Source organism: Coregonus clupeaformis, chromosome 7, assembly GCF_020615455.1.
Source record: "Coregonus clupeaformis isolate EN_2021a chromosome 7, ASM2061545v1, whole genome shotgun sequence".
Taxonomy (NCBI): Eukaryota; Metazoa; Chordata; class Actinopteri; order Salmoniformes; family Salmonidae; genus Coregonus; species Coregonus clupeaformis.
In genome coordinates this window covers 18,144,819-18,430,194 of record NC_059198.1, presented here as the reverse complement: position 1 = coordinate 18,430,194, position 285,376 = coordinate 18,144,819, and the positions used below count along the sequence as shown (strand labels likewise).

The following is a 285,376-nucleotide window of genomic DNA, read 5'->3' as shown; positions in this document are numbered from 1 at the left end:
CATTTAAGTTACTGGCCCAACACTCTAAACCACTGGCCCAACCTGCCACCCTAGTCTAGAGAGTACACTTTACATTGTGGGGTCCAGATAAGGACATTTACCACAAACCAATTATAATTCAAAGGGCTTTGTAGCACAACACAGGAGAGAGATTAACTCTGCATGGAAATATGAACTACATGCAAGAGGACCATTAGTTCTGCCCGACAGGGCCACTCGTACTTACAAATGTATGTTCAAACATAATTTCATTTCACTTGAATCAATAAGTAAAGAATATCATTCAGACGTACGTGCGGCAGACCGCTACAAGGGGCCAGGAGCCCAAATGAAATTAACCCTGGGACAAGAAGGACGATCAACAGCTCGCTGGAACTAAGAATGGCACCCTATTCCCATATTTAGTGCACTACTTTTGACTAGAGCTCTGGCCAAAAGTAGTGCACTGTATAGGGCACAGGTGTCAAACTCGTTCCATGTAGCTGAGTTGGTAGACCATGGCGCTTGTAATGCCAGGACACTGGGTTTGATTCCCGGGACCACCCATTTGTAAAAATGTATGCACACATGACTAAGTTGCTTTGGATAAAAACATTGTTAAATGGCATATATTATTATTATACAGTGAGGGAAAAAAGTATTTGATCCCCTGCTGATTTTGTACGTTTGCTCACTGACAAAGAAATGATCAGTCTATAATTTTAATGGTAGGTTTATTTGAACAGTGAGAGACAGAATAACAACAACAAAATCCAGAAAAACGCGTGTCAAAAATGTTATAAATTGATTTGCATTTTAATGAGGGAAATAAGTATTTGACCCCCTCTCAATCAGAAAGATTTCTGGCTCCCAGATGTCTTTTATACAGGTAACGAGCTGAGATTAGGAGCACACTCTTAAAGGGAGTGCTCCTAATCTCAGCTTGTTACCTGTATAAAAGACACCTGTCCACAGAAGCAATCAATCAATCAGATTCCAAACTCTCCACCATGGCCAAGACCAAAGAGCTCTCCAAGGATGTCAGGGACAAGATTGTAGACCTACACAAGGCTGGAATGGGCTACAAGACCATCGCCAAGCAGCTTGGTGAGAAGGTGACAACAGTTGGTGCGATTATTCACAAATGAAAGAAACACAAAATAACTGTCAATCTCCCTCGGCCTGGGGCTCCATGCAAGATCTCACCTCGTGGAGTTGCAATGATCATGAGAACGGTGAGGAATCAGCCCAGAACTACACGGGATGATCTTGTCAATGATCTCAAGGCAGCTGGGACCATAGTCACCAAGAAAACAATTGGTATCACACTACGCCGTGAAGGACTGAAATCCTGCAGCGCCCGCAAGGTCCCCCTGCTCAGGAAAGCACATATACAGGCCTGTCTGAAGTTTGCCAATGAACATCTGAATAATTCAGAGGAGAACTGGGTGAAAGTGTTGTGGTCAGATGAGACCAAAATGGAGCTCTTTGGCATCAACTCAACTCGCCGTGTTTGGAGGAGGAGGAATGCTGCCTATGACCCCAAGAACCCCATCCTCACCGTCAAACATGGAGGTGGAAACATTATGCTTTGGGGGTGTTTTTCTGCTAACGGGACAGGACAACTTCACCGCATCAAAGGGACGATGGACGGGGCCATGTACTGTCAAATCTTGGGTGAGAACCTCCTTCCCTCAGCCAGGGCATTGAAAATGGGTCGTGGATGGGTATTCCAGCATGACAATGACCCCAATCACACGGCCAAGGCAACAAAGGAGTGGCTCAAGAAGAAGCACATTATGGTCCTGGAGTGGCCTATCCAGTCTCCAGACCTTAATCCCATAGAAAATCTGTGGAGGGAGCTGAAGGTTCGAGTTGCCAAACGTCAGCCTCTAAACCTTAATGACTTGGAGAAGATCTGCAAAGAGGAGTGGGACAAAATCCCTCCTGAGATGTGTGCAAAGCTGGTGGCCAACTACAAGAAACGTCTGACCTCTGTGATTGCCAACAAAGGTTTTGCCACCAAGTACTAAGTCATGTTTTGCAGAGGGGTCAAATACTTATTTCCCTCATTAAAATGCAATCAATTTATAACATTTTTTACATGCGCTTTTCTGGATTTTTTTGTTGTTATTTTGTCTCTCACTGTTCAAATAAACCTACCATTAAAATTATAGACTGATCATGTCTTTGTCAGTGGACAAACGTACAAAATCAGCAGGGGATCAAATACTTTTTTCCCTCACTGTATATATTACAAAGGGAGCAATAGACCCTGGCCAGTTTAACTGTGACACTCTGGCTCCAGGGACTCTGATTTATGGAGCCAGGGTTGTTCATTTTCATTTGGGTGTATTTCTATGTTGGGATTTCTAGTTGTGCATTTCTATGTTGTGGTGGTTCTTGATTATTCATGTGACTCCCAATCGGAGGTAACGAGTGACAGCTGTCGGCTCGTTATCTCTGATTGGGAGCCATATTTAAACTGTTGTGGTTTCACTGTGTGTTTGTGGGTTTTTGTTCCGTGTTCAGTCGTGTACTGTTGGACTTCACGTTTCGTCAGTGTTTATTGTTTTGGTTAGTGTACTTTATCTTAATAAAGTCATGTTCACTCAACGCGCTGCGCTTTGGTCTACTCATTCGTCAGACGACCGTGACAGAAAAACCCACCATAAAAGGGACCAAGCAGCGTGTCCAGGAGCAAAGAGACTGGACATGGGAGGAGGCGCCTGGTAAGGAGATCGAGAGGCTGGCGATGGCCCAGGTGGGCAAATCGTGGTCCTGGGAGGACATGCTCGGGGGCAAGGGACCTTGGGGGAAGATCAAGGCCCTGGCGAGAGAGGAGCAACGGCGTCAGCAGGGTCATCGTTGGAAGGACGAGAGGCAACCCCAAAAAGTTTTTTGGGGGGCACATGGCTTGGGGCGGCTGGGCAGCAGGAGGCTGCCACAGGGAGACGTGGAGAGAAGGCTATCGGATTACGGGAGCCATTGGCGAGTAGAGGAAGGGAAGTTGTTGCGGCACGGCGTGAGAGACTGATGTGTGTTACCAGTCCGGTCCGGCCCGTTCCTGATCCCCAGTTAAAGCCAGTGGTGTGTGTTCCCAGTACGGACCGGCCTGTTCCTACTCCACGCATCAAGTCCACGGTGTGCGTCGCCAGTCCAGCCCGGCCTGTTCCTGCTCCACGCACAGAACCTACGGTGTGCGTCGCCAGCCCAGCCCGGCCTGTTCCTGCTCCACGCACAGAACCTACGGTGTGCGTCGCCAGCCCAGCCCGGCCTGTTCCTGCTCCACGCACAGAACCTAAGGTGTGCGTCGCCAGCCCAGCCCGGCCTGTTCCTGCTCCACGCACAGAACCTACGGTGTGCGTCGCCAGCCCAGCCCGGCCTGTTCCTGCTCCACGCACAGAACCTACGGTGTGCGTCGCCAGCCCAGCCCGGCCGGTTCCTGCTCCACGCACCAGGGATATGGTGCGCTCGTCAGCCCGGCCCGGCCTGTTCCGGCCACTCGCACCAGGGATACGGTGCGCGTCGCCAGCCCAGCCCGGCCTGTTCCTGCTCCACGCACCAGGGATATGGTGCGCTCGCCAGCCCGGCCCGGCCTGTTCCGGCCACTCGCACCAGGGATACGGTGCGCGTCGCCAGCCCAGCCCGGCCTGTTCCTGCTCCACGCACCAGGGATACGGTGCGCTTCGCCAGCCCGGCCCGGCCTGTTCCGGCCACTCGCACCAGGGATACGGTGCGCGTCGCCAGCCCAGCCCGGCCTGTTCCTGCTCCACGCACCATAAAAAGCCCTGAGATGCGTGTCCTCAGCCCGGTACCTCCAGTTCCGGCACCACGCACCAGGCCTACGGTGCGCCTCAGACGGCCAGAATCTGCCGTCTGCCCAACGGCGCCTGAACGGCCCGTCTGCCCAACGGCGCCTGAACGGCCCGTCTGCCCAACGGTGCCTGAACTGCCCGTCTGCCCAACGGCGCTTGAACTACCCGTCTGCCCTACGGCGCTAAAGCCGCCCGTCTGTACTGAGCCTGCAAAGCCGCCCGTCTGCCATGAGCCTTCAGAGCCGTCCGCCAGATCGGAGCCGCTAGAGCCTTCCGCCAGACAGGAGCCGCTAGAGCCTTCCGCCAGACAGGATCAGCCAGAGCCGTCTGCCAGACAGGATCAGCCAGAGCCTTCCGCCAGACAGGATCAGCCAGAGCCTTCCGCCAGACAGGATCAGCCAGAGCCTTCCGCCAGCTATGAGCAGCCAGATCCGTCAGCCAGCCATGAGCAGCCAGAGCCTTCCGCCAGCCATGAGCAGCCAGATCCGTCAGCCAGCCATGAGCAGCCAGATCCGTCAGCCGGCCATGAGCCGTCCAGCCAGGATCCGCCAGAGCTGTCCAGCCAGGATCCGCCAGAGCCGTCCAGCCAGGATCCGCCAGAGCCGTCCAGCCAGGATCCGCCAGAGCCGTCCAGCCAGGATCCGCCAGAGCCGTCCAGCCAGGATCCGCCAGCCAGCCAGGATCTGCCAGAGCCAGCCAGCCAGGATCCGCCATTTAGTCCGGTACTGCCCCTTAGCCCTGTGCTGTCCCTTATCCTGGTGCTGCCCCTTATCCTGGTGCTGCCCCTTATCCTGGTGCTGCCCCTTATCCTGGTGCTGCCCCTTCTCCTGGTGCTGTCCCTTAGTCCGGTGTTGCCCCTTAGTCCGGTGCTGCCTCTTAGTCCGGTGCTGCCCCTTAATCCAGTGGGGTTATATTGGAGGGTGGTCATTTGGAGGAGGCTACGTAAGCGGGTAGTGACTATGGTGGGGTGGGGACCACGACCAGTGCCAGAGCCGCCACCATGGACAGACGCCCACCCAGACCCTCCCCTAGACTGTATGCTGGTGCGCCCGGAGTTCGCACCTTTAGGGGGGTACAGTGACACTCTGGCTCCAGGGACTCTGATTTATGGAGCCAGGGTTGTTCATTTTCATTTGGGTGTATTTCTATGTTGGGATTTCTAGTTGTGCATTTCTATGTTGTGGTGGTTCTTGATTATTCATGTGACTCCCAATCGGAGGTAACGAGTGACAGCTGTCGGCTCGTTATCTCTGATTGGGAGCCATATTTAAACTGTTGTGGTTTCACTGTGTGTTTTTGTTCCGTGTTCAGTCGTGTACTGTTGGACTTCACGTTTCGTCAGTGTTTATTGTTTTGGTTAGTGTACTTTATCTTAATAAAGTCATGTTCACTCAACGCGCTGCGCTTTGGTCTACTCATTCGTCAGACGACCGTGACATTAACAATAAAACTTTAATGTTCTTTCATTATCTCGTAATGTCTGGTCGTAATCGCTCTCACCCCCCATGGTATTACAGATCCTTAACTAGCCTATACCCACTCAGACATGATTAAGCCTAATGGTCAGCCAATAAAAGGGTCAATCTGGGATTGGTCCTCTGTAGCTCAGCTGGTAGAGCATGGCGCTTGTAACGCCAGGGTAGTGGGTTTGATCCCCGGGACCACCCATACGTAAAAATTTATGCACACATGACTGTAAGTCGCTTTGGATAAAAGCGTCTGATAAATGGCATTTTTTTATTTATTTCACTTATGTGGCAGGGTGGCGGCCTTGTTGTTGTTTGAATCCCAGATTCCCCCTTTAAAGAGGTAGATTGTAGGCTGGGGTAGCCACTTGTGATATTCTGGACTGGATCAGTGATAGACTATAACTTGGACAATGACCTTTGAATGTCAGGACTTCAGTATATTCTTGGACATGCAACATACATCTAAAAAACTGTATGAGAACTAATGGAATTGGGGCATGAAGTCAACTTTTGTAAATCTCCTGAGAATACCAATGACAGCAAAACAGCTTGATATCATAATTATTTGCCTCTTTTCCAGAAAGAAACTCAGAATGGTAATACAGTGTCGCGGAGGTGTCTCATCTAAGCATAATTAATTGATATCATCAGCAGAAGTCAATTACTGCCCCAACGAGCCAAAGAGCTCATTTACAGTAAGTGAAGTTGGACTTCATCAATGGATACATTTCCGTACAAACATTCAGTGTTCATATTCGCGGAAACTATGTAATGTATCCTCTATGCAAAACATCAATTGGCTGTTAACTTTCATGCATTATATCCAGAGGGGTTGGCATAGACTGGGGGTTGGTTACCTTCATTCCCCTCCAATGCATCTTCACCACACAGATTGATGCACTGATGACGGGCTTAAAATAATGTGCTTTCAAGTGTATTCTTCTGTAGAAAATGAGAAACTTTGAGGTGAAGCAATTGATGAAATCAACAAAGGTTGATTAAACCACAACACAGGTTTCCTCCACATTCTCTCGTTAGGCCAGCCTCTGGAATTTGAGTCCAGGCATATTTCCCCTCCCTCCATCCCTCTCTCTTCCTCCCTCTCTTTTCCAGTTTATGAAGTTGTAACTCCTGGGAATCAATTCACCTTCACATGCAAGAGAGAGAGGTCAACTTGCTGCACCAGGGTAAGTGACTTAAATAAAAAAGACATCTAATTTAGGTCCATAGGGCTGGGTGAACCGCTGCAACCATTTGTCAAAGTATTGCACCAATCTCCTTTGCCCAGTGTCTGGTACATATTAAAACAAAGGTATGATTAAATTCTCATTTGCAACTAGTCTGGTAAGGATGTTAGGACACCCACCTTTGACCTCTGTTCCTGTCATCGGTTGTGTCCCAAATGGCACCCTATCCCTATATGAAGAGTTTATTTCCAAAATGCTATACACCAATTTTTCACTTGTGTTTTTTCTCCCGAAATGATTGCTTATGGGTACCATGTGTGTGTAAAATATGACTGTTCTCAGATTTAATTCATAGATTTTAGGTGTGTATTAAATCTTTTTTTGCAAAACGCTATATGTCCATTGTTTAGATGGAATGGAATGTTCGTATAATGTATGTTTTACTATGATATGTGGTTGTCTCACCTAGCTATTTTAAGATTAATGCACTAACTGTAAGTCACACTGGATAAAAGCCTCTGCTAACTGACTAAAATGTACAGTACATGTTTTACATACAGATCTCATATTACACATACATACATACATACATACACACACACTATTGGTAGTATGTGGACACCCCTTCAAATTAGTGGATTCTGCTCTTTCAGCCACACTTGTTGCTGACCGGTGTATAAAATTGAGCAAACAGCCATGCAATTTCCATAGACAAACATTGGCAGTAGAATGGCACATACTGAAGAGCTCAGTGATTTTCAACGTGGCACCATCATAGGATGCCACCTTTCCAACAAGTGAGTTCGTCAAATTTATGCCATGCTAGAGCTGCCCCGGTCAACTGTAAGTGCTGTTATTGTGAAGTGGAAACGTCTAGGAGCAACAACGGCTCAGCTGCGAAGTGGTAGGCCACACAAGCTCACAGAATGGGACCGCCGAGTGCTGAAGCGCGGAGCGCATACAAATCGTCTGTCCTCGGTTGCAACACTCCAAACTGCCTCTGGAAGCAACGTCAGCACAATAACTGTTTGTCTGGAGCTTCATGAAATGGGTTTCCATGGCCGAGCAGCCGCACACTAGCCTAAGATTACCATGCGCAATGCCAAGCATTGTTTGGAGAGGTGTAAAGCTCACCACCATTGGACTCTGGAGCAGTGGAAATGCGTTCTCTGGAGTGATGAATCATGCTTCACCATCTGGCAGTCCGACGTGACGAATCTGGGTTTGGCGGATGCCAGGAGAACGCTAACCGCTCTAATGCATAGTGCCAACTCTAAAGTTTGGGGGAGGAGGAATAATGGTCTGGGGCTGTTTTTCATGGTTCGGGCTATGCCCCTTAGTTCCAGTTAAGGGAAACCTTAATGCTACAGCATACAATAACATTCTAGACGATTCTGTGCTTCCAACTTTGTGGCAACAGTTTGGGGAAGGCCCTTTCCTGTTTCAGCATGACAATGCCCCCGTGCACAAAGTGAGGTCCATACAGAAATTGTTTGTCGAGATCGGTGTGGAAGAACTTGACTGGCCTGCACAGAGCCCTGACCTCAACCCCATCGAATACCTTTGGGATTAATTGGAAAACAGACTGCGACCCAGGCCTAATCGCCCAACATCAGTGCCCGACCTCACTAATGTTTGTGGCTGAATGGAAGCAAGTACCCGCAGGAATATTGCAACATCTAGTGGAAAGCCTTCCCAGAAGAGTGGAGGATAGCAGCAAAGGGGGACCAACTCCATATTAATGCCTATGATTTTGTAATGACATGTTCAACGAGCAGGTGTCCACATACCATGGCCATGTATTGTATATTGATGCCACAAATGTATCGTTTGTACAGTTCTTTATTACAAATGTAGTTATTTGTTACATTTGACTGTGTACTTATAATTATTTCTCTGAGTGTGAGTCGGATATATAGCATTTAGCAAACTAACATGATTGTCTCTGAAAATAAACCATCAAGTGATAGATTTCAAAGAAATACGTCTGTCATTGAACAACCCCATGCCATGATTAGGATAGTGAAAAACACACTAATCTCTTTCATAAGTTCTTTAAACAAGAAAAGCTAATTTACCAACATTTCCGAATATGGATAGATACCGTTTTGGAAACAAACTTCATAAAGTGCACTACTTTTTGTATGGAATAGGATGCACCCATCCTCTGTAATGGGATGCCAGTTACATAGTGGTGAGTCCATAGACAGAAATCACATGAATACGGGTGCACAATAGCGTATGAGTGACGGATAAGGTAGGCCTGGCTACAACATACACACATCGATATATGCAACTTAAAAATCATACCTACAAGAGATAACTCACAATACGGAAATAGTGGCAAAATAATACCGATACATAGACAAAGACATGGGTGAATACACACCAGAGCCTTTAAAAACACTGGCCTTGCAAAAGGCTCTAAAAAATTCCTCAGTCGTTCTCCCGAACCACTGGAGCAATATTTCCATTCAGCAGATGCAGGGAAACTGATTACTGTGTCTGGTGAGCCGACTACACAACAGTTCACAGAGAAATGCATATTTATGTGCAACAAAGGAGAAGGGGAAAACAAACCAAAGCTAAGTCCTGTTGACTCTTCATTCGTCTTCATAATAGCTTTTTCCATCCTGCTGCCTTTAGACAGCTTGTTAATTGGAATGTATTAAAAAGGGAAGAGTGTTCGCATTTCGTTTCCACTACGTTTGTTTTGGAGATGGTATTCACTGCTTTGATGTCACTGCTTCTTTTACCCCAACTAACTCCTGGTATGAGTCCCAAATGGCACCCTATTCCCTATATAGTGCACTACTTTTGACCAGAGACCTATGGGCCCAGGTCAAAAGTAGGGCACTATAAAGTGAACAGGGTGCCATTTAAGATGCAATCCAGTTATTCATGGCAGGCTGAAGTGAACTCATCATGTGAGAGGGTTGTTTCATCTTCACACCTGCAGACGACAGCTATAGAAGCGGCCCTCCATTCTCCTCTGGCACTTTTACTCTCTGATCAAGGGAAAGGTGTCTAGAATGCTGCTCAATTTATTGTATACTTCCATGCACAGCAGCAATCATGCCCCCATTTTTATACTGTAAATAAAAATAATAATAACTGGAGAGATGTGAAAAGTGCAAAAGAGCACCAACTCTGCAGGTAGAATCTGCTGGGAGGTGAAAACCTTGGCTACACAGTGGACCAACTGAGCCTTATATGTTCCATCTGTCTGCCAGTGGTCCATATTATATTCTCACAACTGTCACGCTCCATAGGGCTCTGTTCAAAAGTATTGTAACTAAAGGGAATAGGGTGCCATTTAGGACACAACAATAGTGTATGAGGGGTTTCAGGAGGTGTATGCTATGAATAAAAACTGTGTAATCAGCCAAGCTATTCAGCTTCCTTCGTCTTCATAATTATTAATCTTCCTCTCCCATGCATGACATCCCTTGGTTTATGATTCAGGGAAATGTAAAAATATGAATAATCCTGCTCTAATTCCACTAATTAGCAATTCATAAGTTAGCAACACACACCCATAAAATGTTGTTTTTGGCCATATAACAAAGCTCGCCACATTTCTTAATGTGCCTAAAGTGGTACCTGCTCATAATTTGTGAGAAGCAGCTGATTGGACCAATATGGTCTGGCTCCAGCAGATACCCTCTCATGCCACAGACTCTGTGAGACATACGAGAAGAGACAGGATGTTGAATGGTGTCAGATAAGATGGTGCGTTACCGCCACCAACAGTATGGGTGGTTAAATTACATTTAGAATTAGAAGCTAGGTACTTGCTAGTGTGTACTAGCTAGAGTGTGAGACACACACACGGCTTTGAGGTTCGCAGACCACACCGTATCAGCACGCATAATCTGCAGCTGGATGCTTCTCGATTGGACAGACACCGGAGTTGCGACCCCTCTACGTATTAAACTCGGCTCCACCATGACACAGCTTCGTCAGTCACCAGGCTACCAAGGGAGAAGAAAATACGTTCTATGGAAAAAGGGAACGAAGTGTTGTGCATGTGCGCCCTCAGTAGGAATCTGAGAATACGTCATCCTAGTGCTATTAACCCTTTGCAGAAATTATGTGGGTTACATTACATCCTCCCCCTCTAAATCTGCATGCATCCCTGCATATACTACTCCTACATCACTTGTGGAATAAAGAGAGGAAGCAAGCCTTTCATTGGCTGTTTCAAAGTGAATTAACTGAGGAATTCTGGAAGCTAATTGATCAGTAGCGAGAATATTTTTTGATTAAACAGACACTAACCTACATGCTCTAGGAGTTTACATTACTATGTTATTATCCACAGTAAATGAAAACCCACCCCTCAATGACATCCACTCTTCTATGATACTGTCAATTAAAAACCAAAACTAAAAATGTATAAGTGAGAAGAAAAATAAAAGGAAATTCAAAGGAGCACCACAATGCGTACTTCACCCTCTACCAACGTTTTCCAGCACACAGTTTTGACCTAGTACAGCAGCTATGTTGGTTTATTGTACTTCCAACAAGGTTTCTTAGGATTCAAACTTCTCAAACATATTAATTTATACTCTTAGAGGAGGTGCTCCCACAATGATGTGATTTGTAGCGCATACAAGGTAATGTATTGCATTCCTCCCACCCCATACTAAGACATTACCCCATTCCACTATCTTTTCAAGCTTGATTGAGTGAGCTGTTTTGTCTTGTAGCAATGTGGTGCCTGCCTGTATTTCCTTAAACCTGTATTTCATGACCTTTACATGTCATTGAAAAATAAATCTATTTAATAACATATTTTATGGTCAGTAGGTAACCAACAGAACAACAGGAGGTAGTGTGTAGAGGTCTATCGAGCATGTCGGAATTCCTGATTTCTGTAACCATTACCTTACCTGTGTAATATTGACATAAGCTCAGAACCACTTGTTATTCCAAACATGGTACTGTTTTATCAACTGCTGTGCTGAACAATGGACAGTTCATTACCTCTGTTAAATGATTATGTAGCTTAAAGTTGTGTGTATTTGTATTTATTTTTGCAACAAAAAAATATATATAGATACAGTGGGGGAAAAAAGTATTTAGTCAGCCACCAATTGTGCAAGTTCTCCCACTTAAAAAGATGAGAGAGGCCTGTAATTTTCATCATAGGTACACGTCAACTATGACAGACAAAATGAGGAAAAAAATCCAGAAAATTACATTGTAGGAATTTTTTATGAATTTATTTGCAAATTATGGTGGAAAATAAGTATTTGGTCAATAACAAAAGTTTCTCAATACTTTGTTATATACCCTTTGTTGGCAATGACACAGGTCAAACGTTTTCTGTAAGTCTTCACAAGGTTTTCACACACTGTTGCTGGTATTTTGGCCCATTCCTCCATGCAGATCTCCTCTAGAGCAGTGATGTTTTGGGGCTGTCGCTGGACAACACGGACTTTCAACTCCCTCCAAATATTTTCTATGGGGTTGAGATCTGGAGACTGGCTAGGCCACTCCAGGACCTTGAAATGCTTCTTACGAAGCCACTCCTTCGTTGCCGGGCGGTGTGTTTGGGATCATTGTCATGCTGAAAGACCCAGCCACGTTTCATCTTCAATGCCTTTGCTGATGGAAGGAGGTTTTCACTCAAAATCTCACGATACATGGCCCCATTCATTCTTTCCTTTACACGGATCAGTCGTCCTGGTCCCTTTGCAGAAAAACAGCCCCAAAGCATGATGTTTCCACCCCCATGCTTCACAGTAGGTATGGTGTTCTTTGGATGCAACTCAGCATCCTTTGTCCTCCAAACACGACGAGTTGAGTTTTTACCAAAAAGTTCTATTTTGGTTTCATCTGACCATATGACATTCTCCCAATCCTCTTCTGCATCATCCAAATGCACTCTAGCAAACTTCAGACGGGCCTGGACATGTTCTGGCTTAAGCAGGGGGACACGTCTGGCACTGCAGGATTTGAGTCCCTGGCGGCATGGTGTGTTACTGATGGTAGGCTTTGTTACTTTGGTCCCAGCTCTCTGCAGGTCATTCACTAGGTCCCGCCGTGTGGTTCTGGGATTTTTGCTCACCGTTCTTGTGATCATTTTGACCCCACGGGTGAGATCTTGCGTGGAGCTCCAGATCGAGGGAGATTATCAGTGGTCTTGTATGTCTTCCATTTCCTAATAATTGCTCCCACAGTTGATTTCTTCAAACCAAGCTGCTTACCTATTGCAGATTCAGTCTTCCCAGCCTGGTGCAGGTCTACAATTTTGTTTCTGGTGTCCTTTGACAGCTCTTTGGTCTTGGCCATTGTGGAGTTTGGAGTGTGACTGTTTGAGGTTGTGGACAGGTGTCTTTTATACTGATAACAAGTTCAAACAGGTGCCATTAATACAGGTAATGAGTGGAGGACAGAGGAGCCTCTTAAAGAAGAAGTTACAGGTCTGTGAGAGCCAGAAATCTTGCTTGTTTGTAGGTGACCAAATACTTATTTTCCACCATAATTTGCAAATAAATTCATAAAAAATCCTACAATGTGATTTTCTGGATTTTTTTTTCTCAATTTGTCTGTCATAGTTGACGTGTACCTATTATGAAAATTACAGGCCTCTCTCATCTTTTTAAGTGGGAGAACTTGCACAATTGGTGGCTGACTAAATACTTTTTTTCCCCACTGTATATACACACACACTGAACAAAAATATAAAAGGCAACATGCAACAATTTCAACGATTTTACAGTTCATATAAGGAAATCAGTAAATTAAAATAAATTCATTAGGCCCTAATCTATGGATTTCACATGAATGGGAATACAGATATGAATCTGCTAGTCACAGATACCTTTAAAAAGAAAGTAGGGGCGTGGATCAGGAAACCAGTCAGTATCTGGTGTGACCAGCATTTGCATCATGCAGCGCAACACATCTCATTCGCATAGAGTTGATCAGGCTGTTGATTGTGGCCTATGGAATGTTGTCCCACTCCTCTTCAATGGCAGTACAACGTTCCTGGATATTGGCAGGAACTGGAACATGCGGTCGTACACGTCGATCCAGAGCATCTGAAACATGCTCAATGCGTGACATGTCTGGTGAGTATGCATGCCATGGAAGAACTGGGACATTTTCAGTTACCAGGAATTGTGTACAGATCGTTGCGACATGGGGCCATGCATCATCATGCTGAAACATGAGGTGATGGCGGCGGATGAATGGTGCAACAATGGGCCTTAGGATCTTGTCACGGTATCTCTGTGCATTGAAATTGCCATCAATAAATTGCAATTGTGTTCGCTGTCTGTAGTTTATGCCTGCCCATACCTTAACCCCACTGCCACGATGGGGCACTCTGTTCACAACGTTGACATCAGGTCTGTGGTTGTGAGGCCAGTTGGACGTACTGCCAAATTCCCTAAAACGTCATTGGAGGCGGCTGCTTATGGTAGAGAAATTAAAATTAAATTATCTGGCAACAGCTCTGGTGGACATTCCTGCAGTCAGCATGCCAATTGCACGCTACCTCAAAACTTAAGACATCTGTGGCTTTGTGTTGTGACAAAACGGCACATTTTAGTGGCCTTTTATTGTCCCCAGCACAAGGTGCACTTGTGTAATGATCATGCTTTTTAATCAGCTTCTTGATATGTCACACCTGTCAGGTGGATGGATTATCTTGGCAAAGGAGAAATGCTCATGAACATGGATGTAAACAAATTTGTGCACAAAATCTGACAGATATACGCTTTTTGTGCATATGGGACATTTCTGGGATCATTTATTTCAGCTCATGAAACATGGGACCAACACTTTACATGTTGCGTTTATATTTTTGTTCAGTGTACATCCAAGAAAACCTAAAATGTCCAACTCAGGTAGAGCACATCTGTGACAAGGCACACTTCCACATCCCTAAGGAGGGCCTGTAATGGTATTCACCACCTACATCCGACCAGCAGTGGAATATACTGCCCCAGTGTGGCATGCGGGGCTAACCAAGAGACAGTCTGACACCATTGAGATGGTCCAGAAAAGAGCAGTACGCATCATCATGTGCACAGACTACACCTCCTACTCAGATGCATGCACCAATCTGGACCTACCATCACTCCACACACACAGGGAGTCTCTCAAGATCTTTCGCAAGATCTCTTCTAAAATCCGATCCCTTCCGCCATAGGCTCCCATCTCAACGGTCGTCTGTGAGCCTACACCAGACCCACTGCTGTCACGCCCTGACCTTTAAATGCCTGTTGTTTCTCGTTGGTTTGGTCAGGGTGTGAATTTCTATGTGTTTATCTATGGTGTGTATTTCTATGTGGACATTCTATGTTTGTAGATCTATGTTGGCCGGGTGTGGTTCCCAATCAGAGGCAGCTGTCGTTCGTTGTCTCTGATTGGGGATCATACTTAGGTAGCCATTTTGCCTACCTATGTTGTGGGATCTTGACTCTTGTTTATGTGTAGCCATTGTGAGCGTCACGTCACGTCACGTCACGTTATGTTATGTTATGTTGCGTTTGTTGTTTTGTCGTGTGTGAACTTAGTGAATAAACATGTATGCATTCCACGCTGCACCTTGGTCCAATCCTGTACTCAACGAACGTGACAACTGCTCAACTAAACTGATCCACTAAAGGACTGAGGGTTTCCGTTGCAGGGCCTTCCCAGCCATGGTTTGCCTGCTTAACAATTTATCATTTTGGTATTTTTCATTTCCTACATCTGTTGTTTATTATGTTTTATTTAAATATTGCCAATGTTAATAACCAAATAAGTTTTACTCAAAATTCAGCATGTTGCTGTCATTTGTACAATGTTCTGTTGAAAAACTGTAAAAAATCATTCTCTCTCTCTCTCGCTCTCACATGGTTCATTCAGAATAGCACCATAGGAGACAAAATGTCTAAGAAGAACACTCAAATCCATGGCCAAAACTCTGCTGGTTCTGAGTCAAGCATGCTGTCCACTGAGTCTCACTAGAATGAAAACCCTTGCTCTCAACACACTTACCAAGGCTAGGATCGTTACAATATCTTTACAAAGCGTGTTCTCAATTTGTGAAGCATCAATGGCTTATTAAAACCTATGTGAAGTGCAGGGAAATTGTCTAAAGAACATCTACAACATGTCTTGTAGCCATCTCTGAATTAGCATTAGGAGAAGCATATGGCTGGTGTAGTTTCATTTCATTCTCACGTTACAGCAATAACAGAATGGAGAGAAATGAAGGTGAAGAAAGGCGGAATAATTGACGTGATTAAATTGTGTTCCACATGGCTGAGCGCTAATGGAGTGCCATTCATTTACCGATGCCTCAGTTCCAATTGGACATTAAACTTCTCCTGTTACTGCCATCAAATGAGAAGAGAAGATACAATAGACTTCTGGATTGACATTTCCATAACCCCAAACACATGTAGGCCTACATGTGTAGCCTATGTGAGATGTTTTTACTAAATGTGTCTGTTTCCTCAAACCTCTATTGGCATGGGGTCCTCTGAAGGAAATTCACAGAGCTGCTTTTAACCTGTCAAAACACATTTATCAGTTTTTACCTTGGCAAAACCCCAAGGGAAAAATCCCCTTTCAATGTGTTGTCGATCAGCACCTCTGAACTTGGCCTCAGATACAGTCTGTAGTTAGGTTTCCATCCGTTGAGTGGCAAATGAGGTGAGCCCATCCCTCCCTATAAGGTGCCACTCGCCCCCGCCCAATGGTCATTCTTAAGCATGTCTCTCTTCCTTGAGCTCTGCGAGGAGGGAAAACCGGTGATACATCTCACTCATATTATCAGAGAATCAGGGTTACGAAAGTAACCTTGAGTTCCCTTTCAAATACTTGTTTCGATGTATCACATATTGGATATGGCCAACTCCCGTATCGCAGACATTCTCTCCGAAGCCAGGGTAGTCTTCCAACAGTACCATCCCTCAGAGGCTCCGACACTGAGGACAGCAGACCTGGGCAGAAAATGTCAAATACTTGAGGCAGTCAAGAGTTTCAACTAAAAGGCAATCATTTTTTGGGATATTCAAATACAGGTCTCAGAAAACCAAATAATATTTGAAAGTATTTTGAACACCGCTCAGAAAAACGAATAATATTTGAAGGCATTTGAATATATGCACGTTTTTTGAAAGCAAAACAAATATATATTTGATGGCTGCCAAATATTGATGAAGAACCAAAAACTACAACAGTTAGTTGAATTAGTCTAAATATATGATCATTAGCACATGGTTTGGAGGGCTCTCAGATATTCATCTTAATATAGCCTTTAGCCTAGAATTAAATACATGAGGGACATGGAATCAACTCAACATTAGAATAGACCACTTTTGTAGCTTCAAAATGACTAACAAATATATGGTGGTATGATCGTCCGTGCCAGGCACGTCGGATCCAGTATCTCAGAAACGGCTGCCCTCCTGGGCTTTTCACGCACAACAGGGTCTAGGGCAGGGTTCTTCAATTCCGGTCCTGGAGGGCCAAAACACCTCTGTTTTTCATCCTCTCCTTCTAATCAGGGGCTAATTCAGACCTGGGACACCAGGTGAGTGCAATTAACTACCAGGTAGAAATAAAAAACAGAAGTGTTTCGGCCCTCGAGGACCGGAATTGAAGAACCCTGGTCTAGGGTTTACCGAGAAAGGTGCGACAAACAAACATCCAGTCAGCGGCAGTCCTGTGGGCGGAAACTGCTCATTGAGGAGAGAGGTCGAAGGAGAATGGCAAGAATCATGCAAGCCAACAGGCAGTACACAAACAGACGAATAACGGCGCAGTAAAAATGTGGTGTGCAAAACGGCATCTCGGAACGCACAACTCGTCAATCCTTGTCACGGATGAGCTATTGCAGCAGATGACCACGCCAGGTTCCACTCCTATCAGCTAAAAACAAGAAGAAGCGGCTCCAGTGGGCACGCGATCACCAACAGTGGACAATTGAGGAGTGGAAAAACATCGCCTGGAACATGACAGTGAGTTCAGTTTACTTGAGTGGCCTGCGCAGTCCCCAGACCTCAACCCAATAGAGTATCTTTCGGATGAGATGGAACAGGCTGTTCGCAGCATGAATGTACCGCCGTCCAATCTGCAGTAACTGTACTAGATGGGTGTACCTAATAAACTGTCCTGTGAGTGTATAATGCACAATGTCTCAGGAAAGACTGTTTGGGTAGGCAATACTCAAAACAGTTGAGCCCGCAACCTGGACCTACAGACCGGGGTGAAAACATTTGCACACAGAAATGCAAGGCGACGCAGTCACATACTGTAGCTACTATAGAGAAACAGGCACAGCCAGAGAGACTCTTTTCTAAGAGAAAAAAAGAGCGAGAGACACAGATAGAGACAGAGAGAGAAGCAGCAGGAGACCAGGAGACTTCAGGAGACCAGGGGAGTCTTTCAAGTTGGATTGAATTTAATTTGATTTCAATTACCTTGAATATTGCAGCCCATTATCTATTCTCCTGAATTGACTCTCTTCCCCCATACTTTGCTGATAGCTATTGTATTGAGGAAAAATGTACTTACTATGACTGTGATATGCGGTTGTCCCACCTAGCTATCTTTAGATGAATGCACTAACTATAAGTGGCAACGGCTTGTCCCAGTTGCGTTTGGCTTCCTCCACACAAGCAGGGACCGCTGGCAGGAGCTGCTTCCCCGAGATGTGTGATGGGGGAGTATCCTCCCGTCGAACTAGTCCCTCTCAGAGTTGCCACCTCCTACGGGTGTGGGCCAGTTGATACCGAGCCTGACCACTCCTCTTATGCAGACATCGATGAGCCTGTACTTGTCATTGGGCGACGATGCTCTGCTGAGTGTGGACGAGGGCCTCGAGCGGTGGGCTTGGGCGTCCTCCTCGTCTAGCTGGAAAATATCCATGCTATCATCGACTCCTTCGCCGATAACGAGGCCCCCATCCCCGCCGCTAAATCCTGAAACAGATGGAAGTCTGTGGGGTACCCATCCAAAACCTCTGCCCATATGGGTTGGCTTTGTTATGTTTGCGGGGTAGCCTCCTCACCCAAAAGCTGTGAGGAAGACGAGCCTTGCGTAGGGGCTGCTCTGCGCATTTGCCGTTTGAGGGAGTTTGCAGACAAAGCCCTACTATGCACGCAGGACTTGGGGTCAGCGAGTGATGCCTTAGCATACTCAAACCCCAAGCAGGCGATATACGAGGAGTGTGTCCTTGCCTGCTATTGTAGCCCTGCATGGACACATGTGTGCCAGTGCTGGGGCAGAAGACCTGCTTGGTTCTTCCTGTGTAGGGGTAGCAGGCGCCATGTCTTCTGAGATATAGTAGTTCTCGGGCAAAGGGTAAGCTAGCTAGCGTTCACCTCATGGGCTAATAGTCTAGCTAGTTATTAGCCGGAGAAAACATGTGCTTCCTTTGTCTCTCGACGAACAACCCATTTTTCTCGTGCATCGAGCTGTGAAGCTTAGGACGGTCAGACTAGTCAACACGACACAGGGGACGTAGGTCAAACTAATCGAGAGGAGAGCTAGCCAGGTAGAAAAGCTAGTTGTATAGCAAGCCTTGCAGAAAGCTAGTGGGTAGCCAAGCCTTCCGGCAAGAGATAGCTAAGTCTCAGTAGCTAGCTGTGTGATGATAGCTACCACAGAAGACGTAGCAAGTAGAAAAAGCAAAAGAGCTAATTCTACATTAAGCAAAAAAACGTCCCTTTCGGTCAGTTGTTCAACAAAAAATGACGAGAGCTGAAGTCCTATGTTCAGCAGAGTTAACCTCACGGTTTGCTTGAGGACAGTTAAACAGGAAGACAGGTATCTGGTCGTGCTGAGGAGCGCTTCAGGAACGTAGTGAGCATAGTGAATGAGTTTCCAGTGGGCGGGCAAGAATGACCAGTGGGCGGGCAAGTGGCCCCTTATAGGGAGGGAGGGGCTCACCTCCTTCGCCACCCGACCAGTGTCTCAGACGCTGTGTGATTGGTTACTTCCTGTAGTGAAATGCGGTAAGGCGATTTCCAATATGTAATACACCGAAACGAGTATTTGAAAGAGAACCATATGCACATTTTCCCACCATCAATCAATCAAATGTATTTATAAAGCCCTTTTTACATCACAAAGTGCTATACAGAAACCCAGCCTAAAACCCCAAACAGCAAGCAATGCAGATGTAGAAGCACGGCGGATAGGAAAAACTCCCTAGAAAGGCGGGAACCTAGGAAGAAACCTAGAGATGAACCAGGCTCTGAGGGGTGGCTAGTCCTCTTCTGGCTGTGCCGAGTGGAGATTATAAGAGTTTTAGAACACCTACTCATTCAATAGTTTTTCTTTATTTGTACTATTTTCTACATTGTAGAATAATAGTGAAGACATCAAAACTATGAAATGACACATATGGAATCATGTAGTAACCAAAAAAGTGTTAAACAAATCAAAATATATTTTATATTAGAGATTCTTCAAATAGCCACCCTTTCACTTGATGACAGCTTTGCACACTCTTGGCATTCTCTCAACCAGCTTCATGAGGTAGTCACCTGGAATGCATTTCAATTAAAAGGTGTGCCTTTTTAAAAGTTAATTAGTGGAATTAACTTCCTTCTTAATGCATTTGAGCCAATCATTTGTGTTGTGACAAGGTAGGGGGGTATACAGAAGATAACCCTATTTGGTAAAATACCAAGTCCATATTAATGCAAGAACAGCTCAAATAAGCAAAGAGAAACGACGGTCCATCATTATTTTAAGACATGAAGGTCAGTCAATACGGAACGTTTCAGGAAATGTGAAAGTTTCTTCAAGTGCAGTCGCAAAAACCATCAAACGCTATGATGAAACTGGCTCTCATGGGGACCACCACAGGAATGAAAGACCCAGAGTTACCTCTGCTGCAGAGGATAAGTTAGAGTTACCAGCCTCAGAAATTGCAGCCCAAATAAATGCTTCACAGAGTTCAAGTAACAGACACATCTCAACATCAACTGTTCAGAGGAGACTGCGTGAATAAGGCCTTCATGTTCGAATTGCTGCAAAGAAACCACTACTAAAGGACACCAATAATAAGAAGAGACTTGCTTGGGCCAAGAAACACGAGCAATGGACATTAGACCGGTGGAAATGTGTCCTTTGGTCTGGAGTCCAAATTTGAGATTTTTGGTTCCAACCGCCGTGTCTTTGTGAGACGCGGTGTGGGTGAACGGATGATCTCCGCAGGTGTATTTCCCACCGTAAAGCATGGAGGAGGAGATGTGATGGTGTGGGGGTCCTTTGCTGGTGACACTGTCTGTGATTTATTTAAAATTCAAGCCACACTTAACCAGCATGGCTACCACAGCATTCTGCAGCGATATGCCATCCCATCTGGTTTGGGCTTAGTGGTACTATCATTTGTTTTTCAACAGGACAATGACCCAACACACCTCCAGGCTGTGTAAGGGCTATTTTACCAAGAAGGAGAGTGATGGAGTGCTGCATCAGATGACCTGGCCCCCACAATCCCCTGACCTCAACCAAAATGAGATGGTTTGGGATGAATTGGACCGCAGAGTGAAGGAAAAGCAGCCAACAAGTGCTCAGCATATGTGGGAACTCCTTCAAGACTGTTGGAAAAGCATTCCAGGTGAAGCTGGTTGAGAGAATGCCAAGAGTGTGCAAAGCTGTCATCAAGGCAAAGGGTGGCTATTTGAAGAATCTCAAATATAAAATACCCCCACACCATCACATCTCCTCCTCCATGCTTTACGGTGGGAAATACACTTGCGGAGATCATCCGTTCACCCACATCGCGTCTCACAAAGACACGGCGGTTGGAACCAAAAATCTCAAATATGGACTCCAGACCAAAGGACACATTTCCACCGGTCTAATGTCCATTGCTCGTGTTTCTTGGCCCAAGCAAGTCTCTTCTTATTATTGGTGTCCTTTAGTAGTGGTTTCTTTGCAGAAATCTGACCATGAAGGCCTGATTCACAAAGTCTCCTCTGAACAGTTGATGTTGAGATGTGTCTGTTACTTGAACTCTGTGAAGCATTTATTTGGGCTGCAATTTCTGAGGCTGGTAACTCTAACTTATCCTCTGCAACAGAGGTAACTCTGGGTCTTTCATTCGTGTGGTGGTCCCCATGAGAGCCAGTTTCATCATAGCGTTTGATGGTTTTTGCGACTGCACTTGAAGAAACTTTCACATTTCCTGAAATGTTCCGTATTGACTGACCTTCATGTCTTAAAATAATGATGGACCGTCGTTTCTCTTTGCTTATTTGAGCGGTTCTTGCATTAATATGGACTTGGTATTTTACCAAATAGGGTTATCTTCTGTATACCCCCCTACCTTGTCACAACACAAATGATTGGCTCAAATGCATTAAGAAGGAAGTTAATTCCACTAATTAACTTTTAAAAAGGCACACCTTTTAATTGAAATGCATTCCAGGTGACTACCTCATGAAGCTGGTTGAGAGAATGCCAAGAGTGTGCAAAGCTGTCATCAAGTGAAAGGGTGGCTATTTGAAGAATCTCTAATATAAAATATATTTTGATTTGTTTAACACTTTTTTGGTTACTACATGATTCCATGTGTCATTTCATAGTTTTGATGTCTTCACTATTATTCTACAATGTAGAAAATAGTACAAATAAAGAAAAACCCTTGAATGAGTAGATGTTCTAAAACTTTTGACTGGTAGCGTACATTGTCATATAAGGCCAGATTGTTCTTCAAGATGTTCAAACGTTCATAGATGACCAGCAGGGTCAAATAATAATCAGTGGTTGTAGAGGGTACAACAGGTCAGTACCTCAGGGGTAAATGTCAGTTGGCTTTTCATAGCCGAGCATTCAGAGGTTGAGACAGCAGGTGCGGTATAGAGAGAGTTGAATACAGCAGGTCCGGGACAAGGTAGCACGTCCGGTGAACAGGTCAGGGTTCCCTAGCCGCAGGCAGAACAGTTGAAACTGGAGCAGCAGCACGACCAGGTGGACTGGGGACAGCCAGGAGTCATCAGGCCAGGTAGTCCTGAGGCATGATCCTAGGGCTCAGGTCCTCTGGGAGGGAGAGAGGGAGAGAGAGAGAGAATTAGAGGGAGCATACTTAAATTCACACAGGACACCAGATAAGACAGGAGAATTACACCAGATATAACAGACTGACCCTAGCCCCCCGGCACATAGACTATTGCAGCATAGATACTGGAGACTGAGACAGGGGTGGGTCGGGGGACACTGTGGCCCCGTCCGACGATACCCCCGGACAGGGCCTACCAGGCAGGATATAACCCCACCCACTTTGCCAAAGCACAGCCCCCACACCACTAGAGGGATTTCAACAGACCACCTACTTACTACCCTGAGACAAGGCTGAGTATAGCCCACGAAGATCTCCTCCACCACACGAGCCCGAAGGTGGGGCAAAACCGGACAGGAAGACCACGTCTGTGACTCAACCCACTCAAGTGACGCACCCCTCCTAGGGACGGCATGGAAGAGCACTAGTAAGCCAGCGACTCAGCCCCCGTAATAGGGTCAGAGGCAGAGAATCCCAGTGGAGAGAGGGGAGCCGGCCAGGCAGAGACAGCAAGGGCGGTTCGTCGCTCTAGTGCCTTGCCGTTCACCTTCGTACCTCTGGGCCAGACTACACTCAATCATAGGACCTACTGAAGAGATGAGTCTTCAGTAATTACTTAAAGGTCGAGACCGAGTCTGCGTTTCTCACATGGATAGACAGACCATTCCATAAAAATTGAGCTCTATAGGAGAAAGCCCTGCCTCCAGCTGTTTGCTTAGAAATTCTAGATACAATAAGGAGGCCTGTGTCTTGTGACCATAGAGTACGTGTAGGTATGTACGGTAGGACCAAATCGGAGAGATGGGTAGGAGCAAGCCCATGTAATGCTTTGTAGGTTAGCAGTAAAATCAGCCCTAGCCTTAACAGGAAGCCAATGTAGAGAGGCTAGCACTGGAGTAATATGATCAGCATCAATCAGCATCCAAGCATCGATCCTCATGTCACCAGAATAAGACCCTTGATATTTATTTGAAAGGAGCATCAAGCTCATCACCGTCCATTTTCACCCTAAACTGCATGCTTTCCCGAGTCGTACTGGGAGGACCACACAACATATCATCGCATGACTCCACGTTTACTTTGACATGATGGTGATTATATCCACCGCCATTTCTCGCATAATTAATTTTACGGACACAAAAAGATCCCAACATGTCGAAAAAACTAACAAATTGTCGCTGGAAATGTATGACATTTTACCGACATTTCCGGTTTCCATCAGCCCGGTCGTGACTTTTGTTCATGTGTTAGGTAATTCATCCCCAAGAAATGGTTGGATGGAAACCTGGTTTATGACTACTGTGAACAAAATAAATAAAATAATTATATATATATATATATATATATATATATATACACACAGTGAGGAAAAAAAGTATTTGATCCCCTGCTGATTCTGTACGTTTGCCCACTGACAAAGACATGATCAGTCTAGAATTTTAATGGTAGGTTTATTTGAACAGTGAGAGACAGAATAACAACAAACAAATCCAGAAAAACGCATGTCAAAAATGTTATACATTTATTTGCATTTTAATGTCCTGTCCCCTTAGCAGAAAAACACCCCCAAACATAATGTTTCCACCTCCATGTTTGACATTTACATTACATTTACGTCATTTAGCAAACGCTCTTATCCAGAGCGACTTACAAATTGGTGCATTCACCTTATAGCCAGTGGGATAACCACTTTACAATATGTTTTTTTTTTTTTTTTTTTTGGGGGGGGGGGGTAAGAAGGATTACTTTATCCTATCCCAGGTATTCCTTAAAGAGGTGGGGTTTCAAGTGTCTCCGGAAGGTGGTGAGTGACTCCGCTGTCCTGGCGTCGTGAGGGAGCTTGTTCCACCATTGGGGTGCCAGAGCAGCGAACAGTTTTGACTGGGCTGAGCGGGAACTGTGCTTCCGCAGAGGTAGGGGGGCCAGAGGTGGATGAACGCAATGCCCTCGTTTGGGTGTAGGGACTGATCAGAGCCTGAAGGTACGGAGGTGCCGTTCCCCTCACAGCTCCGTAGACAAGCACCATGGTCTTTTAGCAGATGCGAGCTTCAACTGGAAGCCAGTGGAGTGTGCGGAGGAGCGGGGTGACGTGAGAGAACTTGGGAAGGTTGAACACCAGACGGGCTGCGGCATTCTGGATGAGTTGTAGGGGTTTAATGGCACAGGCAGGGAGCCCAGCCAACAGCGAGTTGCAGTAATCCAGACGGGAGATGACAAGTGCCTGGATTAGGACCTGTGCCGCTTCCTGTGTAAGGCAGGGTCGTACTCTCCGAATGTTGTAGAGCATGAACCTACAGGATCGGGTCACTGCCTTGATGTTAGCGGAGAACGACAGGGTGTGGTCCAGGGTCACGCCAAGGCTCTTCGCACTCTGGGAGGAGGACACAATGGAGTTGTCAACCGTGATGGCGAGATCATGGAACGGGCAGTCCTTCCCCGGGAGGAAGAGCAGCTCCGTCTTGCCAAGGTTCAGCTTGAGGTGGTGATCCGTCATCCACACTGATATGTCTGCCAGACATGCAGAGATGTGATTCGCCACCTGGTTATCAGAAGGGGGAAAGGAGAAGATTAGTTGTGTGTCGTCTGCGTAGCAATGATAGGAGAGGCCATGAGAGGATATGACAGAGCAAAGTGACTTGGTGTATAGCGAGAATAGGAGAAGGCCTACATTTACATTTACATTTTAGTCATTTAGCAGACGCTCTTATCCAGAGCGACTTACAGTTAGTGAGTGCATACATTTTCATACTGGTCCCCCTGGGGGACACCAGTGGTGAGAGCACGTGGTGCGGAGACAGATTCTCGCCACGCCACTTGGTAGGAGCGACCGGTCAGGTAGGACGCAATCCAAGAGTGAGCCGCGCCGGAGATGCCCAGCTCAGAGAGGGTGGAGAGGAGGATCTGATGGTTCACAGTATCAAAGGCAGCAGACAGGTCTAGAAGGACAAGAGCAGAGGAGAGATAGTTAGCTTTAGCAGTGCGGAGAGCCTCCGTGACACAGAGAAGAGCAGTCTCAGTTGAATGACCAGTCTTGAAACCTGACTGGTTTGGATCAAGAAGGTCATTCTGAGAGAGATAGCAAGAGAGTTGGCTAAAGACGGCACGCTCAAGAGTTTTGGAGAGAAAAGAAAGAAGGGTTACTGGTCTGTAGTTGTTGACATCAGAGGGATAGAGTGTTGGTTTTTTGAGAAGGGGTGCAACTCTCGCTCTCTTGAAGACGGAAGGGACATAGCCAGCGGTCAAGGATGAGTTGATGAGCGAGGTGAGGTAAGGGAGAAGGTCACCGGAGATTGTCTGGAGAAGAGAGGAGGGGATAGGGTCAAGCGGGCAGGTTGTTGGGCGGCCGGCTGTCACAAGTCGCAAGATTTTATCTGGAGAGAGAGGGGAGAAAGAAGTCAAAGCATAGGGTAGGGCAGTGTGAGCAGGACCAGCAGTGTCATTTGACTTAACAAACGAGGATCGGATGTCGTCAACCTTCTTTTCAAAATGGTTGATGAAGTCATCCACAGAGAGGGAGGAGGATTCAGCAGGGAGGAGAAGGTGGCAAAGAGCTTCCTAGGGTTAGAGGCAGATGCTTGGAATTTAGAGTGGTAGAAAGTGGCTTTAGCAGCAGAAACAGATGAAGAAAATGTAGAGAGGAGGGAGTGAAAAGATGCCAGGTCTGCAGGGAGTCTAGTTTTCCTCCATTTCCGCTCGGCTGCCCGGAGCCCTGTTCTGTGAGCTCGCAATGAGTCATCAAGCCACGGAGCAGGAGGGAAGGACCGAGCCGGCCGGGAGGATAGGGGACATAGAGAGTCAAAGGATGCAGAAAGGGAGGATAGGAGGGTTGAGGAGGCAGAATCAGGAGATTGGAGGGAGAAGGATTGAGCAGAGGGAAGAGATGATAGGATGGAAGAGGAGAGAGTAGCGGGAGAGAGAGAGCGAAGGTTGCGACGGCGCATTACCATCTGAGTAGGGGCAGAGTGAGTAGTGTTGGAGGAGATTGAGAGAGAAAAGGATACAAAGTAGTGGTCGGAGACTTGGAGGGGAGTTGCAGTGATATTAGTAGAAGAACAGCATCTAGTAAAGATGAGGTCAAGCGTATTGCCTGCCTTGTGAGTAGGGGGGGGACGGTGAGAGGGTGAGGTCAAAAGAGGAAAGGAGTGGAAAGAAGGAGGCAGAGAGAAATGAATCAAAGGTAGACGTAGGGAGGTTGAAGTCACCCAGAACTGTGAGGAGTGAGCCATCCTCAGGAAAGGAATTTATCAAGTCGTCAAGCTCATTGATGAACTCTCCAAGGGAACCTGGAGGGCGATAAATGACAAAGATGTTCATCTTGAATGGGCTAGTGACTGTGACAGCATGGAATTCAAATGAGGAGATAGACAAATGGGTCAGGGGAAAAATAGAGAATGTCCACTTGGGAGAGATGAGGATTCTTGTGCCACCACCCCACTGACCAGATGCTCTCGGGGTATGCAAGAACACATGGTCAGACGAGGAGAGAGCAGTAGGAGTAGCAGTGTTTTCAGTGGTAATCCATGTTTCCGTCAGCGCCAAGAAGTCGAAAGGGACTGGAGGGTAGCATAGGCTGAGATGAACTCTGCCTTGTTGGCAGCAGAACGGCAGTTCCAGAGGCTGCCTGAGACCTGGAACTCCACGTGGGTGGTGCGTGCAGGGACCACCAGGTTAGAGAGGTGCCACGCAGTGTGAGGCGGTTGTATAGCCTGTGCGGAGAGGAGAGAACAGGGATAGACAGAGGCATAGTTGACAGGCTACAGAAAATGGCTACAATAATGCAAAGGAGATCGGAATGAAATGAACTAAACATCTGGGAAAGGAGAGAGTGGGGCCTCCCTCACTTACGTTTCACTGAAACACCCAATATAACTCTCCCAACTTCCACCTCAGAAACTATAATTGTTGTAAACTACAGCGGTTCAATGTTTTCTAGGAATAGACTAATTTAGTTTATTATTTGACGGTGGGGAGGGTGTTCTTGGGGTCATAGACAGCACTCTTTCTCCAAACACCGCGAGTTGAGTTGATGCCAAAGAGCTCCATTTTGGTCTCATCTGACCACAACACTTTCACCCAGTTCTCCTCTGAATCATTCAGATGTTCATTGGCAAACTTCAGACGGCCCTGTATATGTGCTTTCTTGAGCAGGGGGACCTTGCGGGCGCTGCAGCATTTCAGTCCTTCACGGCGTAGTGTGTTACTAATTGTTTTCTTGGTGACTATGGTCCTAGCTGCCTTGAGATCATTGACAAGATCCTCCCATGTAGTTCTGGGCTGATTCCTCACCGTTCTCATGATCATTGCAACTCCATGAGGTGAGATCTTGCATCGAGCCCCAGGCCGAGAGAGATTGACAGTTATTTTGTGTTTCTTCCATTTGCAAATAATCGCACCAACTGTTGTCACCTTCTCACCAAGCTGCTTGGCGATGGTCTTGTAGCACATTCCAGCCTTGTGTAGGTCTACAATCTTGTCCCTGACATCCTTGGAGAGCTCTTTGGTCTTGGCCATGGTGGAGAGTTTGGAATCTGATTGATTGATTGCTTCTGTGGACATGTGTCTTTTATACAGGTAACAAACTGAGATTAGGAGCACTCCTTTTAAGAGTGTGCTCCTAATCTCAGCTTGTTACCTGTATAAAAGACACCTGGGAGCCAGAAATCTTTCTGATTGAGAGGGGGTCAAATACTTATTTCCCTCATTAAAATGCAAATCAATTTATAACATTTTTGGCATGAGTTTTTCAGGATTTTGTTGTTGTTATGCTGTCTCTCACTGTTCAAATAAACCTACCATTAAAATTATAGACTGATAATTTCTTTGTCAGTGGGCAAACGTACAAAATCAGCAGGGGATCAAATACTTTTTTCCCTCACTGTATGTATATATTCTTCTCTTTTTTTTGTACTTTTACCCCTTTTTAATGATGTCCAATTGGTATTTACAGCCTTGTCCCATCGCTGCAACTCCCGTATGGACTCGGGAGAGGCGAAGTTTGAGAGCCATTCATCCTCTGAAACACGACCCTGCCAAGCTGCACTGCTTCTTGACACTCGGAAGCCAGCTGCACCAATGTGTCGGAGGAAACACTGTACAACTGGCGACCGTAGTCAGCTTGCAGACACCCGGCCTGCCACAAGGAGTCGCTAGAGCGCGATGGAACAAGGACATCCTGGCCGGCCAAACCCTCCCCTAACCCGGACGACGCTGGGCCAATTGTGCGCCGCCTCATGGGTCTCCCGGTCACAGCTGGCTGTGACACAGCCTGGGATCGAATCCGGGTCTGTACTGACGCCTCAAGCACTGTGATACAGTGCCTTAGACCGCTACGCCACTCACGAGGCCCAGAATAACACTTTTTTATATAGAATTAGGATATCATTTATTTGCTCCACAGATAACTTGCCCAAGTCATAGGCTGGCCGCCAGACAACAAAACCTTTCTCAGAAACAAAGCAGACTTCTGAGTGAGGGCAATCTCAATTTGTGTTTGCTCTATGAACTCTGCATATTCTCTCAGCTGGAAAGGCCAGGAATCTGTGATAAACCTGATGGACAAGGATACAACAAAGGTACAGTGAGCTTGCTCTTATCTGGAGGCAGGGAGCAGGGTCAGAGTAGATAACGCCAGCACAAGCAGCATAGCTATTCTCTTTAGCCCAGCCCAGTCTGATAAAAATATCCTTTCTTTCTCCCCCTTATTCAAAGTTTGAGACAACACAGAGGAATTCACCCAGGACAGGTCTGGGTTATGGAGTAGTCTCATCAAAGATTTCAACCACGTTTGTTGCAGGCTGCCCAGGTGCCCCCTGCCCCAGCCCACATGGCCATGTCAAGCTGTATTAGCCATACCTCCTCTTCTCTGTCCAATATCTGACTCCTGCCAGACCAGACTCAGCCAATGCCCTCTGACTCCAGCTATCTCCTCCAATCACCAGCATCGCCTGGTGTCTGCTACAGACGGCCACTTCAAAGCCACTGCTGTTGGCGAGGGAACTGAAGGAGGAGAAATTCTCAAGAACGACGGTTATACTGAAGAAAAGCTATTTTCATGACTCTGTCTACTATCCCCTCTGACTGAATTGCAGTTTGCACTTTTCTTCAGTCTTTGTTGGTATATCAGGTTCTGTTTGAGATTCATAGAGATGAAATATGATGTGAGCATTTAATCTGTTTGCACAAAGGATCCATTGTGTTAAATCCCAGGCCTCTATTGTTCAGTATGCTCACCTGCTTGAGTTACAGTTTAGGATACGGCAGGGGCAGAATTGGAGCTTCACAGTCTCTTGTGTACATTTTCACAAAGATTTTTGAAATTCAAAGGATCTGGAAAAATTATTCTAAGTCAACATCAAGAGGACTTGACACCAGAGCAGTATATACAAACAAAATGACAGAAACTGCAGGGGGAGAAAGCCTTTTCTAAAGATATTTTATCCAGAGAGTTTAATTTCCATGAGGAAAGATCATATACAGTAGAGTTATGCACGGGTCCGTTTTTTGGAGCCACACTTGCCCTGCACTGGCCACATCAATTTCGAGCCCCACCCGAATTCCGACATCAGGACAGACTTTTCTACGCAACCCGACCCACACGCATAGAATTGTTCCAACACCCGATCCGTGACCCGCCAAATAACATCAATTTATTGAATTGCTTCTATGACTTCAGAGTACTAAGCTATTAGGCTATTTCCCCTTCCTGAATTAATTTAGCCTCATGTCTATTCAAAATGTGGATAAAAGTATCTATGCCATGAATTGCAAATGATAGGCCTATCTTCTCATTTTCACAATGTGATGCGGCACATTGACAACTCAAATCGCTTTGAAAAATAGCCTTCTAATTACCCTCCTAATGAAAGCCTATAGCCGACATTACAAAACAATAACTTTACATTCAATGTTGTTTAGATAATAAAATAGTTTAATTGAACCTTAAATAAACAATTCCCAAATCAAATAGGCTTTAGGCTGCAAAAATAGCCTGCACTCATTTGGTAGGGTTTTGGCTACTCAAATTTTACCATCCGCATGGGTACAAACTTTATATGGCCTGCGTATGGTCTAAATGAACAAAAGCCTGACAATGTAATAATTAACTGACTTATCATTTAAAAATACCTGCTTGCACTTTCGCAGGTTGTATTCATCTACCGGGTTGTTGTCCTTGTCCACAATGACTCCAAAATTCCAAACCAGGAATTTCACTCGTGCAGCACCTGTTTCCACGATGGTGTATTCCACCATCACGTTAACCATTTCCCCGTGACCTTGGAGCAGTGGTGGAAAAAGTACCCAATTGTCATACTTGAGTAAAAGTAAAGATACCTTAATAGAAAATGACTTAAGTGAAAGTCACCCAATAAAATACTACTTGAGTAAAAGTCTAACAGTACTTGGTTTTCAAATATACTTAAGTATCAAAAGTACATTTAATTGCTCAAATATACTTAAGTATCAAAAGTAAAAGCATAAATAATTTCAAATTCCTTATATTAAACAAATCAGGGCTCGGATAGCTAGGGGCACACTCCAACACTCAGACATAATTTACAAACGAACCATCTGTTTAGTGAGTCCGCCAGATCAGAGGCAGTAGGGATTACCAGGGATGTTCTCTTGAGAAGTGTGTGAATTGGACCATTTTCCCATCCTGCTAAGCATTCAGAATGTAACGAATACTTTTGAGTGTCAGAGAAAATGTAGTGAAGTAAAAGTTTAAAAAATATATAAATAGTAAAGTACAGATACCCCAAAAAACAACTTAAGTAGTACTTTAAAGTATTTTTACCTAAGTACTTTACACCACTGGAGTCAGGGAAAATAAACTTGGCAACGTATTGTCACGTCGCGTCAGGGAACATAAGCTCTGCACATGGACAAATTAGGAATGTCTCAGCACCACATAAATAATGGACAGTTCCCTGCTCCATTCTCTTGCTGCTTGGATGGTAGCTTAGGCCAGGTCTGCCCTGAAGGACCGAAACACTTCTGGTTTTCATCCACTCCTTCTAATTCAGACCTGGGACACCAGGTGCTTGCAATGAACCATTGTAAATCATTTGTTTGTAGGCCTAAAGTATATGATGTAGCCTAATTGATACCATGTCATTAATGTATTTCATTAGGAAATCTACCCTTCCCCTTTCGAGATGTGCAACTCGGCCGGACCCACTAACTCTGCTGGACCTTATGCTGCTGGACCTTGAGTAAGTATTGGTGTATTTCATTTAATGCACATACATATTGCTTGCCATCCATTAGAACATGTCAAATGAATAGTAGTCCTCAAAGGTGATAAGTAAAGGTAATAGTTGGATGAGGAATAACCTGCTGGACTCTGATCAGAGAGTAGCCTCAGAGATGGAACGCAATTTTGTTATAATTAGCAACACCAATGAGTACATGCTGAACGTTCATGCTCTAGTCTACCGAAAATGTTCTGCACTCTGCAGGGAAAAGGAACGACAGGATCTGGCCCCTTGTCAAGCTCGTTGATAGACGGATCAGACCAAGGTGCAGCGTGATATGCTTACATATTCCTTTATTAACTGAATACCGATCAAAACAACAAAATACAAACGAACGTGAAGTTCAACAGGCTACACAAACACAAGCCAACACAGAAACAAGATCCCACAACTAAGTTAGGCAAAAATGGCTGCCTAAGTATGATCCCCAATCAGAGACAACGATCTACAGCTGCCTCTGATTGGGAACCACACCCGGCCAACATAGAAATAGAAAATCTAGAATTCACACCCTGACCAAACCAACTAGAAAAAACAGGGCTCTCAAGGTCAGGGCGTGACACCCCTTTTAGATTACACCATGAATACCAACTCATCATTTGCCATTTTGCTATTTTCCAGGTTGATATGAGAGGTAAGAGAAATATATATTTTAATAGAAAGTTAGCAAAAATAGATAAGCTCTTGCTACCATGGAAAGAGGCAATCCTGTAGCTCAGTTGGTAGAGCATGGCGCTTACAACGCCAGGGTTGTGGGTTCGTTTCCCACGGGGGGCCAGTACGAAAATGTATACACTCACTAACTGTAAATCGCTCTGGATAAGAGCGTCTGCTAAATGACTAAAATGTAAATGTAAATACCTGTCTATTTGTGGAAAATTCACCCTGATTAACTCTTTAGTATTATCCCAGTTTACCTATTTGCTTATGGTCTTGCCTACGCCTAGCAAAACGGCAAGCCAGACAAAATGAAACTGGCCTATTTATATAATTAATATGAATTCGGAGGACAGAAATTATTAAATATTAAAGCATTAGACCTATCACTAAAAGCTTCAGTCATACAAAAGTTATACTTAAATCCGAACTGGTTCTCTAGCAAATTAGTAAGATTGTCTCACCCAATGTTCAAGAATGGCCTTTTTCCCTTTATTCAGATTACAACCTCTCACTTTCAATTATTTGAAAAGGAAATCATCTCCCAAATATCACTATTTATAAAACAAGCCATAGAAAGTTGGTTGCAATTTCAATTTAATCCTCCAGAAACTACAGATCAAATAATGCAACAAATATTATGGTTAAACTCAAAATGATTTAAAAAAAAACATTATGTTTTGAATAAAAAAAAAAAAAAGGTATAATCTTCGTAAATTATATCATAGGTAGGACTGGTGGAGTTAACAAAAACATATGGAAATGTCTGCTCTACCCAAAATTACAACCAAATAACTGCAGCATTACTGCAAAAATGGAAGAGGAAAGTGGAAGGGGGAAAAGTAAGGAACTTGTCTGTCGGCCCTGTGTTAAAGACCATAATTGGTTAAAGAAAATTGTGATAAATAAGAAAGTATACCAGTTTGATTTAAGGACCAAAGGATTGACAGCCGTACCATATAGATTGTATTTGGTAGCATTGCCTTTAAATTGTTTAACTTGGGTCAAACGTTTCGGGTAGCCTTCCACAAGATTCCCACAATAGGTTGGGTGAATTTTGGCCCATTCCTCCTGACAGAGCTGGTGTAACTGAGTCAGGTTTGTAGGCCTCCTTAATTGCACACGCTTTTTCAGTTCTGCCCACAAATTTTCTATAGAATTGAGGTCAGGGCTTTGTGATGGCCACTCCAATACCTTGACTTTGTTGTCCTTAAGCCATTTTGCCACAACTTTGGAAGTATGCTTGTGGTCATTGTCCATTTGTAAGACCCATTTGCGGCCAAGCTTTAACTTCCTGACTGATGTCTTGAGATGTTGCTTCAATATATCCACATCATTTTCCTTCCTCATGATGCCATTTATTTTGTGAAGTGCACCAGTCCCTCCTGCAGCAAAGCACCCCCACAGCATGATGCTGCCACCCCCGCGCTTCACGGTTGGGATGGTGTTCTTCGGCTTGCAAGCTACCCCCTTTTTCCTCCAAACATAACGATGGTCATTATGGCCAAACGGTTCTATTTTTGTTTCATCAGACCAGAGGACATTTCTCCAAATAGTACGATCTTGTGCAAACCATAGTCTGGCTTTTTTATGGCGGTTTTGGAGCAGTGGCTTCTTCCTTGCTGAGTGGCCTTTCAGGTTATGTCGATATAGGACTCGTTTTACTGTGGCTATAGATACTTTTGTACCTGTTTCCTCCAGCATCTTCACAAGGTCCTTTGCTGTTGTTCTGGGATTGATTTGCACTTTTCGCACCAAAGTACGTTCATCTCTAGGAGACAGAACGTGTCTCCTTCCTAGGCGGTATGATGGCTGCGTGGTCCCATGGTGTTTATACTTGCGTACCATTGTTTGTACAGATGAACACGGTACCTTCAGGCGTTTGGAAATTGCTCCCAAGGATGAACCATACTTGTAGATGTCTACAATTGTTTTTCTGAGGTCTTGGCTGATTTATTTTCATTTTTCCATGATGTCAAGAAAAGAGACACTGGGTTTGAAGGCAGGCCTTAAAATACATCGACAGGTACACCTCCAATTGACTCAAATTATGTCAATTAGCCTATCAGAAGCTTCTAAAGCCATGACATCATTTTATGGAATTTTCCAAGCTGTTTAAAGGCACAGTCAACTTAGTGTATGTAAACTTCTGACCCACTGGAATTGTGATACAGTGAATTATAAGTGAAATAATCTGTCTTTAAACAATTGTTGGAAAAATTACTTGTCTCATGCACAAAGTAGATGTCCTAACAATTTTTTTTTATTGTCTTAATTTTGTATTATTTAGTATATATTTTTTATTTGTATTATTTTATTTGTATTTTATTTTTTTAGCAGAAGCTCTTATCCAGAGCGACTTACAGTTAGTGAGTGTATACATTATTATTATTATTATAATTTTTTTTCATACTGGCCCCCCGTGGGAACTGACTTGCCAAAACTATAGTTTGTTAACAAGAAATTTGTGGAATGGTTGAAAAACGAGTTTTAATGACTCCAACCTAAGTGTATGTAAACTTCCGACTTCAACTGTATGTATATATTTGTGTATGTATGTATGTATGAGTCGGACGGCAGAGTGAAGGAAAAACAGCGTATGTGCTCATCATATGTGGGAACTCCTTCAATACTGTTTACAGTTTTATCATTTAGCAGACACTCTTATCCAGAGCGACTTCCAATTAGTGAGTGCATACATTTTTCTTACTGGCCCCTGTTGGAAAAGCATTCCAGGTGAAGCTGGTTGAGAGAATGCCAAGAGTGCGCAAAGCTGTCGTCAAGGCAAAGGGTGGCTATTTGAAGAATCTCAAATATAATATCTATTTTGATTTGTTTAACACTTTTTTGGTTACTACATTATTCCATATGTGTTATTTTATAGTTTTAATGTCTTCACTATTATTTTACAATGTAGAAAATAGTAAAAATAAAGAAAAACCCTTGAATGAGTAGGTGTGTCCAAACTTGACTGGTACTGTATATATATATATATCAAATTGTATTGGTCACATGCGCCGAATACAACAGGTGCAGACATTACAGTGAAATGCTTACTTACAGCCCTTAACCAACAGTGCATTTATTTTTAACAAAACATAAACATTTTAGTCATTTAGCAGACGCTCTTATCCAGAGCGACTTACAGTTAGTGAATACATATTTTTTTATACGGGCCCCCCGTGGGAATCAAACCCACAACCCTGGCGTTGCAAACGCCATGCTCTATCAACTGAGCTACATCCCTGCCGACCATTCCCTCCCCTACCCTGGACAACGCTGGGCCAATTGTGCGCCGCCCATGAGTCTCCCGGTCGCGGCCGGCTGCGACAGAGCCTGGATTCGAACCAGGATCTCTAGTGGCACAGTTAGCACTGCATCGCAGTGCCTTAGACCACTGCGCCACTCAGGAGAATATATACCCTTTGTTGGCAATGACACAGGTCAAACGTTTTCTGTAAGTCTTCACAAGGTTTTCACACACTGTTGCTGATATTTTGGCCCATTCCTCCATACAGATCTCCTCTAGAGCAGAGCATGTTTTGGGGCTGTCGCTGGGCAACACAGACTTTCAACTCCCTCTAAATATTTTCTATGGGGTTGAGATCTGGAGACTGGCTAGGCCACTCCAGGACCTTGAAATGCTTCTTACGAAGCCACTCCTTCGTTGCCCGGGCGGTGTGTTTGGGATCATTGTCATGCTGAAAGACCCAGCCACGTTTCATCTTCAATGCCCTTGCTGATGGAAGGAGGTTTTCACTCAAAATCTCACGATACATGGCCCCATTCATTTTTTCCTTTACACGGATCAGTCGTCCTGGTCCCTTTGCAGAAAAACAGCCCCAAAGCATGATGTTTCCACCCCCATGCTTCACTGTAGGTATGGTGTTCTTTGGATGCAACTCAGCATTCTTTGTCCTCCAAACACGACGAGTTGAGTTTTTACCAAAAAGTTATATTTTGGTTTCATCTGACCATATGACATTCTCCCAATCCTCTTCTGGATCATCCAAATGCACTCTAGCAAACTTCAGACGGGCCTGGACATGTACTGGCTTAAGCAGGGGGACACGTCTGGCACTGCAGGATTTGAGTCCCTGGCGGCGTAGTGTGTTACTGATGGTAGGCTTTGTTACTTTGGTCCCAGCTCTCTGCAGGTCATTCACTAGGTCAGTTGATTTCTTCAAACCAAGCTGCTTACCTATTGCAGATTCAGTCTTCGCAGCCTGGTGCAGGTCTACAATTTTGTTTCTGGTGTCCTTTGACAGCTCTTTGGTCTTGGCCATAGTGGAGTTTGGAGTGTGACTGTTTGAGGTTGTGGACAGGTGTCTTTTATACTGATAACAAGTTCAAACAGGTGCCATTAATACAGGTAACGAGTGGAGGACAGAGGAGCCTCTTAAAGAAGAAGTTACAGGTCTGTGAGAGCCAGAAATATTGCTTGTTTGTAGGTGACCAAATACTTATTTTCCACCATAATTTGCAAATAAATGCATTAAAAATCCTACAATGTGATTTTCTGGATTTTTTTTCTCAATTTGTCTGTAATAGTTGACATGTACCTATGATGAAAATTACAGGCCTCTCTCATCTTTTTAAGTGGGAGAACTTGCACAATTGGTGGCTGACTAAATACTTTTTTCCCCACTGTACACTGTATTATATTGTTGAAGAGCAATGAGCCTGACCATCTGGACTATGTTCCCTCCCTTCTCCCTCATCGAAAGTGTCCCACCTCTGTTGCAACAAAAATACAATGAATAGCTAACAAAAGAAAACGCGAACACCCTCCTGAAAGCACGCCAACTGGAGATGGGCGAGAGAGGAGTCCCCGGAGAAGCAGAGGGGGAGAAAGGAGTCCCCACGAAAGCCGGTTCGCCAACTCGAAGAAGTTCCCCAACTCGAAGAGGTTCCATTGACTACAGCTGAATGTGCAAAACTAGAAGAGGAAATCCTTACCTTGAGGGAAGAGAGGGATGCGGCCAGAAGAGAGTGGTGATGTGATGAGATTTACAGCGAGCAGTGTCAAAAACAAGGACAATCATTGTAAACTAATGACCGGTCTTAATTGGTCAGTGTGTCGCTTTGCATGTTTTTCTTGTTCAGTTTGTAAAGTCCACTGGTCGCTTCACCTGCAAATTATCAACAGAAGACCAGCTGTTTGTCACCATACTCAATTTGAGGCAAAACCCCCTCCACAGCCCTATTAAGTCAAGTATTACATTTGAGTAAGCCCAATATACACAATTGTATCTCCCAATGGATCGATCTGATGTATGTCAAAATTACTTTTATAATTCACTGGCCAGACCGGGAGTGCATCAGATCCTTGCCAACAGAAGCTGACTGACATGTATAATTGACTGCTCCGACATCAGGTTTGAGCATCCAAAAAGACTGATATAAGTGATCCAAAAAATTGATCTAATTGAACTGCATTGAAATGAGTTCAAATACACTATAATGTTCATTCGTTTTCAATAAGTGAAGTGTGTTTAGATTACCTTTCAATTGTCATTAAGCACTGTTGCAACAGCAGTACAATACAAATGCTGACGGTGACACCTAGTGGTGATATGTTAACTACATATCATAACACACAGGTGGTTTAACAAGGCAATGCAGTTTATAAAACACAACATATGCATATAAATACACATTGATATTCCCCTACCCCCATATTTATAGTAGCTAGTTGTGCTGTGATTTTTTAACAGTGCCACATCATACTTAAATTATAAGAAGTGGACCACAGTGAAGTATTTAATCGCCTGCCACCCATCTGGCAGCATCAGCTACCTGTCAAAAGGTTGGGGAGAAAGAGCATCAGATGTCCACATTGCAAGGCAGTCAGGCTTTACATCCATTTACGTTTACATTTACGTCATTTAGCAGACACTCTTATCCAGAGCGACTTACAAATAGGTGCATTCACCTTATAGCCAGTGGGATAACTACTTTACACTATTTTGTATTTTTTTTTGTAATTTATCTTTTCTTTATTTATTAATATTTTATATATATATAAATATATTTTTTTTTTAATTTGGGGGGGGGGTAGAAGGATTACTTTATCCTATCCCAGGTATTCCTTAAAGAGGTGGGGTTTCAAATGTCTCCGGAAGGTGGTGAGTGACTCCGCTGTCCTGGCGTCGTGAGGGAGCTTGTTCCACCATTGGGGTGCCAGAGCAGCGAACAGTTTTGACTGGGCTGAGCGGGAACTATGCTTCCGCAGAGGAAGGGGAGCCAGCAGGCCAGAGGTTGATGAACGCAATGCCCTCGTTTGGGTGTAGGGACTGATCAGAGCCTGAAGGTACGGAGGTGCCGTTCCCCTCACAGCTCCATAGGCAAGCACCATGGTCTTGTAACAGATGCGAGCTTCAACTGGAAGCCAGTGGAGTGTGCGGAGGAGCGGGGGTGACGTGAGAGAACTTGGGAAGGTTGAACACCAGACGGGCTGCGGCATTCTGGATGAGTTGTAGGGGTTTAATGGCACAGGCAGGGAGCCCAGCCAACAGCGAGTTGCAGTAATCCAGACGGGAGATGACAAGTGCCTGGATTAGGACCTGTGCCGCTTCCTGTGTAAGGCAGGGTCGTACTCTCCGAATGTTGTAGAGCATGAACCTACATGATCGGGTCACCGCCTTGATGTTAGCGGAGAACGACAGGGGTGTGGTCCAGGGGTCACGCCAAGGCTCTTCGCACTCTGGGAGGAGGACACAACGGAGTTGTCAACCGTGATGGCGAGATCATGGAACAGGCAGTCCTTCCCCGGGAGGAAGAGCAGCTCCGTCTTGCCAAGGTTTAGCTTGAGGTGGTGATCCGTCATCCATACTGATATGTCTGCCAGACATGCAGAGATGCGATTCGCCACCTGGTTATCAGAAGGGGGAAAGGAGAAGATTAGTTGTGTATCGTCAGCATAGCAATGATAGGATAGGCCATGTGAGGATATGACAGAGCCAAGTGACTTGGTGTATAGTGAGAATAGGAGAGGGCCTAGAACTGAGCCCTGGGGGACACCAGTGGTGAGAGCATGTGGTGCGGAGACAGCTTCTCGCCACGCCACTTGGTAGGAGCGACCGGTCAGGTAGGACGCAATCCAAGAGTGAGCCGCGCCGGAGATGCCCAGCTCGGAGAGGGTGGAGAGGAGGATCTGATGGTTCACAGTATCAAAGGCAGCAGACAGGTCTAGAAGGACAAGAGCAGAGGAGAGAGAGTTAGCTTCAGCAGTGCGGAGAGCCTCCGTGACACAGAGAAGAGCAGTCTCAGTTGAATGACCAGTCTTGAAACATGACTGGTTTGGATCAAGAAGGTCATTCTGAGAGAGATAGCAGGAGAGTTGGCTAAAGACAGCACGCTCAATAGTTTTGGAGAGAAAAGAAAGAAGGGATACTGGTCTGTAGTTGTTGACATCAGAGGGATCGAGTGTTGGTTTTTTGAAAAGGGGTGCAACTCTCGCTCTCTTGAAGACGGAAGGGACATAGCCAGCGGTCAAGGATGAGTTGATCAGCGAGGTGAGGTAGGGGAGAAGGTCACCGGAGATGGTCTGGAGAAGAGAGGAGGGGATAGGGTCAAGCGGGCAGGTTGTTGGGCAGCTTGCAGTCACAAGTCGCAAGATTTTATCTGGAGAGAGAGGGGAGAAAGAAGTCAAAGCATAGGGTAGGGCAGTGTGAGCAGGACCAGCAGTGTCATTTGACTTAACAAACGAGGATCGGATGTCATCAACCTTCTTTTCAAAGTGGTTGACGAAGTCATCCACAGGGAGGGAGGAGGGGGTGGGGGGTGGGGGGGGATTCAGCAGGGAGGAGAATGTGGCAAAGAGCTTCCTAGGGTTAGAGGCAGATGCTTGGAATTTAGAGTGGTAGAAAGTGGCCTTAGCAGCAGAAACAGATGAAGAAAATGTAGAGAGGAGGGAGTGAAAAGATGCCAGGTCCGCAGGGAGTCTAGTTTTCTTCCATTTCCGCTCAGCTGCCCGGAGCTCTGTTCTGTGAGCTCGCAATGAGTCATCAAGCCACGGAGCTGGAGAGGAGGACCGAGCCGGCCGGGAGGATAGGGGACATAGAGAGTCAAAGGATGCAGAAAGGGAGGAGAGGAGGGTTGAGGAGGCAGAATCAGGAGATTGGAGGGAGAAGGATTGAGCAGAGGGAAGAGATTATAGGATGGAAGAGGAGAGAGTAGCGGGAGAGAGAAAGCGAAGGTTGCGACGGTGCATTACCATCTGTGTAGGGGCAGAGTGAGTAGTGTTGGAGGAGAGCGAGAGAGAAAAGGATACAAAGTAGTGGTCGGAGACATGGAGGGGAGTTGCAGTGAGATTAGTAGAAGAACAGCATCTAGTAAAGATGAGGTCAAGCGTATTGCCTGCCTTGTGAGTAGGGGGGACGGTGAGAGGGTGAGGTCAAAGAGGAGAGGAGTGGAAAGAAGGAGGCAGAGAGAAATTAGTCAAATGTAGACATAGGGAGGTTGAAATCCCCCAGAACTGTGAGGGGTGAGCCATCCTCAGGAAAGGAACTTATCAAGGCGTCAAGCTCATTGATGAACTCTCCAAGGGAACCTGGAGGGCGATAGATGACAAGGATATTAAGCTTAAATGGGCTAGTGACTGTGACAGCATGGAATTCAAATGAGGAGATAGACAGATGGGTCAGGGGAAAAATTGAGAATGTCCACTTGGGAGACATGAGGATTCCTGTGCCACCACCCCGCTGACCAGATGCTCTCGGGGTATGCGAGAACACATGGTCAGACGAGGAGAGAGCAGTAGGAGTAGCAGTGTTTTCAGTGGTAATCCATGTTTCCGTCAGCGCCAAGAAGTCGAGGGACTGGAGGGTAGCATAGGCTGGGATGAACTCTGCCTTGTTGGCAGCAGAACGGCAGTTCCAGAGGCTGCCTGAGACCTGGAACTCCAGGTGGGTGGTGCGTGCAGGGACCACCAGGTTAGAGAGGCAGCAGCCACGCGGTGTGAGGCGTTTGTGTAGCCTGTGCGGAGAGGAGAGAACAGGGATAGGCAGAGGCATAGTTGACAGGCTGCAGTAAATGGCTACAATAATGCAGAGGAGATCGGAATGAAATGAACTAAACATCTGGGAAAGGAGAGAGCGGGGCCTCCCTCAGCACAACTCCCAAATATAACTCTCCCAACTTCCACCTCAGAAACTATAATTGTTGTAAACTACAGCGGTTCAATGTTTCTAGGAATAGACTAACTCAGTTTATTCAGCTAGCTAACTAGGTGCAGTATTATTCCGTGAAAATCGTCCGGGCATCAAGTCATACGACGCCACAGCCAGCTAGCATGCCGGACTCCAGCAACACGGTTTAGCGCCAATACTCGGCCACAACAAACCACCAGTGTATCAACACGCAAGCAGATCGTTCGTGTCCGTGTCTAACGTTGTGGGTTAGTCCCGACAGCTTGAGCGAGTCCGTCGTCAACTTATTCAGCCAGTTAGTTAGCTAGAATAGTTAGCAAACTAGCTAGCCATTGCTTTCAGACAAAGAAGAACCCCTCCTTTCACGGCACGAACACACAGAGAGAGCCAAACTAACGTTAACTAGTCACCCATGTCCCAAATTCCTTGAACGACTCGGGCTATCAATATGTAAAAAACAAAACACAAATGTAGGTTATGACTTACCCCTAGCAGCTACTGTTAGCTAGCCAAGTGCAAAGCTAGCCACTGAATTGACTCAGCCAGTTCGCGTCTGTTTGCTCGGTCGTTCCAGCTATTGTTTACTAGTAGCTATCCAGGTAGCAACAAGCTAGCTAATATTTCAAGCACAGTAGCCACTTGCTACCTAACGTTAACGGTTCAGACAATGAGGTTAGAAAACAGCTGAATGGTAGGCAATTATTGTATGTAATTATTGTATGTAGCCAGCTGGCGTAATTATAGGCACTCTCAGGCGTGAAATAACTATATCGTTGCTAATAGCTACTCGCCAGCTAGTCCAGGTGGTGGGTTAGCTAGCTAGCTTCGTGCTACGCTGGGCACAGCCGAATACAATACTAACCTACAATAATTACATACAACAACCCACAATAACTACCTACAATACCTAACTACAATCTAAATACATAGTTTAAGCCTTACTCGACAAAGCCCAAGCTATGTATAAAGCCAAGCTTACCCGACGACATCATGTGTGTATATGTTTCCCAGTTCGTTGTGCATGTAACCATACCACCACCCTGGAGATCAGGCATGTAGTAGTTTCTTAATATTTCTAGTTGCTCTAGTGCACAAAGGCCATCTATGACCTGAGATGGTTATCATAGACAATAAAATGTATTGTATAAATGGTTGAAAGAATGTAACCTACAGTGCATACTCATTGGTCTGTGCTGTGTTCTTGTGTCCTTCATTTCAGATTTTGGCAGACAGGGGCTTCACATTTAAGGATGATTTTTCCCTTATTGGAGCACACCTCATAACCCCTGCCTTCACCCGGGGTCCGAAGCAGTTTGTCGGGGAAGAAGTAGAGCAGTCAAGTGTGAAGTCAAATGTGAGGATTCACATAGACGAGAATTAATTTATGTTGAGAGCCTAAATGATGCCTCAGAACTGTACATTTGTGCATAGTATTGAACTACAATAAATAACATTTAATCTTCTTCTACTACTATTCAACAAGAAAAACAAAACAGTAGACTAGTAAGTAAGACCACTGAGTGTGTTGCTCCTGTGTTTTGCAATAGAGAGAGTGATAAGCGTGCTGAAGACCTGGTTCCACATCCTGGATGGGCCACTTAACCTGCGCCTGGTTAAGAAACTGAAGGATGAGAGCGAAGACAAAGAAGTGGCAACAATCGACAGAATTGTCCATGTCTGTGCTGCTCTGGTCAACATGTCTGGCAGTGTGGTTGATAATAACAACAAGAACAATAGGGATTGTCACGGTCATATTTTATCATCTTACTGGTGCACACAGATAAGAGTGTTTTGTTTTAGAGCAGGGGTGTCAAACGTCCGGCCCACGGGCCGGATCAGGCCCGCAAACGGATTTAATCCAGCCCGCGAGATGATTTTGTAAAGTATAAAAATTAGCTGCAATTTTTCAATAAAAGAAACTGCTGTTCCAATTGTGTCCACTGGATGGCGGAATAGCAATTGTGTTAAGCAAGCAAACTGTTTATACCGGGGCAGAGCAAATAGGTCAAGCAAGTGCAGCCAGTCCGGATGAGCTACTTTGTTTTGCCCGCGATATTTATTACGGCTTCTACTTTTAACATTATGTGCTTTGGCACCCTCATTGCCCCAATATGTCTCTGTCAAAAAAGAGAAAAGTGGACGCAGAGTGCAGAGTGTTCCAAGAAAAATTGTCATCCTTCTATTTATTCACGGAATTGAATGGGAAAGCTGTATGTTTGGTGTGTTCACAGCATGTTGCAGTGCTGAAAGAATATAACCTTCGTCGCCACTATGTGAGTCTTCATGCCGACAAATATGACAACTTTCAAGGACAGCGGAGAAGAGAGAAGGTGAATGAACTGTTGGTGGGTCTGAAGAAACAGCAGTCTGTGTTTACTCACAGCCGAGACATCAGTGACGCTGCAGTGAAAGCTAGCTACCTCATTGCTAATGAAATCGCAGTGGCTTCAAAACCATTTAGTGAGGGTGAATTTGTAAAAACATGCATGATGAAGGCAGCAGAGATTGTGTGCCCTGAAAAGCACCAGGCTTTTGCAAATATCAGCCTGACAAGAAACACAGTTGCAGACAGGATTTCCGATCTTTCAGTGGATTTGGACAGCCAGTTGAAGCAAAAAGTAAAGTCATTTATTGCGTTTTCGGTTGCAATTGATGAAAGCACGGACATTACAGATGTTGCACAACTGGCCATTTTCATCCGCGGAGTTGATGACACATTAACCGTCACCGAGGAGTTCGTGGAGTTGGTGCCGATGACAGATACAACGACAGCAGCTGATATTTTCATGATATACCATGATTTTACCGGTCCGGCCCACTTGGGAATAGATTTTCCTCCATGTGGCCCCTGAGCGAAAATGAGTTTGACACCCCTGTTTTAGAGGTTTAATTGCACTTCAGTGCACTACCCCTACTGCTGTTGCTGCCGCACTGCTGCCTGCATTGCCATCACCACTGGGGTTGTGATCAACCTCCTAATAAAATAAGTTATGAACACAGACGTGCAGACATTTGTTTTTTTCTAATGATTTGTTTATTCTCTACACCATCTGCATATTTGATGTACATAAAATTTCATTATGTTTTTGCACGTTCTTTTCCAAGTTATGACATTGGTTAGTATTATTCAAATGAAATATACTGAAGAAAATGAAATATACTGAAGAAAAATATAAACGCAATTTGCAACAATTTCATAGATTTTTACTGAGTTACAGTTCATATGAGGAAATGAGTCAAATGAAATAAATTCATTAGGCCCTAATCTATGGATTTCACATGACTGGGAATACAGATATGCATCTGTTGGTCACATATACCTTTACAAAAATGGGCCTCACAATGGGCCTCAGGATCTCATCGCAGTATTTCTGTGTATTCAAATTGCCATCGATAAAATGCAATTGTGTTCGGTGCCCTTAGCTTACAGTGGCTTGCGAAAGTATTCAACCCCTTGGCATTTTTCCTATTTTGTTGCCTTACAACCTGGAATTAAAATAGATTTTTGGGGGGTTTGTATCATTTGATTTAAAGAACATGCCTACCACTTTGAAGATGCAAAATATGTTTTCTTGTGAAACAAACAAGAAATAAGACAAAAAAATAGAAAACTTGAGCTTGCATAACTATTCACCCCCCCAAAGTCAATACTTTGTAGAGCCACCTTTTGCAGCAATTACAGCTGCAAGTCTCTTGGGGTATGTCTCTATAAGCTTGGCACATCTAGCCCCTGGGATTTTTGCCCATTCTTCAAGGAAAAACTGCTCCAGCTCCTTCAAGTTGGATGGGTTCCGCTGGTGTCCAGCAATATTTAAGTCATACCACATATTCTCAATTGGATTGAGGTCTGGGCTTTGACTAGGCCATTCCAAGACATTTAAATGTTTCTCCTTAAACCACTCAAGTGTTGCTTTAGCAGTATGCTTAGGGTCATTGTCCTGCTGGAAGGTGAACCTCTGTCCCAGTCTCAAGTCTCTGGAAGACTGAAACAGGTTTCCCCTCAAGAATTTCCCTGTATTTAGCGCCATCCATCATTCCTTCAATTCTGACCAGTTTCCCAGTCCCTGCCGATGAAAAACACCCCCACAGCATGATGCTGCCACCACCATGCTTCACTGTGGGGATGGTGTTCTCGGGGTGATGAGAGGTGTTGGGTTTGCGCCAGACATAGCGTTTTCCTTGATGGCCAAAAAGCTCAATTTTAGTCTCATCTGACCAGAGTACCTTCTTCCATATGTTTGGGGAGTCTCCCACATGCCTTTTGGCGAACACCAAACGTGTTTGCTTATTTTGTTCTTTAAGCGATGGCTTTTTTTCTGGCCAGTCTTCCGTAAAGCCCAGCTCTATGGAGTGTACGGCTTAAAGTGGTCCAATGGACAGATACTCCAATCTCCGCTGTGGAGCTTTGCAGCTCCTTCAGGGTTATCTTTGGTCTCTTTGTTGCCTCTCTGATTAATGCCCTCCTTGCCTGGTCCGTGAGTTTTGGTGGGCGGCCCTCTCTTGGCAGGTTTTCCCCAGCACAAGGAGCACCTGTTTAATGATCATGCTGTTTAATCAGTTTCTTGATTGTCAGGTGGATGGATTATCTTGGCAAAGGTGAAATGCTCACTAACAGGGATGTAAACAAATTTGTGCAAAACATTTGAGAGAAATAAGCTTTTCGTAATGTCCGTATGGAACATTTCTGTGATCTTTTATTTCAGCTCATGAAACATGGGACCAAGACTTTACATGTTGCGTTTACATTTTTGTTCAGTGTAATTCTATACAGTAATGTTTGTATGTCGTAAAAGTATACCTGTGTAGCACCTACCTGTACATCCTGGTGTGTCAGTGTCAGTCTGGGGAATATGTGCCTCGCCCAGATGTCACCGATGACGTTGATGGAACATTGGATGAAATCTTTATCTCTGGCGACACGGAAGATCGGGCAGTCTTGTGGAGTCCATGTGATAAAATCACAGTAAGATGCCTGGGTCACGAACATCTCCATCTGCACCTGTAGTAAAATGTTAATCAGTACTTCATATTTGTGGTTCCCAAACTGGTCCGCAGTATCCTCCAGCCACCCCACATATTTATTATTCTAGTTGTCAGTTCTATATAAATAAAGTGAAAGTACCTTATCTGTGTCTAGAATGAATGGCTTTTCTTGAGAGAAGTGCCACTTCCCAGATGCCCTGTGCTGTCCTGCAGCCACTAATCAACTGTGCTCTCTGTCTTGTCCCCAGTTGTAGGGACACTTGGCTTCCAGAACTCAGTCCACAACAATCACAGGACACACATCCATTAGGAGACGCTCCCACAAATGGCATATCTTTGCAGATCCTGAATCCAGCTCTTTTGGTTCTCATTTTGACATGAAATTTGCAATTTTTATCAATGTAGATGTACTTGGACATTTTAGCTTTTGCATTGCCAACCCCTTCAGCAAAACGGTAGGTGTCAACCGCATCCTGCTCGTGATGCTTGCCCCAGTGTCCATGGCTTCTTCACCTCCTTGTTCCGCTGATGGCAGATTCTGAAGGGATTGGGAGGGATTATCAGGGGAGGTGTTGTATTATATGGTGGGCAACAGAGCCTGTGATGCGCCCGACTCTGTGCCAAGCTACACAAGCAGCCTGGTTCAGAGTACCCCTCTCGATTTGCTCCACCTCGTTGTCATTTACAGACTGGAGGTGTAAGTACCACGATTTCCTGGTCTTGGCAAATTACTTGAATGTTGTCAGAGCTACTGGGTTGGTTCCTGTGTCAGAAAGCATCTGGAGAAACTGGTCTTGCTGGGCAGGCGTCGATGTTGGCATAGGAGCCTTACGTTTTCCGGATACATTTTTTTTGCCTCTTCGTTGTAGAACAAAGTGTGAGCAATCAGTGTAGGCTCCACCTTTTTCACCCACACTTTGTTCCACTCACAGGCCAGACTTGTGTACACCACCATGTTAAGGCCAAGACGCACAGATGTCTCCAGCTTGAACAGCACCCACATGGGAAGAGGTCTCTCATAGTATATTTGAGTACATTTACTACAGTGCTTAACGACAGTAATCATGGTAATCATGTAATGTAATCATGGTAATCATGTAAACAAACCTACTTGATGGAAGCACTGTCACACCCTGATCTGTTTCACCTGTCTTGTGCTTGTGTCCACCCCCCACCAGGTGTCTCCCATTTTTCCCATTATCCCTTGTATATTTATACCTGCGTTTTCTGTTTGTCTGTTGCCAGTTTGTCTTGTCAAGTCTTACCAGCAAGTCAAGTTTTTTTTAGGGTCTTGTCGAGTCTTACCAGCATGTTTTTCCAGTTTTCCAGCATCTCTAGTTTCTGTTTTCTAGTCCTCCTGGTTCTGACCATTCTGCCTGCCCCCGACCCTGAGCCTGTCTGCCGTTCTGTCTCTGATTAACGCTGCTTTGGATTACTGACCATTCTGCCTGCCCTGACCCTGAGCCTGCCTGCCGTTCTGTCCCTGATTAACGCTGCCTTGGATTACTGACCATTCTGCCTGCCCTGACCCTGAGCCTGTCTGCCGTTCTGTCCCTGATTGACGCTGCCTTGGATTACTGACCTCTGCCTGCCCTTGACCTGCCGTTTGCCTGCCCCGTTTTGTAATAAATTTCTGAGATTCAAACTGTCTGCCTCCGGTGTCTGCATCTGGGTCTTATCCTGAGTTGTGTTAGTACGAACTGGCCATGACTGACCCAGCAGACTCGGCCCAGCTCCGCAACGCCATCTCCTCCCAAGGAGCCACCATTGGAAGACACAAGGAGTTACTTCAAACTCTTATGGAAGGATTCCAGACCTTGGCAGAACGCCATGACCGCACTTTCAATAAATTGCTGGAGCAATTTCGCAGATTGTCTAATAGGCAGCCAGCCACTACAGTAACCTCCCAGCCTCTCAGTAACCCCGCTGTGAGCAGCGCAGCTTCCTGAGAACTCTGTTTACCTCCTCTTGAACGCTACGCTGAAGATTCAGGAATCTGTCGGGCATTTCTCTCCCAGTGCTCCCTCATCTTCGAGCTGCAGCCCTCTTCTTTTCCCTCGGACCACTCAAGGATAGCGTACCTTATAACGCTGATGTCCGGGAGGGCTCTCGCCTGGGCTACAGCGGTGTGGGAGCAACAATCCACCGTGTGCTTCAGTCTGGAGGAGTTCATGGCGGAGGTGAAAAAGGTGTTTGATTCTCCATTGTCCGGGAGAGAGGCTGCTCGGAAGCTACTCCTACTACGTCAAGACTCCCGTAGTGTGGCAGACTATACGGTCGATCTCTGCACGTTGGCCTCCAAGAGTGCCTGGAACCCGGAATCCCTGTTCGACACGTTCCTTCACGGAATATCGGAGGAGGTTAAAGACGAGCTCGCAGCCCAGGAGCTGCCCATGGATCTCGACTCTCTCATCGCCTTGACCATACGGATCGATGGGCGGCTATGGGAACGTAGGAGGGAGAGGTCTGTTCCCAGTCACACTCACTCGTCCAAGGATCCCACCTCGCAACCGAGGAATCCCGGAAGTCCCCGGCGTCTACATTACTGAGAGAATCCGAGGGTACCCGAGTTCCCCCGGGAATCACAGAGGTCTGCCGACTTCTCCGGAGCCTATGCAACATGGCAGAGCTAGATTGTGTCCTGCCGAACGTTTATGCAGACTGAACCCCAAGAGCTGTCTGTATTGTGGGACTACAGGTCATTACATTTCTACCTGTCCATTAAATGACCAGGCCCATCAGTAGTTACGAGTATGCTAGTGGGCCATACGGAGAACTTCCAATCTCCCATTTCTTGTACACCTCTCCATGTCATCCTGCTGTGGGGTGACCGGTCTAAATCTCTCCGGGTACTCATTGACTCTGGGGCCGATGAGGGCTGTATGGACACTACACTGGTGTCAGAGCTGTGAATCCCCACTCAACCCCTCTCCATTCCCATGGACATCAGAGCACTAGAAGGGTGCTTTATTGGCAGAGTCACCCACAATATGGTTCCTATCAACCAGTGTCTGGTAGCCACAGTGAGTCTTTGCAGTTTCTGCTCACCGAATCTCCTCAGGTACCCGTGGTGTTGGGGTTTTCATGGCTATAGAGGCACAATCCCCTTATCGACTGGACTGTTGGTTCTATCAAGGGTTGGAGACTGTTCTGCCATGCTCATTGCCTGAAGTCGGTGCAGCCTGCCCCGGTACGTCTTCCTGCGGGCTTGGAAAAAGCATCGGACCCCCTTCGCCGTTTCAGGAGTACCAGAACCTCCGGGAGGTTTTCAACAAGGCCCGTGCCACATCGCTTCCTCCGCATCGGCCCTACGACTGCGTTATCGACCTTCTCACGGGCACTACACCACCTCGGGGGCGGCTTTATTCCCTGTCAGGTCCGGAGACCAAGGCGGTGGAAAGGTACATTGAGGACTCCCTGGCTGCAGGGTGTATCCATCCTTCTGCCTCCCCCGCCGGCGCAAGGTTCTTCTTTGTGGAGAAGGACAAAACCCTGCACCCATGTATTGACTACCGGGGCCTTAATGACATCACGGTTAAAAAACGTTACCCGCTACCACTCATAGCCTTGGCTTTCGAGCCTCTCCAGGGGGCTATGATCTTCTCGAAGTTGGACCTTCGGAACGCCTACCATCTGGTGCGGATACGGGAAGGAGACGAGTGGAAGACATTTGACATTTTTGACATTTTAGTCATTTAGCAGATGCTCTTATCCAGAGCGACTTACAGTTAGTGAGTGCATAAATAATTTTTCATACTGGCCCCCCGTGGGAATTGAACCCACAACCCTGGCGTTGCAAATGCCATGCTCTACCAACTGAGCTACATCCCTGCCGGCCATTCCCTCCCCTACCCTGGACGACAATGGGCCAATTTTGCGCCGCCCCATGGGTCTCCCGGTCGCGGCCGGCTACGACAGAGCCTGGATTCGAACCAGGACCTCTAGTGGCACAGCTAGCACTGCGATGCAGTGCCTTAGACCACTGTGCCACTCGGGAAGACAGCCTTTAATACGGCTAGCGGGCACTACGAATATGTGGTGATGCCATTTGGACTGACCAACACTCCTGCAGTGTTCCAGGCCCTGGTTAATGATGTTCTCCGTGACATGTTGAACCGGTTCGTGTTCGTCTACCTCGATGACATTCTTTTCCCGCTCAGCTCAAGAACATGTCCTCAACGTCCGACAAGTCCCCCAGCGTCTCCTGGAGAACCAGCTTTTTGTTAAAGCTGAGAAATGTGAATTCCATCGCTCCACTATCTCCTTCCTAGGATACATAATTGCTGCAAGTAATATGCAGATGGACCCTGGCAAGGTGAGAGCAGTGGTGGATTGGCCTCAACCCATATCCAGAGTGCAGCTGCAACGCTTCCTGGGGTTTGCTAATTTCTACTGCCGTTTCATATGGGGTTACAGCACACTAGCTTCCTCCTTTTCAGCACTCACCTCTCCCAAGGTCCCGTTCACGTGGCCTCCAGCTGCTGACCGGGCGTTCTCTGACCTCAAGCATCATTTCACTACAGCTCCCATTATAATCCATCCAGATCCGTCCCGTCAGTTCTTGGTGGAGGTCGACGCCTCGGACGTCGGAGTGGGGTCTGTCCTGTCCCAGCGTCCTGCCCAGGACCAAAAGCTGCATCCCTGCGCTTTCTTTTCCCATCGTCTTAACACCACTGAGAGGAATTATGACGTGGGAAATCGAAAACTACTCGCGGTGAAGATGGAATTGGAGGAGTGGAGACACTGGTTAGAGGGGGCAGAACATCCAATCGTAGTGTGGACTGATCACAAGAACCTGGAATATCTCCGCACCGCCAAGCTTCTCAACTCTAGGCAAGCTTGATGGGCCCTGCTATTCACTCGGTTCAACTTTACCATCTCCTAACGCCCGGGGTCGCCTCTATAGCCCTGCTGCTACTCCGTCGGACCCTGAGACCATCCTCCCTACCTCTTGTCTAGGCTGCACTCATCTGGGGTATAGAGAACCAGGTCTGTGAGGCGCAGTGTTCCCAGCCGGATGTTTGTCCCGGACTCTGCCCGTTCCCCTGTCCTCCAGACTTGCCTGCCATCCTGGCTCCCGTCGAACCCTGGCCTTCGTACAACAACGTTTTTCTGGCTCACCATGGCTCCTGACGTCTCCGTGTTCATCGCCGCCTGCACTGTGTGTGCTCAGAATATGACTCCGCGGCAAGCTCCGGCTGGCCTCCTTCAACCACTCCCTGTTCCTAACCGCCCCTGGTCCCATATGTCCCTGGACTTCATCACCGGTCTTGCTCCATCAGATGGCAACACCACTATCCTTACGGTGGTGGATAGGTTTTCCAAAGCTGCCCATTTCATTCCCCTTCCCAAGTTACCCTCAGCCAAGGAGACGGCCCAGCTCATGGTTCAGCACGTCTTCCGGATCCATGGACTTCCGGTGGACATGGTCTCCGATCACGGTTCTCAGTTCTCCTCCCGGTTCTGGAAGGCGTTCTGCTCGGCCACTGGTCTCTCGCCTTTTGAGTTTTCCTTGGGATATCAGCCCCCACTCTTCCCTGAGCAAGAGGAAGAGGTCAGCACACCCTCAGCCCAGATGTTCGTCCGCCGCTGTCGCCGTACCTGGAAGAGAGCCCGGTCCACTCTTCTCAAGACCACCTCCAGGTATCGGCGACAGGAGGACCGTCACCGGACCCCTGCTCCCTGCTATCGTCTCGGGCAGAGGGTATGGCTGTCCACTCAACCCTTTGTCACCTGTTTGATGCTGCCTTGGATTACTGACCTCTGCCTGCCCTTGATCTGCCGTTTGCCTGCCCCCTGTTTTGTAATAAACATCTGAGATTTGAACTGTCTGCCTTCGGTGTCTGCATCTGGGTCTTATCCTGAGTCGTGTTAAGCAAGAGGAAGAGGTATTGTGAACTTGGATAGCACGAGCAAGCTGTTCAAAAATGACATCGTTTTCTTAATAAAACCTTATGAACATTACAAGTAGTTGTCAGTGGTGTAAAGTACTTAAGTAAAAATAATTTTAAGTACTACTTAAGTAGTTTTTTTGGGTATCTGTACTTTACTTTACTATTAATATTTTTGACAACTTTTACTTTTACTCCACTACATTCCTAAAGAAAATAATGTACTTTTTACTCCATACATTTTCCCTGACACCTAAAAGTACTCGTTACATTTAGAATGCTCAAGCAGGACAGAATTATGGCACCTATCAATATAACGCTTTGTCATCCCTACTGCCTCTGATCTGGCGGACTCACGAAACACAAATACTGTGTTCGTAAATTATGTCTGAGTGTTGGAGTGTGCCCCTGTCTGTCCGTAATTAAAAATAATACGAAAATCGTGCCATCTGGTTTGCTTAATATAAGGAATTTGATGTGTAGCATTTACTTTTACTTTGTACTTTTACTTGAGTATGACAACTTAGTACTTTTTCTACCAATGTACTTAAGTCATTTAAAACCAGATACTTTTAAACTTTTACTCAAGTAGTATTTTACTGGGTAACTTTCACTTTTACTTGAGTCATTTTCTGTTAAGGTATCTTTACTTTTACTCAAGTATGACAATTGAGTACTTTTCCCACCACTGGTAGTTGTAACAGTATACAGTGAGGGAAATAAGTATTTGACCCCCTCTCAATCAGAAAGATTTCTGGCTCCCAGGTGTCTTTTATACAGGTAACGAGCTGAGATTAGGAGCACACTCTTAAAGGGAGTGCTCCTAATCTCAGTTTGTTACCTGTATAAAAGACACCTCTCCACAGAAGCAATCAATCAGATTCCAAACTCTCCACCATGGCCAAGACCAAAGAGCTCTCCAAGGATGTCAGGGACAAGATTGTAGACCTACACAAGGCTGGAATGGGCTACAAGACCATCGCCAAGCAGCTTGGTGAGAAGGTGACAACAGTTGGTGTGATTATTCGCAAATGGAAGAAACACAAAATAACTGTCAATCTCCCTCGGCCTGGGGCTCCATGCAAAATCTCACCTCGTGGAGTTGCAATGATCATGAGAACGGTGAGGAATCAGCCCAGAACTACACGGGAGGATCTTGTCAATGATCTCAAGGCAGCTGGGACCATAGTCACCAAGAAAACAATTGGTAACACACTACGCCGTGAAGGACTGAAATCCTGCAGCGCCCGCAAGGTCCCCCTGCTCAAGAAAGCACATATACAGGCCTGTCTGAAGTTTGCCAATGAACATCTGAATGAGTCAGAGGAGAACTGGGTGAAGGTGTTGTGGTCAGATGAGACCAAAATGGAGCTCTTTGGCATCAACTCAACTCGCTGTGTTTGGAGGAGGAGGAATGCTGCCTATGACCCCAAGAACACCATCCCCACCGTCAAACATGGAGGTGGAAACATTATGCTTTGGGGGTGTTTTTCTGCTAAGGGGACAGGACAACTTCACCGCATCAAAGGGACGATAGACAGCGCCATGTACCGTCAAATCTTGGGTGAGAACCTCCTTCCCTCAGCCAGGGCATTGAAAATGGGTCGTGGATGGGTATTCCAGCATGACAATGACCCAAAACACACGGCCAAGGCAACAAAGGAGTGGCTCAAGAAGAAGCACATTAAGGTCCTGGAGTGGCCTAGCCAGTCTCCAGACCTTAATCCCATAGAAAATCTGTGGAGGGAGCTGAAGGTTCGAGTTGCCAAACTTAATGACTTGGAGAAGATCTGCAAAGAGGAGTGGGACAAAATCCCTCCTGAGATGTGTGCAAACCTGGTGGCCAACTACAGGAAACGTCTGACCTCTGTGATTGCCAACAAGGGTTTTGCCACCAAGTACTAAGTCATGTTTTGCAGAGGGGTCAAATACTTATTTCCCTCATTAAAATGCAAATCAATTTATAACATTTTCGACATGCGTTTTTCTGGATATTTTTGATGTTATTCTGTCTCTCACTGTTCAAATAAACCTACCATTAAAATTATAGACTGATCATGTCTTTGTCATTGGGCAAACATACAAAATGAGCAGGGGATCAAATACTTTTTTTCCCTCACTGTATGACTACTTACACTGAAGCTTAATTATTGATGCTGCTATCATAATGCAATACTTACCCTGCCATGCAGGTGCAATGAGCTGCAGCAATTGCCCCATCCCCCCTGACTGCAATCAATGTGGTGTGTCTGTTACCCTCCGAGACGGCTTCACTCTGGCTCTAAACACTTTGTTGTTGTCAGAACCTGCAGCCGTGTGATGGGGCGCCACTTTGGTTTTAGAAGTGGGGGGCACATAACCTGGCGGGGGTCTGGGTGTCCTCCCCCAGAATCTTTTGGGGCATCTAAAGCTAATTTCCTGCATTGTTACACAATCCAATATGCCGTCTCTATTTAGAGCAAAAAGTAAGCTAGGTAAGAGATAATTATTAAATAAGTTTAAGTGATTAATAAGACTGAACTAGATCAAAGGCAATTCAATAATAAATATTGTGTTGCACCTTTAACCAATAGCCTAACAAATGAAAAACTCTTGAAAAAATACAAAGACTTTTGATTGTCTTTATTAAGACGTCCTCTATATCAAAATTCAACCAGACCGACCAGCCAGACAGAACGCCTGCACGCCGGATCCCCACCAGTCTAGTCAATAACTCAACTCTCTCCCAACACAATTTCCTTCCCAGTTCCCACCTTTAATTTTTTTAATTCCAGAGGGAAAGGTTTGGGAACTAAAAATATACATTAACACACAAACAGCAAATTCTCTATATAATTAATCTCATAGGCCTAATAGTACTGTAGAGCTCTTTTTACTTGCACACAATATAGCTGGGTCACCCTGTCCTGCCCCTAAGGGTCCACCACCCTGCAGCGCCCCAACCCAACACACCCCACTCAGCTTTAGGATCTTAGTGAAACATTCATTATTGGTTCAGGTGTGTTAGGCCAAGGCCAGAGTGACAACCCACAGGATGGCAGAGTCTCCAGTGTCAACATTTCCAAGCAAACAAAAACAGGGAGAATCTGTAGACCTGCTGAGATAAAAGTACATACTCAATGCCAGAATTCAGCCAGCCTTCACAAGATCAGAACATATGCAGATATGTCCCCTTTTGTGTTTTACACCTCTAGCAAAGGAATGACATTTCTGAGTGCATGTAATTCAGTTTCACCGGCATATAGTACGCTCTATGGATGGTCTTAAACTGCAGTAATTTATGTCTGAGATGATATGAACATGACTGGGCATTCTAACATATCTGTATTCACTCATCATCATCAATAGCCTACCAGATCTTCCTCACATTTTTGTTTGACATGTTTTGTGTCATCGGGAAAAGCCTCTATCAACCCTTGATACAGTTTGAAAATCAACTTTGGAGGTTTGTCAGACTGCCTTAAAATAGCATCTGGCTTGTCCAGTGTTTCCTGGACAGAGAGAATAAAGTGTTCAATGGTTCAATAATTGAAATGACCATTATTCCCAGATCCCAGACAGTAGCTTTACCCATCAATTCAAAATGGAACTTTGTATCATTCACTGATATTGTTAATATACTGCAAAATTCACCTGAGCTCTTGTAGACTGGTCTTCCCTGGCTGTCTGACCTTGATGGGACCCCTGTCACCATCTGATCCTGCTAAGACATGATGAGCATAGTGTTGTGTACTGACTGTGCACTAGAGGGCTGCATTCCCGCGGGATGCCTGCAGGACTGTATAATGTGATCATAAGACTTCAACTTTTTCAAATGATAATAGGCGTGCATTAACGCTAGTTAATAAGTGACAAGGAGTTGGCATGATAGCACTAACAGACTGGCACTCAGGCTATGCTACATGGGCATGGAAGAAGGCCAGAATAATTGCGGCAGATTCATAATAAATAATTGAGGTTAATATTTAATAAGGACTGTTTCTGGTATTTTATCCCCCACAAAACAAGTGCAAACCCTAACTACTAGCTTTACAGAGTTTAGTCCAAAACTATGAGGCTGAGCGATCAATCTCTGCTTTGACACATTTCATTAAATTCATCAATGGAAGCAATGACTGACAAGTCTGTAATAGCCCATAATATATCATAAGTCTCTGTGGTACCGGTGTTTGAATTTATATCTTGAGGTTATAGACCTTTTTCATCTACAGACTTGCAAACTATATTTCACTTCTTTCAAAACATTTTTGGACACCCCTGCAGAAAGCAGGCAAAGGCACAGACACATGATTAATGGCATCTAATGAACCAAAGAAAGCCATTTCTGCCTGCGGTAGAAAAGCAGTGTGCTTGAAAAAAGCTGAATCATCTGAATGGAATCAAACTCTTCCTCCCTCTGATGTTCAAAGGGGACGCAGCAATGAACATTGAACAGGTTGCTGCTGATTATTTCCCAAACAGATTGGAAAACTATTAAAACTGTGTGGTCTGTGTCAACGTGTAAGTCATTGGAAAGCCTGCAGTTAGTTGAACACAGTAACACAATAAGTGACAGTGAACTGACAACTATATCAGATTATCAGCTGTCTGAAGGAATCACAACCACTGGGTAATGCATAGATACTGCATGGAGAGACACTTTACTCCTGTCTCACAGAATAGCACTGCATGTACTTACAGTGGGGGAAAAAAGTATTTAGTCAGCCACCAATTGTGCAAGTTCTCCCACTTAAAAAGATGAGAGGTCTGTAATTTTCATCATAGGTACACGTCAACTATGACAGACAAATTGAGAAACTAAAATCCAGAAAATCACATTGTAGGATTTTTAATGAATTTATTTGCAAATTATGGTGGAAAATAAGTATTTGGTCACCTAAAAACAAGCAAGATTTCTGGCTCTCACAGACCTGTAACTTCTTCTTTAAGAGGCTCCTCTGTCCTCCACTCGTTACCTGTATTAATGGCACCTGTTTGAACTTGTTATCAGTATAAAAGACACCTGTCCACAACCTCAAACAGTCACACTCCAAACTCCACTATGGCCAAGACCAAAGAGCTGTCAAAGGACACCAGAAACAAAATTGTCTGACCTGCAGAGAGCTGCAGAGAGCTGGGACCAAAGTAACAAAGCCTACCATCATTAACACACTACGCCACCAGGGACTCAAATCCTGCAGTGCCAGACGTGTCCCCCTGCTTAAGCCAGTACATGTCCAGGCCCGTCTGAAGTTTGCTAGAGTGCATTTGGATGATCCAGAAGAGGATTGGGAGAATGTCATATGATCAGATGAATCAAAATAGAACTTTTTGGTAAAAACTCAACTCGTCGTGTTTGGAGGACAAAGAATGCTGAGTTGCATCCAAAGAACACCATACCTACTGTGAAGCATGGGGGTGGAAACATCATGCTTTGGGGCTGTTTTTCTGCAAAGGGACCAGGACGACTGATTCGTGTAAAGGAAAGAATGAATGGGGCCATGTATCGTGAGATTTTGAGTGAAAACCTCCTTCCATCAGCAAGGGCATTGAAGATGAAACGTGGCTGGGTCTTTCAGCATGACAATGATCCCAAACACACCGCCCGGGCAACGAAGGAGTGGCTTCGTAAGAAGCATTTCAAGGTCCTGGAGTGGCCTAGCCAGTCTCCAGATCTCAACCCCATATAAAATCTTTGGAGGGAGTTGAAAGTCTGTTTTGCCCAGCGACAGCCCCAAAACATCACTGCTCTAGAGGAGATCTGCATGGAGGAATGGGCCAAAATACCAGCAACAGTGTGTGAAAACCTTGTGAAGACTTAGAGAAAACGTTTGACCTGTGTCATTGCCAACAAAGGGTATATAACAAAGTATTGAGAAACTTTTGTTATTGACCAAATACTTATTTTCCACCATAATTTGCAAATAAATTCATAAAAAATCCTACAATGTGATTTCCTGTAAAAAAAAATCTCATTTTGTCTGTCATAGTTGACGTGCACCTATGATGAAAATTACAGGCCTCTCTCATCTTTTTAAGTGGGAGAACTTGCACAATTGGTGGCTGACTAAATACTTTTCCCCCCCACTGTATCTCTATTATGCATGGGAATACTTTGGAACAGATTTACTTTGCTGATTGGTTGAAGAGTTGGAAGCTTGGTCTGTCATCCATTTTGTACCCACATGATGATGAGGAGGAGATTCAGGATGAGGAGCAGGACAAGGAATAAAAACATCCAACCCATGGCCCATAGACTAACTGATGGTACAATGTTGCTACCTGGTGGACAATATATAGTTTCAAAGGCTATAGCACAAAATCTAAATGCGCCAACTGGCAACTTATCAGACACATGATCAAGACTCTATGGCAGTTTTTAGACAGCAGCCCAATTCTGATATTATTTCCGCTAATTGGTCTTTTGACCAATCACATCAGATCTTTTCACATCAACTCACGCTTGAGCCTTTTACTTACGGTTTTGGTCCACCAGCTTCAAACAACTGTAAAAACGATATTGTTTTGTATTGAAAATATATTTCACAGCAATTTAGATGGTACAGTGAGGGAAAAAAGTATTTGATCCCCTGCTGATTTTGTACGTTTGCCCACTGACAAAGACATGATCAGTCTATAATTTTAATGGTAGGTTTATTTGAACAGTGAGAGACAGAATAACAACAACAAAATCCAGAAAAATGCATGTTAAAAATGTTATAAATTGATTTGCATTTTAATGAGGGAAATAAGTATTTGACCCCTCTGCAAAACATGACTTAGTACTTGGTGGCAAAACCCTTGTTGGCATTCACAGAGGTCAGACGTTTCTTGTAGTTGGCACACATCTCAGGAGGGATTTTGTCCCACTCCTCTTTGCAGATCTTCTCCAAGTCATGAAGGTTTCGAGGCTGACGTTTGGCAACTCGAACCTTCAGCTCCCTCCACAGATTTTCTATGGGATTAAGGTCTGGAGACTGGCTAGGCCACTCCAGGACATTAATGTGCTTCTTCTTGAGCCACTCCTTTGTTGCCTTGGCCGTGTGTTTTGGGTCATTGTCATGCTGGAATACCCATCCACGACCCATTTTCAATGCCCTGGCTGAGGGAAGGAGGTTCTCACCCAAGATTTGACGGTACATGGCCCCGTCCATTGTCCCTTTGATGCGGTGAAGTTGTCCTGTCCCCTTAGCAGAAAAACACCCCCAAAGCATAATGTTTCCACCTCCATGTTTGACGGTGGGGATGGTGTTCTTGGGGTCATAGGCAGCATTCCTCCTCCTTCAAACACGGCGAGTTGAGTTGATGGCAAAGAGCTCAATTTTGGTCTCATCTGACCACAACACTTTCACCCAGTTCTCCTCTGAATCATTCAGATGTTCATTGGCAAACTTCAGACAGGCCTGTATATGTGCTTTCTTGAGCAGGGGGACCTTGCGGGCGCTGCAGGATTTCAGTCCTTCACGGCGTAGTGTGTTACCAATTGTTTTCTTGGTGACTATGGTCCCAGCTGCCTTGAGATCATTGACAAGATCCTCCCGTGTAGTTCTGGGCTGATTCCTCACCGTTCTCATGATCATTGCAACTCCACGAGGTGAGATGTTGCATGGAGCCCCAGGCCGAGGGAGATAGAAAATAACTGTCAGTTTCTTCCATTTGCGAATAATCGCACCAACTGTTGTCACCTTCTCACCAAGCTGCTTGGCGATGGTCTTGTAGCCCATTCCAGCCTTGTGTAGGTCTACAATCTTGTCCCTGCCATCCTTGGAGAGCTCTTTGGTCTTGGCCATGGTGGAGAGTTTGGAATCTGATTGATTGATTGCTTCTGTGGACAGGTGCCTTTTATACAGGCAACAAGCTGAGATTAGGAGCACTCCCTTTAAGGGTGTGCTCCTAATCTCAGCTCGTTACCTGTATAAAAGACACCTGGGAGCCAGAAATCTTTCTGATTGAGAGGGGGTAAATACTTATTTCCCTCATTAAAATGCAAATCAATTTATAACATTTTTGACATGTGTTTTTCTGGATTTTTGTTGTTGTTATTCTGTCTCTCACTGTTCAAATAAACCTACCATTAAAATTATAGACTGATCATGTTTTGTCAGTGGGCAAACGTACAAAATCAGCAGGGGATCAAATACTTTTTTCCCCTCACTGTACAGTGACTCCCTACACTATTCAGTGCTTGTTTTCTCACATAAATTGAAATTGAGCAAACAGTGTAGAATTTTAACAACCAGGAAATGACAGAGTGATTTCCACTAGATAATATTACTGCAGATATATTATAGACATTTTCTGAAATTACAAAGCAAAAATTCAAAAAAGTCCTATGTGTAGCACCTTTAAGAAGGACATCGACACTTTTGCAGCCTGAATGGAGAATGTTTTATGTATGAACCGGTCCACAGGGGATACAAGTGTATAGCCAGCTGCATACATTCCCTTAGGACTGTAAGATGAAACGACTCAATACCCCCATCTGCCGGCCTTTGGGCTATGTTTACACAGACCAATTCTGATATTTTAACCAATTATTGGCAAAAGATCTGATTGCTTAAAATAACAATTATTGGCAAAATATCAGAATTGGGCTGCCTGTGTAAACATACTACAGACAGGTAGACTACTTGGAATTCTAATGGCCCTTGTAGAAATACCATCAGATGCAGAGAGGTGGTCACATAGGAAATGGAAGAGAAGATCCATTCATCTCTGGGAAATGGAAGAGAAGATCCATTCATTTCTAACCAGAGTCTTATGTCACCCGAGACGTGGCGATACGTGTATAGTCTAGGCCACAGAGGAAACATGAGCTGCATCCCAAATTGCACCCTATTCCCTATATAGTGCACTACTTTTGTTTTGACCAGAGCCCTATGGAAAAGTAGTGCTCTAAATAGGGAATAGGGTGCCATTTGGGACACAGACATGGTTACACAACCTAACCCAATGAACCTCATTAATATGCTGATATGAGCCTGGAGTACAGTCTTTTTTCTATTAGTACGATGCAAATACTGGGCAGCATATGAACTGACATCTGAGCCCCTCTAGCAACAGAAATCCAAGGATATCCATTGGAAAAGGATGTGTGAATAATAGCAGGTCAAGGCATTTATTTAGTTAGCCTGGTTACAGAGAAGGAAAAAAGGGCTCATATTTTGGACGCCATATCAAATAGCTGTTTTGAGCAGATTACATAGAACAAGTGTTTTCTTCATGTGTGAAATGAAATAGCTTAAGGCTCTAGCAGTGCGTGAGTCAAAGGTCTCTCTAGTGTCACTCATCTACTCCATGGGTTCGTCCCAAATCGCCCCCTATTCCCTATATAGTGCACTACCTTGGACCCTATGGGCCCTGGTCAAAAGTAGTGCACTAAATAGGGCCATTTGAGACGCAAACCATCCTCGTAAATCATCAGGCAGTGGTGATGGACGCTCTCTATGGTTAACACGGCAAAGCTATTCTCTCATTTACAAAGCCGAGTCTCAGTCCCATTTATGGTGGAGGTGGGACTGGTCTGTCAGGTAGGTGGATTCTCTCGTGTGTTTCACCTCTCATCCATACCATTAAAACCACCAGACTCTCAGGGTCAATTACAACGAACAGGCAGAACTTAACGCTTCATGCAGATTACCGCTGGATTTCGTAAAACACTACTAACAGGTCAGTTGATCTCTCGATGTAACTGAGTCAAGCGATTATGATACAAGACAGTTGGCTCTACATTCTCTACTCCAATGAAATATCGACCTATCAGGAGTATCAGAAACCATAAGGCTGATTAATTAAAAAATACTAATTAAAGTATAAGAATATACTGTAATTACTAGTAGGCCTATTTTTCATTAAACCATTTCACCTTAAATGGCAAAATAATATGGATGCGTTTACACAGGCAGCCCAATTCTGATATTTTTTCCACTAATTGTTTTGACCAATCACATCAGATCTTTTTCAGAGATGATCTGATTGGTCAAAAGATCAAATTAGTGAATTAGTGAAAAAATAGATCAGAATTGGGCTGCCTGTGTAAAAGCAGCCTATGTGTGCTATTTGAAATAACTTTATTAGACATTTTAATTTGATAAAAATATAGATTATATAGGCCTAACTCATCACGATTGACTTGATTTAATAGCCTACACATTTCAAATATGGACAGTCCGGGGATATTTCCCCCCGATCTTGATAAGAAATCACCATACTTTTTAAGCAGGTTGACGTTTATTGTCATGAGTCTTGCCCTGGAGGCAGAACTGATCGGGTTCCACAAGATGGGCCAGCTACAAAGTAAGATAATTCATGAAAACAAACATTTGCTTATTAAGGTTAGGTTTAAAATCAGATTTTATAAGAAATCCGAAAGATGCAGATCATGTTTCCTCTGTGGCCTAGGCTATCCACGTATAGCCACATCTCTGTGCCAGCTAGTGACCACTTTGTGGCGCTGAGGGATATCCGACGAAGCAAGCTAGATCTACTCACGGTTTTCTAAAGCTAACCGGCTTCTGTTAGCTTCACGTTGCAGTTCAGGCTTCATCTGTACTACGATGGTGGATATTGCTTGTCCGCCTGCCGCTAACTCTAGCAGTCTTGTAACTGCGCGTGCATGTCGCACATGACTAGTCGAACGCAAACTCTTCATTGAGCCAATGCTGAAAGATCAGTAAATGGGCGAGTCAATGCCACATTTTCATTTGTGCCTAAATCAAAATGAAAGAAAAGTTATCTTGCAAATTCAGCAGGCTATGGTGTGAAATAGTTGTATTTTATTTTTTAGAAGTACCATCTTTATTTGATTTCTTATCGTTAATGGTTACTTTTTGGTGTGATTATCAATGCACAACCACAAGCATTTTTTCCCACTCCTATCAATAAAGTAATAGTATTAAGTCATACAAGTGTGGGGACCTATTTTCTTATAACTAGATGTGATGCCTAGCTTAGAAATAATACATTAATGATTAAAACATAATAGGTTTGTACTGTACTGATATAGATTACTTAATATAACAAGCTGTGATTAATGTGGGGAACTGTTAGGGGGTAGGATGAGATAAGACTTGTGTCTCACATACACACACACTGCCTCTTTGTTAAACCGCTCAAGGACATGTGTTCTGCTACAAAGATGTCTGAGGTTGCTGACTCGAGACAAGTTGTGGAGATAACAACTAATGCCTGGCAACAGTGAAGCGCCAAGGGACTGGGACTGGCAATGTATGTAGAGGGTCCCTGGTTCGAACCCAGGTAGGGACAGTGGGTAGAGCTTTCGCATTGGTGCTATAGACCTAGATTACTACGTGGATTGAGAAATGTGAAAGGTTGAATTAGATAGCTTGAGTAGAAGTATTCTAGAAAGGTCTATGAAAATATGTTACAAGGTCCCCGCGCCTCCCCCGTTGTGTAGGAAGGAGCAAGGGGAGGGGTGAGAGATAGTTCAAATTATAGGAATATCATTAAATGTATGCTTATCAACGATAGCAAGTATTTGTTTTATTAATTAGGGCCTAATCAGAGAGAACAGTTAAAGAAATTGAATAGCAAATTGAAATGTCGATAGAGCTGTGAAAATTAAGTTGAGGACAAAGGAGAATAATTTATGGCTCTGGTTAGCAAAAAACATAAAAAAATAGAGACAGTCCAGCGAGTTAGATTGAGCTGTAAGATTTCAAGTAGAGGTCTAAATACTTGACTGAAAGGCAGTGCTTTGATAAATTCTAATTGTTATTACTTTATTCGATAGGTTGCTTAACACCAGTGGTGTATGCAAATAGTTGGTGAATTCTAGAACAATAATTTATTTTCGTTACGGGGACCAGGGGATGCAAGTAGCTTTAGCTATTATGCTGAGGGAATAGCACCAACCTATAGTGGGTTCTAGATTTGTTAAATAAACAAACTTATATTTTAAACTAAAGTAATGCAATAGGCTACAATTATAACATTATCAGAAAAAGGCACAATATAATGTGAAATAGTTATTACAATTATTATTAATAGTTAAATACAGTTATTATCATTGATCCAGTAATGATAGGATAGTAGAGGAAAGGCAAGGGATTAAATCTCATTTAGGGAAAGAAGAAGAGTATGAAGATATATTAGGGAGAAAATACCATTAACTGAGGGATATAAAACGTTTAGCTGAAAAAGACAAAAGGAATAATTTACCTTACACCCTAATATAGACATTAGACCACACCAGAAATAGAGATGGCAGGATCACCAGTAGCAATCATGAAGAGAAGGTTCCCAGAAAATAGTGAAGATATTGGTAATATCTCTAACAAATTAGAAAAAGGACCAGAAAGATAGTAACTAAATGGCCAAAGGAGGGAACATTTGATGTAACCGTGATTGTATTGTCTAAAAAATGAAATATGACATTTACAGGGGGGAGAGGAACAATAGAAGGGGAGAAATATTTTCCTAGGGGGTTGATCAAATAATTGATAATGGATCATTTGAGATGAGATCACATGTAGCAGATTTAGGGTAATCAATTAAATAATCATTGTATACTCGAGGAATTTTGAGTGGTTTTATGGATTAGTTATGAGGAATTAGATTGATACAAACAATTATTGATGGGTTAGGACTGGGGATATCTGTATCATGTTTTGTGTGTATACCTGGTAATTGGAGGTTAACAAAATGTATAACCAGGAGAAAGAGATTAGCTTATCTCATTGGAATGTTGCCCAGGGCTAGGGGGAGCAGTAGTGAAGTTAGGCAGTATTTAAAAATAAGGGATGGCAATTGGATGACAAATTACCAATATTACCTAAGTGATTGTTTAGGTAGGTGGTAATATTGACACATGGGCAAATCATGTGTCAAAAGGGGGATGGTAGGATTAAATAATAAATATATACGAAGGAGAGGACAAAATACTTTAAAACATTTTTTTTAGATACAGTCTAGAAAGAGAATGCAGTCAGAAATAGAAATTGAGAGCTGAACATGTGTGAAGATAGTTTATTAACCACACCCGTATGTCATAGGTTTTGTGCCCCACAGGTGAACTAAAGGAGAAGGTGACCCACTATTTAACCAGGTGACTGGTGAGCATCCAGTCCCTAAAGAAGAAGAACTGGAAGCAGGCCTGTTGGGAAGGGCCCTATCAGGTTATATTGGTCACTGCCTTTGCCATTAGAATAGCAGAAAGAGCAACCTGGGTCCACGTTACCCACTGCAAAAAGGTAAGAACACATGCAAGCACCACTGAACACATGCAGAGTTAGAGAGAAGAACTGGACCAATAGGGTCTGGGGATCACCTCTGTTAACGAAGATCTCCTACCCCGACCTATCATCACTGTAGTGTGTTCTCAGGGTGTGAGTATGGGGTAGTACCAAGCAGAAAGACTGAGGACAGGAGAGGGTTGGCGGTTTTTGGGAATATGGATAACTTGAGTTGCATCATAGTCTCGGTAATGGTCTTGATATGTCAAGATCCACCACCAATTGTGCTATGCCCTTACCATTGTTAAGAAGTAAAAGAGAAGAGAAGCGACCCGACATACTGACCGTCAAGGACGAGTGGCCTACAAAATGGGAGTCAGAGAAGGGCAGACTGTCAGATTCAAAATAAGGGTTAGGGACGTAGCCAATGGGTGGGGTACATGTCAATAAGCAGCTTGGGATTATAAAATCCCATTATATTTGTGTTCGGCCCCCACGGCGGATTGTTCCTAGACTCAAGTGTTTAAACACACTTGGGGATGGGGATATGAGACCAAGGGGGACTGAACATCCAGATGGGGGGTAAAGAGAAACAAAGACATCACCAATTATCAATTGGAGATAGTAGTAATGTGACGGACTTAAGTTCGGAAGCACAGGAGAGAATGTTGAACCTTACAGCCCCTGTAACCGATGTGTGGTGGGCGTGTGCCAGTAAAGGCAGTATAAGGCAGAGAATTCCAAAAGGGTGGCTAGATACATGCGCCCTGGTTCTACTGGTTCAGCTAGTTAGAATTAGTCACAGGAACCAAGGATTAAACAGATGTAGGAGGAGTTTTAACAAGAAGGAGAATAGCCCTATTTAGATGGATGCGATTGGGATACCAAGGGGGGTATCGGAAGGATACCGAGCTATGAAACAATTAGGGGAAGGGTTTACTACCACGTTCTTTTGATGGGTGACAATAAACAAAATTGTGAATTGGATTAATTATATCTATTACGACCAACAACGATTTATTGGCTGGACTAGGGATGCAACAGAAGGGATCTTTTGAACTTTTGAACTCTTATGACTTAGTAAAAAGAGGTTGGCTCAGGATCAGGCAGAAAGGGGTGGTGTCTATAGAATGGTAAGCCATTGTTGTATGTTTATACCTAACAATACCAGTCCTGACGGGAGTATCTCTAAAGCCCTAGTTGGTATAGATAAACTATCAGCTGAAATTAAGAGCATGGCTGGAATGGAGGGAAACGGACTGTTCTCCTGGTTGGGGGAGTGGTTTGGTAAGTACTCTGTTAAGGTGGTTACTGGATTTCTGACCCTTGTAGTTGTGTTTCTAATATTAATGTGCTGTGCTGCCTGTGTAATTCCTTGTTTGAGAAAGTCTGTTACAGATGTCGTGCATACGGCTGGTATGATGCCCCTCCTAGGGGCTCAAGAAGGAGATGCAGACACTGAGATGAAGCTGACTGAGGATGACCCTTGGTTTGCTATTGGTGAGGTGGTGGAGTGACACTAGTGGGTGTCTAAAGGGGGAATCAAAATTCCCTGTTTGTGTTATGTTTTATAAATCCATTTTAACTATTGTGAATGTTTGTCTTTCCTTATGTGAAGGTTTGAAGTTCCTGGGTGGCTGGTAGCCAACCTAGTACAAGTTAGGTGTAGATGGAAGGACTGAAGGCCTTTTTACTATCATAATAGCCTATTAATAAAAGTGTGATTATTTTTGTTTGTATTGTATTTTAATGAGTGACACCCCAGTGGGTGTCAAAAGGGGGGAATCCAAAATTTCCCTGAAAGTTCTTATTTTGGGTTCACACCCAGCGGGTGTGAAAAGGGGGATTGTGGGGTTCTATTTTCTTATAACTAGATGTGATGCCTAGCTTAGAAAGAATACATTAATGATTAAACATAATAGGTTTGTACTGTACTGATATAGATTGCTTAATATAACAAGCTGTGATTAATGTGGGGAACTGTTAGGGGGTAGGATGAGATAAAACTTGTGTCTCACATACACACACACTGCCTCTTTGTTAAACCGCTCAAGGACATGTGTTCTGCTACAAAGATGTCTGAGGTTGCTGACTCGAGACAAGTTGTGGAGATAACAACCAATGCCTGGCAACAGTGAAGCGCCAAGGGGCTGGGACCAGCCTGTGCGCCAACGATAGGCTGAGTAAGTCTAAACCACGCTCAGTCTCTACTCTGATAGGCCAGCAGGGAGCGGGAACTATCTCTGTCAGAGTATTTAAAGAAGAACTTATAACAATGGCTCAGTTCTCTGACTGCCCTGCGTGTTTTTTCAGTGGGCCCGTATATACGAACATCATATTTACCATTCAAGTGTTTGCATTAATTAAAATACTAGTCTATTTTAGAAGATGTGTATTGATCTCTTTTTGTTCCTATACCAGATTTGAATTGACGCAACTTAACACAAGTGTTACTGTGCGTGAAGTTTAAAATGCATTCTGTCATTCCTAAATGTGTAATGTGACATATTTTAACATGTACTATTTTTTAACACAAAAATAACATTTGATCAAATAAAAAACAATCAGTAGTCTTCCTCAAATGAAGGGGATGATGCCGCATGGCTCAGTCATTTCATTCAGGGTAAGTGGAATTAGCCGTGAGTTAGCCTGCTCTGCCCCAGAGCAGGTTAGTTCTGAAGAAGGTTAGGTTTAAAATAAAAATGTTAAGAATATTTTTTGGGGAAATGGGAGGACTTTACATTTTAGTCATTTAGCAGACGCTCTTATCCAGAGCGACTTACTCACGTGAGTGCATACACATTTTAATTTTTTTGTCAATTTAGCCATAATTATGACTTTGTGGCTGTGTACATGAGTACATGAGTCATCTGACAACTTGCACTTTTTAAAGACAACTTTCCTTTTAAAGACAAGTTGTAATTAATGGACTACATAAATTGGAAACAAGCAAAAAAGATCAGAATTGGGCTGCCTGTGTAAACACAGCCTTGTTTGTTCATGACAGCTGCTAGGTTCTCTGTTCTAAGATAAGGGTCTCTGCAGATGTTGTCCACATACGTTCATGTGGTCTTCACCCATGAGAGGGTACACACAGAATGAGACAGCTGGCGGCCAGCTGGGGATACCTGAAAAAGCGAAAAGCAAATCTCAGCCTCCTAGACCTAGTCAGTGAACAAACCAGATTCACGTTTCAAAATATATTTTATTAAAAAATAAATCTGAAATGTGCGACCCAGATCATACATGCCGTTATCATCCTGATTTAAAAGTGTCTGACCATTCCAACGTCTGACAGAGTATAAAAAGTACTCGATACCAATGGAATGCCACTATGATTCTGAAGAGACTGGGTATGTGTCCCAATTCCAAATGGCACTCTACTGGTAGTAGTACACTATATAGGGAATATGGAGCCATTTGGGACGCTTCCTGGGTCCACCTGTTTCACATAATGCTAACTGGGTGTCAATTAAAACCAGTGGACTCAGACACTCTCCCGGATCAGGGTGGACACCACTGCTCTTTGTAACTCGTTGCGCGATGTACCAGGGCCTGTTTTCCCGATACAATTTAGGCTTATGAGTGTTTTAACGATCTTTCCTACAAACGGTCGAAGATATAACATGCGTTTCACAAAACACCACGCAGAGTACGTTCGATTCGTGCGTTGTTGAGGCCTGTGTCGATACTGATAGGATTGAAAGGAAGGCAGCACTGCTCTCGGATCAGCGTTCTCCCTTTCCAATCTTAACATTAGAATACTGACGACGGATCAGCTCCTAAAGAGATATGATTTATTATCTATGGCTACAAATACTTTAGTAACAACGGTTTTGGGAAACAGCTCGGAGATTTAACGATGCTCCTACAAAAGTTCTAACGATGAACGTAGCCTTAAGATACTTTTGGGAAACCGGGCCTGAGCTACTCTGAATCTAGTCCCAATGAAAAGACTGAAGATGTTTCCTTGACTTCACCACACACACTCATGCACCTGCTTCTTTTCACCATGATTTTGGCCATTATGGAACTGCATAGATCTGTTAGCAAGTTAAAGGAACTCTTCCATCAGGCCAATGTAGTAACAAATCCTGGTGGTCGGGGGCCATATGTATCAAGCTTCTCAGAGTAGGAGTGCCGATTTAGGATCAATTTAGTGTTTCAATCCACAATGAGTAAGATTATGTGGGGGGTGGGGCTGATCCTAGACTCTGAGAAGCTTGATACAAAGGGAATAAGGGATACAAATAAATACTGTCAGGGCAAGCAGACAGACAGATCTTCAGACACACAGGCATTTCAGACAGAAAGAGAGCATCAACATCCGATTCATTCGCACTCCAGTCTGTCTGACATGTTGTGGCACATATGACACGGGAGAAGCCCTGGACCTGACTCCTTTTGAGACCTGTATGCTTCAGCCAACTTCTCTAACTAAAGGATCTGGGATCAGGCTAGCAGTTTTGAGGGTACGCAACATAAGTTGATGAGGGGGCTGGATGGTGTGTTCACCGGCACACCGCAGTCAAAAATGCACAAAGAGCACCATATATCTAACTCTTGCTTGGTCCCAGATCTGTTTGTGCTTTTGCAAACTCCCTTGTTGTCCTTGTCAAGGCAAACAGGAGGTGGCATGATCGCACAAACAGACTGACACTCAGGCTACTTTAACTCTAAGGAGTCATTTCTGTCAGAACAAGGTGATACACTAATAAATGTAGCTGCAATTACTGACCTGCTCATCATCTCATCATATACTTGATTACATTTACATGTATATACATGTACACAAAATGCTAAATAACAAATCTAATCAAAATGCTGCATTGACATGTGTAGCGTGTACAATACTGTTATGAAACTGTTGAGCTTTAAACACTGATATTACCACGGTAGTGGTTGGTTGGCACTACTGCTGAGCGATTAGTGCATTTGAGGTCAGTACAGTTTCGGTTTGATGATTTAAAAAAATAATCACTTTTGATTGATAAAATGTAAACATTAAATGCACTATGCATTATGTGGGTTGAATGCTGTAACACATAAAACAATTATTAAAAGTCCCATTATGGTAGTGACTGCCTATTACTGCTTATCACTTAACCATTTATTCACATTACTTTAATAAAATATTTCAGTTGTGTATATTACATTTGTTTTATTTGATGACTTTATTTCATTCCAAGTCATCTCGGTAGAGCTGCTGCCTATGCTGTCTGACAATCACTATTTTAGTTCTTCAACGTAAATAAGGCATACTATGACTGCTGAATACCAACTATCATTCACTTAGATAATGTATTTTCAGGTAGAGATACCTCACGAAGCAACTGCTCTCTATCCCTCTCAATCGCGCATTTCTCTGTCTCCTCTTAGTGTCTGCCCCACACTAACCTAACATAGCAGGAGTAAAAGAAACACAGACCGGACAAGTAGGCACGCAATGGATTATGGTCATTGTAATTAATTACTGAGTTTTCTGCGCTGTGTCAAATATTGGCCTGTTGGAAACTACAACTCCCTACTACATCGCACAGTTCGGGCTTGATCTGATTAATCTGTAGAGAAACTGTGCAATGTGTGCATTGAGCTCACAGAAAAACCCAGAATGAAATGGAATTCAAATAATTGAACCTACGTCGGTCAATGAGTTATTTAAAAACCTAAAAATAACCGACATTTTGGTTGATCGCTCAGCACTAGTTAGCACTCAGTTTGTTTCCGGTGTGAATGAGTGCTTAGGAAAACAGATCCAGGGACATTTGCTTGAGAAGTCAAATTCAATATGACTATTCATGTCCATGGGTCTTTTTCTTGAACCCATCCCAATAATACAGTGGCTCCCACAGTCACAAAGGAACAAGCATCACGAGGCTTGTACCCAGGGTGCATCCCAAATGGCACCCTATTCTCTATATAGTGCACTACTTTTGACCAGAACCCTCTGGGCCCTGGTTAAAAGTAGTGCACTATAGGGAATAGGGTGCCATTTGGGACACATCCCCAGACTCACTTCTCCAACCACGGTTACAGTACCAACTAGTCCTGTTGTGAGTTCAGAACAACCACCACCTTTACATCTTATGAAAGACAGAGACCATGTGTAGTAAGCCCTGATGACTACTCACCATGAAATTAAAAAAAAATCATAAAAAAGTAGCGAAAACATCTTGAATATGCCATCCTGCACACATAGGCCTAAACCAAAATACATGTATTGTAACAGACTTCCAATACTATAACCAACATAGAATACCATTGTGTTACTGATCCTACCCTGTGCCTATTCACCATGATAAACCCATTCCTTTCCACCAACCTAAATAAGTTAACCTGAATAAACAGGCTAACCTGACTAACATAAGAAAGCAAGTAGGTAGACACTGTTTGGTGTAGGCCTCCGTATAGTAGGCATCAAAATAGACAGACAAATGAATACATGATTGATGCAACACTGCCCCACACAACATTCAAGAGACCCAAATGTCAATCCAGGTCCTAATATGGCATTATGATATATGATCATGATATGTAGTGGTGATGGTGTGTCCATCACTTCCAGTGGACACTGTTAGTATTCCAGTCTTAGAGGAGAAGTGTTCTCCTTCTGGCTGTGGTTCTACTGCGGTTTACCATCAGCTTGACCACATCCAGGTAGCAAAGAGTCCATGTGGTTTAGTAAGACGGTCTAGTTAACAAGGGTAGCTCCCTTATATTAGTGTGGTATTCATTACAGCACACCGTAGCAAAACATTTTGCAATGGACAATGGAAAAGAGCGTTTCTAATTGGACAAGTTCAGGTAGTCCCTTCCTCTTTCGGTTTGTTTTCTTCCGTTTGGTGCCGAATGAACATGACCCAGGTAAGGTCAAGTTGATGTAGTGGGGAGAGAAGCAACACTTGCTTCCCGTGCAGCCTTGAGGTTAAAGGTATGTTTTTTTTGTGTTTTTTTTAAAGCAGCTAATAGGGAGAGGCTGGAATGCGAAAAGATAGTCAGTCAAACGTCCAATGAGGGGAAGGGGCTATCTTAGTCCCGCCCTCGAGGTCATCCACTCCAGGCCCTGGCACAAGCTGAAAAGAAAAAAGCAAACTGTCTAAGTTGCAGAACAATTTTATTTTCACCAACAAAAAAAAATGCTTTGGATGTTTCATAGATGAGTGAGAAGTCAACCGGCCTCCCTTTTGAAGTTTCAGAAGAAGTCATGTTAAAAGAGGCTTATCACATAGGCTATAGAAAGAAAATGGGACAGTGTTAAGGTCATTGTTGTGTCTCAGGCCTCTGTTGAAAGAGACCCCCCCCTTGATTAAGTATATTGATATTAATTAGATACATGGAATTTTACATACTGGAATCATTAATTTAATTGTGTGTAGATTGTTTTGTGCAGAAAGATAGCCTCCTAGGTCCAATAATTAGGTAACCCAGAAGTTGGTTGAAGTTGTGAATCTTGAATGAGAAATGTCTTCGCAAAGATTCCAATTTCGCGCTTAGACCACTGTCATCGAGAGAAAAGACTGTTGTCACCATGAGCAAACGAAAGGTGAAAGAAACACACATGACAGTCGGCGAATGTATTTCTCAGGTTCAGGTGATATTGAGGGAGAGATTCTGTCATCAGAGACTTCCTGAAAAGCCAGTGGGAATGGAATCACAACACAAACACCTGCTGGAGCTGCTGAGGAGGACAGCTGTCCACAGAGAGAGTAACTCCGTACTCATCGTTGGACCCCGGGGATCTGGGAAAACAATACTCCTGAACTGTGTCTTGAGAGAGTTGCTGGAGGTGAAGGATGTGTTACTGGTCCACCTGAATGGTATTTTACAGACTGATGATAGAATAGCGCTCAAAGAAATCACACGGCAGCTCAATCTGGAAAATGTTGTTGGAGACAAAGTGTTTGGTAGTTTTGCAGAAAACCTGGCCTTCCTTCTTGAGGCGTTGAAGAAAGGTGATCGTAGCAGCAGTCGGCCTGTCCTCTTCATTCTGGATGAGTTTGACCTGTTTGCCCACCATAAGACCCAGACTCTGCTCTACAACCTCCTGGACGTCTCCCAGTCTGCCCAGGCTCCCGTCGCTGTGATCGGCCTCACCTGCAGACTGGATGTCCTGGAGCTGCTAGAGAAGAGGGCTGTGTTCCCTGAGCTTCAGACAGTACCTGGACAACGTCCGCTCACAGCTCAGCCTGCCACAAGACTTCCCCGACACCAAGTTCTGTGAGGAGTGGAACGACGGCATCAAGACGCTATGTGAAGACCAACCAGTGGTGGATGTCTTACAAAGACATTATAACTCCAGCAAAGACTTCCGCTCCTTGCACTTGTTGCTGGCTCTGAGCTGTGTGAGCGCATCTAAACCTGCCATGAAGCCCACTGATCTCTTGGGAGGCCAGCAGAGTCTGTATGGTGGACTCTAAAGCAAACATACTTCATGGTCTGTCCATTCTTGAACTGTGCCTGATAATTGCCATGAAACACTTGAATGGCATCTATGACGGAGAGCCGTTTAACTTCCAGATGGTTCACAATGAGTTCAAGAAATTCGTCCAGAGGAAATCCCATTCTATCCATAACTTTGACAAGCCAGTCATCATAAAGGCGTTTGAGCACCTGCAGCAGTTGGAGCTGATTAAGTCTATGGACGGCTCCACAGCTAAGATCCAGGAGTACCAGCTGATGAAACTCATGTTTTTTTATTTCACCTTTATTTAACCAGGTAAACCAGTTGAGAACAGGTTCTCATTTACAACTGCGACCTGGACCACAGCCAGATCATGGAGGCCCTGCAGAAATACCCACAATGCCCCACAGATGTCAAACAGTGGGCCTTGTCTGCCTTTGGTTAAAGGTACATATTATTCTATATTGGGTCCAGAGGGGCAGTTTTGGATAACCAATGAAAGATATGGGACCGTGGCCTGGACCCTGTCCTCATGGACAGACACTGAATTACCTGACCAAAATGTCTCTGCCATGTGTACATTCCTTGTGTGTAAATATAAATATTTGGCTGTACTTATTGAATAAAGTCATGCAAAAACAAAATCATTAGTATATATTAAAAAAACAATTTAAAAAAAACAATTATGCACTCACTAACTTTAAGTCGCTCTGGATAAGAGCGTCTGCTAAATGACTAAAATGTAAAATGTGTGTGTGTCCGCATGACGCCCGTCTCTCACCCTTCTCCTGTGAGCGCGCAGCACGACTGAATGTGCCAGGGGTGGTCTTTGATGGAGCTGAGGGTGAGATATTTGGAGATCTCCGCCGCCGACATGCAGTCCTTCATATCCTGCTTGTTGGCAAATATCAACAGAGCTGCCTTTCTCAGGTCCTGGGAAGAAAAAAGGGGCAGAGAACAATGTAACCTCCACTACAACACATGCGTCCCAAATGGCACTCTATTCCCTTTATAATGCATTCATTTTGACTAGAGCCCTAAGGCACTATATAGGGAAAAGGTCACCATTTGAGATGCATCCAAGCACAACGGAAACTTCCACTGAACAATGTGACAGGGAGGGAACTAGGAATCATTCATGTGGACTTGTGAGACAGCTCCTTGTTTTTTTAAGGCAAGCAAAAAAATCAATTACGGAGATAAGACTAGTTCTGTGTGGTTTCCCCCAGTTTTCTGTGCCAGCATGCATGTGAATGAAGGCCAGAGTACTGGGGGGTTAATATACAAACCTCGTGAGCCAACATCCTGTAGAGCTCCTCTTTAGAGATCACCAGCCTCTCTCTGTCTGTGCTGTCCACCACCAAGATGATAAACTGGGAATTACAGGAGACAGAAAACGACACAACTGAATTCACTCTATTAATCCTGCAAGGGGAAATTGTCCATTTCCGAATACCCATACTTGCGTTCTGAATAGTAGGCTTTTGGGGTATACGAAAATAGATAGTATGTGACATTTCGGGGGAAAAATGTATGCTTTAAATGCCAGGATGTCATACTCATTTCAGCATTTCATCTAGTAGAATTCGCTGCACACTTGAGGAAGAGAATAGTCTTCACACCCACCTGTGTTTGACAACAGCTGATAATCAGAATAGGGGACTCTAAAAATGAACAAATGGCGGGGAACAAGCGCGATTGCGCATTAGAAGATGCCTTCTCAGTATGGATGAGTAGTTATGTTGATATTTGTTGCTTACGGCATACCTTTTTACTAAACAGTAAGTTCTAAATATTTACATAATACATACTATACTAAATAGTATTTACACTGAACAAAAATATAAAAGGCAACATGTAAAGTGTTGGTCCCATGTTTCATGAGCTGAAATAAAACATCCCAGAAATTGTCCATACGCACAAAAAAACGTATCTTAAATGATGAGCACAAATTTGTTTACATCCCTGTTAGTGAGCGTTTCTCCTTTGCCAAGATAATGCATCCACCTGACAGGTGTAGCATATCAAGAAGCTGATTAAACAGCATGATCATTACACATGTGCACGTTGTGCTGGGGACAATAAAAGGCCTCAAATGTGCAGATACAATTGGAATGCAGACTGCAGTAATGTCCACCAGAGCTGTTGCCAGAGAATTGAATGTTCATTTCTCTACCATACGCCGCCTCCAAAGTCGTTTTAGAAAATTTGGCAGTACATCCAACCGGCCTCACAACTGCAGACCACGTGTGTGGTGTCGTGTGGGCGAGCGGTTTGCTGATGTCAACGTTGTGAACAGAACCTTTTTTTTAAGGTATCGGTGACCAACAGATGCATATCTGTATTCCCATTCATGTGAAAACCATAGATTAGGGCCTAATGAATTTATTTTGACTTACTGATTTTCTTAGATGAACTAACTCAGTAAAATCTTTGAAATTGTTGCATGTTGCATTTATATTTTTGTTCACTACAGTAACATTATTACAAAGTATGCAGTTTAAATAAGTACTAGGCAAGCCATATTTCGGACACGGCCATTGGGTTTGTCACCAGCAAGATACTAGGCTCGGACTCGTTGAGTTAACGAGACGGGATTTGGAAAGATTGGCCACTTGAGACTGGGAAGACAAGTACAGCAACAGCAGACATGAGTCACATCAGAGACACAGACAGAGCACGGATGGCTGGTGAAACGAACAACTCATGACTTCCATAGAAGCTAGTAGATTCAATAGAATAGACACTTCATCTTTTCTGATGCCATTTAGAACAGGTACAGTGAAACACGGTGGGTGGGTATTTCCTAGTGGAGCCCCTCACAATTGGGCTTGCTCCGGGGCTGGTGGCTGGCATGCTAATGACCCATTGTGTATCGTTCAGAGAGCATCAACACAATATAATAAGAAGGTAGGGTGGATGTGGATGCAGTGTTTGTGCTGAAGTGAGCATGTGGACAGTGCATAGCAGATGTCAGGTTATATAATTGTCAAGAGTGTGTGATACGGTTTGGAGTGTCCTACTGAGGTTTTTAAAACAGAGCTCCAATGAAGATCCACCTTCCTCATTTCACTATTATCATAAACTGCGGAGGCCAACCCTGCCTTTCAGACGGGCCTCTGTCAGCGTGACCTTTGAACCCGGGCGGCCCCTTTGGTCCGTCTGTGCTCTGAACAAACACGGCAGCTTCTGGGGGGGCTAGGCTAGGCAAAACTTTTGTTCCCATCTCTGACAGCATCTAGTAGTGTTTAGGAGCCCCACTATTTACAACACACACCACTGGACCTTATGCACCATCTGTCTGCTACCACTAAAGCGTACAGCACTGGCCTCTGGGTGAGTAGAGTATGTTGTGGTGTGTGTAACTTACCTCTGTGTTGGAGTAATAGGTGTTCCAGGAGGACCGGAGAGACTCCTGTCCCCCGATGTCCCACATGAGGAAGTGGGTGTTCTTCACCACTATCTCCTCCACATTACTCCCTATGGTGGGCGATGTGTGGACCACCTCATTCATCAGACTGAGGAGGAAGTTACAAAACGTTTCAATCATCTACCTCAGAGAGCAAGTCATTAGTATGGCCAGGAGTTTTCCTTAAACATAGAAAAACTCTTGAGTTCTAGTTAAAGCTACATGGAGACAGCAGACAAGGAAATAAAACTGTAGTACTCACAATTGGTACAGTATGGTGGTCTTTCCAGCGTTGTCCAAACCGACAATAATCACCTTGTGTTCTGAAACAAAGAGAACACTGGTTACAGTTTCCCTTCCCAATATACAGTACCTTCTTGCCATTCATAAGGCACTGAACTTCCTTCCGCACTTTCAAAGAGTAGGGTGAAGTTGTCCCTAGACGCTGATCTTGGGTCAGTTTCGCATTTTCCCCACTAATGGTTAAGATTAGGGGAGGGGAAGCGGATCCTAGATCTGTACCTAGGGGAAACTTCACCCCGGAGCCACTTTCAAAGCTAATTAGCCTACCTCTTCAAGCAAATGAGCTCTTAGCTTTAGCTGGCCTAACACAAGCACAAGTAGCCCACCCCTGAAATCACCATACAGTGTCTTTAGCTTCTGTGTTACTTTAGGGCCTTTAACGCTCCACTATCATACAGAGGCAGCTGGCACACCAAAGCCTGAATCAAAGTATGCACGCCGACGGGCGACGAGGAAGAAGGTAGTATTGTCAGAAGGCCGATGATTTTGACAGGCTTTGGCGCACAACAGAGGATGTCGTCAGATGTTCCACGGCTATTAGTTCCTGAGAGGATAGTTACCCTGTGGTGGATGTGGGTCGGTCCGGCCAACAAAGCCCACAGAGGAGTGAGTTGAGACGTTACATGCAAAGAACACTACCCGACATTTCCATATCCACGAACACATTCATTGGACTTATCCAACTCTATATTTTCTATTCAAACAAAATGTTTTCAATATGACAAACACCATGATGGAAGTGGTCCAGAATGCACATTCCACAAACATCTAGCCTAGTAGTAATCTCAGTACCATTAACTCATCTGTTGGAGTGAGTGAAACTGGACATGGTAGAGGTCTAAGATAAAGGTCTTCACGGGTCCAACAGAGCCGAAATTCCGAGATCTGACCCAGGACATGAGCGGGTCAGGGTCCTAAATTCTGACTTGTCTCTCGGATCTGATATAATTGCCACAGGTCTGTGCAATTAAAATTGATTTGTCATCTGGACCAGTCCTCTTAATTTAATGTGTGGGAGATGAGAACTGCGCGAGCTTTATCTGTGTCAGCCAACAGCAACTCAAAAATGTATAGCTTTTGTCCTGCTGAAAGTGGTTCCGGCTGCTCACCTCACGTGCGCCTGCTGCTGAGAGAGAACGAAAGAATAAGGCGCATTGGCCTAGGCTCAAGTTGATTGTGAAGATGGAGGCCTATTTCATTCAAATAAAACAAAAGTTAGAGGGGGGAAAAAAAACAATGAAAAAGAAGCCGACAAGGGGAAAGTTTTAATATTCTAGTGGACAAAGATGAGAAGAACGTTGGCACGGCCAAATGGTCTGTGTGCAACTCGCTATTCAGGTTTTATTTATTATCATTTGTTTTATCATTATTTTTTGTATATTATTATTATTAGCCTATTTAAAATAAACCAGTTCTTTAAATATGCAAACATGTTGTTTCATTTTGTTGAGACATTTGTTGCCTAAATTAAGTTCTGTCTTTTGAAGAATTTTGTGCTCCATATTTAGGTTAAAAAAAGGCCTGTTGTAAAATAAATAGCATTAGCCTATTGCTGTCATTTGTTGGGTAGGCCTACAGTAGGCACTCACCTTTGTTGGTAATTACTGCAATATAGGCCTGTTCAAGGTTTAAACCAGTTCTTTAAATATGCAACACGTGTTTTGTTTCATTCTGTTAAGTCATTTTCTTTGGCCAAATTAAGTGTAATGTTGCGTTTGCTGCAATATAATAGAATTATCGGTAGGCCTTGGGCTACTCCACTCAAACCATGAAAAGGAAAAGAAAACTAAGAGGGCAAGATGCAAAACTTAATTTAATGCTGCAATATAATAACCTGTTCATATTTTCCCTATAAACAATGACTTGACTTACTTTTGATATTACCCTAATAAAGTTAACTAATCTGAGGTATTACTTGAGGCTGGGATTAGCAATCCACTGGTTCTCTTGTCTCACTGAGAGATTAGGCCAATGGGATCCACAATTCCGCAGGATTTCCTCATGGCCCAACATCGCAGGACAGAAGTATGAGAGAGTTGCTCTACTATAGATGACCTCCATTGTAATACTTCTAACAGATTTGGTACCAGGCTAGCATGAGTGCCGGTCTGTTTGTGCTATCATCATGCCAACTCCTTGTCATGTTTGATTTGACAATGAGCAATGGAGTTGGAAAGAGCACAAACAGATATGGGACTGGGTTAAAAGGCTCTGCCCAATTCCATTATACTGAACTCTCTGTGACATAATTGACATGTTCTTTACAATGAGGGGGGTCTCTTTCTCTGGATTGAAAAGACAGGAAAGGGCCATTACCCACGCGGGGCCAGTATGAGAAAGAAGAAAAAAAAAGTATGCACTCACTAACTGTAAATTGCTCTGGATAAGATGACTAAAATGTAAAAATGTAATTACAACACTCCTTTGTTTTCCATTTAGCCCTATGAACACCACACCGACTGCCACATCCTTCCAAAGTTGTCCCTTGTGTCCATTCCTCAGTCAACAGAAACAGTTGCCTAAATAGCAAGTCCGAAATTGGACCACAGAGTGCATACTATTCCTCTCCAACATGCGGCTATTTGAGTGTTAACGTTACATCTAACAGTATCCTTACCTGGCATGCTGTAAACCTTAATCATGTCAGTACACATTGCGTAACATTACATTATGTTGCCCACCACGGTAACTCCCTAACATTGAGTTACTATAAATAAATAAATAAATATAGTTAACTAACTAGACCACTACTATTTGTTGTTTTGCATGCAGCCACCGTCAAGGAATAACGTTAGCTACACATCGGGTCGAAGAACAGCTGGCAGCCAAAAACGTTACTTGGCTAGCTAGCTAACCGTACTGATAAAGGCCCCATATTATTTTGCGTGTACTAGCTAACGTACTAGTTAGCTACTAGCAAGCTAAAAGGTTAGCTGGTAGCTAAGTACTCACCTTGATTGCAAAAGAAACTCCACAGTTTGGCAAATATAAGACCCATGTCGTCAGTTGTTTGAACTGCAAAGGGTGGACAATCGACGTATCCAGGGCTAACTAACGTTAGCTGGCACAACAAGCCCCGTTAGTATTTTTGAAATTATTAACTAGCTCCACAACAAGCCACGTAAACTAGCTCCACAACAAAACTCTAGTTGAGAAATTATTAGCTAACTAGCTACCTTTCTTTACTATCCGAGGTACCCAGTATGTCAGACTCAGTTATTTTGTATATGGGCTAACGTTAACTAGCATCCAGCATCAACAGAGTCCACTACTAACCGTTCTGGTAAAATACGTTGACACTCAACATTCCTGATGATGGTGCCTTTGGAATTCTGTTTACGAGAGCTAGCGGCCCAGAGCTAACGTTAGTTAGCTAAGGATTTAACATTAACCGCTTCGAGTTGACTTGTTTCCAGCTGCTAGCTAAGGCTACTTGTGAGAACTTTATATACACGAAGTTTTCCTTAAACAGAGATTTATGCCTGTGAGTTTTGTATCCTCCTCAAACTGACTGTTCGTGTAAACCCCGATGCGGTGTTTTTCAAACGCCATCCCCAGCCTAAGTGTCAAGTTACAATTGATGACGTTGACGCCAGTAGCTCAATAATTGGTTGAAAAATGACAGGATTATTTTTCATCAATGAACCTGAATAAAGTTCAAGAAGACATTAGAATAATTTTGTACTGTGTTTATTTATACTTTTCAGGAGTAATTTTTTACAACAAGCGTGGGTGTTACTGTCGCCGGGGCTGGCCCCAGTGTTGTTAAGCGTGAGCTATTGTGATGTCAACTGTGTGACAAAGTTGTGCCAAATGACATCATCACGGCTGACATATAGACATTTTGATGGACAAATCAATCAAACTAGGCCAGGACCTCAACGGAACCACTTCCTGTATTCACACTCCTGGTAGGTTGTACATTTGATTGACTTCAAAGATAATCCAACCAGACCTGGGTTGAAACATTTACATTTACATTTACGTCATTTAGCAGACGCTCTTATCCAGAGCAACTTACACATTTGTGCATTCACCTTATAGCCAGTGGGATAACCATTTTACAAGACGTTTTTTTTTTTTTTTTTTTTTTTTTGGGGGTGTGGGGTAAGGGGGGGTAGAAGGATTACTTTATCCTATCCCAGGTATTCCTTAAAGAGGTGGGGTTTCAAGTGTCTCCGGAAGGTGGTGAGTGACTCCGCTGTCCTGGCGTCGTGAGGGAGCTTGTTCCACCATTGGGGTGCCAGAGCAGCGAACAGTTTTGACTGGGCTGAGCGGGAACTGTGCTTCCGCAGAGGTAGGGGGGCCAGCAGGCCAGAGGTGGATGAACGCAATGCCCTCATTTGGGTGTAGGGACTGATCAGAGCCTGAAGGGACGGAGGTGCCGTTCCCCTCACAGCTCCGTAGGCAAGCACCATGGTCTTGTAGCAGATGCGAGCTTCAACTGGAAGCCAGTGGAGTGTGTGGAGGAGCGGGGTGACGTGAGAGAACTTGGGAAGGTTGAACACCAGACGGGCTGCAGCATTCTGGATGAGTTGTAGGGGTTTAATGGCTCAGGCAGGGAGCCCAGCCAACAGCGAGTTGCAGTAATCCAGACGGGAGATGACAAGTGCCTGGATTAGGACCTGTGCCGCTTCCTGTGTAAGGCAGGGTCATACTCTCCGAATGTTGTATAGCATGAACCTACAGGATCGGGTCACCGCCTTGATGTTAGCGGTGAGGCTCTTCGCACTCTGGGAGGAGGACACAACGGAGTTGTCAACCGTGATGGCGAGATCATGGAACGGGCAGTCCTTCCCCGGGAGGAAGAGCAGCTCCGTCTTGCCGAGGTTCAGCTTGAGGTGGTGATCCGTCATCCACACTGATATGTCTGCCAGACATGCAGAGATGCGATTCGCCACATGGTTATCAAAAGGGGGAAAGGAGAAGATTAGTTGTGTGTCGTCTGCGTAGCAATGATAGGAGAGGCCATGTGAGGATATGACAGAGCCAAGTGACTTGGTGTATAGCGAGAATAGGAGAGGGCCTAGAACTGAGCCCTGGGGGACACCAGTGGTGAGAGCACGTGGAGCGGAGACAGATTCTCGCCACGCCACTTGGTAGGAGCGACCGGTCAGGTAGGACGCAATCCAAGAGTGAGCCGCGCCGGAGATGCCCAACTTGGAGAGGGTGGAGAGGAGGATCTGATGGTTCACAGTATAAACAGTTTGAAACCGTTTGAAATCAGGCCAATGGAACAGTCCCAAAACGGCAAACCCCGCCCATTTGGCACTCCAGGCAGGCTAAAGCATATGGCTCAGAGAGTGGTGTAAGTGTTACTTTGCAAAGTATTTTAAAGATTTCAAATAGTATTTGAACCCAGGACTGAATTCAACAGAATAGTTTATGGTGTGAACAATGTGTGTAAATGGTGTCTTAGATTATGACTAAAATGTTCTCAGCATATCCCAAAACTACTGCAAAATGTGCAAAATAGTATCAAACTCATACTTGAACTTTCTTTCAATTGATTTGTTTTACCCTTGCCCTACAATAGGCTAGATATTATTGTTTTCACCATATTGCTTAGGCAATCAAATCATTTCAGACCTACACAATTTCATTGGGGGCTAGGGGCTCTGGGTTTGTTTCTGTACTGGACAGGGCTTAAATATATCTATTACAATGGCAAGGTGGCTAATTGGTGCACTTACAAATCACACTATTTCCTCATAAGGTTATCACAAACATCCCAAAATAAAATGTTAGGACCATCTGACTGTTTCAGAACAAGGGGCTGAGAATGAAGAGGAAGTGCAGGTTCGATGTGGACGGGGGCGAACGCCCATCCAAAAAACGGTCCAGCCAGCAGGCCATATCCAAAAGGGTTTCCTTGGTGCTCCCTAGTCCTCAATTGACACAGAGCACTCTCCAGAAACTGCAGATTGAGAGTGAGGCGGCTGACCCAGACTGGCCCACTCCTATGGAGACCAGGGCAATTTCAAAGATGCCAAGGAGAAGGGGCCTGCCAACCCCCAAGATGGAGGACAAGGGAACCCAATGCGACATGGGATCAAATAGGAAAAGGATGACTAGTTTCCTAGATTTAGATTCAGACGACCTTAGGACTGCAAAGAAGATCAAGGTCACCGTGGCATCCGGGTCATACAGCTCCTTTGGCTCCTCCACATCAACAGACACATCCACCAGCAGCGAGAGGACCAACTCCAAATGTTCAGAAGTCTGCGATAAATGCAAGGCCAAAGTCCGGCGCAACCCACCACGCAGAGGTCAGACACATTGGTCATAACCTGCCTTAGGTTTGAGTGACCAGACACCACAGAGTGTTTCAATGAGATAATTACAAACAGTGGCCAATTGTTGTAAAATGCAAATACCTACATCTGACTTAAGTCAAATGTACTATAAAGCCCCCTGTCTGATCAGTTTTATTGATAATGGCTCTGTTTGTACTCTTCTAGATCTGGTTCTTGTGCTCAATGAAGTCTCTTAGACATTGAATAGCCTGATAAACAGTGTGTGGTTAGGGGAGGGACTGGGCCATGTCCTTAACTGTGACATTTGTGTTGAAGCCAGTTTCACCTCGCTCTACAACGTGGGCAAGTTGCTGGGACAAGGAGGCTGTGGGTCCGTCTATGAGGGAACACGAAAGGAAGATGGGAGAGAAGTAATCATCATCCCTCCATCTCTTTCCTCACTCTTTCCTCCCTCTTTAGATCTGTCCATCCACAGCATAAGACATTACCACAATTATGTTGATTATTCACAATGTGCTTCTCTCTTCTCCGTCACTCAGGTAGCCATTAAGTACATCCCCAAGGGTGTATCGGAGTACTACCTCACAATCGTAAGTACAGTCCGATAAATGTGAATCAGTGTACTAGCCTACCTAACAATCGTAAAAACAGTCAGATGGATATACATCGGAGTGCTAGCCTATCTAATAATTGTATGTACAGTCAGACCAATATAACAGCCCACTGTGAGCTGCCAATGCATGAAACTTACTGTGTTGTTAATCAACCTTCCCCCTTTAGCCTGGAACAACGTACAGGCTGCCCCTGGAGGTAGCCCTGATGCAGATCGTGTCGCGGCCCCCTGTCTGTGAGCACGTGCTGGAGCTGGTGGATTGGTTCGAGCAGCCCAAGAAGTTCATCCTGGTCCTGGAGCGTCCCACCTCCTGCATGGACCTGTACGACTACTGTGAGACGATGGGCGGGAAGCTCAACGAGGCCATGGCGAGGGTCATCATGCTCCAGGTGGTTCTGGCGGTACGGCACTGCCGTGACCGCGGCGTCATCCACCGCGACATCAAAGTGGAGAACCTGCTGGTGCAGACGGACACTCTTAATGTCAAGCTCATCGACTTCGGCTGCGGGGATCTGCTGAGGGAGAAACTCTTCAGGGACTTTGCTGGTGAGAAGAGACGAAGACTGAATAGCATTGGTGTGGTGAGCTACGGGCAAAGGAACGTAACTGACTATGTTCAACACATCCCCCCTCCCCCGTCTCTCCCCTTCTCTCTCAGGCACTACAGAGTTCTCTCCCCCTGAGTGGGTTCTGGATGGGAAGTACCAGGGATGCAAAGCCACCATCTGGTCCCTGGGTGTGCTTCTGTTTGGCCTGGTCAACGGTGACCTGCCCTTCAGGAAGGAGGCCGAAATCATCCGAGGACACCTGCGCTTCAAGAGAGGGATCTCCAAAGGTATGTAGTTGCAGCTGGGAGGAGATAGGCGTATATAGGGAGTAGGGTGCCATTTGGTACGGGTCCAATTACCAGTGCTTTATCTACACACTATCCAAAGCGATGGTGACACAGTAGCAACACAGAATTGAGCTATTTTGCATTTAAAAATGGTTTATGGTAGGATACTTGATTAATAGAGTTTAAAAAGACGTTTTCAACAAGTGTGTGTTCTCTCTGTATACTTTTTTTTACTGTAACAAAGATACCATTTGTGACTCTGTCTAATCCTATTGTTCCATAGAATGCAGAGACCTGGTCCGCTGGTGCCTCAAGCAAAACCCTCTAAAGAGGCCCGTCCTGGAGCAGATCCTCCTGCACGACTGGCTGTCGGACCAGGCTTGCCCCTAAGTCAGTGTCCATTGCAAATGCCATAAGAAATACTGATATGAAATACATTAATTAATGTGTCATCAAGCAATGTCATATCACATACTTTATGTCATACCTATCAGATCTTTTACAAACTGTTGTTTGTTATTTTTATTTTTTTGCAGGTTCTTTACCAATGTAAGCAAATTGAGGAGGGTAGGGGTGGGAACTTAATTGGAGTGGGGAGAGATTTAGGTAATTTGGAATTAGTAGCTGTTAGTACCAGAACAACATCCTCTTTTATGGTCCTGAACTGGACAATTGGGTCTTAAAATTATTTAGTGTTCAAAACCAAACCCTCCTCCAATTGCATTAGTCAAGGATAGCATCGAAAAACAAGAAACAAAGGAGAAGGAAGAGGAGGACACCAAAAATCACCGGATATCACATTTGATCTGCGCAACCAACTGGGAATGAGGACTGAAACTCAAAGCTGCTCTCCAGCGAACAATTTTGCGGAACATGAAGGGACACTCAAATGCTAGATAGGAAGACACCTTCAAAACACTGCGGACTTCTGACTCTCCGGGATAATACTTGGAGATGTTGCTAATCTGATGAGAGAAAATATGGTTTTTATTCAACCCCTGGACAACATCTTACCTTCGCCTTTGAGCTGGCGTCGACAAAGGGAGGATACAGAAACTCTCCATAAAATAACAACTTTATGTTCCCCTAGACTGCACTGAGCCAACAACCACTGTTCTAGTACTGGGCTTGAAAAGAACAACATCAGAACTGGAAGGAAACTCCAACAGGAAGATACCTTCAGAAAGACACCACTGAGACCAGTTCTGACCTTCTCTGCTGCAAGGGCTTGAAGAGAGATTGTACTCGGGGAGTGAATTCCAATCTACCCCTTTACAGCATATTACTTTCGCCTTTCAGCTGACGCAGGAATGCCAATTACAGTTTTGAGCAGAAACAACAGTTTTGCCCCCCCTTCAAATGTAATATGATTGAAAACACACTTCACATCAGTGTCCTGGATGTAGTTAGGATTGTAATCTTAGTCTTAGTTTTAGTGAAGTAAATTAGAGCTGAAAAATTGTGTCCTCAAGAAAAATAAAAAAAATAATGAAGCATCCCCAATCTGTTGTCTGGTGTAGAAGTTTTAGATTTGACATTTTATAGATACAGATTATTATTACTCACACACAAATAGTAAGTGACTATCACATGTGAGTTGATTAATGTTTGATTAATGTACATAAAAATCAAAACATAAAAAAAATCTCTGAATTATCATTGAACTGAAATGTGTGTGTCAATAGCAACATGCATATAGACCTACATGCAGTACAGTATCTAAAGAATGAGAAAACGACTCCAGAAAACGACTCCACTCTCCCGAGTGGCGCAGTGGTCATGCATGCCACTAGAGATCCTGGTTCGAATCCAGGCTCTGTCGTACGGGAGACCCATAGGGCTGCGCATAATTGGCCCTGCGTCGTCCAGGATAGGGGAGGGAATGGCCGGCAGGGATGTAGCTCAGTTGGTAGAGCATGGCGTTTGCAACGCCAGGGTTGTGGGTTCAATTCCCACGGGGGGCCAGTATGAACAAAACAAATAAAAAATAATGTATGCACTCACTAACTGTAAGTCGCTCTGGATAAGAGCGTCTGCTAAATGACTAAAATATAAAATGCAATTAGATTGCCCCAAAAGAACTACAACTCCCAACATTACGATAAAAACACATGTTAATGACGTATGAGGAAATGCCCTACGAAGAGCCTTCACCCCAAAGTGTAACGTGAGTAGCATGGAAACTGATTCGTAAAACGCTTTTCACCTTTACATTATGCACACAAACGTACTTTTAATCAATACTTCATGCAAGCAACATGCAAGTAATGGCGTCGCAAAGAAGCTTATGCGTTTGATGTCTTCATATCACCGACAATACTACTAGCCTCTTCACTCCCAAGTCTCCCGTCATCAAGAATGATGGTCAGGTATTGACAATTTCAGGGGAATGTATGCAGTAATTAACAATAACTTTAATTTCTCTATGTTACATCTCAGGTCGAAATAGGTGTATTTTTCCACCTTCAAATTGCCATAACCAATACCAGAAGAAATGTCAATTTTCCCAATAATTGCTTTGAAGCCAGAAGTTCATGATTACTTGAGGAATGTCTTCATAAACAAGGAGGTGGGGTTCCCTTACCTGCTACACACACACACACACACAGGGGCATTTAACAACGCGGATGTATTTACACACACTAGCGTTGCTTTCAATTGTATTGGGTTGCACAAAAGCCTGAAGTGAAATACAATTCCATTTAAACTTACTGTGCCGGTGGGCAGGACGGTTGGTTATTATGAGGGGGGAAATTTGAAACAAAATATCTAAAGGATTGTATTATTAAAGAGTTTCCAAGCCAGATCTGTTGTAGATCCACTTCCACTCTGCTTACCTCATGTCAAAATAAAAGTCCCACACGTGCGCCATATGTGGAGAAAAAATGAATAACTTGTGGGGGACGTTTATTTTGATATGAGCTAAGCAGAGATTAAGTGGGTTCTATAACATACCCACGTTTGGAAAGTCTGTTTAATAATACGATCCTTTAGATATTTTCTCTCAATCCCCCCCAAACCCAATACAATGTATGTAAATACACCCTCGTTCCAAAATGCACCTAGCACACACACTAATTAATCTGTTTGTGTTCATTGTTTTGACAGTGACTACATTAATGTTCTTGTTCTTGTTTGAACATTGAGGACGTTGGTTGACTTCTACTAGATGCAAGTTTATTGTTATTTCTAAATGACACCTAAGCTTTTACTTGCACTTTATCAGATCTCATCTAGTTATGTACAGATATATGGACCTGTATTTATCCTGCTTCTCAGAGTAGCATTGCTGATCAAGGATCACTTTGGCCTTTTAGATAATAATGAATCCAAATGTTATGGAAAGGGAGGCCCTGATCCTAGATCTACTCTGAGATACTTTATGAATATGGGCCCTGAAGTTCAAGTGTCACCCAAAAAGGATCTGTTGAAAGAGAGAAGTAATGTTCAGCTGCTCGAACCTGACATCCCCTGTCCTATGTTTGGGTGCAGGTGTTGGCTGCAGTGAGTCAGGGAGAGGCGGAGCAGAGGTTCCAGAGGCTACTCTCCTGCCTGTCCCACCCGCCTGCCTTGACCTGTGTGCGGGCCAGCACTCACCTGGCTCCCCTGGAGGAGATCCAACAGAGGCTTGGGGAGGAACTCAAACAGGTGGGGGGCAGTCTGCATTCTGTGTTGGTGACTTGTGACAGTGGGATTTATTAATTGGAATACATTAACTGAAATGTGCTTAAGTTCAATGCTCCTTCTAGGCTATAGTGTGAGAGACAGATGGACTGAGTTTATTCCCTTCTACCGAAGTGTGTTTGCACAGTTTCTCACTCTCCGTCATCAATCAATCAATACATTAAATGTATTTATAAAGCCCTTTTTACATCAGCAGTCATGGATTTAACAATGGTGGAAACTCCCTCCAGCCAATGCTTACACCAATCCAATGCTTTTAAATACATGACAGGGTGCAAATGCACACTTTCGGAAAAGGGTGGAGAATCAGGCCACAGCCATGGTGGACATGTGTCTATGGAGCAGTGTTGCCTGAACTTAACTTAGATTGTGTTTTTTATTGCTAAAGGTTTTCTTTGTCCTGGTGGGTATGCTATGTGAGAGCATTCATGTCTGACTGTGTGTCTATACATTTATGATAGTCAACACTGTTTTCTGTGTGTTGACACCTCAGTGTGAGCTCTTCTAACCCTGCTGTCTCTGTTCTTGCAGCAGCAGAGGTGTGACTCTCAGTCTGAAGACATTTCCATTACCATTCTCCCCCACCCACACATTCCAGATGTGCTGCTTCTTCCTGTCATCGGCCCAAGGTATGTCAGGAATGCTTGCAAAATGTCAGCCAAATAAACTATATATACAGTGGGGAGAACAAGTATTTGATACACTGCCGATTTTGCAGGTTTTCTTACTTACAAAGCATGTAGAGGTCTGTAAATTTTATCATAGGTACACTTCAACTGTGAGAGACGGAATCTAAAACAAAAATCCAGAAAATCACATTGTATGATTTTTAAGTAATTAAATTGCATTTTATTGCATATTTGATCACCTACCAACCAGTAAGAATTCCCGCTCTCACAGCCCTGTTAGTTTTTCTTTAAGAAGCCCTTCTGCTCTCCACTCACTACCTGTATTAACTGCACGTTTGAACTCGTTACCTGTATAAAAGACACCTGTCCACACACTCAATCAAACAGACTCCAACCTCTCCACAATGGCCAAGACCAGAGAGCTGTGTAAGGACATCAGGGATACAATTGTAGACCTGCACAATGCTGGGATGGGCTACAGGACAATAGGCAAGCAGCTTGGTGAGAAGGCAACAACTGTTGGCGCAATTATTAGAAAATGGAAGAAGTTCAAGATGACGGTCAATCACCCTCAGTCTGGGGCTCCATGCAAGATCTCACCTCGTGGGGCATCAATGATCATGAGGAAGGTGAGGGATCAGCCCAGAACTACACGGCAGGACCTGGTCAATGACCTGAAGAGAGCTGGGACCACAGTCTCAAAGAAAACCATTAGTAACACACTACGCCGTCATGGATTAAAATCCTGCAGCGCACGCAAGGTCCCCCTGCTCAAGCCAGCGCATGTCCAGGCCCGTCTGAAGTTTGCCAATGACCATCTGGATGATCCAGAGGAGGAATGGGAGAAGGTCATGTGGTCTGATGAGACAAAAATATAGCTTTTAGGTCTAAACTCCACTCGCCATGTTTGGAGGAAGAAGAAGGATGAGTACAACCCCAAGAACACCATCCCAACCGTGAAGCATGGAGGTGGAAACATCATTCTTTGGGGATGCTTTTCTGCAAAGGGGACAGGACGACTGCACCGTATTGAGGGGAGGATGGATGGGGCCATGTATCGCGAGATCTTGGACAACAACCTCATCCCTCAGTAAGAGCATTGAAGATGGGTCGTGGCTGGGTCTTCCAGCATGACAATGACCAGAAACACACAGCCAGGGCAACTAAAGAGTGGCTCCGTAAGAAGCATCTCAAGGTCCTGGAGTGGCCTAGCCAGTCTCCAGACCTGAACCCAATAGAAAATCTTTGGAGGGAGCTGAAAGTCCGTATTGCCCAGCGACAGCCCCGAAACCTGAAGGATCTGGAGAAGGTCTGTATGGAGGAGTGGGCCAAAATCCCTGCTGCAGTGTGTGCAAACCTGGTCAAGACCTACAGGAAACGTATGATCTCTGTAATTGCAAACAAAGGTTTCTGTACCAAATATTAAGTTCTGCTTTTCTGATGTATCAAATACTTATGTCATGCAATAAAATGCAAATTAATTACTTAAAAATCATACAATGTGATTTTCTGGATTTTTGTTTTAGATTCCGTCTCTCACAGTTGAAGTGTACCTATGATCAAAATTACAGACCTCTACATGCTTTGTAAGTAGGAAAACCTGCAAAATCGGCAGTGTATCAAATACTTGTTCTCCCCACTGTATATATATATATATATATACACACTGCTCAAAGAAATAAAGGGAACACTTAAACAACACAATGTAACTCCAAGTCAATCACACTTCTGTGAAATCAAACTGTCCACTTAGGAAGCAACACTGATTGACAATACATTTCACATGCTGTTGTGCAAATGGAATAGACAACAGGTGGAAATTATAGGCAATTAGCAAGACACCCCCAATAAAGGACTGGTTCTGCAGGTGGTGACCACAGACCACTTCTCAGTTCCTATGCTTCCTGGCTGATGTTTTGGTCACTTTTGAATGCTGGCAGTGCTTTCACTCTAGTGGTAGCATGAAACTGAGTCTACAACCCACACAAGTGGCTCAGATAGTGCAGCTCATCCAGGATGGCACATCAATGCGAGCTGTGGCAAGAAGGTTTGCTGTGTCTGTCAGCGTAGTGTCCAGAGCATGGAGGCGCTACCAGGAGACAGGCCAGTACATCAGGAGACGTGGAGGAGGCCGTAGAAGGGCAACAACCCAGCAGCAGGACCGCTACCTCCGCCTTTGTGCAAGGAGGAGCACTGCCAGAGCCCTGCAAAATGACCTCCAGCAGGCCACAAATGTGCATGTCTGCTCAAACGGTCAGAAACAGACTCCATGAGGGTGGTATGAGGGCCCGACGTCCACAGGTGGGGGTTGTGCTTACAGCCCAACACCGTGCAGGACGTTTGGCATTTGCCAGAGAACACCAAGATTGACAAATTTGCCACTGGCGCCCTGTGCTCTTCACAGATGAAAGCAGGTTCACACTGAGCACGTGACAGACGTGACAGAGTCTGGAGACGCCGTGGAGAACGTTCTGCTGCCTGCAACATCCTGCAGCATGACCGGTTTGGCGGTGGGTCAGTCATGGTGTGGGGTGGCATTTCTTTGGGGGGCCGCACAGCCCTCCATGTGCTCGCCAGAGGTAGCCTGACTGCCATTAGGTACCGAGATGAGATCCTCAGACCCCTTGTGAGACCATATGCTGGTGCGGTTGGCCCTGGGTTCCTCCTAATGCAAGACAATGCTAGACCTCATGTGGCTGGAGTGTGTCAGCAGTTCCTGCAAGAGGAAGGCATTGATGCTATGGACTGGCCTGCCTGTTCCCCAGACCTGAATCCAATTGAGCACATCTGGGACATCATGTCTCGCTCCATCCACCAACGCCACGTTGCACCACAGACTGTCCAGGAGTTGGCGGATGCTTTAGTCCAGGTCTGGGAGGAGATCCCTCAGGAGACCATCCGCCACCTCATCAGGAGCATGCCCAGGCATTGTAGGGAGGTCATACAGGCACGTGGAGGCCACACACACTACTGAGCCTCATTTTGACTTGTTTTAAAGACATTACATCAAAGTTGGATCAGCCTGTAGTGTGGTTTTCCACTTTAATTTTGAGTGTGACTCCAAATCCAGACCTCCATGGGTTGATAAATTTGATTTCTATTGATAATTTTTGTGTGATTGTGTTGTCAGCACATTCAACTATGTAAATAAAAAAGTATTTAATAAGATTATTAAATTCATTCAGATCTAGGATGTGTTCCCTTTATTTTTTTGAGCTGTGTGTGTGTGTATGTATGTATATGTGTGTGTGTGTGTGTGTGTGTGTATGTATGTATGTATGTATGTATATATATATATACACACACACACAGTACCAGTCAAAAGTTTGGACACACCTACTCATTCCAGGGTTTTTCTTTTTTTAAATTATTTTCTACATTGTAGAATAATAGTGAAGACATCAAAACTATGAAATAACACATGGAATCATGTATTAACCAAAAAAGTGTTAAACAAATCAAAATATATTTGAGATTATTCAAAGTAGCCACCCTTTGCCTTGATGACAGCTTTGCACACTCTCAACCAGCTTCATGAGGTAGTCACCTGGAATGCATTTCAATTAACAGGTGTGCCTTGTTAAAAGTTAATTTGTGGAATTTCTTTCCTTCTTCATGCGTTTGAGCCAATCAGTTGTGTTGTGACAAGGTAGGTGTGGTAAACAGAAGATAGCCCTATTTGGTAAAAGACCAAGTCCATATTATGGCAAGAACAGCTCAAATAAGCAAAGAGAAATGACAGTCCATCATTACTTTAAGACATGAAGGTCAGTCAATCTGGAAAATTTAAAGAACTTTGAAAGTTTCTTCAAGTGCAATCGCAAAAACCATCAAGTCTATGATGAAACTGGCTTTTATGAGGACCGCCACAGGAAAGGAAGACCCAGAGTTACCTCTGCTGCAGAGTATAAGTTCATTAGAGTTACCAGCCTCAAATCGGCAATTAACTGCACCTCAGATTGCAGCCCAAATAAATGCTTCACAGAGTTCAAGTAACAGACACATCTCAACATCAACTGTTCAGAGGAGACTGCTTGAATCAGGCCTTCATGGTCGAATTGCTGCAAAGAAACCACTACTAAAGGACACCAATAATAAGAAGTGACTTGCTTGGGCCAAGAAACACAAGCAATGGACATTAGACCGGTGGAAATCTGTCCTTCGGTCCAAATGTGAGATTTTTGGTTCCAATCGCCATGTCTTTGTGAGACGCAGAGTAGGTTAACGGATGATCTCCGCATGTGTGGTTTCCACAGTGAAGCATGGAGGAGGTGGGATGGTGTGGGGGCGCTTTGCTGATGACACTGTCTGTGATTTATTTAGAATTCAAGGCACACTTAACCAGCATGGCTACCACAGCATTCTGCAGCGATACACCTTCCCATCTGGTTTGGGCTTAGTGGGACTATCATTTGTTTTTCAACAGGACAATGACCCAAAAATATATTTTGATTTGTTTAACACTTTTTTTGGTTACTACATGATTCCATATGAGTTATTTCATAGTTTTGATTTCTTCACTATTTTTCTACAATGTAGAAAATAGTAAAAATAAAGAAAAACCCTTGAATGAGTAGGTGTGTCCAAACTTTTGACTGGTACTGTATATACAGTGGGGAAAAAAAGTATTTAGTCAGCCACCAATTGTGCAAGTTCTCCCACTTAAAAAGATGAGAGAGGCCTGTAATTTTCATCATAGGTACACGTCAACTATGACAGACAAAATGAAAAAAAAAAAAATCCAGTAAATCATATTGTAGGATTTTAAATAAATTTATTTGCAAATTATGGTGGAAAATAAGTATTTGGTCAATAACAAAAGTTTCTCAATACTTTGTTATATATCCTTTGTTGGCAATGACACAGGTCAAACGTTTTCTGTAAGTCTTCACAAGGTTTTCACACACTGTTGCTGGTATTTTGGCCCATTCCTCCATGAAGATCTCCTCTAGAGCAGTGATGTTTTGGGGCTGTCGCTGGGCAACACAGACTTTCAACTCCCTCCAAAGATTTTCTATGGGGTTGAGATCTGGAGACTGGCTAGGCCACTCCAGGACCTTGAAATGCTTCTTACGAAGCCACTCCTTCGTTGCCCGGGTGGTGTGTTTGGGATCATTGTCATGCTGAAAGACCCAGCCACGTTTCATCTTCAATGCCCTTGCTGATGGAAGGAGGTTTTCACTCAAAATCTCACGATACATGGCCCCATTCATTCTTTCCTTTACACGGATCAGTCGTCCTGGTCCCTTTGCAGAAAAACAGCCCCAAAGCATGATGTTTCCACCCCCATGCTTCACAGTAGGTATGGTGTTCTTTGGATGCAACTCAGCATTCTTTGTCCTCCAAACACGACGAGTTGAGTTTTTACCAAAAAGTTATATTTTGGTTTCATCTGACCATATGACATTCTCCCAATCCTCTTCTGGATCATCCAAATGCACTCTAGCAAACTTCAGACGGGCCTGGACATGTACTGGCTTAAGCAGGGGGACACGTCTGGCACTGCAGGATTTGAGTCCCTGGTGGCGTAGTGTGTTACTGATGGTAGGCTTTGTTACTTTGGTCCCAGCTCTCTGCAGGTCATTCACTAGGTCCCCCTGTGTGATTCTGGGATTTTTGCTCACCGTTCTTGTGATCATTTTGACCCCACGGGGTGAGATCTTGCGTGGAGCCCCAGATCGAGGGAGATTATCAGTGGTCTTGTATGTCTTCCATTTCCTAATAATTGCTCCCACAGTTGATTTCTTCAAACCAAGCTGCTTACCTATTGCAGATTCAGTCTTCCCAGCCTGGTGCAGGTCTACAATTTTGTTTCTGGTGTCCTTTGACAGCTCTTTGGTCTTGGCCATAGTGGAGTTTGGAGTGTGACTGTTTGAGGTTGTGGACAGGTGTCTTTTTTATACTGATAACAAGTTCAAACAGGTGCCATTAATACAGGTAACGAGTGGAGGACAGAGGGTTCTCTTGAAGTTACAGGTCTGTGAGAGCCAGAAATCTTGCTTGTTTGTAGGTGACCAAATACTTATTTTCCACCATAATTTGCAAATAAATTCATTAAAAATCCTACAATGTGATTTTCTGGATTTTAGTTTCTCAATTTGTCTGTCATAGTTGACGTGTACCTATGATGAAAATTACAGGCCTCTCATCTTTTTAAGTGGGAGAACTTGCACAATTGGTGGCTGACTAAATACTTTTTTCCCCACTGTATATGTGGACACCCCTTCAAATGATTGGATTAGGCTATTTCAGCCACACCCGTTGCTGACCGGTGTATAAAATCGAGCACACAGACATGCAATCTCCATAGACAAACATTGGCAGTAGAATGGCCTTACTGAAGAGCTCAGTGACTTTCAACGTGGCACCGTCATAGGATGCCATCTTTCCAACAATTCAGTTTGTCAAATTTCTGCCATGCTAGAGCTGCCCCGGTCAACTGTAAGTGCTGTTATGGTGAAGTGGAAATGTCTAGGAGCAACAACAGCTCAGCCGCAAAGTGGTAGGCCACACAAGCTCACAAAATGGGAGAATGCTACAGCATACATTTACATTTAAGTCATTTAGCAGACGCTCTTATCCAGAGCGACTTACAGTTAGTGAGTGCATACATTTATTTATTTATTTTTCATACCCCCGTGGGAATCGAACCCACAACCCTGGCGTTGCAAACACCATGCTCTACCAACTGAGCTACATCCCTGACATTGACAATGACATTCTAGACGATTCTGTGCTTCCATCTTTGTGGTAGTTTGGGGAAGGCCCTTTCCTGTTTCATCATGACAATGCCCCGTGCACAAAACATGAAATGGTTTGTCGAGATTGATGTGGAAGAACTTGACTGGCCTGCACAGAGCCCTGATCTCAACCCCATCGAACACCTTTGGGATGAATTGGAACGCTAAATGCGAGCCAGGCCTAATCGCCCTAAGTGCCCAACCTCACTAATGCTCTTGTGGCTGATAGGAAGCAAGTCCCCACAGCAATGTTCCAACATCTAGTGGAAAGCCTTCCCAGAAGAGTGGAGGATGTTATAGCAGCAAAGGGGGGACCAACTCCATAATAATGCCCATGATTTTGGAATGAGATTTTCGACGTGCAGGTGTCCACATACTTTTGGTCATGTAGTGTATGAGGCCACTCCACAGAGGGAAAAACAGTCTTTACAGGTGGAAAAATTGTAACTCTGGTCCAGGGCTTTGCACGCAGCTTTCTGACGCTGAGCCTTCAGGGTCAGCAAGCCGCGTGTAACTCCCTGGACCAGAGCTTAGAAAAATCCCAAACCCTCTCCAAAATCACTCCCACCATGGCCACAACTACACATTATTTTATAGAACTACAGCAGAAATAACAGGTTTCTTAGCTTAACTCGCTATGCAAAAACACTATGCACATTGGGTTTGACATTATACTATGTAACCAAATCAACAACAGAACAAAAAGACACAAAGAAAGCCCTCATAAACCAACAATTGCTAACAATGCCATGATAAGGTTCTCTTCTGCTCTTAATCTTTCCAATAATTATTACTTTGCTGCTGTTGGTATGTATGTGTGATGATAGCATATAAGTGGTACCTCTGATCTTTAGCGCTGTTCATCACCCTTGTGTGTGAAAGAGAGAGATATTCTGCATCCCAAATGGCACCCTATTCCCTAGGGACTGGTAAAAAAAATTGTGCAGTAGATAGGGAATAGGGTGGCATTTGGGATGTAACCATAGCATATAAGCGGTATGTGAATGTGTTTTACCACCCCTTGACTTTGCGCTCTGACCTCAGGCCTGTGGTCCAGCTCAGCTCTGAGGTCATAGTAGGAGCTCAGTGTGGCAGTGCTGTTCTGAGGGGCGCGCACGTCTTCGCCCCAGGGATCCTCGCCACACCCAAGTGTAAGATAACTTCATGCACTTCAACTACAAACCAAGGACAGCACACTTTTTCTTCAGACTTCCTTAGTTGCCATTGGAGCCTTTGACCGGAGCGATTTGGTAGACCTTGAGTTCTTCTTCAATTATTTGAATGGAAAGTACGTCAATGTTGTGATACTAGTTGCGTTCACAACAGATGAACTGTTATCAGCAGTCTAGTAAAACAATAGTTTTGTGAATAAACATTATAGCCTGGACTAGAGGTATAATAATAGTGGTGTGTTTGGTCTCAGTCATGAAGACAGGGGATGTGGTGTACATATCAATGTTGTGATACTAAAATTGTGTTAGAACTGTTATCATCAGTCTAGTAAAAGAGTATTAACTCATAAACCTGTTGCCTGATCATTCTCTGACTGTCTCAGTCATGAAGACAGGCGATGCGGTGTCTGTGTTCTCGGACCTGGAGGGGAAGTGCACACGGGGGAACAAGGACTTTAAGGGAAAGAGAGTGTTTGTGGGAAATGGAGTCGCTGAAATGGACCGCTCCAACATCTTCTGCTCAGATGAACCAGTCAAGTAGGTAGAGACGCTTAAGTCTCGAATCTCTATACAAAATTCTCTCAGAGCAGTGTTACACTAGTCTGTTATAGGGCTGATATTTGGGTAGCACTTTACAGCACATCAGAAAGTGGTAATAACATGGTAATAGTATGGCTGCTATTTGAATAAAGAATTAATACAGATCAAGCCTCATTGAATGAAGCATGTGCAGATACTCAATATCAATGATACTCAATATCAGCGTTCAGAATTATTTAGTCCTAGTAAAAAGCATGCCCTAAACTGTAAGACATGCTCAGGTTTTATTATATTTTGCAGTAATGTCACTGTTCTCTTCCCATCTAGGGGTGTTGGCATTCGGATGGTAGAGCCCCTGTACCAGAGCCCCTCCTTCGACGGGGTACTGCCCAGCCTGGCGTTCCTACAGGTACCTCTTGAACAGCAGTTTTTTGAGACTGCAGTAGATTCTCTGAATGAGTCAGAATCAGGGGCATCTCATGTATCAAGAATCTCAGAGTAGAAGTACTGATTTAGAATCCATTTTGATCACAACAAATAAGACATTGGGGACCTGGGCCTGTATCCACAAAGCATTTCAGTCTAGAGTGCTAGGTCCTCACCTGTCCATAGAATCTTATTCATTATGATCTGAGCAGCAAAACTTATCCTAGATTAGCACTCCTACTCTGAGCTCTGTTTTCCCCTGTCTCTTTCTATGACTCTAGAACCTCCCATCAGTGGTGGTCGGTCACGTGCTGGGGCCCCGTCCTGGAGAGCGCATCCTTGATATGTGTGCTGCCCCCGGGGGGAAGACCTGCCATATAGCTGCCCTGATGGGGGGACAGGTGAGAGACTGTAGGGGGTGGGGGGGTTTCAGGGGGCTCTGCTGGGCTTTGAAGACCTTGAATTTAAAGGTACAATATGCAGAAATTGCTTCGCCATTTCCTGGTTGCTAAAATTGTAATAGTTTGCCTAATTTCAGATTGTGTGACAAGTCAAGCAAGGATAGTCTAGAGAATCATTGTACCATCTAAACCGCTTTGAAATATATTTTGAAGCTGGTGTACAAAACCGAAAGTAAAAGACAAAAACAAAACTTCAGAACGGGAAGCATAGAAATAGGTCACATAGAACGGATCTACCACTTCTTAGACTTGCTTTCAATGGGAATGACAGAGCTATAACTCACATTTCTATGTGATTTTGGTTGGGTCGCCCAAAAAGTTACACATTGCAGCATTAAAGGGATATTACACTTTCAGGTCAAAGTTTGTGAGATGTTTTCCGACCTCTAAAGTAGTCTGTCAAAATGAAGAAGATTAGTAAATGTCCCTTTAAGTTTCTATTTGCACATTACATCTACTTCTCCACAAGGTGGCGCTGTTGTGCAATGTTGGGCTCTTTTCCCCACTGCTGCCTGGTATGTTGTTTTGAACTTTGCTGCTCACTTGGTTTGTCCCTTGCAGGGAGAGGTAGTGGCCCTGGATAAGATCATAGGCAAGGTAGAGCGCATCCGTCAGAACGCCAAGGCGCTGCATCTGGACTGCATCAAAGCCCACTGCTTCAACAGCATCAAGGCTGTGTGCACTGACCAGGCCCAGGACACTGAGGGTACAGAATGTGACTGATGGGATGCATCCCAAATGGCACCTTAATTCCCTATATAGTGCACTATACAGTAGGTAATAGGGTGCCATTTAGAATGCAGACATGGACACCACTTTGGCGCTCAATGTTATTCTCACCTCTGTACTTGGCTAGCATGATTACTAATTCAGAGACCTGCATACTTTCATTTCATCCTGTTTTCAGGTCCACCCTTCCCTCCACAGAGTTTTGACCGGGTGCTGCTGGATGCTCCCTGTAGCGGTCTAGGCCAGAGACCCAGCATGGCCTGTACCTGGAACCTGAAGGAGATCTGCTCCTACCAGCCTCTACAGCGCAAGCTCTTCCACACGGTGCGTCACACACATGGTCAGATGCATGCATGTACGCTCGCACACACGCTTACCTCGCATAACATTGGCCGTGACCAGTAGAGGACGGTGTGGCCAAGCTTGATTGTTCCAGAGCGCTTGGCTCCGCTATACTCTGAAGGAAAGCTTAAGTATAGCCGGCAGATGGATTACTGTGGGGAGATTAGGGTCCAATAGTGAGCACATCACTTATCCCAGAGGCACAAAGCGCTCCATCAGTGTCCACTGGAGTTTTCTTAAGGCCATTTAATATCTAGGCTCTGGAGAGACCGCAGTAAGGTAAATGTGTGTGTATGCACCGGCGTTCCGACAATGCGATGTCTATCTATTGAGAGATGAGGGCCTGTTAAAGAGTGCTTACTGTGAGTGTGACATTGATGTGTGTGTCTTGTGTATAATTGGCAGGCGGTACAGCTCCTGAAGAAAGGTGGGATCCTGGTGTACAGCACCTGCACGGTGACTCTGGCAGAGAACGAGGGGCAGGTGGTCTGGGCCCTTAACACCTTCCCCTGCCTCACACTACAGCCTCAGGTAGCACATGCATGCAAATACACACACACACACACACACAGCCTCAGGTAACAAATGAACACACACACACACACACACACACACAAAAAAAAAAACTAATGTGTCTGTCTCTCTCAGGAGCCCCACATCGGAGCAGAGGGCATGCTGGGAGCTGGCCTGTCACCTGAGCAGCTGCGTCTTCTCCAGAGGTTCAGTCCTGAGTTGGGCTGGAGCGCGGCCGAGGCCAGGGGAGAGGATGACAGCCCCACAGAACAGCCAGAGTCCCCAATCCCCCTCGCACACCGAGCCAACAAGGACACTATCGGCTTCTTCATCGCCAAGTTCCTGAAGAGCTGACATGACTAGACTAGCGGTACTCTCCCCTACCTGGTTAGAACAGAGCTGTTCTCCTTGCCTTAACACATAGCCTGCAAAGAGGAATAATGGTGTTTACACCTCTCACTGTACTCGGGCAAGAGAGCATTTAGAACACACAGGCTCCCTGTGCGGTTTACAATATCCACCTCTGTGCCTGTCTGGCTGCATACTAAAACACTGGGCCATATAGGGATGAGTTGTATAAACAGAGAGGGGAGGAGAGGAGGGAGGGATTGAGCAAGAGAAAAACATTTAAGGGCGAGTAAGGGAGAAAATGCAGAGAGTGGGTTAGTATCGGCGAATGCAGTTCTGCTGCCATTTGCCCCATCGCCATGACAACAGTGACGACACAGCTGACAGCGGATTTGCTGGCTCTGGGAGCGTAGATCAGGAAGTAGCGTGCTGAAAGGGGTCACGAGATATTAACAATTTACTGCCTTTTTAGTTAGTGTTTCAAAAACAAGGAACCGGTATGGTTATTTTTACAGGAACAAGATGGTAGGTATCACACAGCTATCCCTCAGTTTATGGTCTCTACATTCAAACAGATGTTTTTGTTACTTTACTTATCCCCTTTTCTCTCAAATAAATGGAAAATAAACTAAATATATATATATATTTGCATATTTCTTCTTTACAAATATCTCATTAAATATTTTTGTGTATATACATCCCCATATTGCTTGCCATATCAAAACGTGAATCAAAGATAAGAACAGTCACATTTATTTATAAAGTCAATTTTATCAAATGGATGAAGGTCAATGCGGGTGAAGGTCAACGTCATAAATCTACGAGTGTACATCCTACATGGGCTTCAATTTACAGGCCACACTCCCTCTCCCATCTCCCATACTAGTATCTTCCCATGCTGGAGTCAGAACTCAGACCTTCACAATGACCTCAGCTCACCTCTCTTTTCCTGGCTTCCTGGGAGGAGGAATAGCATCAGTCCATCAACCCGATTATCCAGGACAGAACGGTGGGAGAAAATTACATGGCATGCTGCATCTCCAAGCACCCCCCCCATCCATCAGAATCAGTCAGCAGCCACATCAGCTGTGTTTTAGATGGCCCTAGAAAAGTGATTAAAATGGCTCCTCCACTGACAGGCCACTAAGGGCCCACTATCTGTGGTTTAAATCTGACCCAGGGACAGCATAAGTGATTGGGTTTTTTGTTGAATAGGTACTCTGCAGTGTAACAACATAAAGAGACTGTCGATTCACTAAAACTGAGAAGCAGCTTTAAGAGTGACTCAGGTTGACTGACTGGGAGCAGTAATCGGCCTAGGCATTTCTAACACACGGGCTATGTTTTTTCCTTGAGGACCCCATTATTAGCAAAATAATGATAATTCTGTGCAAAACCCCCAATTTAGACCGGCCCACTGGGCTAAATATGGACCAGTCCATCTGGCATTCGCCCTAACTGCCCTATGGCCAGTCCATTTCTGGAGAGACAGTGGGAAGTAAAACCCTGCCTTATTTCAAACTGTCCACTCTCTCGCTCTCAGTCTCTTCTCTCTCTCTCTCTCTCTCTCCTCTCTCTCTCTGCTGTTGACGTTCATGGCGTCATGACGACTCTGAGGCAGCTGGTTCCACCTGGGAGTTTCAGGGTGGTTTCAGAGGACTCTATTCTTAGATCAGACCATCTTCTTCACTTCTGTCTCTTCTCATCTCTCCCATGTCCTGGCGGGCTATTCCTGGTCAGAGTACTAACGTATGCTATGAATGTCATTCTCAGAGGAAGCAATTCCTTTTAGACACAGACAGGCACGCACACATGCACGTACACGCACAGTGCCGACACACAAAGTACAGACAGACACCACAGGTATGTAAGTAACAGCATTTCATGAAACGTATTACAAATAAATCTAAGACCAGTTGATTTTCTTGTCCTCTACATAAATCCTTTGTTGCCAAGTTTATATTTTGTATTTATACATATGTACATACAAATGTACACTCTTAAAAATGTGTAGTGTTACTACAGTAGCATATAAATGGATTGTACCTTATCATAATATTTTAGGCTAAAATAAAAAACGGAGAATTGTTCTAGGGGACTGGTTGGTTGGTGGTAATGTACTGGTTGGTTGGTGGCAATGTAAACAGAGGGACAGAATACCCTAGGGTGCATCCCAAATGGCACGTTATTTCCTACATAGTGCACCCTGGTCAAAAGTAGTGCACCATATAGGGAATAGGGTGCCATTTGGGGCACATTCCCCTAAACTCCCTTACCTTACAGAGGGCAGCCTGAACTAAGTTAGGAGTTGGCCCTAACCTCAACTGTGCTAGGTTATAACCATATATTTAAAAATATATATTTTAGAGAGAAAACATTTCAAAATATATGGCTCCGGTTATAACTTGGGGCGTACAACTTTTCTTGAGCACCGTAGCTGAGCAGAAAGGCTTACCTTTATCATCCAGTTGATTTCATTCAGTGGTTGTGATTGATTTTCAATTAGACATAAAAATAAAAAGTGGACAATTGGCACATTTCTCACAATATTCAAGGGGAAAAAAATGTCGGTACCTCATGCACATTCATAGCTAATTGGACTGTACTAAGTGCATGAAACTGTCCTTAGAAAAGGGTCCAACTTAAAAAGACATACCATCATAGATAAAAGTCCCCTAGTGTGTGAGTGGATTGGTTTGACCCGATAACTGTACCCTAAAATATCAAATCGTTGTACACCTGACACCAACAATATGAATCAGTCTACAGTATGTTCTACTAAAAGTGCTGAACAGAGTGTGTATCAATGTTATAAAATGTTTCTGAACCCTTTATAAATAGAACAACAGTACTGTAATGTAAGACAGTAAGTCGTGTCACTATTCTTTTGTCTTGTAAGGCAAGACTAAGGTGTGCCCCAATGGAAAGGCAGCATCAACACCAGAGGAACCAACGTCAGAGGACCAAACACTGAACATTAACAATGAAAAAAAAAAAAAGCAACGAAGAAAACAGCAACATTTTAATTAAAATAAAATAAAACAATTGCACATATTTAGTATTTAACCTTACCTGGTTTCCCACTTCTCAGTCAGTCACCGCTAACAGTAGTCTGAATGAACAAATTATTGTTCAAGTGGCAGTAAGAAAAAAATATATATATATAGAAATACAATTTAAAAACTCTAGTCACAGAAAGCACAGTACAGAAGAGAATTCTGCTGTTGTGTCATGCTTTATCAAACACAGGTTTAAAATATGCATATTTGAGAAGATCCATGCATATCCACACATAAACGACAATGTCTATGTATTGATACACATATTTATATATTTATATACCTATATCTATATATAATAAAAATACTGCCGTTGCTAAGGATGCAACAGGCTTTACAAAGGAAGCGTACATAAACGGAGGATGCAGGGGCTTAAGGGTGTAGCAGCAAGATGGGACAACAGAATGGTTTGGGAAAGAGGGGGGTGAGTCCTACAGTACCACTGTCTCAGTGTGTGAGGGGGTTTGTGGTCTAGGGTCTGGGCTGTCACTGGTGAATATAGGGGTCTCTGGCCCAGTCCCCTGTGTCGCCCCTCTTTTTGGGGGCCACCTCCCCCTCCCTGTCCCGGTCCCTGTCTCTGTCATAGTACTGGTGGTGGTGGTGGTCGCGGGCCGGTCGTTGGTGGTGCTGGTGACCGCGCGGCTTGTTGCGCTCGTTGTGGTCCTGCTCGTTGCGCTCCTTGGAGCGGTGGTGTCCTGTTGTACCATGGTCCGCCTCCTCGCCAGTGCCACCGCGGTGATGGTGGTGGTGGTGATGGTGGTTGTGGTCCCTTGGGTGAGGCTGAGCCTCGTAGCGCCCCTGCTGAGGGTGCCCCCCATCTCCCAGCCCCTCCTCCTCATACTCCTCCTCTCCAAACTCTTCTTCCTCTTCCTCGTCCTCCTGGTGCAGGAGGTGAGTGCGAGGCTCTATGTAGGCTGAGTCTCTGCTTTCTCTGCTCTCCCGACTCTCGGGGGTCTCTGAGTCCTGTGTCTCCCCCCGAGAGAGGCCCTTGCCCCGGCCACCACCGGCACCAGTATGATGATGATGATGGTGGTTGTTGTGGTGCTGCTCAGTCCGCTGAGAGGAGGAGCGGTGGTGGATGTGCTGGGGTCTCCTGGAAGACTCTGTCCTCAGGGGCCTCTCCTCCTCCTCCCCCTCCTCCTCCTCCCCCTCATCCAGCTCCCCGTCTGGCTGCTCCTGACTCTGATGCTGGCTGTGGTGGTGGTGATGGTGATGGTCCTCTCTGGAGCCCTTCCTCTCCACACCTTGTCCTGCCTTGTCCCCTTCTTTCTGCTCTGTCCCGCTGCCCTGGGGTTAGCAACACAACACACAACATGGCCGTTAGTACAGTTAGATACACCAACACACCTATGCAGAGTAAAACACTTTTTTGTGTTATCCTCTATGATTTTGAATGCATTGTATCCATATACAAATCAAATCAAAGACAAACACACGCCCTCAAACAAATGCAAATCAAACACACACTCCAACCACCTCCATACAGTATGTCAAATCCACACACATGCAAACCCACATGCATGAAATTCGAACTCACACTTCAAATACACACGTGCACTGCACTGCACACTCAAAGGTTGAAATGAAGTTATCAACCATTGAAGGTTGACTGTGGTCCTGGAGAATACTAAAAGTATCCCAAAAAGTAATCATATTAGTTTGAACTTGATTGATTTACACTGGTTAATTTTAAATGTGCATCTCAAATGGCACCCTATTCCCTACATGGTGCACTACTTTTAACCAGAGCCCTATGGACCCTGGTCAAAAGTATGCACTATATAGGGAATAGGGTGCCATGTGGGATGCATCCCATGTCTCCAGGACCAAGGCTGAATCCCCATGGAAAACTAACACTTGAAGTCCACACAGCTCTTTTGACTGAGTCCCTCCCACTCACCACAATCTCAGACATGTTAACCTCACTCATCAGATGCATTTTCATCAGCATTTTCAGGAGTTTTAAAAAGGACTTTCATTGTTAGGAGTTTCAGTCTTACATTGGCCAATGTGGAGCAATGCATGGGGATGGAGAAAATACGTGGACATTTTAAATACACATGAAACTGATCTGAATCAATCAAATGACCCAAACTAATTGTTCGCTGCCGTTAAATACAGACACTTCAAATAGATAATTATTCTCAAACTGACAAAATTCCTTTGCCTGTAAGTATTCATTATTTCAAAGGATAGCAACCAGCTGTGTTAAACCAATTCAAAACAAGCTCCAGATTTGTCGGTGTACTTTCAAGGCTTAATGATCTTGTTTAGTCATGGTTAGCAGGCCCACCATCAGTCATGCCACCCCTTGTCTCTCTATGCCTCTTCCTATTACTTTCTCTCTATCTCATTGCATCCTCACTCCCTCCCTTCTCCCTCTCTCTTTCCTTTTCCTTCTCACTGTATCTCTCGGTCCTGCATCTCTCTCTCTCTCTGTCCTGCATCTCTCTCTCTCTCTCTGTCCTGCATCTCTCTCTCTGTCCTGCATCTCTCTCTCTCTGTCCTGCATCTCTCTCTCTCTCTGTCCTGCATCTCTCTCTCTCTGTCCTGCATCTCTCTCTCTGTCCTGCATCTCTCTCTCTCTCTGTCGTGGTCAGTGTGCCATTGCGCTGACTCTGTGGCGATACAGACTGCTCATGGCCAGTGAGCTACTTGTCTCCCTGCCCTCCCTGTCCTCCTGACTGTCTGGGCTCAGGAGCAGGCCGCCCACATTGGCCCGGAGCCTGGTTAGCACCTGTACCTGCATGCTGGAGACAGGAGCGGGGCTGGAGGGCAGGGCGGCCATAGCCACCTTGGCCAGCAGCGGGTTGGGGGGGTTGCAGCTGGCGGGGTGGGTGCTCTTCCAGTAGGCCTCCAGGTAATCAGCCATGTGCTCACACGCATCCTCCAGTTGGTTTTCATCCAGGATGATGTCAAACATCTCCTGAGAGAGGGAGATGGAGAGAGATATAAACAGAGGGAGAGAGGAGGGGAAAATAGTATTGTTAGTGTTTTTATGGGCCCAAAACAGTACGGGTATGAGCTTAGTATGGGCCAATGATACTAGGATAGATAACAACTTTATAAGAGTGGATCTACTTTTTCTTAGATACTTTATTTTCTAGATTCCAAATGACTTATGCAGATACTTTTTTACAAGAAACTGACATGCTTCTCGGATTAAGAAAGTGTCAGACTAAAACTGTGTCAGAGACATAATAACCAATTTAATAGCATTAAATATTAATTCGGTAAGAATATTCAGATCAGAGAGACTCTTAAAAGCTAAATACCACCAGGGATGCGATGCTATTGGATTTAAATTAGGGCAGATTTTTCTTCATCCTGCAATGTTTGGGCTCATATTCTAAAAGAAAATCAGAGAAGATCACAGAAGGACTGAAATAGAATTGGCAGGAGATATGAGTCTTTCTGAAGCATTCCACAACAGTAGTATTAATATAACAGCAGAATCCTGATGGGTGATATACGCACACAACTCAAAACCATGCAAATCTCCTATCAACATCAATGCATGATTTACATAAGACTTCAGAGTGAGTTTATCAAGTTAGGATTCAGCCCTTGATAGTCTCCTTTACGGTATCAATAGAGCCTTGATGCACAGAGACCCAAATCTTCAATCTGCATACAGAAACAGTATCATGAAATGTCCCGATTGTAATAGCTGTGGCATGTGGTGGGTGTGATCCAGGTAGCAGAGACCTCTGGCCAGTGGTGTGGCTATACTCACGGGAGGGCACTGGGCCAGTTTGTCTGCAGCAACCATCTGGACGTTGAGGTGCTTGGCCTGGGACTTCCCTCTGGACTTGATGAGCCTCTGCAGAACCTTTGGGAAATATGAGAGAGAGGCATGAGAGTCATGACACCATCAGCACCATAACAAAGTCAACTCCATCATATGAAAGCATATAAACACCGTAACGAAGTCAACTCCATCACATGAAAGCATCGTCAATACCGTAACAAAGTCAACTCCATCACATGCAAGCATCGCCAACACCCTAACAAAGTCAACTCCATCACATCACAGCATCGTCAGCACTGTAACGAAGTCAACTCCAATGTAGCAGCAACGTGGAAACTTCAATCTAACATCAGTACCACAGTAGAACTGTGATCCTACTGATTCGCAGCAGTAGTTGATGAAAAGAGGAGACGAGAGGTGTCAGATAGGCTTGGTTTATCTCATCGAGATGGGATTTAGAATGACAACACTTTGATTTAGCGGCCGTATTTCACAGATCTTCAGCTATGCCTTCTTTCCCTTTTTATGTTACTCAAATGGCAGCGTTTGTATTGATCTTTGAATCATGAGTGTTATTTACAGACAACTGAAGGTCATCGTGATGAATCAGTCTCCTCACACACCTGACTCTCTCCCATTTAGACGAGCTGAGTAGTCGGAGCTTTAAAAAAGGCCATATTTAAAAACCAGAGCAGGACGCCATTCAGTTAGAAAAAGGCGATATGAGCAGTGACAAGACACATCCATTGGCTCCCCAATGCACCAGGGACATCCATAGACATCTATAAACCAGTAGGAGACTACTTCACTACTTCTCACAGAGTCTCAGGACGAGACTTTCACTTCAGCTCTGTTTACTTCATCAATCTGACACTCACTTCTTTCATACTGTCTGGAGGGGACCAGTCTCTACTGGCCTGCATCTACCTTTACACACTTACACATATTATATAAATCACTTAGACTTGGAATGATCTTGTTTGAACAACTTAGTAAATAATAATAATAATAATAAACTTCTGTACATTATTACTGTGTGTGAGATGGAAGGTTGGTTGAATACATGACTAGAAAATAAAGGTTAGCATTGGAATAATAACCATGTAATACAAACTGCCCTAGTACCCTGTCATGTAAACTACCACATGTATTCGTAGAATGGAAATTGTGGATTGTGAATGAACATAATGTTATGACTATAACTACTGTTCCCTGAAGGAGGGAAACGAGGTACAACATACTATGTATGGGGAGTAGCACTCTCGCAACTTCGGATGAAGTCACGCCTGACAAGGCCAATGAAATCCACGCCTCACTGGAAGCCCCACCTTCCACAGGTGATAAGCGTGAGGGTTGAATTCATTCCTTCAATTTAATACTGCTCTTCACTGAGCCCAGGAGCGGGCGATGCGGAGCCAAACAGGTGTTGTACCTAATTTCCCTCCTTCAAGGAACAGTAGTTGTAATCGTAGCGTTACGTTCCCTTTCAGTCAGTCATCTTTGGTACAACATACTATTGGGAAATATAATCACGCCCCAACGGATACTAAATGAAACAGCCCATGGAAGACCACCCCAACCTAACCCCGCCAGATGTGGCAGTCTGGGCATTGCGAACACGGCGCGCTGTCTAGTGACTTTCCCCTGTCCCAAGCGTAAGCACGCTGTGTGCTATACTGGGAGCAGTGACATCCAAGCTATAAAACCTCACAAAAGTGTGTTGTGATGCCCAACTCGCCGCAGCACAAATATTTCCTATAGTCAACCCTTTAAACAACGCCCAAGATGCTGCCAGCTGGATTAGCAAAACAGACAAAAGGTTGGTCACATAACCGGATATCCCGGGTCCGTTTAATGTACGTGCGTAAAGCTCGCACCGGACATAGGACATGTAACCTCTGTTGCTCTTCAGAAGCAAAAGGGGGAGGTGAAAAGGCCAATAGCGCAAAAGCTAAGGACCTGTAGGACATAGCCATGACTTTTGGGGCGAAGGCCGCATTTGGACGCCCGGGGCCAACTGAGTACAGGAAGGTTGTAGGGATAATGCGTGGAGGTCCCCAACACTTTTAGCCTAGGCCAAAGCCACGAGCAGGGAGGATTTGTAGGAGAGGATCTTCAGATCCACCGACTCCAGAGGGGGCTGCACACAGTGCCTCTAAAGCCAGCGCCAAGTCCCATGTGGGTGGAATAGGTTCTGAGACAAATTACACCTTTCAGGAACCACCAGGGGCCTCGCTTGCCAAACCTGCCTGTGCACCTGGGACAACAGGTCCATGCCTAACGGGAGTTTCCACGGGTCTCCGCCTAAAAGGTGAATGATCTCCGCGAACGAAGGCTGCCTGGGGAGCCACAAGAATCAATGGTAAGCCGTCCCGGCACACCCACTCCACCGTGGGCTGAATAAGAGCCTCTGGCGGAAATGCGTAAAGGAGGGTCCAAGGCCACTGGTGCGTCTGTTCCCAACGGGGCACTTGGGTCCCTCATTGAGAAAAATAGATGACACTGCGTAAAGATCTACGTCGTAAAGATATATGCGTAAAGACCTACGTGCGTAAATGCGTAAAGATCTACGTCGGCCCTGCCAAAAATGTCCCATACCTGGGAGAGCATCTACTCCTGAGAGAGAGGGTCCCACCTGGATAAAAGATCTGCACCCGAGTTGAGTTGAGGCAACCGGGGACATGCGTCGCCTAAAGCGAAAGCATGTGCACACTGCTCCCCAGCAATAGGGATCGAGCGAAGGTTAGGAGGGAGAGAGACGGTCTCTCCCAATCTGTTGATGCATGCCACCACTGACATATTGTCGGTTCTGACCAGCACAAGCCAGCCTGACAAGAACAGGGGAAAGCGCCTGAGCGCCAGATACTCCAGGTAATCGACATGCAGTGCGCTCTGCACCAGTATCCATAACCCCCAAATCGAGTTGCCTTCGTACAGCGCACCCCACCCTCGGGGGATGCGTTTGTCATGATCCCTTGCGGGATACAACTCAGCCCTTGGGTGCCCCCTGACAATAGCAGAGGGTCCCACCACTGGGCCATGGCCCGTAGGCTTGACAGGGATACCCGAAGCGACCGGCTTAGGCTGAGAAATGCGTCCAGGTGAGTAGCTAGCACTCAGCGCTGAAAGGTCCGTATTAACAATAACCCCACGGGAACGACTTCCATCACAGAAGCCATCATCCCCAGTAAGCATAAGGACTGGTGAAAACGCACTGTGTGACCCAGACGAAACTTGGCTAAGCAGAGCCGGAACCCGGACACCCTCCGTGTTAATAGAAAAGTGTGATACGCGAGTGAGTAGCTTGAGACCTAGAAACGGAATGCGCTGGATGTGTGTAACACTGCTTGCCCCCTTGACTCCGCCGCCACCAGCCAGAGTATGTGAGCGACGCTGGAGTGGCGCATGCTCAATTTGACTGGAGCGTGAAGCAAGTTTCCCAAAGGCTGGAGCGTCACCCTTCTCACCCCCTCCAATTTCACTCCAGTACCGCTCACTTCACGAGCTCAGGGCATGCCCGGCCCAGCATGCATTTGTAGGCTATTTGTGTGCTTCTATATCCCCTTGCTTTAGCTACTGTCATGGAGTTCGCTAAATGTTTTCATAAAGAAAATGATAAAACACGCTCAAAATCAAGGTGTCTTACAAAGATGAGGAGGACCAAGAGCAAGAGAGGGAGTGTGGTGATGTTATATTATCTATACAATAGGCTATAATTTATTTTGGCCCAATAGGCCTGACATATTACCTCTTTCAAGGAGCTTTACGTTTTGATAGGGTTATTTTGCCTAAAAACCTTTAGGCCTACCTATAAACATTTTTAAAAACAACTCTGCATCCCTGCCCAGCCTGGCAAGAGTGGCCTGAAAGGTGTTTAGCATTCCCAGTGGCTCTGCAAGCGCGGAGAGGGTATTCTCTGCTGCTGGCCTGCTCTCCAGGCACCCTCGCATGAGCCTGATGCCAGATTCTGGCCAAACTCGTGTTTGTAAAAATGAATTCAAAGGCACCGTAGACTGAGCCTAATAAGGTATTTTTGTTTCATTTGTATTTAAGTCACAGCCTATATGCGCAATTTATTGACTATAATGATTTAATGCAACAAAATGTTGTTTAAATGATGAGCGCTTAATGTCCCTGCCAACCTAGTGTGTTGCACTCGCAAATGCTTCACAATGTATTTCTTTGTAGGCTATAACCTTGAAATAATTGAAATAATAGGCTTATAATATAGCCTAAATAATACATTTTAGTTTCTTCTTAGGCTACCTATCTGGCTCCTGACCAATTTAGAGTGTTTATATGCCTTTCAATGTAATGTAATTTAATGTAGCCTATTTCAAATGATGAGTGCTTCTTACAGTCACCTTTTCATGTTTTTATGAAAATACTTTTCATTCAAATCATATTTCAATACATCAAAACCAAATGGTAGGTCCAGGTGGTCACAAAAATAGATGGGTGTTGGTTAAATGGTGATTTTAATGAATGGAGCGAATTTGGAGCGGCAGTTGTTTTCCCTGCGAGGAGCAGTTATTAGCGGAGCGGTTGGAAAAGACGTGGAGCGCCTGAGTGGTGCGCAAGCGGGATTTCCGACCACTCAACTCCGCTCACATACTCTGCCACCAGCCAATCGATGTAATAGCCATCGGCTCGTGAGCATTCTTAGTTTGTAGACTCTGAGGTGCTTGCTGAGGGCACGTAGTTCTAGAATAGGATGCAAAGTCCCGTCCGTTTTCGTAACCAGGAATACCAGCTATACTAGCAGTCCCGGATCTTCGACATAGGAACCACTCAGATTGCCTGCTTCTGGAGACGGGAGGATATTTTCTCCCTCGAAAAGGGCACTGAGGCCTTTGGAACAGTCGATGTGATGATGCTGCAGAAGCGTGGGGAATGCACAACAAATTGTAGCCTGTATCTTAAAGTCACTGTTAGCATGATCCAGGGTGACACTGCACATGCGCACCATTGGTCGGAGCAGACAACGAGACTCCCGTGAAGTGCCATCTGAAGGGGCGGGACACCACCTTGTGGACTGTGAGAGATTGGTTCTTCTTCTATTTCCACCACTCCTGACAACCGTGTGTCTGAACATGGAGAAGGAACACTTTTCATTGAACTCACATTCGGGAGGCAACACTTTTAACACCAGTCCAAACTGTGGAACTTGGCTGTGTGTTTATGTGGCAAGGTTTTCCTAAAGGTTATGTCATGCAATAAAATGCTAATTAATTACTTAAAAATCATACAATGTGATTTTCTGGATTTTTGTTTTAGATTCCGTCTCTCACAGTTGAAGTGTACCTATGATACAAATTACAGACCTCTACATGCTTTGTAAGTAGGAAAACCTGCAAAATCGGCAGTGTATCAAATACTTGTTCTCCCCACTGTATACTAAACAAGAGAGCTACCCCAGCAACACCACAGTAGGGAGTCAGTAATAGCTATTATAGCTGGCTCGCCTCGGCAAGTTAGCCAACCTGCTTAGCATGCTATGCAACGCTCATTTAGCTAGCCCGGTCTTGAAAGTCCACGTAGAACTGGATCACTGAGGTGGGACCGGACCCTTCATTAAGAAGTCTGGGAAGAGAGGAAGCCAGTGCTTGACCGAGGCAGACACAGGCGGCGGGGGATACCACTGAACCTGGCTGCCCTCTCTCTTCGAGTAGCCTCCCGTGTACCGAAGTTGACTGACTGAAAGAGAACCAGACTAGATATAAGTTACCACTTGTTTGCCTTGCTTGGTCTCACCTTAGGAGAGGAGATCTTGACGTAGACGATGATAGGGGCCAGGGAGGTCTTTCCCAGTTGGGCCGGGTGGTTGATGGTGTCTGCGTCCAGAACCACCAGCTGCAAGGTCCGGGCCAGCTCAAAGATACGCTCTATCTCACTTTGCACTTCAGCTACTAATAGAGAACGAGAGGGAGAGCAGTAGGGTTGGAGAGACAGAGACAGAGAGAGAGTGAGGGAGCGAGAACGAGAGTCAAACCATAAATCCGCTTTCATTCTGCCCTTCAGTTAAGCAGCTGCGAGAGAAGGAGAGATTATCAAAACTTAATGGCTATACTATAGGATAATGTGGAAATACGGAAGTAACCCATTTAACATGAGAGAACACGTATTAGCTAACGCACTTTTCCCCAGATAGACACAGTTATGTCATAAACATAAACCACAAACAGTCTAGGAAATCTCCCTCAAGCAACACTTCACTTCATTACATTTCATTAGAAGCTCAAACAAACTTGTTTGAACATCCACTGCTGCCCATGACTAAGACACACCCAGATACAGTACACCCACCGCTTGCCCTATTCAGTTGTTGCCGGAAATTGAGCTGAGAGTCCAGATGTGTCTGGTGATTATAATACATTATGGATGCATCCCAAATCGCTCTCTATTCCCTATATAGTACACTACTTTTGACCAGAGTTCTATGGGTCATGGTCAAAAGTAGTGCACTATAAAGAGAATAATAGGGTGCCATTGGGGACACATTTTATGATGATGTTTTTGATATCAGACGCTTCCTATTGAAAACACTGAGTTTTGATGATATCGAGGCTGAAATCAAACAGGAACTAACAGCTGTGACTGGAATGCAACATAGGCTGTATAATATTAATTTTTACACACAAACTCAATTACATAAATACTTAACTCAAGTAATGGGTCTGCTTGTAAGAGATTCCTGAAATAACTTCAACAACATTGGGATAAATTGCAGTTTTCAGAAAATATGGCAAGTCTTCATATCTATTGCATCAAGACAGAGTTAGGGTTCAGAACACTGTCAACACTTGTGTCCCTGAAGTGATTCAATAATTATACAGTTGCATTGGCTTCCAGTTAAAGAGCTTCTCATCAAAAGTGGAGCACAGAGATTGTACAGAGTTGTGCAGTGCTTTAAGTGTGACCCAATCTTAAAGTATCTTTAAAAATTAGTGGGGAAGTGGTGGTAGGCGGAGGGAGGTGCTACTGGCTTCCTTCCACGCTCCGTCTGAGGCTCCACAGAAAGGGGTTTATCCCGGGACATCGTTACCAGAGCAACCGGCACGTCAGAAAAGTAGTGCACTAAATAGGAAATAGGATTCCATTTGGGACACATCCCAGGAGTAACGTTACAGAGCACCGTTGCTCATGTCGGTGATCCCATATAAAAGATTAGTACTGTGGCTTCCATAGTTCCGTTGGCTCTACGGCCACCCCCGTGAGGTCATAGCTGAGGAATCTGTTTCATTCTAATCGCATCTTGTTAATCAAGCCTGGTAAAATCTGCTGGGTTCTTGACTGTGTTATCTGGCAGCAGGCTTCTGGTTTCTCCTCTCTTTCCCTATATTTTGTTCCAAACCCAAACCTTTTTAATCAATCGTCCCCTTCGAACATCTGTAGGTCTGCATTATAACCAACTGCAAGGCTTCTTTCCAAATGGCATCCTATTCCCTACAGTGCCTTGCAAAAGTATTCATCCCCCTTGGCGTTTTTCCTATTTTGTTGCATTACAACCTGTAATTTAAACAGATTTTTATTTGGATTTCAAGTAATGGACATACACAAAATAGTCCAAATTGGTGAAGTGAAATGAAACAAATTACTTGTTTCAAAAAATTCTAAAAAATAAATAACGGAAAAGTGGTGTGTGCATATGTATTCACCCCCATTGCTATGAAGCCCCTAAATAATATCTGGTGCAACCAATTACCTTCAGAAGTCACATAATTAGTTAAATAAAGTCCACCTGTGTGCAATCTAAGTGTCACATGATCTGTCACATGATCTCAGTATCTATACAATTGTTCTGAAAGGCCCCGGAGTCTGCAACACCACTAAGCAAGGGGCACCACCAAGCAAGCGGCACCATGAAGAACAAGGAGCTCTCCAAGCAGGTCAGGGACAAAGTTGTGGAGAAGTACAGATCAGGGTTGGGTTATAAAAAAATATCAGAAACTTTGAACAACCCACGGAGCACCATTAAATCCTTTATAAAAAATGGAAAGAATATGGCACCACAAACAAACCTGCCAAGAAAGTGCCGCCCACCAAAACTCACGGACCAGGCAAGGAGGGCATTAATCAGAGAGGCAACAAAGAGATCAAAGATAACCCTGAAGGAGCTGCAAAGCTCCACAACGGAGATTGGAGTATCTGTCCATAGGACCACTTCATGCCGTACACTCCACAGAGCTGGGCTTTACGGAAGAGTGGCCAGAAAAAAGCCATTGCTTAAAGAAAGAAATAAGCAAACACGTTTGGTGTTCGCCAAAAGCCATGTGGGAGACTACCCAAACATATGGAAGAGGGTACTCTGGTCAGATGAGACTAAAATTGAGCTTTTTTTCCATCAAGGAAAATGCTATGTCTGGCGCAAACTCAACAACTCTCATCACTCCGAGAACACCATCCCCACAGTGAAGCATGGTGGTGGCAGCATCATGCTGTGGGGATGTTTTTCATCGGCAGGGACTGGGAAACTGGTCAGAATTGAAGGAATGATGGATGGCGCTAAATACAGGGAAATTCTTGAGGGAAACCTGTTTCAGTCTTCCAGAGATTTGAGACTGGGACGGAGGTTCACCTTCCAGCAGGACAATGACCCTAAACATACTGCTAAAGCAACACTCGAGTGGTTTATGGGGAAACATTTAAATGTCTTGGAATGGCCTAGTCAAAGCCCAGACTTCAATCCAATTGAGAATCTGTGGTATGACTTGAAGATTGCTGTACACCAGCGGAACCCACCCAACTTGAATGAGCTGGAGCAGTTTTACCTTGAAGAATGGACAAATATCCCAGTGGCTAGAAGTGCCAAGCTTGTAGAGACATACCCCAAGAGACTTGCAGCTGTAATTGCTGCAAAAGGTGGCTCTACAAAGTATTGGGGGGGAATAGTTATGCGTGCTCAAGTTTTCTGTTTTTATGTCTTATTTCTTGTTTGTTTCACGATAAAAAATATTTTGCATCTTCAAAGTGGTAGGCATGTTGTGTAAATCAAATGATACAAACCCCCCAAAAATCTATTTGAATTCAAGGTTGTAAGGCAACAAAATAGGAAAAAATGCCAAGGGGGGTGAATACTTTCGCAAGCCCAGAGTCCTATGGGTCATGGTCAAAAGTAGTTCACTATAAAGGGAATAATAGGTTTCCATTGGGGACGCATTTTATGATGATGTTTTTCATATCAGATGCTTCCTATTGAAAACACTGAGTTTTGATGATATCGAGGCTGAAATCAAACAGGAACTAACAGCTGTGACTGGAATGCAACATAGGCTGTATAATATTTCTTTTTACACACAAACTCAATTACATAAATACTTAACTCAAGTAATGGGTCTGCTTGTAAGAGATTCCTGAAATAACTTCAGCAACATTGGGATAAATTGTCATTTTCAGAAAATATAGCAAGTCTTCATATCTATTGCCATCAAGACAGAGTTAGGGTTCAATGCACTGTCAACACTTGTGTCCCTGAAGTGATTCAATAATTATACAGTTGCATTGGCTTCCAGTTAAAGAGCTTCTCGTCAAAAGTGGAGCACAGAGATTGTACAGAGTTGTGCAGTGCTTGAAGTGTGACCCAGTCTTAAAGTATCTTTAAAGATGAGTGGGGAAGTGGTGGTAGGCGGAAGGAGGTGCTACTGGCTTCCCTCCACGCTCCGTCTGAGGCTCCACAGAAAGGGGTTTATCCCGGGACATCGCTACCAGAGCAACCGGCACATCAGAAAAGTAGTGCACTAAATAGGGAATAGGATTCCATTTGGGACACATCCCAGGAGTAACGTTACAGAGCACCGTTGCTCATGTCGGTGATCCCATACAAAGATTAGTACTGTGGCTTCCATAGTTCCGTTGGCTCCCCGGCCACCCCCGTGAGGTCATAGCTGAGGAATCTGTTTAATTCTAATCTCAGCTTGTTAATCAAGCCTGGTAAAATCTGCTGGGTTCTTGACTGTGTTATCTGGCAGCAGGCTTCTGGTTTCTCCTCTCTTTCCCTATCTTTCGTTCCAAACACAAACCTTTTTAATCACATCCCCAGAGAGGTCAATCGTCCCCTTCCAACATCTGTAGGTCTGCATTTTAACCAAATTCAAGGCTTTGTTCCAAATGGCATCCTATTCCCTATATAGTGCACTACTTTTGACTAGAGAAATATGTCCCCTGGTCAAAAGTAATGCACTACACTTAGTAAAAAGGGTTCCAAAGGGTTCTTCGGCTGTCCCCATAGGAGAACCCTTTTTGGTTCCAGGTAAAACCCTTTTTGGTTCCAGGTAGAACAATTTTAGGTTCCATGTAGAACCTTCAGTGGAAAAGGGTTCTACATGGACCCCAAAACAGTTCTACTTGGAATCAAAAGGGTTCTCCTATGGGGACGACGAACAACCCTTTTAGGTTCTAGAAAGCACCTTTTATTCTAAGAGTGTATACTGTATAGGGAATAGGGTGCCATTTGGGACACATGAGAAGACTGTTTAATCTTTCACTCCTTCCCTTTTCTCTATGCAATTAGTCTCTAAATACAAAGGGCACTAGAGGAACACAGAGGTCTCATACTTCCAGAACTTACCAAGGTTGGAGCGTGTGTTGGAGCGCTCGATGATGGCGTGTTTACTAGGGTTGTTGAGGACGGAGCGTTTGGCAAGAGAGATGTCTGCCGTGACACGAGTGATTGATATTCTGATAGGAAGGCAGAGAGAAAATAACTGGTCACAGAGAGAATAGAGCGTGCTCTGATTTCTGAATGAAATAGCCTTGATTCATGATCACTATCAATAAAAAATTTAACACTTGGAAAATGCACTGTATTCAAAAGAAAAAGGGGATAGCAACAAAATCACCATATGAAGAGGGGAGAGTTGTGATTTCTAAGGAATATTTAGTAGAAGAGGACAGAGATGGTGTGAGTATGCTTATACTCGAATACCATACAGTGAGGGCAAAAGGTATTTGATCCCCTGCTGATTTTGTACGTTTGCCCACTGACAAAGAAATGATCAGTCTATAATTTTTATGGTAGGTTTATTTGAACAGTGAGAGACAGAATAACAACAAAAAAATCCAGAAAAACGCATGTCAAAAATGTTATAAATTGATTTGCATTTTAATGAGGGAAATAAGTATTTGACCCCTCTGCAAAACATGACTTAGTACTTTGTGGCAAAAACCTTGTTGGCAATCACAGAATCACAGAGGTCAGACATTTCTTGTAGTTGGCCACCAGGTTTGCACACATCTCAGGAGGGATTTTGTCCCACACCTCTTTGCAGATCTTCTCCAAGTCATTAAGGTTTTGAGCCTGACATTTGGCAACTCGAACCTTCAGCTCCCTCCACAGATTTTCTATGGGATTAAGGTCTGGAGACTGGCTAGGCCACTCCAGGACCTTAATGTGCTTCTTCTTGAGCCACTCCTATGTTGCCTTGGCCGTGTGTTTTGTGTCATTGTCATGCTGGAATACCCATCCACGACCCATTTTCAATGCCCTGGCTGAGGGAAGGAGGTTCTCACCCAAGATTTGACGGTAGGGGCCCCGTCCATCGTCCCTTTGATGCGGTGAAGTTGTCCTGTCCCCTTAGCAGAAAAACACCCCCAAAGCATAATGTTTCCACCTCCATGTTTGACGGTGGGGAGGTGTTCTTGGGGTCATAGGCAGCATTCCTCCTCCTCCAAACACGGCGAGTTGAGTTGATGCCAAAGAGCTCGATTTTGGTCTCATCTGACCACAACACGTTCACCCAGTTCTCCTCTGAATCATTCAGATGTTCATTGGCAAACTTCAGACGGGCATGTATATATGTGCTTTCTTGAGCAGGGGGACCTTGCGGGCGCTGCAGGATTTCAGTCCTTCACGGCGTAGTGTGTTACCAATTGTTTTCTTGGTGACTATGGTCCCAGCTGCCTTGAGATCATTGACAAGATCCTCCCGTGTAGTTCTGGGCTGATTCCTCACCGTTCTCATGATCATTGCAACTCCACGAGGTGAGATCTTGCATGGAGCCCCAGGCCGAGGGAGATTGACAGGTCTTTTGTGTTTCTTCCATTTGCGAATAATCACACCAACTGTTGTCACCTTCTCACCAAGCTGCTTGGCGATGGTCTTGTAGCCCATTCCAGCCTTGTGTAGGTCTACAATCTTGTCCCTGACATCCTTGGAGAGCTCTTTGGTCTTGGCCATGGTGGAAAATTTGGAATCTGATTGATTGATTGCTTCTGTGGACAGCTGTCTTTTATATAGGTAACAAACGGAGATTAGGAGCACTCCCTTTAAGAGTGTGCTCCTAATCTCAGCTCGTTACCCGTATAAAAGACACCTGGGAGCCAGAAATCATTCTGATTGAGAGGGGGTCAAATACTTATTTCCCTCATTAAAATGCAAATCAATTTATAACATTTTTGACATGCGTTTTTCTGGATTTTTTTGTTGTAATTCTGTCTCTCACTGTTCAAATAAACCTACCATTAAAATTATAGACTGATCATTTCTTTGTCAGTGGGCAAACGTACAAAATCAGCAGGGGATCAAATACTTTTTTCCCTCACTGTATGTAAAACATCTTGTTAATGATCAAAAGGTTTGCACTTTGAGAATAATATAAAACGGTTTACAGTATGAGTACAGTATGAGTTTTGTAACATAATTGCTTTACTGTGGATGGGAGACTGGCCAGGCAGCCCAGGCAGGGACTGGTGCATGGAGAGGAGAGGAGCTGAGGAGAACCCTGCGCTGCACTAGGGCCCACTATGGCCTATTAAGGACATGGAGAGGGCCTATTTAAAGCAACAGCTAGCACACATCTCCAGGCCAAACAAACTTGTTATACACTCCCTCGGCAAAACCTCCCGGGATGACTAAATACCAGCCTATAGGACTCAGGCAGAGCAGACTGAACAGGGATACAGAGAGAGAGAAAGAGAGAGGGAAGGAAGGAAGAAAAGCACGTACCTCCCTTCAAATCGGTGTTTCAAAAAGTCAAACAGTGCTTTTTGCATCATATCTGTCACCTGCAAGCAAATGGGGTAATAAAAACATAGTGAACATTTAAGGAACTACCATCATTTTGAAAACAGGCTCTCTGTGTGTGTGTGTGTGTGTGTGTGTGTGTGTGTGTTTGCATGGGTGGGTGGGTGGGTGGGTGTATTGAAGCAAGCTCTCTGTTGGTGAGAGAGGGATCCCCACAGCTCAGACTGTTGTTTCAGAATTGACTGATAGCACTTCATCCTTTCTCTTGTAAACAACTGTGATCCTCCTCAGCTTAGTGTGTCCTGTTCTCACCAGGTTCCAGAGGACCCTCCCCTTTCTGCCTCCCATTAACCACAGAGACAAAGCTCAGCTCTGTCGGTGTATCCATGTGTCCACAATGAGAACAAGTAGTAGAATTAGTGTAAACAGAACGTATCAGTGAGTGTAGTAGTGGTGCTAGTACCAGTAGTAGGTTTGCAAAATTCTGGTAATTTTCCCCAAATGTCCAGGTTTTCCAGAAATCCCATTTGGAAGATTCCCTGAATCAGGAGAGAATAAGCAGGAAATCCAGAATCCTCCAACCAGGATTTCTGGGAAACCTGGGAATTTGGGGAAAGTAACCGGATTTGGCAACCTTAACAAGTAGTGATCTAAATATAATATACTAATAGTGAGTGTAGTAGTGGTTGTGTCAGTTATAACCCCTTACAACAACTTTATAACAACTTATAACAATCCCTTAAAATAAAAATGCTGTTACCTCATAGCCCTTCAGTGACGGTCCAACCAGGACCACAGGTCGCATGGAAGGCACAACGTCGTATGGAGGAATGTGTTCCGTCTGCCCAACGAGAGAAAACCACCCATCAGCTTCACATCCAGGGAGATTATTATACACAGGTTACATCCCAAATGGCACCCTATCCCCTACATAGTGCACTACTTTTGACCAGGGCCCACACACTCAACATTACACACTACATCCAAGGGGGAAAAGCAAAACACACTAGACCATTTAATAGAACTGAAAGGAACTTGGAAAACTATGAAATGAGTTATTCTAACTGTGAGCCCCAGTTTGCACTCAACACACATGAAGGATGCCAGTTAAAGGGGCAATCTGGGATTGGTACATCCCTTTATCCATCATGGTTTTCTGATCCATAGAAATAGGAGTGTTTTGTTTTCATTTTGAGTAAATATAAAACAGTAAGACATTATACTGAATTATACTCTAGACAGAGCAAATACTAAGATAATCTCTGAACTGAATTCACTGACCTCGTAATGAATGACAAGCAGCTTAACATAAGAACAACAATCCAAATCTGTGTGGAGGTCAAGGTATACTGAGCAGAATCTCTCATTTCATAATTGTTATCTACTCAAAAGGGAATGTCAGTAGAGGAACTGGTTAGTCAGAACAGGGATGGTAAGAACTCAAACGGTAGAACTGAAACAAACAAGCAGAGTAACAGAGAAACCCAGTCACACAGCGACAGAGTGGGAGCTCAGTGTATCTCAGTGACAGCTTCAGAGGGATGTGTCTGTGTGTGTGACAGTGAGGCAGTAGACCTCTAATGCCACATCTGTGTGTGCTGTCACAGTTCCAGCGGTGTGACAGCGCAGTACGTCTGAGGAACGCACCGGCAGACAGACAGACTGACACGCCATCGCTTCGCAGGGAAATGAAAGCGCTTTCTCCTCCACAGGAGCGACAGCGTGTGATCTAAGCACTACTGGAGACAGCTATGACAAATGGATGAAGAGAGAGAGAGCGCGAGAGAGAAGGTGATAGCACTGAGTCTGTCATACTTCTACTACCGTCTTTCACAACTCAATATTACTGCTAACTACAGTATCTCTCTCTTGCTGGTTTTCTTTGATCCATCTCACCCTGTTTTTGTATCTTAGCCTCTCTTTGCAATGTCTTCCTGTCTTTTCCTTTCTCTCTCTCTCTCTCTCTCTCTCTCTCTCTCTCTCTCTCTCTCTCCCGCTCTCTCTCTCTCTCTCTCTCTCTCTCTCTCTCTCTCTCTCTCTCTCTCTCTCTCTCTCTCTCTCTCTGTCTCTCTGTCTCTCTCTCTCCCTCCATCTCTCACTCTCTCTTTCTATGTATTCATCTCTTTTTCCCTTTCTCTTACTTTCTGTCTCGTTCTCTTTCTCTCTATCTCTCTCCTTTCCTGTATCTGTCTCTCTCTGTCCGTCTCCCTCTCTTTAATTTGTCTTCAACTGCTAACATCTGCTGCCGTCACTGGCTGTCCCTGGGGAACTCTTGTTACATCAGAGAGGGGTAAATGCTGCTAGATGCACGCCAGAGCATCCAAGTCTGGAGCACTACCGGTTAGGTCACTGTGACTGCTGAAATATTTTAGGCCATATTTTCCTGGCCTAGGCTACAGGGTTATTGTTACTAAAATATGCATGCTGCTGGACGATGGAAAATGGTGGCTATTGTTTCCATCGTTGTTGTAGTTGTATGGTCTTAGAAAGGAGATGAGACTGTACCTCTTTATCTGATTATTGTAAAAAGAAAACAAAAAACTAAATAAATATAATGTTGAAAAAAAGACAGGACATACAGAATGTGAATGGAGAGGAGTTGCATTTGCTAAGCTTTGCATCAAGTCAAGACATGGCATGCACACAATGACTGATAACTATTGTTGTGTGTGCAATATGTGTGTGTGTGGGTCATGTGTATGAGGTTGGCCTACATACACACATACACACACACACACACACACACACATCCCATCGTGTGCCAAGAAAGCCCTTATGGGATTTCCATAACTCCTCTGAAATTGTGTATTAATATGGCAGTGCTTGACAAAATAATGGATTTACGTAAGTTGTTTCATAATAAAACTAACATGAGAATAGTTGTTGTATTTGTTCTAATGGAGGTCACACTTGATTCATGTTGCATGTGATAAAGAAACACAACCAAACCAACAAGGATGCTAATAGCTGTTACTGTAGATTAGGGCTGTGGCGGGCATGAAATTTTGTCAGCCGGTTATTGTCATGCAAAAGACTGCGGTCTCAGGTTAATTGACCATTAATTAACACGTTTAGCATCTCCAGGCCTCCACTCAAACAAGCCGCTGATGTGTGCCTTTGGAACATATACATTTAAAAAATATAATAAATCAATTTAATATACACCATCACAATATATCCATTATTTATTTTAGTCAGGTCTAAAGAAACATTATGATATGAAGAAAATGTATTTCAGAAGAACAGAATATGAGTTGGCCTACTGTAGGCCTATGTTATCTAGCTATGCTCCATGTCATAGGCTGTAGGGTTGTTCATTTAGCTGACAAGATATGCTTATAAATCCTGTGCCATTATTTTATTTTATATGATTTTATATTAAGAATAATATAATTGAATATAGCTGAATGAAATAGAAAGGATATTTTTCCCATTACGGAGCGACTGCGCATATGAAGTGGCTATGTTGAGCGCAAAAGTGATCATTTGAAACATGTCCTATATGCTAGATTTAGAGTTATTTGGAAACTTTAGTTGTGAATGATACAAACCTTAGAATGTCTTAGAAATCAAAACATATATGGGCGGCATGGTGCGACTATAGGCTATTGATGATTTGAGAAAGTCGCAAAAAAAGCCTGCGCTATGTTCCTTGCCTCAGGCTGCACAGCTCTCTCATCAAGTGATCATATTTTCACCCATCAGACTATTCTCAATTTAATCTCATCTTTACTAATAGGTCAAATTAGTTTAGATTTAGAATGGCCCATTATCAAATGGGCAGGAACAAGACATGCCATCTGTATGCACTCGAATAGCGAATGGAGGCCACGCACTTTCCCACTGGTCCATTTTGTAGGCTACTTCGGTTTTTATAGCGGAGCATGTGCTTAATATGAGCAGCTGAGAAAAAAATTGTAGAACACTTATTTCACTCCACGCATCAACCACTGTTTGAGGAGCATGCTCTCGCTGCCCCAACAGGTGCACAATCAAAGAACCAACAGCATCATCAAGGGCTATATGTTCTCCCCCAGACTCATGGATATACACTACCGTTCAAAAGTTTGGGGTCACTTAGAAATGTCCTTGTTTTCGAAAGAAAAGCAATTTTTTTGTCCATTCAAATAACATCAAATTGATCAGAAATACAGTGTAGACATTGTTAATGTTGTAAATGGCTATTGTAGCTGGAAATGGCTGATTTTTAATGGAATATCTCCGCAAAACACCAGTCTCAACGTCAACAGTGAAGAGGCGACTCCGGGATGCTGACCTTCTAGGCAGAGTTACAAAGAAAAAGCCATATCTCAGACTGGCCAATAAAAAGAAAAGATTAAGATGGGCAGTCTGAGATATGGCTTTTTCTTTGCAACTCTGCCTAGAAGGTCAGCATCCCGGAGTCGCCTCTTCACTGTTGACGTTGAGACTGGTGTTTTGCGGGTACTATTTAATGAAGCAGCCAGTTGAGGACCTGTGAGGCGTCTGTTTCTCAAACTAGACACTCTAATGTATTTGTCCTCTTGCTCAGTTGTGCACCGGGGCCTCCCACTCCTCTTTCTATTCTGGTTAGAGCCAATTTGCGCTGTTCTGTGAAGGGAGTAGTACACAGCGTTGTACGAGATCTTCCGTTTCTTGGCAATTTCTCGCATGGAATAGCCTTCATTTCTCAGAACAAGAACAGACTGATGAGTTTCAGAAGAAAGTTCTTTGTTTCTGTAATCGAACCCACAATTGCTGTTTTCGCTCCACGCATTAACCATTTTGAACCTGTAATCGAACCCACAATTGCTGATGCTCCAGATCCTCAACTAGTCTCAAGAAGGCCAGTTTTATTGCTTCTTTAATCAGCACAACAGTTTTCAGCTGTGCTAACATAATTGCAAAAGGGTTTTCTAATGATCAATTAGCCTTTTAAAATGATAAACTTGGATTAGCAAACACAACGTGCCATTGGAACACAGGACTGATGGTTGCTGATAATGGGCCTCTGTACGCCTATGTAGATATTCCATTAAAAATCAGCCGTTTCCAGCTACAATAGCCATTTACAACATTAACAATGTCTACACTGTATTTCTGATCAATTTGATGTTATTTGAATGGACAAAAAAATTGCTTTTCTTTCGAAAACAAGGACATTTCTAAGTGACCCCACACTTTTGAACGGTAGTGTACATTTTGGAGCGTAGCATAAGGTAACCAGTCCATCCAGTATGCATAATAATACAGTCCACACTCAAAGGAGATTACTCGAATTTGTTTAATTTTGGAGTATAGGCTAGACCAATTATGTACCAAAGCCATCTTAAATGAGTTTAGTTTGATGTTTTTCTGCCATACGTATAATACGGCAGGCTATGTATTCTATAACGGCACAATCATAATTCAGTTTTTTTTCCCGGCCTCATAAGCCTATGCATAAGCTCTAATATGTGTATGGATGTTTTGAATTTATCATCACCTTAGAAAGCGCTTCCATTTCATTGTTAGGCTTTGAAACAACATCCACAACAACCATGTTTTACACTGTTTCAACCTGCTGTTGAACTTCAAATTGATCATCACAGTGAGGTGAGTTTTAAAAGTACTATAGGCCTACTGTTTTGATGATAAGTGTTTGATGTGATTTTAGATTGCATTTGCATTGATGTCAAAGTGGTTAGAGGGACAATATACAGTGGGGGAAAAAGTATTTAGTCAGCCACCAATTGTGCAAGTTCTCCCACTTAAAAAGATGAGAGAGGCCTGTAATTTTCATCATAGGTACACATCAACTATGACAGACAAAATGAGAAAAAATATTCCAAAAAATCACATTGTAGGATTTTTAATGAATTTATTTGCAAATTATGGTGGAAAATAAGTATTTGGTCAATAACAAAAGTTTCTCAATACTTTGTTATATACCCTTTGTTGGCAATGACACAGGTCAAACGTTTTCTGTAAGTCTTCACAAGGTTTTCACACACTGTTGCTGGTATTTTGGCCCATTCCTCCATGCAGATCTCCTCTAGAGCAGTGATGTTTTGGGGCTGTCGCTGGGCAACACGGACTTTCAACTCCCTCCAAAGATTTTCTATGGGGTTGAGATCTGGAGACTGGCTAGGCCACTCCAGGACCTTGAAATGCATCTTACGAAGCCACTCCTTCGTTGCCCGGGCGGTGTGTTTGGGATCATTGTCATGCTGAAAGACCCAGCCACATTTCATCTTCAATGCCCTTGCTGATGGAAGGAGGTTTTCACTCAAAATCTCACGATACATGGCCCCATTCATTCTTTCCTTTACACAGATCAGTCGTCCTGGTCCCTTTGGAGAAAAACTTGTATGTCTTCCATTTCCTAATAATTATTCCCACAGTTGATTTCTTCAAACCAAGCTGCTTACCTATTGCAGATTCAGTCTTCCCAGCCTGGTGCAGGTCTACAATTTGTTTCTGGTGTCCTTTGACAGCTCTTTGGTCTTGGCCATAGTGGAGTTTGGAGTGTGACTGTTTGAGGTTGTGGGCAGGTGTCTTTTATACTGATAACAAGTTCAAACAGGTGCCATTAATACAGGTAACGAGTGGAGGACAGAGGAGCCTCTTAAAGAAGAAGTTACAGGTCTGTGAGAGCCAGAAATCTTGCTTGTTTGTAGGTGACCAAATACTTATTTTCCACCATAATTTGCAAATAAATTCATAAAAAATCCTTCAATGTGATTTTCTGGATTTTTTTTCTCAATTTGTCTGTCATAGTTGACGTGTACCTATGATGAAAATTACAGGCCTCTCTCATATTTTTAAGTGGGAGAACTTGCACAATTGGTGGCTGACTAAATACTTTTTTCCCCCACTGTAGCCCTGAGTAACAGGCCATTAGGACCTGATGATCTAGCAAGTTGGGTACTACCAAAGCATGTCCAGAGTGCATAAAAGGATATTACCGTGACATGTGGAATTTTACTGTGGTCATGGCACATGACTGCCAGTGTGGCGGTAATACGGTCACCACAACAGCACTACTGTAGATACACTCTTCTGGTTTAATATCTGAATACAATGCGTTCCCACTAAATCTGCATCAAACATGCACGCACACACAAACACACACACAGAGAGACCACAGCGATGACAGTGAGTTAGATGGGAGTGTCAGGAACGACCACAACCACTGCAGAGAAATCACTGATGCACATCCCCCAGACCCGCAAGGCTCCCTCCAAGGCCCTGCTAGGGGTTGGTGCGTGCTGCACGGCAATATAACTTACCGACTTCTGCTTCTGCTTAGCTACGGCCCAGATGGAAGAGGAGAGAGAGAGAGAGAGAGAGGGTTAAGAAACAGGCAACATGCATGCTAATGGCTCGAACGCCCAGCGGAGGGAGGGAAGAGACACGGACTGTGGTAGGACATGGAGGACAAACAGAACGGGCGAGCGGACAGACGGTGGACAGGGTGATGCTGAGCAGCCACAGTCAGGCAGTTGTCGTGGGTAGCTGTGTGGACAGACGGACTGACAGAGAGAGGAGATAGAGAGAAAATACCGGCGTAGATGCCACATTTACCTTCTTAAAGAAGGGCATTCGTTTCTCTTTGGCTAGGGTGGGTGACATGACAGTGTTTGGCTGACTGGCTTTAGGGGAGCGGAGGTGGACTGGAAGCTCATTTTCCTCGGGGTCTAAGCCTGTGGCATCTATGTCAACGGCTATGCACACAGACATACAAGGCCACCATCACACAGAGGCAAACACAGGAGGCTACAAGGGTAACATTGAACACCTAACACTGGACAGATACACAGGTTATTCCACCACATATACAAACTATACAAACCATATACAAGCTATAGTCAACTATAGTCAAACTATGGTGAGCAATGACAGTAAACAATAACAAACATTTAAGGCCACAGTAGCTAAGACATAAATACCATTCTAACACTTTCACTAAAGGGCTACATCCTGTAGATTTAGCAACCGATTGTACAATACGCCTGAAGTGTACAAAAGATAGGCCAGCAGTAAGGTCAAAATAATGACCTTACTAATAAAACGTACCATCGTCTCCTATTTTTATGACACTTCATTTTCAAGCCCTCTTAGAGGTTGATGGAAGTTTGATAATACTCAAGTATTAGAGTGAAGAGTTTGTGTTAGTGAAAAACATGGCAACCTTTCTCAAAACGCCTTCTGCAAGGCCCTCCTTTACTCACCAGAGGAAGGGGGGGTGGATTTCCGCGAGTTAGGAACCACTTCACCTAAACTGGTAGAGGAGTTTGCTCCTGATTTACTGCAAAGATAAATAATTCATATCAGCTTTATCATTCATATCAGTATATCTGAGGTGTTGCTGGATGAAAGTGTCGAATATCTCAAGTGTCGGCTCAATGCCAGAATAATGATTGGGTGAGGTGCATGTTAGTTTCCATGGTGATTGCAGTGAGGTGGTGGCGGGGAATGGTACGTACCTGGAATGGAACTTGCCCTGTTTGGCTCTCTGCTCGTGTTGTATCCGAGTGTTCTCAATCTTCACAGGACTGGGGATGAAACCGATTTCACAGCCTTCCTTCACCAGGCGCCCTATCCACCAGTCATTACTAAATTTCTACAGGGGGACGGACATAAAAGGGTTAATAAATCTGTGTTCTCCTTCTGCTCATCATCATTGTCATCAACATCATCTTCCTTATCATCATCATCATCATCATTCTTCCCATTCTCCTCCACTTCATCATCATCATCATCCTCATCACCATTTGATAGTACTGTGACCCCTGACCTCTTTGACATGGAGGAAGTCTTTCGCCTCAAAGGAGATGGCCATGCCCGGCACAGGGACGTCATCATCGTTGGTGGCGCAGTAGTTGACATTTGTGCGGACAGCAAACGCAACTGGTTTAGTCTGCCAAAGAAAGAAAACTAAGAGATGTAAAGTTTTGGTTACACAAGAAAATATATGATATAATGTCAAGTTTCTCTGTAGTCTGAAACATTTGTCTGGGGTAGTAAAAGCTGAGCATGAAGAAAAGAAGGGTGATATGCACATCCTGAACTTGAGAATACCAGTGCTAAATAAAACATTATACTGAGATAGGAAATGAGAGGCCCACACATAGAATAGGCTGCTCCCAAGCGCATTATTCCTACACCCAAATACACGTTTTGACTTCACAGAAGTCTTCGTCAGGAGACAAAGCTGAGCTCCATGGATTTGGGAGACAGCAGCATTCGTTCCCTGAATTTAATTCTGCATGATGTTTTTATTAGCATCTCCAGCTGAGAAGAGAGTAGCGCTATTTGCGGGGCTTTTTTCTCCCCCATTGTGTGAGGTGTAAAAATAACTGCAGGCAAAAATAACTGCACCATCATCTGGCAGCACCTGGCATCACCATCATCTGGCATCACCATTATCAACATAATCTAACTCAGTTTAGGAGCCTGAGATCGCTGATATACTGAGGGAGTCCTGCTCTAGGCTCTGACAATGTCGTCCTGTCCTTTGTTTTGTGTTGAGTAACCTAAGTACGCCTAGAAGACTAGGTCTACTGAGTAGCCTAGGACTACTATGTTTATGTTTGTACATTTTGAACCATTTAATTAAGAGGACCACAATGGAAATAAACTCAGCAAAAAAAGAAACGTCCCTTTTTCAGGACCCTGTCTTTCAAAGATCTTTCGTAAAAATCCAAATAACTTCACAGATCTTCACTGTAAACGGTTTAAACACTGTTTCCCATGCTTGTTCAATGAACCATAAACAATTAATGAACATGCACCTGTGGAACGGTCGTTAAGACACTAACAGCTTACAGACGGTAGGCAATTAAGGTCACAGTTATGAAAACTTAGGACACTAAATAGGCCTTTCTACTGACTCTGAAAAACACCAAAAGAAAGATGCCCAGTGGCAGACCACGTGTAACCTGCACAGGATCTGTACATCCGAACATCACATCTGGATGGCAACAACAACTGAGAGAGGCTGGACTGAGGGCTTGTAGGCCTGTTGTAAGGCAGGTCCTCACCAGACATCACCGGCAACAACGTCGCCTATGGGCATAAACCCACCATCGCTGGACCAGACAGGACTGGCAAAAAGTGCTCTTCACTGACGAGTCGCCGTTTTGTCTCACCAGGGGTGATGGTTGGATTCACGTTTATCATCGAAGGAATGAGCGTTACACCGAGGCCTGTACTCTGGAGCGGGATCGATTTGAAGGTGGAGGGTCCGTTATGGTCTGGGGCGGTGTGTCACAGCATCATCGGACTGAACTTGTTGTCATTGCAGGCAATCTCAACGCTGTGCGTTACAGGGAAGACATCCTCCTCCCTCATTTGGTACCCTTCCTGTAGGCTCATCCTGACATGACCCTCCAGCATGACAATGCCACCAGCCATACTGCTCGTTCTGTGGGTGATTTCCTGCAAGAAAGGAATGTCAGTGTTCTGCCATGGCCAGCGAAGAGCCCGGATCTCAATCCCATTGAGCACGTCTGGGACCTGTTGGATCGGAGGGTGAGGGCTAGGGCCATTCCCCCCAGAAATGTCCGGGAACTTGCAGGTGCCTTGGTGGAAGAGTGGGGTAACATCTCACAGCAAGCAAATCTGGTGCAGTCCATGAGGAGGAGATGCACTGCAGTACTTAATACAGCTGGTGGCCACACCAGATACTGACTGTTACTTTTGATTTTGACCCCCCCTTTGTTCAGGGACACATTATTCAATTTATGTTAGTCACATGTCTGTGGAATTTGTTCAGTTTATGTCTCAGTTGTTGAATCTTGTTATGTTCACACAAATATTTACACATGTTAAGTTTGCTGAAAATAAACGCAGTTGACAGTGAGAGGACATTTCTTTTTTTGCTGAGTTTACGTTTTAAAACTTTTTTGTGTCATCCTTGATGATTTTAAATGCATTATCCACGTGTGGTTGTATTGTGATTGTAATTGTCAAAGAAATATATCTATCTATCTATCTATCTATCTATCTATCTATCTATCTATCTATCTATCTATCTATCTATCTATCTATCTATCTATCTATCTATCTATCTATCTATCTATCTATCTATCTATCTATCTATATAAAAATAATAATAACTACGATTAGTCTTGTAATGATTTGACAGTTTCATAACTAAACTTTGTTTTTGTCTTGTGTTTCCTTCTGACTAACAATGAGCAAACTGCACTTGTGCAAATGGTTGGTAAATATAATCTGTACGATGGCTGGATCACTGTGTCCCACTATAAAATCATGTATGACCTTTTTCCTCTGGAACAGCTATCCACCCAGGCTGTGTCCCAAATGGCACCCTATTCCCTATTTAGTGCACTTCTTTTGATCAGGGCCCATAGGGTCAAAAGTCAAAAGTGGTGCACTACAATATTGGGAATAGGGTGTGGTTTGGGACGCAGCCCCAGTCCATCTGAATAAAACAAACGTGATATAACCGCTTTATGACACAGACAGATGGATTCAATTCAAGAGAATGCAAATTCCACAATCTTTTTTTGACGAGACAGGAGGGAGCAACATGTCGTACAAATCATCCCCCACCCCTACCCCCCACCGTAGTAAGGCATTACATTTTCTGCGAAAAGGGATTTAAACAATAAATACTTAAGAAATAGGTCACTGGCTAGAGAAAAGAGACGGGAGAAAAAACATACACAGACTCCAAATCGTAACCTGATTGTGGCCTTAAGAATATCCTTTTTTAAGACAGAATCGTTTAGAAGGGAATTACATATAATGTTATTGGACATGATAGTAATCTGAGCTGAGTCTGTCTGTGGCAGCGGTAGCAGCAGTTGGTGACATGGACATGGCCTTATACGGATTACATTTCCTCTGCCTGTGAGAGCGTGACAAGCTCCTCAGTCGCTGGTGGCCGATGGAGAACCAAGCCAAACGCACAGTGATACAACCCACAGTAATTTCCCCTGGCCCTTTGCTAAATGTTTACCTGTAGATGAGAGAGAAAGGGAAGGGGAGCTGGAATGGGACATGGCTGGCTTAGTTTACCACTAGCAAAAAATTTATCAAAGATCCATACAGCATAAACCCAATGAAAACCCTTTTTGCACAGATGTTGTTTGCAGCTTTTTGCTGTTAAATGTTGTTTGACTATAAGGGGAAAAGGGAAGTTACAGCTGGGCTGTTATTCTGTCTGTTTGGGGAGAGAGAATAGAAAATCTTCCTTCCACGGTGAGAAGGGATTTTTGAATGGTTGTGCGCATGCGTTTAATTTTGCGATACTACCCTACAGAAAGGGGGAGTTTATGACACGAGATTAGGACACGTGTTGATTTTACGGGGCTAAAAACTACGAAATGAGGTTGGGCTAAGCCTACAAAACAAAATGGTGGCTTAAGGTCATAGGTCCCATTTGGCGTTACCCTGCAAGGGAAAATAGACAGAGGAGAAATTTTAGCACGATGATTCTAGTTTAAACTGCGATTGGTTAAAGATGAAACTTGTTTTGTAACCTATTGAATTTATAAATTAAATATATGTTGGCGAAGTATAATGAATTAAATTAAAGACGGATTAAAATAAAAATGTTTTTTGAGCGATCTATTTAATTCTGAGTTTAGTCTTAGAGTGAATAATGTAGAACGAACGAATATTGAATGGTTGGAAATACTCAGTGATTGCAGTAACTGTTGAAATCTGGTCTGTTTCTATGTTTTTTGAAATATGAGAGGAACATGGAACGAGAGGAGAGAGAGAGAGAAGGGGCTGACGTGTGCGTCACGTGACAAGGTGTGACGAGGCAGACGAGAGGATCAGATCAGGCTAGTACACAAAATCATCCTAACAAGATATGTGATGTTATGACGATTTTACATAGGCTTGGCAAATACTATTTCATTAAAAATGGCATTTTGGGAGCTCTGTGTATCACTGGGGTTTGATTACAGATGTGTTGGGAATCGAAGACTGACATTCTTCTGTAAATTTAAGATAATTAGAGCTGATAGAGCAAGGGGTTACAGGCTTTGTTTATGGGTATTTTAGTCTGAAGATGACTAACTTGCATTTACTTGCAGTTGATGGGTTGTGGTTAGATAGCCAACACTAATTGATAAATTGGTGATATAGGAATAAAAAATTGGTTTTAAATTATTCATAATTTTTAATTGAGTTTTTAATTGGTTTTTATTTTTAATTAAAGGGTTTTTGAATAAGGCATTTAATTGAATTTTTTAATATTCATATTTGATTTTATTTGATTTTTTGGGGAGGAAAAAAAAAATTCAATTTTTTTTTTTTTTTTTTGGGGGTTGTTAGGGTTATATTAATAATTTAAGGGGGGAAGCCTTAGGCTATACAGTCTAAAATAAGATAGTTCACAATAAAGGAATATGAAAGGGTTGATGTGTTAGGAGAAACTAATGGCAGAAGTTAGTACACCTTTCTCACATACGGATTCAGCAAAAAGACACCCACCTTATGAGAAGGAAGCTTTCAGTGATCATCTAGGAGGGTGATTATGGCATCAGAGATGAAGACGAATACAAGCAGAAACGACGATAAAGATGAATCCAAAACTCCAGAAGGAAGGAAAACCGAGATGTCTGGGAACTTAAAGAAGATGAGGATGATGAAGATGAGTGATGATGAAGAGGTTATGCATGGGTGGATATGACTCTGTGATCAGAAGGAAGTTGGCAAGAGAGAAACGAAGGAGACAAGAGATTCGAGTTCTGAGGAAGAAAGCGATGAAGATTTGGAGATTTAAGGGTGCTTTATGTTCAAGAGGATTTTATCCTACAATGACTGGCAAAGAAGAAATAGGAGATATAGACCGAGGCGTGTCAGGCCTGGAGGAAGAGACGACTTTGGGAGAGGTAAGGGAGCTAGAGGAACAGCTCGAGACGCTGAAGATACAGAAGAGACAAGGAGAAAACCTGCAGAGAACATTTTTAATCCCAAGAATTGGAGGAGAAGAAGAATACATTGAGGCAAAGATGCTGAAGAAAAGTAAGAAGATGATGGAAGACGATATTTGGAGGACAGAACTTAAAATATAAGCTTTTGAAGAATCCTGATATGTCAACAACAAAGAACAGGACGAAGAAACTCTGAGAAGTCAATCATACAACTGGTGGAGAAGAGAAGCTTGTGTGATGAAGAATCAGGGTGAACCAAATCAACAATCACTGTTACAGCTTCAACTGAACAATATCAAAGGCAATTATACCAGCCAAGGGGGGACCAGATGCTCCATATCGACCGCCAGTTTCTGGACAGACACAGAATTGGAGAGGGAGAAGAACAAAGAAGAAGGAGGAATATTTCAGCTACACTTTCAGCAACTTTCAGAAGATTGGTATAATTATGGACAGATTGGGTACTTTACCTGTTAATGCAACAAGTCAGGAGGAAGAACAGAGAACATTTTTAAGGAAGATACAGGGGCAATTCAAGATCACCTGTTAGTGCCTAGAAGAGACGAAGGGGGGTGTCCGCTGAGAGCATCGATTAGAGAAGAAGAGAAAATAGCTAACAGTTGAAACAACCGGCCATTAGAAGTGATAGTGAATAGGGGAAAAACTTATTTGGGTTCAGCCTAAAGAGGTTAAACATCTCACTAATTGATAACGAATTAGGATAGGGATTTGAGGTAGTAAAACAGTTACTTACTCTTAAAATACTAATATTAGAAGATACTGTTATGGCAGTGTTGGGAAGAGATGTATTGTTTAAATTGAAGTTTACAATAAGATGTACACTAGACGACTGGGTTTTTGGGAATCATTTGTTTAAAAAAAAAAAGATAATATCATAGGAAGGATGATAATCTATTGTTCTGTCTATTAGACACTGTCTGGGAAAATAAAGTTAAAAGGGGTGACTGTTTATTCTGGGTGACATTCTTACACTAAGAGATTTCAGGCTAGGCTAAAAGGTGTTTAGTCGTTTTGCCAAGTCTGTGTGTAATGAGTCAGAAGCAGGTGGGGAACTTTCCCAATCACATATTCTACAAATTTGGTGGTAAGGGATTTTGTGAAAATCAGGGGAAAAGGTTTTAAATGTTATGAGAGAAAAGATTAGATTAAAATAAGTTAGGAGTAGATTAGGGTTGAAAGAACTCTGAGACAGTAAGCTAAGTTTCAAAGTTAGTAGTAAGACAGAGAGAGAACAGTGAGGAAGGACATTTTAAAGTTTAGTGGGAAGATAGGGTAGGAGTTTAGATCGGTTAGGAGCAGATGCATTGAGAAAGTATGTGTTGCTGAATGATAAGAGAAGATTGAGGGTGATTGAGTATCTATATTTACAGTTCCCAGCAGGGAGATCAAGGTAATTATGGGTGTATTTTGTGTAATCAAAAGTTTGAAAGTCAGGGATTTAGAGAAAGGACTGAGATTTGGGGAAAAAGTGACACTAGTGGTGATAGATGGAAGGACAAGCAAAGACAACTTTTATATTGGGGGAAAAACTAGGAGTAACTAAGGACATTCACACTTCAGTCTATTATAACAACAGTGAGAAGCAAGTTAACTCTTTCAACATTGATAGGTATTAAAGTCATAAATATATCGCATTTGATTATAAGGGAACCAATACAGCACCAATTTTAGGGGGAAAAATACTTATTAGGGTTTAGGATGGGGACGTTTCTCCCATATGGAGAGATAATTATGGAGAATAAGTATTGTTATCAGGACCAGGAGTAAAAGGAGGTATAGTTTAGAAGAGGGTTAGGAGTGACTGTTCACTTATGTTGCGTAATGTTACAGAGAAAGGTCAGGGAGAATATGTGTACTTATCTAGTGCAAGCATTAGAATTTGTTCCGGTTAAGAATTATTGGTTAAAGGGCTATGTAATTCATAAAGTAACGCTTATAATGGAAGAGTTAAGGTTTGTAGCCTCCACAGTCACCAAAGGAGGTCAGGAAGAGTAGATTACAGTCACTCCAACAGTAGATAATCCACAGAGGATAATGGGAACTTTTGCATTAGAAGTAATTAGGGTTGATACAGCAACTAAATCAACTACTTTAATGGTAACTTTGGAAGGGATTAATGATACGATGTAGGGAGTATGGCATCGACAACAACTGTTCTGAAATTAAAGGGGGTTAGCAAGAAGGACTCAGGGGGTTTAGGTTACGGATGGAGAGTGCTGTCAATGATAGTACGAATAGGGTTAAAATAGGAGAACAGAGAGTAGTAGAGAGAATATAGATTCATCATGAAAGGACAGGATGAGATCTTTGATTTTGATGACAGACAGGGAGAGGTATCTGATCAGTACCGCTCGTTCTTCTGTTGTGGAAATTAGAGATAGATTAACTCATTCTGTAAGATCAGTGAGGAATCTTGAAGGTCCATGTCTGTTGAGGATTCCAGCACCAGACATGTTAGACGGTCGCGCGGCCTCTATCAGGTGTGGTTCAGTCTTATGATTTGTCATGACTGTGGTATCAGCAACAGTCATTGACAGATAGAATAATGTCGTTGTCAGAACAGTGGTTTAAGCCTAGGGTTAGGTGGAATTGGGTTAAGTGAATTAATATGGGAATTGTTAAATGGGAAAGGAAAAGCAGGTAACAACAGAATCCTGAAGTATTCAGGTGAAACATTGAGGGCTAAAAGTTGTTTTTGTTCTAATAAAACATATGAGGTAAGGGGTGTGTTCCTGGGAAGATCAGATTGGGATGTTATATGATAACTTTGGATAAGCATGACCTTAAGGGTAGTAATGAGAAATATGTTACTTTTTAGGTAGCAGGTAGTAAGAAGAGCAGGACGTTGATGGTTAAAAGATTAGCTTGTGCCTGACAATTTGACTATGGGGAATTTTAGAGATATTTAGAGGGATTGGGATGATAAAAGCATATATATTCTTACATTATGGATGGAAAGGATTTTGTTACATGTTAACGTTGAAGCTTCCATATGAGGTTTTACCATTATAAGAGGGATAGCATTGGACACAGCTAAATCTAGGGTTAAAAGGGTGACATGGCGACATGTCATAGTCTTCAAGCTTATCATTGAAGGATAAGGTCAGGGAGAAGGGGGGACTTTATTCATGGTATGGTGTAACATTTGGGAAGATCATATTGATAAATATTAGTTATACTTTGAGTCCAGATAGTTCAGATAAGATCACTGGGGTTATAGATGCATTATAAGGGATGTGTTTGGGAGATCTGAGAAGATTTGGTTGCAAGATCAATTAGGCCAGTAGGGGCAGTGATGGGTCAGATTTTAGTTTCAGCTTTGATAACACTGTGTGATGTTTGTAATTTGTTACTGACCTTTGAGAAAGCTTTGATATTGAGATAGGTTGGAGAGTGATTCCTGGAGACAACACTCAGATGCCGGTGTTGACTGTTCCTGATCTGGAGGAAGATGGATGGACTACTGATGGATAAATATCATTTTGATGATTAAAAAAAATAAAAATAAAAAATATTTTTTTTTCTCAATATTGGGGTGATGTTGGTATGATTTATGAATCAAAGGGGGGAATAGGTTTATGTGATTCATGCATCATTTATATATCATTTTTTAAATTCTTAGGTGAAATTGAGGTTTAATTTGAAAGTGGGTGTTTTGCAAAAGATACTGTTTGGTCGTTTCTTTTCTTTTCATTCCAGAGGCATTTGGGGGAACATGTGGAGATTGAAATACTCAAACAAAGACAATATGAAGGGACAATATGACTGGAGGAGATGAAACAAGGAGGGTGTGGCTGATTCCATCATCAACAAGTCCATTGGAAGAGGGGACTACGGGGAGATGAAGTGTAGTGGACTACATTCCAGTGTCTGCAATGAAATATAGACATGTGTAATACATAATTGTGTCATAGCCTTAGGGATTAATTTTTGTAGAATGATGTTTGATGTTATTGAATACATGGGAGGATCCTAGATGTTTTTGTTTATTTCGTGAATGTTTAGGGACAGAGAGGCTAGGAAGGGAGAGTTTCATTGTAACGGTCCTATGGGTTGACCAGCCGTACAATGGATGTTATTGGATAGGATTTTGTTTGCAGGGGGCTTACATGTGTATTTAGTTGCATCATACTTTCAAATGCATTTACATGAGTTATGAGGTTATCTGGAGTACCGACGGTGGTTGCCTGGGGCAGAGGGACCGTGAGAGAATTTTACTGTCTTGATTGGATGGATATCTGAAAAGATGGCTGCCGGACAGTTTTTCGCTCTTACACTCCATAGAGATTTCTTCATATGTCATAGTAATGTATTCACACTTCATAAACAGTTATGTCATAGTAATGTATTCACACTTCATAAACAGGTATTTCATAGAAAGGTATTTACACTCTAGAGGAGAATGTTTTTGGTTTAATGTTAAAGATACTCAATACTAGTCATAATCCTATTCTGTTTGGTTTCGAGACGTTTATTTCGTCTCGAAGGGGGGAATATCGTATCTGAAGATTATGCCTTTGTTAAATGTTTTGGAGGAACAAAGAATGTTGTTTTATGATCTTAGTTCAAATGTAGCGTTTGGAGGGTGATGCCCCAGGGGAGACTGGTGATTGGCCAGAAGAGGGAGTCACCCCTCTTTTTGCATTGTTTATAAATAGGGGTTAAACGATGAGACGTCAGAACGGCCATAGCAATCGGGGAGCCGTTCTCCGGACACCGCGGGTCTGTACATATGCTGAAGCTTGTGGTCTGAATAAACCCTATGATCAATGTTCAGTATGAGCAGACTCCTTTTGTTGACAGCAATAATGACCACCATTCATCATATACGACAGTAGTCCTCCCTATGATCGTCATCACTGCATACCTCTGCTGTGCCGTCTTGCTTTCGTGCTTCTCCATCCTCAACCTCTGGACACTGGCTGGCATTCGATTATTAATGAGCTACATTCATTGTTTTGTCTTAAAACAAAACGTTTTGTATGGGCAAAATGAATTTTTCAAAATAAATATTTACATAATGTACTGAAGCTATCTGCCTATGGGATCTCACAGTGCCATGGTAACCGTGGAACCGAAAATGGGTGGGGTGAGGGATAGAGAGCGAAGGGAGGGGAAGAGAGAGAGAATTGAGAGAGAGTGAGGGGAGAAGGTGAGAATGAGAGAGGGGGATAGAGAGAGAAGAGAGGGATAGAATAGGATAGAGGGAGGAAAAGCCGGTAAGAGAGTGAGGGGTTGGAGAAGAGAGAGTGGGAGAGAGAGAATATAGAAAGGACCAACAGAAGAGAAAGAGAGAGTGAGGGGTGAGCTAGAGAAAGAAATGTGGTTGATTGCCAAATAACACCACAGAGTCCTCTCCCCCCCTCTCTATCTCTCTCTTTTTCTCTCTCTCTCTCTCTTAATATCACTCCATTTTATACATATTTCAATAACTAATATCCGGAAGCCTTCTCTATACCGGTACTGACAGCATTATTAGATGCCTGCCCTGCGTGTTGCTCTGCCTGCCTTGTAACTTGTAATCTGGCATCATCCTTGCATTAGCAGGCCACAGTGGATCTAGCACCATAAATCAAGATTCTCGTATCATCTCACCTTGAGCATGTTTCAGATTGTTCTGAATTCGATTGTAAAGCCTTATTGCGTGCAGAGCGGGTATAGTGTGCTAGCTCTGAAGTGCGAGCCCATAAAATGTGGTTTTATGCGCCGTGGTAAGGTCCCCTTAACCTTCATCAATCCAGCGCAGGGATTTTTTGTTCTATAAATGAGAAGAGCCATATGGCCATTTCAGCACTGCCCATGCATAATGAAATAGATAATGAGGACAGTTCTCTAAAGTCCAGACATTTGAATATTTTACATTCATATCGAACATAATTGGGTGACAGTGATTGATTGTTGGGGCTATTTTTACAGAGGAAACGAGAGGTCTGTCTTGGTTTGAATCTGGGGTTGTGTCTGAAATGGAATCCTATTCCACTACTTTTAACCAGAGCCCTCTCTTCCTCTCTCCCTCTCTCCCTATATATACTGTATATCTCTCTCCCCCTCTGTCACTCTATCTCTCTGTGTTTTTCTCTGTTTTGCTAACTCCAGTGTATCTCTGACTCCTTGGTATTGCTCTGAGGTGATAGAGGAAAGGAGGGCAGACAGTGCTAGTTTGTTGTCAGATGTGAGTGTGATTTGGGCTAGGAGACACTGCCATAGGAGGAGAAGCCTGTAGAGTTGATTAAAGCTGTGCGGTCAGACAGAGGGGCTCAAGGGCCCGTGAGGGGCTACTGATGTGAGAGACCAGTGGCCTCAGGGGGACACATCTCCATTTAACTCTGGCAAGCACACACCAGGGTTTCCGTTAGCTGGTAATTGCCGGCTTTTGGCCCCCTACATTTTTTAAAAGCCGATAAATAAAATTGGCAACGGCCAATTGTCCAGGAGAATAAAATAATTCCATTGCAAAATAATGTTTTTTTTTGCCTATTCATTGATGTAAATACCATTTGATGTAAATACATTTGACCGGTCATGTTTAGCGGTCTATAGGTATATTTGCATAATTTAGTGGAATTCAATTGGCCCGTGTGTATTTTCGTTAGTCGTTATGATTCTTATTTATCACAAGTGCACAGCATACAGATATTGAGCCTATTTTGAGCAGAAAATCTGTCAGACAGTGCGAGAGCTGCTGCTACAGCTCCTGTTGCTGCTGGAGTGAAACGTGCTATTATAAGCCCAATCATTGTGCAACAATTCTAAATGCAGTCACGTGTTAAAAACAGTTTTGATAGCCACGATTAAAAAGAGCTACTATTTTTATTTCTCAACAAGTAATTGAAGTGCGCTTCCCATTCGCCATTTAAGTGCTTAGGCAACGGTAGGCAGGCTTCAGCACATCACACCACTTTTAAATGTGAGCTGGAAGCAGTATGCATTTTTTAAACATTTACTTAATTGTGTGAAACATTAACGTTTTACTTCATATTATGAGGCATGTCTTACCTAGCTTCAAAGTAGCCGAGCCAAAATTTGTTTCAATAAACGTGGAGGTAATTATTTTATAAAGACTTTATATAGCCAATTTCTCTCATGTTCTATTGGTTTTCAAATCAACTTTATTTTATTGTCCAATAGCCAAAGGCACAATCCTAGTCATATGCGCAACCCATGCTAGTTGTTGCATCTTTAGATCTCCCATCTTTCTATATTTCTAACGTAAATTTGATCTCTGTCACATGAAACCGCTCGCATGTGCAGTGCTTTTGACAACTGTGTTTTCCGCTAATTACATTATGGAACGAACATTCGCGCGTAGCCTACTACGGGGCAAAACAGACGGAGTTGGCTTAGATGTTGACAAACTATATTTCATCTCCAAATGTTTATTGAAAACATACACTACCAGTCAAAGGTTTGGACACACATACTCATTCAAGGGTTTTTCTTTATTTGTACTTTTTTTTTTCATTGTAGAATAATAGTGAAGACATCAAAATTATAAAATTGGCCTATGCCCACCCATGGCTGCGCTCCTGCCCAGTCATGTGAAGTCCATAGATTAGAGCCTAATGAATTTATTTCAGTGGACTGATTTCCTTATATGAACTGTAATTCAGTAAAATCTTTGAAATTGTTGCATGTTGCGTTTACATTTTTGTTCAGTATAAATACATTTGCACAATGAGCACTTGTTGTCTCTCAAATACATCGTTGCAGTTGTTGGTTAGCTAGCTAGCGAATTTTAGCCATATTAGCATTGACATGAAATCAACAAGACATGGTATCATCAACAAGGTAAAACTTTATGAAACGAGCCACCTACGATTCCCCACATGGCAGCTTCTTGTCAATGTTGCTAGCTATCTGAACATTCAGAATCATAACAATGCACAGCTTCCAGCCCAATCGATGCGCGCCCATCATTTTCGTGACGTTGTCAGCCAACCCGTCTGTGTAGTGCACTACTTTTGACCAGGGCCCATAGGGTACCCCTACACTCTTAGAAAAAAAGTGCTATCTAGAATCTAAAAGGGTTTTTCGGCTGTCCCCTTAAGAAAACCCTTTGAAGAACCCTTTTGGTTCCAGGTAGAACAATTTCCACAGAGGGTTCGACATGGAACCCAAAAGGGTTCTACCTGGAACCAAAAAGGGTTCTCCTATGGGGACAGCCGAAGGACCCTTTTTTCTAAGAGTGTAGGGCTCTGGTCAAAAAGACGTATACTATATAGGGAATAGGGTGCCATTTGTGACGTAGCCCTGGTCGGTCTGCCTGTAAAGAGGCAATCAGGCCAGCATATAGCCGGATGTTTCACAGAGAGAGCCCCTTCTTGCTCACTAATTAAAAAGATAAGTCGCTAGCAGATAACCTGGCATGGATTACCCCAGCCACTTTACATGATAGACGAGCTGTAAAAATAGATGCTCAGTGATCTGGCCTCACGCCAAAGAGAGAGAAAGAGTAGAGAGAAAGAGAGGAGAGAGAGAGAGAGGGCTCGGGTCAGGGGAAGTGCAATCTCAGTGACTGTAATGGTTTATAAGGCGGTCATTCACAAGCACCTGCCTAGTGCACCGTTAATGTGTTATATACAGTAAACACTTACTGTACAGAGGAAATAGAGCCTATGTGCCCTATTGGGGTCTGGTCAAGTGCACTTAAGGGAATAGGTTGCCATTTGGAATCGCAGGCAAGCCATAATAAAATAAAATAATATAGCCATAAGACTGCTAAATAGTTAATTAAATGGTTACCCGGACTGTCTGCATGACCCCATCTTGCACTGACTCTATGCACACTCACAAGACTATATATAGACTGTATACACACTCACTCACACACACGACACTGACACTCTCACACAAATCCCACACACATTCACATACACTACATACAGTGCCTTCAGAAAGTATTCACACAGTATTTTCCACAAATTGGTTGTGTTACAACCTGAATTTAAAACGGATTAATTTGGGATTTTTTTGTCCCTGACCTACACACAATACCCCATAATGTCAAATTGGATATGTTTTTCCTGAAATGTTGATACATTTATTATAAATGAAAAGCTGAAATGTCTTGAGTCAATAAGTATTCAACAACTTTGTTATGGCAAGCCTAAATACGTTCAGGTGCAAAAATGTGCTTAACAAGTCACATAATAACTTGCTTGGACTCACTCTGTGTGCAATAATAGTGTTTAACATGATTTTTGAATAACTACCTTATCTCTGTACCCCACCCATACAATTATCTGTAAGGTCCCTCAGTCCAGCAGTGAATTTCAAACACAGATTCAACCACAAAGACCAGGGAGATTTTCTGATGCCTCGCAAAGAATGGCACCTATTGGTAGATGGCAAAAAAACAAAAGACATTCAATGAGCATGGTGTAGTTATTAATTACACTTTGGATGGTGTATCAATACACCCAGTCACTACAAAGATACAGGCATCCTTCCTAACTCAATTTCCAGAGAGGAAGGAAACCACCAATGGTAACTTTAAAACAGTTACAGAGATTAAAACCAATAAGGGTCTAAGCCCTGTCTAAACCGGGGATCATATTGCTATTTGATTTTGAATTGTACGTTTTTGGGCCTTACTGCTATTAGCCCATACAAACACATTGAATAACAGATTCACTACATAGAACAACAGATAGTCCCTCAAAAAATCAAAAGGAAGTTTGTTCTGAAGTGTCTGTCCTATATCTGAGAGATATAAGCAAGATCAGGAGAAAAAAATTGTTTTCTCCATATATACAGTACTTCCATAAATGTTTTCAACTAGTACAATACAACACATTACTGAGTACCACTCTCCATATTTTCAAGCATAGTGCATCATGTTATGGATGTGCCTGTAATCGTCAAGGACTGGGGAGTTTTTCAGGATAAAAAAGAAAGGAATGGAGCTAACCACAGGCAAAATCCTAGAGGTAAACCAGGTTCAGTCTGCTTTCCACCAGACACCGGGAGATTCATTCACTTTTCAGCAGGACAATAACCAAAAACACAAGGCCAAATCTACACTGGAGTTGCTTACCAAGAAGACAGTGAATGTTCCTGAGTGGCTGAGATACAGTCTTGATTTAAATCTACTTGAAAATCTTGCTCAACTAAGGTAGTTAACCAACAACATATCACAATCATAGCAAGTAAAATGTTTTTGTAACCATTACTGAGAATGTTGTTGCTGTTTGGGCCGGCTACTTGCAAATGTATTTTTGTATTTTAAAATACATGGATTTTAATTAAATATAGTTTATTTTGATACATTCATCTTTATGGTATTTTGTATCTGTTTTTTCTAATTGTATTTAGTAATTTTTGCCCATCCCTGTTCAGAGTGGATGTCACTGTTTCTCATATAATTTTTCACACAGGGCGCCTTTTGGGAAATTTTGGGCAAAATGTAAGTATACCCACTTCTCCAGGCACCACTACACCACTGTGTACATATCTACCTCAAATATTGTACCTCGTACTCCTGCAAATTGACCTGGTACTGGTACTCCCTGTATATAGCTTCATTCTTGTGTATTTAATTCCTCTTGTGTTACAATTTTTTTCACTCTGCATCGTTGGGAAGGCTCGTCAGCAAGCATTTCATGGTAAAGTCTAGACCTGTTTGGATCAAAGTACTGTATTTCTGTGTCTCTAACACAACGGTCAACCACCATGTTGCTTCTACCTGGGAATTTTGGAAAAGTTAGTGTAGTTTTATAACCCTATGCTGTACTGTATGTACCGTAGAATGGACTGATTGTTCCCTATGCTTCTCACAGACAGAGCTGTTGCGCTTAGACAGCATGTTGTGGAACACACAGTCTGGCCTCTCTAAGTCACCCATATCTGTCAGACATGCACTATTACAAATGTTTTTGCTATCTAGAACCAAAAAGGGTTCTTCGGCTATCCCCATAGGAGAAACCTTTTTGGTTCCAGGTAGAACACTTTTTGGTTCCAGGTAGAACCATTTTTGGTTCCAGGTAGAACCCTCTGTGGAAAGGGTTTTACATGGAACCAAAAGGGTTCTACCTTGAACCAAAAATTGTTCTTCAAAGGGTTCTCCTATGGGGACAGTTGAAGAACTCTTTTAGGTTATAGACAGCACCTTTTGTTCTAAGAGTGTAGGGAATAGGGTACCATTTGGGATGTAGCACAATGGTAATACTAGAGCCAGAGGTCCCTCTCCCCTAGCCTGAGAGTCAGACTACCCAAACCGGATAGGGCACTGATGTGACACCCTAACATCCCTCAAACAAGGTTGGGTTATCAATGGTGGACCTAGGGCCCTGAGTTTCCCTGACCATGTGACCTGGCCAGTAAATTCTCCAATGGAACCAGGAGAGTGATGTGAGACTAACTCAGAAAGCTCATTAAGCATAAAAAGGCCTTTTTCATCTGCAGAATGTCACCACATTCATAGTTATGATCCACTTTAAAGATCCAGAGAGAGAGAGAACGAGAGAGAGAGAGAAAGAGATGGCATGGATAAAGAAAGGGAGATCCACAGCAGACTGCTGGACAGAGTGGTCAGTATAAGGGTCAGTACAGTACCTTGGCCTTCTCCAGCTGTGCCTGAGCCTGCCGCTCTGCCTCTCGTCGCACGGCCTCCTTGTCCTCCTCCAGGGACACATCGGAGTCTGATGGACGGCTGGTGTAGGAGTCCGCCGAACCCTGCAAAGTAGAGGGAAACACTTTCAATTATAGATTACATAGCAGATTAACTCTTGAGACCTCAACAGCACACAACAGACTAACTCTTCAGACTCACACTCATCAAACACACCAACACACAGTATATAAACACACCATGCTGCCTTGTTCAGCAGTGAGACATGCCAAGTCTAACTGAAATTCAAGCAGAAGTCCTATTTTTGGAGATGGTTTGTGAAGACAGTTCTGTCAAATACAAACAACTAGAAAAAAGATACAAATATAGTCATGACCAAACTCAACCCCAGAGGTACAAAGAATCATCAGAGAGCATCAGAGCCTAGTTAGTGAACTTAGTGAACAGGCACACACATCTAACTCACACAATATTCAAACCCAGGGGAATGAGAGGCAGAAAGAAATCACAAAAGCTAATTGGATGTGTTTCAAATGGACACTCCCCTGCTTCTCAGAAAGCAGCTGTCACGCCCTGACTCAGGGGACGCTTAAATGTTGAGTCAGGGTGTGTATATTCTTTGTTGTGTGTTTTCTATGTTTCGATCTATTATGTGTAGATCTATGTTGGCCGGTGTGGTTCCCAATCAGAGGCAGCTGTAGCTCCTTGTCTCTGATTGGGGACCATACTTAGGCAGCCTATTGGCACTAGTGGGTTGTGGGATCTTGTTCCGTGTAAGGTATGTTGTGTGTGCTACCTTGGACTTCACGTTTCGTTTCGTTTGTTGTTTTGTCGTTGTGTTTATTTGGTTGAATAAACATGTACGTATATCACGCTACGCCTTGGTCTGTCCCGTCATTCAACGAACGTGACAGAAGATCCCACCAAATGAGGACCAAGCAGCGTGCCCAGGCGGAGCAGATGGCCATGTCACAGGTGGCCAATTTGTGGTCATGGGAGGAGATATTTGCGGGGAAAGGACCATGGGCTAAGTTAGATGCCCAGGCAGGAGAGGAACAACGGCAACACAGAGGAGGCCGGTCGAGGAGGAAGCCCGAGAAGCAGCCCCAATAAAAAAAATTGGGGGGGGCACACGGGGTGGTTGGCGGAGCCTAGGGTTAGAGCAGAGCCAACTCCCTGTACTCACGCGAAGAGGCGTATGACTGGGCAAGCTCCGTGTTATGCGGAGCTACGTACTGTGTCGCCAGTGCGCCGGCACAGTCCTGTACGTCCTGTGCTTGCACCACGCACGTGCCGTGCGAAGATGGGCATCCAGCCAGGACGGGGTGTGCCGGCTCAACGCTCCTGGTCTCCAGTACGCCTCCTTGGTCCCGCATAACCTGCGCCAGTTCTACGAACTGTATCGCCAGTGTGCGTGCACAGCCCAGTGCATCCTGTGCCAGCACCCCGCACGTGTAGTGCGAAAGTGGGCAGCCAGCCAGGACGGGTTGTGCCAGCTCTCCGCTCTAGACCTCCAGTCCGCCTCCACAGTCCGGCCCGGCCTGTTCCTGCTCCTCGCACCAAGCCAGTGGTGCGCGTCGCCAGCCCGGCCCGGCCTGTTCCTGCTCCTCGCACCAAGCCAGTGGTGCGCGTCGCCAGCCCGGTCCGGCCTGTTCCTGCTCCTCGCACCAAGCCAGTGGTGCGCGTCGCCGGCCCGGCCTGTTCCTGCTCCTCGCACCAAGCCAGTGGTGCGCGTCACCGGCCCAGCCCGGCCCGTTCCTGCTCCTCGCACCAAGCCAGTGGTGCGCGTCGCCAGCCCGGCTCGGCCTGTTCCTGCTCCTCGCACCAAGCCAGTGGTGCGCGTCGCCAGTCCGGCCCGGCCTGTTCCTGCTCCTCGCACCAAGCCAGTGGTGCGCGTCGCCAGTCCGGCCCGACCCGTTCCTGCCCCTCGCACCAAGCCAGTGGTGCGTGTTCCTAGTCCGGTCCGGCCCGTTCCACCGGTGCCTGATCCGGCACCGGTCAGCTGCTCCACACCGGAGCCAGAGCAGTCCGCTCCACCGGTGCCTGACCCAGTGCCGGTAAGCTGTTCCACTCCGGAGCCAGAGCAGCCCGCTCCACCGGTGCCTGATCCAGCTCCGGTTAGCTGCTCCACTCCGGAGCCAGAGCAGTCCGCTCCACCGGTGCCTGATCCAGCTCCGGTCAGCTGCGCCACTCCGGAGCCAGAGCAGTCCGCTCCACCGGGGTCCAGTCCAGCTCCGGTCAGCGGCTCCAATCCGGAGCCAGAGCCATCCGCTCCACCGGTGCCTGATCCAGCTTCGGTCAGCGGCTCCACTCCAGAGCCAGAGTAGTCCGCTCCACCGGTGCCAAGTCCAGCTCCGGTCAGCGGCTCCTGTCCAGACCATGACGTCAGCCCCTCTCCAGGTTCGGGGTCTCCCACACCAGGGTCCAGACAGGGCCTGGCGTATCGTGGAAGGAAGGAGAGGGGAAGCAGCACGCCGAGGTCCAGACCAGACCAGGGGCGCAACAGGGAGGCGGAGAGTGAGAGGTCGTCACGCCCCGAGCCGGAGAGAGAGAGAACGAGAGAGAGAGAGAAAGAGATGGCATGGATAAAGAAAGGGAGATCCACAGCAGACTGCTGGACAGAGTGCCCACCCGGCCCCTACCCTATTATGTTTATGTTGTGCGGTCGGAGTCCGCACCTTTGGGGGGGGGGGGTACTGTCACGCCCTGACTCAGGGGACGCTTAAATGTTGAGTCAGGGTGTGTATATTCTTTGTTGTGTGTTTTCTATGTTTCGATATATTATGTGTAGATCTATGTTGGCCGGTGTGGTTCCCAATCAGAGGCAGCTGTAGCTCGTTGTCTCTGATTGGGGACCATACTTAGGCAGCCTATTGGCACTAGTGGGGTGTGGGATCTTGTTCCTTGTAAGGTATGTTGTGTGTGCTACCTTGGACTTCACGTTTCGTTTCGTTTGTTGTTTTGTCGTTGTGTTTATTTGGTTTAATAAACATGTACGTATATCACGCTACGCCTTGGTCTGTCCCGTCATTCAACGAACGTGACAGCAGCAGGACACATACTGTCATGACTTCTGCCGATGCTGCCCCCCCTCCTGGTTCGGGCAGGCTTCGGTGTTCGTCGTCACCGGAGTACTAGCTACTGCCGATCCCATTCTCATCACTCCACTTGTCATGTCTTGTCAATCACACACACCTGGTGCTCATTCCCCTAATTAGTATGTGTATAAGTGTTCCCTCTGTTCCCCTTGTCTTTGTGAGTGATTGCTTTGTTGTGAGAGCGTGTAGCACGGTTGAGCTACATTTCACTGTGTTATTTGCCAAGGTGGATGTTTTCCCTTGTACAGTTTTGTTTGACGCTTGGGGCGTTTGATTTATGCAAACAGATTAAACTCTGGACTTCGGTATTTTACCTCCTGCGCCTGACTCCTTCTTTCACACCTCGCCACACCCACTATCTCACATTTCCCAGGCTACATCAGTAACTACAAAAGTAGTGCACTATAAAGGGAATAGGGTACCATTTGGGACGCATCCTCAGTCTGTCCTTTCATTCACTACCACTTCAGTCTGAGAAAAAAAGAGACTAAAGAGTAACGCTAAAGGATACCAGGACTAAGTATTTGTTTAATTTACTGTAGCTGTAGGTTTGTCTCCCATGCTCTATAAGAGAGACATAGGGACCTCTGTCTCTCTCTCTCTCTCTCTCTCTCTCTCTCTCTCTCTATCTATCTCTCACTCTTCTCTCCATCTCTGGTAACTGTGGGCCCCAGCATGTATGTGTGGTAAAGGCTGCAGCTTCAGCCATATAAACAATCAGGCTCACACACATTAAGCACCTGACCACCGGACACACATTCTATATCTCCTGGATGCACACAAACTTACAGTGCCTTCGGAAAGTATTCAGACCCCATGACTTTTCCACATTCTGTTACGTTACAGCCTTATTCTAAAATTGACTAAATCGTTTTTTCCCCCACATCAATCTACACACAATACCCCATAATGACAAAGAAAAAACAGTTTTCTATTTTATTTTTACCTTTTTGCTAATAAAATAATAAATACAACTGAAATATAACATTTACATAAGTATTCAGACCCTTTACTTAGTACATTGTTGAAGCACCTTTGGCAGCGATTACAGCCTCGAGTCTTCTTGGGTATGACGCTACAAGCTTGGCACACCTGTATTTGCCGAGTTTCTCCCATTCTTCTATGCAGATTCTCTCAAGCTCTGTCAGGTTGGATGGGGAGCGTTGCTGCACAGCCATTTTCAGGTCTCTCCAGAGATGTTCGATCGTGTTCAAGTCCGGGCTCTGGCTGGGCCACACAAGGACATTCAGTGACCTGTCCCGAAGCCACTCCTGCATTGTCTTGGCTGTGTGCTTAGGGTCGTTGTCCTGTTGGAAGGTGAACCTTCACCCCAATCTGAGGTCCTGAGCGCTCTGGAGCAGGTTTTCATTAAGAATCTCTCTGTACTTAAAGGCCTGATTGGTGGAGTGCTGCAGAGATGGTTGTCCTTCTGGTTGGTTCTCCCATCTCCACAGAGGAACTCTAGAGCTCTGTCAGAGTGACCATTAGGTTCTTGGTCACCTCCCTGACCAAGGCCCTTCTCCCCCGATTGCTCAGTTTGGCCGGGCGGCCAGCACTAGGAAGAGTCTTGGTGGTTCCAAACTTATTCCATTTAAGAATGATGGAGGCTGTGTTCTTGGGGACCTTCAATGCTGCATAAATGTTTTGGTACCCTTCCCCAGATCTGTGCCTCGACACAATCCTGTCTCGGCCCTTTACGGACAATTCCTTCGACCTCATGTCTTGGTTTTTGCTCTGACATGCACTGTCAACTGTGGGACCTTACATAGACTGGTGTGTGCCTTTCTAAATCATGTCCAATCAATTGAATTTACCACGGGTGGACTCCAATCAAGTTGTAGAAACATCTCAAGGATGATCAATTGAAACAGGATGCATCTTAGCTCAATTTTGAGTCTCATAGCAAAGGGGCTGAATACTTATGTAAATAAGGTATTTATGTTTTATATTTATAAAAAACTGTTTTCACATTATGGGGTATTGTGTGTAGATTGCTGAGGATTAAAAAAAAATCAATTTTAGAATAAGCCTGTAACGTAACAAAATGTGGAAAAAGTCAAGGGGTCTGAATACTTTCCGAAGGCACTGTATATATAACACAAACAGATGTATGGGCATACACAGGTACACATGATCAGGACCAAGACCTTTCTCTGTTTCTCTCTTTCCTCACACACATATACACACAGGCACAGACACGCTGGCACGAACGCACACATGCACGCAGGCAACCCAGTATGTTTACAGCCCTGTTATGTTATTGTCAGACTCAGAGGGACTTTTTGAATAATAATAATAATTAACCTCACACTCTACCAGGCTGATTAAAACTACCCAACCATCCCATTACAAAGAGGATCATACTTTACTATCCCTTAATAATATACATCACACTTGAAACATTCATCCTAAACACTTTGTATTCATCTCCTGCATCATAGATGAGGCACTGCTCATTAACTATCCACGTCTCTTCTCCTACCTTGTACATGAGACACCTTCTATAAATAACACTGCTTATGCTTTATGCATTATCCTTAATGCTTCCGATATCCGTCTTTTACCTCATACGTTAAACCCTACCTGAAAATACTCTGAATACTGTATACAGTATACTGCATCTCATCACCATCACATTGTCTATAGATTAGGACTGTATCATAAATGGCACCCTATTCAGTATATAGTGCGCTAACTTTGAACAGGGCCCATTTGCCATTTGTGACACATCCTAGCTATAGCCTATAACCACACCAACCTAGCTCATGTATCCATGTATCCTTTACATGTGACTGACATTGTTCAATCCATCATTCCATCATGTCTAGACTAATGCAGGGGTCTGACTCTGAGAGTTACAGCACAGTGGGTCAGAGAACGGGTGCATAACGAGGACTCTGACAGTGATGACAGACAACCCACTGACCCTCATCATCACCATCGCAGCATGACAACACTATCACCATGACAATACCACCCCCTGACCCCTATACAGGTAGGCACAGGTAAATACGATGATGTACACAATTCAATTCAATTCAATTCAATTTTATTTTATATAGCCCTTCGTACATCAGCTAATATCTCGAAGTGCTGTACAGAAACCCAGCCTAAAACCCCAAACAGCTAGTAATGCAGGTGTAGAAGCACGGTGGCTAGGAAAAACTCCCTAGAAAGGCCAAAACCTAGGAAGAAACCTAGAGAGGAACCAGGCTATGAGGGGTGGCCAGTCCTCTTCTGGCTGTGCCGGGTACGTAGATGGAAAAAAGCTGTCCTTGAAACAGTCTTGATATGTTCGTCAAAAGAGAGATCAGGGTCAAGAGTAACGCCGAGGTCCTTCACAGTTTTATTTGAGACGACTTTACAACCATCAAGATGAATTGTCAGATTTAACAGAAGATCTCTTTGTTTCTTGGGACCTAGAACAAGCATCTCTGTTTTGTCCGAGTTTAAAAGTAGAAAGTTTTCAGCCATCCACTTCCTTATGTCTGAAACACAGGCTTCTAGCGAGGGCAATTTTGGGGCTTCACCATGTTTCATTGAAATGTACAGCTGTGTGTCATCCGCATAGCAGTGAAAGTTAACATTATGTTTTCGAATAACATCCCCAAGAGGTAAAATATATAGTGAAAACAATAGTGGTCCTAAAACGGAACCTTGAGGAACACCCGAAATGTACAGTTGATTTGTCGGAGGACAGACCATTCACAGAGACAAACTGATATCTTTCCGACAGGTAAGATCTAAACCAGGCCAGAACTTGTCCGTGTAGACCAATTTGGGTTTCCAGTCTCTCCAAAAGAATGTGGTGATCGATGGTGTCAAAGGCAGCACTAAGGTCTAGTAGCACGAGGACAGATGCAGAGCCTCGGTCTGACGCCATTAAAAGGTCATTTACCACCTTCACAAGTGCAGTCTCAGTGCTATGATGGGGTCTAAAACCAGACTGAAGCATTTCGTATACATTGTTTGTCTTCAGAAAGGCAGTGAGTTGCTGCGCAACAGCTTTTTCTAAAATTTTTGAGAGGAATGGAAGATTCGATATAGGCCGATAGTTTTTTATATTTTCCGGGTCAAGGTTTGGCTTTTTCAAGAGAGGCTTTATCACTGCCACTTTTAGTGAGTTTGGTACACATCCGGTGGATAGAGAGCTGTTTATTATGTTCAACATAGGAGGGCCAAGCACAGGAAGCAGCTCCTTCAGCAGTTTAGTAGGAATAGGATCCAGTATGCAGCTTGAAGGTTTAGAGGCCATGATTATTTTCATCATTGTGTCAAGAGATATAGTACTAAAACACTTAAGTGTCTCTCCCGATCCCAGGCCCTCGCAGAGTCTGTGCAGATCCAGGACAGCTAAGCCCTGGAGGAATACGCAGATTCAAAGAGGAGTCCGTAATTTGCTTTCTAATGGTCATGATCTTTTCCTCAAAGAAGTTCATGAATTTATTACTGCTGAAGTGAAAGCCATCCTCTCTTGGGGAATGCTGCTTTTTAGTTAGCTTTGCAACAGTATCAAAAAGAAATTTTGGATTGTTCTTATTTTCCTCGATTAAGTTGGAAAAGTAGGATGATCGAGCAGCAGTGAGGGCTCTTCGGTACTGCACGGTACTGTCTTTCCAAGCTAGTCGGAAGACTTCCAGTTTGGTGTGGCGCCATTTCCGTTCCAATTTCCTGGAAGCTTGCTTCAAAGCTCGGGTATTTTCTGTATACCAGGGAGCTAGTTTCTTATGACAAATGTTTTTCGTTTTTAGGGGTGCAACTGCATCTAGGGTATTGCGCAAGGCACACACATTTACATACGCATACATGCATTCACGCACAAAACGCACACACGCGCACAATCACATACACACACACACACGCATGTATGAATAATGAGCTTACACAGTCATCGGAGCTCTTGTTGCGACCTCCCTTGGCTCTTTTCAGCAGCCTAATCCAGGTGGCCTTCATCAGCCACACCGGTCATTCAGTGTCCTAAGCCACTGTTACGTATCCCTACTATGACTACAGATACCTGGACTGCTACCCCTACAAAGACCTCTACAGCTATGGCTACCTTTGCTGTTAATAAAGCTACCTATGTTAGGGATACCTTAGGTGTGACTGTCAATACCTTTGTTTGTAAGGCTATCCCTAACGCTGCAGCAACAGCTAGTTCTACCTTTGCTGCTGCTGTTGCTACAGTTAGGTAAAAAAGCTTCTGCTACATGTAATGCTCCAGCTACTGTTGCTGCTGCTAAGCTGTCCACATGAGCTCTGGAACCGGTGCATAATCTCAGTAGCTGCCGGTCTCCCTCCAGTCTCCTCTAGCTGCTCAGGCTGCCGGCGCTGAGGCTGCCTGCCCAGTGTGAGCTGGTTGGCCGGATGCTGCTCCTCTTCCCCTGCTTCTCATGCCTCACTCCCCCAGCCCCAGCTCCGGCAGCTCCAGCCCCAGCCCTGTCGTCTGTCCTACACAGGCTGGGCTGCCATGCTCCTTCCTCGAGGACAGATAAGAGAACGCCTGCCTGGATGATCAGTGTGAGAATGCTAATGTTGCTGCTGCTGCTACTCAGGTGGTGCCTGCTGCATGCAATCTCAACTCTCCTCAGCCTGTCAATGTATATATCCCGCGCCTTTTCTCGCTCTCTCACCGGATTTCTTGAGCACTGTTTCTGTGGTTCTGTCCCCCCCCTCTGCCTCCCTTCCGTATCACTCCCCCACCCCTTCTCCTCTTTTCTTGTTCTTTCGTTTTCTCCTGTTCCTCCTCACAGTCGCTCCATCTGTTCTGCTGTCTCCACTGTGATTAATGCTGCCCAGTACAGATGGCTTGTTTGTGTGTGTGTGCCATGTTTGTAAACTATGCATTGATCTATGCATTGATCATGTAAACATTTAATGTTGCACATATATTAGTACACACACACACAAACCTGCACGCACGCACGCACGCACCACACACACTCTGGTCCTGTGATGATCGTCAGTCCAAAGTTCAGTGCCGTGCCTCTCCCCCTCCAGGGAGGTGATGAGGTGCCCAGTGCATCCCTACTCTACGCACTCACTTGCATCGCAAAGCACATACATACGCACACACTTCCATGTCTAGAGCCTCTCCTGTGCCACCAGGGGAAAGGAGTGGAAACAGACAGCGAGAGAGAAAAATCTAAAATAGATGTTCCAAGCTGCACAGTACAACACTCTGATCTTAGTGATAGTGTTTCTTAGGTTTCAGAGGTACTATAGCTAAAGCCAAGTGCAGAGGATCCCTGGTGATTCACTAAATATGAATACCCCCCCACCACAACTGGTTGAGGCAGGGATTGGGGCAGTGAAAGCTGATCCAGGACTAACAGGTCTGCTTCTCCATTTCAGAGCTGGTTTACCCTGTGTGACCTTTGGTGAGGCCGGCACAGGTCAGGAGCCAGAAGAGGTCAGTGGTCCCCACAACTCAGGTCAGCACTGGGAGGCAGGTAGCCTACCGGTTAAGAGCGTTGGGCCAGTAACCAAAAGGTTGCTGGTTTGAATCCCGAGCCGACTAGGTGAAAAATCTGTCAATGTGCCCTTCAGCAAGGTATTTAACCCTAATTGCTTCTGTAAGTTGCTCTGGATAAGAGCGTCTGCTAAAATGTAGATGGTTTAGCGGTTTGGCTAATGGCTAGCAGTCATTCCCCTAGGGGACGCTAACTGTACATCAAAGGATATGACACGCTAATCAGTCCTGCATTTCATAACCAATCAATCCCATAGTTCTACCCGCACAGAGGTCGTCTCAAATAGCACCCTGTTGAGTGCACTTTCAACCGGGGCCCATAGTGCTCTGGTCAAAAGTAGTGCACTGAATAGGGTGCCATTGGCAATGAAGCCGTGTTGAAGATGACACGTGATTTAGCTGCTTCCTACATGAAAATAAAGGCTGGGGGAGAATAAAATAATTTTAGCTCATTAAGACCAATTAGCCTAACATGGGAGGCAATTGCCACAGTCAGATTCCGATTTGGACAGAGACGGATTGGAATGACTATGCAAGTATTATGGACTATGACAACGTCCATTACAAATAGGCCCACTGTATGGAGTACCTTCAAATGTAGCCTGAGTGCCAGTCTGTTTGTACCAACATGCCAACTCCTTGTCAGTCATTGTCATGCCAATGTCTGGCTTGACAATGAGCATTGACGATGGCAAGAGCACAAACAGATCTGGGATCAGGCTGCTTCAGATGGCCCTATTATTACTAGTAAAAACAGTGGAGAAAATATATCAAAAATGTGGTATCCAGTTACCTAACTATACTGCACCTCAAGTGAGATACTGTAGGTCCCATGAAAATATGAGCAGGCAGTAGTGTTGTGAAAGCCTCTACCGATGGTATAGCTGGTGCCTATTGGGTGAAGGGACCTTAAAACCATGGTATTGTGTGTCACACAGTCACACATGGCTTGAACATTGTCTGATGGGGGTGAGCTAGTGTGATGGGAGTTGTCGCTACCTTCCAGAGCGTGGCACAGATGTTTTCCATGTGGAGCTGGGTGCCCACAGCCCACAGCCCAGAGCAAGAAGCCCTCAGAGCAGGCTTATGTATGTCTGTGAACACTGGGCACAGTGGGCAGTAAGAGAGGTTGACATGGACTCAGTCTGACAGAGAGAGCCTCTTGCTGCATGACACGGCTGACCCAAGGTCCCACTCCCACACTGAGATGAACCGAAAATATAGAGAACAAAGAAAAGAGGCAGACAGGGATGAGCTCACTATGGTCACCCTTTGGAGAGGGAGAGAGGGATGGGAGAGAGTATGTTTGTTTTTGTTAGCACACATGCATGAATCTTGTGTATGTGTGTGTGTATGTGTGTGGTGTGTGTGTGGGTGGTGTGTGTGGGACGGCAGTGCTCCTGTGGTCTGCTGTAATGGACTTATTGATCCCTCTGGGCTGCCTGAGAAACCACAAACGGTCGCTACATGCTACATGCCACATGCCACAGTCGCATAGGCGGTCAACGCATTAGAACGCCACAAATCACTAAGGCTAATTACAACCATCGAACGGCAGGGTGGCTATACAGGGCTGTCACAGGGCAATGTCCCAGGTCAATGTCAGCATTCCCTTCAGTAGAGGGCATACACACATCACTGGGGAATCTCCTATTGTTTTTGTAATATGTTATAAGCATTGGTAGCCATTACCTGGCAAATAGGGGTTATTCTAAAAGGTGTATATGCAGTGTAAAAATAGTCGAGATGGAAGGTTGTGGTCATGCAGATGTATGATGTATGATGAATTAATTAATGATGACATAACAAGCTGAAATGCTCTCTAGTCTACCGGAGACTCAGTACAGTGCATCACTCCTTGTTCACCCCTCCCCACACCAGCCACTCTCTTCTGCTTCCCCCCCCCCCTCCCCTTCCCCTGACCCTCTGCTAACTTTCTCTCTCTCTCATCCTTGTCTTCCATTCCCCATCACATCCCCATCCCACTGCCTCTCTCCTTCCCTTGTCTCCCCTCCCCTTTTTCCCATTATATTCCCCCTACTCTCCCTCTCTCTCCCACGTTCCCTCTCTCTCTCTCTACACATTATATCACCCTCCCATCACAGCCCTGCCCTCCCCCTCTCCTCTTCTCTCTAGTGGGACAGTCAGTGACTATCTAGCCTTCCCAGTATTCCTCAGAAAGAGAAGAGCAGAAGGGACTTTTTCTGCTCATTAATATGTTATGAATAATGTCACTGTGGGAATCTTTATTGGAGCAATTTTGTAACCTTCTTGGCAATAACAACGTTTGCAAAGGTTGAATTGGATCCAATCAATATAAATATAATTCTAACTATGGTTACAGTAAATCCTATTCTTAGAACCAGTACATTGAAGATGGAAATGACTTTCTCATAACTTTTTCTGGTCGATATTATCAGATGGTGTCTATTTCTTAGATTGTGGTTTTCTAATCTCCAGCGACAGATGAAATTAGTGCCTTTTGCGTCCCTTTGATATTTTAAGTAGAAATTGTGCACCAATATCAATTTTAAAAGCCTGTTAAAATAAACAAAGTGCCCTTTAATATAGACCACATTGAGAATTCAATCAATCTGATTTTCATTATGAATAAAGACTTGCTAAAGTCGAGAGCCATGCGTCCTCCGAAACACGACCCTGCCAAGCCACACTGCTCACTTAACCCAGAAGCCAGCCGCACCAATGTGTCGGAGGAAACACCGTACAACTGGCGACCAAAGTCAGCGTGCAGGCGCCTGGCGCACCACAAGGAGTCGCTAGAGCACGATGGGACAAGGCCTCATGGGTCTCCCGGTCACAGCCGGCTGTGACACAGCCTGGGATCTAACCCGGGTCTGTAGTGACGCCTCAAATACTGCGATGCAGTGCCTTAGACCGCTGTGCTAAAGTCAACCCTGTTACGTGAACTGAATTCTCATTTTAATATGGTGAAACTATTCTTTTTTTTTTTTTTTTTTCAAAAGAAACATTGAACATCTAATAGTCAAACTGTGTTGAAGCAGGTGAGCTGGTTCTACTATTTTTGGCAATTTTCTGGTGTTTCGTGATGTAAAACTGAAATGTTTCAACAATGTCCTTTTTTGTTGTTGTTGCTTGCATTCAATTGCCCGTTCTGTTGCACACAACAAGCTTCCATTCCCCCTATCACAAGGGGATTTATGGCTGATTTAAGATGAAGTCATCAACCCTGTTACTTTATTTGGCACTTTATAGTATTTTTGTTATTATTTGTTGTTGCACTATGCAGAAAACGCTCCACCATTTCCTGGTTGCTAACACTCTAATAGTTAGCCTAATTGCAGTTTATGTGACAAAATATGATAGTATAGTGTAGAGAAACATTGTACCATCTAAACCGCTGTGAAATATATTTTACATAACCCAAAATATTGTATTTTCAGCTGTTTGAAGCTGGTGTACAAAACCGAAAGTAAAAGACGCAAAAACAAAACTTAAGAATGGGAAGCATAGAAATAGCGCACATAGAACAGATCTACTGCTTCTTAGACTTGCTTTCAAGTAGAATGATAGATCTATAACTCACATTTCGATGTGAATTTGGTTGGTCACCCAAAAAGTTACATATTGCCACTTTCATCTCTTGAGATGGGAAAACTTGTTTTTTGTGAAGTTGTACATGTGCTCTTTATGACAGAATGTTAAAATGAGGTGAAATCAAATGTTTTTTTGACCATGTTACAATTCTCAAAAGGCAACAAATTGGTGGAACCACCCATGTGTGGACATTCAGGAACACAAAAAAAAGTAGTGCACTATACAGGGAATAGGATGCCATTTGAGACGCACCCACAGTGAGCCAGTGGTTGGTTTGTGACTCATACAGTTGCTGTGTTCATTCTAAGCTGGAACAAAAGGCTGCTGCTTTATAGCCATCTGCCTGTCAATGTCAAATCACTCACAGCAACAGAAAGTCTATTAAATCATCATCCCATAGATTACACTATGACTACTGTCTCCTTCCACTGCATAAATACAATAGCACACAAAGTGAGACATGACAAAAGATGTACAGTTAGAACGTATTCGACTTCTGTCACTGCTTCCCACTCTAACTGATGAATGAAGAATGGAAGCAGAGAGAAAGTGTGTGTGTGTGAGAGAGAGAGAGAGAGAGAGAGAGAGAGAGAGAGAGAGAGAGAGAGCGAGAGAGAGAGAGAGAGAGAGAGAGAGAGAGAGGGAGAGAGAGAGAGGGGGAGAGAGAGAGAGAGAGAGAGAGGGAGAGAGAGAGGGAGAGAGAGACAGAGAGAGAGAGAGAGAGAGAGAGAGAGAGAGAGAGAGAGAGAGAGAGAGAGGGAGGGAGAGAGAGAGAGAGAGAGAGAGAGAGAGAGAGAGAGGGAGAGAGAGAGAGGGAGAGAGAGATGGAGAGAGAGAGAGGGAGAGAGAGATAGAGAGAGGAAGAGAAAATGAGAGATAAAGGGGAGAGAAAAAATAAAAGGGGAGTGTGTAAGATAGAGATTGCTAGAAAAAATGAATGAGTGTGCGTGAGTGCGTTCCTACATGCGCACGTGTTTCCATATCTGTGTCCAAGTGTGAGTGCGCAGGTCGGGTACTGAAGTAATGGCTTCTCTGGCGTGGGGAGCGGAGCGGGGAGCAGAATTGGCTGCGTGGATGTCAAGGTGACACTCGGGGAACAGGGAGGAACAAGGGAAAGTGTTTACCCAGCATTCCACATGCCAAGTGTTTTTCCTCCGTGCGTTAGATAAGTGCATCATCCATCGAGGTGATGGACTCTCCGGCTGTCAATCAAACCACACTGTCCTAGGGAGCAGGACTATGTCTCAAATGGCACCCTATTCCCTATGTAGTGCATAGGACTCTGGTCAAAAGCAGTGCACTACATAGGGACTAGGGTGCCATCCCCTGGTCAAAAGTGTTGGTTAAAGGGATGGTTAAAAGCCAGGGAGAGGGGGGCTTAGGAGCACACTACTTTGAAAGGAGAGAGAAGGGGACCATGCAGTAACACAGCACAAGAGGCAACATTGAGAGAATAATCAACCCACCTTAATAGGCAGGGAGCCGATGAAGGAAGGTGGTTTGATGAATGGAATATGGTTAGGAAGAGGGCAATGCTGCACTCATTCATTGTGATTGCATCATTAATATTGTGTCAGGAGCTGGGTGTAGGAGGCAGGTGGTGTTTGTGGATGACTGATGAGCACTGGGCTGGTTATGAGAGGACTGTCTGATGAGACTTTTAGCTCCATCGTCAGAAACGAATTGGCCATAGGGTAGTTCGGGCAAATGCCAGATGGCTGGTCCATATTTAGCCCAGTGGGCCGGTCTACATTTGGGGTTTTGTGCAGAATGATCATTATTTGGATATTAATTTGGGCGTCGAGAGAAAAAATATGAGCTGTTTTCTGGTCCCAGTCCATCCCTGTCCATCTTAACTGCAGCAACAGACAATAACAGAACACCAGACCCATTAAAACGACTGCCAGTACCGTGAGTGTCTGTCCTAGCAGTCTGAATTACACTCTGTACCGCTGTCTGGGGTCATTATGCTCCCCCGCAGCCAGTTGTGTTGTGTGTACTGTGTAGTAACAACCCTGTAATGTAATACGTGTCCATTTCAGAACTACTATAGTCTGCTCTCTGTCACCTAAGGCGTGAGGAAATAGGAACCAGTCACTTCACATTTCGTTTACACAGAGATGTGTCCTCAACCGGCTGAGTCAGACATATTACTCACACACACATACACACTCACACACACACACACAAGGATGGACGTGCGCACACACACCGACTGACGCACACACGGACGTACACACGCACAGAGACACACGCACACACCACCCCAGTGTGTAATAGTGGTTGGAGTTTCCGACTGGCTCTGTGGCTGTCTCTCATTGTTGTAACTCAGATCAATATGTTGATACAGAACTCTTGAGCACATCCATCTCCTGTACAGTAAGAACTACAATGACCTGTCAATGATAAAATCATACAGACACTTCAAATCCAGCTTTCTAAACAGAGTATTGATGTGCTGGGGGCTGGTCTAGAGGTAGTGCTAGCATCCCCAGACCTCATATTACCCATGGACGCAACGGTTTGATCCCCTGTACTGCCACTCACTTTCTATTCTAGTCACCTTATTTAAGAACCCGGAAACAAAACAATGTCCGAACGTTCTGTTTTGTGGAGGACTTCCATTGTGGCGTTCTTGCCGTTTTCCGAATGTTAGCTAGCTAGCTCAAAATGTCGTGGGATCATACCAAGAAAAACCTTTCAAAGTCGAATGACAAGTCTGTGCCACATCCGCAGATTATTCAAGAGTGGGAGGACAATATGAAAAAATGGCCAGATATCACCTACGAAGACATCTTCAATTATTTAGTATCTCGGTGTGGATGGGTCAGAGATGAGGAGCTACAAAAGCACAGAGGCATATCAATACCTCCACAGCGGGAAAGTTGGGCGGGTGCTTATTCACTGTCTTGAGGATGACAACCTGGTGATCCTCCAAGCAGATGTCCAGCCCAGTCAGAGCAAAACACACCATCATTCTGCCTGGATTCTTGTATCATCTGTCGGCACGGTGGAGACTGCAGGGTGTTCTTGTGTTGCAGGGCAGGGGAAGTATTGCTATGGAAGGTAGCTAGCTCGCTGGCATTTTGTTTATCATAACCCTTTCTATGACTGATACGTTTGACATTAGCTAGTTACTTAGCTAGCTAGCTAATTGTGATGATACCATATCACTGACCAGAACTGATAATGTTAACTATTACAACATGCACACACGGTTTTGGTTTCAATGGCTCATTGTGTAAGTATATCAGTCTAATCTCGAATGGCAATGAGGTAGGTACAGAATCAAGGTGAGTTTTCCTTTTACAAAGGAAATTACCAACATAATCTAAACCTACTAGTTTAAAGGAAACTGTGTAAACTAGTCAGCTGTGTACACCATGTAAATGAGTGTTCTGTACTGTAATTGACCATTCTAACAGTAGTGTTTTGTTGAAAGTACAGAATGCTGTGTATGGCGGATTGACAGGGGTGTCCTGTACAGATGAGCAATGCCAGTGGAACTTGGAGACGCAGCGGAATTTATCTCCAAAAAGGTTGAGCGAGATCTGTTTCAAACGTCAGCAACCAAGTGACGAGTTCTCTGACAGCACCCCAGCCGCAACTCCATCTCTACCTCCAACTCCTGCGTACCACTCCCACAATGCACTTAAGAAGAGTTTGGAAGGGGCCAATGTTCCAGTGGGGAGCCTTCTGCACAAGTGCATCAAAGCTAAACCAAACAGTTATCAGGTTCCAGCAGCAGCCACACAGCTACAGCAGCCTCGTGGTGAACACGGTATCAACATGCAGTGTCAGAAATGCTTGTCATTTTATGACATTTATGTTAAGCTGGAGGAGTGTAAATGTGCCAGCTTGGAGGAGGTCACTAAAGCACAGAGTGCCTCGCATGCGTGGTATGATGCGCGTAAACTTCGGATCACTGCTGCGCACCTCAACAAATCCCGACAACTTTGTGCGGGAGCATCTCTTCCACAGGTTCCATGGGAACTCCGCAACCACATATGGCAAGGAGAACGAGCAGGTGGCCTACACATGGATGAAGAGCTGCGGGTTTAGTCTGGAGAGTAGAGGCACAGTAGTGAGTGTCAAGGAGCCATGGCTTTCTTCAAGCCCAGATGGAATGTTAAACTCTCAAGAACTTCTAGAAATCAAATGTCCTATTCTGAGTAAGAAGTGTGAGTCTCTGACTGAACTGTTCTCTGGCAAACAGACTAACTCTGTGCTCCAAATATGTTAATCTATGTGGTATCTAGGGGCCTAACACTTCTGTGTTTTTAAATAGTTCCTATATTTTGTGCCTTGTAAAGCTCTCTGTCAGCTCTACCTTATTTTCTCAGCATAACTCTTTATTGGTGTTTTTTTTGCCTTGCACAGTTCTCTTCATATGCACATTTACCTGATTATATTTGCCAAATTGTACAGCTCTCTTCATACATGTTTATCTAATGCCTACGGATAACACCTTATGATTTACAAATATTTTTAATTGTACCTTGAATAGCGCTTTCTTTTCATATGGCACTTCATTAACTTATCTAAGCATACCGTAATTCATCTTGCACTTGGCAAATGATGATGTTAATAAAAACACCATGAAATTCAACTTTGTTGACATTTTCTTTCATACTTAACATTTTGAAATGAAGGACGAGGAGGCATGTCTAAGGGTTTCAAATGTGTTTTCAGTTTGATTCTGGGTTTGGTTTTCAATGGCACAAATTAAGAAAACAGTGTGGCACTTCATAAACAGTTGTCTTCCCTCTTGGTCTGTTAGAGACATTTTGGTGTTGAAGAAAATGTATTTTACATAGATTGAAGAAGGGATGATAACAGCACCTACTTGATGTCTGTAATTATCAGGAACAGGCAAAGTACAGTACATTTCTAATGTAGGAACATTAAAATGATTCTGATTAAACAGGAAACTATACAGTTGAAGTCGGAAGTTTACATACACCTTAGCCAAATACATTTAAACTCAAGTTTTTCACAATTCCTGACATTTAATCCCACAAAATTTATATAGGATTGAGGTCTTAGGCTTTGTGATGGCCACTCCAATACCTTGACTTTGTTGTCCTTAAGCCATTTTGCCACAACTTTGGAAGTATGCTTGGGGTCATTGAACATTTGGAAGACCCATTTGCGACCAAGCTTTAACTTCCTGATCACCGACAACGATGAGACAGCCTATAGGGAGGAGGTCAGAGACCTGGCCGTGTGGTGCCAGGATAACAACTTCTCCCTCAACGTGATCAAGACAAAGGAGATGATTGTGGACTACAGGGAAAAAAAGAGGACTGAACATTCTCATCGACGGGGCTGTAGTGGAACAGGTTGAGAGCTTCAAGTTCCTTGGTGTCCACATCACCAACAAACTATCATGGTCCAAACACACCAAGACAGTCGTGAAGAGGGCACGACAAAACCTATTCCCCCTCAGGAAACTGAAAAGATTTGGCATGGGTCCTCAGATCCTCAAAAGGTACTACAGCTGCACCATGGAGAGCATCCTGACTGGTTGCATCACTACCTGGTATGGCAACTGCTCGGCCTCCGACCGCAAGGCACTACAGAGGGTAGTGCGTACGGCCCAGTACATCACTGGGGCCAAGCTTCCTGACATACAGGACCTCTATACCCGGTGGTGTCAGAGGAAGGCCCTAAAAATTGTCAAAACTCAAGCCACCCTAGTCATAGACTGTTCTAATAATAATAATAATAATAATAATAATAATAATAATAATAATAATATGCCATTTCGCAGACGCTTTTATCCAAAGCGACTTACAGTCATGCGTGCATACATTTTTGTGTATGGGTGGTCCCGGGGATCGAACCCACTACCTTGGCGTTACAAGCGCCGTGCTCTACCAGCTGAGATACAGAGGACCACTGCACGGCAAGCGGTACCGGAGCGCCAAGTCTAGGTCCAAAAGGCTTCTCAACAGCTTCTACCCCCAAACCATAAGACTCCTGAACAGCTAATCATGGCTACCTGGACTATTTGCACTGCCCCCCACCCCACCCCACCCCACCCCACCCCCCTCTTTTACGCTGCTGCTACTCTGTTTACTATTTATGCATAGTCACTTTAACTCTACCCACATGTACAGTTGAAGTCGGAAGTTTACATATACATTAGCCAAATACATTTAAACTCAGTTTTTCACAATTCCTGACATTTAATTATAGTAAGAACTCCCTGTCTTAGATCAGTTAGGATCACCACTTTATTTTAAGAATGTGAAATGTCAAAATAATAGTAGAGAGAATAATTTATTTCAGCTTTTATTTCTTTCATCATATTCCCAGTGGGTCAGAAGTTTATATACACTCAATCAGTATTTGGTAACATTGCCTTTACATTTTTAAACTTAGGTCAAACGTTTCAGGTAGCCTTCCACAAGCTCCCACAATAAGTTGGTGAATTTTGGCCCATTCCTCCTGACAGAGCTGGTGTAACTGAGTCAGGTTTGTAGGCCTCCTTGTTCGCACACGCTTTTTCAGTTCTGCCCACACATTTTCTATAGGATTTAGGTCAGGGCTTTGTGATGGCCACTCCAATACCTTGACTTTGTTGTCCTTAAGCCATTTTGCCACAACTTTGGAAGTATGCTTGGGGTCATTGTCCATTTGGAAGACCCATTTGCGACCAACCTTTAACTTCCTGACTGATGCCTTGAGATATTGCTTCAATATATCCACATAATTTTCCTTCCTCATGATGCCATCTATTTTGTGAAGTGCACCAGTCCCTCCTGCAGCAAAGCACCCCCACAGCATGATGCTGCCACCCCCATGCTTCACGGTTGGGATGGTGTTCTTCGGCTTGCAAGCAACCCCCTCCAAACATAACGATGGTCATTATGGCCAAACAGTTCTATTTTTGTTTCATCAGACCAGAGGACATTTCTCCAAAAAGTACGATCTTTGTCCCCATGTGCAGTTGCAAACCGTAGTCTGGCTTTTTTATGACGGTTTTGGAGCAGTGGTTTCTTCCTTGCTGAGCGGCAGGTTTTGTTGATATAGGACTCGTTTTACTGTGGTTATAGATAATTTTGTACCTGTTTCCTCCAGCATCTTCACAAGGTCCTTTGCTGTTGTTCTGGGATTGATTTGCACTTTCCGCACCAAAGTACGTAAATCTCTAGGAGACAGAACGCGTCTCCTTCCTGAGCGGTATGACGGCTGCATGGTCCCATGGTGTTTATACTTGCTTACTATTGTTTGTACAGATGAACGTGGTACCTTCAGGCGTTTGGAAATTGCTCCTAAGGATGAACCAGACTTGTGGAGGTCTACAATTCTTTTTCTGAGGTCTTGGCTGATTTCTTTTGATTTTCCCATGATGTCAAGCAAAGAGGCACTGAGTTTGAAGGTAGGCCTTGAAATACATCCACAGGTGCACCTCCAATTGACTCAAATGATGTCAATTAGCCTATCAGAAGCTTCTAAAGCCATGACATCATTTTCTGGAATTTTCCAAGCTGTTTAAAGGCACAGTCAACTTAGTGTATGTAAACTTCTGACCCACTGAAATTGTGATACAGTGAATTATAAGTGAAATAATCTGTCTGTAAACAATTGTTGAAAAATTACTTGTGTCATGCACAACGTAGATGTTCTAACCGACTTGCCAAAACTAGAGTTTGTTAACAAGAAATTTGTGGAGTGGTTGAAAAACGAGTTTTAATGACTCCAACCTAAGTATATGTAAACTTCTGACTTCAACTGTATATACACATAGTGTATAAAGTTACATTTCATATGTATGAATATTCTCACTGCTCACTCTGCATCCTCATGGATGATCTCACCCTGCATGTTAACAAGTGCTGCACAGATTCTAAGGACTTTGTCAATTTTGTGCATCAGGTTTATGGGAACAGTCTGGGAGAGGATTTTGAACACCTTGAGTCGTCTGATAACTCTCTCAACATGTATATGTACATTAGCTATCCTTCTCGTGCTTGTGACATCCTCGTCAGACAGCTGGCCTCCTTTCTGAGTGAAGGCTGGTATGGCAAGGTTTACCTTCCTCTCATACAGCAGATCTCGGATGGTGAAGCCCCTGTCTGCCATAACTTCATCACCAGGCCTAAGGTATTCCAGGAAGCCAGAGTTTTGGATGATGAACTTGTCACCGCATCTGCCTCTATATGCAGGAGAAATTAACATAACGAGTCCACATGCAGCAATGGCAACCAAATACTTGAGAGTATTGCTGGAATAATAGTGGCTGTATGACTCCCCTCTGGAATCGAGATTGTGTGCTTTCTGAAGAGTGGTTTCATAGCAGTCGATGATGCAAGTGGTGTTGGGGAACTTCTCTTTGAAACGCTGAAGCATTGTGTTCTGGATCGTCTCCCTCGGCACCCATGGAATGTAGATCCTCATGTGCTCCTCCATTGTGTCAATCCAGTAGGAAAGGACTCTGCTCACTACTCCCTGGGACACAGCAAAGCGTTCAGCAAGATCACCCTGGAGTAGATTCAGCTTCAGCTTCATCAAGGTTATCAGTATTTGATCAGTGGTATCCATTTTGAAGTTAGCCGTATAGAATTTCTGCAGAAACACTACATGGTCAAAGAAAACAATAAGAGGAAGGCCAGTATACAACACTGAGCTAGTGGCATTCTTCAGGATGGTGTGGGTCAATGGCTCTGCACCACCACATTGGGTTTGTTTGTGGCAGGTGGGCTTGTTGACTGGTTCTCTTGACACGTAGCTGTGATTAGTCAGTGCTGGAACCTCCCATTGAGTATCAGCATGTTCATGCTGCGGTGGCATTGGCACACTCAGATCAGACTCTGCATCACCACAGTTGTCTTCATCTGTCAAACAAACATAAGAGAGACTACAAGTTTAACACAATAAAATACACAGACAGCCTACTGGTCATGGTTAGGAAAAAAAAAGAAAACACTTGAACTAATAATTTAGCTTGTTAGACATTTCATGAGCATCACCAGTGGCATGCCAGCAATGACAGGGATTATCATTGCATGGGGGAGACATTGTCAGACAGAAGTTATTGGATAGCTAACAATGTAGGGACTAACTAGGCTAGTTAGCTAGCAACACTGTATCAGATGGGCTGCCCTCAAGCTATCCAGCTAAGTGAGTAAGCTAGGCAACAGTTAGCTAGCTACAGTATGTTAGGATTTAGGAGTGGCTACCAACTAGGAGCATAATTAGCTAAGCTAGCTAACTTCTGCCTGATTCAGGACACCCATCTGTGACGATAGCTAGCGAGTAGCAGCTAGCGAGTAGCAGCTAGCTAACAGCTACCTGTATGTGTTGATGTCCTGATGAGATGTCGCCTTCTGGTCTGTACTGGAGCATCATAGCATCATAGCTCTTCAGTTGGCCTCTTGTCCACAAAGTGATAGGAACACACATACGGTTGGTTTGGTGGTTTCTTCAAGTTCAATGCTTTGAGCCAAAGCCGAAAAGACTCCTCGTCCTTAGGAGGTGGGTGCAAATCAAAAGCCACCTCACAACTGCACTCGCTCCTCAAAAAAGTTTGGTGGTCAAAACACTCTGCTCCATGAACAGTTTCCATTTCTGCCAGTTATTGTGGCATCCCCTTAACGTACATAAAATGCCCGTTTTGCATGAATCCATGTTTGGAAAGTTGTGAGAAGCGATACTGAGTTAGTTAGCTAGCTAGCTAGCTGCGAACTATTGGCCAGAAGTGCTTAACAGGAAGTCCCCCACAAAAATACCTCAACTGACCCCGCCCATATTTCCGTTGAAAATAAGGTGAATATCCCTCTCATCTGTCCCCCCATGTACATTTAAAAATGTATCTGTCAATAAAATAAATACAAATAAAAAGTATTTCTATACATGTGTCAGTATGTGTGCCATTGGTATTTGCAGGCTAGTTTGACTGGAACAGCAAACAGATGATTGGGAGGAGACAAAATTGGTTCTGTGAATGTTCCCAGAACATTAATTAGGTTGCCCCAAAAGTGTGCTGATGATTACACAATGTTTGTATAAAACATTTGCCTGATCTTGCAAGAATGTTCCCAGAACACATTTTGTTATTACATTACCTGGAAACTTAATAAGAACCTTTGGGGAATGTTCTGTGGTGGTTGTTACAGATGTTGTGCACAACATTTTGGTGAATGTTAGGAGAACAAATAACACAAATAACATATTTTTGAATAACACATGAATGTTTCTGGGATGTTATCATCCTAACGTTAGATAAAACCCTAACTAAAACTTAATGGGAATGTTAGCTAAGGTCCTGGGAATGTTCCCGGTTTGCTGGGCTGTCTGTCTCCAGCTCTCGCTCACACCCCAAATGAGTCAACTAGGGAACAGGAAGATAGACAACAGCATCTGTCACAGACACACAGTGTCACAGACACACAGTCACAGACTCATAAGGACAGACTGATACAGACACAGAGATACCCACACACACAGGCACACACACAGACAGGCGGACAGACAGACACACTAGAGGACTTCACGGGTCCAAAACGTTCCAAAATGGACCTGGGCTTTCCCATCTGGACCCGAAATGCATAAATACATTTTACAATATAGAGACCCGTTCCGAACGGACTGAGGACAACTACACCCGTTCTGTATAGACCTGGTCGGATCCAGACCTGGTCCGATCCAAGTGAGGGAAGCAACAGAAAAGTACATCTTTAAGCTACTTTATTAACCGGAGCTGACAAAGCGCATGGGAGAGGAGGTAGAGAGAGGTGATGCTCTAGCAGGGGCCGTGCTGTGTGTAGGCTACTGTGAGTGTGAGCGAGTGACATGAGAACAGGGAGGAGGGAGGTGGAGAGGAGAGACCGCAACCAACCATGCCGATTCGCGCTATAGTAGACTAATAGCTGCCATAGCTAGGTTATTTATCATTCAATATGATTACGAAGTACCTATCTTGACTGCATCAAACCCGGGAGAAGCTGCTAGCTAGCTAGGCTAATTGAGGCTGCATGTGCTTTCTCATCCTGCACAGTTACAAACAACACAACTCCATTCAGAATATAAAGTAGCAGCCTACCTGTTGGCTCTTGGTCGTTGTAGCCTATCCTTCTCCTTTAACTTTTAATTCCATAATTTTAATTCCATCTTCCAATGATTAGATATCTTCGAACTTTTGCCCCACACGGAGGCTCCAAACTGTAGCCCATTGCCGCTTTGATGATTTATTGATGACTTATGATTGGTCAACAACAACAACAAGCTACACACGCCACTCTCGTGAAAAGCAAAGAGCAGCAGCATAAATTATACAATTTCTCTCTCTCTCTCTACTGCAGTAGTCGCATTCGGATCTATATGGGTCCTTCCGGACAAATAAGTTATAATTACACATACCCGAGACCCGTGACAATCATTTCAGATCCAACCCAGGCCTGTGACATTATTTAGAATTCTGGATCCGGACCCGCTCGGGTCCCAGATCGGGTCTCGGATATTCGGGTACAGGTGGATCTGTGAAGACCTTTAAGACACACACACAAACACAAAACAAAGTGGCACAAAAATGCCATATATTTCTAATGATGATCCAGTGTCAGTGATGCCCTTTAAAGTGGAACTGACAGCGTTTTAGAAACATGAAATCATATTAAAATCTGTCCATATACACCCCGAGGAAGAATATGACACTTTTCTTTACATTTTCTGACAAGAGAGCACTTAGATATGGTCATTTTCATAGAATGTTTGGGAATGACGTATAGTAAGGCATTTGTGAAAATTCTATAGCAATATAGAGTGGGAAAGCAGCCATGCGTTTGGACAATTAATAGACACTGCAGTAAATAAAACGGAATAAAAACGTGTCAGTCTTGTCCAGGACTGGACTCTACACAGACCGGCGCGCCATAGCCAATCAGAGCTACAGTAGGCCTACATGCAAATAAGCCATTTGGCACATGGGCCTGCCATCATTCACTTTGAACTGGACTGTGTGTTTACAGGCAAAACCCACAAAATACACCTGAATGGATTTCTGCAAATATGTAAATACCACAGGACTCCTCTTACAATTGGGAACTTCACAGTCCTATTGATCAAACCACCATGAAGAGGTAGGCTATCTCTGCCTCAGATGCCTATGCACATCAACAACTAATATTAGCCAGAGCGAGATGAGCTAAAATCTAACGAGGGAACAGTAGGTAAACCCTCTCAAACCTTTTCAACTTGTAGTTGGCCGTCAAAATTGCACTGATAAACAAAGGGGAATAGTAGCCTGCTCACCCTTCTGCAGCTTGCCTGCCAATGTATGCTTGTCCCAACCCCCTTTTTGACAACTGAATGGAAACTTGCCTGCCTGCCTGCCCATTTGATCGATGGCAAATACATTTGACTGACAACTAAGAGATATGCTAACTGTGGATAACAGTCGTTCAAGTTCAGCATAGCTAGCAAGCAAAGTGATTCACATTTCTTGCTAGCTAACCAAATGACACATGACCTACATCTCTAGCTGTAGCCACCGTAAAAAGATATGGGGTGAAAAAGTCGGCCACTCACCCACTCGTCCAATGACATGACATCCTCCCAGCAGCTAGCTAGCTAGCTAACGTAAGGTTCTGTGCTTTTAAGCTTGCTAAATAAATACCTACATAAATATATAAGCTAATCTATTAGCCACGTTATGACTGACTTGTGATCATTGCCCTGGCTATTTTGATTGTACTGACATTCCCAGCCTTAGTCACATTTGTCCGTTTTTGACCAAATTATTGTGTCATTGAATCTGAAAAAGTCCATCCCGAATGGCTGGAGGCAGCAAACAATGTACCAGGCCAGCTGTGATTTACAACCTGATAGTAATATTTGCTCGACTACCAAGAATTGTATTGGGGAATTATATTAATCAGGTATTGAACTGCATCCATCTTTTCTGCCAACAATAGATGCGGAAAAAATAGTTCAATTGAACGCAGACCGTGGGGGATAGAAGAAGAATGCCGGATTGGCGCATATTCAACTAATCTGATCTAACAAAGTGGATATTCATAAAATCCGTCATGATTGATGCATTTTAACAGGCCCACAATGTGGTTACTAGTGGTGCTTTCAAGACAACAGGGAACTAAAAAATGTTTTATGACGTCAGTGATCTTCAGGTTGGAAAGCTCTAGAAAGATGCCCGAGTTTCTGACTTGGAATTCCAAGTTGGATGACCATTCAAAAAATGTATCCCAGTCGGAGCTAGTTTTTCCAGTTCCCAGTATTCTTGAACGGATTGAATTTGGAAGTCAGAGATTTCAGAGTTCCTAGTTCCCAGTTATTTTCAGGTTTAGAAGAAGTAACTGCTAAATGATAACTCACATTCGTATAAGCTGCTAGCATAGCTAGCATACAGAAATCGGTGGTGGTAGTCAAAGTCGTTCTTAACTGTAATGCAGTTGATTGATGACATGAACATGTATTAGGGTTGACATCCATACAAGCATTATACTTCGATTTTGACCTCAACATAGTGTGAAATACACATATAAACAATATTTTGCTGGGGGGCAAAGAGGAGATTCGGGATCATTCCCCCACGCGTATCCATGGCATTTCCATTGTTTTGGTCGAGTTTCATGGAATTTTGAGTCAAATAGAACCTATTTTTAAAACCTCTTATAAAGTTGGTTTTGTAGCTTAAACTGGGAATGTAATAGTTTTTGACTGATATTATGATTGTCTGTTTGTTTCATATCTGCAAAGTAGCTTAAACGCTGTCAGTTCCACTTTAAGGCTAACCTTTCACATGGACAGAGTTAATTAGGTGTGAAGAAGATCATGGCTGCATCCAAAATGGCACTCTAGTACCTTTATAGTGAGCCCATAGGGCTCTGGTAAAAAGTAGTGCACCGAATAGGGAATAGGGTGCCATTTGGGATGTACCTGTGTGTGGGTTATTAGAGGGAGGATAGCTCATGACAGTCACCTCATTCTGACTGTCATTAACACACAGAGGGCTCTGCCAGATTTCAGCACTGTCTACTCAATCACACACATCAAACACCATTTAACACACACATAACACACATGCATGTACAGACATTCCTAACACACACAAACACACACACACACACACACAGCGCACACAAGCTCACGTTCACACACACACACAGCACACACACGCTTACATTAGGGATGTGACAAATGTACAAATGTTCTTAACGTTTAAACTGCCATTTTTATTTCCCCCCCCAAAAAACGAACAGAAAATGACATGAATTCACAATTCAGATATGGCCCTGCATATGACCACTAAGGGGCAATGCAGTTCAGTCTACCGCAGACCTGGCTACCTACCAGACGGTCGTCACTAATTACCATATCCACAAAGTAATTGACCCTGCCTATTTCTATAATTAATTTTCTTAAAATGTGATTTTAAACCTAACATTAACCACACTGCTAACCTTATGCCTAACCCTAAATTAAGACCAAAAAGCAAATGTTTCCATACATTTTTAAGACATAGCCAACTTTGACTTTGTGGCTGTGATATCTAGTAGAAACCCCACCAGACGGCACTCACGTTAGTTAATACCGTTTTAGTTTTTCTGCTGTGTGTCTCTCTTCCATGTTCCATGTTCTCAGTTGTCAGTAGTACATAGGACTTCATGTCCCACTTCTCATCAATGTGATGTGTCGTTGCAGTGATGTATAATGGCGCATTCATAGAAGTCCAATAATCTGTTGCGCCACGTATTGTATTTGAGAGCTAACGCTTTGTAGGACTACTTGCAGAGCAATCATTGTACAATTTCTTCATCCGGGCCGTCAAGGTTTTTCGACATGGCATCTTGTACAGTGAGGGAAAAAAGTATTTGATCCCCTGCTGATTTTGTATGTTTGCCCACTGACAAAGAAATGATCAGTCTATAATTTTAATGGTAGGTTTATTTGAACAGTGAGAGACAGAATAACAACAAAAAAAATCCAGAAAAACGCATGTCAAAAATGTTATAAATTGATTTGCATTTTAATGAGGGAAATAAGTATTTGACCCCTCTGCAAAACATGACTTAGTAATTGGTGGCAAAACCCTTGTTGGCAATCACAGAGGTCAGATGTTTCTTGTAGTTGGCCACCAGGTTTGCACACATCTCAGGAGGGATTTTGTCCCACTCCTCTTTGCAGATCTTCTCCAAGTCATTAAGGTTTCGAGTCTGACGTTTGGCAACTCGAACCTTCAGCTCCCTCCACAGATGTTCTATGGGATTAAGGTCTGGAGACTGGCTAGGCCACTCCAGGACCTTAATGTGCTTCTTCTTGAGCCACTCCTTTGTTGCCTTGGCCGTGTGTTTTGGGTCATTGTCATGCTGGAATACCCATCCATGCCCTGGCTGAGGGAAGGAGGTTCTCACCCAAGATTTGACGGTACATGGCCCCTTTGATGCGGTGAAGTTGTCCTGTCCCCTTAGCAGAAAAACACCCCCAAAGCATAATGTTTCCACCTCCATGTTTGACGGTGGGGATGGTGTTCTTGGGGTCATAGGCAGCATTCCTCCTCCTCCAAACACGGCGAGTTGAGTTGATGACAAAGAGCTCCATTTTGGTCTCATCTGACCACAACACTTTCACCCAGTTCTCCTCTGAAACATTCAGATGTTCATTGGCAAACTTCAGACGGGCATGTAAAGTGGGGAGAACAAGTATTTGATACACTGCCAATTTTGCAGGTTTTCCTACTTACAAAGCATGTAGAGGTCTGTAATTTTTATCATAGGTACACTTCAACTGAGAGACGGAATCTAAAACAAAAATCCAGAAAATCACATTGTATGATTTTTAAGTAATTAATTTGCATTTTATTGCATGACATAAGTATTTGATCACCTACCTACCAGTAAGAATTCCGGCTCTCACAGACCTGTTAGTTTTTCTTTAAGAAGCCCTCCTGTTCTCCACTCATTACCTGTATTAACTGCACCTGTTTGAACTCGTTACCTGTATAAAAGACACCTGTCCACACACTCCATCAAACAGACTCCAACCTCTCCACAATGGCCAAGACCAGAGAGCTGTGTAAGGACATCAGGGATAAAATAGTAGACCTGCACAAGGCTGGGATGGGCTACAGGACAAAAGGCAAGCAGCTTGGTGAGAAGGCAACAACTGTTGGCGCAATTATTAGAAAATGGAAGAAGTTCAAGATGACGGTCAATCACCCTCGGTCTGGGGGCTCCATGCAAGATCTCACCTCGTGGGGCATCAATGATCATGAGGAAGGTGAGGGATCAGCCCAGAACTACACAGCAGGACCTGGTCAATGACCTGAAGAGAGCTGGGACCACAGTCTCAAAGAAAACCATTAGTAACACACTACGCCGTCATGGATTAAAATCCTGCAGCGCACGCAAGGTCCCCCTGCTCAAGCCAGCGCATGTCCAGGCCTGTCTGAAGTTTGCCAATGACCATCTGGATGATCCAGAGGAGGAATGGGAGAAGGTAATGTGTTCTGATGAGACAAAAATAGAGCTTTTTGGTCTAAACTCCACTCGCCGTGTTTGGAGGAAGAAGAAGGATGAGTACAACCCCAAGAACACCATCCCAACCATGAAGCATGGAGGTGGAAACATCATTCTTTGGGGATGCTTTTCTGCAAAGGGAACAGGACGACAGCACCGTATTGAGGGGAGGATGGATGGGGCCATGTATCGCGAGATCTTGGCCAACAACCTCCTTCCCTCAGTAAGAGCATTGAAGATGGGTCGTGGCTGGGTCTTCCAGCATGACAACGACCCGAAACACACAGCCAGGGCAACTAAGGAGTGGCTCCGTAAGAAGCATCTCAAGGTCCTGGAGTGGCCTAGCCAGTCTCCAGACCTGAACCCAATAGAAAATCTTTGGAGGGATCTGAAAGTCCGTATTGCCCAGCGACAGCCCTGAAACCTGAAGGATCTGGAGAAGGTCTGTATGGAGGAGTGGGCCAAAATCCCTGCTGCAGTGTGTGCAAACCTGGTCAAGACCTCATTGCAACTCCACGAGGTGAGATCTTACATGGAGCCCCAGGCCGAGGGAGATTGACAGTTCTTTTGTGTTCCTTCCATTTGCGAATAATCGCACCAACTGTTGTCACCTTCTCACCAAGCTGCTTGGCGATGGTCTTGTAGCCCATTCCAGCCTTGTGTAGGTCTACAATCTTGTCCCTGACATCCTTGGAGAGCTCTTTGGTCTTGGCCATGGTGGAGAGTTTGGAATCTGATTGATTGATTGCTTCTGTGGACAGGTGTCTTTTATACAGGTAACAAACTGAGATTAGGAGCACTCCCTTTAAGAGTGTGCTCCTAATCTCAGCTCGTTACTTGTATAAAAGACACCTGGGAGCCAGAAATCTTTCTGATTGAGAGGGGGTCAAACACTGATTTCCCTCATTAAAATCCAAATCAATTTATAACATTGTTGACATGCGTTTTTCTGGATTTTTTTGGTGTTATTCTGTCTCTCACTGTTCAAATAAACCTACCATTAAAATTATAGACTGATCATTTCTTTGTCAGTGGGCAAACGTACAAAATCAGCAGGGGATCAAATACTTATTTCCCTCACTGTAGTCTGGTTCTAGATATGCCATTAGGGCAACTGTTGCCAGCAACAGGTTGGGTCTCACGGTGTCTCCCTTTCAGCATTGCATCTGTACTGCCACTGTAGCTCAATTACACCTCGCAAAGTTAGCATTTCACAACCTTCTCATTTAACATCTTCAAGTATTGCCATAAAATACTTTGCTGCTGTCTCACTCTTTTTTTCAACTGTTGACGAGGATGACGTGTGGAGAGACCTTTATATCCGTGACAAATAAATTGAAAGATGCATATCTCCTCCTACTAACGTTACAGCATTGTTGCGTTAGGTATTTGTTTAATTTAAATGTTTCCCTTTATGATGATGTTTGGGACCTGTTAGTGGTAGTTTTATGATAACTGCACTGTGATTTTAATTTTGCAATGGCAGTCTGTTGTTGTGCTCTTCCCACACTTTGCTTACTTAATATCTAGCGAACTCGTTCAAAACTGCTGCTGTCCTGTTGTCTCAGCTGGCCAACTGTGTTTACACTCCCGCACAACCTATTCTTGCGCCCAACGTGCCCAACGTCACAGCGGCTGACTGAAATGCGTAGTTCGGTTAAAAAAAAGAACAAAAAATTAATGCTTTAAAAACAACTATTATAAAAATATTATAATTTAATATATAAATGTAAAGAATACTTAGAGTACAAAGTGCTAGTCACTCAGCTTTGGAGTAGTTAGAAGGTCTAATTTCCTGCTTTTGACAGGAGCTGGCTAGTACATGCCCATTGACTTTCAGCAAGTGTGCTAAGCTAATGATATGCTACCTTCAACTTCCTTCAAACTGCATGCAGAGACATAAAAATGGTATCTGACTCTGGGTAATTCGATTATTATCCAAAATCACAAAATCCCGAAGTATCCCTTTAAGGGGTTCAAACAAAGAGGTAGCTAAATGAACTAGAGTGTAAAAAAATGCACTACAGAAAACAATGTAGTAAACCTTGAAATGGTCAGTTCATGTTTTAAATCAAATGATGTTGCTTTCATAGTCTCCATCAAATAAATGGGCTACAGTCAGAAGTAATATGATACAGAGATCTTTACAGTCAGACAGAGGTAGATGAGCAAAGGCAGAGGAAAAAATGACAAGGAGTTCTGAACAGCCACGGCTAAAGAAAGTGGGCCTTGTAAATGCTATGTGTTCACTAACTAAACAGTCTCTGTAACCAGAGGACCAGGCATGTCCCATGTTCCAGGTGTTTATTTTCCTAACTTCACATGAGCCGTTAACAACTGTTGCAGCTTTCCACTTCAGGCTAGTAACCTTGAGTCGCAAATTCAGACAAGATTCCCAAATAATCCGCTACTCCCAAAATTACCCCCGTAGGCACGCTACATAAGAGCCAGAGCCGCGACACTCTCGAGCAACAAATTGACTTCCAGGAAAAGTTCTAAGGAGACAAAATAGGAAGCCCAAGATTATGCCCTTTGGAGTGAAAACTAAATTTTTCAAGATTCCAGAACTCTCCTCCATTGTTCAGAGTGGAGAGTGAGAAAGAACAAGAGAGAACGAGATAACTACTGCTGAATCTGTGAAGCATACAGATAGATAGCCTCAGAATGTGTAGGCTAAGTATGTTTACAGTATGTGTCTCTGATGTTGTGTCTACTCACCACGTCAGACTCCTCACTGCCGGAGAGATACATATCTGCCCTACCCGGCTCTGCTGTTGCTCCTGCTCTGCCCGGTCCGGGAGAAAAACTCCTCAGCTACTGACCATCTCCTCCCAGTCCCAGCACAGAGAGAGGAACTCCTACTCCTACAGTACTCCTTGGCTCCTTTCAGTAAAACACACTGAAACTACATAGACTACAGTAAAGTAACCCACAAAAAGTTGGAAGTTTGGAGTTTGGCATTGGGAGTTTCAGCCCTTGTATGGCCCAGTCCTGTCCTGTACCGGCTGAGAGGCAGAGAGAGAGACGAGCCTCTTCTTTCCCACGCTGGGAAAACACTCCTTCAGTGCGCTGCGACCGTTCTCCAGCCCCCAAAAACAAGCCCCCCTGAAACCCTCCCTCCCTCCCTCCCACACACACACACACACACACACACACACACACACACACACACACACACACACACACACACACACACACACATACATACATACATACATAGCCTGAACAAACACACATAGCCAGTTAGGAAGTAAGAACTCTGGCCAACAGGGCAGGCCTGAAAATTCCAGAATGCACCGAAAGCAGCTGCAGCAGCTTTTAATTTCTGTGTGAGTGTGTGATCTTGAGAGTTTACATGTGTTTGGCTATGCCTTGAAGAGGTTACACTTTGAGGAGAGGAAGGGTAAAGACTTAAACTTACTGTACATAGAAGCCCAACACATGTTCCTAAAACCAAACTTCAGGAAATAATTATCTTTACTATGTTTAAAATATGCCATACGCAGATTATGCACAGAGGCATGATCAATGCCCAATAGGCCACAAAAAAACGGATACATGTACTTTGAACATTCTTCATTCAGTTTATTGGGGTCCGCTGGGTGACTGTAGTGGTTACTGTAATAGAAGTCATCTAACTTCAAACGACCATGGCCCGGTTTCCCAAAAGCATCTTATGGTTCTAACGGTGAATTTAGCCTCAAGATGCTTTTGGGAAACCATCTTTTTGTAATTACACACCAGAGGCCCCCTGAGTGGGTTCGGTGCAATGTGTGTTTGTGTGCCCTTGAAATTGTGACAATATCATCTCAGTGCTCATGTAGCAGAAACAGGCTCAAATGTGAAATAATGTGAGAACGTGAGAACACCAACCCCCGCTGTGTCACTGTGTGTGAAGCGGGGGCAAAAAGCGGGAGCAACCGCCACAAATAGAGTCCATATGAGTTAGGCTACACTACAGGGTCACAGAAGACCTCAGGGAGTAGGTCTATAGCAAAGACTTTCTCCTTCAACATTAAAACACAAAACTATAAGCAAACGTAGGTGTCAAGTCTGTATTGTATTGTATTGTCTGGTTAGACTGTAAACTCAACTTCCAGACTCACATAAAGAATCTCCAATCCAAAGTTAAATCTAGAATCGGCTTCCTATTTCGCAACAAAGCCTCCTTCACTCATGCTGCCAAACATGCCCTCGTAAAACTGACTATCCTACCGATCCTTGACTTCGGCGATGTCATTTACAAAATAGCCTCCAACACTCTACTCAGCAAATTGGATGTAGTCTATCACAGTGCCATCCGTTTTGTCTCCAAAGCCCCATACACTACCCACCACTGTGACCTGTACGCTCTTGTTGGCTGGTCCTCACTACATGTTCGTCGTCAAACCCACTGGCTCCAGGCCATCTATAAATCATTGCTAGGCAAATCCCCGCCTTATCTTAGCTCATTGGTCACCATAGCAGCACCCACCCGTAGTCTGCGCTCCAGCAGGTATATCTCACTGGTCATTCCCAAAGCCAACACCTCCTTTGGCCGCCATTCCTTCCAGTTCTCTGCTGCCAATGACTGGAACGAATTGCAAAAATCTCTGAAGCTGGAGACTCTTATCTCCCTCAATAACTTTAAGCATCAGTTGTCAGAGCACCTTACCGATCACTGCACCTGTACACAGCCCATCTGAAATTAGCCCACCCAACTACCTCATCCCTATATTGTTATTTATTTTGCTCTTTTGCACCCCAGTATCTCTATTTGCACATAATCTCTTGCACATCTAGCATTCCAGTGTTAATACTATTGTAATTATTCTGCACTATAGCCTATTTATTGCCTTACCTCCATAACTTGCTACATTTGCACACACTGTATATATATTATCTGTTGTATTTCTGACTTTATGTTTTTTACCCCATATGTAACTCTGTGTTGTTTTTATTGCACTACATGCTTTATCTTGGCCAGGTCGCAGTTGTAAATGAGAACCTGTTCTCAACTGGCTTACCTGGTTAAATAAAGGTGAAATAAAAAATAAAATAAAAAATTGGTCCAGTTCAGGTATTGTTGCCATTATATTTTCTCATTAAATATGTTCACTTGGCTCACGTCTCACTCTCTCATCCATGTAACTTTAACGCATCATGGTGTCTGAAGTGGGATAAGCAGGCCTATAGCAAATCCCATGATACACCACTCCTCCTCAGCCACCTGGCATTGCCCAGTGGTGTAATCATTAGTCCAAACCCTACCAAAGAGTTGCAAAAAGTTTTGCAACAAAAAGTTTATATTGGACAAATTCAGGTGTTCTCCCTGTTTGGTTCTGTTTGGTTCCTAGTGACTACACCCTAGATGTTTGAGAGCCATTGAGAGAACCACGTGTTTGGTGGGTAAATCCTACTAGATTATGTGACTATGTTTGCTCTGCTTTAACCCCTTTCCAAGGATTATAATCCAGAGTGTGTGCTGGGCACGTGTCACGTTCGTTGAAGGACGGGACGGACCAAGGCGCAGCGTGATATGCATACATGTTTATTTTAACTTAATAAACACTCAACAAAACAATAAACGAAACGAAACGTGAAGTCCAAGGTAGCACACACAACATACCTTACACGGAACAAGATCCCACAACCCACTAGTGCCAATAGGCTGCCTAAGTATGGTCCCCAATCAGAGACAACGAACGACAGCTGCCTCTGATTGGGAACCACACCGGCCAACATAGAACCATACATACTAGATCGTACAACATAGAACATACACAACAAAGAATATACACACCCTGACTCAACATATAAGAGTCCCCTGAGTCAGGGCGTGACAGTACCCCCCCAAAGGTGCGGACTCCGACCGCACAACATAAACATAACAGGGTAGGGGCCGGGTGGGCATTCCGCCTCGGAGGCGGATCCGGCTCGGGGCGTGACGACCTCTCACTCTCCGCCTCCCTGTTGCGCCCCTGGTCTGGTCTGGACCTCGGGGCGCTGCTTCCCCTCTCCTTCCTCCCACGATATGCCAGGCCCTGTCTGGACCCTGGTGTGGGAGACCCCGAACCTGGAGAGGGGCTGACGTCATGGTCTGGACTGGAGCCGCTGACCGGAGCTGGACTAGGCACCGGTGGAGCGGACTGCTCTGGCTCCGGAGTGGAGCCGTTGACCGGAGCTGGATCAGGCACCGGTGGAGCGGACTACTCTGGCTCCGGAGTGGAGCCGCTGACCGGAGCTGGACAAGACCCCGGTGGAGCGGACTACTCTGGCTCCGGAGTGGAGCAGCTGACCGGAGCTGGATCAGGCACCGGTGGAGCGGACTGCTCTGGCTCCGGAGTGGAGCAGCTGACCGGAGCTGGATCAGGCACCGGTGGAGCGGACTGCTCTGGCTCCGGAGTGGAACAGCTGACCGGAACTGGATCAGGCACCAGTGGAGCGGACTGCTCTGGCTCCGGAGTGGAGCAGCTGACCGGTGCCGGACCAGGCACCGGTGGAACGGGCACGGGCCGTGCCGGACTGGACAAACGCACCACTGGCCTGGTGCGAGGAGCAGGCACGGGCCAGACCTGACTAGGAACACGCACCACTGGCTTGGTGCGAGGGGCAGGAACGGGCCGGGCCGGACTGGCGACGCGCACCACTGGCTTGGTGCGAGGAGCAGGAACAGGCCGGGCTGGCGACGCGCACCACTGGCTTGGTGCGAGGAGCAGGAACAGGCCGGGCCGGCGACGCGCACCACTGGCTTGGTGCGAGGAGCAGGAACAGGCCGGGCCGGGCTGGCGACGCGCACCACTGGCTTGGTGCGAGGAGCAGGAACAGGCCGGCCGGGCTGGCGACGCGCACCACTGGCTTGGTGCGAGGAGCAGGAACAAGCCGGGCCGGGCTGGCGACGCGCACCACTGGCTTGGTGCGAGGAGCAGGCACGGGCCGGACCTGACTAGGAACACGCACCACTGGCTTGGTGCGATGGGCAGGAACGGGCCGGGCCGGACTGGTGACGCGCACCACTGGCTTGGTGCGAGGAGCAGGAACAAGCCGGACCGGGCTGGCGACGCGCACCACTGGCTTGGTGCGAGGAGCAGGAACAGGCCGGGCCAGGCTGGCGACGCGCACCACTGGCTTGGTGGGAGGAGCAGGCACGGGCCGGACCTGACTAGGAACACGCACCACTGGCTTGGTGCGATGGGCAGGAACGGGCCGGGCCGGACTGGTGACGCGCACCACTGGCTTGGTGCGAGGAGTAGGAACAGGCCGGGCCGGGCTGGCGACGCGCACCACAGACTTGGTGCGGGGAGCAGGAATGGGGCGGGCCGGGCTGGCGACGCGCACCACAGACTTGGTGCGGGGAGCAGGAACGGGCCGGGCTGTACTGGGAACACGCACCACTGGCTTGTTGCGGGGAGCAGGAACGGGCCGGACCGGACTGGCGACACGCACCACTTGCTTGGTGCGAGGAGCAGGACTGGGTTCCTTTATTAACCCCCGCTCCTTCTGCTGCCTAACCAGCTCCTCTCGCCATGCCTCTACTCCTTCCTTCTCCCTTCTAGCCTCCTGTAGCGCCTCCCTCTGACCGAATACCTCCTGCTCCCTCTGAACCAATAGCCCCCGTAATATGGTGGCCTCCTCACCTAACCTGCAGATCCGCCCTGTCGCGGCCTCCTGCTGCCTCGTCGTCCACACTGTGTGCCCCCCCCAAACATTTTTTTCTTGGGGTTGCCTCTCAGGTCTCCGTCGTCGGCACTGTTGGCGCCGTTTCTCCTCTCTATTCCGGGCCTCCACTGTCTCCTCCCAAGGACGGCGATCCATCCCAGCCTGAATCTCCTCCCAAGTCCAGGATCTCTTACCGTCCATGATCTCCTCCCAGGTCCAGGCTGTCTGCTCCTGGACACTCTGCTTGGTCCTCGTTTGGTGGGATCTTCTGTCGCGTTCGTTGAAGGACGGGACGGACCAAGGCGCAGCGTGATATGCATACATGTTTATTTTAACTTAATAAACACTCGACAAAACAATAAACGAAACGAAACGTAAAGTCCAAGGTAGCACACACAACATACCTTACACGGAACAAGATCCCACAACCCACTAGTGCCAATAGGCTGCCTAAGTATGGTCCCCAATCAGAGACAATGAACGACAGCTGCCTCTGATTGGGAACCACACCGGCCAACATAGAACCATACATACTAGATCGTACAACATAGAACATACACAACAAAGAATATACACACCCTGACTCAACATATAAGAGACCCCTGAGTCAGGGCGTGACAGCACGTGGCTCAGTGTTAGAGACTATTACCTCGTCAGGACAGTGATCCACGACCACCACCTAAGCCCATTAATAAAAAATAAAAAAATAAGCCACTCTACAGAACACGCCTGGTAACGTGGTTATATATCTGGTATAACAAAACAAATACAAAACCTAGGAGGCTCATGGTTCTCACCCCCTTCCATAGACTTACACAGTAATTATGACAACTTCCGGAGGACATCCTCCAACCTATCAGAGCTCTTGCATGATGAACTGACATGTTGTCCACCCAATCAAAGGATCAGAGAATGAATCTAGTACTGAAAGCATAAGCTACAGCTAGCTAGCACTGCAGTGCATAAAATGTGGTGAGTAGTTGACTCAAAGAGAGAGAAAGACAATAGTTGAGCAGTTTTGAACATATTATTTTCTTCCAAAATTAAGGAGAAGCAAGAGAGAGAGAGAGAGAGCTAGCTATTTTTCGTAGTATATATTTTTTCACTTTCACTTACTTAGCTAGCATCGAATGCAGCTAGCTAGTTTAGCCGACTCAAACACCCGGCTCAAACAGAGAGGGATGCTATGTTAGCTAGCTGGCTATGGCTATACAACACTGGAACTCTTCCAAATCAAGGTAAGCTTTTGGTTTTATAAATGCTAAACTGCTTGATGCTGACTGTACTGCATGATTGTAGCGGGTTTACTAACATGTTAGTTCTAGTATATATAGTATGTTGACTATGACATGACAACGATGTAGGCTGTGTGTAGCGGTTAGTGGTCATGATATGAAGGTTTGGCTTGGAAAGGTTTTTTCGCCTGGTTACAGACAGCTGATGTGTTGTGCACTGAAGTCCACAAACGAAGGAAAAAAGGTGAGAGGAGGAGAGCGCGTAGATAGATGCGAGAATGAATTATATACTGTATACTGTATACCCTATGCATCCACACACCCATTCTCTTCCACCCTCCTACACATATTCATATTCACCATCCCTCACTCTTCCCTCACACTCCCATTCATACACTGCTCAAAAAATAAAGGGAACACTTAAACAACACAATGTAACTCCAAGTCAATCACACTTCTGTGAAATCAAACTGTCCACTTAGGAAGCAACACTGATTGACAATAAATGTCACATGCTGTTGTGCAAATGGAATAGACAACAGGTGGAAATTATAGGTGACCACAGACCACTTCTCAGTTCCTATGCTTCCTGGCTGATGTTTTGGTCACGTTTGAATGCTGGCGGTGCTTTCACTCTAGTGGTAGCATGAGACGGAGTCTACAACCCACACAAGTGGCTCAGGTAGTGCAGCTCATCCAGGATGGCACATCAATGCGAGCTGTGGCAAGAAGGTTTGCTGTGTCTGTCAGCATAGTGTCCAGAGCATGGAGGCGCTACCAGGAGACAGGCCAGTACATCTGGAGACGTGGAGGAGGCCGTAGGAGGGCAACAACCCAGCAGCAGGACCGCTACCTCCGCCTTTGTGCAAGGAGGAGTAGGAGGAGCACTGCCAGAGCCCTGCAAAATGACCTCCAGCAGGCCACAAATATGCATGTGTCTGCTCAAACAGTCAGAAACAGACTCCATGAGGGTGGTATGAGGGCCCGACGTCCACAGGTGGGGGTTGTGCTTACAGCCCAACACCGTGCAGGACATTTGGCATTTGCTAGAGAACACCAAGATTGGCAAATTCGCCACTGGTGCCTTGTGCTCTTCACAGATGAAAGCAGGTTCACACTGAGCACGTGACAGACGTGACAGAGTCTGGAGATGCCGTGGAGAACGTTCTGCTGCCTGCAACATCCTCCAGCATGACCGGTTTGGCGGTGGGTCAGTCATGGTGTGGGGTGGCATTTCTTTGGGGGGCCGCACAGCCCTCCATGTGCTCGCCAGAGGTAGCCTGACTGCCATTAGGTACCGAGATGAGATCCTCAGACCCCTTGTGAGACCATATGCTGGTGCGGTTGGCCCTGGGTTCCTCCTAATGCAAGACAATGCTAGACCTCATGTGGCTGGAGTGTGTCAGCAGTTCCTGCAAGAGGAAGGCATTGATGCTATGGACTGGCCCGCCCGTTCCCCAGACCTGAATCCAATTGAGCACATCTGGGACATCATGTCTCGCTCCATCCACCAACGCCACGTTGCACCACAGACTGTCCAGGAGTTGGCGGATGCTTTAGTCCAGGTCTGGGAGGAGATCCCTCAGGAGACCATCCGCCACCTCATCAGGAGCATGCCCAGGCGTTGTAGGGAGGTCATACAGGCACGTGGAGGCCACACACACTACTGAGCCTCATTTTGACTTGTTTTAAGGACATTACATCAAAGTTGGATCAGCCTGTAGTGTGGTTTTCCACTTTAATTTTGAGGGTGACTCCAAATCCAGACCGCCATGGGTTGATACATTTGATTTCCATTGATCATTTTTGTGTGATTGTGTTGTCAGCACATTCAACTATGTAAAGAATAAAGTATTTAATAAGATTATTTCATTCATTCAGATCTAGGATGTGTTGTTTAAGTGTTCCCTTTATTTTTTTGAGCAGTGTATATACACACACACACCTACACTCCCACACACACGTACATCCATAGAACAGTTATTGACATACATGCTATATTTCATCCTTTGAATTGTCTTTTCAGCATCCATGTAACGCATTGGCATCGGCTACTTCTCTCGTTACTTCATAGAGAAGAACAGTTATTTGGGGAAAGTATAGATTGTATTGGAGGAGGGGGAAAGGATATTGTCTCAATTTACAATAAGCTGGTCTTAGGTATATAGCCTAGTGCGCTCATAGTTTTTCCCTACTTCGCCCTCTTCTCATAGCAGGGGGCTCTCCTCCTTCAACTAGGAAAGTTTCTGGGAAGGTTTCTTGTAGCTTGATTAAGCCTTCATCGGCGCTTGTGAATTCCATCCTTTGTTTTCCCTTCCATACCTACAGCACTGCCGGGAAGCGGAGCTGACACTTGATCCCCTTTTCCTCCAGTGACTGTCTGATCGGAATGTATTCCTTGCGTCTCTCTCTCAGCTTAGCAGAAAGGTCCTGGATGAATCGAATGGACCGGCCCTGGATTTTGATCTCCTTTCCCCCTTGTGCCCTCAGAATGTTTATTTTGGTTTGATAGTTCCACAGTTTGAAGATTACCAAGAGTGGGTATTTAACATTATTTTGTTTCAAGCTGATCCTATGGCATCGTTACAGATCTTCTGGTGATATATCCATGTCAAGTTCCTCTGATATCACATAGCTGGAAAGGTCTCCTTTTTCCTCGTCTTCCGTTAAGGACAATATTCTCAATTCATCTTCTAAAGTTTGCAACTTTGTTTTCAAAAGCCTGATTTGGTTATCTTGTTTGTTCATGCGCATGCCCTGTTTGTGTGTCTTACATGATAGCCTCTGCTTTCTTTTCGAGGAAATCTACTTTTGTAATAGTAACAGATAGTAACAGATTGTAGCAGTTAGTTTGTTTTGGTGTGCATTGAGAGCATTTTAGCTATGTTTTACTGGAAAGCCTTTAACTGTTCATTACTCTCGTTTGCGTCTCCAAGTTGCTCCTTGTCTTTTCTTCTGGGGGAAGCCATGGCTTGTTGGATTCGTGTTGCTGCGCCACTTTACCAACTGATTGGTTCGCTGTTGTACATACAGTGAGGGAAAAAAGTATTTGATCCCCTGCTGATTTTATACATTTGCCCACTGACAAAGAAATGATCAGTCTATAATTTTAATGAGAGGTTTATTTGAACAGTGAGAGACAGAATAACAAAAAAAATCCAGAAAAAAACATGTCAAAAATGTTATAAATTGATTTGCATTTTAATGAGGGAAATAAGTATTTGACCCCTCTGCAAAACATGACTTAGTACTTGGTGGCAAATCCTTTGTTGACAATCACAGAGGTCAGATGTTTCTTGTAGTTGTCCACCAGGTTTGCACATATCTCAGGAGGGATTTTGTTCCACTCCTCTTTGCAGATCTTCTCCAAGTCATTAAGGTTTCGAAGCTGACATTTGGCAACGAACCTTTAGCTCCCTCCACAGATTTTCTACGGGATTAAGGTCTGGAGACTGGCTAGGCCACTCCAGGACCTTAATGTGCTTCTTCTTGAGCCACTCCTTTGTTGCCTTGGCCTTGTGTTTTGGGTCATTGTCATGCTGGAATTCCCATCCACGACCCATTTTCAATGCCCTGGCTGAGGGAAGGAGGTTCTCACCCAAGATTTGACAGTACATGGCCCCGTCCATCGTCCCTTCGATGCAGTGAAGTTGTCCTGTCCCCTTAGCAGAAAAACACCCCCAAAGCATAATGTTTCCACCTCCATGTTTGACGGTGGGGATGGTGTTCTTGGGGTCATAGGCAGCATTCCTCCTCCTCCAAACACGGCGAGTTGAGTTGATGCCAAAGAGCTCCATTTTGGTCTCATCTGACCACAACACTTTCACCCAGTTCTCCTCTGAATCATTCAGATGTTCATTGGTAAACTTCAGACGGCCTTGTATATGTGCCTTCTTGAGCAGGGGGACCTGGCGGGCATTGCAGGATTTCAGTCCTTCACGGCGTAGTGTGTTACCAATTGTTTTCTTGGTGACTATGGTCCCAGCTGCCTTGAGATCATTGACAAGATCCTCCTGTGTAGTTCTGGGCTGATTCCTCACCGTTCTCATGATCATTGCAACTCCACAAGGTGAGATCTTGCATGGGCCCCAGGCCGAGGGAGATTGAGAGTTATTTTGTGTTCTTTCCATTTGCGAATAATCGCACCAACTGTTGTCACCTTCTCACCAAGCTGCTTGGCGATGGTCTTGTAGCCCATTCCAGCCTTGTGTAGGTCTACAATATTGTCCCTGACATCCTTGGAGAGCTCTTTGGTCTTGGCCATGGTGGAGAGTTTGGAATCTGATTGATTGATTGCTTCTGTGGACAGGTGTCTTTTATACAGGTAACAAACTGAGATTAGGAGCACTCCCTTTCAGAGTGTGCTCCTAATCTCAGCTCGTTACCTGTATAAAAGACACCTGGGAGCCAGAAATCTTTCTGATTGAGAGGGGGTCAAATACTTATTTCCCTCATTAAAATGCAAATCAATTTATAACATTTTTGACAAGCGTTTTTCTGGATTTTTTTGTTGTTATTCTGTCTCTCACTGTTGAAATAAACCTACCATTAAAATTATAGACTGATCATTTCTTTGGCAGTGGGCAAACGTACAAAATCAGCAGGGGATCAAATACTTTTTTCCCTCACTGTAACTGATCGCTTACACTCTCCCAGTTGTTTGGGGGTATATTGATCTATCTATTTTAAATGCTTTATTTAAACTTTGTTACCTTGTTTCTACATATAACCAGAGTTTTGTCAGTACAAAATGGAGCTACTCACTCCCCATGCATCTTATCGGTAAACACATGCGCCTCCCAGTTGGAAGATTCCCAGGATCCTTCAACCAGGATTTTTGGAAAACCTGGGAATTTTAGGGAAGTTACCAGAATTTTCCAAACCTAAACATGCGAGAGTAAAATGTAGGCTACAGGCCACAGATTACATAGGCCCCAGTGCCTTTCATGTGATGGAGAAAAACTTCTGTACATTTTCTTTCCTCATTATAAGATATTGTCCATTGATAGCCAGTGTACTGAGGGTTTCCCCCCCCAAAAAAGTGATAAGTTAATTATTGGGTTTTAATGCGAAGGACGTGAATGTGTTCTCTATGATCATTTAACTAGGAGCAATGGTTAATTTTGTGTGTGTGTGTGTGTGTGTGTGTGTGTGTGTGTGTGTGTGTGCGCGCGTGCGACAGATTTCAGTAATTGGGATGGGTTGAGCCAAGGTTTGAACAGATCAATTGTCCTCTCGCTCTGCCATATCTACAAAATATGACCTCTCATGAACAAACTGGCGTAACGTTGTCATCATCCCTAAAGCACATGTAAAATGAAGACTTGTCCCGGTTACATCAGCATCAATACAGAGGTTGCGTCCCAAATGGCACCCTATTCCCTATATAGTGGACTACTTTTGACCAGGGCAATAGGGTATAGGGCAGGGATCATCAACTAGATTCAGCTGCGGGCCGATCTTTTCTTGAGCGGATGGTCGGGGGGCTGGAACATAATTACAAATAATATGTAGACTGCAAATTGACCGCAAAAAGCCCAAACAGATCAAATGTTTGACTAAAACATATTAATTTCAAACCTTGCTTACATTTGTATACGATCACGTGTCTCTGTATTATGCGTGGGAATACTTCGGAACAGATTTCTTAAATAAAAATCACTTGGAGCTGATTTCCTGGTGTTTTTCCAGACTTTTATTTAAAACAATGAAAATAATATATATATCGTTCAAAAAGTTTGGGGTCACTTAGAAATGTCATTGTTTTCGAAAGAAAAGCAATTTTTTCGTCCATTAAAATTAGATCAAATTGATCAGAAATACAGTGTAGACATTGTTAATGTTGTAAATGGCTATTGTAGCTGGAATCGGCTGATTTTTAATGGAATATCTACATAGGCGTACAGAGGCCCATTATCAGCAACCATCAGTCCTGTGTTCCAATGGCACGTTGTGTTTGCTAATCCAAGTTTATCATTTTAAAAGGCTAATTGATCATTAGAAAACCCTTTTGCAATTATGTTAGCACAGCTGAAAACTGTTGTGCTGATTAAAGAAGCAATAAAATTGGCCTTCTTGAGACTAGTTGAGTATCTGGAGCATCAGCAATTGTGGGTTCGATTACAGGCTCAAAGTTTCCAGAAACAAATAACTTTCTTGTGAAACTCGTCAGTCTATTCTTGTTCTGTGAAATTAAGGCTATTATATGCGAGAAATTGCCAAGAAACTGAAGATCTCGTACAATGCTGTGTACTACTCCCTTCACAGAACAGCGCAAACTGGCTCTAACCAGAATAAAAAGAGGAATGGGAGGCCCCGGTGCACAACTGAGCAAGATGACAAATACATTAGTGTCTAGTTTGAGAAACAGACGCTTCACAGGTCCCCAACTGGCTGCTTCATTAAATAGTACCCGCAAAACACCAGTCTCAACTTCAACAGTGAAGAGGCGACTCCGGGATGCTGAACTTCTAGGCAGAGTTGCAAAGAAAAAGCCATATCTCAGACTGGCCAATAAAATTAAAAGACTAAGATGGGCAGTCTGAGATATGGCTTTTTCTTTGCAACTCTGCCTAGAAGGTCAGCATCCCGGAGTCGCCTCTTCACTGTTGACGTTACACTACCGGTCAAAAGTTTTTCTTTTTAAAAAACTAGTTTCTACATTGTAGAATAATAGTGGACATCAAAACTATGAAATAACACGTATGGAATCATGTAGTAACCAAACAAGTGTTAAACAAATCAAAATACATTTTATATTTGAGATTCTTCAAATAGCCACCGTTTGCCTTGATGACAGCTTTGCACACTCTTGGCATTCTCTCAACCCGCTTCCTGAGGTAGTCACCTGGAATGTAGAAAATAGTAAAAATAAAGAAAAACCCTTGAATGAGTAGGTGTTCTAAAACTTTTGACCGGTAGTGTATATATATATTTTTTGCTCAGAGAACTTGGGGCCAAATAAAACCACCCGCGGGCCAAATTTGGCCTGACACAGAGCTTGAGAGAGTAGGAGGTGACTGACTGGGAGTTGTGGGAGGTGGAAAACACACATTCTCTCATTGGCTAAAATAAGAATGTGGACATGTGGAAGTGCCCTGTGGCATTCCAAATTCATTACCCTCACAAAAAAGGTTCAAAAATATAACAAATAAAACAAATATCCATAAAGCGTCTTAGAGTATGAGTGATGATCTAGGATCAGGTCCCCCATCTGTGTAATCTTATTCATGATGTTCTAAAAGGCAAAACTGATCCTAGGTCAGCGCTCCTACTCAGAGACGATTTGTGAATACGGGCACTGAGCAAACATCAAATAGATCTTACTCAACCACCCAAACAGGCCCAAAGAGCTCTAAGGCTGCTTTTACACAGGCAGCCTAATTCTGATCTTTTTCCACTAATTGGTCTTTTGACCAATCAGATCAGCTCTTTTGCCAATAATTAGGCCAAAAATCTGAACAGCCTAATTGACCAATTGCACATTCCTTTGTGGAACAATATATTAAATCATAATGAACAAACTATGATTGTTTTTCTTACAGTATGTTCACATCATCCAGTATTTATCTGTAAAATCCCATGAAATGAGAGTGGATGTTTTGTAAAGTCAACAAGAACACTGGTGTAACAGTAATGGGCTAGAATAGGCCACTATTAGATTATTGAAGAGCTTTCTCCAATCTGTATAACTTCTTCCTAGGGGGTTTTCTCTTGCCAACAATCCTATTACACAAATGAAATGCTCCAAGATTACACTCTGTGCAATCAATTTGAATTCCTAGAAGAAAAACCCCACAAACACTTCCAATTGTCAAATTCTCTGATTCCTAGGACAAAAACCCCACAAACACCTCCAATTGTCCAATTCTCTGAATTCCTAGGACAAAAAAACAACACACAACTTTTTATCAGTCAAATTCTTCAAGGGGAGAATAAAAACAATAGTGAAATGGCAGAATCTGTTAAGGATGTTTACGTACAGGTACAGTAACTACTACACACTTCCCGGTAGGCTTGGGCGGTATACGGTATATACCGTACACCGGGGTATTTGGAAAAAGCCACGGGATGGTTTTTCAATACTCTCAATACTGTCAAAAATGTTTATTTGACATTTTTCAATACATTTTAATATTTGTAGCTACTTAAGTTATTATCTGCAGTCAACTTGTGCAATACCTTAGGAGATAAAGCAGGATGCGTTCTTCATTTCACCTGTCACATGATTTTAAATTATGTAGCTTACCGTAGTTCCCTAGAACAGTTGAGCCAGTCAAGTTTTTTGTAAATAGTACAACGGGAGAAAGCGAGCTGGTGAGTGTCACGCCCTGGCTCTGGGGGCACTTGTATGTTGAGCCAGGGTGTGCATTTCAGTTGTTTATCTAGTATGTGTATTTCTATGTTGGCCTGAGTGGCTCCCAGTCAGAGGCAACGAGTGTCAGCTGTCGTTGGTTGTCTCTGATTGGGAGCCATATTTAAACTGTCTGTTTCCCATTTGTGTTTGTGGGATCTTGTTTCAAGTCTGTTTATGTTAGACCGTGAACTGTCACGTATCGTTTGTTGTTTTTGATCGTGTCTCTAATTAAAGAGTATGTTTGCCTGCAACGCTGCGCCTTGGTCCTCATCTCTGTTTGACGATCGTGACAGAAGATCCCACCTCGACTGGATCAAGCAGAGTGCGAGTCTGGCAAGAGGGATGGAGGCCTTGGCCACGGGTAGGAGTGAAGCCCATACATTTTTTAGGGGGGGGCTAACGCCGTGGACGACGGGGCAGCAGGAGGCCGCCAGGTTACGGGAGTCACTGGTCACCAGGGGGAAGGAGGATGTAGAGGCACGGCGAGAGGTACTGGCGTGTGTTGCCAGTCCGGTCCGGCCTGTTCCTGATCCCCACGTAGGGCCAGTGGTGTGTGTTCCCAGTACGGTCCGGCCTGTTCCTGCCACTCGCACCAAGTCAGTGGTGCGCTTCGTCAGCCCGGCACGGCCCGTTCCTGCTCCCCGCACCAAGTCAGTGGTGCGCTTCGTCAGCCCGGTCCGGCCCGCTCCTGCTCCCCGCACCAAGTCAGTGGTGCGTTTCGACAGTCCGGCGCGGCCCGTTCCTGCTCCCCGCACCAAGTCAGTGGTGCGCGTCGTCAGCCCGGTCCGGCCCATTCCTGCTCCCGCGCACCAAGTCAGTGGTGCGTTTGCGTCAGCCCAGCTCGGCCCGTTCCTGCTCCCCGCACCAAGTCAGTGGTGCGCTCGTCAGCCCGGCACGCGTCCGTTCCTGCTCCCCGCACCAAGTCAGTGGTGCGTTTCGTCAGCCCGGCGCGGCCCGCTCCTGCTCCCCACACCAAGCCAGTGGTGTGCGTCGTCAGTCCGGCACGGCCCGTGCCTGTTCCACCGGTGGCTGGTCCGGCACCGGTCAGATGCTTCACGCCGGAGCTAGAGCAATCCGCTCCACCAGTGTGCAGTCCAGCTCCGGCCAGCGGGGCCAGACCGGACCAGGGGTACTTTGGGGGGTTGGAGAGGGAGCGGGGATCAGGCCCGGAGCCGGATCCGCCGCCTAAGCGGAGTGCCCACCCGGTCCCTCCCCTGTGGTGTTTGGTGGGCGCGGTCGGAGTCCGCGCCTTTAGGGGGGGGTACTGTCACGCCCTGGCTCTGGGGACACTTGTATGTTGAGCCAGGGTGTGCATTTCAGTTGTTTATCTAGTATGTGTATTTCTATGTTGGCCTGAGTGGCTCCCAGTCAGAGGCAACGAGTGTCAGCTGTCGTTGGTTGTCTCTGATTGGGAGCCATATTTAAACTGTCTGTTTCCCATTTGTGTTTGTGGGATCTTGTTTCAAGTCTGTTTATGTTAGACCGTGAACTGTCACATATCGTTTGTTGTTTTTGATCGTGTCTCTAATTAAAGAGTATGTTTGCCTGCAACGCTGCGCCTTGGTCCTCATCTCTGTTTGACGATCGTGACAGTGAGTCTGCAGCGTTCTAAATCTTTCAGCGAGTCTCTGTTGTGCGGCGCACATGAGGTGATGAAGTTACACTTGTATGCAATTCACTACTAAATGTTTGCCATCAGATATCTTATAATGGCTTTCTGGCAGAAGTCAAAGAGCTCTGGATGAGTTATCTGTACAGCTGCCATTTCTTGCCTGTGCTTCCTACTAGCGTTATTTTCTCCATTCTTCTTTCATCTGCTCCATGTACACATGCTGCTCTTCCTTCAGAAATCAGGCATTACAACTTTGTTAATTTGCACAATTTTTCTCGTTCACTTTCGCTTGTAAATGTCCACACTCACCGAAAATAACATTCGGTAGCTACTAGCTATGCTTGTATAACTTTATGAGCTGGATTTGCCTGTCTTTGCAATTAGTTTGTTTGTTTTCGCTCGTTAGCATTTAGCTAACAGCGTCTATGTGATTTTGCTATTAGTTTGTGCTAATTTCGTTAGCATTCTGGTAATAAATGCCCAATGTGCTTTTCTTGCGTATTTAGCACCCCCTTATGTGCTATGCCGGTAATACAGTAAATCCCGGTATGAGAGAAGGACAGTATGACAATATGAAAATCTGGATACCGCCCAAGCCTACTTCCCGGATCTTAAAACATTCATAATCTACAACATTTCATTGAAACATAGCACTGTGACCTCATTCGATCATTCCTTTATGACATCACAATACATTAACCACTTAGCTAGAATTCTATTAATTCTATTTCTATGGCATGAACAAATGGTTTAGGAGGGATGAAACCGAAAAGCTATGATTGTTACTCTGAGTAAAGCAATGTAAAAATGTAATGCGGCACTTAAAGAGCACATGCTCATTATCCTCTGACTGGAGTACAGTGAGTCCTAATGAACCCCCACGGGGCAGAGCAGAGCAGCATCTGAGCGGGGTTACCTTAGTTACATGGGCACTGCCCTTGCGCCCCAGGACTGACTAGCTCTAATTACAGAAATATAGAGGCGGAAGATGGTACTAGAGAGAGAGGGAGGGAGAAAGAAGGGAAAGAGAGAGATATGGAGAGAGATATGGAAAATGGAATGAGAGAGAGAGACCCAGCTGCTCACTGTGCTGCTGTCTCTCTCAGCTCTCAGCCACTAAAGAGCTGTGCTGCTGCTGTTTCCAGCACTCCCCCATGCATCCTGCTAGCATAAGCGCTAAATCACACAATCACACTCAACCTGGTAACAAATATCACAGATAGTGCGCCAACCCTCCTCATCTGTCAAATCTTACAAAATAGAGGGGGGAAAGTTTATGATTTCCCATTACATTTACATTACACATAACATTTTCCTAATTACTTTTGTTTATCGATGCTCTGTTCATTCAGCAAGGGCTGTCAAATCAAATCTATTCCCTTCATTGGCCCTACCGAAAAACTGTGTCTGTATCTCTACTTTGAGTTACCTCTTGTACAAACACATAGAAGGGGAGGAGAGCAACACAGAGAGCAACACAGAGAGCACACCTCTGTGAGAACTTTTGAACTCAACACCCCTGACAGTGAGGTACGCCAGACACACTATGCGTAAATCACATGTATTCTAGTGAATGTGTAGTCTACACAGAAACAGGGTTGGGTCCAATTCCAATTCCAATTCTCCTCAATGCTTTTCAATGGAATTGGAATTTCAGTTTACTTCCCGAATTGACTGAATTGAAATATGCAATTGAGGCCAGCCAGAAAAGCCATGCAAAACTCAATACCTAGGTTCATTATGAAAGTCAGAAAGCAAAGCTTACCCTCACAACCAGGTGTTTGCTTCTTGGAGGCTTTGGTTCTATTGGAGGCTTGTCCAGCATCCCAAGGGGAATCAGAATCATGAGCACAGATAAGAGAGTGCCCCAATGCTTAATGAATAGAGACTAGGCTACCAACACTGCCTGAACACAAGCACAGATTAGCCCAGACTAGCCCAGACAATAGACAGTTATGCAGATCACTGCACCAGTGTGGAAGTGGCTATGTGCTAAACTGAACACTGAGTGACTTTACACTTACTGAACACATTGGCTGTCCCACATGGACTCCTATGAAAAACTCTTCAGCCAGTAAATTAGCTAGGACTGCTGTCCCGATATAGTCAGGCACAGACAGGCACGCAAACAAACGTAACCCGCACGTACGCATGCATGCCAGACACGCAAGCACACGCACACACACACTGCAATGGAGGGAATTGACAGACAGACAGAAATACAGACAGGCAGGCAGACTCTACCATCAGACAGACAAACAGACAGGGGGCGATTCCACGGCAGCGTTAGCAGAAAATATCTTTGGTATCTCAGATTGTTCTGGCAATTTTCACATAGAAACTTCATTGGGAGGAAGGATGTTTGACATGCTTTTGACATTTGTATAACAAATAATAAAAATAAAAAATCATGATGAAAGTGGCAATTTTTGGACCTATACATGCTTCCTGTAAGACCCTATGAACTTTGAACTGTGCATGATACAGACAACAACTTGTACTACTTAAGTAGTTTTTTGGGGTATCTGTACTTTACTATTTATATTTTGACAACTTTTACTTTTACTTCACTACATTCCTAAAGAAAGTAATGTAATTTTTATTCCATACATTTTCCCTGACACCCAAAAGTACTACATTTTGAATGCATAGAAGGACGGAAAAATTGTCCAATTCACGCACTTATCAAGAGAACATCCCTGGTCATTCCTACTGCCTCTGATCTGGCGGACTCACTAAACACACATGCTTCATTTGTAAATGATGTCTGATTGTTGGTGTGTGCACCTGGCTAGCTGTAAATAAATAAATAAAAGAAAATGGTGCCATCTGGTTTGCCTACAATAAGGAATTTGAATTGATTTATACTTTTACTTTTACTTTTGATACTTAAGTATATTAAACCAAATAATTTTTTACTTTTACTCAAGTAGTATTTTACCGAGTGACTTTCATTTTTACTTGAGTCATTTTCTATTAAGGTATCTTTACTTTTACTCAAGTATGAAAAGTGGGTACTTTTTCCACCATTGCATCTTGGTGTCATCATACTCATTATAGTGTGCTCTAAAATAAGGACTATGTTTAGATTCTAAAATAAATGTTTTCACATTCATTTATTCAAGATAAAAATTATTAAAATGAATATCTCAAATGTACCCTTTTTGATTTAGCTTATTTTAAGACATATTGTTTGGAATAATATACTCTACAAGCGCATCACATGTCCAAGGTGGGCTCTCTGCTACTTTTGACATTATTATACATTTTATGAGCACCACCAACACAGGGAATGGGAAATAGGATTCAAAGGGAACTCACTCTGCTAGTGATTTGCTGAATGTAAAGGAGGGCTGTGATTGGTTAATGTATAAAATGGGTCATATATCCAAAAGTACCAATATGTCAAAAAATAAGCAAAATCAAAAAGGGTACTTTCTTGAATACATTAATGTGAATTGTTTTATTTCAGAATCTAAACATAGTCCTTATTTTAGAGCACACTATAATGAGTATAATGACACCAAGATGTTGTCTGTATCATGTACAGTTCACGGGTCATACATTTGCAAAAAATAAGGCTGTAACGTAACAAAATGTGGAAAAATGGAAGGGGTCTGAATACTTTCCGAATGCACCGTATAGGTCTAAAAAGGGCCTAAAATTGCCACTTACATTATGATTTTCTAAAAAATGATTTGTGATACAAATGTATAAAGCATATCATACATTGTTCCTCCCAATTAAGTTTCTATGTGAGAGTTGACAGAACAATTTGAGATACCAAAAATATGTCCCGCTTACACTTGTGTGGAATCGCCCACAGACAGACAGATAGACAGACAGATAGATAGACAGATTGTCTGTCTGTCTGTCTATCTGTCTGTCTGTCTGTCTGTCTGACTCCTATCCCCCTAGTGGTTTTAGGGTAGGGTACCATGGCACTGTCATCATTCATTAGCTGGATGAGTGGGAGGAATGTCTCTGTTATGTTGCTATGACGTGAAACTTACAGGCAGACACACACACACATGCACGCGCGCACACAAACACACGTGTAAGAGTCTTTAAGTCAGTTTTAAGGGTACCATAGGCAAAGTGTCTGAGCATCAACCATCTCTTAAATAGAGGACACAGAATATGATACAGGGCAGTCATATGCTGTGTGAAACTAGAAGAGCAACAACCCACATAATACACAACACCCACGAGTGTAATGGCGCCATATCTATTTGATCCCCTTCTCACTTTGTAATGATTGCTTCTCGGGAAGGAGATTTAAAGCAGCTTGCACCAATCCAGGATTGACAGAGAAAGAAACCATCGCCATCCTTCTTCTTGGCAGACAAACACTGTTTGTCAGTGTTTTGGTTGGCAAAGGCACTTCTGATACATTTACAATAAAACAATGACAACTATAATAGAGGCCTATATGAAAATATATGGAAACACCAAGTCCACTGGTGATGTTATGGAAATAGCCTACAGGCGCCAAACGGAGGAATACGGACTAAAACAGGAAGGGACTACATGGACTTGTCCAATAAGAAATGCAGATTTCCCTTTTCTGTAGCAAAATGTTTGAAAATGTTTTCCATTACATAATATAGGATGAGAGACACTCCAACATGAAGAGGAACTATAGTTATAGTAACCCCTGCCTTCCATCCGAGTCTGTCTTCTTCATATAGAAGTTACAGAGTTCACACACGTTCTAGCCACACCGACACACCTGCATACACCCAGGCCAAACTACACAAAAGCTAGGTACTGAAACACAAACACATGAAACAAAGAAGTGTGTAGCCTATAAAGTAAACATGACAAAAGACAAAATAATTACTTCTCTAAGCCAGAAATAAATCATCCCACTAACACAAAGATAGAGGTCTACCATTCTGAATAGCTGTTGATATTTTACCTTTGGTTTCTTCGACATGCTCGCCGTCCCAGACTATCAGAGACACCTGTGTCGCTACCTCTCTGTTCCAGTGCGACTGCAATGAATTATGGAAATCCCCTGGATTTGTTCAGAGTACCATGCAGCTGACGCCTTACATAAAAAATTCCCAACCTATTTACCCTCAGTCAAAATGGAATTAAACACTAAAAAAAGTAACGCTCTACTGACAAGTCACTCTCCATTAAACCGATCGACCAATTCCAAAACTAGGTATGCTCTGCTGTCTGGCCAGTTAAGTTTCCATAGCCAGGAAAGGAAAGGAGATGGGGTCAGCCCCGGCAAGGTCTGTTCTCAGGAGTGTCTTCAACTGGAAATGACATGCCTGTTGTTGACTGAGCCCATCTGAGGATCTCTGGGGCAGATACACACACCACAGGGCATACCCATACACACAAACACACACCACACACACATGGAGCTGGGCAGACGGGACAGAGAGAGAGTGTGTGTGGAGGGTGCATCAGCAGTGTCATGGTTTGCTCCAGAGTGTTTTTCTTCAGCTCGCTGGGCATTAGGCTTTAATTTGATAGTGTGACATCTGTCGCCTGGGTTGGACCTCAGGCTGACCGCCGACCTGCAATGAGCTCCCTTACCGCACACACACACTTATCGCATCTCTTACACACACATCTTACACTCTCACCACACACACTCATCTCACTCTTTCATCACACAGATGTATCCCATCTAGGGCTGGGCGGTATACTAGGGTTGCACGGTATTGGAAATAACTGACATTGCGATATTTTGTTTTTCTGCGATATATATTGCGATATGAAAAAATACAGGATGTATGTATGATCCTCTGGGGAAAATGCAGTTTGCAAACAGTGACTTTTCAGGTGGAAGTCCTCATTAATAAAGTGTACGGTCAGACTTATGTAGGGCTCCGTTGTCCGGCTGGACCACAAGTCTGTTGTTGCTGTATAATATTCCACTTGTGACAGCTCTGTTTCAACTTGTGCCTTCCATTTCTCGTACATCTCTGGGATGGCAAGCGACCAGATCATGTTTTTAAAACCTTCTTTGGTAACCCTAGGATTGGTTGGTTATATGGTCCCCTAGGAAACACTGACCAACAATTTGGTTCCTACCCTGTCACAATAATTTCTCCCTGGCATTTTCATTCGTTGTCATGTCAAACAACACTGTATTCAAAGTGCCCACTATTATATTCTAACTATAGAATTAGAATAATTATTCTATTTCCATGATTCCAACAGTTCACCCAAGTGTTTTGAGCTAAATCGCAAGTGAAATCGCAATTACAACATTTGGTTAAAAATAAGACCTAGATTGTTTGCCCATATTGTCCAGCCCTACGTGTCAGTGTGGAAATGATCTCAAATGAGTGCAGGAAATGCAGAATTTGATGAAATAATTTTTGGTTGAAGTTGAATTGAACAGTATAAAACAATCAGAATGGAAATCACTTATAATGTATGTGTTGACACCCTAGGGTCACACACTACTCATAAAGCAAATGTAAATCTTGTATTATTCAAAAACATAAAATACAGTTAAATACCGTCATAAATTCAAAAAAATACAGTGATATGATATTTTGGCCAAATCGCCCAGCCCTAATCCCATCACACACACCGTGTCTCATCACGCAGACACTCAACTCACCAAACACACATTTCAATCTACAGTGCCACACTCTCACTGTATCACCACAGACACACACAAATATCAGACACTCTAATTTTCATATATCTCTCACTTGAACCACACACATTTCTCAGTCTTACATTTTCACACTCACTCTAATTTCAAATCATGTGAACGGCTGAAAACCAAAGTGCTGAAGACTTAACAGCTTGAAGGCCGAGGACTGCTGGGCTGACCACACAACCCCTAGACACCATTTGTCTGCCATTGAAATCATTGGGCGGGCCGCCTAAGCATTTTTTTGGGCCACCTAAGCCAAACAGTACAAAAAACAAAAACAAAAAATGCTTTAGTGTCAAGTTAAACGACTAAAACGGGATATAAAGTATGTAGAAAAGATAATGGACCTATATATTTTTAAGTACTATAAACTTTGAGAACTAACAATCACCATAATAAAAGCTAGACAGTCAGGGACAATCGAAAATTTCAAAAACAATGAATATAGCGGTATTGATTTTGTTATTATGTTTAAGCAAAATAGCACAGCATTAGCCATGGTAAAATGCATTGAAATGCAGGAAATTAGCTTTAAAACTGCTAAATGTTATTTCTGTCAGCTCCTTGGCAGAATATGTAGAATCACAGGAAATTAGATATAAACCGGCAAAAAAATCTCTACACCGCCAAGATAGGGGCCTCAAAAATGTTCTCTGAAATTCAACCATGCTGATGGACCGGCCACTCCCATGGCCACACCCCCTGCCACGCCCACCACCTAAGCCCCTTTTTTGATCCAGAAAAAACCTTAGACACTAGGAGTCCATGGAGCAAAATATGTGACCTCCCTCCTGCATCTGGAGCCCTGTGGCACTGGCCAGACAGATAGACAGAACTCGACAGACAGACAGAACTCAACAGACAGACAGACACTACCATCTGGATCCCTGGCCCAGCCTGGCCTCCCTGGCTTTCGTTAGTGCTATTGATGTGGCTGGTCATCAGTGTTCGGTACCATCACATCAAAGCATCTGTATTGTAACTATTATTCAGAATGCATCACATAGAGATCCTTTAACTCACTATTTAATTCTGTATTGCGTCAGGTCTGTCCATGAAGGTTAGGGTAACCGGCCCTAAATAACTGTTGTCATGATGTAATAATGCAGTCTAGTGGTACTAAGGGTTGGCAGGTCAGGTCAGTCATAGAAAGGGTTAAGCCATAATTGATGGCTTGTTCATTTGCTGTCGTTTAATCTGTGAATGCTCACCTGGAGTATCTGGCTAGATGGCGGATTTGATGATGATCCAACTCTATTGAAGATTGTACCTGATTCTATTGTAGATATGTCCAGGTTGACCGAGTGGTGCAGCGGTCTAAGGCACTGCATCTCAGTGCTTGAGGCGTCACTACAGACCCCCTGGTTCGATTCCAGGCTGTATCACAACCAGCCGTGATTGGGAGTCCCATAGGGCGGCGCACAATTGGCCCAGCGTCGTCCGGGTTTGGCTGGTGTAGGCCGTCATTGTAAATAAGAATTTGTTCTTAACTGACTTGCCTAGTTAAATAAATAAAAAATATTGCCAAGGGATTTCACTGCCAACTTGATCAGATTCCACCCAATACTAGATTCAAATGTTACTGCACTGTTCCATATCCTTCAGGTGCAGCACGAGGATAGAATGCAGAAATCAGCATGTACACACCATATGGGTTTCTTCCCTCTGGAGGAAAATACACCCATGTTTACGCACACACTCACAATATGCTTCAGTGGGGAAAAGCACGCAGGTTAGTGTTTTTCATCATGAATCGTGTTCTGGAGGCAGCTCTGCAGTGGTCAATAGTTGGCACAGCCACAAAGTCATAAAATCTGAACCTAACCTAACCTTAACCATTTAACCACACTGCTAACCCTAATGCCTAACCCTAAGCTATCTCTGCCTCATTATTGGCCTCCTGCAGAAACAGAGTGAAGAGTCTGAGGAAACAGAGAGGCTCGTGGGTAACCGGGCACCAGACTAAGCCCTTACCCAACTAGCTGATTTCATCTGCGCAAAACCTCTCTCTCTCTCTCTCTCTCTCTCTAATCTCCCTTGATCCATCTGCACTGGCCCAGAGTCAGAAATGAAACACACTCCCCCACATACAAACATAATACGCAATACATACACATTTTTGTAAATGCACATTCAGATAACAATTGTACAAACACAAAAATACTGTGCAAGTACACATGCATACTCTAAGGACAATCACTACAGTAAATGAGCATAAATGTAAGCTAATAACAAGCATACGTATATGCATACGCCCAAAACATTTCCATTGTCCGTCCTGCAGACATGAACATTTTAAACTGACTTAAAGTCTACCTCAAACCAATAATACCTGTAGTCTACCTCTCACCAAAAATATATAAAGAACCTGTGCTCCCAGAATGGCATTTCAATCACATGACTGGATTATCATGGGGCTCATGGTAAACTTCCTGCATCCCTCCCGAGCATACTCATTAACTAATTGAGACAATGCTTTCCCCAGGCAAACACACATGCATCTCCAATGTCACTGACTTTCAAGTTGACGTAACAATTTTTTACAAACATTGCCATCATGAAAAGACAAAGTAATGGACTGATTGATTGTTATCTGGGCTGGGCATGGCCAGATCTCATAAAGTGGGCATGTAATAGTTATATAATTCCTAAATCGCTAAGCCTCCCCCTGAAATAGCCATTGGATGGGCTCAGGAGAAAACTAAAACCACAGCTATCTATCCCAGGTTGCACACCAGTCCTGCCACTATCAACTGCCCCCAGGGTACCAGTGTGAATCTCAAAATTCTTTCAAATCAACTCCTTCAGATTAAGTCAAATCCGAAGATTACAGAAATGCTTCACAAATCCCCAAAACAAATGTTATTGTTGTTTGTGTCATAACCCCAATCTGGGCTAGAAGATTGAAATAATGCCTATGTCAACTGCGGAATGCATTTTTCATTAGTACTACATGCTTAGATAACAGCTGGCGATTAATTAACTGGACTAACATACAAATACTATAATTTCAGCGTTGGCGCTTTTTGAATTAGGTTAGGAAAGTAAAAGCATACAACTTGCTGTTCTGTAAGAAAACAATATGTGAATCATCTGCTTTCTGACGGTGTTAGAACACCTTTAAACATGATTGACTTCTGCCTAGGTGGAGGGAACTTTGGTTCAACAAACATTAAACTCGCAAGTGCCGCTATTAGAATGAACACTGAATGAACAATGAACACTGTCCTAACAATTAATTCTGTCACAATCTAGATTGAAATACTTTTAAAATATAATTTGTACCTATTACATTTTATTACATTTTAGTCATTTAGCAGACGCACTTATCCAGAGCGACTTACAGTTTAGTGAGTGCATACATTTTCATACTATTGCTAGGATTCAATGTGATATCTGACTGAGCAAATGTAGAACAAGTGATTGTTCATGGGTTTGAAGAACGCCTAGAGCGCCAAGACAAAGCACAGAGGTAAGTAATGGGTAAGGTGTCTTGCACCTCCATTCCCCCTCTCCATCCCCTGGAAACTCCCTACATCCCAGAGCACTGCCTGCACATACCCCACTTACCCAGGAGACATTTTTATTCTTGGGTGGTTTGAGCATGGCAACAGGAGCAGCCTGGCAGCATGGATGGAGAGAAGAGCCCCTCCTTAGCGGCTCTTAGTCCCACAGTAGGTGCAAGTTCGGCGGGCAGGTGAGAGCGGGACAGGGGGTAAGGGCCAAGGGGCAGCAGAGGAGCTCAGCCATTGGTCTTCTGCCCTCCAAACTGTCAAATTAAAATCCTCCTCAGCTCTAGACGACTCCAACATCTGTCAGGAGTGGTGGACACATCCAACCGCAGCACTGCAAACACACCCACAGGAAAAGAGGAAGAAGAAGAAAGGCAAGTAGAAAACAAGGCGTCAACACCTTTCCGATTCTCCAAGCAGTGCAATCGTCGCCATTGTCAAGACCTGAGAAAGTAGAGAGAATTCCCAAAAGTTGTATCCACTTCTTCTTCTTCTTCTTCCTCCTCCTGGTAGTCCAGAGTAACCTCCTGGACTGATTATGTATTCATGGCTGGCTATGAATATGCAATGTCCCAACCGGCAGGTTTATAACCCGCTCTCCTGCTGTACCGTAGCAAGTGTCCAATCGCTGAGCAGGTCCTTGCCGGCGGCTCCCACGGGTGGGCTTATGGAAGCATTTGGAGGATAACACTGATTCTGCTGGTAACGGAAGGCGGAGTTATGAAGTTATCCTCAGACAGGCAGATCAGAGATCAGCATCACTCCCAGAGCTCCGAGAGGGTGAGAGAGTCAAGAGAGCATCCGCTGGGATACCTCACCTGGTAACTCGCTATGGAAATCTACTGACAATTCTCTGTCTACATCTTTCTTTATTTTTCTCTCTCTCTCTCTCTCTGAAGTAATCTCTCATTCTCTTTCAAGTAGATCCTCATCCTACCTTGTGTTGATCACATCTCTGCCACTTCACACTCGTTTTCTCTCTCACCCCTTCCTCCATCCTTCTCTTCCTCCCCCTCTCTCTAGGGTACTGTATGTGTTCTCGCCTGGCTGGCACCTGCGGCCAGGGCGCCCAAGCGGACAGGTACTCTGACAAGCCAATGGGGAGAGGGTAAACTAACTAGGAATGAGATTTTCTTCTGTTTTCTCTTTTCATTCCCAACCCTTTTCCTTTACTATCCTCTATCCACACAATTACACCCAATCTCCCACTGTATCCCAAGATGGCGTAGCAGTGCGGTCGCTTTTATTTCATCGTCCTGTGTAAATATCCCGTTTCTTGTTTTTTTTGGTCTATTTTGTATATATTTCTCAATTTTTACTTTCATTCTTTAACTAAATATACTTTCCTGCAACCCGCCTCACCCAACGTGGAAAGGATTCTATTATTTCTTTATAACTTTCATCAAGAACCTTAAACTGAAACGTGTGTAGCCGCAATCTGAATTGGCTACCTGCTATTAGTTACCGTTAGCGTCTTCACCACTGTCCGTGGCCTACACTATCCACCAGCCAGCTCTAGCTCTAGCCTGGACAATTAGTCGGCCAGTCTGCACAGCGTGCTATCGACCCAGCGTGCTATCGACCCAGAGCTTATTGGACTTTCTGCCGGAATCACTGGACCCTAGCGCCGGATCATCACAACCAGCTAGCTAGCTGAGTGTAGCCGCAATCTGAGTGTAGCCGCAATCTGAATTGGCTACCTGCTATTAGTTACCGTTAGCGTCTTCACCACTGTCCGTGGCCTACACTATCCACCAGCCAGCTCTAGCTCTAGCCTGGACAATTCGTCGGCCAGTCTGCACAGCGTGCTATCGACCCAGCGTGCTATCGACCCAGAGCTTATTGGACTTTCTGCCGGAATCACTGGACCCTAGCGCCGGATCATCACAACCAGCTAGCTAGCTGCAACCTGTTGTTGGCTGATTACCATTGCCCTATAGCAAGCACCAGTTAGCCTTGAGCTAGCCTCAGGCCCATTCTCCCGGCTATCTACCTCTCTGTCAACCGGACGGGACCTCCTAGTGTTGACACTGAGCCCCGCCGATCCAACACGACTGGTTTGCCGACGAAATAGTCTGATGTGGTTTCAACAGGCTTCCCGTTGCGACGACCACGAAGATCCATCTGCCAGCCCCGGCCCGCTAGCACACGCAAACTACAACTGTGCTCCCTGCTAGCTGTGCTGAAGCACCAATTTGAACTGCTCTCGGACTCACATATTGCTGTTCACTGGACCTTATGATCACTCAGCTGCACAGCTGATGCCTGCTGGACTGTTCCTTTACACGGTACCCTGTCCTGTTTATTCTGTTTAGTCTTAGCCCAAACGTTATCGCTATTTCCAGTTGTGTCTTAGCTCTCTCTAATAACACCTGTGACTGCTTTATGCCTCTCTCCCATGTCAATTATGCCTTGCCTATTGCTGTTTGGGTTAGTTCTTATTATACAATTTCACTGTAGAACCCCTAGTCCCTCTCAAACTACCTCATATAGTTCCTTTGTTCCACCCCCCATACACGCCAAGACCGGCTCAATCGATGCCTCCAATGACGCTATCTCTTTCATTGTTACCCAACGCTTAGGGTTACCTGAACTGTACTCATATCCTTCCATATCCTTTTCTGTACATAATGCCCTGAATCTTTTCTACAACGCCCGGAGAACTGCCCCCTTTATTCTATGTACCCAACGCACTAGAAGACCAGTTCTTAAAGCCTTTAGTCGTATCCTTATTCTAGTCCTCCTCTGTTCCTGTCACGAACGTCGTATGAAGGAGTGGACCAAAGCGCAGCGTTAGTAGCGAACATACTTGCTTTATTTAATTAAAGCATACACACGAAAATAACAAAACAATAAACGACTCGTGAAGTCCTCAGTGACAATGACCGAACACGGAACAAAAACCCACAAACACAAAGTGAAACACAGACAGTTAAATATGGCTCCCAATCAGAGACAACCAGCACACAGCTGACACTCGTTGCCTCTGATTGGGAGTCACTCAGTCAAACATAGAAATAAACAACCTAGAACACCCAACATAGAAACAGAAAACATAGAATGAACACACCCTGGCTCAACATAATGAGTCCCAGAGCCAGGGTGTGACAGTACCCCCCCCTAAAACAGGGGAGGGCTGGGTGGGCATTCCTCCTCGGCGGCGGCTCCGGCTCCGGGCTTGCCCACCACCCTCCAACAAACCCCCCATAGCGCCCCTGGTCCGGTCTGACCCCGCTGGCTGGAGCTGGACTGGACGTAGCAGGAGCGGTAGGCTTCAGCTCCATAGTGGAGCAGTAGAGCGGTACCTGAATTGGCACCGATGACCCAGGCACGGGTTGTGCCGGACTGACGACTCGCACCCCTGGCTTGGTGCGAGTGGCAGGAACGGGCCGGGCCAGGCTGGCGACACGCACCGTAGACTTGGTGCGAGTGGCAGGAACCGGCCGGACCGGGCTGGCGACGCTCCGTAGACTTGGTGCGTGGAGCAGGGACAGGCCGGGCCGGGCTGGCGACGCACCCCGTAGGCTTGGTGCGTGGAGCAGGGACAGGCCGGGCTGGGCTGACGACGCACACCGTAGGCTTGGTGCGTGGAGCAGGGACAGGCCGGACAGGGCTGGCGACGCACACCGTAGGCTTGGTGCGTGGAGCCGGGACAGGCCGGGCAGGGCTGGCGACGCACACCGTAGGCTTGGTGCGTGGAGCAGGAACAGGCCGGGCAGGGCTGGCGACGCACACCGTAGGCTTGGTGCGTGGAGCAGGAACAGGCCGGGCTGGGCTGGCGACGCACACCGTAGGTTTGGTGCGTGGAGCAGGGACAGGCCGGGCTGGGCTGTCGACGCGCACCGTAGGCTTGGTGCGTGGAGCAGGAACAGGCCGGGCAGGGCTGGTGACGCACACCGTACGTAGGCTTGGTGCGTGGAGCAGGAACAGGCCGGACCGTACTGGGAACACACACCACTGGCCTTAAACGGGGATCAGGAACGGGCCGGACCGGACTGGCAATACACCTCAGTACCTCTCGCCGTGCCTCTACAACTTCCTTCCCTCCTCTCGCCAATGGCTCCCGTAACCCGGTGGCCTTCTCTCCTCGTCTCCCATTTCGCCCTGTGGCAGCCTCCTGCTGCCCAGTCGCCCATGCCGTGTGCCCCCCCCTAAAAAATTATTGGGGGTGCCTCTCGTCCGTCCGACAATGGCACTGCTGACGCCGCTGCTCCTCTCTCGCCAGGGCCTTAATCCTACCCCAAGGTCCCTTGCCCCCGAGCATGTCCTCCCAGGACCACGATTTGCCCACCTGGGCCATCGCCAGCCTCTCCATCTCCTTTCCTGGCGCTTCCTCCCATGTCCAGTCTGCCTGCTCCTGGACACGCTGCTTGGTCCTTTTATGGTGGGTTTTTCTGTCACGAACGTCGTATGAAGGAGTGGACCAAAGCGCAGCGTTAGTAGCGAACATACTTGCTTTATTTAATTAAAGCATACACACGAAATAACAAAACAATAAACGACTCGTGAAGTCCTCAGTGACAATGACCGAACACGGAACAAAAACCCACAAACACAAAGTGAAACACAGACAGTTAAATATGGCTCCCAATCAGAGACAACCAGCACACAGCTGACACTCGTTGCCTCTGATTGGGAGTCACTCAGTCAAACATAGAAATAAACAACCTAGAACACCCAACATAGAAACAGAAAACATAGAATGAACACACCCTGGCTCAACATAATGAGTCCCAGAGCCAGGGTGTGACAGTTCCTCTGGTGATGTAGAGGCTAACCCAGGCCCTGCAGCCCCCAGTATCACTCCTACTCCCCAGGAGCTATCATTTGTTGACTTCTGTAACCGTAAAAGTCTTGGTTTTCTGCACATAAATATCAGAAGCCTCCTTCCTAAGTTTGAGTTATTCACTGCGTTAGCACACTCCGCCAACCCTGATGTTCTAGCAGTGTCTGAATCCTGGCTTAGGAAGGCCACCAAAAATTCTGAAATTTCCATCCCCAACTATAACATTTTCCGTCTAGATAGAACTGCCAAAGGGGGGTGGAGTTGCAATCTACTGTAGAGATAGCCTGCAGAGCTCCATCATACTATCCAGGTCTGTGCCCAAACAGTTTGAGCTTCTACTTCTAAAAATCCACCTTTCCAGAAATAAATCTCTCACTGTTGCCGCTTGCTACAGACCCCCTCAGCCCCCAGCTGTGCCCTGGACACCATATGTGAATTGATTGCCCCCATCTATCCTCAGAGTTCGTACTGCTTGGTGACCTAAATTGGGATATGCTTAACACCCCGGCCATCCTACAATCTAAACTAGATGCCCTCAATCTCACACAAATTATCAACGAACCTACCAGGTACAACCCTAAATCCGTAAACATGGGTACCCTCATAGATATCATCCTGACTAACTTACCCTCTAAATACACCTCCGCTGTCTTCAACCAGGATCTCAGCGATCACTGCCTTATTGCCTGCGTCCGTAACGGGTCCGCGGTCAAACGACCACCCCTCATCACTGTCAAACGCTCCCAAAAACACTTCAGCGAGCAGGCCTTCCTAATTGACCTGGCCCAGGTATCCTGGATGGATATAGATCTCATTCCGTCAGTAGAGGATGCCTGGTTGTTCTTTAAAAGTAATTTCCTCTCAATCTTAAATAGACATGCCCCATTCAAAAAATATAGAACTAAGAACAGATATAGCCCCTGGTTCTCCCCAGACTTGACTGCCCTTGACCAGCACAAAAACATCCTGTGGCGTACTGCATTAGCATCAAATAGCCCCCGCGATATGCAACTTTTCAGGGAAGTTAGGAACCAATATACACAAGCAGTTAGGAAAGCAAAGGCTAACTTTTTCAAACAGAAATTTGCATCCTGTAGCACTAACTCCAAAAAGTTTTGGGACACTGTAAAGTCCATGGAAAATAAGAGCACTTCCTCCCAGCTGCCCACTGCACTGAGGCTAGGAAACACTATCACCACCGATAAATCTACAATAATCGAGAATTTCAACAAGCATTTTGCTACGGCTGACCATGCTTTCCACCTGGCTACCACTACCCCGGCCACCAGCTCTGCACCCTCCGCTGCAACTTGCCCATGCCCCCCCCGCTTCTCCTTCACACAAATCCAGACAGCTGATGTTCTAAAAGAGCTGCAAAATCTGGACCCCTACAAATCATCTGGGCTAGACAATCTGGACCCTTTCTTTCTAAAACTAGCCCGAAATTGTCGCAACCCCCTATTACTAGCCTGTTCAACCTCTCTTTCGTAACGTCTGAGATCCCCAGAGATTGGAAAGCTGCCGCGGTCATCCCCCTCTTCAAAGGGGGGTGACACTCTAGATCCAAACTGTTACAGACCCATATCCATCCTGCCCTGCCTTTCAAAAGTTTTTGAAAGCCAAGTCAACAAACAGATCACCGACCATTTCGAATCCCACCGTACCTTCTCCGCTATGCAATCCGGTTTCCGAGCTGGTCATGGGTGCACTTCAGCCACGCTCAAGGTCCTAAACGATATTATAACCGCGATCGATAATAGACAGTACTGTGCAGCCGTTTTCATTGACCTGGCCAAGGCTTTCGACTCTGTCAACCACCGCATTCTTATTGGCAGACTAAATAGCCTTTGTTTCTCAAATGACTGCCTCGCCTGGTTCACCAACTACTTCTCAGATAGAGTTCAATGTGTCAAATCGGAGGGCCTGTTGTCTGGACCTATGGCAGTCTCTATGGGGGTGCCACAGGGTTCAATTCTTGGGCCGACTCTTTTCTCTGTGTATATCAATGACGTCGCTCTTGCTGCTGGTGACTCTCAGATCCACCTCTACGCAGACGACACCATTTTGTATACATCTGGCCCTTCATTGGACACTGTGTTAACAAACCTCCAAACGAGCTTCAATTCCATACAACACTCCTTCAGTAGCCTCCAACTGCTCTTAAACACTAGTAAAACTAAATGCATGCTCTTCAACCGAACGCTGCTTGCACCCGCCCACCCGACTAGAATCACTACTCTGACGGGTCTGACCTAGAGTATGTGGACAACTACAAATATCTAGGTGTCTGGTTAGACTGTAAACTCTCCTTCCAGACTCACATTAAGAATCTCCAATCCAAAGTTAAATCTAGAATCGGTTTCCTATTTCGCAACAAAGCCTCCTTCACTCATGCTGCCAAACATGCCCTCGTAAAACTGACTATCCTACCGATCCTTGACTTCGGCGATGTCATTTACAAAATAGCCTCCAACACTCTACTCAGCAAATTGGATGTAGTCTATCACAGTGCCATCCGTTTTGTCTCCAAAGCCCCATATAATACCCACCACTGTGACCTGTACGCTCTTGTTGGCTGGTCCTCACTACATATTCGTCGCCAAACCCACTGGCTCCAGGCCATCTATAAATCACTGCTAGGCAAATCCCCGCCTTGTCTTAGCTCCTTGGTCACCATAGCAACACCCACCCGTAGTCTGCGCTCCAGCGGGTATATCTCACTGGTCATCCCCAAAGCCAACACCTCCTTTGGCCGCAATTCCTTCCAGTTCTCTGCTGCCAATGACTGGAACAAATTGCAAAAATCTCTGAAGCTGGAGACACTTATCTCCCTCACTAACTTTAAGCATCAGTTGTCAGAGCACCTTACCGATCACTGCACCTGTACACAGCCCATCTGAAATTAGCCCGCCCAACTACCTCATCCCTATATTGTTATTTATTTTGCTCATTTGTACCCCAGTATCTCTATTTGCACATCATCTCTTGCACATCTATCATTCCAGTGTTAATACTAATTGTAATTATTTTGCACTATAGCCTATTTTATTGCCTTACCTCCATAACTTGCTAAATTTGCACACACTGTATATTATATGTATTTCTGTTGTATTTTTGACTTTGTTTTGTTTTACCCCATATGTAACTCTGTGTTGTTGTTTTTATCGCACTGCTTTGCTTTATCTTGGCCAGGTCGCAGTTGTAAATGAGAACTTGTTCTCAACTGGTTTACCTGGTTAAATAAAGGTGAAATAAAATAAAATAAATAAAATAAAATAAAAATCTGACCACAATCTCGACATCTCTCAGTTTTTCACTGACTCTTACCCCTCTCTCCCTCTCTAACTCAATCTCACCCGCCTCTCTCACTTTCAATCCTTCTCTTACTCAATAAACTTCTCTTTCACGCTTCTCTCACTCAACCTCCCGCCCCTCTCTTTCCTTTTGCCGTCTGCCTATTTGTTTATACAACATGTCAATCCAGATTAACTGAAAAGATTGTGACTTAGTTTTGGAACTATCACTGCTGTTGTGATGCTGTTTTGAGTTAGGCAATTTAGATTGGATAGTAAGTGTTCTACAGTGGCACGCATGGACACACACACCTTCCAAACAACCTAGACGTACATAATCACGAACAAACAATTAAAACTCCATCCCACAAGTTTACAGGTTCAGGTTTAATGGTAGCCTTTATGTAACATTTTATGTAGCCCTAATACATTTCTAACGTCTGTCATTCTAATTAATTGTGCTCAAGTATCCATTTGGGCTAATGACCGTCTCCTGGTGCATGGAGGAAAGGGAAGAGAGGAGAAGAGGGAGTCTTAATTAGATGCTAAGAAACATATGTTCCCTTTTTTATGAGATGCCTGACTTAGTGTGGATGCCCAGGCGGTCTGAGGTGCCCGTTATTAAATGGGCATGGGCCGTGCCTGGCGCTCCCTAAGTGCTGTAATGGTATCTTGATGATGGGCCATTTCTCTGTGTGTTTTATAGATATAGGCTATATAGGTCGTCGAAACAGAAGCCAGAGAGAGTGTCATACACAGTGGAGGAGTCAGAGAGACAGAATGAGAGAGAAAGAGAGAGAGAGCGAGAGAGAGAGATGGCATGAAATGGAATTAAACTAAGTGGATTTAATTCAGCTCTGAAATTGGAATTGGAGCTGAATATGTACTTTGCACTGTTCCAGTACTGACCTGATTGAACAAATGTGAGTATCAAGGTGGAGCAATGGAACAGGGGAGCCTCCATGATTTTACAGGCATTTGATGAACACATAAGTGCACTCTTACAAATAAAGGTGCTATCTAGAAACTAAAAGGGTTATTCGGAGAACCGTTTGATTAACCCTTTTGAGTTCCATGTAGAACTCTTTCAAAAGAGGGATCTACATGGAACCTCAAAAAGTTATACCTGGAACCAGAAAGGGTTCTCCTATGGGGACAGCCGAAGAACCCTTTTTTCTAAGAGCGTATACACATGTATTTTGTCTGAACTTTGTCATCACACATTTTCTTCCTATAGCCACTGTATTTAAATATGAAACACAGGTGAAAGTAGCACGGTTCTTCATTTGCACCCAATCCTGATGGGCAATGACTATTTATTCTAGATATTTATCTTACTTATCAGCTCCGTTTGGATGTAATTATTATGGTGGAAAATAGCCTACGATTAATGAAAAGAATGTGTCAGAAAGCACAAACTCTTCGAAAAATACTTTCTTCTGACAGCACCCAGCCAGCCTAACATGTGCTAGTAGTCAGAGACATGACTGAAATTAATTGGGTGATAAAAAGAACAGCAAATGCATCATACGTTACCAACCAACAAGCATGTCATGGATGTAGGGTTGCAAAATTCCGGTAATTTCCCCAGAATTCCCAGGTTGACTCCAGATTCCGGGGAATCTTCCAATCAGGATTTCTGGAATACCTGCGATTTTTTGAAAAGTTATGGGAATTTTGCAACCCTACTGCAGAACTCACAGAACTGAAAAGGTAGTGTATACACAGGAATATAAATTACGACAAGCACTCGTGAGTATATTCTTAAATTTTTTCTAAGGAAAATCCAATTAAGGATGAGTTGATAATGATATAAGAAAGAGAGGAAAGCTGTATTTTGATAGGAGCCTGAACAGACACCACTAGTATGCTATCACATAAGTGAAGATCTTAAGCATCAATCTAGTAAAGGGCGAGCCAAAGGAGAGTGGTGCCACTTCACCATGTTCACTATTTCCAAGTTTGTTTTCATTAGGAACCAAATTATCTGAAACAGGGAGCGGCTAACCTGAATCTGTCAAATAAGAAAAGTATTTATCTATTTTTCTTTCAAAACATTTTTGCTGCTGTGTGCACTAATGTATACGACCCAGCCCTGTGAGTGTTTTTAAACAGCAGTACCTAACTCCCTGCAGATCTGTCCACACCCACCACTGGGTCTCATTGACATCAGTGTTTCCAGACCAGTGAGTTACAATGCATACACAAGGCCTCCACAGACATATATCACAGTTTCCACTAGTCCGAGGATGAGATGACAGATTATGTAAAAAGCCTGTAAAATTCTGCGTGAAACTGAGATATTTCTGGGGTCCTCTGTGGCCAATTAGCCGTCCCGTCTTTCCATACGTTTCCCTACCACTCTTGGGAAAAGTGGAGGAACACACATCCATTGCCAAGGAAACCCAGCTCCATACAAAGTGGCCGCTCTGGCCCGATGTTCCGGCTCTGGGCTCTCATCCCAACACGTGGAAAACTGGGAATTCCAGGTCACACATTCGCCAGGGGAGATTAGCTCACCGCTAGCCTTCATGAGCTCAACTTTATGTTTCAGGGAAAAATAAAGTATTCCATGAAATGCTCTGATGCTTATCTTGTCTCACTCTTTATTTGGTGCATTTTTATCACATACACAGCCATTGTGACATACTTTGAAGAAAATGACTGCATAATTTTAGTATAACCCTTTAAAGTGAAGAAATGCTTGATTTCTTACAGGAATGGACAGTGAGTAGATATATTCTATACTGACATGTACACACACAGAGTAGTGTATTGAATAGCAATACATCATGATCAAACAGTAGTAGTGCAGTTGTGTTTTTATCGTATGTCTGTAAATAGCCTGTAAATACCCTATTTTTCGTACATATTTCCCTATCAGACTTTTCATCCTTCTACAAAATATACTTTCCTGCAACCCGCCTCACTCAATGTGGAACGGATTCTATTATTGACTTACCTTTATCTAGAATCTAGAATCTCCAGTTGAAACTAGCTAGCTAGCCAGCTAACTAGCTACTTGCTATTAGCCACAGCTAGCGGTTTTTCACCCAGAACATTGGATTTCTTTTCTGCGGGATTAATTTTAATCACTGGACATTAATCACCGGATATTCAGCCAGTCTGCACAGCGCGTTATCGACCCAGAACATATCAGTTTTTCCGCCGGAATCACTGAATCACTGGACCTTTAACTCCAGATTCATCGCTACCAGCTAGCTACAACAAAACGGACGCTGTGGTCTGGCTAATCATCCTGAGCTAGGCCCATCTCCCGGCTATCTACCTCTCTGTCAACCGGACGGGACCACCTAGTGTTGACACGGAGCCCCGCCGATCCTACACGACTGGTCTGCCGACGAAATCGCCTGATGTGGTTACGACGTTAACCACGAAGATTCCATCCATCTGCTAGCCCCGCCCGCTAGCACACGCTAGCCGTGGCCTCTTACTCACTAGTCCTTTACCACCGGACCTTATGATAACTCAGCTATACAGCTGATGTCTGCTGGACTGTTCCTTTTTACGGTACTACATCCTGTTTATGTTTAGCCTCAGCCCAAACATGGTTAGTTTATTGTTGTTTCGGTTATTTCTAATTGTACTATATCACTGTAGACCCCCCAGCCTAGCTAAACCTGCCTTAGATAGCTCCTTTGCCCCTCCCCCTATACACGCGGGAGACCGACTCAATTGATGCCTCCAGCGATGCTATCTCTTTCATTGTTACCCAACGCTTAGGTTTACCTCCACTTTACTCATATCCTTCCATATCCTTGTCTGTACATAATGCCCTGAATCTTTTCTATAACACCCGGAAATCTGCCCCCTTTATTCTATGTACCCAACGCACTAGAAAACCAGTTCTTAAAGCCTTTAGCCGTATCCTTATTCTAGTCCTCCTCTGTTCCTCTGGTGATGTAGAGGCTAACCCAGGCCCTGCAGCCCTCAGTATCACTCCTACTCCCCAGGCGCTATCATTTGATGACTTCTGTAATCGCAAAAGTCTTGGTTTCTTGCACATAAATATCAGAAGTCTACTTCCTAAGTTTGAGTTATTCACTGCGTTAGCACACTCTGCCAACCCTGATGTTCTAGCAGTGTCTGAATACTGGCTCAGGAAGGCCACCAAAAATTCTGAAATTTCCATCCCCAACTATAACATTTTCCGTCTAGATAGAACTGCCAAAGGGGGTGGAGTTGCAATCTACTGTAGAGATAGCCTGCAGAGCTCTATCATACTATCCAGGTCTGTGCCCAAACAGTTTGAGCTTCTACTTCTAAAAATCCACCTTTCCAGAAATAAGTCTCTCACTGTTGCCGCTTGCTACAGACCCCCTCAGCCCCCAGCTGTGCCCTGGACACCATATGTGAATTGATTGCCCCCCATTTATCCTCAGAGTTTGTACTGCTTGGTGACCTAAATTGGGATATGCTTAATACCCCAGCCATCCTACAATCCAAGCTAGATGCCCTCAACCTCACGCAAATTATCAACGAACCTACCAGGTACAACCCTAAATTCGTAAACATGGGTACCCTCATAGATATCATCCTGACTAACATACCCTCTAAATACACCTCAGCTGTCTTCAACCAGGATCTCAGCGATCACTGCCTTATTGCCTGCGTCCGTACGGGTCCGCGGTCAAACGACCACCCCTCATCACTGTCAAACGCTCCCTAAAACACTTTAGCGAGCAGGCCTTCCTAATTGACCTGGCCCAGGTATCCTGGATGGATATAGATCTCATTCCGTCAGTAGAGGATGCCTGGTTGTTCCTTAAAAGTAATTTCCTCTCAATCTTAAATAAACATGCCCCATTCAAAAAATACAGAACTAAGAACCGATATAGCCCCTGGTTCTCCTCAGACTTGACTGCCCTTGACCAGCACAAAAACATCCTGTGGCGTACAGCATTAGCATCAAATAGCCCCCGCGATATGCAACTTTTCAGGGAAGTTAGGAACCAATATACACAAGCAGTCAGGAAAGCAAAGGCTAACTTTTTCAAACAGAAATTTGCATCCTGTAGCACTAACTCCAAAAAGTTTTGGGACACTGTAAAGTCCATGGAGAATAAGAGCACTTCCTCCCAACTGCCCACTGCACTGAGGCTAGGAAACACTATCACCACCGATAAATCTATAATAATCGAGAATTTCAACAAGCATTTTGCTACAGCTGGCCATGCTTTCCATCTGGCTACCACTAACCCGGCCACCAACTCTGCACCCTCTGCTGCAACTTGCCCATGCCCCCCGCTTCTCCTTCACACAAATTCAGACAGCTGATGTTTTGAAAGCGCTGCAAAATCTGGACCCCTACAAATCAGCTGGGCTAGACAATCTGGACCCTTTCTTTCTAAAACTAGCCGCCGAAATTGTCGCAACCCCTATTACTAGTCTGTTCAACCTCTCTTTCATAACGTCTGAGATCCCCAGAGATTGGAAAGCTGCCGCGGTCATCCCCCTCTTCAAAGGGGGGTGACACTCTAGATCCAAACTGCTACAGACCTATATCCATCCTGCCCTGCCTTTCGAAAGTATTTGAAAGCCAAGTTAACAAACAGATCACCGACCATTTCGAATACCACCGTACCTTCTCCGCTATGCAATCCGGTTTCGAGCTGGTCACGGGTGCACTTCAGCCACGCTCAAGGTCCTAAACGATATTATAACCGCGATTGATAATAGACAGTACTGTGCAGCCGTCTTCATCGACCTGGCCAAGGCTTTCGACTCTGTCAACCACCGCATTCTTATTGGCAGACTAAATAGCCTTGGTTTCTCAAATGACTGCCTCGCCTGGTTCACCAACTACTTCTCAGATATAGTTCAGTGTGTCAAATCGGAGGGCCTGTTGTCTGGACCTATGGCAGTCTCTATGGGGGTGCCACAGGGTTCAATTCTTGGGCCGACACTTTTCTCCGTGTATATCAATGATGTCGCTCTTGCTGCTGGTGACTCTCAGATCCACCTCTACGCAGACGACACCATTTTGTATACATCTGGCCCTTCATTGGACACTGTGTTAACAAACCTCCAAACGAGCTTCAATGCCATACAACAATCCTTCAGTAGCCTCCAACTGCTCTTAAACACTAGTAAAACTAAATGCATGCTTTTCAATCAAACGCTGCAGGCACCCGCCCACCCGACTAGAATCACCATCTCGACCGGGTCTGACCTAGAGTATGTGGACAACTACAAATACCTAGGTGTCTGGTTAGACTGTAAACTCAACTTCCAGACTCACATAAAGAATCTCCAATCCAAAGTTAAATCTAGAATCGGCTTCCTATTTCGCAACAAAGCCTCCTTCACTCATGCTGCCAAACATGCCCTCGTAAAACTGACTATCCTACCGATCCTTGACTTCGCGATGTCATTTACAAAATAGCCTCCAACACTCTACTCAGCAAATTGGATGTAGTCTATCACAGTGCCATCCGTTTTGTCTCCAAAGCCCCATACACTACCCACCACTGTGACCTGTACGCTCTTGTTGGCTGGTCCTCACTACATGTTCGTCAAGCCAAACCCACTGGCTCCAGGCCATCTATAAATCACTGCTAGGCAAATCCCCGCCTTATCTTAGCTCATTGGTCACCATAGCAGCACCCACCCGTAGTCTGCGCTCCAGCAGGTATATCTCACTGGTCATTCCCAAAGCCAACACCTCCTTTGGCCGCCATTCCTTCCAGTTCTCTGCTGCCAATGACTGGAACGAATTGCAAAAATCTCTGAAGCTGGAGACTCTTATCTCCCTCAATAACTTTAAGCATCAGTTGTCAGAGCACCTTACCGATCACTGCACCTGTACACAGCCCATCTGAAATTAGCCCACCCAACTACCTCATCCCCATATTGTTATTTATTTTGCTCTTTTGCACCCCAGTATCTCTATTTGCACATAATCTCTTGCACATCTATCATTCCAGTGTTAATACTATTGTAATTATTCTGCACTATAGCCTATTTATTGCCTTACCTCCATAACTTGCTACATTTGCACACACTGTATATATATTTTCTGTTGTATTTTTGACTTTATGTTTTTTACCCCATATGTAACTCTGTGTTGTTTTTATTGCACTACTTTGCTTTATCTTGGCCAGGTCGCAGTTGTAAATGAGAACCTGTTCTCAACTGGCTTACCTGGTTAAATAAAGGTGAAATAAAATAAAATAAAAAATAAAACAGCTTGCGCAACCACTGACCTTGCATACTCTTAAAGGAACAAGCACACACATCAAACCACCTACAGTACTTACACCCCACACTTCCTGCAAGACAGTAAGGGGTGGTTTCCCAAACACAGATTAAGCATAGCCCTGGACTAATAAGAAGTTTCAATGGAGATTCTCCCTTGAGAATGCTTTTTAGTCCAGGACTAGGCTTAATCTGTGTCCAGGACACTGCCCCTATGAGATGTGTCTACTCTGTTGCTGCTACGCTCACTGTGCTGCTAAGCTCTTATACAGGATACAAATCACAGGAGGTTGGGAGCACCTTAATTGGGGAGAACGGGCTTGTGGTAATGGCTGGAGTGGAATTGGTGGAATGGTATCATTCCATTCGCTCCGTTCCAGATATTATTATGAGCCGTCCTCCCCTCAGCAGCCTCCACTGCTACAAATGCACTACTATCCAGTCCTGTTGCATGATGGGAACCAGGAAAAGCTAACAAAATAAAGGGAATTCGACTGGGCCTGCTGTCTTCAATTAGCCCAGTTTCCGTGCAGAGTGTCTAAGACTGCCCTGGCCCTTCAGTCTGCTGCTTGTCAGAGTCAAACAGTCCCATCTGGCAAGGTCTCCCTCTCCGTGCTCCAAATTCCATCGCAAGCGGAATTGCGTTCCGCCCCATTTCAGACGTAAAACGGCGGTTTGGGCCTCCATATTGGAAACGTGAGAGGAGTGACACAGAAAGAGCGGTGTGTCACGGAAGGAAGCAGTCTCGGAGTTCAAAAGCAGCTAGAATCACTTGAACATGCTTGGGCTCTTACCACACCATATACTGTAGTCTACATGATAAAATTAGCCATATATACACAACAAACGAAATCCATACATACTTTATTCATGTCACACTTCCACAAAGAATGCCTTTCTGCATTTTCAAAAGCATCCCACACACAGAGAGCTAAGTAGGGAGTAGGACAAAAGCCATCTCTCTAGCTGCACAGGGGCAGTAAACCTAACCCCTGCAGCCCTGCACTAATCCACTCATCATTCAGATTAAAATCCACTATTTTGTAAGTGTTAATCCAGACCACAGCAGCATGAGTGTGCGTGCCGGGCAGACATGGCCAAAGTGACTTAAACAGAAACCACTGAGGATGAGCGTTAATGAGGATTTTGTTGTTGTTGTCGTCGCAGTGGATAATTTACAACCATTATATCAGCTAAGATACTTCAGTAGTCTGACATACAGTTGAAGTCAGAAGTTTACATACACCTTAGCCAAATACATTTTAACTCAGTTTTTCACAATTCCTGACATTTAATCCTAGTAAAACTTCCTTGTTTTAGGTCAGTTAGGATTCACCACTTCATTTTTAGAATGTGAAATGTCAGAATAATAGTAGAGAGAATGATTTATTTCAGCTTTTGTTTATTTCATCATATTCCCAGTGGGTCAGAAGTTTACATACACTCAATTAGTATTTGGTAGCATTGCCTTTAAATTGTTTAACTTGGGTCAAACGTTTCAAGTAGCCTTCCACAAGCTTCCCACAATAAGTTGGGTGAATTTTGGCCCATTGCTCCTGACAGAGCTGGTGTAACTGAGTCAGGTTTGTAGGCCTCCTTACTCGCACACGCCTTTTCAGTTCTTCCCACAAATGTTCTATAGGATTGAGGTCAGGGCTTTGTGATGGCCACTCCAATACCTTGACTTTGTTGTCCTTAAGCAATTTTGCCACAACTTTGGAAGTATGCTTGGGGTCATTGGCATTTTGGAAGACCCATTTGTGACCAAGCTTTAACTTCCTGACTGATGTCTTGAAATGTTGCTTTAATATATCCACATCATTTTCCTTCCTCATGATGCCATCTATTTTGTGAAGTGCACCAGTCCCTCCTGCAGCAAAGCACCCCCACAGCATGATGCCACCCCCACAGCATGATGCTGCCACCCCCGTGCTTCACGTTGGGATGGTGTTCTTCAGCTTGCAAGTTACCCCCTTTTTCCTCCAAACATAACGATGGTCATTATGGCCAAACAGTTCTATTTTTGTTTTATCAGACCAGAGGACATTTCTCCAAAAAGTACAATCTTTGTCCCATGTGCAGTTGCAAACCATACTCTGGCTTTTTTATGCCGGTTTTGGAGCAGTGGCTTCTTCCTTGCTGAGCGGCCTTTCAGGTTATGTTGATATACAGTGAGGGAAAAAAGTATTTGATCCCCTGCTGATTTTGTACGTTTGCCCACTGACAAAGGCATGATCAGTCTATAATTTTAATGGTAGGGTTATTTGAACAGTGAGAGACAGAATAACAACAAAAAAATCCAGAAAAACGCATGTCAAAAATGTTATAAATTGATTTGCATTTTAATGAGGGAAATAAGTATTTGACCCCCTCTCAATCAGAAAGATTTCTGGCTCCCAGGTGTCTTTTATACAGGTAACGAGCTGACATTAGGAGCACACTCTTAAAGGGAATGCTCCTAATCTCAGCTTGTTACCTGTATAAAAGACACCTGTCCACAGAAGCAATCAATCAATCAGATTCCAAACTCTCCACCATGGCCAAGACCAAAGAGCTCTCCAAGGATGTCAGGGACAAGATTGTAGACCTACACAAGGCTGGAATGGGCTACAAGACCATCGCCAAGCAGCTTGGTGAGAAGGTCACAACAGTTTATTCGCAAATGGAAGAAACACAAAAGAACTGTCAATCTCCCTCGTCCTGGGGCTCCATGCAAGATCTCACCTCGTGGAGTTGCAATGATCATGAGAACGGTGAGGAATCAGCCCAGAACTACACGGGAGGATCTTGTCAATGATCTCAAGGCAGCTGGAACCATAGTCACCAAGAAAACAATTGGTAACACACTACGCCGTGAAGGACTGAAATCCTGCAGCGCCCGCATGGTCCCCCTGCTCAAGAAAGCACATATACAGGCCGGTCTGAAGTTTGCCAATGAATATCTGAATGATTCAAAGGAGAACTGGGTGAAAGTGTTGTGGTCAGATGAGACCAAAATCGAGCTCTTTGGCATCAACTCAACTCGCCGTGTTTGGAGGAGGAGGAATGCTGCCTATGACCCCAAGAACACCATCCCCACCGTCAAACATGGAGGTGGAAACATTATGCTTTGGGGGTGTTTTTCTGCTAAGGGGACAGGACAACTTCACCGCATCAAAGGGATGATGGACGGGGCCATGTACCGTCGAATCTTGGGTGAGAACCTCCTTCCCTCAGCCAGGGCATTGAAAATGGGTCGTGGATGGGTATTCCAGCATGACAATGACCCAAAACACACTGTCAAGGCAACAAAGGAGTGGCTCAAGAAGAAGCACATTAAGGTCCTGGAGTGGCCTAGCCAGTCTCCAGACCTTAATCCCATAGAAAATCTGTGGAGGGAGCTGAAGGTTCGAGTTGCCAAACGTCAGCCTCGTAACCTTAATGACTTGGAGAAGATCTGCAAAGAGGAGTGGGACAAAATCCCTCCTGAGATGTGTGCAAACCTGGTGGCCAACTACAAGAAACGTCTGACCTCTGTGATTGCCAACAAGGGTTTTGCCACCAAGTACTAAGTCATGTTTTGCAGACGGGTCAAATACTTATTTCCCTCATTAAAATGCAAATCAATTTATATCATTTTTGACATGCATTTTTCTGGATTTTGTTGTTGTTATTCTGTCTCTCACTGTTCAAATAAACCTACCATTACAATTATAGACTGATAATGTCGTTGTCAGTGGGTAAACGTACAAAATCAGCAGGGGATCAAATACTTTTTTCCCTCACTGTATATGTGTTGTATGCTGATTGGACTAGTGTCATTTATCCATAGAAATGAATTTACAACCTCTATGGCTTCATCCCAAATTATACCCTATGTTCCCTATACAGTGACTAAACTATACTAAATAGGGAATAGGGTGTCATTTGGGACGAAGACTCTATGTATCTCATGTTTTTTTCTGCATAGCAAAGTCTTGGGCGGGCCAGCTAAGTGTTCTTTCGAGCTGCCTATGTCCAAACAGTAAATGGAAACACTGGATGGAAACACGTTTTTAGTGTAAACTTAAAAGACTAAAACCAGATATGAAGTATGTAGAAATGATAATGGACCTATATATTTCTTTATAAAATAATCTTTGAGAACAAACAATAAATAAAAGCTAGACAGTCAGGGAGAATCTAAAATTCCAAATGATGCATTCAGGAGTGTTTTTTTCATGGCATGGGGCCCCCATTGATTTTGGTTTAATGTTTGATTCATTCAGATAGCATAAGCCATGGCAAAACGTTTAGAATAGCAGGAAATACACTAAACAAAAATATAAACGCAACATGCAACAACATCAAAATCTTAAAGAAAAGGTTAGGGCGTGGATCAGAAAACCAGTCAGCGCGACACATCTCTTTCGCATAGAGTTGATCAGGCTGTTGATTGTGGCCTGTGGAGTGTTGTCCCACTCCTATTCAATGGCTGTGCGAAGTTGCTGGATATTGTCTGGAACTGGAACACACTGTCGTACACGTCGATCCAGAGCTCCCAAACATGCTCAATGGGTGGCATGTCTGGTGAGTATGCAGAACATGGAAGAACTGGGACATTTTCAGCTTCCAGGAATTGTGTGCAGATCCTTGCGACATGGGGCCGTGAATTATCATGCTGAAACATGAGATGATGGCAGTGGATAAATGGCACAACAATGGGCCTCAGGATCTCATCACGGTATCTCTGTGCATTCAAATTGCCATCGATAAAATGCAATTGTGTTCATTCTCCGTAGCTTATGCCTTCCCATACCATAACCCCACCGCCACCATGGGGCACACTGTTCACAACGTTGACATCAGCAAACCACTCGCCCACACAACGCCATACATGCTGTCTGCTATCTGCCAGGTACAGTTGAAACCGGGATTAATCCGTGAAGAGCACACTTCTTTAGCGTTCCAGTGGGCATCGAAGGTGTGCATTTTCCCACTAAAGTCAGTTATGACGCTGAACTGCAGTCAGGTCAAGACCTTGGTGAGGACGACGAGCATGCAGATGAGCTTCCCTGAGACGGTTTCTGTCAGTTTGTGCAGCAATTCTTCGGTTGTGCAAATCCACAGTTTCATCAGCTGTCCGGGTGGCTGGTCTCAGACGATACCGCAGGTTAAGAAGCCGGATGTGGAGGTCCTGGGCTGGCGTGGATACAGGTGGTCTGCGGTTGTGAGGCCGGTTCGACGTACTGCAAAATTCTCTAAAACGACGTTGGAGGCGGCTTATGGTAGAGAAATGAACATTAAATTCTCTGGCAACAGCTCTGATGGACATTTCTGCAGTCAGCATACCAATTACACGCTCAGTCAAAACTTGAGACATCTGTGGCATTGTGTTGTGTGACAAAACTGCACAAGGTGCACCTGTGTAATGATTATGCTGTTTAATCAACTTCTTGATGTGCCACACCTGTAAGGTGGATGGATTATCTTGGCAAAGGAGAAATGCTCATTAACAGGGATGTAAACAAATTTGTGCCCAAATTGGAGAGAAATAAGCTTTTGTACGTATGGAAAATGTCTGGGATATTTTATTTTAGCTCATGAAACATGGGACCAATACTTTACATGTTGCGTTTTTATTTTTGTTCAGTTAGCTTTACAACTGCACATTTTCTCTTAGCCCATGGCAAAATGTGCAGAATTGCAGGAAATTTGCTTTCAAATTGCAAAATTGTATCTCCGCCACATGGAAAATATGTAGAATTGCAGGAAATTAGCTTTAAAACAGCAACATTTTGTCACTGCGGCCAACAGCAGGGCCTCTAAAGTTTCAGTCAGTGACCGCTCCATTGGCCACACCCATGGCCACGCTCCTGTCACACCCACCACCTAAACCCCATTTTGATCCAGAAACAAACCTGCATCTACTGTAAGAATTTAGCTATGGCTGGCTCTGATTTAGACCAGAGAAACGTCATAATGGAATGATATCATACTACAGGCCAAATCTGAGAACATTCTGTACACATTAACAACCAAGCTCTGTCTGAGATCAGGGGTGACATCATAATTCATGCAAAGGTGAACCTGATGAAAACTTCACTATTGCACTATAGCATCATGAGTTGATTATAGTACCATAAAATCTGCGTTACTGGGTGCATGTGTAAAATCTGTGTGTGTGTATGTGAGTGTAACGTCTGATCTGAAAGGGGTTATAGGGACATCTAGTGGTGACAGCAGTCCTTGTGTTATGTATTGTGTGTGTGTGTGTGCGCGGGTATACGTGTGTGTGTGTGTGAAACAGTAGCTACTGTATCACAGTATACTGCAGGGAGAAAGAGTGCAGAGCCAGCCAAGATACTTCTATCTCTTCAGTCTATAACTGGGCATGATTCAACTCAACCAACTGTAAATCAAAACTAGACTTTGAACTGACGTCTGTGCCTAGTGGGAGTCCGCGGACATCGCTCTCTGCCACCCACTGACTACATCCTCAGCTCTCCCTGTCCATCCCCAAAATAAAAGTGAAATAAAAGATTCATCAGCTGCCTCAGTGTGGCTGGCTGGGTGGGTAAGCATGATGCCAGCAGCACAGCTCTGAGTCGAAAGCTGGCAGTCCGCTAAGAGTCAAGCGCTAAGATTTCTCGCAGCAAGACCCTGCAGTCTCAGTGAGGGTGCAGATAAATCTGCAAGGGTGCAGCCGGTACAGACAAAACAGAGAAACAATAAAGCTTGCAGATAAACAGTGTGTGTGTGTGTGTGTGTGTGTGTGTGTGTGTGTGTGTGTGTGTGTGTGTTGCTGTGTTCACTCTCTCAGGCATACATGTACATCCTATTTGGTGTATGTGACAATGAAACATCCTATTTTATGTATTATATATACACTCAAACATATGCACATGTCTGCATGTATACCCTAATGTACGCACACACACACACACACACACACACACACACACACACACACACACACACACACACACACACACACACACACACACACACAGTCCATACACACCATTCACATACATATATATATTTAGCAGTTAGAGCATTGGTCCAGTAACTGAAAGATCCCTGGTTTGAATACCCGAACTGACAAGGTGAAAAATCTGTCAATGTGCCCTTGAGCAAGGCACTTAACCCTCATTTGCTCTAGGGGCGCCGTACTACTATGGTAGTAAAAAAATAACATTTCACTGCACCTATCCAGTGTATGTGACAATAAAACATATTTATATTCCAACTCTAGTCCGGAAGCTACATTCTTGCAAATGTACTGTTTACTGTGTATTTAAATACTGTCTTCTCGACATAGCTCCTTCTATTATTTCTACTACTATAACCATTTTAGTTACACTGTTTATACACACCACATTTATTTATATACTGGATTCATGACATAGCTCACTCTAATATATCTACTGCTGTACCTATCATTATTAGTATATATTGTGTCAATTATTCCGGTGTATATACGTATTGATTGCATTTGGATTACTGTTACAGTGCTATTTGGGTTACTTGGATTATTTCTGACATTTTAAGATTTATTGTTAATATATATATTTTTAAATATATTATTTGTGTTCTTGCTTGACATTTTACTGCATTGTTAGGAGCTAGTAACATAAGCATTTCGCTGCACCCGCTATAACATCTGTTAAACTGTGTACGCAACCAATAAACTTGGATTTGATTTGATTTAACACACACACACACGACTTTGAACGAGCTACAGGTATTCATAGAAGGAATCATTAACTGAAACACTTTCTTAGTGTAAGTGTTGTTGAACACAGTACAACATTACTAAGACTAATGCATTATGCCTATGTTGTCCTCTCAGTGGAAAAAGCAATTACACTTTCTCCTTCTCCCTTCTCCCTCTATTAATCTCTCTTCTCGGTCTATGTCCTAAATTGAGAGAATTCGGCAGCAGACTCACGTATGGAAGCTGTGCTCTCCGGCGATGGCCCAGCCCACAGCACGGCATGAAGGGGATCAGGGGGGTTCAGGAACAGACAGCAGCCGCCTCACAGACACCCTGTCAGGCAGCAGCATCCACTCAGCCTCGGTCCATGGCTAAACACTCGACCCGCAGGGGGGAGCAGGAGAGGAGGGGAGGAGGAGGAAGAGAGAGAGGGAACGAAGGCAGGAGACGGAGTAGATGGAGAGAGCGGAGGAGACTGCCGTATCCACGCAGAGCCCCCCTCCTCCCCCTCCACACGTGCAATCAGATCCTCACAGACAGACCCAAGCTCTATCTAATCTAACTCTCGGCAGGGCAATTTCCACAGCGAATTTGACTCCAGTGCCGCCTCAGCCTTCCAGCCCACCCCCATGTCCCACAGCGCAGCAGAGGCCAAGAGAGAGGCGCAGGTCTGTTACAGCACTGCCTGTTACCCCAACACAAATCCTTATCCTCTTCAGCACCCCGGGGCTACTCCTCTATTTAGCTTTAACCAAATCCTCTGCAGTACTGCTGCTGTTCAGCTCCCTATTGTGGCTGTCTGGCTGTCTGGCTGTCTGTCTGGCTCCCTTGGTTCTGGTTCAGCTCCTCATGTGTGTGAACCATCTTGTCCTGTAAAGGCTCCTGGGGGACACACGGTGCAGAGGGGTCCTGACTCAGAAGTGGAGGCGGAGCTACCAGTGTCCTTTATTGACCACTGTCCTTCCAGTAGGGGGGCGTCGCCCTCGCCGCTTACACCATGCCTCTTCTCTCTCTCTGCCTCCACCTTGGGTTAAGTCAGATAGATGGACAGGAAAGAGTCAACAGCACTCTTTCTCTCTAATCTTCCTTTTCTTTCTAAGTCTTCTTTAGAAAGTGTGTTGCTGTGTTGCTGGCAGAGAGAGAACTGCAGGGCGGTGGTCAGGCAAGGTAGGGCAGAGGCTCAGACTGAGAGAGCTGGCTGCTGGGCTAACTGGTGAGAACAGAGACTGTGTCTGGTTGTGTCTGTGTGTCTGATGCAGAGAGCAGCAGCAGTGGCAGGACTCTCTCTCTTTCCCTGTGGTCCCTGGCTCAGTCATGTCTGAGCGCTGAGTGGAACACTGGCTTCATCGCTTCTCTTTCCCCTCTCCTCTTCTCCTCCCCACCCCACCGCTCCTCTATCCCTCTCCCGCTCTTTCCCTTGCCCTGCCCAGTGCACTCAGCTTAACAGATGATTGAGTCCAGAACTTAATGTACTCACTGCTGTGTCTCTGCTGCAATCAAGCCTTCCATCTCTCCCTGCCCCTCGCTCAACCTACCATCCCTTCCACCACTCTCTCTCCTTGCAAGGGTGTGTAATGTCTCTCAGTCACCTCCTCTCTTAGTGTCCTGTCATAAGGGTAGAAAGGAGAGGGGTATAACAGAAGGATAGAGGAGAGAGAGAGACTATGGCTGTCCTATCTTTACCATTGTCTCCTCCCTGCATTGAAGAGCAGGTGCTGTTGTCTGAGTACACAGGGATGATGATACACAGTCTGAATTTCAATTGGCCACCGGCACTACCGGCTTAGAACATTAGCTTTACCCTCACGCTCTCTCCCTCTCCCTCTATCACACCAACTTTATTTCATTATTTCTCACTTTCTCTGTCTGTCTCTCCCGCTCTCATTTTTGTTCTCGCTCTCATTTTTGTTCTCGCTCTCTGTCTCTCTCTGTCTCTCACTCCCTATCTCTCTCCATCCCTCTCTCTATCTCACTCGTACTGATTGGAATTCTCTCCTTTTCGGTGTCTTAAAGGCTGGTATTTATGAGTACTTTCCCTCTCCAGGGGAGAGCTGTGCTGTTTACATCATAAGCTGCTTTGGGTAAGCAGCAGCATTTCTTCCAACACTCTTCACTCTACAGGAACCTCAGTGTTTTTTCCCTCTGCCGGGGAAAGTTTTAGTCATTTCAATGGCTGTCGTCCTTATAGTGCAATGTGGCTCTCTGTTTGATCCCGCTAATACAGGCTTAAAGGGATACTTCAGGATTTTGGCATTGAAGCCCTTTATCTACTTCCCCAGTCAGATGAACTCGTGGATACCATTTTTATGTCTCTGTGTGCAGTTTAAAGGAAGTTGCTAACTAGCGATAGCGCAATTGCTAACTAGCGTTTGCGCACTGACTGGAAGTCTATGGGTATGGAAGTCTATGGGTATAGATACCCATAGATTTCCAGTCATTGCATTTAATGCTAGTTAGCATTGGCTCACGAAACTACCTCTAACTTCCTTCATACTGGACACAGAGACATAAAAATGGCATCCACATCTGACTCTGGAGAAGTAGATAAAGGGCCTCATTGCCAAAATCCCGAAGTATCCCTTTAATGTCTTAATTGTATGCAGAGATGACATTGATACTCTGGCATCTGCTGTGCTGTGACTAAAACAGACGGCGGTAAAACACTGGTGTCCCCTCCACCGCTCCACGGGGCAAGGGCAGCCGCTGACGGTGTCTCTCTCTCCTGTCCTCCACTGCTGCTGCTGATAAATGATGCGTCCCAAATGGCACCCTATTCCCTATATAGTGCACTACTTTTAACAGGAAAATATATACGTAAAAGGGTGCCAGTAGAGACGCAGCCATAATCTCTCTGTGTCGCTCCCCTCTCCTTGTACATGCTGCTCTCCTCTCTCTGCTCCATTTAGTACACGCCACAGGTTCCAGAGAGCTTTATGTCACAAGGACAATCTTAACGTGACGTCTACTGTCAGATAGTAGGCTAGAGAGCTGAGCTCGGACGAGAGGGCAAACCCAGTTCTCTCTAGGACAGGCCAGTTTGACCAAAGCAGAGTGTGTGTCCCAACTGGTACCCTATTCCCTATATAGTGCACTATTTTTGACCAGGGCCCATAGGCCCATCATTTGGGAAGGGCACAGTCTCTTATATTACAGTATGTACAGATAGCCTCCAGTGATGCTTTCATATGTACTGTAATGAATCAATATCTATTCATCTCCTATCTGGGAGAATGGGAACTTCTTTAGAGCCCACCAGTTAGAAATAAACAATGCACATTCTATCCTCTCTGCGTTGATAAATCGTCGAGTCACATCAATGCTTCATTCTGTGGCAGGTGTGACAGGCGTCACTGTTTTGATGGAGGAGCATCATTACAGGCAGAGACCTTTGAGAGAGGCAATGGGAGGGGGTGTACCATCCCATTGTATCAGAGAAGTGATCATCACACACTCGTTCCTTACGCAGTTACCATGACAAATAGCTGTGGGTCATGATACACCGCTCATGATACACCGCTCTACAACAAAATCTGTACTATCTGAATGAGAACACATGCAAATGAGTAGTGTTGTGAGGGTACAGAGATCTTTCAGGACCATGGACCTAATAGGTACTATACTATACTATACTATACTGAACAAAAATATAAACGCAAGATGCAACGATTTCAACGATTTTACTGAGTTACAGTTCATATAAGGAAATGGCGTGGTTACACGTGGTCTGCGGTTGTTAGGCCAGTTGGATGTACAGCCAAATTCTCCACAACAACATTGGAGGCGGCTTACGGTAGTGAAATTAACATTCAATTATCTGGCAACAGCTCTGGTGGACATTCGTGCAGTCAGCATGCCAATTGCACGCTCCCTCAAGTTAGTGAGGGAGATAAGAGTCTCCAGCTTCAGAGATTTTTGCAGTTCGTTCCAGTCATTGGCAACAGAGAACTGGAAGGAATGGCGGCCAAAGGAGGTGTTGGCTTTGGGGATGACTACTGAGATATACCTGCTGGAGCGCATACTACGGGTGGGTGTTGCTATGGTGACCAATGAGCTAAGATAAGGCAGGGATTTGCCTAGCAGTGATTTATAGATGACCTGGAGCCAGTGGGTTGGGCGACGAATATGTAGTGAGGGCCAGCCAACAAGAGCGTACAGGTCACAATGGTGGGTAGTATATGGGGCTTTGGTGACAAAACGGATGGTACTGTGATAGACTACATCCAATTTGCTGAGTAGAGTGTTGGAGGCTATTTTGTAAATGACATCGCCGAAGTCAATGATCGATAGGATAGTCAGTTTTACGAGGGCATGTTTGGCAGCATGAGTGAAGGAGGCTTTGTTGTGAAATAGGAAGCTGAATCTAGATTTAACTTTGGATTGGAGATTCTTAATGTGAGTCTGGAAGGAGAGTTTATGGTCTAACCAGTCACCTAGGTATTTGTAGTTGTCCACATATTCTAAGTCAGACCCGCCGAGAGTAGTGATTCTAGTCGGGCGGGCGGGTGCAAGCAGCGTTCGATTGAAGAGCATGCATTTAGTTTTACTAGCGTTTAAGAGCAGTTGGAGGCTACGGAAGGAGTGTTGTATGGCAATGAAGCTCGTTTGGAGGTTTGTTAACACAGTGTCCAATGAAGGGCCAGATGTATACAAAATGGTGTCGTCTGCGTAGAGGTGGATCTGAGAGTCACCAGCAGCAAGAGCGACATCATTGATATACACAGAGAATAGAGTCGGCCCGAGAATTTAACCCTGTTGTCTGCCAGGGGTCCAGACAACAGGCCCTCCGATTTGACACATTGAACTCTACCTGAGAAGTAGTTGGTGAACCAGGCGAGGCAGTCATTTGAGAAACCAAGGCTATTTAGTCTGCCAATAAGAATGTGGTGATTGACAGAGTCGAAAGCCTTGGCCAGGTCGATGAAGACGGCTGCACAGTACTGTCTTTTATCGATCGCGGTTATAATATTGTTTAGGACCTTGAGCGTGGCTGAGGTGCACCCATGACCAGCTCGGAAACCAGATTGCATAGCGGAAAAGGTACGGTGGGATTTGAAATGGTCGGTGATCTGTTTGTTAACTTGGCTTTCAAATACGTTCGAAGGCAGGGCAGGATGGATATAGGTCTGTAACAGTTTGAATCTAGAGTGTCACCCCCTTTGAAGAGGGGGATGACCGCGGCAGCTTTCCAATCTCTGGGGATCTCAGACGATACGAAAGAGAGGTTGAACAGGCTAGTAATAGGGGTTGCGACAATTTCGGCGGCTAATTTTAGAAAGAAAGGGTCCAGATTGTCTAGCCCAGCTGATTTGTAGGTGTCACGATCGTTCATGAACGAGAAGGACCAAGGCGCAGCGTGATATGCATTCATATTTATTTACGTACTGAACACACGACAAAACAACAAACGAAACGTAAAGTCCAAGGTAGACAAAAAACATACCTCACACGGAACATGATCCCACAACTGACTGGTGCCAAAAGGCTGCCTACGTATGGTCCCCAATAAGAGACAACGAGCTACAGCTGCCTCTGATTGGGAACCAAACCGGCCAACATAGATCTACACATAATAGAGATTCCCCATAGAAATAAACACAACACAGAAACTACACACCCTGGATCAACATTTAAGAGTCCCCAGAGCCAGGGCGTGACAGTACCCCCCCCCCCCAAAGGTGCGGACTCCGACCGCGCCACCTAAACATAACAGGGTAGGGGCCGGGTGGGCATTCCGCCTCAGCGGCGGATCCGGCTCCGGGTGTGACCACCACTTACTCTCCACCTCCCCGTTGCGCCCCTGGTCTTGTCTGGACCTCGGCGCGCTGCTTCCCCTCTCCTTCCTCCCACGAAGTACCAAGCCCTGTCTGGACCCTGGTGTGGGAGACCCCGAACCTGGAGAGGGGCTGACGTCTGGGTCTGGACTGGAACCGCTGACTGGAGCTGGATCAGGCACCGGTGGAGCGGACTGCTCTGGCTCCGGAGTGGAGCCGCTGACCGGGGCTGGACTGGACCCCGGTGGAGCGGATTGCTCTGGCTCCGGAGTGGAGCAGCTGACCGGTGCCGGACCAGGCACCGGTGGAACAGGCACAGGCCGTGCCGGACTGGACACACGCACCACTGGCTTGGTGCGGGGAGCAGGAACGGGCCGGACAAGGCTGATGACGCGCACCCCTGGCTTGGTGCGGGGAGCAGGAACGGGCCGGACTGGGCTGACGACGCGCACCACTGGCTTGGTGCGGGGAGCAGGAACGGGCCGGACTGGGCTGACGACGCGCACCACTGGCTTGGTGCGGGGAGCAGGAACGGGCCGTATCGGACTGGCGACGCGCACCACTGGTCTGGTGCGAGGGACAGGAACAGGTCGGACCGGGCTGGCGACGCGCACCACTGGCTTGGTGCGCGGGGCAGGAACAGGCCGGACTGGGCTGACGACGCGCACCACTGGCTTGGTGCGGGGAGAAGGAACGGGCCGGACTGGGCTGACGACGCGCACCACTGGCCTGGTGCGGGGAGCAGGAACGGGCCGGACTGGGCTGACGACGCGCACCACTGGCTTGGTGCGGGAGCAGGAACGGGCCGGACTGGGCTGACGACGCGCACCACTGGCTTGGTGCGGGAGCAGGAACGGGCCGTATCGGACTGGCGACGCGCACCACTGGTCTGGTGCGAGGGACAGGAACAGGTCGGACCGGGCTGGCGACGCGCACCACTGGCTTGGTGCGCGGGGCAGGAACAGGCCGGGCCGGGCTGGCGATGCGCACCACTGGCTTGATGCGAGGAGCAGGAACGGGCCGAACCGTACTGGGAACACCCACCACTGGCTTAGTGTGGGAATCAGGAACGGGCCGGACCGGACTGGCGACACGCACCACTTGATTGGTGCGAGGAGCTGGACTGGGTTCCTTCATTAACCCCCGCTCCTTCTGCTGCCTAACCAGCTCCTCTCGCCGTGCCACTACACTTTCCTTCTGCTCCCTCTGAACAAATGGCCCCCCTAATCTGGTGGCCTCCTCTGCTAACCAGCGGAACCGCCCTATCGCGGCCTCCTGCTGCCTCGTCGTCCACGCCGTGTGCCCCCCAAAAAAAATGTTGGGCTTGTCTCTCCACCGTCATCATGGCCTCCATCCCCCTTGCCAGACTCTCTCTCATCTCCTCCCAAGTCCATCCTCTCTCCTCGTCACGCTGCTTGATCCAGGATTGGTGGGATCTTCTGTCACGATCGTTCATGAACGAGAAGGACCAAGGCGCAGCGTGATATGCATTCATATTTATTAACGTTCTGAACACACGACAAAACATCAAACGAAACGTGAAGTCCAAGGTAGACAAATAACATACCTCACACGGAACAAGATCCCACAACTGACTGGTGCCAAAAGGCTGCCTAAGTATGGTCTCCAATCAGAAACAACGAGCTACAGCTGCCTCTGATTGGGAACCAAACCGGCCAACATAGATCTACACATAATAGAGATTCACCATAGAAATAAACACAACACAGAAACTACACACCCTGGCTCAACATTTAAGAGTCCCCAGAGCCAGGGCGTGACAGTAGGGGTCCAGATTTTATAGCTCTTTCAGAACATCAGCTGTCTGAATTTGGGTGAAGGAGAAGCGGGGGGGGCATGGGCAAGTTGCAGCGGAGGGTGCAGAGCTGGTGGCAGGGGTAGGGGTAGCCAGGTGGAAAGCATGGCCAGCCGTAGCAAAATGCTTGTTGAAATTCTCGATTATCGTAGATTTATCGGTGGTGACAGTGTTTCCTAGCCTCAGTGCAGTGGGCAGCTGGGAGGAGGTGCTCTTATTCTCCATGGACTTTACAGTGTCCCAAAACTTTTTGGAGTTAGTGCTTTCCTTTCCTAACTGATTGTGTATATTGGTTCCTGACTTCCCTGAAAAGTTGCATATCGCGGGGGCTGTTCGATGCTAATGCAGTACACCACAGGATGTTTTTGTGCTGGTCAAGGGCAGTCAAGTCTGGGGTGAACCAGGAGCTATATCTGTTCTTAGTTCTGAATTTTTTGAATGGGGCATGCTTATTTAAGATGGGGAGGAAAGCACTTTTAAAGAACAACCAGGCATCCTCTACTGACGGAATGAGGCCAATATCCATCCAGGATATATATAGAACTATCTGAAAGTCACACTCCTACTAAGCCACGCCTCCTGTCTTCGGATTTGACCCGGTGGATCATAGCTTAATAACCCAATTAAGTGACCCAATTGGCTGGGTCAAAAAATATCCCAACGTGGGCCTCCCAAGTGGCGCAGTGGTCTAAGGCACTGCATCGCAGTGCTTGAGGCGTCACTACAGCTCAGGCTGAGGCGGCGCACAATTGGCCCAGCGTCGTCCGGGTTAGGGGAGGCTTTGGCAGGCCGGGAGTTCCTTGTCCCATTGCACTCTAGCGACTCCTTGTGGTGGGCCGGGCACCTGCAAGCTGACTTCTGTCACCAGCTGGACGGTGTTTCCTCTGACACATTGGTGCGGCTGGCTTCCGGGTTAAGTGAGCAGTGTGTCAAGCAGCAGAGTTGTGTTTCGGAGGACGCATGGATCTTGACCTTTGCCTCTCCCGAGTCTGTAGGGGAGTTGCAGCGATGGGACAAGACTGTAACTACCAATTAGGAAAAAATATATATATACACACTACCGTTCAAAGGTTTGGGGTCACTTAGAAATGTCCTAGCTTTCGAAAGAAAAGCAATTTTTTTGTCAATCAAAATAACATAAAATTGATCAGAAATACAGTGTAGACCTTGTGTTGTAAATGGCTATTGTAGCTGGAAACGGCTAGGCAGAGTTGCAAAGAAAAAGCCAAATCTCAGACTGCCCATCTTAATCTTTTATTTTTATTGGCCAGTCTGAGATATGGCTTTTTCTTTGCAACTCTGCCTAGAAGGTCAGCATCCCGGAGTCTCTTCACTGTTGACGTTGAGACTGGTGTTTTGCGGGTACTATTTAATGAAGCTGCCTGTTGAGGACCAGTGAGGCGTCTGTTTCTCAAACTAGACACTCTAAGGGAACACATAAACAACACAATGTAACTCCAAGTCAATCACACTTCTGTGAAATCAAACTGTCCACTTAGGAAGCAACACTGATTGACAATAAATTTCACATGCTGTTGTGCAAATGGAATAGACAACAGGTGGAAATTATAGGCAATTAGCAAGACACCCCCAATAAAGGACTGGTTTTGCAGGTGGTGACCACAGACCACTTCTCAGTTCCTATGCTTCCTGACTGATGTTTTGGTCACTTTTGAATGCTGGCGGTGCTTTCACTCTAGTGGTAGCATGAGACGGAGTCTACAACCCACACAAGTGGCTCAGGTAGTGCAGCTCATCCAGGATGACACATCAATGCGAGCTGTGGCAAGAAGGTTTGCTGTGTCTGTCAGCGTAGTGTCCAGAGCATGGAGGCGCTACCAGGAGACAGGCCAGTACATCAGGAGACGTGAAGGAGGCCGTAGGAGGGCAACAACCCAGCAGCAGGACTGCTACCTCCGCCTTTGTGCAAGGAGGAGCAGGAGGAGCACTACCAGAGCCCTGCAAAATGACCTCCAGCAGGCCACAAATATGCATGTGTCTGCTCAAACAGTCAGAAACAGACTCCATGAGGGTGGTATAAAGGGCCCGACGTCCACAGGTGCAGGACGTTTGGCATTTGCCAGAGAACACCAAGATTGGCAAATTTGCCACTGGCTCCCTGTGCTCTTCACAGATGAAAGCAGGTTCACACTGAGCACATGTGACAGACGTGACAGAATCTGGAGACGCCGTGGAGAACGTTCTGCTGCCTGCAACATCCTCCAGCATGACCGGTTTGGCGGTGGGTCAGTCATGGTGTGGGGTGGCATTTATTTGGGGAGCCGCACAGCCCTCCATGTGCTCGCCAGAGGTAGCCTGACTGCCATTAGGTACCGAGATGAGATCCTCAGACCCCTTGTGAGACCATATGCTGGTGCGGTTGGCCCTGGGTTCCCCCTAATGCAAGACAATGCTAGACCTCATGTGGCTGGAGTGTGTCAGCAGTTCCTGCAAGAGGAAGGCATTGATGCTATGGACTGGCCCGCCCTTTCCCCAGACCTGAATCAAATTGAGCACATCTGGGACATCATGTCTCGCTCCATCCACCAACGCCACGTTGCACCACAGACTGTCCAGGAGTTGGCGGATGCTTTAGTCCAGGTCTGGGAGGAGATCCCTCAGGAGACCATCCGCCACCTCATCAGGAGCATGCCCAGGCGTTGTAGGGAGGTCATACAGGCACGTGGAGGCCACACACACTACTGAGCCTCATTTTGACTTGTTTTAAGGACATTACATCAAAGTTGGATCAGCCTGTAGTGTGGTTTTCCACTTTAATTTTGAGGGTGACTCCAAATCCAGACCTCCATGGGTTGATAAATTTGATTTCCATTGATAATTTGTGTGTGATTTTGTTGTCAGCACATTCAACTATGTAAAGAAAAAAGTATTTAATAAGATTATTTCATTCATTCAGATCTAGGATGTGTTATTTTAGTGTTCCCTTTATTTTTTTGAGCAGTGTATTTGTCCTCTTGCGCAGTTGTGCACCGGGGCCTCCCTCTCCTCTTTCTATTCTGGTTAGAGCCAGTTTGCGCTGTTCTGTGAAGGGAGTAGTACACAGCGTTGTACGAGATCTTCCGTTTCTTGGCAATTTCTCGCATGGAATAGCCTTCATTTCTCAGAACAAGAATAGAGTGACAAGTTTCAGAAGAAAGTTCTTTGTTTCTGGCCATTTTGAGCCTGTAATCGAACCCACAATTGCTGATGCTCCAGATACTCAACTAGTCTCAAGAAGGCCAGTTTTATTGCTTCTTTAATCAGCACAACCGTTTTCAGCTGTGCTAACATAATTGCAAAAGGGTTTTCTAATGATCAATTAGCCTTTTAAAATGATAAACTTGGATTAGCAAACACAACGTGCCATTGGAACACAGGACTGATGGTTGCTGATAATGGGCCTCTGTACGCCTATGTAGATATTCCATTAAAAATCAGCCATTTCCAGCTACAATAGCCATTTACAACATTAACAATGTCTACACTGTATTTCTGATCAATTTGATGTTATTTTAATAGACAAAAATATTGCTTTTCTTTCGAAAACAAGGACATTTCTAAGTGACCCCAAACTTTTGAATGGTAGTGTATATATCCCAACATGTGTTTTGTCCACTATTTACCCAGCACTGGGTTGTTTTTAACCCAGCATTTTTAAGAGTGTATACTAGAATAGACTAGACTATACTACACTATTTAAGCACCTGTAATGTATCAAAACTTCAAGCTGCCACAGGTTTAATGATAATACCAACACACCACTATTTATCAGAAATGTAAAGTAATGATTCACAGTGATAAGCAATACAAGAACACAGAGGATTCAGATACAATGATATCATTGTTTATTCTCCTGAGGAAAGTACAAAGCGACTTGGCAGGTCTCAGCCCCACTGTCTGTCCTGCAGACATTCTCATTCAATCACTGAGGATGCATCCTAAATGGCACCCTGTTCCCTATATAGTGCACTACTTTTGAGATGGGCCCTTAGGGCTCTGGTCAAAAATAGTGTACTATATAGGAAATAGGGTGACATTTGGGAGCCATCCTGAGAGTGGGTGCCTGAAGACAAAGATTGCCCTGCTCGTAACAAAGAGCACTGCTCTCTAATGCCTCCTCTCCTGATAGGACAGGAGAATGGAGGAGATTATGCAGGCATCCATCTTACATTTTTCACTCAGGTAAACAAGACAAGGTCACTCCTGGATATATTACCCTAAAAGGATAAACAACTGTTTGGGACATATGTGATTCTTTGCAGTTCATGGGCTTGAATTAGCATTCTATTAACATACAAAACAATGTATTATAATACTGCAACAGAAGCAAAACCTTTTCTCTTTTCATTTTGAGTCCTATAGGTTAGTACCTATTCATATAACTTCAACATAGTCAAGGATAGGTCAAACATGCATGCCAACACTGACTGACTGACATGCAGTAGCTCATATTCATGATGGGTAAATGCCTCTTCATTTCTTACCACCAGATGGCAGTCTTGTTCTGTGCCACTAGCTCAAACAGAGGAGACAAGTGATTTACATTTTAGTCATTTAGCAGACACTCTTATCCAGAGCGACTTTACAGTTAGTTTTATTTTTATTTTTATACTAGCCCCCCATGGGAATCGAACCCACAACCCTGCCGTTGCAAGCGCCATGCTCTACCAACTGAGCTACACAGGGCCTGATGTGCTACCATAAATTGGTTTCAGCTGCCACCCCATAGGTCCTTCCCTAAACCATGTATTTAGTATTCAAGTCCATTTAACATGAATCGTCATTCTATTATTCTTACAAATTATGAGCATTGCATATGTAGCCAACAACAAGCATAATGCTTGATTCAGTTGCCAGCCTATGGCTCATAGATGACAGAAAACATGTACTGTTGGAAACATTGAACAGAGGTACATCCTCTCCACATATTGGTGTGTCCTTAAAAATGTCTGCAGGACTCAGGTCTATAAGGTTGTCAGTGGCCTGAACAGAGGTGACTAGGTTACGCCATACCCTGTCTGTGTCCTTGGTATCAGTTACATAAACCCCCCTGGGGTTGCCAGATTTGATAACTTGCTTACGTAACCCCTACCCTCCATTAACGGGAGAAAACCTAATTTTAGGAATTGAAAAGAAAAAAGAAAAGTCTCTAATCAAGAGAATGAAAAAGGGGTTTCCTGCCCCTGCAGACCCCACCACACCCTTTCTTTCAGACACCCCACCACCACTACCTCCACCCCTATCCCTATGGAGAGAGGGTCAGCGTCCCAAATGGCATTATGAGAGAGAGAGAGAGAGAGAGAGCGAAAGCTAGAGAGCGGGAAAGTGTGTGTGTGTGTGTGAGTGAGAGAAAGTGAGTGAGTGAGAAACAGGGAGAGAGAGAGAAGGTGGGCGAGAGAGTGAGAGTAAGCGAGAGTGGGAAGTGAGACCTTTCACATAAACAAAGCAGGGAGTGGGAAGCAGCAGCAGGAGATATTACATAATTATATTGCCATTATGTAAACCAGAGTTTGAGAAATGGCAGATGCTGTATAGCCAGGCTGGTGTAAAATGCCTCATCAGTCAATGCAAAGACCTACCGCAGAAATCACATAACTAAAACTCCAGCAGTGTATGTGGGGCATTAAAAATGTGTACATTTATGGATGTTTGGGATGCATTTGATTATATTCTCCTGCTATACTATTAATAAATGTCCAGAGCACTTAGATAAGGCCTCGGGAGATGTATGGTAATCTGATAAATCCTACAAAGGGTTTGGCAGCACTGAGTATACATCCTGTGATGTCACGAGAGGCTACACAGCTTTCAGCGGGATTGCTCAAGTAGTGCAAGGAGACCAGGTTCAATCAAAACAAGGATTTTATTAAAGGTCTTGGGAAACTAACGAAAGTATAACACAATTCTGTTCTCTTGTGGCTCTTTAAGGGTTAACAGTTCAGGGATGTCTCTTCCACATCCAAAATCATAACTCTCACTCGCTCAAATAACTTTTCCCCAGTCTTACTGTATTCCACGTTGCAGCTAGTGGCCAACCCAGCAAAACGTCCTTCCAAATGTCCCACACGTATTTCCACCGGTGCATATACCCAAAGGTGAGTATTTCCCCAAAGGTAAGTATCTCCAAATCCTTATATTCCTCCTGGAAGTGGACGTGCAGCACTCTTGTCCTCCAGAGAGCCCAGCTTGGAGACTGTGTCTCTTCCCTTCCCAAACCTTCAGCTCATCAGCTCCTCATTTGTTTCAGCTGCGTGGGAAGATTGGCCATAGAGGGGTGGAGTTCCCGACCATACCAGCAGATGGAGCCATAGCTGTCTGGGTTTGCAGCCACCTCAGGGGGATGTAACGTCCCTCCAGGACACAGCCTCTCGTGACATCACACATCCCCTCCTCGGGACCGACGTCCTCGTCGGGTAAAGGCAGCGAAGAAGGCATCACGCCGGGAGAGGGCGTCCGCATTGCCGTGGTGCTTGCCAGCCTGCTCTCTCTTCAACTCCTCCACCTCTAGGACCAGGGACTCAGCCTCCTGTTGTCTCTCCTTGAGTTTCTTACTGAACGCATCAGCCTTGGTTTTAGCAGAGTTTAGCTTCTGTTGAGCAGCTTTCAGTTCCTTCTCTCTCTCTGCCTCCGCATTCTTCATCTTGTTCTCCAACACCTTGTACTTCTCCTCTGCCTTCTTCTGGACCTCCTTACTACTGCGCAGGGTCTCCTCACACTCCTCGATGGTCCTGCGCAGCCTCTCCAGCTCCTCCTGTTGCTTATGGAAGGAGCTCTGTTGGAGTTTAGCCTGGAGGATATCTAACTCTTCTGTCTTCATGTCTAACTGTTGCTTTAACAAACGATACCTCTCAGCGGTCCCCTTCAGACCAGACAGTTCTTTGTCCAGATTCTGTAGCTCCGTCTCTGTGTCGGTCTGGGCACCTGCCATCCCTATCAGAGCCCGGGCGGGAGTGAGTAATTCGGAGGATTGCACCGGAGCCTTCCCAGCATGAGTCTTGCCTCTCCGTTTCCGAGGTACTCGGGTTATCCTCTCCTGAGACTCTCTCCAGAGTGGGTAAAAGGCTGGGCAGTCTCGTCCAATTAGGACAGGGACGGGGAGGGAATCAACCACCCCCGCCGTCGTGTGTATGGTTCCCCGTGTGCTGGTCATTGTAAGTTCAGTAATGGGGTATTCTCTGGTGTCCCCATGGACACAGGAAACTGGGAGGACTTTCCCCGGGGTCAGACACGTTGGGCCCACCAAATCCTTACGCACCAGGGTGGCCCGGCTACCAGAATCCAGTAAGGCCTCCACATCATGGTGATTCACAGTTACCGGGCAGGTGGGGGGGTCGATCTGGGCCGCCATCTACGACTCCCAAGAGCGAGGCAAAACGGTGTGTGGGTGCTGAGCTGGAGGACTCCGCAGTGGGCATAGGTTCATCGGCTGGTTTCCCACACTGCCAGGAGATATGTCCCATCTCCCCACACCGGTAACACTGTCGAAGTTTCCCCCTCCTGGTGTACTCTTCTTGGACCCGCCTGGTTTCTGGCTCCCCCTGGAGCCGGGATAAGTCCTGACGTGGCTGGGTTCGAGACCTTGGGGTCCTTTGGACGGGTTCTTCCCATTTGTGGTGAGGCCGCACTCCTGGGGTCTTTTCGGGAAGCATTCAGCATCTCCGCTGTGGCCTGGTACTTTTCCACAGCTTCCACGGTCAGATCAGCCGTGGTCAAGGCCTGCTGACTGATGAACCGTTTTGCCTCATAAGGCAGGGCGCGTAGGTAACGATCCACCACAACGGCCTCCACCACCGCCGCTGCTGTATTCCTCTGCGGATCCAGCCATTTCCTTGCGATTCGGACAAGTTCATGCATCTGCGCCCGAGGAGGTTGGTCTGGTTGGAAGGTCCAGCTGTGAAAGCGCTGGGCCATACCAAACTTTGTGAGTCCATATCTGCTGAGGATCTCAGACTTCAGGGCATCATAGTCAGTAACCTGGTCAGGGCCCAGGTCCCGGACAGCATTCAGCGATTCCCCGGTTAGAAAGGGGGCTAACAGACCAACCCACTGTTGCTTGGGCCAGGCTTCCCTAGTGGCCGTGGCCTCAAATGCATGCAGGTATGCCTCAATGTCATCGGTAGCTCCCATCTTAGATATAAAGTCACTTGCCTTTATTGGGCGGGCATTTTGGACAACCCTCTGTCTCTGCAACTGCAATTCCTCTGCCTTCAGAAGGTTGGCTTTCTTTTGCTCCTCCAAGAGAGCCACGTTTGCTTGCATCTGGGCGTGCTGGCCAGCAACAAGGGCTTTCAATATGTCCTCCATTTCAGTCGGCGGGGGAGCCTACGGCCAACTTGGAAAACTGGGTGATCAAACCTTCGGTATCCTCCTCTGACATGCACTATTAACGCTTGAGCGTGCCCGTATTCTCCACCATCTGTGATGTCACGAGAGGCTACACAGCTTTCAGCGGGATTGCTCAAGTAGTGCAAGGAGACCAGGTTCAATCAAAACAAGGATTTTATTAAAGGTCTTGGGAAACTAACGAAAGTATAACACAATTCTGTTCTCTTGTGGCTCTTTAAGGGTTAACAGTTCAGGGATGTCTCTTCCACATCCAAAATCATAACTCTCACTCGCTCAAATAACTTTTCCCCAGTCTTACTGTATTCCACGTTGCAGCTAGTGGCCAACCCAGCAAAACGTCCCTTCCAAATGTCCCACACGTATTTCCACCGGTGCATATACCCAAAGGTGAGTATTTCCCCAAAGGTAAGTATCTCCAAATCCTTATATTCCTCCTGGAAGTGGACGTGCAGCACTCTTGTCCTCCAGAGAGCCCAGCTTGGAGACTGTGTCTCTTCCCTTCCCAAACCTTCAGCTCATCAGCTCCTCATTTGTTTCAGCTGCGTGGGAAGATTGGCCATAGAGGGGTGGAGTTCCCGACCATACCAGCAGATGGAGCCATAGCTGTCTGGGTTTGCAGCCACCTCAGGGGGATGTAACGTCCCTCCAGGACACAGCCTCTCGTGACATCACAATCCCAAATGGCACCCAATTCCTTATATAGTGCACTACTTTTGATGGGCTCTGGTAAAGAGTAGTGCACTACATAGGGAATAGGGTGACATTTGGGACGCATCCTGAGAATGATTCCATTTTGGACAGAGGGCCTAAAATCTTAAACAAATTAGACTGCAGTGCCCTTCAAGCTTTTATCCCTGCAATTATACAGTATCAGTTACCATCCCCTCAATGACATTTAGCTCGGTTCAACTCTATTTATGGAGTCCATGACACAGTTTAGTCCTTTAGAGACTACTCATTCTTCTTGCAGAGCTGGACTTAAAGCAGAGAGTAGTCTGGACCACCACTGCTCTTAACCTCCTCCATCCTACCATAAACCCCATGGGCAGTAAGAGTCACAGGGCACTTCTCTATTTCTTTCTTTCTTAATTTTTTTTTATCTCCCTCTCTCTTTCTTTCTCTGTCTCTATTCTCTTCTCTCTTCCTCTCTCTCTGTCTGCCCTCTCTCTGTGTGAGAATGAGTAAAGTAAGACTGTTCTTTTAGCAGCAGTTTGACTGCAGGACCGAGAGATGGCAGGTGTAATGGATCGAGCGTACAGTAACCATGATGAGCCTCTGAACACTCGCCCACATGAATACTGGGATTGAGTCACCATGCCAACAGGTGTGGTGTTGGGGAGATGGGATAAGAGTGGAATGCACTCAAACAACATGTGATATGAGCATTTGGAAGGAATAGGCGAGACTCACAATTAAACACTTGATGAAAAAGTTTTGTAGATGATAATTTCAAGGAAAGTAACATAAAATCATCACAAAATGTACCTCAACTATTATTATAGTTTTTAAAAGATATTTCTCTTGATTATGTATACATTTGAGTCTGAGCATGGTGAGAGTTCTGATAACAAATAGGGAAGATTACAATGAGACAAGACATTTTTTTTGGAGAAGATTAAAAAGACCTTGACAGCTTGACGAATAGGCAGCGAAACAACTATGCTTTTTTCCCTCCTCATATTTCGAAACCCAGTTCCCACTATGGTGTTAGTTTAAAGTTTTACACACCGCAGCATCATACTTGTGTGAGCAGTGAAAATAATAATGTCCAACAAGATGGAGAGGGAGAGGGGGAGGGAAAAAAGGTCAGCTTAACCGCTGTTATGATAAAACAATTCAAAAACAGTGTAGTTAATTTAGTTCCTAACAGAGTTCCTGGAAGGGCTGCTATTCCTGGGGTCCTCTTCCAGCAATCATCTAAAAGGGGATACTATGTCTGCTCTTAGCTTTGCCCGTCTGACCCAGGTACAACCTTTCCCCACTCTCTCTCTTTTTCTTTCTCCCTCTACTTTTCTCTCTCATTTCCTATCCTACTTCCTACATCATGTCTGGGTATCTCTCTCAGTAGGGTTGTGTCTCAGACGTAGTTGCTTGTCTGACCCTCATACGTTCCCCCTCGCTCTCTTTTTCTTTCCCTTTCTCTCTCTCCCTCTACTTTTCTCTCCTTCCCTATCCTAACTTCCCGCTCATGTCTCGGCATCTCCCGCAGTGTTGTGTCTCAGATGTAAGTTACTGTAGTCGCTCTCAGTCTAATTGAGTTTGGTCACGAAGACTGAGAGCGTTGTAGAGGATGACGACAGTCAGTCAGAGGGGGTCGGCCTAATGAGCCCGTTGGCATACCCAGGACGGGGGAGGGGAGGCATGACATATCACTGCCGAGAAGACCTTCATCACTACCACCCTAATCCACACAGCAACTCTTCACTGATCATATAAACACATGGTAAAAGCAAATGCGAACTTCCCTTAGCCTCAATTCAAACATCTTCTCTGTGCCTGAGAGAAAGCAGACGGCAATTCCACAACGTGCCATATTGTTCTGATCCCACTCCGGTTTCACCCCTGCTCTGCTAAAGAGGAGGCGATCTGTGTCTCCTCCAAAAAAGGCAGAAACATTTCTGCAGAGGCGCCCATCCTTAACCCGTCCTCTGCCTGTCTGTCCCTGCAGGTCTGCTGCTCAACAAAGACCAGACACCGCGAGTGCTTCACATACACACTATGTACCTCAGAGGGTCTGCTTTATAACAGGCCACAGTGTCGCCAGCCACACTCAAGCACTGAGTGCAAAGCTACAGAGCCACTGGTGCCTGCTGTTCACAGAGATCGTTAACATACTGTACCCAAGCACTGTTTATAATAGGGGCTTTCGTTGCAACATGCAATGATTTATATCAATGACTTGCCAGTTTTCACTCTTACGCCAGTCTGAACTTACTGGCTATGTACTGTAAACCATAGAAATAGAATGTTCTAATTATATGCTGTAAACATCCAGTACAGACTTGATGTCACAAGTGTCCGATGGCCAGATATTGAAGCACATACAATACGCCTAGAGATATCATCACATTCATACCATTATAGTAACTTAATACCCCTCTCTAACGCATTCAAAGTCAGAAAAGGTACTGTCTCAGGATTACTCTCACACCCCACCCTCACTTCCTAAATCGGATTCTCACTGCCAACCATTAGGATCACTGGCTTTCCAGAAAATCCATAGACCTTCAAGATACTGAGGTCATATATACCTTTTAGGTAATCTAAACACAGAGTGTTTGTTCCCCTTACCTGTCGCACAAAGCTGTTGGTTGTTGTATCTGAAGAGGTGCTGCCATCTGATCCTTTGAATCTGCCTTTTCTACGTGCTCCTTTTCCATGTGACTTCAGTAAGGGGAGAAAACAGATGTATTTTTAAAAAATACTATTATCAGCAGGTAACACTAAAACCTGAATAACAAAGGGTATGATGTATTGACATATGGGTATGACATCTTATATAGGTCGTAGCAGCTGGGGTCTTTGTGGGGGAGGGGGGTTGTGTGGGGTCTTCCCAGGAGATTTTGTTTTGTTGAACGACTGTGAGAAGGTCACTTCTAGTGGCTTTTTTAAAAGGACATTCAACTCCAAAATGGACATTATTGCATATGATAAATAGATTATATACTGTCTGTGATCATAATAGGCTACACCTCGGGAAACTGCACTACAGGGCTGAAGTGCTATGTTGCTAGTAGCAACTGAAAAAACACCAAATCTGCTTTCTATTCCAACACATTCCCCCAGGACATGTAAATTATGAATATAAAAAGAAAGCTATTCTGTCGGTTACTTAGAAACCAGTTATTATGTCTAGTCTATTTACTCTAAAATACCAATTTTGGTGCAGGCACTCAATATGCAGTGACATTAGGCAATGTTGAATGCCATTTCTAGTGCATATATTTGCTAAATCTTTTTTTTAAGAGCAGCCTGGTAGTCATTGAAAATTCTGAATATTGAATCCACTACATTCATAAACAGATAGGCAAGTGGAAATAGTGCAACATCCAGTACTTACCATAATGGCAATCTGCTCTTTCAGTAGTTCAAAACCAAGGCTATTATATACTCCCCATAGGAGAACCCTTTGAAGAACCCCTTTTTGTTGCAGGTAAAACCCTTTTGGTTGCAGGTAGAACACTTTTGGGTTCATGTAGAACCCTTTCTACAGCGGGTTCTACATGGAACCAAAAATGAATCTACCTGGAACCAAAAATAGTGATCCTATGGGGAGTTAATGCCTACAAAAAGACGCATTTACTATTGCTGTCTATACTGTGTACTGTAATGTAATATGATTCAGATTTCTTATTGAACCACTGACCTGGTCAAGAGACCATCTAAATATTTTCTTAATCACTTCAAAGCATGCATCGCTGGTTTTAACTGTGTGGATTTCATATCCAACCCCAAGGCTAATAGAGTACTGGACTGGCCATGCAAAAATACAAATATTTACTGATGCATAAATGTAAGAAACTTCTTGCCTAATAAATCACTTGGCTATATGAGGGTCACCAGGTAAAATAATCAGGCTGGTGCAATTCAATTGTCATCAAACAAATGACAGCTATAACTATGTAACACACCTGAAACAATAGTAGCCTAGTTGTTTAACTTTGTAGAAGAATATTCGTCCTTATTATCCAAAAGCTAGGCTATAATGCAAGCTCCTCCAACGTTTCCTTCGGAGTTTACTGCTTCGTTACATTTGGCGCCAAGCCAAGATGGTATTGGAAATGAGGTATTTGCATCTATTTTTGTTGGATAACTTCATAAATGGCAAGTTATTTATTACCATACACATGCGACATAGGCATAGAAATAAAATCCTGCAACTGTACATACTTGTAGCCCAGGGTTTTCGAGCGAATCCATATGTCTGTCCAAAAGTGAGTGCGTCTTTTGCAAGTTATTATGGACCATTTGACATCCAACCGTCGATCGATCGTTGAGATAGACAATCAACTTTTTCAAGGGTCGGTGGCTCTCTTCAAAAGTTAAGAGCAGACATTTTTCTTTGACACGACGTTACGTCCAAATTAATAAAAAGAGTTGTGTTAAAGAGACTTTTGTGGCGGAGAAGTTAAGTGACTTGCTATTTCCCTCAGCCACTCTGCCATGCAGTCTTGAAGTTTGAGTCAGACCACAACCGGTAAGACGTAGGAAGGAGGAGCAGTTTGGGTAAAAAACGTTTTTCTAATGGGCTTGTTTCCTCCCTTTAGGTAAAAATAAATAAATAAATAAGACTGCATGTCACTGAACAGCTCAGTCACTTAGCGAGTATCTGCCACTCACTGCCACTCACTCCCACTCCCACAGCCTTTTCCCCCACGTGCGCACTCAACTGGTTACAGCAGCTGGATGCAGGTAAGTTTGCGCATCTCGAGCAAAGGCACAGGTGTAAGCCTTGTCTCAAGCAAGGAACATCTAGACTAATCCTAGTTGCTCGAGTTAACAGTTGCAATGATTTGAACTTTATTTTGTAAAATAATAATTACTTTTATGATTGGGTTGGAACATAATGGGAAGGGGAAAATCTAAAAGCGTCACACGTTGATAGGTGTTTGTAGCCTAATAAATCTCGTTGACCAGACACTTCCACCCATGCGCAATTATCCTAGAGATGAGGTTATTCTTTAATTTACTCCTTTCACAGTAAGAGTTACTTTGGATAAAAACACATGAAATGTTTATATTTTGCAATAAATAGCCTTACATAAAAGGACAAAGCCTACTGTCTGTAGGCTACTGTCTTTGCACTATAGCACATTTACACACCACAGTGTACAAATTATGGGGGCCAGGGGATGAGACATTAGCTCCCCTAAATGGGGGGTTGGCTCTAATTGAACCATTATCATATTTGCACTCTGCACACACAAATAAATGTGTATTTGTCACATGTGCCGAATACAACAGGTGTAGACCTTAACTTGAAATGCTTACTGACAAGCCCTTAACCAACAATGCAGTTTTAAGAAAAATAAGAGTTAAGAAAATATTTACTAAATAAACAAAAGTAAAAAAATATACAGGGGGTACCGGTACCGAGTCAATGTGCGGGGGTACAGGTTAGTCAAGGTAATTGAGGTAATATGTACATGTAGGTAGGGGTAAAGTGACTATGCATAGTATGAAAAAAATGTATGCACTCACTAACTGTAAGTCGCTCTGGATAAGAGCGTCTGCTAAATGACTAAAATGTAAAATGTAAATAATAAACAGCGGGTAACAGCAGTGTAAAAAGGGGGGGTCAATGCAAATAGTCCGGGTAGCCATTTGATTAGCTGTTCAGCAGCCTTATTGCTTGGGGGTAGAAGCTATTAAGAAGCTGGGAGATAGAGCGAGAATGAACGTAAATCATATATTTTTTACATTCTATCCGTATTTTAGTTCACACTACATTACATTGCTAATGCACAATGATTGATATGTCACTGGACTGTAAATGTGGAATCCATGCTCAGTTTTCTGTATTGTAAAGTTTATGATATGTCTGCTGGTCTAGACAGAGTAAAAGCCCCAGTAATTCCCTTGTGGCAGCTCAGGCCCGGAGCTCCACAGACCAAAAATGCAATATCATGGTCAATCACTATTTGATCCATAAATCCATTTTTTTTTTTTTTTTATCATAGATTATGCATCATCACCAGGAATCCTACTCCTGTCAAAGCCAAATGTCACCACTAAAAACTTTTCTAATACACAATGACAGTTGCCTTTGTCATGGGCAAAATGACTGATACCTCCTGTAAACCGCCCCCAACCGCCCCCTCTAGCAGTATGTTGTTGGTTGTTGGTATTACAAACAGTAGGACAAAACTCAGTGCCTTTATTATTCATCATTGCCCTCTTGTGGTTTTATATGTTTCAACAAACCATTGGGGCTCTTTTCCAATTACTCTTTCTGTGATTCCTCGCATCCTCTCTCCCAATCTGCTTCTTAAAACTCATTGGAGGAACAGGTCCTAGGGGTGGGACCTTGAATCTACTCTGCCAATGCTCTTTGAGAATGAGGTGAGGAGAGAGGAAGCGAGGAATTAAAGAATTGAGATACACTCTGGGAGTTGCTACACTAATGAATGTAGAGTCTGTTCTGATCAGATTGCCTTTAGACTGTTCTTTGTATTATGATCCATATACAGCAATTTACAAACAATAATTACAGTAGGCCTATACTCTGCAGCATATTGTAATTGTGTTTTCCTGCAAAGGTTCAGTGTTTCAGAATAACAAATGTAGACATCGGTGGAAAAGGGTTTTTATGGGTTAAGGAGGCACATTTTAAGGACATTTCCTTACCATTGGCTCAATACCATAACTCTTGACACATCAAAACCTGACTCTAACCTCACACACAAGACACTTAGCACATACCGTTGGCACAATTACAGTACATGAAGCACAATGGGTTATGTTTTGAGTCAGAGCAGTACCCCGATTTAAAATCCAAAAGGAAAACATCTGAGTGCATCGCTGGCATATCCCATTGTATGTCTGTCTTATCCTTTCCCCTTAGCTCACGTCTATGCTCCCTCTGTCCTCCTGTCCCCTGACCTTTGCTCTGCTTTGGGGACTCTTTGCCGAGCGGGTGAGGATGGCTGCGGATACAGAAGTGCACTCACAGCCCAGATAAAAATCCCTTCCTTCCTCCATCCCGGCAGCGGACGCCTTTCAAAACACACACACAAGCATGTCAAAGAGCGTATTTTAGAACAACACACATGCACACATAGACACACACACACACACACAAACCAATAAACCTGGAGCTATCCTGGAAATTCCAAAGGGGACGGCATTCCCAAAATGAGCTAAATAAATTGCAAGTATAAGAGAAAATGTCATGAACTTCCTCCCATTGTTGTAGAATGAAGCTCTAATAAATGGAGTCAGCAGAATATTCACGACTTTGAAACCAACCATAAGCCAAATAATCTAAGCACTATCTACAGTATTTGCAGATCTGAGGTTATACTGAGGTTATTATGAATAAACATATTTTCCTTATTGTAGAGTTATTGGCAGGTGACTACCTCCAGCTTGTGGACCAGGCTTTTGTGAAATGATGTTACTTTACTGTATCGAGTACTCAACATTAACCAGTTACTGCTTAAAGAGAGCATCTCATCAGAATTGTACATAAACGTATCTTGTATAATATCGAATCATAATTGTGGCCTTATACAGTAGATTCAAGATCACAAATGTATCTATTGTCTCATGAATATAGTATAAGTGCATATTTTGTATACAGTAGGCTTTGCTCTCTCTTTTGCCCCTCTCGTGCCCCTCTTCCTTCCCCTCCCTCTCTAGGCCCACTCTGGCCTTTGAGAGAGGGAGCACAGTGCAGCACTGTGTGGGCAGGATCCCTCTGGAGTCTCCAGCTTGTTGAGTGTGGATTAGTCAGCCCAGACCAAGAGCTTTCTGCTGGATGAAGAGAACAATAGAGGCAGCTCAGGTGGGTGGAACTGCCCCCCGTTGGACCGCACACAGTGTTCACAGTGTACAGTGATCAGGACTGAGAATACATATCTCCAAAAGAGAGAGCTGACAGGCAGTGTTATTGTATAACCATAGAGACAATAACAGATTAGAAGGCTTATCATAAAACAGCAGTACAGAACCAAATTCCCTGACATTGGTTATAATTGAACAGAGCAGAGCAGAACCAAAAGACCACCAAACAGGGCAGACCTGACTAGAGCTGATCAGAACAGAACAAATTCTACATACTGTATAACAGAACACAAGTACAGTAACAAGCTCTGATTTCCATTCTGGTCAGGCCAGACAAGAAAGGGACAACACATCCATTACAATTTCAAAACCCAGCAGCAGAAAATTGGTAGATAACACAAGTATTTAACATAGGGGGTGAGCTAAGTGGTCCTCTGTGGCTCAGTTGGTAGAGAAAGGCTCTTGCAACGCGAGTGTAGTGGGTTCGATTCCTGGGACCGATATGTAAAAAATGTATGCACGCATGACTGTTTGTCGCTTTGGATGTCTGCTAAATGGCATATATTATTATATATAGATACAGTACAGTAAGTTTGAAGAAAAGTTTTGTTTTATTGATTGTCACATTTGTTTACATACTGAGAATGACTAGGTGATTTCCCAACCCTCCCTCCTCAACATTAGTGATAAAAAACAAAGGCGATAGACATGATAGACCTTGGCAGCAACATATGCATTAGGCATCCATCTCCAAATCAATAAGAATTGGGCAGAGTAAACATCCATAGTTTATTCAATCTTTTTGCTTGCACTTCCAGATACCTGGAAAAGATCAGCTGCTAACTAAGGTCACTTATTGAGACCCCAACGTGCTGTATTTAGAGTATTATACTGACTACCAATTATAGATATCCAGTAATGGAGTTCCTGTTCCAAGTATTTACTTCAAATATATTATCTTTAGTTTTGACCAACTATGTTAGTGAAAGAAATAAGGTTGTCTTGGTTTGGTTTCCTAATCAAATGGAGATCAATGGATGGTTTCATTGTCAAAGGCAACAGCATTATAATGAAGATACAGGTAACAGCCAAAATAAAGGAAACACTTGAGTATATGAGGAATACAAAGTAAATTGAAATCAGGTGCTTCCACACAGCTGTGGTTCCTGAGTTAATTAAACAATTGACATCCCATCATGCTTAGGGTCATGTATAAAAATGCCCAGTTACCCATTATTTTGGCTACCATGGCTAGAAGAAGAGATCTCACTTACTTTGAAAGAGGGATCTCAAAGGAGCATAGGGGGTTTAAAGGTTCTGTCTGTCTGTGTCTGTGAATCTATGCCAAGGCACATTGAAGCTGTTCTGGTGGCTCGTGGTGGCCCAACGCCCTGTTAAGACACTTTATGTTGGTGTTTCCTTTATTTTGGTAGTTACATGTTTATATCATGGTAAATATACACATACAAGCAATGTACCTGTTATAAAGATCTCGTCTAGCTATGTGCCCTATGATACACAGTACATCATACAAAAATAAATCATCACATAGAAAATGTGTACATATCCTAAAGCTCACATTTAGGCATCTGATTTATACAAAAGTGGATTCACATTATGCGTAACCACTGGATCAAAAATGACGTTTGATTCACATCGTCACTGCTATTTTTCACGTCACTCTACTATCACTGTCACTTATGAAATGTTCCTTACTTGTGACATTTTACATGTGCTGTTCACTGTCTTCATATGGTGTTTTACACAATTATAACAAGCATCAATAAACAATACAGTAATCAATAAACAAGATGTCAAAATGATTAAAAAACAAGACCACAAAGTACCGTCAACATTGCCATCAATTACATATTTGCATGGCAGATACCATAGTAAGATGTGTGTGTCGTGTCATCAGAACTTAAGTTTGTGCTCAAACAGTGCAAGGAGCAGCAGACAGGCCCAGCCCATTAGGAGGCCAAGGTTCTGCAGGAGGAACATGATACAGGGCCTGTTGGTCTTCACACGACTCATCTCTGGAAGCTGAGAGAGAGAAAGGGGAGGAAGAGAAGAAGGAGAAATGAGGGTCTGGGAGTTTGAGTAGTGGGTACATCTCTCTATCACAAATCACCTGTGAATTGTAACAATCTATTACCTATCAATAGGGCCAGAATATTTTCTTGACTGTGTGAGCTGACTGATCAGGGGGGGACACTGTCTGGTTAAACTCCTGTCCCTATCTATCAGTGTGTGTTTCACTAAGAACAGCAGTAGCCCAGTCTCACCATCTCTACCAGTGACAGATAGAGGAAGATCCCCGCGGTAACGGTGAAGATCCACTGCTGGACCTCTGGTTCCGAGGAGACGAAGAGGCCGATATAGAGGCCGATGAAGGCCGTCAGAGCACTGAGGAGGTTCATCATCACTGCATTCCTCACAGAGAGACCTGAGCTTAGCAACACCGCAAAGTCACCTGAGATGGAGAGAAAAGAAGAAGAAGAAGAAGAAGAAGAAGAAGAAGAAGAAGAAGACATTTTAGGTCATTTAGAACCAGCGTGTTCAGTTCTCCGCAACTGGGACACAAATGACTCAAGTCATGTTTGACAAAAGAACCCAAAGAAGAATAACAACGCTGCCATCCCATGCCAACAACCTTTGACCTTAGAGCCGCTGCTCTCTGACTTGTGACTTCTCACCCATTTCATGAGGGATTTCGTGGCAGAGGATGGCCACGGTGGTCGCCATGCCCGTCTCGGTGGACGAGGAGAAGGCCGCCCCCACCACCAGGCCGTCAGCAAAGTTATGGAGGCTGTCTCCCACGATTACCATCAAAGCCAGTATAGGAATACCCTGTCCTGGGAACACAAAGAAAGTCTGTCTGTGTGGCGGCTCTGTCCTGAAAGCCCATCTTCTATGTTCCCTAGCCCAGTCCTAGCCCCACATTACACACAGCACACTGGACAGAACAAAACAGAACAGGATCAAACTAAACAGAGATGGAACTGAGGACTTGGGGACAGTGAGTGAAGATAAAGGAGAAAGGAGGACAAAGAGGACTGGCCACCCCTCAGAGCCTGGCACCTCTCTAGGTTTCTTCCTAGGTTCCTGCCTTTCTAGGGAGTTTTTCCTAGCCACTGTGCTTCTACATCTGCATTGCTTGCTATTTGGGGTTTTAGGCTGGGTTTCTGTATAGCACTTTGTGACATCTGCTGATGTAAAAAGGGCTTTATAAATACATTTGATTGATTGATTGATGAAATATCTTACTCACTCGTCTGATGTGAAGGGGTTCTTGGTTCCTCTGATGGGATTTCTGTGCATTCCAAGTCCTCCACTGTTCCCTGTAGGGGAGAGACAAACACATTGGCTGATTTTTTCTTACATTACACTGCATTACAATGACATTACTCCGATCCATGACAAAGCAGCAAATCAGTGACCACAGTTCCCCCTGCCTATATCATGAACAGTCTACTCCTCTCACTGTCCGCATCAGGCCTGAATTATTCAACAGCAGCATCAAGGTCTCCTACACCATGGCCTGTTACAGATTTACTCTCGCCCACACCACTCTTCACTTTCCCTGTAATGCAACATTCTGTACATGGCAACATCAGAGTTCAAACTGTTCAAAATGTTAACAAAATAATTTTGAATCCTATAGGCCTCTTTTGAATTCCTGTGCTTTTATATTAGCCTCCCAGAGCACATTGGCAGATCATTTCTCCCACTCTCACTCCAAACCTCCGCCACCTTCACCCATGTTTTTTCTTGTTTTTGATAGGCCTAATAGTGGCTTTGTTAAAATGACACATACACTTCGGTTGGAGTCATTAAAACTCATTTTTCAACCACTCCACAAATGTCTTGTTAACAAACTATAGTTTTGGCAAGTCGGTTTGGACATCTACTTTGTGCATGACACAAGTAATTTTACCAACAATTGTTTACAGACAGATAATTTCACTTATAATTCACTGTATCACAATTACAGTGGGTCAGAAGTTTACATACACTAAGTTGACTATGCCTTTAAACAGCTTGGAAAATTCCAGAAAATGATGTCATGGCTTTAGAAGCTTCTGATAGGCTAATTGACATCATTCGGCCTCCTGAGTGGCGCAGTGGTCTAAGCCACTGCATCGCAGTGCTAGCTGTGCCACTAGAGATCCTGGTTCGAATCCAGGCTCTGTGATAGCCGGCCGCGACCGGGAGACCCATGGGGTGGCGCACAATTGGCCCAGCATTGTCCAGGGTAGAGGAGGGAATGGCCGGCAGGGATGTAGCTCAGTTGGTAGAGAATGGCGTTTGCAACGCCAGGGTTTTGGGTTCGATTCCCACGGGGGGTATGAAAAAATATATAAATAATGTATGCACTCACTAACTGTAAGTCGCTCTGGATAAGAGCGTCTGCTAAATGACTAAAATGTAAATGTAATTTGAGGTGTACCTGTGGATGCATTTCAAGGCCTACCTTCAAACTCAGTGCCTCTTTGCTTGACATCATGGAAAATCAAAAGAAATCAGCCAAGACCTCAGAAAGAAAATTGTAGACCTCCACAAGTCTGGTTCATCCTTGGGAGCAATTTCCAAATGCCTGAAGGTACCACGTTCATCTGTACAAACAATAGTACGCAAGTATAAACACCATGGGACCACGCAGCCGTCATACCGCTCAATAAGGAGACGCGTTCTGTGTCCTAGAGATGAACGTACTTTGGTGCGAAAAGTGCAAATCAATCCCAGAACAACAGCAAAGGACCTTGTGAAGATGCTGGAAGAAACAGGTACAAAAGTATCTATATCAACAGTAAAAACGAGTCCTATATCGCTCAGCAAGGAAGAAGCCACTGCTCCAAAACCGCCATAAAAAAGACCGACTACGATTTGCAACTGCACATGGGAACAAAGATTGTACTTTTTGGAGAAATGTCCTCTGGTCTGATGAAACAAAAATAGAACTGTTTTGCCATAATGACCATCGTTACAGTGGGGGAAAAAAGTATTTAGTCAGCCACCAATTGTGCAAGTTCTCCCACTTAAAAAGATGAGAGAGGCCTGTAATTTTCATCATAGGTACACGTCAACTATGACAGACAAAATGAGAAAATAAAATCCAGAAAATCACATTGTAGGATTTTTTATGAATTTATTTGCAAATTATGGTGGAAAATAAGTATTTGGTCAATAACAAAAGTTTCTCAATACTTTGTTATATACCCTTTGTTGGCAATGACACAGGTCAAACGTTTTCTGTAAGTCTTCACAAGGTTTTCACACACTGTTGCAACGGTACCCCCCTGTATATATAGCCTCCCTACTGTCACTTTATTCTATTGTATATATAGCCTCCCTACTGTCACTTTATTTTTACTTCTGCTCTTTTTTTCTCAACACTTTTTTGTTGTTGTTTTATTCTTACTTTTTTGTTTAAAATAAATGCACTGTTGGTTAAGGGCTGTAAGTAAGCATTTCACTGTAATGTCTGCACCTGTTGTATTCGGCGCATGTGACCAATAAAATTTGATTTGATTTGATTTGATTTGATTTGATTTTGGCCCATTCCTCCATGCAGATCTCCTCTAGAGCAGTGATGTTTTGGGGCTGTCGCTGGGCAACACGGACTTTCAACTCCCTCCAAAGATTTTCTATGGGGTTAAGATCTGGAGACTGGCTAGGCCACTCCAGGACCTTGAAATGCTTCTTACGAAGCCACTCCTTCATTGCCCGGGCGGTGTGTTTGGGATCATTGTCATGCTGAAAGACCCAGCCACGTTTCATCTTCAATGCCCTTGCTGATGGAAGGAGGTTTTCACTCAAAATCTCACGATACATGGCCCCATTCATTCTTTCCTTTACACGGATCAGTCGTCCTGGTCCCTTTGCAGAAAAACAGCCCTAAAGCATGATGTTTCCACCCCCATGCTTCACTGTAGGTATGGTGTTCTTTGGATGCAACTCAGCATTCTTTGTCCTCCAAACACGACGAGTTGAGTTTTTACCAAAAAGTTATATTTTGGTTTCATCTGACCATATGACATTCTCCCAATCCTCTTCTGGATCATCCAAATGCACTCTAGCAAACTTCAGACGGGCCTGGACATGTACTGGCTTAAGTAGGGGGACACGTCTGGCACTGCAGGATTTGAGTCTCTGGCGGCATAGTGTGTTACTGATGGTAGGCTTTGTTACTTTGGTCCCAGCTCTCTGCAGGTCATTCACTAGGTCCCCCCGTGTGGTTCTGGGATTTTTGCTCACCGTTCTTGTGATCATTTTGACCCCACGGGGTGAGATCTTACGTGGAGCCCCAGATCGACGGAGATTATCAGTGGTCTTGTATGTCTTCCATTTCCTAATAATTGCTCCCACAGTTGATTTCTTCAAACCAAGCTGCTTACCTATTGCAGATTCAGTCTTCCCAGCCTGGTGCAGGTCTACAATTTTGTTTCTGGTGTCCTTTGTCAGCTCTTTGGTCTTGGCCATAGTGGAGTTTGGAGTTTGACTGTTTGAGGTTGTGGACAGGTGTATTTTATACTGATAACAAGTTCAAACAGGTGCCATTAATACAGGTAACGGGTGGAGGACAGAGGAGCCTCTTAAAGAAGAAGTTACAGGTCTGTGAGAGCCAGAAATCTTGCTTGTTTGTAGGTGACCAAATACTTATTTTATTTTCTCAATTTGTCTGTCATAGTTGACGTGTACCTATGATGAAAATTACAGGCCTCTCTCATATTTTTAAGTGGGAGAACTTGCACAATTGGTGGCTGACTAAATACTTTTTTCCCCCACTTTATGTTTGGAGGAAAAAGGGGGTTGCTTGTAAGCCAAAGAACACCATCCCAACCGTGAAGCACGGGGGTGGCAGCATCATGCTGTGGGGGTGCTTTGCTCCAGGAGGGACTGGTGCACTTCAAAAAATAGATGGCATCATGAGGAAGGAAAATTATGTGGATATATTGAAGCAACATCTCAAGACATCAGTCAGGAAGTTAAAGCTTGGTCGCAAATGGGTCTTACAAATGGACAATGACCCCAAGTTGTGGCAAAATGGCTTAAGGACAACAAAGTCAAGGTATTGGAGTGGCCATCACAAAGCCCTGACCTCAATCCTATAGAACATTTGAGGGCAGAACTGAAAAAGCGTGTGCAAGCAAGGAGGCTTACAAACCTGACTCAGTTACACCAGCTCTGTCTGGAGGAATGGGCCAAAATTCACCCAACTTATTGTGGGAAGCTTGTGGAAGGCTACCCGAAACGTTTGACCCAAGTTAAACAATTTAAAGGCAATGCTACCAAATACTAATTGAGTGTATGTAAACTTCTGACCCACTGGGAATGTGATGAAATAAATAAAAGCTGAAATAAACCATTCTCTCTACTATTATTCTGACATTTCACATTCTTAAAATAAAGTGGTGATCCTAAATGACCTAAAACAGGGAATTTTTACTAGGATTAAATGTCAGGAATTGTGAAAAACTGAGTTTAAATGTATTTGGCTAAGGTGTATGTAAACTTCCGACTTCAACTGTATTTCCTAATATTGAGAACAGTAATCTATGCCATCACGCCAATTGTGTTCAACCAGTTCAAAGAGGGTTGACAGATTTGTCATCAGCGCTAATTTGAAGCATCAGTGGACACAGGAACACAGTTATACCACCGCAGCTGTTTGTCTCTCTTCAAAGCAGAAACCTCAAAAGCGCTCAAAAAGTAGAGACAGCTCATGTCCAAACAAGCCTAGGGACACATGCATGAGGATGCACCTTCAATTGAGTTCTTTCCTTCTGCTCTTATCTGAGGAAGTTCAAGGGCCACCTATAGGTTTCATACTGCTTCATCCGTCCATTGATGTAATTTTTAACATTTTTTAGTCATTTAGCAGACACTCTTATCCAGAGCGACTTACAGTTAGTGAGTGCAATCACTGAACATGTTTTTTTTTAAAGTGCTGCCAGTTACGCTACTGTATGGGTGCTAGAGAGGGACAAACAGACTCACCAGCTGCATGGTTGAGATGGACTTGCCCCTCTGTGACTGGCCGTTGCAGTTGAGCTCCCGGGGGAGGTCATGGGAATGGCCCAGGCCCCCGTGACCCTGCCAGATAAAAAGAGACTCATCAGTCTCCAGTCACTCCAGAGGCCATCATCCAGAGCCACAGCCACCTGCACAGTCAGCTCAGCTCCGGCTCTGTCCCAAATGGCACCCTATTCCCTATGTAGTGCACTACTTTTGACCAGGACCCATAGGGATGCAGCTTCATTCCTGGTTTCAGCCAGGGCCAATGGGAACCAATGGGAAAACAGTAATGAATAACTTGTTTTTTAATGGATTTCCACAGATAACGTTCGGATGAGGACGTGCTGGTTATTCATAAGAGTGAAACAGCCTGCTAACAGTTATTGTTGTTATTGTTACCTCCTTGTGTTTTGTTGTTTTGTTCAGTTACCTCAGGATGTTGATCATTTCCAGGCCTGTAGTTCGATGTTGGTGTGTAACAATCTGCATATTCGTTGTTTTAAACAGGAAGACGGATATGCCAAGAGACAGACAGAAATACTTTAGTAAAAACTGTCATCTTACATGACCATGTGATGGCATCACAAGGGAGAAGATCCTTTCGATGAGGAAAAAGCTGTAGATTCCAGCGATGATTCCCAATATCTTCCACAGATATTCCTTTCCCTCAGTAAAGTGATGATTGTCTTGGTGACTGTCATCATGGAGGCCAAGGATCTCCAGAGGAGACAGGGAGAGAAAACAATGAGACATTTAATCTACACTGAAAGCATTCTTATATGTTTTGTAATCAGTCCAGTAGTCATGACTCATGATGACTATAGAAAAAAGGGGAGCTAAGATAGAAAGGAAATCCCAATTGATGTCACTGACCACACTGTTTGTTTTACAATGGTTAAAATGTTGTTATGCAGTTTTAGAAAATATCTTAGACCAAATAGGTTGGCCTGTTTAGATGAAACAGCTATAACACCATTTTTATGTACTTGGGAGATGTCACCATTTAGGAGATAACCTCTATTCCCTATAACTGTGGTTTGAGGTTTATGAGGCCTCTGTGCCCTTTACCTGGGGTTTAAGTGTGACCTCTGCCCTATACATGTGGGATGAGCATGGCCTCTGTGCCCTATACCTGTGGTATGAGGTGCAGGAGGGCGTCCCCTGATAGGGTGCCCACGGCCAGGCCCACAAAGAGCTGCAGGATGAGGGCATAGGTCTCCTGGCAGGAGTTCAAGAAGATCAGGCAGATGCCCAACATGGAGCCCACAGTGATGAGTAACACAGCAGCTGTACTGTAGCCATATTCTACAGAGAGAGCAGAGACAGTGATGTGTTCAGAACTATAGCAGAGATAACATCAATAGTTAAGAGACAGACTACAGCAGCTTTATGTGTTGTAGCCATACATAAACGGCATTGTTCAACAGATGGACTATACATGTTTTAGACTCTACTCAGGACAAATAGTGACAAATGGGGGCATGCTGAACATCTTAGCTAGATATTGACATTGGCCAAAGGACAGTGTAGACAAGCTGTTGATTTCTAATGATGGGTTGTGAGGTACAGTGTCTTACTCTCAATGGCACTGGGTGGAGATCCTTGTGTAGCTGGCTCTGTGGACTCACAGGCATTCCCTAGCAACTGCTGGATGACAGCTGGGCAGATTTGTCTGAAGTGATCCCGGGAAATTGGCAAATGCGGATCCAGAACAAAAATATCCACCAGCTGATTGGCTGAGAAGCATACCTAATCAAACAGAGAAGAATATAAAATATAGTAAAATATTTTATCTGGGAAAGCTCTCCATCGTGATTCCTCAAGTTCGAACCGTGAGCCTTTACAGCTCAAATCAGTTTTCACCACAAAATGTGGGGTCTGAGTTTCTGTTTCACCTGTGTCCAGTCTGTGTTGATCCCCAAAGGCTCATGGACACAACCTATATGGGAGGGGCCTGTGATGCTCCGCCTCTCCCTGCAATGTGAGTGATAGGCCCCTCCCTCACCACCTCCCACACCAAGCTGGTGCAGCATCTCCTCCAAATCTACGCAACAGAAAGAGCACTGACGTCAAACAGCGCTTACATCCCCAGAGATAACCAAATCTATAGAGATGTACTAAATAGCTTTTTGGGCCCTCTATCCAACTCTATGGCCAAATCACGCATAGGAAGGTGTAGTGTATTAAGATTATGACTTTGTTAATGTTTTTCAGTGGAACCTGAGAGGATGTTTATTTAGTGTCAGAGGGAATTGTTTTAGTGTGACGCCCCATACAACAGACAGGGAGTGTGTGTTGTAGACAGGGGATTGGACAGTAGAGGGAGCCACCCATATTTTGGGGAAGATTATATATACTGGGTTTAAACGAAGAAGAGCAGAGCAGACATTTGCAATTTGGGAACCACTGCTCTCCGGGTGATCATGACATCCGTAAACTTATGCTGAAATCTTGTGATATGAATAAAACTTATGATCAAAGTTCAGTATGAGCGGACTCCTTTGTTTAACAGCAATAATTAGCAGCATTGACTCGACACTACAAAGGACTCATGAATTTACCCATGATATGGAGGTTGCTAGTGCGGTTGAGGGACTGGAAGATGTAGTCTGTAAAGAAGGCAGGGGAGGGCAGGTTCCTCTTGCTGAAACAATGGCCCTGCAGGGTGTGGGTGATGATGGCTGCAGCCAGTTTGGACACGGAGGATGGATCAGCACCTTGGCTATCTGTGATCCCCACCTCATCCAGTAGATGGGAGGCATCGATACACTGAAGGATGATGATGTGTCACTGGATTACAACTGGGAATATCTTCATGTAAATCTCTAGTCTCCATCTCTAACAGTCTGCAGCTATTTCAATGTGTGGAGATTGAGATGATTCTCTGGTGATGTGAAGAAATGTGCCTTTGTTGACATGACGTTTTATGCTAGAGGTGCAGCAGTCTTACCTGTGAGTGGGAGGGGCCAGATGTCTCTGGAGCAGGTGGTTGATAGTGCTGGTTGATGAGCTGCAGAATGCTCTCTATCTCATTGGAGGAGAGGAAGCCTTTTTCTTCTGTAGGTTGGAGGTTGGTCAGGGCCAGAAGGTAGTACTGGTAGCTAGGTGACAAGGAGGAGGAGGAAAAGGAGGAGGGGGAGGGGTTGGTGGCACACAGGTCTTCCATGTTGATCATGTAGTGGAGCAGAATGGTGGAGACTCTATGGTAGTCATCCTCGGTGAGGTAAGCCTTCCTATCGTCCTCCAGGACAGAGAGGACAAGGTCTGGAGTGAGGCACTGTAAACATAGCAATCAAACATGTCATGCAGAATGTGTGTGATACAGGGGATATGTTGCAAAGTAAACATTCCAGCTGCTTGGCAATGAAGTAAAACCTTTACTGGAAGCTTGCGAAATGAGTCAGGCAGAAATAGAGTTGAAAGGGAGGGTATATTATTGGAAACCTTCAATCAGAATTTTATATAATCTATCACAAGACATCTAGTGGCCCTTTTGGGTACTTCAGATTTGTACAGGTGTCTGTAATTATCACTGGCCCTCTGTGTGGCCTTATCACATGAAATATATGAAATACTTCAATACGATGATAAAAAAAAAAAAATAGAATGTTTTCAACATTATCCTAAAATATAAACCATCAACTTAGTGAATACCATTGGTGTTTAATATGAGGGTTTCAGCATGAAATATCCTTTATATAATATTTGTATTTATCTTACTATGTCAGTATGTATTTGTTGTCAATGTTTTACCGTCAAACTGGTGGCAGTTGTGAAAAACGTCAATAGTTGGAAGAGTTGCAGAGTTAATTGAAAATAATGCCATTGTTGATTAGATTATTTGTTTCATTAATTAGGCTATTTTCTCTTGGACCATATCGTCTATCTACTAGAAACTCATGGACAATATGGACACAGACATAAAAAAGTGAATACTACACTGAACAAAAATATAAACGCAACATGTAAAGTGTTTCATGAGCTGAAACATTTTCTCAAAGTTTGTACACACATTTGTTTACATCCCTGTTAGTAAGCATTTCTCCTTTGCCAAAAGAATCCATCCTCCTGACAGGTGCTGAGGAGTATTTCTGTCTGTAATAAAGCCCTTTTGTGGGGAAAAACAAATTCTGATCGGCTGGGCCTGGCTCCCCAGTGGGTGGGCCTGGCTACCAAGTGGGTGGGCCTATGCCCTCCCAGGCCCACCCATGGCTGCACCCCTGCCCAGTCATGTGAAATCCATTGATTAGGGCCTAATTTATTTATTTCAATTGACTGAATTCCTTATGAACTGTAACTCTTTGAAATTGTTGCATGTTGCATTTATACAGTATGTTTGTTCAGTATATACAGTGGGGAGCACAAGTATTTGATACACTGCCGATTTTGCAGGTTTTCCTACATACAAAGCATGTAGAGATCTGTACTTTTTATCATAGGTACACTTCAACTATGAGAGACGAAAATCCAGAAAATCACATTGTATGATTTTTAAGTAATTAATTTGCATTTTATTGCATGACATAAGTATTTGATACATCAGAAAAGCAGAACTTAATATTTGGTACAGAAACCTTCGTTTGTAATTACAGAGATTATATGTTTCCTGAAGGTCTTGACCAGGTTTGCACACACTGCAGCAGGGATTTTGGCCCACTCCTCCATACAGACCTTCTCCAGATCCTTCAGGTTTCAGGGCTGTCGCTGGGCAATACGGACTTTCAGCTCCCTCCAAAGATGTTCTATTGGGTTCAGGTCTGGAGACTGGCTAGGCCACTCCAGGACCTTGAGATGCTTCTTACGGAGCCACTCCTTAGTTGCCCTGGCTGTGTGTTTCGGGTCGTTGTCATGCTGGAAGACCCAGCCACGACCCATCTTCAATGCTCTTACTGAGGGAAGGAGGTTGTTGGCCAAGATCTCGCGATACATGGCCCCATCCATCCTCCCCTCAATATGGTGCTGTCGTCCTGTCCCCTTTGTAGAAAAGCTTCCCCAAAGAATGATGTTTCCACCTCCATGCTTCACGGTTGGGATGGTGTTCTTGGGGTTGTACTCATCCTTCTTCTTCCTCCAATAACGGCGAGTGGAGTTTAGACCAAAAAGCTCTATTTTTGTCTCATCAGACCACATGACCTTCTCCCATTCCTCCTCTGGATCATCCAGATGGTCATTGGCAAACTTCAGACGGGGCTGGACATGCGCTGGCTTGAACAGGGGGACCTTGCATGCGCTGCAGTATTTTAATCCATGACGGCGTAGTGTGTTACTAATGGTTTTCTTTGAGACTGTGGTCCCAGCTCTCTTCAGGTCATTGACCAGGTCCTGCCGTGTAGTTCTGGGCTGATCCCTCACCTTCCTCATGATCATTGATGCCCCACGAGGTGAGATCTTGCATGGAGCCCCAGACCGAGGGTGATTGACCGTCATCTTGAACTTCTTCAATTTTCTAATAATTGCGCCAACAGTTGTTGCCTTCTCACCAAGCTGCTTGCCTATTGTCCTGTAGCCCATCCCAGCCTTGTGCAGGTCTACAATTTGATCCCTAATGTCCTTACACAGCTCTCTGGTCTTGGCCATTGTGGAGAGGTTGGAGTCTGTTTGATTGAGTGTGTGGACAGGTGTCTTTTATACAGGTAACGAGTTCAAACAGGTGCAGTTAATACAGGTAATGAGTGGAGAACAGGAGGGCTTCTTAAAGAAAAACTAACAGGTCTGTGAGAGCCGGAATTCTTACTGGTTGGTAGGTGATCAAATACTTAGGTCATGCAATAAAATGCAAATTAATTACTTAAAAATCATACAATGTGATTTTCTGGATTTTTGTTTTAGATTCCGTTTCTCACGGTTGAAGTGAACCTATGATAAAAATTACAGACCTCTACATGCTTTGTAAGTAGGAAAACCTGCAAAATCGGCAGTGTATCAAATACGTGTTCTCCCCACTGTATATATATATGAATAGATTTTTGTATTTATTATTCAAGTCTAAATTACCAAAGTTACAATTTATTGCCATATATTTTCTGTTAATTACCAAAATTACTGAAGATTCCGGTAACTTTGGTAAACTACTGGTAGCTTTGCAACCCTAGGCAGAAATGACTACAGTACAGCTGACTTTCCCAAGTGAGAGGAAAGGGAAAGGGGGACAACTGAATGCATTCAACTGAAATGTGTCTAACGCATTTAACCCAACCCCTCTGTGGATTTTTTATTTTGATGTTTATTTTTTATTATTGAATATTAAAACATACAATCTACTAGCAGTGTGTACACATGTGTATTTCCCACCGTAAAGCATGGATGAGGAGGTGTTATGGTGTGGGGATGCTTTGCTGGTGACACTGTCTGTGATTTATTTAGAATTCAAGGCACACTTAACCAGCATGACTACCACAGCATTCTGCAGCGATACGCTTAGTGGGACTACCATTTGTTTTTCAACAGGACAATGAGCCAACACACCTCCAGGCTGTGTAAGGGCTATTTTACCAAGAAGGAGAGTGATGGAGTGCTTCATCAGATGACCTGAACGCCACAATCCCCCGACCTCAACCAAATTGAGATGGTTTGGGATGAGCCAGACTGCAGAGTGAAGGAAAAGCAGCCAACAAGTGCTCAGCATATGTGTGAACTCCTTCAAGACTGTTGGAAAAGCATTCCAGGCGAAGCTGGTTGAGAGATTACCAAGAGTGTGCAAAGCTGTCATCAAGGCAAAGGGTGGCTATTTGAATAATCTCAAATATAAAATATATTTTTGGTTACTACATGATTCCATATGTGTTATTTCATAGTTTTGATGTCTTCACTATTATTCTACAATGTAGAAAATAGTAAAAAATAAAGAAACACCCTTGAATGAGTAGGTGTTCTAAAACTTTTGACTGGTGGTGTATATCTTTCAACTATGCTGTGATGTTTAACATACAATTTGAATCTATCTAATCGAATAGAATCCACAGATTGCGAATTAAAAATAGATAAATACTTTTACTAAGACTATTAGTATATTAGTAATTGACTGACCAGGTCTCTCCAGATCTCCCAACAATGCTATTTCTAGGGTTAATTTTAGATTAATGTTATGCTTTTTCAGCCATTCCTGAACCTGAGACCAGGAACAGGCTACCTGAGAGCAATACCAGAACAAATGGTCTATTGATTCTGTATCCTCACAACAAAATCAACAGAGCTGCGATGATTGTATGCCCCAAATATTCAACATTTTGTTGGTGGCAAGAATTCTGTACAATTATTTTAGATGAAAGGCACAAAGTCTTGAATCTTGCGTCATTTTATATATCAACTCATACACCCTGTGCCATGGAATCGGTACAAGTGGATTTACTGTAACTAATTTTGATCCAGATCAAATTGACCAGCCATCAGTGAATATGAACAGAGTGATTAATAAGAAATCTGTACATTTGACAAAAAGGACTAAAAGCCAACAAGCAAACAGTTTGTGGTAAAGATCCAAGGCATGTTCTTTGTCACAGTGAACATTTTGTTCTGTGGTACAGTAAGAGGTACAGTAATATGCTTTACCCCCTGTGAAAGAAAACTGAATCCATGTAATTCACATACTTTCTTCTCTTTCTCTCCCTTCATTGTCTGATAATAGGCCTGTTTTACCCTTTCAATGGCTCCTTGTGAAATGAGGGGCTTTGTGTTAGTGTGAATATAGCCCTGGCCAGACAAACACATTAACACACAAGCACACAAGGGCAAGAGAGTGGGCAAAGCATTAACCCTTGCAAATATTTTCAATACACAATGTTTCAGGGTAATAAGAGTCCTTTTCTAATGAATGAGTTGCTTTCCTAATTTCTAAATCCCCTGTTCAAATGAGACCTCCATTCAGGGCTTCTAACACACACACACACACACACACACACACACACACACACACACACACACACACACACACACACACACACACACACACACACACACACACACACACACACACACACACACACACACACACACACTGTAATCCCACCCATACAGACACACAGAAACCCTGTGCCTCGCAGACCACATTTTTATGTGGTGTTCTGACAAATTGAGGGACCTCTAAAACCACTCAGCATGAGTGCTGCATAGGGGTCAAGGCCTTAAGCCTCCACACACTCACATTCCAACCATGACAAGCAGGGTTGCCAGAATGAACAGACAGGAGTCAATGCAGATCGTATCTACTGTGGTAGTAATTGCTGTTAACGTTAATGTTATTTTTTGTATTAAAACCTTAACTGGAATAAAAGTGTCATATAGTAGAATGTTATGCATAGAACCCCATAACAGATAGAGAGTAACAGTTGGATGTCATAGAACATTCTAGGTCTTACCCTGTCACAGAGCTCCTGCGATCCCCCAATCCGTTCTGCACAGTGCACAGCCTGGAGGACAGTGGAGAGTAGGACCCCTGTCTGGTCCCTCTGGAGCTGGGTCTGAGACCCAAGTTGTAGAGCCCTGATGGCCTCCTGCAGGTAGCCCCCCTCCTTGCCCTGTTCCGGGGCCTGGCCCTCCACGATCCTCCCCAGCAGACACAGAGGTAGAAGGAGCAACGTGGGGACAGCATGGCCCCAGAACCTCATGGTCCCACCTGGGACCCCCATCTCCCTGCTGGGACCCCTGCCACTAACTTAGGGTTGGATGGAGAGACGACAAGGAGGAGAGGAAAAGAGAGAGAAGGAGAGAGTGCAGCAAAGAGTTTGACAAAGACAGAGAGGAAGAGAAAAGTTTTATCAGGCAGGGAAAATAGGATTGAGAAAGACAGACTGAGAAAGAGAGTTAGAGAGAGAAAGGAGTGTTCTTAGCGAGGCCAGAAGCAAGGAGAGAGAGAATGTGTTTGGGCTGAGGGAGGCGTTAAAAGTGGACCCGCCCGCCTAATCTAGTAGAGGATGGCCAGCAGGAGGGCTGGCTGGGCGCCCTTCACCCGAATTAGCCCCCATTACACAGGGATGGCCAGTCAGCCAAGAGCCTTGGCCCCTCAGTCCTCCACAACAAAGGGATTAGTGCAAGCAAGTGAGAAAGAACTGAGGGCAGGGAGAGGGTGCGAGAAGGGGAGAAAGAGAGGGGGACAGGGGAGGGAGCATAAAGGGAAGGGCTTTCAGTTTAAATACAGTAATTGCTCCATGTGGACAGAGCCTGCTACAGTATGTTGGTAATGAGACAAGTGCAAAATGGCCGGAGAAACTCGCCCGAGTGGATACACTCAGCAGTAACTTGTGTGTAATGTTTGGGGGAAAGTATCCCTCTGTGTGAACTATTAGCTGCAGATCAGACAGACATATTTTCTAAACTCCTGGCCTCACATCTGAACAACAACATTCCTCCGAAGCAAAATGTTGCAGATTAGTGAGTTAAGCCATATTACCAGAACACAGAGGCTATAACACATTCTGGTGGAACACTTTGCATGAACACATGCACTCTTACTGTATAGAAATAGAAGTTCAAGTTCCTTTTTAATTGAAAATCGCACTGGATGTCCACCTGCTCACCAATGAGTGAGATTACCATCCCACATCTAAACAATAATAAATAGCTATAGAACACAGATGGATCCCACAACATGACGATATACTAATACAGGAAGCAGCATGCTGAGTAACAGTCCCAGATGCAGTGGCGGCTGGCCGATAGAGGGCGCTAGGGCGCCGCCCCCTTAAATAAAATTATTTAAAAAAATAAAATAAAAAATAAATAAAAATAATAATAATAATAATAAAAACATCAGTATGTCAATATTTGTGTGTTTGAAATATGGAATGCACACAGTAATATGTGTAAGATATGATAGAAAATCATATTCGCAACCTTTCCTCTGCCTGTCAAACGCCTCGTCAGCTCTGGGCGATACAGAAAGTGCCCCGAGGAGGCGGGTCTACGTAGCAGTTAAGCCAATTGCTAATTTAAGATATGAATGTATGACATAAAATGTAGCTAATCAGCGATTTTAATTCGAATCCAAGGAGGGCGATTATTTTATCGCCCCAAGCTCGCCCCTGATAAAATAAGGACCGGGCTCCAGTGGCGCCATTTTTACTAGACGACAATGGCGAGCGCAAACGTTACTCCTCCAAGACCCAACCCTAACTCGGTGAAATCTCTCCTCCAAGATCCGTTTGAGAGGAGAACTTTGTCAGAGAAAGTTCGGGTGAAAGAGCTGGGCCCAGATCAACCTGACCTCTCAATCAGACAGCAGGCTAGCGAGAAAGGGAAGCAGTATATGCGCGGCTTCTCCCGTAGCTGGTACACCAGGAAGGCTTGGCTAGCTGGGTGCACTGATGCTAATGCTTTATTTTGCTTTCCGTGCTTGCTTTTTAAAACGACGGGGTCAGATTCAGCATGGACAGGTACCGGAGTGAGGGATATGAAGCACCTGTCAGAGAAGGTAAAGAAACATGAGAACACCAGGGCACACATGGACAACTCTGTAAAGCTAGCTGTATTAGGAAGGGTGAACATTGCTACGCAGCTGGATGACGGCCACAGGATTGCGGTGAGGAAACACAATGAGGAGGTGGATAAAAACAGGCACATTCTATCCAAAATTATCGATTGTGTGAAGTTCTGTGGGGCTTTTTGAGTTGGCCTTGCGTGGGCACGAGGAGACTGACTCCTCGGACAACCCCGGCATTTTCCGGGGCTTAGTGGATTTTGTTGCCTCCCTCGACAGTGTGCTGGAGGAGCACCTGAAGACAGCTACCGTTTTAAGGGCACGTCAAAGACGATACAGAACGAGCTGTTGGACTGTATGCTGTCAGTGCTTAAGGATTACATCCTGGAGGAAGTAAAGAGTGCTGATTTTATCGCCATTCAAGCTGACGAGACGACTGACGCTTTCCACCCACTGCCAGTTGGTGCTTGTGATACGCTACATCGATGCTAAAAGTAACGTCCAAGAGCGTTTTCGAGTTCATTTTGATCGAGAACGCAACCGCCGACACCATCGCTACAGCGCTGCTGGAGAGGCTCAGCACCATACTCTCACATGGACAAAAGGCCAAACTTATTGCCCAGGCTTACGACGGAGCAAGTGTGATGAGGGGAGCCACCGGCGGAGTGCAGCGTAAAATAGTGGATGTGTACGAAAATGCGCACTACGTCCACTGCTATGCACATCAGCTGAACCTCATCATGCAGCAGGCTACTTCACGCATCCCCAGGATCGGCACTTTCTTTTCCGACCTTGCAGGATTTTCTGCTTTCTTCTCCAGGTCTCCCAAGCGAACCACCGTGCTTGACGAAGTGGTTGCGCATAGACTCCCCAGAGCCTCTACAACACGGTGGAACTTCCACAGTCGCGCTGTAAACACTGTGTACGAGTACAGGGATGACCTCCTAACGTGTTTCCAGACCATCAGAGACTCTGGGAACTTTGATGCCCCGACTGTCAGAGAGGCGGGGGCTTTGTGAGGATGCTCGAAGACGAGGCTTTCTGTTTTTTCCTGGCACTGTTCCACAAGATCATGCCAAATGTGGACATGCTTTTCAGCCAGCTGCAGAAGAGGAACATCGACCCTGTCTTCATTAAAGCACTTGTCCAGAGGTTCACAGACAGCATGCTAACAATCAGGTAAATAACTATATTTACTATTGGCTGATAAAGATGTTGTTAGAAAGATGAATAGTTCACTTACAACAGTTTAAAAGCCTAAATGTGTCTGGTCATCAAAGTGAGTGATTATCATAGAGCCGTCACAATTATATTTGTTTTAGTATTTTAAAAGGAAAGAGAAGACACAATCAGACGTTGATAATAATGCAGGAAAGTACTACACAGTTTGTAATAATTATTCAGGTGTCAACCAGGTCAATTTCTAGAAGAGGCCTAGTTGTTATTGAAGATTAACTTTATTGCTAAGTGCACAGCAGAACAAAATGATGTTGCATCCCTCTCACAAATGTAATAGAAAAAGGCTTTAAAACGTAATAACATCAGTTAATTATGTACATCACAGGTTAAAAGCAGTTACTAGACATAGTTTGTGTGTATATACACACTATCTGTCTGTCTGTCTGTCTGTCTATATATATATATATATATATATATATATATATAAAAGTCACTGGTTGTGTGTTGAGGGGGAATTACAGTGAGTTAAGAAGTCTGATTGCAAGTTATCAAATTAAACTTTATTTTTTGGACCCAGGGCCTCAATTCCCTCTTTGTGTGGGGACAGCGCATCTGACGAGCAGCAACAGCCCATCAAGCGACGGAGGATGCTGGGACCAGGAGAACAACAGAGGTTGGCTATAGAGGTAAGTTGTGATGTAATTGTCAGTGTTTCCCCCTAGAACTTTTTTCAGGCCTGGTAGTATGTAGCCAAAACCCTGAACAATCAGCACCTTGGTAATCATATACTTGAGTTGGACATAGGCATGTGTCAGTCAGGATCACTTGCATCAAAATAGCTTCATTGCAAATTAAAGCTGATGATGTATCTTTTACAGGTATGTGATACCATCCTGAGTCATGCCAAAGAGAGGTTCTCCTTCACCCAGCACCTCATCAGCGCAACACTATTGCACGGAGAGTTGTTCCCACAACACAGTGTGAAGTTCCCCGATACAGCGCTTGAAACAACCGTGGAGGCGTACCCCATGTTGAACAAGGCCAAGCTCAAAACCGAACTGTCCCTCATCTATGAGAACAGTGAGTTCAAGGCTTGTAGTGGTGCAGTGCCCCTGTACCAGTTCTTCATGGAGAACAACCTTCAGAGCACTTTCACAGAGACTGCCAGCCTCCTCAAGATCCTCATCACCACACCCATGACAACTGCTGAGTCAGAAAGGTGCTTCTCTACACTGAAAAGGATCAAGACCTTCCTGAGAAACAGCATGACACAGGATCGCCTGAACGCTCTGGCCATGCTCTCCATGGAGAAGAAACTTGTCAGGGACATTCCTGACTTTAATCAAAGGGTCATTGAGAGGTTTGCCACTCAGAAGGACAGACGGGCAAAATTCCTGTACAAATAAGATGACAGACACACACACACAGAGCAGCTCTGGCCGCATGTTTCTTTGTATATAGTTGACCTTAGCATAAAGAATCCAGTTATATATGGTACTCTAGAAAGTCTTAATAGTGTCTTTGCTAATATTACTGTATATATGTTGTTTTGTATCAATTAATTGTTGCAGTTCTGGAGCACATTAACAATTAGTCACATTTAGTATGATCATAAAATACTGTATGCTATTCTTCCAGTCAAAGGTTTGAGTTCATCCACTTGATATCCATTTCTATATTATACATCCTTTTATACAGTGTAAGATTTCCTATAAACTTTATAATAATTTCATGTTATTGTCCACTTTCCACTCTGTTCTGACAGCATGCCTGTTGCGTTGCCTGTTTACTACCAATGGTGAAAAGTTCACTTTAAATGCAAATGAAAGGCTTGGGTTTGTGTAATATGTTTTTGTGTAAGAATGCCTCAACTTTTTAATATTGGCATTAAATAATTACTGAATGTTTCACTGAGCACTGCTGTCCTGCAGTTTGTGTTAAAATATATCGCGATGGTTACAGGAAAAAAAAAGTATGGCACAGCCCCACCGAGAATATTTTTCACCAGCCGCCACTGCCCAGATGCCTAAAGCAGCTCCCCAGACATTAACATATACGTATTTATGCTGTATTTATGCTGTATGGTCCCTGAGTCACCACAGGTCAAACGCACAAGTGCACGCACGCCAACACTACCTCTGAACGCATTCGCAACATCCTCCCACACACCAGGTCATCTATAAGTCACTGTTAGGCAAATCCCCGTCTTATCTTAGCTCACTGGTCACCATAGCAACACCCACCCGTAGTCTGCGCTCCAGCAGGTATATCTCACTGGTCATCCCGAAAGCCAACACCTCCTTTGGCCGCCATTCCTTCCAGTTCTCTGCTGCCAATGACTGGAACGAACTGCAAAAATCTCTGAAGCTGGAGACTCTTATCTCCCTCACTAACTTTAAGTGTCAGTTGTCAGAGCAGCTTACCGATAACTGCACCTGTACACAGACATTCTGAAATTAGCCCACCCAACTACCTCATCCCCATATTGTTATTTATTTTGCTAATTTGCACCCCAGTATCTCTATTTGCACATCATCTTTTGCACATCTATCATTCCAGTGTTAATACGAAATTGTAACTATTTTGCACTATGGCCTATTTATTGCCTTACCTCCATAACTTACTACATTCGCACACACTGTATACATATTTTCTGTTGTATTTTTGACTTTATGTTTTGTTTTCCCCATATGTAACTCTGTGTTGTTGTGTTTATCGCACTGCTTTGCTTTATCTTGGCCAGGTCGCAGTTGTAAATGAGAACTTGTTCTCAACTGGCTTACCTGGTTAAATAAAGGTTAAATTTTAAAAAATTAAAAATATAAATGTACCCTGCATGTCAGACAAATCTGAACAACACATAGTTCTATAAGACTATATAAAACTGTATACCCATCCAAAACTACTGTTGGAAATAAATGGAACAAAACATTTATGAAACATGAAGAGACCTAGCTACCAACCGTTTTTCCCTCTCTACCTTTCAGCAGCTGTAGTATCTAGAGCTGTTGTTGTTTTCCTACTCTGGTGGATGGAGAGGAAGGGTTTGTGTTGTTTTCGGAGAATCCCTTTGCATCGGTAAAACCCTCTTACGAGAAGAAGTAAGAATTGTGTAAGCTCCTGAGGATTAGCTGCCAGTTCCTCTGCCTTATAGTGCTCCGGTTGCCATGGAGAAACCTGCCTTCTTTCAACAACGAGGGCACTGGGAGCAACACACCACAGGCTGGGAGTGGGCGAGGGAGAGGTTTGGAGGGGTGGTGGGCAGGGGAGAATGGGGAGGTGTAGGTGATCTAGTTGAATGATTGACGCCTGAGAGAGCACTGTTCTGAGAACTGCCCATTCCTGCAAGCTGGACCCCCCCCCCTCTTTGCCACAGAGCAATCAGTATGCACACTCTGAATAGACAGCAGTCTGCTGTTATGTAATACAGTAATAGCTATAAATATTTTATTTGCAGATTACTTGTGTTGCATGTAACTGAATGTAGCTAAGTGAGTGAGGTGAGCGAGTGACTTAGTAACTGACGGACTGACTGACTGACTTAGTGACTGACTGACTGACTGACTGACTGACTGATTGAGTGACTGACTGACTTAATGACTGACAGACTGAGTAACTGACTGATTGAGTGACTGCCTGGCTGACTTAGTGACTGAGGGAGTGACTGAGGTTACAACAAATGTTCCCACAACTTCAGAGAACGTTCACTTAACACGAGTCTCATTAGGTCATTAACTAACGCTTTTATAGGAATGTTCCTCTTATGAGCAAGTCATGTTTCCAAGAGACCATTCCCTTAATGTCAATTAGAACTTACCCAGAACGTGATTACCATGTTCTCAGAACTTAAGATATTAATGTTATAGACACGTTTCATGGGTACATTGCATGATCAAGATGGCGCCGTACTGGATGGCCACTGTTTTGCAAGCTCCGACCCAACTTTACTATTTTGTTGTTTATTTGTACTTTCTTTTCACGAAATGTATCCACTATTATTTCTTACAACCGACAATAACATTTGAACATCAGATCGACAGTTACTTACCCCAATTCCAGCTTAAACTTCGATTCATCTGCCCGGGGCTCTCTTATGTAATTCCGACACAATTTTCAGAGGCAAGAGGGAGGATCCTGGTGAGATTAAGTTGAAGGGAAAACCGGCCACCTCTTCCTTCCATTCTACTGGCCAATGTACAGTCACTCGATAATGAGATGGATGACCTCCGATCGCGGATTTGCTACCAACGGGACTCTCGAAACTGCAATATTCTCTGCTTTTCTGAAACATGGCTCTCAGACAAGATACCCCCCATGGCTATCCAACTCACCAGGGGGGAAGGACAGTGGAGTCGGGGAAATCGAGGGGGGGAGGGGTGGAGGGGTTTGCCTCTACATCAACACCAACTGGTGTGCTAACTCCAGCGCGGTGGAAGTGTCGACCCACTGTTCACCCATCTTGGAATACCTGATGGTCAAATGCCGACCCTTCTACCTCCCGAGGGAGTTTTCAGTTGTTATCGTTACTGTTGTATACATTCCACCTCAGGACAAGAAAATAACAAGCTGGCACTTAATGAACTGTACAAGGCTATAAACAAACAAGAAAACCTACATCCAGAGGCTGCTTTTCTGGTTGCCGGTGATTTTAATTCTGCGTCACTAAGACGTGATGCCCAAATTCCCTCAACACATCTCCAATGCCACTAGGGGCGATAAAGTCCTAGACACTGTTATTCTACCCACAAGCAAGCATACAAGACCCTCCCTCGTCTGCCATTCGGCAAATCTGATCATGACTCCGTACTCCTGCTTCCTGTTTACAAGCAGAAACTCAAACAGGAAGTACTCGTGACACGCTCCATGGAGAAATGGTCACCAGAATCAGAGATTATGCTGTAGGACTGCTTTGCTAGCGCTGATTGGAATATGTTTCCGTCACCGGTTTCATTAGAAAATGTATCGGCCATGTTGTCCCCACGGTGAGGGTTCACTCCTTCCCTAATCAAAAGCCCTGGATTAACACTGAGGTTGGCGTTAAACTAAAGGACAGGGCTACCGCACACAGAGCTATCGTAGACAACCCTGAGGCTACAGCCGAGGACAGAAATATGTACAAGATCACTAAAGAATTAAAATGGTCCAAACACGCGCATTGTCGTGAAGAAGGCGCGACAGCGCCTCTTCCCTTCAGGAGGTTGAAAAAGTTTGGCATGGGCCCTCAAATTCTCAAAACGTTCTGCAGCTGTACAATTGAGAGCATCTTGACTGGCTGCATTACTGCCTGGTATGGCAATAGCACCACCCTCGATCGCATGGCCATCCAGGACATTTATATCAGGCGGTGTGGTAGGAAGGCCCAGAAAAAAAGACTCCAACCAGCCGAGCCGTAGACTATTCTCTCTGCTTTCGCACGGCAAGCGGTACCGGTGCATCAAGTCTGGCACCAACAGGCTCTTGAACAGCTTCTATCCCCAAGCAATAAGACTGATAGATAGCTAACAAAATAGCTACACTGACTATCTAAATTAATATTGTATCTTTATTGACCTTTTATTTGTTGTATTTCACTGTCTATGCACACTCACAGGGTCCTACACACTCACACACACACTCACTCACACATAATTATACTGACTCTACACACACGCACACCCACTCACATAAAAGCTGCTGCTACTCTGTTTATCTTATATCCTGTTGCTTAGTCACCTTACCCCTATACATATCTACACTACATGGCCAAAAGTATGTGGCCCCCCTTTCAAGTTAGTGGATTTTGATATTTCAGCCACACCCGTTGCTGACAGGTGTATAAAATAGAGCACACAGCCATGCAATCTCCATAGTTAAACATTGGCAGTAGAATGGCCCGTACTGAAGAGCTCAGTGACTTTCAACAGGGCACCGTCATAGGATGCCACCCTTTCAACAAGTCAGTTCGTCAAATTTCTGCCCTTCTAGAGCTGCCCCAGTCAAATCTAAGTGCAATTATTGTGAAGTGGAAATGTCTAGGAGCAACAACGGCTCAGCTGCAAAGTGGTAGGCCACACAAGCTCACAGAACTGGACCGCCGAGTGCTGAAGGGCATAGCGTGTAAAAATGGTCTGTCCTCGGTTGCAACACTCACTACCAAGTTCCCAAACTGCCTATGGAATCAATATCGGCACAAGAACTGTGCGTCAGGAGCTTCATGAAATGAGTTTCCATGTCCGAGCAGCCGCACACAAGCCTAAGATCACCATGCGCAATGCCAAGCGACGGCTGGAGTGGTGTAAAGCTCGACGCCATTGGACTCTGGAGCAGTGGAAACGTGTTCTCTGGAGTGATGAATCAATCACGCTTCACCATCTGGCAGTCCCACGGACTAATCTAGATTTGGAGGATGCCAGGAGATCACTACCTGCCCCAATGCATAGTGCCAACTGTAAAGTTTGGTGGAGGAGGAATAATGCTCCGGGGCTGTTTTTCATGGTTCGGGCTAGGCCCCTTAGTTCCAGTGAAGGGAAATCTTAACACTACAGAATGCAATGACATTCTAGACGATTCTGTGCTTCCAACTTCGTGGCAACAGTTTGGGGAAGGCCCTTTCCTGTTTCAGCATGACAATGCCCGTGTACACAAAGCGAGGTCCATACAGAAATGGTTTGTCAAAATCGGTGTGGAAGAACTTGACTGGCCTGCACAGAGCCCTGACCTCAACCCCATCGAACACCTTTGGGATGAATTGGAACACTGACTGCGAGCCAGGCCTAATCGCCCAACATCAGTGCCCGACCTCAGTAATGCTCTAGTGGCTGAATGGAAGCATGTCCCCGCAGCAATGTTCCAACATCTAGTGGAAAGCCTTCCCAGAAGAGTGGAGGCTGTTATAGCAGAAAGGGGGGTTCAAATCCCAGGAGAGGACATGTTGAATAATAATTACAGTATAAATAAATATGTACAATGTAATATGTTATTTTTTGTTAACACTGTATGTTAAAAGCACTGTGTGACTATCCCTAACCTTGCCAACAGATAAAAAGAGCTGTGAATGGATCTGTGGTTCACCAATCAATGCCTTGATGGACTTGGCAAGAGTAACAAGACGTGATGTGTAGTGATTTTGTTGGGTGGAGAGCGTTTCTTTGGGACCATCAGAAACTGATACACAGAAATGTTCTTGCAGCGTTCCCAAGAAACGTGTCTAGAACATTCATATCTTATATTGTGAGAACATGGCAACCACATCCTGTGTATATTTGGTGGGATGTTGATGGAATATTCTCCTAACTCTCAGGATACTGGACACAGGAATGTTCTTGCAACCTTATCATGAAATGTGTCTAGAACATTCATATCTTATATTGCGAGAACATGGCAACCATGTCCTGTGCATGTTTGGTGGGACGAAAACTGGACACATGAATGTTCTTCCCATAAAACACTTTTAGAACATTGTTGTATATTCTGAGAACATTGTAACCACTTTCTACATACGTTCTGTTTGACATTAAGGCAATGGTCTCCAAACTTTAACACCAAAACACACAAAAAAGGTTATCAGAAGGTTTTTGCTAACATAGATAGAATGTTCCCCTAACTAACGGAAAACTAGACACAAACATTAGGGGACCATTACGGGTAACATTACAAAAACGTTCTCTCTCCCTAGAATTGTTAGCTGGGTTAGTGACTGACTGACTTGACTCACTGACTGACTTAGTGACTGACTGAGTTAATGAGTGAATTTGAATCAAAGTCTGTTCATTTCTCTCAGAGGTTGTTAATTACTGTAACGGGTGTGTGTAGTTAAGGACCTGCTGACATTTAGGATTGAGTGGGTTTTGAGGCACTGTGTTTCATTTGTGTTGTTGGACAGGGTTGGACAGCCTAAAGGGCACACTGGACATTCCACACCACTCTCCTTTCTGAGGCTCTTTGTGGTGCTCATGGTAACATTAATTAGAGCTCTCTCCACTCTCTCTCCGCTCTCTCTCCATCTCTTCCTGTCCCTGTAAATATCTGTAGTAGGGTCGTTCCACGAAATGAGTGCTTTTTGCGTCCCTTTGATATTTTAAGTAGAAATTGTGCACCAATATTGAATTTTAAAAGCCAGTTATATTAAATGAAGTGCCCTTTAATATAGACCACATGGAGAATTCAATCAATCAGATTTTTTATATTAATAAAAACTTGCTAAAGTGCCAGAATGATGCATTTTAGGATGTCCCTCCGTGCAGATTTTAACCCACTTAACCCCAACATTTCTCCAAGTTGTCATTTTGTTGCTTTGACAGTCATTTCTGAAGGTTATTATTTATTTCATGTGACTAGTGATTCATTTATGTCTGTCCCTCATTTTAAGGTCAACCCTGTTACGTGAAACATTTCCTTAAAAAAAAACGTTTAAAAAAAAGAAACATGGAAGATCTAATAGTAAAATCAAAGTGGAAAAGCCGGTTGAGCTGGTTCTACTCTATTTGGCCATTTGCTGCTGTTTTGTGGTGGAAAACTGAGCGGGTCGAGCATATCACGTCAACCCTGTTACGCATATATAGGCTGGTTAGAAATGTTTTAACAATTTAATTAAAATTGACGTGCAATGACTGTTTCCAAGAGACCATTCCCTTCATGTCAAACATAACTTAGCCAGAATGTGGTTACCATGTTCTCAGAATATTCAATATTAATGTTCTGACTGGTGAACCAATGATTCATTCACAGCTCTTTGTTTGTTGGCAAGGTTAGGGACACTTACACAAATAATGCGTTTAACATAAAGTGTTTATTAACTTACATATTTGACACACTTTGACATACAGTGCCTTCAGAAAGTATTCATATCCCTTGACTTATTCCACATTTTGTTGTGTTACAGCCTGAATTCAAAATTGATTAAATATACTTTTTTCTCACCCATCCACACACAATACCTTATAATGACAAAGTGAAAACAAGTTTTTAGACATTTTTGCAAATGTATTGAAAATGAAATACAGAAATATCTCATTTACATACAGTAAGTATTCACACCCCTGAGTCAATATTTTGTAAAGCACCTTGGCAGTGATTACAGCTGTGATTCTTTCTGGGTAAGTCTCTAAGAGCTTTCCACACCTGGATTGTGCAACATCAAAATTAATGAAGCTCTGTCAAATTGGTTGTCGATCATTTCTAGACAACCATTTTCAGGTCTTGCCATAGAATTTCACTCGGCCACTCAGAAACATTTATAATCTTCTTGGTAAGCAACTCAAATCAAATCAAATTTTATTTGTCACATGCGCCAAATACAACAGGTGTAGACCTTACCGTGAAATGCTTACAAGCCCTTAACCAACAATGCAGTTTTAAGAAAATAGAGTTAAGAAAATATTTACCAAATAAAATAAATGAAAAAAATACAAATAATAATTGTAACACAATAAAATAATAATAATAAGGCTATATACAGGGGGTACTGGTACCGAGTCAATGTGCGGGGGTACAGGTTAGTTGAGGAAATGTGTACATGTAGGTAGGGGTAAAGTGACTATGCATAAACAGCGAGTAGCACAGTGTAAAAACAAAGGGTGGGGTGGGTCAATGCAAATAGTCCAGGTGGCCATTTGATTAATTGTTCAGCAGTCTTATGGCTAGAAGCTGTTAAGGAGTATTTTGGACCTAGACATGGCGCTCCAGTACCGCTTGCCGTGCAGTAGCAGAGAGAACAGTCTATGACATGGGTGATTGGAGTCTTTGACAATTTTACATTTACGTCATTTAGCAGACTCTCTTATCCAGAGCGACTTACAGGAGCAATTAGGGTTAAGTGCCTTGCTTAAGGGCACATCGACAGATTTTTCACCTAGTCGGCTCGGGGATTAGAACCAGCGACCTTTCGGTTACTGGCACAACGCTTTTACCCACAAAGCTACCTGCTGCCCCATTTTCTCTGAAACCGCCTAGCATATAGGTCCTGGATGGCAGGAAGCTTGGCCCCAGTGATGTACTGGGCTGTACGCACTACCCTCTGTAGCACCTTACGGTCGGATGCCGAGCAGTTGCCATACCAGGCGGTGATGCAACATGTCAGGATGCTCTCTATGGTACAGCTGTAGAACTGGGGACCCATGCCAAATATTTTCAGTCTCCTGAGGGGGAAAAGGCATTGTCGTGCCCTCTTCACAACTTTCTTGGTGTGTTTGGACCATGATAGTTTGTTGGTGATGTGGACACCAAGGAACTTGAAACTCTCAACCCACTCAACTACAGCCCTGTCGATGTGAATGGGGGCATGTTCGGCCATCCTTTTCCTGTAGTCCACGATCATCTCCTTTGTCTTGCTCACGTTGAGGGAGAGGTTGTTTGTCTCTGACCTCCTCCCTATAGGCTGTCTCATCGTTGTCGGTGATCAGGCCTACCACCATTGTGTCATCAGCAAACTTAATGATGGTGTTGGAGTCGTGCTTAGCCACGCAGTCGTGGGTGAACAGGGAGTACAGGAGGGGACTAAGCACGCACCCCTGAGGGGCCCCCGTGTTGAGGATCAGCATGGCAGATGTGTTGTTGCCTATCCTTACCACCTGGGGCTGGCCCATCAGGAAGTTCAAGATCCAGTTGCAGAGGGAGGTGTTTAGTTCCAGGGTCCTTAGCTTAGTGATGAGCTTTGTGGGCACTATGGTGTTGAACGCTGAGCTGTAGTCAATGTACAGCATTCTCACATAGGTGTTCCTTTTGTCCAGGTGGCAAAGGGCAGTGTGGACTGCAATTGAGATTACGTCATCTGTGGATCTGTTGGGGTGGTATGCGAATTGGAGTGGGTCTAGGGTTTCTGGGAGGATGGTAGTGATGTGAGCCATGACCAGTCTTTCAAAGCACTTCATGGCTACCGACGTGAGTGCTACAGGGCATTAGTCAATTAGGCAGGTTACATTTGCTTTCTTGGGCACAGGGACTATGGTGGTCTGCTTGAAACATGTAGGTATTACAGACTCGGTAAGGGAGAGGTTGAAAATGTCAGTGAAGACACTTGCCAGTTGGTCCACGCATGCTCTGGTAATCTGTCTGGCCCCGCAGCCTTGTGAATGTTAACCTGTTTAAAGGTCTTACTCACATCAGCTACGGAGAGCGTGATCATGGAGTCATCAGGAACAGCTGGTGCTCTCATGCATGCTTCAGTGTTGCTTGCCTCGAAGCAAGCATAAAAGGCATTTAGCCCGTCTGGTAGGCTCGCATCACTTGGCAGATCGCGGCTGGGTTTCCCTTTGTAGTCGGTAATAGTTTGCAAGCCCTGCCACATCCGACGGGCGTCAGTGCCGGTGTAGTAGGATTCAATCTTAGCCCTGTATTGATGCTTTGCCTGTTTGATGGTTCATCTGAGGGCATAGCGGGATTTCTTATAAGCGTCCGGATTAGTGTCCCGCTCCTTGAAAGCGGCAGCTCTAGCATTTAGCTCGGCGCAGATGTTACCTGTAATCCATGGCTTCTGGTTGGAATATGTATTTACGGTCACTGTGTGTCACGCTCGTCGAACAGAGATGAGGACCAAGGCGCAGCGTTGCATACTCTTTATAAAGAGTATGCTGCAAGGCGCAGCATACTCTTTATTAGAGACACGATCAAAAACCACAAAAACGAAAACGTGACAGTTCACGGTCTAACACAACAGACTCGAAACAAGATCCCACAAACTCTGTGGGGAAACAGGCTGCTAAAGTATGGTTCTCAATCAGAGACAACAAGCAACAGCTGAATCACGTTGCCTCTGATTGAGAACCACACTGGCCAACATAGAACCACAATACCCGAATGTGAAACCTAGAACAACACACATAGACTTTACACACCCTGGCTCAACATATTAGAGTCCCCAGAGCCAGGGCGTGACAGTACCCCCCCCCTAAAGGCGCGGACTCCGACCGCGCCCACCAAACACCACAGGGGAGGGACCGGGTGGGCACTCCGCTTAGGCGGCGGATCCGGCTCGGGCCTGATCCCCGCTCCCTCTCCAACCCCCAAAGTACCCCTGGTCCGGTCTGGCCCCGCTGGCCGGAGCTGGACTGCACACTGGTGGAGCGGATTGCTCTAGCTCCGGCGTGAAGCATCTGACCGGTGCCGGACCAGCCACCGGTGGAACAGGCACGGGCCGTGCCGGACTGACGCACGCACACCACTGGCCTGGTGTGGGGAGCAGGAGCGGGCCGAGCCGGGCTGACGAAACGCACCACTGACTTGGTGCGGGGAGCAGGAGCAGGCCGGACCGGGCTGACGGGCGCACCACTGACTTGGTGCGGGGAGCAGGAACGGGCCGTGCCGGGCTGACGAAGCGCACCACTGACTTGGTGCGGGGAGCAGGAACGGGCCGAGCTGGGCTGACGAAACGCACCACTGACTTGGTGCGGGGAGCAGGAATGGGCCGCACCGGGCTGACGACGCGCGCCACTGACTTGGTGCGGGGAGCAGGAACGGGCCGGACAGGGCTGACGAAACGCACCACTGACTTGGTGCGGGGAGCAGGAATGGGCCGGACTGGGCTGGCGACGCGCACCACAGACTTGGTGCGGGGAGCAGGAACAGGCCGGGCCGAGCTGGCGACACGCACCGTAGACTTGGTGCGAGTGGCAGGAACAGGCCGGACCGTACTGGGAACACACCCCACTGGCCCTACGTGGGGATCAGGAACAGGCCGGACCGGACTGGCAACACACGCCAGTACCTCTCGCCGTGCCTCTACATCCTCCTTCCCCCCTGGTGACCAGTGACTCCCGTAACCTGGCGGCCTCCTGCTGCCCGTCGTCCACGGCGTTAGCCCCCCCTAAAAAATGTATGGGCTTCACTCCTACCCGTGGACCAGGTCTCCATGCTCCTCGCCAGCCTTTCGCCCTTCTGCCTCCACGTCAAGCCCCTCTCTTCCTCACATGGCTTGACCCAGTCGAGGAGGCGAAGGAGATCCGCTAGAGATCTCTCAGGCGCTGGCTCCTGGACTTGCTGCTTGGTCCAGTCTTGGTGGGATCTTCTGTCACGCTCGTCGAACAGAGATGAGGACCAAGGCGCAGCGTTGCAGGCAAACATACTCTTTATTAGAGACACGATCAAAAACCACAAAACGAAAATGTGACAGTTCACGGTCTAACACAACAGACTCGAAACAAGATCCCACAAACTCTGTGGGGAAACAGGCTGCTAAAGTATGGTTCTCAATCAGAGACAACAAGCAACAGCTGAATCACGTTGCCTCTGATTGAGAACCACACTGGCCAACATAGAACCACAATACCCGAATGTGAAACCTAGAACAACACACATAGACTTTACACACCCTGGCTCAACATATTAGAGTCCCCAGAGCCAGGGCGTGACACTGTGGGGATGACATTGTCGATGCACTTATTGATTAAGCCGATGACTGAGGTGATATACTCCTCAATGCCATTGGATGAATCCCGAAACATATTACAGTCTGTGCTAGCAAAACAGTCCTGTAGCGTAGCATCCGTGTCATCTGACCACTTCTGTATTGAGCGAGTCACTGGTACTTCCTG

At 44.6% G+C, this 285,376-nt stretch overlaps 5 protein-coding genes and 1 pseudogene across 19 annotated transcripts; 3 read left to right on the top strand and 3 right to left on the bottom strand.

Moving 5' to 3' along the window:
- Positions 1 to 70,979: 70,979 nt before the first annotated feature.
- arl8 (ADP-ribosylation factor-like 8) lies at positions 70,980 to 81,260 on the bottom strand. 2 transcript variants are annotated; one of them, XM_041881135.1, is made up of 7 exons: positions 80,979 to 81,260; positions 80,655 to 80,763; positions 77,662 to 77,722; positions 77,361 to 77,508; positions 75,280 to 75,363; positions 74,772 to 74,923; positions 70,980 to 72,662 (listed from the first exon to the last, which is right to left on the bottom strand). In XM_041881135.1, exons 2-7 carry the CDS (start codon positions 80,698 to 80,700, stop codon positions 72,614 to 72,616), a joined length of 540 nt encoding a protein of 179 aa, XP_041737069.1. In that variant the 5' UTR covers positions 80,701 to 80,763; positions 80,979 to 81,260; the 3' UTR covers positions 70,980 to 72,613. The 2 variants fall into 2 exon arrangements, with proteins under 2 accessions (XP_041737069.1, XP_041737070.1); XM_041881136.1 differs by lacking the exon at positions 80,655 to 80,763.
- On the top strand, positions 72,929 to 74,664 carry LOC121569872 (annotated as a pseudogene).
- A 318-nt stretch (positions 81,261 to 81,578) lies between the features above and the next one.
- Positions 81,579 to 86,900, top strand: LOC121570618 (serine/threonine-protein kinase pim-3). Its single transcript, XM_041882088.2, has 8 exons — positions 81,579 to 81,613; positions 83,470 to 83,971; positions 84,275 to 84,369; positions 84,499 to 84,549; positions 84,740 to 85,118; positions 85,231 to 85,407; positions 85,691 to 85,797; positions 85,944 to 86,900. The coding sequence occupies exons 2-7, from the start codon at positions 83,485 to 83,487 to the stop codon at positions 85,795 to 85,797; spliced, it is 1,296 nt and encodes a 431-aa protein (XP_041738022.1). The 5' UTR covers positions 81,579 to 81,613; positions 83,470 to 83,484; the 3' UTR covers positions 85,944 to 86,900.
- Positions 86,901 to 87,513: 613 nt separating this feature from the next.
- Positions 87,514 to 101,632, top strand: nsun6 (NOP2/Sun RNA methyltransferase 6). Of its 4 annotated transcripts, none has more exons than XM_041881138.2 (12): positions 87,514 to 87,574; positions 87,847 to 87,976; positions 88,900 to 89,055; positions 89,626 to 89,720; positions 97,505 to 97,611; positions 98,016 to 98,169; positions 98,500 to 98,581; positions 98,880 to 98,999; positions 99,621 to 99,765; positions 99,967 to 100,112; positions 100,536 to 100,661; positions 100,779 to 101,632. In XM_041881138.2, the coding sequence occupies exons 2-12, from the start codon at positions 87,902 to 87,904 to the stop codon at positions 100,995 to 100,997; spliced, it is 1,425 nt and encodes a 474-aa protein (XP_041737072.2). In that variant the 5' UTR covers positions 87,514 to 87,574; positions 87,847 to 87,901; the 3' UTR covers positions 100,998 to 101,632. The 4 variants fall into 4 exon arrangements, with proteins under 4 accessions (XP_041737072.2, XP_041737071.2, XP_041737074.1 ...); XM_041881137.2 differs by having other exon boundaries at positions 89,623 to 89,720; XM_041881140.2 differs by lacking the exons at positions 87,514 to 87,574; positions 87,847 to 87,976; positions 97,505 to 97,611 and having other exon boundaries at positions 88,968 to 89,055; positions 89,623 to 89,720.
- Positions 101,633 to 103,794: 2,162 nt separating this feature from the next.
- On the bottom strand, positions 103,795 to 249,030 carry LOC121569874 (voltage-dependent L-type calcium channel subunit beta-2). Of its 10 annotated transcripts, none has more exons than XM_041881143.2 (14): positions 248,648 to 249,030; positions 247,049 to 247,141; positions 146,217 to 146,336; positions 129,521 to 129,643; positions 129,210 to 129,346; positions 128,955 to 129,031; positions 128,308 to 128,447; positions 121,523 to 121,603; positions 120,745 to 120,803; positions 118,369 to 118,478; positions 113,556 to 113,707; positions 107,787 to 107,882; positions 106,794 to 106,976; positions 103,795 to 105,337 (listed from the first exon to the last, which is right to left on the bottom strand). In XM_041881143.2, the coding sequence occupies exons 1-14, from the start codon at positions 248,723 to 248,725 to the stop codon at positions 104,537 to 104,539; spliced, it is 2,250 nt and encodes a 749-aa protein (XP_041737077.1). In that variant the 5' UTR covers positions 248,726 to 249,030; the 3' UTR covers positions 103,795 to 104,536. The 10 variants fall into 10 exon arrangements, with proteins under 10 accessions (XP_041737077.1, XP_041737076.1, XP_041737081.1 ...); XM_041881142.2 differs by having other exon boundaries at positions 113,556 to 113,710; positions 248,648 to 249,029; XM_041881147.2 differs by lacking the exon at positions 128,308 to 128,447 and adding an exon at positions 128,013 to 128,032 and having other exon boundaries at positions 248,648 to 249,028.
- A 4,589-nt stretch (positions 249,031 to 253,619) lies between these two features.
- On the bottom strand, positions 253,620 to 274,932 carry LOC121569875 (zinc transporter ZIP12). 2 transcript variants are annotated; one of them, XM_041881153.2, is made up of 13 exons: positions 274,852 to 274,932; positions 268,636 to 269,325; positions 263,232 to 263,558; positions 262,843 to 263,050; positions 262,177 to 262,325; positions 261,859 to 262,030; positions 261,414 to 261,586; positions 260,846 to 260,998; positions 260,264 to 260,359; positions 255,534 to 255,603; positions 254,959 to 255,117; positions 254,548 to 254,735; positions 253,620 to 254,305 (listed from the first exon to the last, which is right to left on the bottom strand). In XM_041881153.2, the coding sequence occupies exons 2-13, from the start codon at positions 268,903 to 268,905 to the stop codon at positions 254,177 to 254,179; spliced, it is 2,094 nt and encodes a 697-aa protein (XP_041737087.1). In that variant the 5' UTR covers positions 268,906 to 269,325; positions 274,852 to 274,932; the 3' UTR covers positions 253,620 to 254,176. The 2 variants fall into 2 exon arrangements, with proteins under 2 accessions (XP_041737087.1, XP_041737088.1); XM_041881154.2 differs by lacking the exons at positions 261,859 to 262,030; positions 262,177 to 262,325; positions 262,843 to 263,050; ... (1 more) ...; positions 268,636 to 269,325; positions 274,852 to 274,932 and having other exon boundaries at positions 260,846 to 260,975; positions 261,414 to 261,580.
- Between the last annotated feature and the right edge of the window lie 10,444 nt (positions 274,933 to 285,376).

Coding starts and splice junctions, on each gene's coding strand:
- LOC121569874 (XM_041881142.2), bottom strand. CDS start 248,725: ATGGTCCATAATAACTTGCAAAAGACGCACTCACTTTTGGACAGACAT. Junction 146,337..247,048: donor CCAACAGCTTTGTGCGACAG/GTAAGGGGAACA, acceptor TCTACTTTGCAG/GGTTCGGCGGACTCCTACAC. Junction 129,032..129,209: donor CAGGGCAAGTTCCATTCCAG/GTACGTACCATT, acceptor TTATCTTTGCAG/TAAATCAGGAGCAAACTCCT.
- LOC121570618 (XM_041882088.2), top strand. CDS start 83,485: ATGAAGAGGAAGTGCAGGTTCGATGTGGACGGGGGCGAACGCCCATCC. Junction 84,550..84,739: donor CGGAGTACTACCTCACAATC/GTAAGTACAGTC, acceptor TTCCCCCTTTAG/CCTGGAACAACGTACAGGCT. Junction 85,408..85,690: donor CAAGAGAGGGATCTCCAAAG/GTATGTAGTTGC, acceptor ATTGTTCCATAG/AATGCAGAGACCTGGTCCGC.
- nsun6 (XM_041881137.2), top strand. CDS start 87,902: ATGTCAATTTTCCCAATAATTGCTTTGAAGCCAGAAGTTCATGATTAC. Junction 98,582..98,879: donor CCAGCCTGGCGTTCCTACAG/GTACCTCTTGAA, acceptor CTATGACTCTAG/AACCTCCCATCAGTGGTGGT. Junction 100,113..100,535: donor AGCGCAAGCTCTTCCACACG/GTGCGTCACACA, acceptor TATAATTGGCAG/GCGGTACAGCTCCTGAAGAA.
- arl8 (XM_041881135.1), bottom strand. CDS start 80,700: ATGGGTCTTATATTTGCCAAACTGTGGAGTTTCTTTTGCAATCAAG. Junction 75,364..77,360: donor CCTATTACTCCAACACAGAG/GTAAGTTACACA, acceptor TGTAATTCCCAG/TTTATCATCTTGGTGGTGGA. Junction 74,924..75,279: donor ACAGGATGTTGGCTCACGAG/GTTTGTATATTA, acceptor TTTTCTTCCCAG/GACCTGAGAAAGGCAGCTCT.
- LOC121569875 (XM_041881153.2), bottom strand. CDS start 268,905: ATGGGGGTCCCAGGTGGGACCATGAGGTTCTGGGGCCATGCTGTCCCC. Junction 262,031..262,176: donor TCAACACAGACTGGACACAG/GTGAAACAGAAA, acceptor CTGTTTGATTAG/GTATGCTTCTCAGCCAATCA. Junction 255,118..255,533: donor AACCCCTTCACATCAGACGA/GTGAGTAAGATA, acceptor TTGTGTTCCCAG/GACAGGGTATTCCTATACTG.